The 285,224-nt window shown below is 41.0% G+C and overlaps 17 protein-coding genes across 27 annotated transcripts; 9 read left to right on the plus strand and 8 right to left on the minus strand.

Annotated features, from left to right (window-relative positions):
* The first annotated feature begins 2,275 nt into the window (after nucleotides 1–2,275).
* LOC109629955 (cystatin-like) lies at nucleotides 2,276–3,078 on the plus strand. The gene is made up of 3 exons (XM_020087934.2): nucleotides 2,276–2,653; nucleotides 2,747–2,836; nucleotides 2,952–3,078. The coding sequence occupies exons 1-3, from the start codon at nucleotides 2,444–2,446 to the stop codon at nucleotides 3,039–3,041; spliced, it is 390 nt and encodes a 129-aa protein (XP_019943493.1). The 5' UTR covers nucleotides 2,276–2,443; the 3' UTR covers nucleotides 3,042–3,078.
* A 15,481-nt stretch (nucleotides 3,079–18,559) lies between these two features.
* Nucleotides 18,560–36,946, plus strand: efemp1 (EGF containing fibulin extracellular matrix protein 1). Of its 3 annotated transcripts, none has more exons than XM_020087847.2 (11): nucleotides 18,560–18,815; nucleotides 19,412–19,515; nucleotides 19,684–19,729; nucleotides 19,867–20,139; nucleotides 31,293–31,415; nucleotides 31,513–31,632; nucleotides 32,461–32,580; nucleotides 32,721–32,840; nucleotides 34,119–34,245; nucleotides 34,334–34,526; nucleotides 34,994–36,946. In XM_020087847.2, exons 2-11 carry the CDS (start codon nucleotides 19,435–19,437, stop codon nucleotides 35,153–35,155), a joined length of 1,365 nt encoding a protein of 454 aa, XP_019943406.1. In that variant the 5' UTR covers nucleotides 18,560–18,815; nucleotides 19,412–19,434; the 3' UTR covers nucleotides 35,156–36,946. The 3 variants fall into 3 exon arrangements, with proteins under 3 accessions (XP_019943406.1, XP_019943415.1, XP_019943403.1); XM_020087856.2 differs by having other exon boundaries at nucleotides 18,675–18,805; XM_020087844.2 differs by lacking the exon at nucleotides 18,560–18,815 and adding an exon at nucleotides 19,289–19,313.
* A 9,266-nt stretch (nucleotides 36,947–46,212) lies between these two features.
* LOC109633483 (MAP/microtubule affinity-regulating kinase 1) lies at nucleotides 46,213–74,079 on the plus strand. Of its 4 annotated transcripts, none has more exons than XM_069538555.1 (19): nucleotides 46,249–46,663; nucleotides 49,808–50,008; nucleotides 54,307–54,360; nucleotides 62,866–62,914; nucleotides 63,514–63,579; nucleotides 63,795–63,865; nucleotides 64,785–64,841; nucleotides 65,209–65,445; nucleotides 66,570–66,689; nucleotides 67,382–67,481; nucleotides 67,600–67,712; nucleotides 67,814–67,967; nucleotides 68,753–68,934; nucleotides 69,518–69,609; nucleotides 69,804–69,944; nucleotides 70,125–70,376; nucleotides 71,601–71,627; nucleotides 72,219–72,263; nucleotides 72,380–74,079. In XM_069538555.1, exons 1-19 carry the CDS (start codon nucleotides 46,613–46,615, stop codon nucleotides 72,723–72,725), a joined length of 2,358 nt encoding a protein of 785 aa, XP_069394656.1. In that variant the 5' UTR covers nucleotides 46,249–46,612; the 3' UTR covers nucleotides 72,726–74,079. The 4 variants fall into 4 exon arrangements, with proteins under 4 accessions (XP_019948939.2, XP_069394656.1, XP_019948950.1 ...); XM_069538554.1 differs by having other exon boundaries at nucleotides 46,278–46,663; nucleotides 67,814–68,012; XM_020093380.2 differs by lacking the exon at nucleotides 71,601–71,627 and having other exon boundaries at nucleotides 46,213–46,663; nucleotides 67,814–68,012.
* Nucleotides 74,080–74,235: 156 nt separating this feature from the next.
* On the minus strand, nucleotides 74,236–79,786 carry LOC109630797 (leucine-rich glioma-inactivated protein 1-like). The gene is made up of 8 exons (XM_069538556.1): nucleotides 78,987–79,786; nucleotides 78,747–78,818; nucleotides 78,127–78,198; nucleotides 77,973–78,044; nucleotides 77,200–77,271; nucleotides 76,629–76,798; nucleotides 76,371–76,535; nucleotides 74,236–76,008 (listed from the first exon to the last, which is right to left on the minus strand). Exons 1-8 carry the CDS (start codon nucleotides 79,181–79,183, stop codon nucleotides 75,191–75,193), a joined length of 1,638 nt encoding a protein of 545 aa, XP_069394657.1. The 5' UTR covers nucleotides 79,184–79,786; the 3' UTR covers nucleotides 74,236–75,190.
* A 2,604-nt stretch (nucleotides 79,787–82,390) lies between these two features.
* LOC109633491 (cone cGMP-specific 3',5'-cyclic phosphodiesterase subunit alpha'-like) lies at nucleotides 82,391–89,016 on the minus strand. The gene is made up of 22 exons (XM_069538553.1): nucleotides 88,330–89,016; nucleotides 87,724–87,876; nucleotides 87,195–87,284; nucleotides 86,958–87,098; nucleotides 86,772–86,846; nucleotides 86,610–86,674; nucleotides 86,429–86,495; nucleotides 86,274–86,321; nucleotides 86,020–86,169; nucleotides 85,601–85,744; nucleotides 85,443–85,508; nucleotides 85,213–85,359; nucleotides 85,016–85,123; nucleotides 84,819–84,928; nucleotides 84,628–84,715; nucleotides 84,433–84,533; nucleotides 84,245–84,352; nucleotides 84,080–84,143; nucleotides 83,915–83,989; nucleotides 83,739–83,822; nucleotides 83,462–83,612; nucleotides 82,391–83,364 (listed from the first exon to the last, which is right to left on the minus strand). Exons 1-22 carry the CDS (start codon nucleotides 88,795–88,797, stop codon nucleotides 83,324–83,326), a joined length of 2,544 nt encoding a protein of 847 aa, XP_069394654.1. The 5' UTR covers nucleotides 88,798–89,016; the 3' UTR covers nucleotides 82,391–83,323.
* A 210-nt stretch (nucleotides 89,017–89,226) lies between these two features.
* On the minus strand, nucleotides 89,227–92,154 carry LOC109630802 (free fatty acid receptor 4). Its single transcript, XM_020089206.2, has 3 exons — nucleotides 91,561–92,154; nucleotides 91,336–91,467; nucleotides 89,227–90,686 (listed from the first exon to the last, which is right to left on the minus strand). Exons 1-3 carry the CDS (start codon nucleotides 92,098–92,100, stop codon nucleotides 90,300–90,302), a joined length of 1,059 nt encoding a protein of 352 aa, XP_019944765.2. The 5' UTR covers nucleotides 92,101–92,154; the 3' UTR covers nucleotides 89,227–90,299.
* Nucleotides 92,155–93,759: 1,605 nt separating this feature from the next.
* Nucleotides 93,760–97,930, minus strand: LOC109631825 (centrosomal protein of 55 kDa-like). 2 transcript variants are annotated; one of them, XM_020090842.2, is made up of 10 exons: nucleotides 97,799–97,930; nucleotides 97,063–97,237; nucleotides 96,787–96,903; nucleotides 96,082–96,147; nucleotides 95,674–95,824; nucleotides 95,277–95,403; nucleotides 94,997–95,180; nucleotides 94,838–94,912; nucleotides 94,485–94,607; nucleotides 93,760–94,024 (listed from the first exon to the last, which is right to left on the minus strand). In XM_020090842.2, the coding sequence occupies exons 2-10, from the start codon at nucleotides 97,213–97,215 to the stop codon at nucleotides 93,884–93,886; spliced, it is 1,137 nt and encodes a 378-aa protein (XP_019946401.1). In that variant the 5' UTR covers nucleotides 97,216–97,237; nucleotides 97,799–97,930; the 3' UTR covers nucleotides 93,760–93,883. The 2 variants fall into 2 exon arrangements, with proteins under 2 accessions (XP_019946401.1, XP_019946409.1); XM_020090850.2 differs by lacking the exon at nucleotides 94,838–94,912.
* A 540-nt stretch (nucleotides 97,931–98,470) lies between these two features.
* Nucleotides 98,471–118,239, plus strand: myofl (myoferlin like). The gene is made up of 52 exons (XM_020097490.2): nucleotides 98,471–98,877; nucleotides 99,230–99,285; nucleotides 99,401–99,492; nucleotides 102,771–102,879; nucleotides 103,080–103,179; nucleotides 103,565–103,701; nucleotides 104,027–104,155; nucleotides 104,527–104,589; nucleotides 104,680–104,730; nucleotides 104,830–104,860; nucleotides 104,964–105,079; nucleotides 105,293–105,419; nucleotides 105,520–105,623; nucleotides 105,712–105,780; nucleotides 105,883–105,926; nucleotides 106,015–106,097; nucleotides 106,259–106,383; nucleotides 106,496–106,609; nucleotides 106,852–107,029; nucleotides 107,391–107,515; nucleotides 107,617–107,726; nucleotides 107,843–108,035; nucleotides 108,164–108,319; nucleotides 108,728–108,859; nucleotides 108,950–109,113; nucleotides 109,561–109,675; nucleotides 110,476–110,578; nucleotides 110,669–110,808; nucleotides 110,892–111,056; nucleotides 111,331–111,418; nucleotides 111,642–111,719; nucleotides 111,871–112,052; nucleotides 112,150–112,308; nucleotides 112,395–112,658; nucleotides 112,756–112,921; nucleotides 113,007–113,077; nucleotides 113,161–113,175; nucleotides 113,255–113,353; nucleotides 113,647–113,775; nucleotides 114,547–114,702; nucleotides 114,817–114,908; nucleotides 115,046–115,216; nucleotides 115,364–115,512; nucleotides 115,654–115,793; nucleotides 115,905–115,993; nucleotides 116,071–116,166; nucleotides 116,285–116,426; nucleotides 116,547–116,646; nucleotides 116,766–116,959; nucleotides 117,041–117,150; nucleotides 117,243–117,390; nucleotides 117,478–118,239. Exons 1-52 carry the CDS (start codon nucleotides 98,790–98,792, stop codon nucleotides 117,514–117,516), a joined length of 6,096 nt encoding a protein of 2,031 aa, XP_019953049.2. The 5' UTR covers nucleotides 98,471–98,789; the 3' UTR covers nucleotides 117,517–118,239.
* A 339-nt stretch (nucleotides 118,240–118,578) lies between these two features.
* On the plus strand, nucleotides 118,579–142,197 carry parga (poly (ADP-ribose) glycohydrolase a). Of its 2 annotated transcripts, none has more exons than XM_020097415.2 (18): nucleotides 118,579–118,744; nucleotides 119,410–119,472; nucleotides 119,927–120,580; nucleotides 120,682–120,814; nucleotides 121,451–121,573; nucleotides 121,701–121,781; nucleotides 122,147–122,221; nucleotides 125,981–126,073; nucleotides 127,271–127,425; nucleotides 130,522–130,601; nucleotides 130,703–130,763; nucleotides 131,141–131,216; nucleotides 132,571–132,718; nucleotides 137,857–137,935; nucleotides 138,098–138,206; nucleotides 138,695–138,800; nucleotides 140,049–140,177; nucleotides 140,927–142,197. In XM_020097415.2, exons 2-18 carry the CDS (start codon nucleotides 119,444–119,446, stop codon nucleotides 141,088–141,090), a joined length of 2,295 nt encoding a protein of 764 aa, XP_019952974.2. In that variant the 5' UTR covers nucleotides 118,579–118,744; nucleotides 119,410–119,443; the 3' UTR covers nucleotides 141,091–142,197. The 2 variants fall into 2 exon arrangements, with proteins under 2 accessions (XP_019952974.2, XP_069394365.1); XM_069538264.1 differs by lacking the exon at nucleotides 118,579–118,744 and adding an exon at nucleotides 119,184–119,313.
* Nucleotides 142,198–144,276: 2,079 nt separating this feature from the next.
* On the plus strand, nucleotides 144,277–159,451 carry ogdhl (oxoglutarate dehydrogenase L). 2 transcript variants are annotated; one of them, XM_020087880.2, is made up of 23 exons: nucleotides 144,277–144,402; nucleotides 145,137–145,369; nucleotides 145,812–145,982; nucleotides 146,732–146,834; nucleotides 148,502–148,617; nucleotides 148,731–148,885; nucleotides 149,471–149,617; nucleotides 149,735–149,825; nucleotides 149,916–150,095; nucleotides 150,201–150,329; nucleotides 150,742–150,921; nucleotides 151,008–151,160; nucleotides 151,756–151,858; nucleotides 151,943–152,071; nucleotides 152,573–152,723; nucleotides 154,924–155,051; nucleotides 155,138–155,316; nucleotides 155,453–155,524; nucleotides 156,056–156,181; nucleotides 157,272–157,344; nucleotides 157,442–157,605; nucleotides 157,712–157,866; nucleotides 157,950–159,451. In XM_020087880.2, the coding sequence occupies exons 2-23, from the start codon at nucleotides 145,139–145,141 to the stop codon at nucleotides 158,071–158,073; spliced, it is 3,060 nt and encodes a 1,019-aa protein (XP_019943439.2). In that variant the 5' UTR covers nucleotides 144,277–144,402; nucleotides 145,137–145,138; the 3' UTR covers nucleotides 158,074–159,451. The 2 variants fall into 2 exon arrangements, with proteins under 2 accessions (XP_019943439.2, XP_019943447.2); XM_020087888.2 differs by lacking the exon at nucleotides 144,277–144,402 and adding an exon at nucleotides 144,514–144,647.
* A 1,512-nt stretch (nucleotides 159,452–160,963) lies between these two features.
* Nucleotides 160,964–168,402, minus strand: chata (choline O-acetyltransferase a). The gene is made up of 15 exons (XM_069538265.1): nucleotides 168,263–168,402; nucleotides 167,881–167,980; nucleotides 167,338–167,529; nucleotides 167,028–167,146; nucleotides 166,493–166,546; nucleotides 166,177–166,357; nucleotides 164,649–164,826; nucleotides 164,381–164,550; nucleotides 163,719–163,819; nucleotides 163,469–163,597; nucleotides 163,259–163,381; nucleotides 163,026–163,167; nucleotides 162,305–162,367; nucleotides 162,072–162,209; nucleotides 160,964–161,527 (listed from the first exon to the last, which is right to left on the minus strand). The coding sequence occupies exons 2-15, from the start codon at nucleotides 167,926–167,928 to the stop codon at nucleotides 161,141–161,143; spliced, it is 2,025 nt and encodes a 674-aa protein (XP_069394366.1). The 5' UTR covers nucleotides 167,929–167,980; nucleotides 168,263–168,402; the 3' UTR covers nucleotides 160,964–161,140.
* Nucleotides 168,403–169,116: 714 nt separating this feature from the next.
* On the minus strand, nucleotides 169,117–171,752 carry slc18a3a (solute carrier family 18 member 3a). The gene has a single exon (XM_020088444.2). It carries the CDS (start codon nucleotides 171,282–171,284, stop codon nucleotides 169,725–169,727), a length of 1,560 nt encoding a protein of 519 aa, XP_019944003.1. The 5' UTR covers nucleotides 171,285–171,752; the 3' UTR covers nucleotides 169,117–169,724.
* A 10,727-nt stretch (nucleotides 171,753–182,479) lies between these two features.
* On the minus strand, nucleotides 182,480–187,156 carry rgra (retinal G protein coupled receptor a). Its single transcript, XM_020087701.2, has 7 exons — nucleotides 186,684–187,156; nucleotides 186,203–186,359; nucleotides 185,548–185,669; nucleotides 184,846–184,999; nucleotides 184,618–184,735; nucleotides 182,841–182,954; nucleotides 182,480–182,647 (listed from the first exon to the last, which is right to left on the minus strand). The coding sequence occupies exons 1-7, from the start codon at nucleotides 186,760–186,762 to the stop codon at nucleotides 182,504–182,506; spliced, it is 888 nt and encodes a 295-aa protein (XP_019943260.1). The 5' UTR covers nucleotides 186,763–187,156; the 3' UTR covers nucleotides 182,480–182,503.
* Nucleotides 187,157–190,354: 3,198 nt separating this feature from the next.
* lrit1a (leucine-rich repeat, immunoglobulin-like and transmembrane domains 1a) lies at nucleotides 190,355–195,435 on the plus strand. Its single transcript, XM_069538975.1, has 4 exons — nucleotides 190,355–190,744; nucleotides 191,191–191,651; nucleotides 192,718–193,023; nucleotides 193,328–195,435. The coding sequence occupies exons 1-4, from the start codon at nucleotides 190,623–190,625 to the stop codon at nucleotides 194,392–194,394; spliced, it is 1,956 nt and encodes a 651-aa protein (XP_069395076.1). The 5' UTR covers nucleotides 190,355–190,622; the 3' UTR covers nucleotides 194,395–195,435.
* A 630-nt stretch (nucleotides 195,436–196,065) lies between these two features.
* lrit2 (leucine-rich repeat, immunoglobulin-like and transmembrane domains 2) lies at nucleotides 196,066–199,703 on the plus strand. 2 transcript variants are annotated; one of them, XM_069539040.1, is made up of 4 exons: nucleotides 196,066–196,295; nucleotides 196,552–197,342; nucleotides 198,360–199,105; nucleotides 199,388–199,703. In XM_069539040.1, the coding sequence occupies exons 1-4, from the start codon at nucleotides 196,186–196,188 to the stop codon at nucleotides 199,412–199,414; spliced, it is 1,674 nt and encodes a 557-aa protein (XP_069395141.1). In that variant the 5' UTR covers nucleotides 196,066–196,185; the 3' UTR covers nucleotides 199,415–199,703. The 2 variants fall into 2 exon arrangements, with proteins under 2 accessions (XP_069395141.1, XP_019964085.1); XM_020108526.2 differs by lacking the exon at nucleotides 199,388–199,703 and having other exon boundaries at nucleotides 198,360–199,299.
* A 3,726-nt stretch (nucleotides 199,704–203,429) lies between these two features.
* On the minus strand, nucleotides 203,430–218,168 carry cdhr1a (cadherin-related family member 1a). Of its 2 annotated transcripts, none has more exons than XM_020108524.2 (17): nucleotides 217,034–217,222; nucleotides 215,738–215,833; nucleotides 215,088–215,233; nucleotides 214,939–214,989; nucleotides 214,753–214,842; nucleotides 214,493–214,579; nucleotides 213,710–213,826; nucleotides 212,603–212,746; nucleotides 212,047–212,125; nucleotides 211,859–211,959; nucleotides 211,296–211,499; nucleotides 210,461–210,613; nucleotides 210,092–210,256; nucleotides 209,118–209,185; nucleotides 206,668–206,896; nucleotides 206,324–206,581; nucleotides 203,430–205,184 (listed from the first exon to the last, which is right to left on the minus strand). In XM_020108524.2, the coding sequence occupies exons 1-17, from the start codon at nucleotides 217,110–217,112 to the stop codon at nucleotides 204,585–204,587; spliced, it is 2,667 nt and encodes an 888-aa protein (XP_019964083.2). In that variant the 5' UTR covers nucleotides 217,113–217,222; the 3' UTR covers nucleotides 203,430–204,584. The 2 variants fall into 2 exon arrangements, with proteins under 2 accessions (XP_019964083.2, XP_069395140.1); XM_069539039.1 differs by having other exon boundaries at nucleotides 205,042–205,945; nucleotides 217,034–218,168.
* Nucleotides 218,169–223,541: 5,373 nt separating this feature from the next.
* chst3a (carbohydrate (chondroitin 6) sulfotransferase 3a) lies at nucleotides 223,542–232,230 on the plus strand. The gene is made up of 4 exons (XM_020098328.2): nucleotides 223,542–224,259; nucleotides 226,101–226,261; nucleotides 226,624–227,175; nucleotides 227,540–232,230. The coding sequence occupies exons 2-4, from the start codon at nucleotides 226,182–226,184 to the stop codon at nucleotides 228,234–228,236; spliced, it is 1,329 nt and encodes a 442-aa protein (XP_019953887.1). The 5' UTR covers nucleotides 223,542–224,259; nucleotides 226,101–226,181; the 3' UTR covers nucleotides 228,237–232,230.
* Nucleotides 232,231–285,224: the final 52,994 nt, after the last annotated feature.

Here is a 285,224-nt window from a genome sequence, read left to right on the forward strand (position 1 = left end):
GAGTTTGACAATGAGAAAATATTACACGAGTGTTTATGGTTTTAATGATCACAGTGAACAGGAAGTTAAATCTTCTACAAGTTTCTATGTCAGTAAGAAAACACAGCGGAGCGAGAGAGAGAGAGAGAGAGGAGGAGAGAGACACTGCGCACAACAGAGACACGTGTGTAGTACAGTGTGGTACAGTATACTACAGTGCATCACAGTACAGTAAAGTTCACTACAGTACATTATAGTGTAGTACAGTATATCACAGTGCAGCACAGTATAGTAGATTACAGTGCAATATAGTAAATTACAGTGTAGTACATTACAGTGCAATATAGTAAATTACAGTGTAGTGTAGTAGAGTACATTACAGTACAGTACATTATAGTGCAGTACAACAACTTGAGCTATTTTAGAGTTTCTCTATTTTCTATTACTGTAAAGTCAAACTCGTTTACTTTTTAGAGGAACAATATTGAGTTGTCTTTTTTCACTTAACAAGTGTATGTGACTTATTTCACAAATTAAACAGACAAGTCAGTTTTATTGATTCAAATATCCAATGATTACTCCAATAATATTAAACTAGTTCTACATATGAGTACTTTTATTTTAATCAACTTTAGTGAATTTTGCTTGCCTTAGTAAAATTTGAATGAATGTACTTTTCTCTGTAAGTATTTGTAGAATTGCTACCTTGCTACTAAAGTAAATGATGATCTTTACATAATGACCCAAGGTCTGTCAGGTTGTTTCAAGTTCAAATTTTAGAATGGACTCACATCTTTATGTCTGGGATGGTTGGAATGGAAACTGGTCCTCCTGCAGGATTTCTTCATATTTGCAGCACATCGAGTAGACAAGACATTTGATTTGATAATTGAGAGATTAATTAACAGGTTAATCAGTAAAAAAAAAAAAAGAAAGTTCCTCCTGTTTATGGCTCCGGATCTGCATCATCAAGGCCAGAGGATGTAACTCTCCACATTTAAATACAAAACACAAACTTTATATTCACTAATCTTTTCCTTCATGCTGCTATAGGGTCTATAACACATTTAACAGTACGTTGCTCCTTAAGACAGAAAGAAAGGAAAAGACTTCAACATATTTGTTTAAACATTACAGTGGATGTTTTGCGCAGATCTTTAGTCTTTAATATCAAATATCTACTGATGGTTCAAAACAAAGTAGTAATATAAAACAAAATAACTGATTGTATAATTTGATTGCATATGAATGGATTTGTTGTTTCCCCATGAATCTTTGTAAATCTCAGTCAAGTTGCACGGAGAGTCAGTCTCGTCCTTCCTCAGATGCCACTCTGGACACATGGCTTTATGTTGGTGATTGTCTTATTCAGAAAAGAATTGTTTCCTAAATGGTGGTTTTACAGCATGAAGTAGGTCTTCATCCTGGATCTCTGTACTTTGCTTAATTCATTTGATGCTCTACCTTCACAAACCTTCGGATTGCAGAGAAACACACTGCATGGCACTGCCACAGTGATATTGCCTGATCAGCTTGTGAAGCTGCAGTAAGCCTTATGGAGGCCGGCTACACAAGCGTCCATCTCTCCTGCTCAAGGCAGATTTACAACAGTGCTATTTGATGTAGGTATTCCAAGCCCTAGAAATCGTTCCAACAATATTTTCATGAGTCCCTGTCATGTAACAGTTTAGAATATTCACATTCTAACTCTTTCTAATTCTCGATGTGTGCAGATCGAGGAAGTAAAATCACTTCTCATACACACATGTGACCTCCATTCAGCTTAATTATGAAACAATTGGCCCCACTGGTGATTATTTGAATTTGTAATGGGTAGAGTTGTTTATTTTATTTAGATTTGTGTTGTTATATCTTAATATAACAGATTTTACTTGTATGAAAAACATACTAAATAGTAACAATAAATCCACTTTTTCAGCACTGGAAAACAACAGTCAATGCAAATATTATTTTAAATAGTTTTGTGAATCACCAGCAGAATTATCAGTTACTCTTTATAAATCATCAATTATTAAAAATGGGTGGGGACACATGTTTGCTTGAGCTTTTATCCTGTGTAATGATTATTGTTTGTAGCTTGTGAATGGTCACTGTGGTGTTGACTGAACCACTGCTCTAATCTTCCTAAAATAACTTTAAAAAATAATATTGGAGATTTAGTGTCACACTTCTGAGTTTCTTTATTTTAAGTTAATTAAGACACGAGCTTGTTTCCCAGCAGCAGCTTCACTACTGCTCAGCAACGCGGTTGCCGGGCAACGCGGAAGTTTCAGGTGGAGAGTCTCAGATATTTGAATCAGCACATGGGGAACAGGTGCGTTTGTCCTCGGTGTATTTGAACCGTGCGTTGAACGTGGATCCATTCGCTCTGAGAGAAACACCCGGGACTCCTCTCCCCTCCTGCTCCTCCTTCACTCGAAGAAGCACCTCGCTGTGTTTTGAGATGTTCGCCCTGTTTTCTATCTTGGTTTTCGCTTCTTCCGGTCGCGTCCTCGCCGCCACCGCCGGGCGCCTCATGCCCGGTCAGCCTCACGCGGTGCCGGCGAACAGCACCGAGGTTTTGGCGGCGGCGCGGTTCGCTGTGTTCGAATTGAACCGAGTCAGCCCGGAGGAACAGTTTGAAATCGTGAACATCACATCGGCCAAAATTCAGGTACGACCTCACCCCGTTAGCATAAAGGTATACTCAAACATTTCAAAACCCATAAATGCCACGAGATGAACGCGTCTTGCTTGTGCCCTGCAGCTGGTCGCGGGTATAAACTACATCCTGGAAGTGCAGCTGGGGCGTACAACGTGCACTCTCGGGAAACCATGTGATCTGACCTCCTCCAAGGCAAGTTCAACATTTTAGCAGATGCACAACACAAGGGGCTCCCACAAGTTTTCTAAAGTTGTGCATCTTGCATTTGATCATGTGGAGTAATTAAAGGATTTGTCATTTATTGCAGAAACTTCAGTGCAACTTCGTCGTCACAGAAATCCCGTGGAAAGATTCCCGTGAACTCACTAAAAAGAAGTGTTCCCTGCATGATGACTGATGTCCTGAAGTGTTGCCAAGTAAACGGTTGTTATCGAGCTGTGTCTGATTATGTTGTTCATCTCAAATTTCAAGCGCCGTGCCTCTTCTTACACCCTGAATTTATAATGACATCTTCACAAACCAGTGATTTCCATTGGCTCCCAGCTCTGCCACTTGTTCTAACACTGAGTTGAATAAGTTCAGTGACCTGCACTCACTCGGCTTTGTTTAGGGTGAAAAATGGCATAATTATTCCAGTGAGTGACCAGGGCAGCTTTACTGTGCCTCATCTCTCAGTGTGTGTCCTGGCAGCTGTAAGGCTCCGGTTGCGTGTCAAGCTCGGTCAGACACATGGCCGCTAAACGGAGACAAGGCTATACACCTCAACTCTGCCACCGGTCTCCAGAAGGGCTCTTGTATGGAGGATTACAGGCATTTTCAGATTACTGCTCAGCAAGACCAAACGGTCTGCTGCCCTGACCCCCTTTTAACCAGGAGAAATAAACAGCTCACTGATGTGCCAATAAAGGCACGCAGCACACGGGGGGGATTGTCAAATATTGGAGGATGTGTTTGGGGAAAGAGTGTGTGCGGATGGGTGCTTCCCTAACTTGGCCACACTCTGACATACCTTTTTTTTGAGAGAGAATGAAAATTTTATGATTAGCGACTGATAAAATGTGTCTTTCAATATCATAGTAAGGGATATTCCTAAAGTGGCATGGGAAAAAGGGGGAAGTCTGTTTAGCTTTGATTACAGTAAACAGTGGATAAGCGTCACACACACACACACCCTCTCACCCAGCCCATAATGTCTTTAATCATGGATGTCTTAATCAAACTGGGCAAAACATAAAGAATTGGCTGGCACTGTGGATTAGGTTAGGAATGTGGGGGAAGGGGGATGCTCCTTAATGTGGGATGACTGACTGCGGTGCCAGGAGTATGCCCTGTCCATCTGCCATTCTACTCACCCACCCACCCACTGACACACTAACAGGTGCGTGCGCGCAGATACACGTGTCTTTTTCTTTTTTTTGTGCACGCGCTTCAAATACTCCACCCTGCACTCTGGCCCTACCCCTGTCCTCACTTAGCCTGGGCAGCAGATGGTGAGGGGTAAGGCTTGAAGCCCCCCTCTCCACTCCAAGCCACCAGCCCACCATCACCCCCTATCTCCCCCCCCACCCCCAAACACCACCCCACCCCTCTTTGTGTTGTTGAAGAGTCTGAGTGTTGAAAGGCGAAACCCCAGCTTGTCTCCCCCCTCCAACAAATCCTTGGCTGGCTGCCATTGGCGGGACTCAGTCAGGTGTCCTAATGCTTCAGTTAGGGGAGGAAACACTGGTTAATCTGCCCATCGCGTGCCACTGGCCATGGCCTGGCCTCTTTGTGTCTGGCACCCCTCTGATCAGTCCCTCCACCCCTTCATCTGTCTTCCCCCCTTCTCGTCCAACCCAGTTCTCTACTCCAAGACGGTGTCATCCTTTCTTAAAGATCAACCCCTCTTCCTTTCGGGATGTGCATTAACTTGTTTCTTACTGGACAAATCCAATAGTTTTGACAGTTGCACTACATCATTGTCAGGTTTTGTCCTGTCAGACCAATCTTTGTTTTTAGTTAGTGCTGACTCATCACAGGTATTCAGTACACTAGCAATGCACCATACAGGAACATGTAGCAAGTGAATATTACACTGTTCCTTCTTTAAAACATCTCTGCTGCTTCCCCCCTTTACTTTTGCTTTTCAATATAAACCATGAGTTAAGATGTAGAACTCCAACCATTATTGCACTTTATAGCTTGTCTTCATGCTCACTGGTGTCTTTTTCTATAATGTAGGACAAGTATTTTGAAGTTGCTTCTAATGGAATACTTGAACTGCAACCAAAATTGCTGCTAATGAATCAAAGTACTAACGCAGCAATGTACTTACAGATTTCTCTAAAATCCACAATTACAAATGTTAAATATCTTATTATTGAACTCTAGTTTTCTGAATCCATTCTAATATCTATAACACACCATCACAGAGACTTTAACCCGCCTCATTATGCGGAGGCAGCATCACCTCCAGCAAGGTGCACTGCTCTGATTACGATAAATGATGCTTGGATGCTGCTCGGAGCAGGTTGATAGGGTACGGTTGCGTAACCATAGAGGGTCATTACCATTTGACCCCTTCTGACCTTATTTTTCATTGACCCCTTCGCTTGGTCAATGCTTCAGAGCACATCCAGGAGTATAAGGTCAGAGTTCAAAGTATCCTCAGCTGTGCTGTCATGGAAACGGCAGCTTTTCCCCTCTCGTGGTCAGTTTTAATTTAAGGACAGTGGGTCACTGAGGTTCTGTTGTGGTTTTTGTATTATTATTTTGGGGAGGTTTGGTATTTACTCCTTTTTTGAAACTCCCAAATTATTGTTTTTTATGTAGCTACAGAGAATTTTAAGATAACGGTTTTCTGAAATATTGAAATACAGATGTACGTTGTACTGCAAATAATGTGGCTGTAAATTTACCCTCGAGCCCTATTTTTTTTTCTGAACTGCTGGTTACATTTTACTCAGTCGTTCTTTGTGTTTCACCTGCTCTTTTTCCCTTTAAACTGTCATCTTGGGGTTTCCATCACGTGTGTTCTGTACAGAAAAGCACACATGCCTTTCTTCAGTGTTGTGACCGAAGCCTCAGCGTCCGCCATGGTGGTCAGTCGTAACACACCCGTGGCTTATTTTTTCCCCCACTTCCTGTTTGTGACCGTTGTGAAGGGTTTCCTTGCAATCAGTGCTGCGACGGGAGGGTGGGGGGCAAAATCAATACTTTGAATGTAACGTGCAGCCAATGGAATAGGAGAATGATTTATGTCGGAATGGCTACTCCCCGAATCAGATGGGTTTGTTTGGTGGCCAGATGAGTGGACGGGAGGAGGGGTGGTGGCACAGCGACCCAGAGCAAGCAGAACTGTAAAAGGTTTAAAAAAATAAATAAATAAATAAATAAAAAGTGTGCTTTGCTGCTGTTGGATCGTGGCACTGCCCCGCTTCTATTTTCCCGCTGCCCCTCTCCTCCTCTCTTTTCCTCTCTCAAACACACCATGCTCTCTGACTGTCCCGCTTAATCCGAGGACTGTAGTATTACAAGATTGGGATAGATACACGCACACCAGGAGTTTAGCAGGTTGTGGACCACCAGCCCGAAATGGCATATGTCCCTCTCCTCTCCAGATTAATGAGAGCATGTTAATATTACCGTACAGTAAGGGAGGAGGGGACGGGGCAAAGGGTTAGGGAGGGGTGGGAGACAAGAGGTAGAGGAAGAGTGTAAGAGCCTCGCAGACAGACCAAGATTCAGAGGGAAGCACGAGGCGACAGGAACGAGAGAGGAGGGAAAGGAGCAAGTCTTGGAAAGAGGAAAGATGGAAGTGTGGAGGCGGGAAAGAGCGAGAGAAGCAAGGACATAACAACCATAGAAAAATGTGTTTGCTTTATTGCAGTGGCCCCACCTACCCCTCCATCCTGTTAAGGAGGCACAGTCCTAAGGAGGAGGGGTAGGATCCCCTCCCTCAGCCACTGACACACACACTCCCTCTCTGGCTCACACACACACTGTGCACTGTGAGGGAGCAGTCGCTGAAGAGCTCTGGATAGACCATGCAAGGTTCTGCAGGTGTCCCACCCTTCTCTCCTCACACTGATGCTTCAGAAGGTACTATATCAATTTGTCTCTCTCCCTTCTGCCGTTTTCCCTCCTAATTCTTCAGTTTTCTTTTGGTTTGCGCTTTCTCCTTCATCACTGGGGAGATTTCCTTGTGTGTCCGTGAGCCTCTGCTGCTAATGTGTGTTTGTGAGACTGCATGTGTGTTTGTGTGACACTGAATGCATGCTTGTATGGTTGTTTACAAGCTCTACTGTAGTCGCAGCTCAGACAACTTTAGCAGAGTGGATTCTATTGGCTACATGTGTTTGAGCTTGATTCTTTATTTTATGATCCTGTAATGCCCTTTTCAAAAACTAATTTGATAGGGGTCAGGGCTTTGGCTGCTTGTTGCATTATTTAGTCTTACATTTTATTATGTTTATTGGCGCTCAACTCTAAAGGTTAGAGGGAGACACAAAGCGCATTATGTATGCCCTGTGTACACCCTCCATATGCGTATTCATGATGTTTGGGTCAAGGCTTTGAGGCAAATCAAGTCGTAGAAATACACCGTAGCATGTTTGCTGTAAAAGAGTATGTGCTTTTTTGTTAGTGATAACAGAGTTGTTTTTAGTCCTTATATATTTTTCTCGCTGCACATTATCATTTGAACAGTAACACAATTGCAAAAACTGATCAGTTGAGTTGTGAGAAAGCTGCATATTTTTGCTTTTCATAAAAACTAGTTTTGTGTTTCACAATACTGTTTAAAGGCTAAATCACATGCTTTATTGTCGAAATTGGGGAGTTGGCAGCAAAAATGGCTAATAATCCTGTGTGTGCACATGCGTGTGTGTGTGTGAGGGAGAAAGAGACCACATGTCTTGTATGTAGCGTGCTGTATTGGCGAACACCCAATACACCCTCCTCTGCTCATACTAGAGTTGGAGGTATAGTGCAAAGAGGCACTCCTCTAATATATTGATAACGATATAGTCATTTTATTTCTATGTGCAAAAGAATCGTATAAGTTATCTTATTACAATTGTACATTTTAAATATATTCCAAGTTATTTGAAATATACATTTAGCGTGATTATATTGGGATGACTAAGCTAGAATGCTTGTATTATTTATTGAGGTTTAGTTTGAGAATTTCTTAAATAAATGAGATTTGACTTATTTGTGCTGTTTTTGTGTTTTTATCCTCTGCAAATGAGCATATTTTTCACCAAGTGTTCAGGATAGGCCCCACTCGTACTGTCAGCGTTATTCAAAATGTGTCCATGTCATTACGTCCCTGATCCCTGTTTGGAAAAATTAAGTTTATCACCATTTGTTTAAACAGTCCTGATGAATAAGCTCTAAATCCATCCTGGAAATGTGTTTTCCTCAAACATATCTCAACCTCAATCCCTTTCTCCTGCTCATCCTTTACATTAAAGCACTGTTTCCTACCCCCCTTTTTAGTTAGGCTTGTATTGACCTGTTAATAGTATTATCCACAGAGCGTGTGGCAGGGCCAGGGTCACATCCCTCTAGGGTTTGGATGGTCATCTACCCGGCCACAGTTTGGCCAGCGAGCGACCAATAGGACCTGAGCTGTGGTCATCCTTCAATCTAGCCCCTTTCACAGCAGAGGTCAGGTGAGTCAAAGGGTAATAAGTTTAACCCCTCGAGGAGCAAGAAGTCAGAGGTCACCAACCAGGCTATAGGGAGAAGGTTTGCATCATCAATCAGTGGCACTCCTGGTTATATCTGCGCATATCGATGACACAAACTCGTTTCTGCCAATCTCATTTGCATGGCTTGCCAAGCACAAAGGGCAGCAATTATAGTCAAACAAATGTGAATGAAAGCAGCATCGTGATTGTGGCTGCTAGTGTCAGTTTGTTTAGCTCGAACAAGATTTTCAAACCTCTAATCCCCTCCGTTTATATAGGCCCTCTAAATAAGATCCAGGTTAATGTCGTCCACTTGAACAAATGGGAACACTGCAGTCCATTTTCCTCAAAATTAAGAAAATATCTTCTCTTCACAGGAATCATGTGTTCTGATATATTTTTTATATCTATTTGTCTTTAATTAAGACAACAGATTACATTTGCAATTTTCAACATTAATGTACCAATTTATTCAACACATCGGCTGTGAATCATGATTATTGCTCTTCAATAAAACCCTGCATTGAACAGAAACCACTGAAAACAAGAGCCTCATCCACATTTTGGTCTATTTTCCTGTCAGGAACAACATTAACAACCGTTTTACGATGACTTAATGTGAATGATTAATTAGAAAGGGTGTGGCCTCTTTTTTCCCCCTCATGCATTTCTACAATTTGCTCCTGCACGTTACCACAGCTTTACAGGTATCCTCTCAGATAATTATACAGTCTTCAAAGTGGATTTTATTAAAACAGTGTTCCCCGATGTTAGGAGGGCATTCTCCTAAATTCTGCTGCAGATGAGCGAGTATATCCCTCCTTGTAAATCTGAAATGGTGCTGTGCTGATGTTTCCTCTTCCTGGCTGATGTTAGCGATGTGTCAGCATTAAGCTAGGCCTGCCTGCTCGGCTGCTGGGGCCGTGGTGGCGACCAGCCCAGCCTGGCCAAAAGCCAGACCAGACATGTCTTGGCATCAGACGACAGAGACGCGACGGGATCAAGGATTGGGGGACATAAGTTCATGCAGTATTCAGCATTGATTATCCGTGTTCTCCACAAAGTATAACAATCTGTATGTCCTGCACGTTTTTTTTAAAGATTTCTTAGCGATTAAAGATTTTATTCTCTTTTTTTCTGTTTTGATTTAACAGTGTATCGATGATGGAAGCAAGAATGTACGAGATCAGGGGAGGGAAGAGGACATGCGACAAAGATCCCAGGTTGGTCTACACAACAACGTGTCACAGTTAACGTGGTTGTGGTCCTTCGCCAAATGAGCGATCAAGATGGGCCTGATGTGCCTGACTTTAACAGAGGCACCTCTTCATCATTACATATTGTGACGCATACATTGAGTTCTCTGTAGGATACGTGCATGCCTTTAGGTTTGTGAATAAGAGAGATGTACATGTTGCTCAGTCAGCTATTGCACAGACAGAGACCATCAATCACAAATGCACGGTGAGCCGCATTGCTCTTTCGCTGGTCCCTCAAGTCCTTTTCCTGGGCTGGAATTACACAGCACTTTACCTGCGGCACTGCATTTTTTTTTTTAGACTTCGTCTTAACCCTGCACCATAACTCAGGCAACACATTTGTGTGGGGCCATGGCTTTTAAAACTATGACGAGGTTAAAATTCATGTACCTGAGCCTGATAAAAATAAAAACAATGTCCCTTTTTATATTGGGTTTCTATCCTCAAGTAGCAATATCTGCACATCTCTGGTGTTTGTGGTGTTAAAATAAGACACATTAACAAAGGAACAAAACAATGAACAGGCTGTTTCTTGCATTAACATCCCAGCTCAGTCCATACACTTCGCACAACATGTGATTGAAGGTCCCGCCGTTAACCACAGAGATGTTTCTCCGTCTCTGCTTGGCGTCTGGTTTTCCTGCATGCACCTGATTTCCCTGCATGCACCTGATGTCGGCTGTTTAAGAGCTCTGCGTGATCCTGACCCCTGCAAGAACTCCCCATTTATTTTGTCATTATGTTTGATCATCAGTGAGTTTATTCTTCTTGTGGCTTGGGTTTTCATCTTTTACCACTGAACAACAATTTTTCTGCTGTGTCTAATTTAAAAAAATCCTAATTTGCTGTTTTGAATTATTTTAAAGTATGTAGGGATGTGATCAAATTATCTATAGCTGTATGGCATGGGCAGCAGCCAGGTGTTTTTGATAGATGAGTGTAAAGACCTTGGGTTTTGGATAAGAAATGAGGCAGCGTACGCCGAGGGCTCTTTGCATTTTGCAACACCGATGAGAGTGTGTGTGTGATAAGCAGCAGGTGGACTGGTTACTGTTGTGATAAGAGCAAATGATCGATCATGTGGTCAAGGTCTTGTCTTTCAGACATAGTTTGATCAGCTGAAAGGTTCACTTCACATTTATCTCCTGAACTGCGACAGTCGCTAACCACTTCATGACTCTGTCGTCCTATAACTGTTCACATAGGGTTCAATATATTAAGCGCATAAAAAATCTTGGTTCTCTTTTCTCTTTTCAAAATGTGTCCGTAGAAACAGACGTTTATTAAGGGAATGTTGTGTTTAACTTTACCTAAAGTAGTTTTTTTAGAAATAAACCAGCCCTCTGACAGCGTATTATTGAAGTAATGTGGAGCCCATGTGAAATGCTCTTTATAAAGGTCATGTATAACAGCTTGCAATGCTGTGAAACAGCCAATATGACAGCCAATAATTGACCCTGGCAATCGCACACTAATGAGACAGTTTTGTGAAGGCTTTTATCCTCTGGATTAAAAATACGCCTTTTTTAAAAGTAACCAAAATAATAATTAGTCTCATCAATGAAACTGAATCTATGAACTTAGGTAACAACATAACCAAGAGCCCATTACTGAATAGTTATTCAACAAAACAGACATAAGTAGATAAGCAAACTTTTAAAGTATACATTCATGTAACCCGATTGTTAACACCATCATAGACCGACACTACACACAGCAGTTAACCTTGGACACAGTGAAATCTCTCAAGCTTGGACACAGTGAAATCTCTCAAGTGTCGGATTTTACAATGAAGTTGTGATAAAGATATTTCAGAAGGACTGTTTTATTGGGTCAAAAGTAAACATACTAAAGGAACAAATTTATAAATTGGGAACACGTAAAGGAGCAATATTATTTTGGGGAGATGCTTTGTGTTTAACTTGGATTTTTTGGGGGAAAAAATAGTAGCTGCTTTATATAAGAATGTGTGACTGAGGCCTCATTTGGAGCTGGTGTCGTTCGTCAAGGTGATGAACACAGACCTTGAAATGACCAGAGACCTATAACCAAACGCTCCCTGAGAAAAGGCCATTCCTCCAATCGGCTTCGATCGACTCCCCCGCTCATTTGCATGAGACATAAATTCACATTTAAATGGTTGAACATTGCTCGGGTGGCTGATACACTGGAGCATATGAAATTATAATTGTAGTCAGCCGTGTGGGTGATGTGTGGAGGAATTATGCGTCCAATAACCGAGATGGGATGTAAATATGGTCAAGACAGTCAGTAGTTTGATGTGCCATCGGCCCATTTCATCAGAGACTGCAGTGCAGGGGCTAAATGGCAGCCAGGCCCACAATGAAAGACTGGCGAATTGAAACTGGTCTCCACAGCCTCAAAGTGAAGGGTTGTCTGTAATAAGAAGTATCTTGTCTAAATGGAGTGAGAGCAGATCATTTTACTCCAGGTAAGATTAGTAGGGCTGCAATGAACGATAATTTCATTTTAAACATGCAAATTGTTTTCGTAACTAGCCATGTGATCTATAAAATTTCACAGCAGACGTTCAAAAACGATTTAGTTTAGGGATGTAAAACACAAAAAGAAGTAAATCTTTACATTGTTGATGCTGGAACAAGAATATTTGATATTTTTTGTTCAACACAATCTTCGCGCAGTCGACCAATTGTTCCAACTCTATTAATCACTGTGTATAAATGCACACACAAACCACATTGAGAGAAATTAATTAACACTGGAACTTTATTTCTATAAAATACACATTCTACCCTTTATGTGCATCATGTTTTCTTGAATGGTGGTACCAGGATCGGGTGATATAACGATATCGTTTAGCTGTTTATCAAGTGTGTCATTCTCTGCTGAAAAAGAGAAGTTTAAAATTCACTCAGGAGCAAAAATCACTCTTTTAACCTCAAAGACATAATAACATGACAATTATCGTGATAATTATCGATATCAGCTGATATAAACATTTTTTAACTCAATATAATTTTTGACCATGTCTCCAAGCCTAGAGTGGCACAACAGAGGAAACCCCTATCTCACTTGTCCTGGAGCAGGTTGATGTCTTACACTCCAAAGACCCTGTTGTTCTTCATCCTTCGGTCCCTCGCTCCCTCCCTTTCTTGGCGCAGTTTTTTTTCTTTCACCTCTACAGTAGGGCTCCCCTAACGGAAAGGCTGAGACAAATACACATGTCACATCAGCTCATGGAGATCCCAATTGTTTTTAGTCAACGTGCACCTCAGAGGTCTTCGGGTTGCCTGCGCTTCTCAGCACTGCTTTGTGTACACATCTGCAAGCCCACATCATTTCACACGACTCCTGCACACCACGCTCCACATACTCTCACATGTAAGGACTCATATATTGTACATCTCCATTTCTCTTCACACAGTCTTCACACACCGTGCTGTTTTCTGTCTGAATATGACTCAGTCTAATCCGAACAATCAACAAACAGTACAATATGGCTCACCAGGAGGCCCCTCACAGACCTGTTTCATAATTTGCCCTGCTCTGTCCATTGTATCGGCCCCCTTTGATGAATTTACCTCCAACTGATACAATGCGTCAGTCTTTTTGTTAGAGGAAGACAATTGCTTGTACAGTGAAGGTCCGGGGCCTTAATGAAATGCTGAAGCACACACATTGGCTGCGGGGCACAAAGGTCGCTTCTTGCTCTTAACGCTGGCTGACAGCTAACGGAGCAGACAACATGGTCAAAGGATTGAGACTAAAGTTTAAATGGTGATATCATTATTTTATTGTTCATTGCTGCATGTGGGGGTCATTGAAGCGTAAAATGAATTTGTTCAAAACTGCGTTCAGAACGGCCATTGATGAGTCACAGTGAGAGACTAACTGAAGAAAACAATGACTCGTCATTGTCAGAGAAGAAACGTGCAGCAGGATCTTGACCTTCCCAAGACTGAACTCCCATGTGATCTCCAGGCCTAAATTAAAAAAGAATCCAATATGGGAGCTGAGTAGCAAAATGAGAACTTTTAAAAAGTACATTGTTTCCCTTCATTTGAAAGGACTTGTTATTGTTGTCTTATTAAAGCAATGTCTCTATTCAGGGGTCACTATTATCGGCTCAGACTGACCCTCTCTTTCTTCTCTCACTTCCCTTCCCCTGGATGTTTTGCTCTTTATTTTAAACCACACAGCAAGGCTAGTATTAGATCCCCATGACCTAGGCTACACCTCTTAAACAAAGCAACTTTAATGAAAGTCTGCGAAGAAATCTGTTTTCCTGATAACCCATAATGCACGTTTCCTTTTGAAAACCAAATCATACGGATTACAAGCACAACTATTGTTTGCAAAGCATTTAACCCGGACAGCTTTTAAATGTTTGACTGAAAAGTTTATCCTTTAGTGAAGATGGCTCAGTTTGATGAATTTAGGAATTTGATACCAGAAGAGAAGACTTATTTCTATTTTCTCTATTTAAAAAAAAAAAAAAGCAGTATTGAATGATTTCTATGCTAAAGTGTTGGGGGACAGGTTGGGGGGGCCTCATGATGTTGGGACAGATGGCATTTAGCTCTAGCTGTGCCGAGCTCAGTGGGACCCGAAGCTTAAGAGGTTAGGCCTGTCAAAACCACTCTGTTCATTCACTGCCTAACAAAGTGTGGACTGTCAGCCTGTTCCGTTTAATAAACTTAAGATTTTTCTTTTGTCAACGTCCAAGCAACACTTTGCAACTCGATGACCTGAATATCCCAATGTGCACGCGGGCTCAATGGAAACGACGGCACCTCTGGCTAAAGATTTTCCAAATTTGTGGACATGTGTCTAATGTGGACACTTAAATTGTAATAGCTTAGTTTTATTAATTAAACATGGGTCAAAAGACTTTTTCAGCCAGTTGTAGGCATGGTCATGATGAATGTGGACATTTAAAGATATTAAATCATATTTAATATCTTTAAAAAAACAAAAATAAAATGTTTTGATTCACCAGTTCATCTCATCTCAGCAAAAATGACTAGTTGTTAAGTTGTATTATACTTCACAGTACAAGTTTAGACAGGAAAGGATGAGAGAAAGGGGCATGACCTGGAATAGATGTCTTAGCGTCAAACTAAACCATAGTCGTTGTGGTTTTGATTCACGAGGTCACTGGGACGCCACATATTCTGTCCCCAACTTTGAAGTCAAGTTCACAAAGAATGTGACCTCATTCAATGTATCATCTTCCACCACAAGAGGGAGACATACTGTAACATACTGTACTCGGCCCTCACAGGACCACATGGTAAAACTGTAAACGCCTGAAGCCCGGACGATATTTAAGTTTGTCGGAGCATCTTGAACTTGTCATGACATCAAACAGAATCATTGAGCAGATTTTGTCATCTCATCCTCTCTCTCTCTTTCTCTCCCCCATCTCTCAATTTGTTTCAGTGCTTGTCGAGGTCAAAGGGTAAAGGCTGTCGAGTGTTGACCTGAGTGAGAGGCCGCGGTGACATCTGACCTCTAACTGGGTGTGCCGCTGACCCTGGAGGATACAGCCCAACAATGGGAGGCACGTGCCTTGGCCTTGTCACCATGGTAACGCAGGACCTTTTGAAACAGTGCGGTGTGGGGGTCAAAGCTTGGTCTTTATCCTGATCTGTGTTAACCATCTGCTGCCAATTGACTCTTGTAGATATAACGTATACCAGAGTGTGTGTAAGAGGTGGGGAATCTGTGGGCTAACTGGGTAATCTCTGCAGGCAACTGTGATGGTGCTTTTTATTCTCACAATCACCTGGAGAGATTCTGCAGTTTGTCTCATTATGCATCAGAAAACACCATGCACCCTAAATCTAATCTCTACTGTCTATTTCACAAACCAGAAAAACTATGAGGAGTTCATTGATATTTTTCTTCCTTCCTGGGACACGTGGTGAGACCATATTGTTTACTGAAGGTTGGCTCAAAAACCATCCGCCCACCTGAAACAGTGATCAAAGAGGATTTCACACTCGGGCTTAAGGTAATGATCATTGCACAAGAGACGAACTGTTTCCATGTCACAGTTTTGCTTTATCTTTCTTTGCCCGGCTGTTACAAGTCAAAACAGTGAGTGATTGGTTAAAAGAAAAAATAAAGGGGGAAGATTATTGAATTACAGTCCTGAATAAGGGCCAACAGGTGCCGTCCACCTGGAAGAAAGCGTGTTTCACACTTTATACTTAGCCTCTTTGATGCTGTGCAAGCTGCACACTCATGACAGATAACCACCACCATCCTGATCTCCACCCACCAGCCAGCAAACGACTGGATATATACAAAATATAAACCTGAAGATTCAGTGTAATGTCATATTTGTCTCCAGGTTTTTTTTTTTTTTTACCTAATAGCACTACCATTCCTCCTGTCTTCGTCCCCCCTCATACCCCTCCACCTCTGATTTTCCTATCTCATCCCCTTCTCCTTGTGTTCTGCTGTGTTTTGGTGAAATCTCAGCTGGCAACTGTGAGTCGTTCACTAGCTGCTCTCACAATGGCCTCTGGGATTATGCTAAACGCAGCGCCTCGGCTGCTCTCCCCATCGACTGGCGTCAGCGACGCCCTTTGGAGCACACAGGAAAGAGATGGAGGGCTCTCAATGAAGATGTCACTGCAATTACACAAGTGCATTTCACAGACACCCTCGCTGTCTGCTCTTCCACCTCTCGCATCCCCCTTCCCCACTTTTTAAAAATTTCTTTTCGACAGTCTTTTGAAGTGCAGCCTCATCTCTTGCAGCTCTTTCATAATGCATGTCCATTTTGAATTTGCATGAATTCACTTTCCAGATGCTTCTGCTGCCATCTCGGCTTACAATGATGTGTGCTGTACAGTATTGGCTATTATATTACGGTAGAATGAAAGGAATGATAACCGCTCGTTTTTATGAGTTTGTGTTGTTTCTGTAACGTTCCTCTCGTCATTAGGAGATATTGCAGAAGGACCAACATGTTTTTGTAAACTATCCAGCTGTCGTTGCCCCTCCAGTGACGCCGGGGTGAAGCAGAGCTTTCTGATGTGGATGATACTGCATCAGGAACTGATTGGCCCATGCTCAATAGCCAACAGTACCTGATGCATTGCCTTCAGCATCGAAAGAAACATCACTGAGTACTGGCTCTGACAAATATACTTCAGTAATGAACTGTTTTTCATTTCTATTTGAGACTGTGTGTGTGCATGTATGTTAGTCACCACTGTGGGCTGGGGGGAATTATGTAATTATAATCGTCGATGTGAAACTCAAAGCACTTATGTAAAGCTAAGGTCCATTCTAATTCTCTGATATTTAAATACACGTTCATATCTAGTGTCTTAGGTTCCTTCTTGTCCTCTTTAAGTCCAAATTGGACACCTGGGTAAGTTTTGCATGTAGTTTATCACTTGGAGCTGTAGTTTGTAAACTCAAAGTGAGAAGGATCATCTGCTTTGCCTACAACAACATTTTTGTGGAGACTTTCTCACACCTAAAGGTGCACCCGGGCGGACACACCCACTTCAGTCTCGCCTTGATTTGCAGGAACGACTGTCTCCTTTGATTTCAGTGCGGAATAAGAGCGAGGGGAATGTTCATAAAGATCATAAGATAAAATCTTGTATAAACATCTTTGATTAATACAGTGCTTTATCTAAATGCCTCTGCCATTTTTGTTAACAAACTTGCCAAGTGAAATAAAGTTTTAGATGTGAGTCAAACCTTTTGGACAATTATTTTGTGGGTCATCCATGTTTGTATACTTATTAACATGCATATTCTATTGGTAATTCCAGAGTCCAGTCCTGTATTGGTTCATTGGGCCTTTATGTGAGCCCACATTAATATCAACAGTGCAGGACCAAAACTCAGATGTAATTAACCTGGTAAACGCCCTGATTACTATAGATAACAGCTGACCGTAATGATTAAACACTTTATTTGATTCTTTGAACAGAAGAATTTACTTTTTACCAGTAAAATATTTTGGACTCTACACCTACCGGATATGGCAACATACAAAAATCTCCCTGCAATCCTCTGTCATAAACACCCTGTGAGGAAGGTCAGCATTTAAAGGAGGAGGTGCCAAGTTCATCTCCATCCACTCATCTCAGCAAGCTGTTGGCACATGTACACGAGTGTACACACACACACACACAATCCCTTGCTGTCTCTCCACCCATGGGAAATCCAGGAGGCCGTGCCAACTCCAGCAGATGTTCTTGAAGCGCAGGCATCTTGTAAACACCATGAAATGTAGAGGCTAATGTAGTGGTTGCTGACAGAGGTCTTAGCACATGATTCGATTTTACCACCTGCTGCACACACATAATCTACACTACATGTACACAAAGTAGTGAAGTCTCTCGCAGCTTGAAGGAGTTGAGGGCTACAAGACCAGAAGTTAAAGAGTCATACAGTATGTGTGAATATAAATAGATTGAGAGCATATAAATCCAGTAAAAATGAATAGATGTCATAGGTGCAGATTTCTGCTATAAAACTGTTGAAATCGTACAAAATTAATTGCAATAATAACGTGGCCCTGAAGTGTAAGTTAAGAAAAACACAACAGCAAAAGAAAAAACACACAAAGACAAATAAGTAAACACAACAAATCACAAAAAACAAATCTTTAAACATAACATCTAATCACAAACGCACAACACCAAATAAGGAAACAGCAAATCACAAAAACCAACAGCAAAATTCAAAACACAATAAAAAATCACCTGAACTCAACATCAGATCACTAAAACATGACAACAACTCAAAAAACACCTGATGGGAAACAACACGATATCAAGAGTTTATCAAAGCTTAACTGAATCTCTATTATGATTGTTATTGTTACCCATCATAAATGATAGATTTAAGTTAAAAACTGTTTTGAGATATAAATGTTTTTTTATTTTATAAGATCCATTGATATTTTTTGCTTATGATCATTCCCTTTATTTAATCCACCACTCGTCAGTCCATAGAGGGAGCCACTGTGGTCTGCTGATCGCTCTCTGCGCCCCGGTGAGAGACAAACCTGCCCGGTACACCGCCCCCAGTATGTCATACTGCACGGACCGCATGTTCATCACAAGTGCTCCCTGCGCTCCGACTACCATCTAATATCCAGTGCGCACGTCCTGCAGGATACTTTGCGCACACACGCTCGGAACTGCTGCAAAAAATCCCGGGACTTTTTCTTCAGGACGCCAGGAGGAGTGTCTGGAGATCCACAGGTAACTGCAGGTACGTGGCCATGGCACCGCAGGATGACACAGCTACTGCGCAGAGATAACAGTGGAAACAATACACAGGAGAGAGCGTGAAGGTTGGAACAAGTATAGGACAAAACAATTCTGCAGTAGCGCTTGTCTCTGATGTCGTTTCGGGGATTTCTCCGGTAACAAGTGTCAGGATCTTGGATTAAAAAACGAGAATCAGGAAAACGCACATTATGATGACGTTAGATTGGTCAGTTGTGATCTGTTGTTGTGCAAACGCACAATCCTAATCAACACGAGCCCTGCACGGTTGATTACCTCGTTCCTTTTCCTGACAGATTGACACACGCACGCACACAAACACTGGGGCATGTTTACGCACGATCGTTACGCGTATTACGCACTAATCCTTTTGGAGAAAAACAGCAGAAAAAACACTTCGCGTAGCTAAAGTCACAGATTTAGCTGGAGCGCCGCCAACATAAACATCACGCCAGCAGAGGGATGCGTTGAGACTCGTTAAGTAATGCCATCAGTGATGTAATAACTGGTATTAAAACTTGTATCCTTGTTAAGCGAAAAAAAAGAAGATCCAGTTGGTTCCTCTGCTTCTCCTCACAGTGTTCCTCCGACGTTCGGCCGACATGCTGGGGATCTGTGTGTGTCTGTGCGTTGTTTTCATGCATGTCCTCTCTCAGGAGGCTGAGGAGCCCATCTCCTACACTGTGAGTCAGAGATTTTTATATTTTTACCTGATTGTGTCTTTGTGGCTTTTAACACAACCTGTCATGTCTGAGATGCTACACACTTTAATTTGAATGTTGTAATTGGGGTCATTATCACATGTTGTCGCATTAAAAGATGATAATTTCATACTAATCTCCTCTTCACAGTGCACAGAGGGGTATGAGTATGACAGAGTCCGAGAGCAGTGCAGAGGTGAGAAATGTTAAGGGTTGATTATTTCCCATTTGTGTAACTTTTCTTCCTTTAATTCTTTGTTAATTTTCCCTTCATTTAATAACAAAAAATAGAAAAGGCCATGTCTAATGTCTGTCCCCCTGTCCCTGCTTCAGACATCGACGAGTGTGCCTTGTTAGATGATGCCTGCAAAGGAGGGATGCAGTGTATCAACCACTTTGGTGGATACCTCTGCCTCCCCAAGAGCGCCGTCATCTACATCAGCCAGGAGGGCGAACAGGTGCAACTGCCGGAATCCATCCCTCCTGTGCCGCCGAGTCAGCCCCAGCTCCCGCCTGTGTTCACTGGCAGCCAGAGGCTCCCCCAGCCGACCCGGACGATCCGCTGTACGCCCGGCTTCACCCCAGATGAGCAGAACCTCTGCAGAGGTGAGATCACCTCAGCAATCCTCTTCTCCCTCTCTCTCTCTATTCAGCTGTAGGATCATATTTAAGTAGCCTTTCTTTACGGCTTTGCAACAACAACAAGGAGACAGCTCCACACATCTCAGCAAATGATGTTGACAGGCTCCTCGGGAGAGAAATTGGACTCTGTCAGCAGGAGCCGAGGTGCGACTGCAAAATATGGGATACAAGTGCAAAACAGATGGCTCCATCAAACGAGTTACTTTTAAATATCTTCCAGAATATCAAAGATAACATTTTTGGCCCCAGTGAAACAGATTACATCCTAAAAATGTGGTTGCAGATTGGAATTCCATTGTGCTGACTGCTGTGTACTGCAGGCAGAAGGGAATGCTGATATTGAAGGTGTTGCACATGGACAGATGCTGCGCTGCTGCCAAGAAAAATGCGTCCGAATGTGTCTCTAAGCAGAGCTATGCAGGTATTTGATAATTACTTGCTAATGACTTTGGAGCCCCGACAAGCAGAGCTCCGAAGGTGAAGCATTCATCCATCTCCCTGACAGTCATGAACAGTTAAACCATGCGTAGCTGCCAGATGTGTTGCAAGCTCCTCGTTCTTTCTCTCTGTGATGTCATGTTTTCTAAACTCTTTAGCTCGCAGCGTGGTATTTTTTGGCTGGGGTGCCCCCTCTTCCCAAAATATGAGAAAAAAAAACACAGTTTTGAGGGTTTGAGGTCTGATGCTTCGGAGGCAGATGAAGGAGATTTTACAACAGTGTGGCAGGTTCTGCTCTCACATCTACAGCATGTGGGTGTTAACCTGTGTTCAAGAGAGAGACTGTTTGATCGTCTCAGATGGGGAGGGGTTTAAAGTCATTCTTCGTCTCTCTCTCACACACACACACACACACACACACACACACAGAGTCATGTCTCCATGACTTCAGAGGACATTGCATTGACTTCCTGGAGACATACTCTAACCACAGTTACTACTTGCCTAACCATAACCCTCAACCGAAGCCTAACCACAACCCAATCTCAACCTGACTTCAATACAAGTCTTCACCTCAAAATTTCATGATTTTTTCCGTTATGGAAACTTACTTTTTACCCTTATAAGGAAAATTAGTCTCCATAATGTGACTTTATAAACTGAGTTAGGTCCCCACAACATGAATAATACCTTGAAAACACACACACACACACACACACGCACACACACACTCACACACTCACACACTCACACACTGTTTCCTCCTAACCCTCAATGTATCCTCCTCTAACCTTAACCCAATTCTAACCCTTAACCCTTTAACTGCCCTTTGAAATAATGAAGACCAACCAAAATGTCCTCACTCCATATGATCTATGTTCAAATGGTCTTCACAAAGATCTAAGTACAGTACACACACACACACACACACACACACACACACACACACACACAATGGTGCTCAGATGTTCGTAGCTGCACCTGAGGGACAGATATCACTCGCTCATAACCTTTTTCTTCTCTCTGCAGTCTGAGAGGAGAGTGAGGGATCATGGGGGTAGTAGTTGTGTGTATACGAGTTAGTGCTGCAAAAGTAATATGAGTCAAAGTGTATTACCATACCGTACATGTGCTCCGTGGTTAGGAGCTCCTCTTGCCATAGGCAGAGGCACGTGTGCGGCGAGGCTTTGCGGTCGCGGAGCTCCGCTGAAAGTAACAAGTTTGATTTTACACCTGAGGCAACGGTATGTGTGAGGTGCTTTATGTGTTTCTCTGAATTGAAACCCAATTAGGTTTTATTGGAGTGTAAAACATGGCAGCATATCAGCTAAAGTGACTACATAAGCGAGTTGGCATGGCTTTAATACTTAGTCATTCACTGGTGTGCTGCTCCAGTTCATGGGCTAAAGAAAGATATATGCTGTGGCTGTCAGTGGCGTTGCTTTGAAGTGACTGGAGCTTTAACTGGAAGGCATCTCGTGCAGTTTTCTGCCGGCGGGAGTGATATAATCTTTGTTTACATCTGTCTCTGGTTTCTCTGTCATTACCTTGAACTTGCCACAATGTGCCAATTGTTCTTGGATGCAGATTTGTCATTTCTTTTCTCCCTCTTTTCATTTTTGTTCCATGCACAGTGGCTGTTTTGCACAGCTCTGTATCTTTCTCTCTTACAAAGGAACTCCCATAAGCTTTCAATGGAAGGGAAACCTCAATGTATCAAATAGCGCTTACATCAGGCCCCTTCCCTGCTAACTCACCACTCTGTGGAGGAAACCCAGGGTGCCGAGTCAGGTAGGGCAAAGGGGAACTTGAAAGGCTGACACTGACTAAAATCACCGCAGAAGTGCCGGAGCGCTGACCGAGCCAGGTCGTACCAACGTCATGGCTCGTTCTGCTGTTGAGTTGCCTTGGCGATTTATTGCTGAGTGTGTAGCGGTAATAGTACAGAGATCAGCGTAATTCTCTGCAAAAAATTGAGCCAATTTTCCAAAGCAACAACTTAAATTTAAAAAAAAGAGCTTAAAACAAAAACAGCTTTTCTTAAGTGCACTGTTCTTTATGCTGATTAAAAGTGAAACAGGCCGCAAATTACATAATACACTATACCCTGTTATTTTTCCTTTTAAATGTAGCTTTAATATTCGTTCCCTTGCGGACGGCTGTTGCAAATGTAATAAAGCCGCTTGGCCCTGAGTGTGAACCCGAGTCTAAGTGTGTGTTGTTGTAGTGACACATAGGGGAAGCTGGCTCCCTCCTCCTTGCCTGGCCACACAGAGAAACTATGAACCCTTACTGTAAGTGTGACAGCTTAATGATGCCCCGCATTTCCATGACCTCCCTACCCTCCAAACACACACACACACACACACACACTCACTGTGTTTAGCAGCGGGAGATGCCCACAAGTGGCTTGTTGTACTCTTGTGTATTCATATTAACTCTTATTTTCATCAGAACTGAGATCACTTCCTCTCAGAAATGAAGGTTGTCCTTCAAAAGTGGCCGATCAGTCGTTAAATCTGATGAAAAGTGGAAAGCGGTTGTTTTATTATCCGTTGATGTTGAGCACAGTTTGAGAGCACGCCCTCCTGTTTGAGAAATACAAACTAACTGTGCTTTCATTGGCCGCTCAGACGAATGATATCAGTCGAAGACAACGATTAATATCATGTTTTACACTTTACGGGTTCTATTATTCTCTCCAGGAGCCTTGAGTTTACATACTTCAGCTTCTGCCTATTTATTTTTCATCTCTAAATTAGACGCTCATGCGCTGCACTATGGGACATGAAAGGACATGCCACTCCTGTTTACCTGTCTGGTTTCCTGAGGTCATGTAGGCCACATTACCACCTACATGCCTGACTAATTTCAGCTACGTCTGGATGCTCTTCACCTGCAGTGGCTGGAAATCTTTCCCAAGTATGTTCTATCAAGGCCGCTAAGCCCCCTGTGACAGAGAACGTGTGTACTTTTCCGAACGAGGCCGAGTACACGCAATAACATTTTTCCGTGCAGATGCAATGCACTTTGGGAGGAATATCTCTGGAATGTCGGCGGAGGTTGTTTTTTCCATTTGCGCCCATCTTTTGTGATGGTAAGAATTACTCACCACCTTGACAGATAAGCATCGGATCGATCTGCGTGGAGCAGGAATGCGGAGGGAGAGGGAGAGCCCCGGTGGTTGTGCAGCACAACACGACGCCACCTGCGGGCTCCACAATTCAAAGTTTTACTGTTTTAAACTGTATGGCTCCACTCCTGTCTCATCCTGACATTTGCATTTGTAGAGGCGCGCCTCAGAAGAACAGTCTTTGGGAACAGTTTTTAAGGAAATTCCTTCAGATGTTATCATGTTCGTGTTTGTTTCCCTCAGACATCTGTCAAAGATAAGCCAGATCTTCAACACAGAGGTGAATACATTACAGAAATAAACAGGATCTTGAATGAAAACTTTCCGCAGTGATTTGGTTGCTCTGGAGGAGGAAGTGGGATCAAACAGAAAACGTCTGCTTGATGAAAACAGTTGAAAATTGTTTAGGGTAACTGAAACTAAAAGACACCAGAGGCACACCTCTGTGCCGTCCAGACCCTTCTATTACCTGCTAAGCTCTTCTCCTCCACCTGCCCTCAGACTAATGATTTGCTCTGTCCTGCATCAGTGTGTCCCTGTGATTTTACTGATCACCTGATTGCACCTGCAGCTCCAGCTTGTGTTTCATCTTTTAGCCTGTGAATTGTAGAGGCCTTCTGGGCAGTGGCAGATTTATAGGATCAGGGACAATGGAGGGGGCAACATTTACATACAGAGGCCAATTGTTGTTTTTTTAAAAACGAAAAGAAAAATTCATAAAATATTTATTGTTAGTATTATTAGTGACTATTAATGAAATAAAAACAGGGGCAGTTCAGGGGCCAGTCGGATTTCAGTGCCCCCCTGGCCCCACCCCTGGATCTGGCCCTGCTTCTGGTCTGTCAGCTCAACACTTTGATCTTGAAATACGTCAACGGTGGCTTCTAGTAAAGATCGAATAGTTGGATGGAGGCAATTAACATTAGCATATTAGCATGTTAGCAATAGCTAAATGCATAGCCTTACTGAACCCCTTCCATGACCGAAACCTCTTAATCGTTTTTATTTTATGGTTTATTCATTTGTTATGTTGATCTGTTTAATACCTTTGATGGTTCATATTAACATTTGCATATTTAAATCTTGATTAGAATTCCCTAAATTGTGTTACATTACACACTCTGTCCACCAGAGAGCAGTGACAACTATTTTTCAACTTTATGACAGACTCAAGGGCAAAGTTAAAAAAACAGTAAGATAGGACGATAAATCTTTTGCCAGATTAACTGATATCACTATCTGCCTCTGACATCCGGTACTGGTCATGTTTTAAAGTTACTGTTAAATCAACACGGTGCCGTAACTCCTCAGCTGCTGATAAACAAAGAACAAATTCTTCAATGAGCGTTTAATTACTGTGGCTATATATTTTCAATAACTTGCCTTAAAAAGTCACGATAAAACAACTGCAGAAACATCCTAAAACAAAAGCAGCCCAGCACATGAGGAATCTTAAAATACATTTCAGAGTATGACTTCTAGCTCTGCTGCATTTCAACATACATCATCAGTTTCCTGACGTTGCCAGAAAGCACTAGAGTGTTTTCAGTCCATCCTGCGGGCAGCCTCTCGTTTGGCGTGTTCTGTGTTGCTGTACAGTATTCTGTTATTGCGTGTGGTTTTGCTGCTGGCTCCTTTCTGCCATCACATCAACGATGGCAGGGAGAAGCTTGAGCTGGGGGAAGCAGCTTTGTCGTGCCTCCTCTCCGTAAGTGCTTAATGTTGTTGTTATTATTCTCCCAGAGGTCGGTGCCCTTCCAACAGCCAGCTGCTTCCTCCTCTGATGTGCTCACACGTGTTGATCTTTCCGTTTACCTCATGATGGAAAGGGACATGGAGCTGTTATAAATCAATGCCACGCACAGCTAGGTGACACTCACATGTGATCGCAAAATCTCATACTCCTTTCTACTTTTCTTGATTCTTGTTATCGCAGTGATTTTTTTCGACCAGCCGATGTCTGTGTTTACAGGTTTCATTCCTTCCATGCCACAGATTTTCTGTGAGGGCTGCAAAGTGCTACCATCCGACCATCGACGTGTCGGGTGGGCAGGGTGATTGATCTTCTGCAAATCGAATAGCTGCAGAGACATTTTCAGTGTAACAGGAAGGATTATTATCAGTCAGGAATGTAGCTGGCACACTGGACGGATTTTCAAGAACGTCAAGACTCTGCCCGACCTTTAGAAGTGTGTGGAACAAACTCACAAATCAGTTAATAAATGTCAACATGACTAAAAACTCCTGTTCCTCCTGAACAATGAGAGCGATGAGAGGAGGAATCATGGGAGTGGTGTGAAGAGCCGGAGCATGGAAATATTTCTTGCCCTAATACGGATTGATATACACAGAAAATAAAGTTTGAGTGTCTTGATATTTTTGTTTTTTTGTTTCTTGTGTTTGGACTTGCATTGAAAGGGAAACACTACCACTCCCATTTGTCCTGAGGTCGTGTTCAAGCCAGTGATAGCTGCAGTTCCAACAGGAAGAGAATCGTGCACAAACTAAACACCGAGTGGTGCTGTGCTCACCATGAGGGGGGGAGGGGGGCATCAAGGTGATTGAGGTCAAGCAAAACCAAGCACTCAGGGGCTGAGCTATGACATGTTGATAAATTTGAAGCTGTGAAATTTTATGGGCTATTACCATTGCGCATCTTGCACCCTGCTTTCCCAAAAATTGAATTATCCAATAATCAGAGGGAAACGGAGATGCTGTCCAACAGCAGGACGGCTCCAACTGTTCCCTGGAACGGCTCCTGCTTTCCATCGCAGCGGTTCAGTGAAAACAAGACTAAATGCTCTCAAGTGATAATTACAACAAGCCCTATCATGTCAGTATAAATCTGCAGCAAATAACACATTGTTCTGAATTCAGGCCAGACAATGGACAAACATGTTTCTTTCTGTGCACATACATCAAACATGACTTTCTTCATTTTATATCATTCCATTCTTAAAAAACACATGCTCTGCAAAAAGGCCATTTAATGTTGGAGAACCTCAGATGGGACCTCTGATGCGCACATACCCGCTCATCCGTGCACACACTCGCATTCTTTGAGCTGCCGCCATCCCTGTCACTCCCCCAGCTCCCGCAAGGCATTTAGAATTAATCTCCTTGAAAAGCAAGGAGTTTTTTAACTCTGACATCACACATGCACACACGGCTGTAAATCTGACTTCAAATCTTAAAAAGCCCTTTTTTGTTGAAAAAAAAGAGCCTCCTCCACCCTTTCTCCTCATTCTTCCCCTTCTACTCATCTTCCACTCTTCTGCTGGTCTGCCTTATCTTTCCCTGTGATGTGGCGGCAGGCTCGCTCCTACAAGAAACTTTTGTTGAATGAAAAAAGTAAAATAAAATATGACTTCGGAGAACAGAGTCATTTCTCTCCACATGCAACACATCATCACATTTGATGACTTGTTGCAGTAAAATCTGTTTTCCTGTGTAAACTATATAGACTGTGCTGCATGTGGTAAAGTGTGGAGACTTTATGGGACCAAAAAGCCAGCACACAACACACATGAACACACACCCACACTACACACACACACACACTTGTACACACGCACACTTCTGTGTAACTTTGTATTGGCAGCTTCTTAAAGGTTTAGTGACAAAATAGCAGTTACCACAACATATTCCTGTGAATGAACCTTTGGATTACATTCAGCACATATGCTTTTATTTAGAGCTCTCGTTCTTGAAGGGAGCGAGGATATAACTCGTGCACCTCTGTTCACACAACTTCTTGGGAAGCTACGCTGCATTGAAACAATTCAACAGTGATGTGCTGTTAATTCTTTCTCTAGCTGTTCCTACACCTTATGTAAAGAAGTGTTGAAACATGACCCAGCTGCAGATGTCTGCCCTGCACCAGCGACACCTTTTATAATGATGCACTCACTGAATCACCTCTCCTAGGTAACCATCACCATTCTGCCCAACAGTGGCATAATATGTTTTTCGGAAATTCAAGATCATTCAAAGTCCATCTGATTTAATCCTGCTTGGCAACAATCTGCAAAACAACTAATCCTGCTATGAGGAGCTGATTTGTTGCACACGTCTTGAACACATATGTGGACCACCTGTAGCTCAGATTTCATCCTGAATTTGGCCTGAGTGAGTCAACTGCAATCAGTCAAACACTGCTGCCTGTCTGAGCTAATGTTAATCCTGTACTGGAAAATAAAAGTTTAAAACATGGACTGTACCTAAAGATGGATGCCCAGAAATGAAACCAAAACATTCCAGATACGAATCGGATGATTGAGTCACGTTAGCAACGTATTGCAGCAGTCAGTCATGACGTTTCACCTGTTTTTATAGCATCAAGAAACTAATAAAACCAAACTTACCAGAAAGTTAAAACTGGAACAACATCAGTGTCATAAGAACGCCCTCAAACAATAGAAACCATCTTTCGGAAAAGTCTATTTAACGTGTATTTTCTCTTTTTTAGTTTGGTCCATGTCCAATCTACTAACATGGAGGAGCTGAATTTATGACCTATACTGCTTTGAGCCACCAGATGGCACCATGAGCTGTCACATTGTCAATCTTATTGTACAGTCTATGGTTTAAACCAAAAGATTTTGGTCATCAGAATAACAACCATTGGGATCCAGACATTTTATCCAGAATTTATAAATTCGTCCACCATTTTGGTTCATGATCAATTACTTGCAAATGTGGCATTCCCAACAGCTTGTGTATATTCCTGATAAGCAGATGGTAACTAACATGCTAACACGATAAAACCATATCAGCTCTCTGGTATCATGTTTTGTTGTCTGTTTCTTGGCACAGGGACAGCATCAACAGACAGGACTCTATTTTATTTGGGAGCCTCAGACTTGTGTTGTCAGAATCTACAGCCAGGAGGCAAGGCATTCCCAGTCTCAATGAATCACCAAATACCTGCAGGAAGTAGGTGTGGCTGTGATTCACAGAGGCTTTATATCAGCTTCTGACTGATACCAGCTCCCATCGAACTTTTTCTTGCTTTTATTCAAATTGACGACGTTATTGGTTCTGTATAAATCCGTTTAGACTTGGTAGGTCTCTTAGAGGCTGGATTTGGATCCTGCAGGTCGACCACCAACAGCGACAGTAGCCCTCTTAATGCACCAGGGCCTTTTTAAACATTCATGTCAAGAAGCTGTTGCAAGTGTCTCAGTAACCCACAATGTGATACTGCTGGAATCCAAGCGTTTGGTTTCTCCCTGACACTTGGTGCTGGTTACACTTTCCCACAAGCCTCTCAGGCCACATCAGAGAACAGATTCTCCAGAACAGCACTGCTTTTATCTCTGTCCATTTACAAAGAGGGTCGTTCTGCAACAGGCCTCGTCTGGGCATTCCTCCCTCTGTGTAATTCACACCTGTTGTCTCTCAGGTGCACCTTCAGATAAGCCCTGGTTTTGTCCCTAATATACCGAGCTCTTCTTATCACTGTGCTCACATAGAGCTGAACACAGTGAAGCCGTCTTCCCTTTCCTTCCTGTAAGGTTTAAAGACTACTCACCTTCTGTCCACCTTTTGTTTCATGAGCTCTTCCATAGCAAATCAAGCCAATTTCTCACCGGCACCAGTCCCACTGGATTGTGGAGGCAGTGCATCTGGCATCAAATCTGTGTTAAAGCAAGGTGGACTTCTCTCGTCTGATTTTATTGGTTTGATTTATCGATCTAAGGGAGTTTTATATGAATGTGGGCTCCATAGTTATCTTACTTTCAAAATGCCTCTGTGCCATTGACAGCCAGTGACCAGAGGCATTATGTTTTTGGGTTGTCCCTCCCATTTTTGTGAACACAATCTCAAGAAGGCCTTATGGGAATTTCTTCAAATTTGGTATGAACATTCACTTGGACTCAAGGATGACTTGACGGTCAAAAGTCAAAGATTGAAGTCACTGTGAACTCACAAATCACATTTTTAATCTTGTGAGCGCGATATCTCTTTCAAAACTGGTAAAATTGTTGACTTGGACTCAAGGATGAGGTGATTCGATTTTTGTGCTCAACAGTCAAAGGTCATGGTTGCTGTGGCCTCACAAAGCCCTTTTTGCCTCATTATCTTAAGAATGTATTTAAAGAATCCTTTCAAATTTGGCTCAAATTTTTAATTCAGGGATAAACTGATTCGATTTTGGGCATAAAAGGTCAAGGTCACAGTGCCCTCACAAAACATGCTTTTTGCTTCTTGAACAACATATGATATCTCAAGTCTGCCTTAAGGGAATTACTATATGACCAGTTGTTACTTTTACTCAAAGACTGATTGATTAGATTTCAGTGGTCACTAGGTAAAGGTCATGGTCAACTCATATGAGATGTATGAGGCATACCAGTGCAGGTCAGTATTTCTAGCTCTCAGGTGAATTGCATGTAAATACTGCAGGAGGGGTAATACCAACATGTCTATCAAGGCAGCATTGCCAGCAAGGCAGGGTAGTGCAAAGCTTTTAGGTTTTCCAGTCTTTAGTTTACCACTCAGGTTCTTCAGATTATTTTTAGATGTGTGCATGTGTCAAATCACAATGCAGAATAACTCCCCCCTCCTTTCCTGTGTGAGTGTCTGTGCGTGTGGTATTGAGGATAACTGTCATGCTCTTAAACTGATGCCCACTGGCTGTCTGCATATGATGGGTTGAGTCAGACCACCCAAGAGGATTGCTGACGGGCCCACAGGGATGAGCATATACAGTATGGGCGTATTTGTAGTGTGAGTGTGTGCGTGTGGGGGAGAGAGAGAGAAAGATAGAGGTTCAGAAGAAAGCGGGTGAGGGGGTTATAGTGAGAAAGGCCTTTTTGTAAGAGGCTGTGGCTCCAAACAAACCAAAATTGTTGTAGGATCAAGATGATAGGAGATTTTTTCCTCTGATGTGGTGTCATGTATTTTAGACCAAATGGAAAATTCAAACTTAGCCTTATCTAATTGCGAAATTATCTCAAGCAATCTGGTCTTAACTAAAAAATCTGAGTGTGCAACTTTTGAGCTTGCACTTCTGAATCATATTTATTAATAAATCTGTGAGAAATGTGCAGAGTTTTTTACAGTTTGGACATTTTACAATGTTTTCAAAAATGATTAGGAGGTTGTTGCATCTTTGTGGCCGGAGCTTTGTGCTTTTAACCTTCTTATACTCACATCAAAATACTCCTTATCGAGGCATAGAAGTAATTAATGATTGGTTTTTCCCTCACTCACTCACACACTCACACACACAAACTCCCCCTTCAAAAAGCTGTCCTGTTGGTAGAAGATGTAATCTGTGCCCCCGCCCCTTCACCCGGAGCTGCTAAATAAAAGCCTTCTTTATTTGATGGCCTGCACTCCTGTGAATGTGTGTTTATGCCCACGTGTGTGATGTGATGGTGTCAGTGATCACAGATTTTTCTGTCTGCAGAAAGTCCTTCACACATCACAGATCACAGGATGCGTATAGTCCAGACACGTTGCTTTGCTTTGTCTAGCATATGTTCCTGCATGAAGTTCGTTTAGCTCCCTCTTGAGAGTTTTTGTGTGTTTATTGCAGACATAGATGAGTGTGCGACAGGTAGACACACATGTGGCCCCGAACAGACATGCTACAACACCAGAGGCTCCTACACTTGCCAGTGTCCTCCAGGTTTGCAGAGGAACGGAGACCACTGCGTCGGTGAGGTCTTTTAACACCTGCTTTTTTTCACAATGCATCCCACTGCTCACATCCTCATTATCTCCCCCGTGCTTTGTGTGATCATGTTTTCCGGCAGACAGAGACGAGTGTGCCCTGACCCACTACTGCATGCACAGATGTGTTAACACCCAGGGCTCGTACTACTGCGAGTGCAACGCGGGTCACAAGTTGGCCAGCAACAACCACAGCTGTGTTGGTAAGTCACTGCAAAGCCGTGTGTGTGTGTGTGTGTGTGTGCACGACATCGAATTATAAAAACTGTTGGATTCAGTGCTTTGTTATTCGCAGGCAGCCTGTCAGACATTTTGTGTCGGAGCAGTTATCCACCTAATCTGCACAATTACCAGGCTGACTTTTAATAGACTCAGGTACCTGCTGCTACTTGCACGCTCAATACAAACAGCAAGAGTGTATGATAATAATAATCATAATCACATATATTTATATCTAACTTCGGGAAAATCTTCGGTAGATTGAACTACTGGAAATACAAGTGGAGCAAAACCACACACAGACAATTAAACATGATAAAAACATAAAGGCAAACACATGAGCATTAACCAAGCTAATTGATAAAAATGCATGAATAGAAGTGCAATATTAAATGATGTCAGTCCAGTGTTTTGCTCATGTCCCTGTTTTTCTTGGGATGTGGATATTTTGAGATTTGAAAACAACAAATGTTGCACGGGCTGTTGATGCCTGGAGGCTCGGAGCTATCCTGGGATCGACCATGCAACCTGAAGCACGGTGCAAATCTCCAGCTGAAGTCAGAGGAAGTTATTGAAAATGTCGTGCTGTGATGAAAAGCTGTTCTCTCTGAAAAGTATTCAGAAAATCCATCAAAAGCCATGACTGGTTCTCAGCTATGTTCAAACATGTGTACAGAACAGTGTGTTTGTCTACATGCTACTGTGTTGGTGTGTGTGTGTGTGTCTGTTTGTGTGTCTGTCTTTCCTATAGTGGGTTACAACTTAGTTATGATCTTCACAATATCCCTATAAAAAATGTGCTTTTGTTCCAGATGTGAATGAGTGTGACGTGCAGAGTCCCTGCCAGCACCACTGCTACAACCTGATTGGCTCTTTCCTCTGCCAGTGTGACCAGGGCTACGAGCTGGCACAGGACATGGTCTCCTGCCAAGGTGAACGTGCACACACACACACGCACACGCACAAAAATATGTATTTGAAGGCAGCATATCACATTCCCACTGTCTAACGTGCACTCCCTCATCCCCTTTTTGTTTGTCTGTGTGTGTGTGTTTGCTTATTTCCTGTACAGATATTGATGAGTGCAGCTTCTCCAGCTACATGTGTCAGTACCAGTGTATTAACAGCCCAGGAAGTTACTCCTGCGAGTGTCCAGAGGGATATCAGCTCCAGGGAAACAGGTTGTGTCAAGGTACTGCAGTCCTCCTTTTTTTTTCCTCTCCCCTTTTTCCATCTATCAATCTTTTTTAATCCCCTCTCCGTTTATTTATTTATCTATCTTACCCTCGTCTCTGTTTTCACACACAACAAAGTTCCCACAGTGAGATCTCACCCCCCCCCCCAGCTCCCTCTCGGCTCTTCCTGAACACTTTGAAGATAATTGTTAAGGGAAACTCGATCATCGCAGCTATCGTCCACTATTCCACCTCACTTCAGCAGGACTGAAACTCACTCTCTCTCAACCAGTACTGTCATGGAAAGACTGCGGAGGTTGGGCAACACAAGCACAGCAACTTTGTGTTGCCCCGCTGAGCCACCTCTGTGAATTTATATGCATGATGTTGGTTTCTTGAAGTGGATTTATTTGAAGCGCTGGTGTTCTCTAAAAGGGCGAGCTGTTATTTTTTCCTCTCCCCCCCGGTCAGGTGCAGGGCTTTATAGGGACAGCCATGAATTCACCCTGTTGTGTCAGGGGGAACCTTTCAGTGATGAATCCAGGTTGCTGTGCCAGAAATAGCCCTGTGGTCTGGGGCACGTTTGATCAGACTATTTTCATGAGGCTGCAGGGAAAGAGCTGCAGTCAGGCCTGTGTGGGGTTGCATCCACACTGGGGCTTCCCTCTCGTGTTTCCTCGTGTCTTCACAGCTGTTGGAAATGTAGCAACAACACCCTATACACACCATCCCCAAATTGTCCTGAAAAGCCTTTTTCAGACATAAACTCTGGAAAACGTCTGCACATATGGTTTCTTGAATTTCTGAAGGTTGCCTTTCACCAAACGCTCTCCTGATAACTCTGTCGGTGTCTTCTATGTGTATGGCACCGCTTTTTCATCCTGAGACATTTGCTTTCTTTTTTCTCTTTTCTTTTCTTTGCATGTCTATCCCATGTGAAACGTCATCAACACGTATATGAAACGTATGAAACATGCTTGTGGGGGTGTTGATGACGTGGTGAATCCTCTGGATGATCTCCCACTGTTACATATGGACAATATCCAGAGTTTTCACTGGTCAGAGACTGTGGAGAAAATCTGAAGCCTCTCACTCGGACAGTCCGGAGAGTACATGTCTCAAAGCAGCTCAAGTGTGCAGAGTTTCTGTAGCCTATGTTTTTGAAGTGAAGGACGGTAGCATCGGCTATTTCTGACTGGTCAATATTTATTTGTTCTCTCTCTCTCTCTCTCTCTCTCTCTCTCTCTCTCTCTCTCTCTCTCTCTCTCTCTCTCTCTCTCTGTGCCAATCACCAGATATAAATGAATGTGAGACAGGGACCCATAACTGCCAAGATGATGAAATGTGCTGGAACTATTACGGAGGCTTCCGCTGCTATCCCAGAAACCCCTGTGAGCCGCCATATGCCAAAACCTCTGAGAAGTCAGTAAACATCATCGACGTCTTTTGTTTCACCATCATCGGTGCTGCCAGTTTCACAGAGATTTTCGTAATTGTTGTGTGTTTGCAGCCGCTGTATCTGCCGTTCTCAGGCTGAGTGCCAGGGTCTCCCACCATCAATTGTCTACAAATACATGAGCATCCAGGCAGACCGGAACGTGCCAGCGGACGTCTTCCAGATTCAGGCCACCAATATCTACTCCAACACACACAACACCTTCAGGATCAAGGCTGGGAACGAGGCAGGGGAATTTTTCCTGCGGGTAAGAGCTGATGGGAATCTTTTTCTTGTTTTTGTCTGCCATGTAAATCTGGAGGAGGGTGTATCAGGTGATAATCAGCGAATTAAACGCTTAACTGCTGGTTATCTTGATGCTTGAATTTTCAAGTTAAATCCATTAAATTACTCACATTTTCACTCTGTCATTATCATCCTGACTCCGCCTTGTACAATTACCCAACCTGCTTCTTTTATCATCATATGACACCTGTAAAGCAGAAGTAATGCTGTGTCCCCCCCATTTCCAAGATATTGTTCGGCACTTCAAGCAAACAAGACGTAGAGTCAGTGCTTCTGTTAGGCTGCACATACACAGTGAGCCAAAGGCTAGCTTTAGCATAATAACAAATTCACAGTTACAACATGTTGGTGACGTCATAATTGGACGTCCACCAATGTTAATAGTATAAAAATGTGTATTCACATGCTAATTGATCGCGTTTTTTGCAGCGTTCCAGCAATGTGAGCGCCATGCTGGTGCTAACCAAGCCTCTGACCGGCCCCAGAGAGTACGTTGTGGACCTGGAGATGATCACTCACCATCTCACCATGAACTACCGTTCCAGCTCGCTGCTGCGGCTCACCATCATAGTCGGGCCCTACGCTTTCTGAGCACCACCGCAATTCCCAACAGCCCGCACAAGTCCGGTTCAGCCAACATAGCAGTGTAGCACAGCAGATGCCTGTATCAGCATAAAATACTGTACATTTTCATTAAAAACATGCATACAACATATAACATAGACAGTTTCAAGACTCTTACAGCGGCTTGTCAGTTCAAAATGGCTCAAGACAGATCATTCCATGTTGTGATGTGACCACTGGGCATCTCTTTCTCTCAAGGTCCTGGGAGGCATATATGAAAAGTTTTAGTGTCTTGAAGAATTAGGCTCTGTAATCTTTAAAAAAGAAATGTTTTGTACTTTAAGTGCCTGAAATTGGCATAAGAAAGATGCTGTAAAGCTGCTGTATGTATCATTTTCACTTGCAGTGACATTTTACTTCTTCCATACTAAAAGAAAATTGGGATCAGAGCAGTGGAACTCCGAAAAAGACGCCTAGTGCACACATCCTAACTGGGATGGATGTTTGATGCAGTTGCACCCACATCTATCACTTTGTTCCGACCCGAAGTGATTACAATAACCTGTTTGTGCATCAGTGAATCACTCTGTTGTTAGCAAGACAGAAAAAACAATCATATTTTCTTTATTAACATACGTGACAAATATTCAATATAAGCTTCTTTTGACACAGAGGTTTTTTTTTTTTTTAAATCACATGCTTTTGTTGATAAATGTCGTAGGGGTTAGTGCTGCTGCGCCACGCTATTCATGCAAGTGTCTGTACAGTTTTACTCATGAGTAATAATTTCCAGAACAGGTCAGAAGTGTAAAGGGAGGGAATTTGCCTGTGAGTTGAGAGAGTGCTTAACTTTGTACGACAACAGGCTTTGTGCTCGTGGACTTTACTGACAGGAGTTAAGTTGTGTACATACCTAGGTAACAAATCTGTGTGTGTCTGTGTGTGTGCAAGTGTTTGTATGTGTGGATGTGGGAGAGCAAGTGCGTGTGCCTGGCTTTGTTTTTGCATGCAAGCAAGCGAAAGTGTGAAACACCGAGGGGGAGAAAAGGAAAGAGTGAGAAGGAGCTTGTTCTCTGCCCCAGGTTGATGTGGTTGAGCTGTTTATGTGTTTCTTTGATGCCATCCTATAACAGCCCTAGGTCACAGAGGCAATAACCGAGATTTCTGAACCCGAGAGCACGCCACAGGAAATGACAGCTTTCGTAACACTTGGCCAATTGACCCCTCATCGGTGCCACTGCGGATCCCCCAGAGGAACAGCTGGGCTTTCTTATATCGGCCCCATTCCAGAAGTCGCACTGGCACTAGGCTGGCGTGCGTTATAAAGATAATTACAGTTCTTCGCCCATGTACCTAGTTCATGTGTGAAACGGGATTATTATTAAAGTGTTAATACAATGCCACCAAACTTTTGGAAGAGGAGTAATCTTTCACTACCTGCTTCGCCTTTCGTGACTCTGCGTGTCTGTTCTGGCTTATTGCTGAAACATTGTACACTTTAGACACACTGCACTGAAAACCACATCGAAATTCGACATGTTGTCAGCAGCGCTCTGCAAGTGTAGAAACTCATCCATCTTTTCCTGGAAGTGTTTTATGTGGTTTCTGCAGTGATCATGCAATAGTGCCTTAGAGGTATAAACACAAAAAATTTAACACAAATCAGTCATGCTGTCAAGACTGTTAATCATTGAAATGCCTTAATGTTTTTTTCTCTTCTATTTAAAATATATTTTGTCATATGTACCTTATATTGATTGTACTCTGAAGAGCAAAAATTATATTGTTGAATAAAACATGATGGATAAATGGGGTGAAGTGCTTTCTAGGTTTTTTTTTATAACTCAAAGTGCAGAAAAGAGATTTTAAGAAACTAGTACAGTGACCGTTCTGAACTTAGTAATGCTCAGAAGCAGTCTAGGGTGCAGAGTGCGAGTTTGTGTTCATCCTATCTGGTTTATCTGCAGTGAAGAATTTATAGTTAATGTTTTTCATAAAATGAAACAGAATTTTTGTTATTGCTGTTCACAGGTGTGGTTAATATAGTTCGAGTTATTTAATTAACTGGTTTTGTTTTTTTTTTATAAATTGCATGTTGGCTATTCAGGGGGGCTGTTGAGCAACCAACACAATCCTCAGACCCAAGGTCACAACCTTTCAAAATAAAAGCTCTGTAGTTCAGCTCAATATAAAGCATTATCTGTCCCACCAGTTGCCAACAAATAGTTTATCCAAGCAAATAAAGAAGACATGTTCACCAACTGCCCAGCCACCACTGACTGTGGCCGCCTGTTTATTCATATTTTATTTATATTGCACCAGACCCAACACTGCACTTTCTTGACATTAATAATACACACACCAGGTTTGAAGCTGATAAGATGAACGGTTCTCGAGATAAGAGTGCCACATGCAGACAGAAGTTTGTGGAATTAGTACGTAGTTGCTGTTTCTGCAGTGTAACTGTACCAAAGTGAACGAGATCTGACTTCATTTACAGCGTAATGGAAAATGCAGTGGTTGTGTGAAATGCTCCGCTGCTCCTTTCGGGCTTTTGGGAAAACAGGAGGATGATTTAATCCGAATATAACAATGATAAATTCTGTGAACATGATGCTGCAGCCATCATTCTGTATATATCTTGTTTAAAGGAATCCAGAGGGGATATTGTAATATAGTATGTTGAAGCTGTGTGCGCTGAGGGACAAATGTGCATGCAGCCTGCAGACGCACACACACACGCACACACACACACACACAAACACACACATATTAAGAAGTGAAATTGGTTGGGAGTGGTTTTATGGTAAGTTGTTACTCAATCATACTGCTGTCGAGGGCTTTACTCAGAGCAGTGCTGGGACGTGTAAGATGATACATGATGTGTCACTGTTCCCCTGGCCCCATCTTCAGCTCCCTGCTCACTGGAGTAATGTTTTTTGCTGTGTGTGCCTGATTCAACCCCCCGGGAGAGAGAAAAACATTGCTCACCCACTTTTTCTGTGACTCAAGCACTGAGCACTGAACTTACTAAGGAGCGCAACACTTTTCTTGCTCTTGGTTAATATTCCACTCATGGTAAATGGAGATAATTAACTTCATCTCCCTGCATGTAGCTTGGCATTTCCTTAATTACTGGTGGAGTTATTAAAGAAGATCAGAGCCTGCGTCATTGGCTGCAGATCATAGAGAAGAAAAAAAAGTTGGATATTTGTTAACCTCTGTAATCATCTGTTTTATAATCTGAACTGGTCCCGGGTCAGATTTTTAAGAACTGCTCCAGTAAAAGTCATTTATCCCAGCTGACTGTCAGATTTGGCCGAAAGCAAGTGGATGTATCAGTGTCAAGGGATGTTCTGTAACATCATCAGTCAGTGAAGATGACAGGCTTTAGGGCCACTGATCTCCCCATTTATATTCTGTGTGTAGTGATCAGGGCTTGGGTTGTGGTAAGTTTGATCAAAGATGATTTTATTGAAGAAGATGCAGCTTCTTGAACAATGTTCTTAAAGGTGCCCAGGGAAGTTTTCTTATAAATAAACAATAATATTAATGTTAAGTGTTTCTCCCTCAAATACATTGTGTGCATTGATCATGGCGAACTAACAGACAACTGTATTTTCATTCTCATGAAACATTTGTAAAACTATTTTTTTAATCAAAATAATTAATTGTTTACATTCAGGTTTTCTTTGAACTGGTACTTTTGTGATTTTGTGATAAAGTATTCTTCTTAGGGGCCCCTTCTCAGCTTGGTGAAAAAGGTTTTTTATCCAATATTGAAAATGCCTCATTCAAGAAAACCCCGATGACATCATCAGGTAACTTTCTTTTTTAAACAATAACAGTTTAACAACCACAGTTTAACTCATTACAGGGTCTCAAGATTTGTCCCTTTTCTGCAACAGTTACACATTTAATCTGGAGTCTATAAAGATGCTGAGGGTTCTGGGTAGGGCAGTTTTGCCCGCTTGGTATTCTAGCATTGACGTCAAGAAGTCAAAATCACTTTTCTTTGTGTGTCTGCTTCATCTGCCTGTCTCTGTCACAAATAAACAAAAAAACAACCCATGACGAGGATGGTGAAGCAGTGTTTACAGTGTGACAGAACCATATTAACTTAGACATCAACTGGCTCCAGTGTTTTCCAGGTTTAAACTCTAAATCATCTAAATGAAACTCGACTCATTTACTTCTCACTGGGAAATAACTCACAATTACTTCATAGTGAGCTGTTACTTTATGTTGTCCCCGGCTTGAGGTCTTAAGAGTGCGAGTCAGAGGTAAGAGGTGTTTTGATTGCAGGAGAGAGAGAGCGAGTGCATGAAGAGGTGAGAAATGAGTAGTTTATTGGACGACATTTGAGATCGGAAAGACAAAATGGGATGAGGTCACTTGTTAACACTGGCAAAAAGTGCCACATGAGAGTGGCATAACCACACTAGGGCATTCATGGGGGAAACACACACACAAACACACATGCAGGCCACTCAAGAAATCGCAAAGCTAACATGAACATGCACACGTCAAACAAATTAACAGAACCACCCGTCCATGTGTGCATGTTTGTGTATGTAAATAGTGAACTCTGATGCGATGGTATGCTGCCTGGTGCCACTGCATGTGGCTGTTGAACATGTGCCAGGTTGTAAACACTCCCTGCCTGGTGCCCGACCACAGATGTCGTTTCAATCAGCCTTCAGTCAAGCTGAAAAATAAATCCTGGAGGTCCATACCTGTGTGATTACATTCTCTAATTATAGTTTGGAGCAGTAACTCTGAGATTACTAAACGAGACGGGTCCTCAGGGTGTTGTGAATGTAATTATATCCTGACAATTAATAGGCCCATTCCTCAGAGAAGAGTTTGTTACACCATGACGTACCTGACTGTTTTAAGCTCGCCGGGGAAGCCTTTGAATTATGACATAATTACAAGGGAAAACATGATATACAAGGATGATGTTTATCACCGGGTACAGTAACGGTAAAGGCCTTTAATGATACAAGTCCATATCAGGGGAAAGTTTATATTATCATTCACTGCTTTCTCAGAAGAGGAAACATGTTGAACACAGAGTGCATCATTAAGGGCCCTGGACACCAGTGGGTCCTGAAGTGTTGCTTTGTTCAAAGGAGGCTTGAATCAAAAGAACTGAAGCAAAGAAACACACATGTAAGTGTCTCGGAAGAAGAAAACCTTGAAGGCAAAGGCTAAAAACATGCAGAAAATGTATTACTTTTTAAGTTTGGGGGTAATACCTGAATGTAAGCTAAAGAGGTATTTAGAAGTACTCACTACCACAAACACTGCAACCCTCTTTCCCCTTTTCATGCTAAATCTATCTTATCAAATAAAGCAAAGTTCAAAACAAGTTCAATTCACACAATTGTGTGATTGCTAACTTATATTTGAAAAAATGTAATTTGTTACCAATTAAAATCATTTTTAAGTCGTCCCTAAATTATAGAGCTGCATATAGAGATGCTATATATGTGTGATGGAGTGAAAGGGACTTGTTCTATAAAGTGCTTTGAGTGGAGTAAGGACTGAAAAAACTATATTGGATATACAGACATACAGACATACAGATATACATACATATATACTGTATATACCTGTGTGTACATTGATGTTTAGACATCTTCTTAGGATGACCTTTGCCTTTATCACAGTTAGCAAGTAGTGAATATGAATATAGTTACTGACCTTACAGTATTCCAAAATTATTTCATTATCATCCAGCAATTATTTATAACTTTTAAACCATAATCAGGATATGGCTTGAAAGTGTTACAGACTGATTGCAGTGATGGAGGGAGAATCTCTGTGCTGGGCTCGGGTTGGCTCAAAGTCAAGGTGAGGCAGGAAATAGTTCAGGGGAGGTTATCTGAAGAGGAAGGTCACCCACACACACACACACACACACACACACACACACACACACACACGCACACATGCTGACACCAGTTGTATTAATTCGACTTGGTCGTACTGTTCATATCTAGATACATTCTCTCTGTATGTGATGTAGATGCAAAGTCCTTCATCTATGTGAAAATGTACTCAGAAGTTTATCTGAAGCTAATATGAGGCTTTGGCAGCAGGAGTTAGACAAATAAAACGGATATCTTCTAGAATGAAACTCTTTCCTGGTGTAAAACTCCCTGCCCATACCTCAGCAGTGTCAGATAACAATCCAACACAGTTCTCCAGCTAAATCCTGTGATTCTCACTTACACCCATTGCTCCCAGTCCACCTCCATCTCTCCCACCCTGTCAGCTCACATCTGCCCTGGATTTTCAAGCCTTTTCATATTTTCCACTTCCCTGCCATCCCTCCCATCTCAACTCAGGAGAAATCGAGAGTGAGTGAGCTACATGATGTGTGTGTGTATTGTATGTAACGTGTGGGCGTGAACATATGCATATGTGACAGCGATGAAGACAGGCAGGTGAGGGGAGGCCAAGGGTGGGCGCAGGCTCTTGACGTGCCAGTCAGTAATACTTTTCCTCAGGTTGAGGTGTGCTCACCAGGAGGGTGTGTTGCTGCTGGAAAGCTCTGTAATGAACAGAAGGCTGGCGCTCTGCCTGATCAAATTCCACCACGGCCTCATATCTAACTTGCCTTCCAAAAATGTTCAGCATACCAGTGGGTTTTATTGACTTGTCAGAGCAGACAGCGGAGTGCAAGCTCTGCCTTGTAAGGTGTGCAGTTAGCAGGTTCCTCACGCAGGAATGTCTGCTGGTGACTAAAAATTTCGAATAAATGTTTGTGTCTTTAGCTGAAGTTGGCGAGTGCTGATTAGAAGTACAACATATGCTGAGACAGTGGTAACTGTGATCCAAAACTTTAAACCTGTGTTTATCCAAACTGGACTCGATCATGTCGGCACAAGTTTCTTTCAGATGAACAAGACAACAAGTCCAATATGAGTTTGCCTCATACCCAGAATGCAGCTTGGTAGTTCGTATGGCAGCTCAGAAGATATTTACAGAATCTACAAAGATTTCAAACCATCTGGAGGAAAAAATTCCTCTCCTGTGCCACAAAAAGGGGTTAGGTGTGTCTTTGTTTCCTAATCCAAACAAAGAAAGGTGGACATAACATGTTTAAAAGATAACTCCTTTTCACATTGAACGTCCTGGGGTGTCGGCTACTACTGCATATGTGGAAAACTAAATTCTGAGGATGTGGAGTAACCAGGCCTATAGAGCCTGTTCCTAACCTCAGTTTGAGGCTACAAGTGTGAAGCTAAACATTAACCACTGTTACAGGTTTTCTGCAGGTTTCAACAAGTTGAATTTAATATAAAGGAATATCAGAGTCCCAGAATTACTTACTTACTAAACCTTCACTGTAGGTTTAAGATTATAAACTGAAGTAGCCTCAAAGCACCACATTCTCTCACAAACTACAGGTAGAGATAACTGGTATCCATATTCTTTCCCACAGCCAAGCCAAACTAAACCAAACTACACATGCCAATAAAACAAACAAAAAACAAAGCTAATTTCAAAGTGCGATGGAAGAAGTGTTAAATGAACTTTCACAAAAATAAGACCTACCTAAACATATTGAAGACCTGTAATATTCTAATATATTTAAGAGTTTTTAATGACTAAAGTTCAGATTATTTAATTTTTAGACTTTTTAAGACCCTGCGGAAACCCTGTATCAGCATAACACACCTAAAGGCCCAATCTCTAACTGTAGTGTCATGGTTAAACAGTATCATGGGAAATGTAGGCATCTTGGATCCAAAGGGCAATGTTAAACTCATGGGGTGACCTTAAAATGAAGAAATTAGATCATTGGTTATTTTTGTCCGCTGATGTTAGTGTTACTGTTTTATGAATCTGGTTTGCAAAGTGTGAGGATTTTGAAAATACCTTGAGAACAGCTGTAAATGTTCAGCAACCTTCTGGGCTTCTCAAACATCACAAGGGTATTTATCTTCCAGAGAAGTCGATGCTGAGGTCTGTGACTTCGTTGTAATGGTAATAGCCTTCACGAGAGGCACAGAAAGAGGTCAGTGTGAGCTTTCGAAAATCTACAAAACATCTTCCCTCCCAAGAAGGCTGTTCATGGTTAATTCCCACACTTCTGCAGGATGTGTGCAAAAACACTGACTGGAAAGCAGTGGTTTGACTTTCACTGGTGAAACTGAGTCAGGCAAAAGGAGCTATGGTAAAGGGCCAATGCTGACAGATGCTACTCGGCTATCTGTGTCATAATGAGTTTAGCCTCTTCCCCCCGCTATTTCTCCATCTTTCTACTCTTTCCTCTCACCCCCTGTCCTGCAAATACAGTTAACTGCATGACCGTCCGCGATGAATGGCTGTTAACAGCTGCCTCTTTTTTGATGGTTGCTTGTGAGAGCATGTAATTGCATTTGGCTCTGGGTATACATGCACTTATTAAACCAGTGTCAGTGCCCATTACATTCCACAGCAGTGCAACTCAGGTACAGAATGAAGATCCACATGCACAGACGCAGCGTGCTCTGTGTGTGTTTGAGCACAGAGGAACAATAGCACGAAAAAAACCTCAGCTCAATACAACGAGATAGTGCATTGCACTAAGAGTCAATTGACCTATTCCAAGTGAACACAAGCTAATTTATTTCATTCTACTGTGTAAAGTATGAATTCACACAGAATTAAATGAGTTAAATGCAATTAAATCTAAAATACTAGGACACAACAGTCATGAAGTTCACCACTACTAGCAGGAGGATGTGCCTCGCTGGGATAATTTAGCTGGTCCCAGTTGTTAGGGCTCAGGGAGACTAATATCTGCTATGCTGGGACCAGATCCACATCGGGATCAGATGCAGAATTCCAAAAATGCCCAACCTCGTGCCAAGATTCAGTGTTGGACCCTTTTCATTTTGTTGAACCATCTTATCTCTTTGCATATTGTTCTGGTACCCACCACCCTCCCACCCCCGATAAAAAAAAAACATTATGAAGACAAAACATTTTTCAATGAAATTCATCTGAGCAGCCCATCCTGACTCTGCGGATGGAGAGAGTGAGGCCTCTTTTGTGAACCGATGTTATGGAACTGGAATTTGTAGTTGGTGAAAAATAAACTACAAATTCCTCAAACCCACAAAAACAGACCTAATGTTCTCGGTGGCTTTCAGGTCCTATATCCATCAGTTATTGTGATATGTTATGTCACGCTGTGTCCATTATTGTGGCTCAGGCCTGTATGTTGTGTGAGACAAACCATCAGTCATGTAACAGCCGGGGAGACGTCCGTCTGAATCCCACAACGTCGCTGCAGAGACAAAGAAGATGTGACATTTCATGCACAAGACCCAGATTCACTCCTGCTGCACTGCAACACGACTTGAAAGTGATTTATGGGGACAAAAGCTGGAGGTGTTTCATGCAATAAGATGAGAGATGGCGTTTTGTGTTTGGGCCTCACATTCTGCAAGTGCAGCCTGACACCTAGAGGACAAACTGTGCACACACGTACACATGCGTGCATACGTCACACCATCGTCACAACACCCAGGAAACACCCCCCAGGCAGTGACCCGTGGATGAGAAATACAAAACATGGCTCTTATTAGCTCTTAGTTGTTCATGTGTTGTCCTCTGATCACTCTGTGGAATTCAGTTGTTGCATGATCAATGATAAACACTCTGAGGGGGGGTGCAATGCTGCGAGCATCCAACAGATGGCAAAGTCTGCCCAGTTTACAGTGAGACCTGTGGGCCTGTGTCTGGACAGTGTTTACCACGTTGTCTCACTCAAAGCGCACATGGAGATCATAAATGAATTATAACTGTAAGACCATGTTACCAAGCATGAGGTTAAACAGGTTGTGAGACTGTACACTCAGCACTGCTCCCAGGAGACCACATGAACCTTAAAGGCTCTTTCTTATCCAGGGTTTCAACTAATAGAATGTTTTTCTATGTGAACAATCTCATTATCATGTATGTGCAATACTGCAATATTATATGCATTTTGTTTACATCTACATAATTTGATATTTTTTATAGTTTATTGTGTATATTGTTTTTGTTCTTTTAACCCTTTTATTACCTTTTGCAAGTGTGTATTTCACTATTCGCTTCTTGCTGCAGTGACATGGGACAACTAAAGGACACTCATATTCTATCGTATCATATCATATCCCATCTCTTTTTAAAAATCTTATTTTATCGTATTGTATTGTATCAAATTGTATAATATCGTATCTTACATGTATCGCATCACATTGTGTCTTATCTTTTCTTACCTTATCTTATTTGGTTACATCAATTTGCATCTTATCTTGTCTTATCTTCTCTTGTTGCATCTTATCGTATGATATCTTATCTTATCACATTGCAACATATCAAATCTTATTGTATCGTTTCTTATTTTATTTTATTGTATTGTTTTTTATCGTATCGCATTTAATCGCATAGTATCTATGGTATTGCATCACATCCTGTCTTATTTTATCTTTTCTTACCTGATATTATTGTTTCATATCAATTTGAGTCTTATCTCATCTTATCTTGTCGTATTGCATTATATTGTATCGTATCATATCGTACTGTAACAAATCGTATCTTATCGTATTGAATCTTATCGCACCGTATAAAATTGAATAGTATTGTATTAAATTGCATTGTATCTTATTGTACCATACTGAATCGCATCCCATCGTGTCTCATCTTGTTTTATCGTATTGAATGAAATTGTATCTCATCTAATCTTGTCTTCTTTTGTCATATCCCATCTTATTGTATCTTAATTACAATTAATACAATAAACACAAAAAAACAAACGTATAAAAACAAAAAATACAACATTTTACCCACATCATTCCAGCATTACCTCTACCTTTTATTCAAAATCTTCAATATGTTGCAGCATGACTTATTTCTGTACAACCATTACATCAGGGCCTTCCACAAGTAGAACCAGGAACCTTTTGCAGGTTGTGCACTTGTGTCGGGGCTGAATCTGGCGGACACTGGCTGCCACTGTTTGCTGGTGACTTGAATCACGAAGAGGAGACAAAGGGAGTGTATGTCTGCGGGGTAGAGAGCGATCCCTCCATCCTTCCTGGTGGGAGGTTTGCGATGCACTGCGCAGACCCGTCATCCGCTACCGACGCATCTTCCTGGCCCCCTCCCCTCTCCCTCCCTCCCTCCCTCTCTCTCCCTCTCTCTCTCTCTCAGTGTCTCTTTCCTCCTCTGCTGTCTGCCACTAGCTTACCTTACCTGAGGGGACGTGCACAAAAGGAAGGCTAATCAAGAGAACAGGGCACGTCGGGCCGCGGGGCCTTGTGGTGTGGCGCTGCTATGCTGCGGTAAAACAGAAAAAAAAGGCCTCGGTGCCGTCTGCGGTGTTTCCAGGGGATGTAGAGAGGGACAGCTCGGAGGGACACACCGACGGACCGCGCCGTGTCTAGCTCTGCTCTGCCCAGCCCGCTGCATCGCTGAGCGGCCTGCGAGCCACACAAGATGTCGACCAGAACGCCATTGCCCACGGTGAACGAGCGCGACACCGAGAATGTAAGTGCTGCCGCCCCGGGCAGAGACACCGGGGGGATAGCGGGAGAAAAAAAGCCTCGAACAGCGGCGGATTTAGCATGTGTGTGTGTGTGGTGTTTTTTGGCGCACTGGTCGGTGCAGGTTTGTGATTTAAGCGGCTTCATTGTTGCAGGAACACAGAGTGAAGGAGAACCGAGCATTCGCTTCCTCCTTTGTGAGCAAACTTCATTATTTCTCGGTGGACTTGCAGGATATCGGCGCAGTTTTTTTTGGGGGGGGGGGGGGGTTGGTTGTGTTCGTCCCGGTGTATGTGCACACAATACGGCTACAGCCACAACATCGCACTGCGTCAGTGTGCTGCCTTTTTTAGCGGCAACACCGGGAGAATTTCCCCGGTGTGGACCGAGAGGGGTCGGTGAAACACACCTCGGTTCTCCCCTCGCACGACTGAGGGCATTTTGTAGCCCACAACGTCAATAATTAGGGAGGGTGGGGGAGGATGTTGCCCTACTTTTCAATGGCAACGCTTGGTAGCATCGCAATGTGACATCCATCACCTATTGGGCCCTGTTGTAACTGCACGCTCAGTGAGGAGGAGGTGGAGGAGGAGGAGGGAGGTGTTGTTCACCACCACCACACTGAAGAGTTGAGGCAGCACACACACATTCATCTTCACGTAGAAGAGCAAAGAAATGGCGTCAGATCTGTGTGATGGAATGTTTGTATGCACCAGTGGTGGATCTAGGATTTTTCTTGCCCGGGGGCCATAAAGGGGCCCATCATTTTCACAGAGGGTGGGGGCGATTGTAATTTTAGAACATAGATGGTGAATATCCTTTGTTTGTGTTTGAAGCTGTAACGCTAACAGTAATCAAGGATTGCCTTAAAGGGTCAGTGTGTAGAATTTAGTGACTTCTTGTGGTGAAGTTGCATGTTGCAGCTGAATGCCCCTCACCCCACCCTCCCCCTTACAGACACGAAAGAGAACCTGTGGGAGCCTTCAGTTGTGAGAAAAACTCAAAAGGTACCATAAAAGAAACATCGCAGTCCGTAGAATGCTGAAGCTCTTGGCTCTGGATCCGGAAGAAAGGCCCCAAGATTTTAGGGACACACACCCAGGTCTGATCAGCCTGTGGTGGGCCTGACTTAGAAGAGGGTGGCTGTTGATTGAAAGGCTAAAACACCCATTGAGAAACTGATGATGCATCCCTGATATCCGCTGGTAGTTTACTCTCACTCTAGTCAAGTGTCAAGGAAAAGAGAGGATGTTGTGTTAAGCCCTGTGCGGCACAAATTGTGATTTGTGCATATGGGAGGGACAGGGACACTTCAGGGGGCCAATCAGATTTCAGTCCCTCCTGGCCCGTACCCTGGATTCACCCCTGACCCACACAGAGCAGAGTACAATAATACTCAGAATAAAAAAAAAAGAATACCTCCTCTGAGATGAGTCCAAAATGAGTACTGCTGTACGTGTACGCTGACAGACTCTGACATATCTGGGTGCATCAGATTTTTTTCTCCTCCTGGAAACAAGAATAAAGCCGCCTTGTGTTACAGTGGAAAAAGGCTGGGAGCAGTATTTCATTACTAGATTTTAAAAATAGTACATTTATTTTTTTTGCATTTACAGTATGTATCCATATCGCATTCTAGAAAATGCCCATCTGTTCCAGCAAGTTATGGAAGTAAGTTATATAACTTACAGAAACCTCAACATTAAGTTCACATGGTGGCATCCACACTCTGATCGCTCTCAGGGTTAAGTAATGCATCAGCTGAGGGGGCAGCTAATGTCCTTACAGTCTACTGCTGCTTCAGGTCTCACAGACGTAGACTTAGACTGCTAGGCGGCTATTAAAGTGGTGCCCCAGCCTCGCTGCCTTGGTTTGGCTCTAGCATGCCGCCCCTGGGCCCACTAGCAGCTGAACTGCATTGCATAACAGCTTATTACTCAGAGGGACAAGTGGATTTTAGTGCAGGACAATAGAATATCTCCTGCCTTCCTTATTTTAAAGTCTATGTGTGTGTGTCTGCACAGGTGTGTGTTAATATTTTTTTCAATGTCTGGCCTGCCTGACAACACAGCCAGTTGTTGGGAGTTAATGGACCAGCGAGTGAGATCAACTTTGTGTATTAATCACCTGCCTGACCTGATGCTCCTTGAATAATGTAGGGAATCTGGAGCCAGGCCAAGTGTGTGCATCTGTGTGTACTCTGAATGATGAACTGACCGCATGACAAATCAGATCTAAAGTTAAGGGGAAGAACTGAAGTCAATTTATTGTGGATATTTACCACCTGCAAATATACAGTAAGACGTGTGCAGGCTCCACAGATTGCCATGTCATGGAGATCTGAAAGAAGGTTTTGGTGCATTAGAAACAAGGATGCTGACTTTAACTGGCATCTAATCAAGATTTGTCCTTGCCCACCTTTCTCGCTCTCCCTCTCACTTAAACACGCACAGACACACACACACACACTGTGAACCCAGGGAGCGTTTGAATCCTGCTGTGCAGCTCTCACCTCTGTCGGGGATGTGGGCTAACTGAAGTGACGATGCACGCACTGCAGGGTGTAGCGTTTCCCGGGTGAAACGGGAGCAGGGGAGCCTGGGTAACCAGACCGAGGCTTTATTCTCTGCCTGGGTGTGGTCAGGAGCTCAGGAGCAGAGGATCATGAGATCTCTGACCTGGACTGACAACAGCAGCTGTTGTAGAGGAAAGGAAACAGATAGTAGAGACTGCGCATAGCCGATGCCAACGTTGTACGTACAGCAAGCTGTTCCTAATTCACCTTCACATGCCATGTCAGGGGGGATGCTTGTTATCTGTGGACCCACCAACATTTTTTATAGCTCTTGACTTACTTGTGGAGATTTTACAGGGATTCTCAAAGTCATCAAATCTCTTTTTGAGGTCAGGAGGGTAAGTTGTCACAAAGGGAGAGGGGATGGACCTGATTCTCACCCCAGTTCCTCTGTATACTAGCAGGCTACCTCTGTGTGTCTGTCTGTAAACGTACATGCTGAGATACACAGACACATGTAGAACACTGGATTCCCCTCCATGTGGAGGTCCAGGGAATTATAGCTGTAGCATTTGTGTTGTGAGTCAGTGAATGAATTTGTTTCTGATCTCCACTTGTATGGCTTCTCTGCAGCACTCATCGGTGGACGGCTTTGTTGAACCCCCAGCGCCCCCCACAAAGTCTGCGAGTCGCCATAGTCTGCCACGATGCCGCAACTCTTTCACCTCCACAGAGGAGCATCCCCATATAGGCAATTACCGCCTTCTCAAGACCATTGGGAAGGGCAACTTCGCCAAGGTGAAGCTTGCACGACACGTCCTTACTGGACGAGAGGTGAGACAAGTTTTCAAGTACTATGTTAGCATTGCTCTTCCATTTCTACATGTCAACATTTATGGACTGCATTTTATTGGTTAATATTCAGATTATTTTCTCAATGAAATGATAGTGTGATTCATCTACATAGTCTGAAATTAGCCAAAAAAGGTTCCCTCAGCTCAATATGACAATTACGATAAGATATTAACATTACCACCAAGAAAGATTAAGACCAAAAATTGTCTGCACTACTGGAAATGTTTTTGGGCGGGCCTGTAGGTGGTGATAAAATCTACATTGATCAATTCAGTTGGCAAGGCATCGCGATAATGATGAAGACACAGAGAGGAGTTGTGACGAGTGATCTCCTGTCATGACGATGTCGTACTTGACCATGTTCTTTTGTTAGGTCAAGTTGTCTGTTTCTCTAAGTCACACCCTCACACTGCTGACCTGTCGCAGTGATAGACGTGCTGGTTTGCTGCGTCTGTAATTAAAGCTCCTGTTTCCCTATGGAGAAAACAATGTCCTACGATCTGTTCACCCTCTTCCACTCAGCAGGACCCACAGCACACACTGACAGCACTGATCCACCTCAGATGTCCTCTCACATCTTTACAGAAGCCACTTCCCTCCTTTAACTCTCAGAGTTACATTTTCTACCCGTTCACATCAGCGTATTTGGGGCGTAATTATTCTCCAAGGTGAAACCGCTAACAGCTCAATCCCCTCTGTTTCCTCAAATGCTAATGTTAAACAGGCACACTGGGTATGCAACACTGTTTGCTGAGAAGGTCAGCCGCTGCTCTGTGTGCCTGAGTGCTTCTGCTGGCTCATCAGAATGCAAAGACATGGATCAGGGAGAGGAAGAGAACAGGTGGAAAGAACATAGCCACTAAAACTGTTGCTATCGTAGCTTGAAGTCAAGTCTCCAAGCAGCAAAAAATTTGCTCAAATGGAAAATAAATTATGATTTTTATTATTACGCATTATTAAAAGATAAAAAAGAGATGAGACTGAACAGCAGTCGCTTATAGGTGACAGAGGATCCTCTATATGCTGTAGAGAGTGACTACAGGATGAGGACACACGTCACACACACACCGACGCTCGCTCAGCTGCAATCATTTAAACATTTGCCTCGATCATATGCCCCCATCTTCTACCCACTAAGGGTGGGGCCATGATACAGTATTATCATCAATTTGGTGTATCAATTTTCAGTGAAGTCACATCATCACAGATCATCATCACACATTAACCAACTCATCATTTTAGCAAAAAGATAATTCTGACTCCACTATGAAAAATATAGACCAGAGAGCAAACGGGAAAAAATGGGGGGAAAAAAGGAGCTATAGAGCAGAAATGAACTTGCTCCTGGACCCTGTATATGCAGGGTTACATACTCAGTGAACTGTAAGTGTGAAAGTGCATGGCCGTGTAAAGAACAGTGGGATATAATGTGATAAGTTTATGTGCTTCCACTCATGCATAGAGAATCTGTACAGTCTGCTTTGGCATACATGTGACAAATAGAGTAGAACTCAGGAGAGCACATACCCCCACCTACGTATAGTAGTCCGCTTAATTTCAACCACGCTGCACCAAATTTTATACACTCATAGATATCAGTCCCCTAAACATGCCTGATTTTTTCCCCCCATTAAGATCCATGACATATTCCCTATCAAATTGGTTAAAAAAACACCATAAGATGAGAAAAAAGAGAAAAAAACATTCCTGCATCTTCTTTTCAATCAGGATCTGCACCAAAATGGGCTCTTCCATGACTCATACCACATGTTCTACGAAGTGTTGCGGTACTCTGTCCAGTAGTTTCTGTGTAGTGCTGCTGACTAATAACAAACCTCAATGAAAACATAGGTTACTATGTACATTCCTTATACATTACCTTCCTTTTCTCTGTACGAGACATGACCGCCATATATGTTAAAGTACTTCCCTTTAGCGCACAGAAATCATGAGAGATTAAAGCTGTCGAGAGGGAAATAAAAGTGTAGAGGAACATGTCACAAGCACTTCAGCATAAAAGTGACTAAGTTTCCGCTAGCAATATGTGTGCACGATCACAAGGCCTGCACACGGTGACGAGCATATGGCCGGTGTATTACGACTGCGCTGAATAATTAACAATGATGCACGGTGCCCTTCTGTCACCAGAGGACTGAATTATTCACCCTGAAATCCATTAGAGAGACACACGTGCACACAAACACTTGCATGTGATGTGATGCCACCCATGCATTTATCAAATCTCTGAGAGCTCAGAAAGGGAAATATTGGTGGAGTGAATCGTGGAGGAAATATAATGAATGTCTCTGACTCATGCAAAGAGAATAGTGGAAGTTGGAACAATAGAGTGACACATGACGTCGACTTCAACACCTGCAGGCATACATCAGCACACACATGCACAAACAATCGAATACACATACAGGCTCCCCCACACACATGTACATGTCACTACCTGAGTTTTGTCCATGACAGGAGGAAGCAGAGAGAACTGAGGTTGGTCTATGCACCTGCACTCCAAAGACGGGCTGCAAAAATACACCACCTGCGCACTGTGCGTTCCTACACAAAAAGACACACACATAGCGAGCCTGTCTGCTATCTTACACTCGGGTTTCTCATCTCCCCGCTACACTCTGTTCTTTTCACAGCCTCTACATTGGTGTTATTATGGGTTTAGCTTCCAGGTTTGGATGAAATCAGATGTCCTGGCAACTGGTAGGTCTCAGGGAAACCCTGCTTGGGATTAGTAGCCACTAGCCTTGATCATCCCATGACTCTGCATTTTATTTCTGGTTACCACCATAACAGGCTTTTTGGAGTCCCATCCATTGAAATATATTTATAAAGCTCTTTATCGATAGCTTATTTTCAATTATTCCATTGTCCGTCACCTCTAAAGGCAATTTCTACCCTTTATACCTTCTCCAGAGAGGTCAGAGGTTCAGCCTGCTATCTTCTTTGTGTCAGAATCTTGTAGATTAGTTTAACACAAAGGGTTTCAAACGACAGAACAAGCTTTATTTACCTAAGTCTTGAGTGTGGTCTTGATAATCCCACAATGCAACACAAAAAAACATTAATCTTTAGTGCAATAGCTCTTAACACAGTCCAAGAAAAAAAATACTTCAGATTTGATGATAGAATAGGAGTGAGGAAGTTGAAAAGGTTTCAAATATAAATACAAGCAGTACAAATAACACATAAACATACTAAAACATAGTAAACTGATTAAAGACAACAAACATACATAGCATCATGTATGAATCTGAGCTGGACTAACACTGTGTCCATAAGATACACCAGCACTAACATTTTCTAATAAAACAGAGTACTAAAATGTACCATGTCTAATGTTGACAGAGTTTATTATGTGTGATAATAATTGGTGCCATATTTAGATCATTTGTTTACAAGACATTTACAGTCACTACTGAACCAACCAGGAAGTTGTTTGTTCTATCATCAGTGCTGTGATTTCTTCATTGTGGTTAAAAACATTCTGTGGTTGTTTGTCTTTGGTTAGATCACACATTCATATGTATTTATTCAGCCATTCATAAGTCTATGATTTAAAACTATGTAGATTAATCTTGTGCAAGTACAAAAAGCCAGTATATTACATTATATAGTAAAAGTGCTTGTCAGTCACTCGTCAGCGTAATGTATGGGGCTGGCTGGTGAGTCTGCAATATGGCTCAGCTCGTGGCTTTGTGAAAGTTGCTGGGCTGAAAGTGAGGGGTGCAGGTCGTTTCACCAAGCACTGTGGGGTGATTATTGATATGGATGGATCAGACCGAGCCAACTGTAGATCAACCAGCACGGTCATATATATATTATATACCAACACTGGATCAGCCGCCGCACAGGGACAGTTCACTTCAGCCACTCCGTCCTTAGACTGTCAGCAGCAGCATTTACTTATTATATATTCACCATCATGAACAAATGCATATTTATATCCGTTTTCCCCCCATGTATCTGTTATTTTTATATGCAATTCAAAGCTTCATCTCTTCACAAATTACCGAATAGAGGAGCTTTAAGGTGCGTTCAGACGGAACAGCGCTGATTTAACTGTGACATGTTCAGACAAAAGCAGCTTCATAGCAGATGAGTGAAATAATAAGGAGAGTTCATTACGACTCAGGCTTTTGCTGTAAAACCAAAACACAAATACAAAAGTAGGATTCGTTTTTGACATCTCTGTTGTCTTTTATCTCCTCCTGTCTCCCCCTCCACTCCCCTCCCCTTCTCTCTGTCTTCTCTCTGTCTAGGTGGCCGTGAAGATTATAGATAAAACCCAGCTGAATCCCACTAGTCTACAGAAGGTGAGTCTTGTGTTTTAAGGACACATGGTAACATTAAAGTTACCGGTTAGTCACTCCTGAGTTTCAGCCGCTCTGCTTCTTTACTCTTTGAACTCAGGATGTGCTGTTTTCCATAATGTAATCAGATGTAGTCAGGAGAGACCACAGGGCATCTTTAATCCCACCCCCCCCTTCATTCTCTGTCAGTTTGTGGTTAGCAGCAGCTAAAAATACCTCAGCCTGGATGTTTGTCACTTACCCTTTTCTAGCAGTCATAACCAATTACAACGAAGGCTTTGGGACTGTTTCCTGATTACTGAGTCCAAATCCAGCCCTTTCTGCTGATTACACACACGCACACACACTCCTCATGCTAGATTAGACCATGTGTAAGGAAAGCAGTCACAGCTACACTATGATCCAGCAACACCTACTGCAAATGTAGAAGTAATGCAGGTGATAATACAGGTGTGCTGCTGACTGACTTCTCATGTTCATGACATTATTCTAGCCTTGCTCATTAAGGTTTTACTGTAGAGCAGAGGCCACTAATAGGCGGAGCGCAGGTCTGAGACTGAAACTAGATGCTGTCCTATTTGGACCTGCACCTAGAACCAAAAAGTCATTGAGAATTGTCAGATTTTGACTGAATAACAACACTTTTCTAGCCTTTACAGCACCGGTTTAGCAGCCCAGGAAACACTCAAAGCAATTGCATGCGTTGTAAATCATACTCAGTGAACTGGAATCATTAGATAGATATTGTACTAAATCATAATGTCAGTTACACATTATGATGTTTGCTTAAGGAAATGTTCTCTGTCTGATACACTTTTAATTGAATACCCCTGACGTAGAGGTTAAACAAATTGTCAAGCGGCTGCCAAGCATTTGTAATAAACATAAGTTGATGTCTTGATGGATCTCCCGGCCTCTTTCTCACTCAGTCATCAGGAAGAGATAATGACAAGAAACAAAAAGTCAGCCAGTATAGGGATGAGAGGAGTGAAATCAATGCGTGTAACTCAAACAAATTAATTCTGGAACAATCAATTAGTATAAGGTACCTATGATGGGAGACCAACGTAGTTATCTCCAAAAATTCTCTTTGTAGACCTGTCAAACAACACAACTCTTTCAGGGCATATATGAAAGGATTTAGTTTCAGACATTTTTGTCTGTGAACAAAGCACATCTGTAATTGACTTGGACACTAATGGAATCCGACTGCAATTCTTTAGCCAATCAGTGCGGAGACGCTGCAAGAATTGTCAAGCTCTCAGTTCCACACTCATCTAATCTAACTGAGCTACATTTCATTGTGTGAGCTCTTTTGTTTAGCGGCCGTTTGTGTGGTTCCTAATCTGCACACAATGTTCATTTAGAAGTGTGTGTGTGTGTGTGTGTGTGTGGCATTTAGATTGTGAATACAAACTGACTCTGACATTACTGATTCGCTTCGCGTCTCGTCTAGGTCATGATAAGCCCTTACATTCCCGATAGGGTCGGCTTTTTCCGCTGCCTGGTGATGATCATAGCCTGCCTGGTATCATGTGAGACTGCAGACCAATCAGAATCTCTCTGATCAATTATTCAGTGGGCCTTTCAGATGTCAGCTGCAGTCGGCCTGAGAGGGTCAATAAGTAGGAGTCTTACTGCTTTTTATGGGCAATGAAGTATTATTGGTGTGTTAGCATTTATGCTTGTTGTTGTTGCGCATACCTTCATTTTTATCCTTGTGTTTGTGTATCTGTGTGAGAGGTGCTTGTATCTCTTTATGGAGCTTATAGCTTATATGTAGGTATATATTGTAATGTCCTCTGCTCTGTACTATAGATTTCTGTAATGGTATACAGACATGTCATCTGCAATGCAGAAGCTTGTCTAATAATGCAGCAGCAGTCTCCTGGATTTAATCGATTATCTCATTGACTCTGAGCGTCCTATGCGATCCTTAAAGCTCTTACTATGGATGCATTGATGGGAGCATCCACCTTGTTACAGTTTGCACTCTCGTAACCTTGGATTGGTCAAATCACATCTGGGAAAAATTTATTCTAAGACAGCAACAAAAAAAAAAGTTCAGTCATTGTTAAAGATGTAAGATGTAACAATTATTCATTGAAACGCATGATGATGTAAAAAGACACTGCTAGCCAGTAAGCCAGTCAGCTGATTTTTCATCCCACTGCTTGGATTGGTGATTATTCATTTCTTGTTGCTTCATGTTCTGTCGCAAAAGCTCTTCCAGTAAAGTCCAAATGTTATTGGTGGACAAGACAACTCCCATGATACCACGCTTCTTCATGATGTCGTCAAACTAGGTCGTTTTTTGATTGTTTTGATTTAGAGATGAAAAGCTTGATCCCAGTGCACAGGGATGAAAATCCACTAATCTAATTTAAAGGTCAAGAAATTATTGAAAAAAAAGTATTGTTGGTCCTCAGACGTTTCAACAAAGTTGTTGCCGATTTAACTCATTGGAGTATTTTTTGCTTTTTTTGCATGTTTAGTTGGAGGCATCCTTGTGGTTTAGACGTCTAGACTGAATTTGACTGCTCCCCCTGAGGTTGCACGGCCTGCTGCGCTTCCTCATTACCCATTCCATCATGACCCCTACCCTGAGAAGGCAACAAGAAATTTTAACAGCAAATGGATGTAAAATTTAAGAAGCCGCACAGAAATTCAAGAGTCATATTAGTTGTGCAATGCAGCCTCTTGGATAGTAAATTTATCAAAGCACAGTGTGCATTTTAATGGTTAAAATGCATCTGTGTATCGCTGAGCAGGCTATTTCTAGAGGCAAATATAAACAACAGACAGGCATAATTATTGACTCAGTGACTCAGGCTTTTTACATTGCATTGGAGAGCAGAGGTTAAAGGATTCTCTGGTGCATCTGTAAAGTGGACCTTGTCTCCTTCTCTTGCTCTGCTGTGGGGTTTATTAAACATTTTGGACAAATGAAGAACCGATATTTCACTGTATACTGTTACTGTTGTTTTATTCTGTGATCCTGTTTGTTAGTCAGTTTGGGGGAGCGAGGTTTGAGCGTCCGATTTGGCCACATCACTCCGTTGACTGTTCTTTCATGTTGTCCTGTCAAAATGCCACTGATCTCTGTTGTTTACGGTCTCAGAGGAGCCAGGCTGTGGGCGCACCATCTGGCACTGTAGGCCCAGCCAGTGCTCTGGCATATCCTATGTAGACACACATGCACTCACATACAGACATACTGTACACAGGAGATCATTTGGTTTATTCACAAGACTCCAGCTGGCAGAACCTAATTTCTTAGATTTTCAATCACAGTTTTGGCAAAATTTGATATTTACATGCATTTATTGCTGTATGTGTGCAGCCAGTTCACTTGCACATGCACCGCCATTTTCTCAGAGGTGGATTTAAAGTACGGCTCATATCACAGAGACAAAGACATGAACATTAAAAATCAGTTTTTATCACTTTCTTTCCTGAGCTTATCTTTGTCTCTGTGGTGTTTCCCTCTGATTATTTGATATAAAAAAATAAAATTAAAAAAAAAAGGTAAGCAGGAGCCAGAATGAGTCATGAGGTTAGAATGAGGCTCTGGTTTGTTCCTTTATGGCCCATTGGCGCTCTCTGCCCTGGTGTGACTTTGTGGTGGTTTCAATGTTACAGGAAATGAGGTCAGCTGAGCTTCCAAAGCACCTCCTCTGCTCTGCCACAGGAAACGCATCACAAGTCATCTGTGGTCAGGGATGTTGACGTTGTCATGGTTTTTCTGCGTTTTAGCCCTAAAATAGGCCTCTCCGTTAATCCCCTCTTTCACTGTGCAAACACCGCTCTGATCCCACCATCCTCTCGCTCTCTGTCTTCTTCCAATGTGCAAATAAGATTTTTTTTTTTTTCTTTTCATTGCTTCAACAAAATGACAAGATCAACGAAATAATAAAGGTGATATGGTCGACTTGTCAGACGGGCTGCTGTGTATGTGCTGTTGCAGACGAAATCAAAGCTTATGCTATTGGAATGCAAGTCGCATTCATATTTGGAAACCGTGGAGCTGTTTGACTTGTGACGCAAAACAGGCTGCAGCAAGTGAAGAGAGTAAACGACACGACTGAAAAACTGACAGAGGGGAAAAAGAGAAAAAATCTAAACCAAATTAAAACCACAAAGCTCAAGTTCAGTCTCTCTTATATCTGAACATGACTTTATGATGTTTTCTGGTTAGTAGGCCTTCGGAACATACTCTGACTCAGTTTGTGTAAAACACTTTCTGCTAGTTGTAAAAAGCCCAACATGGGGTCAAGCTTTCCTAATGTCTGTTGTGTGCGTTTATCTTGCGCCTGCCACTCTGCATTAGCCAATGAAATGTTTTCGGGCCCATGGGCTAGAGGAGCTTTGGTCTTGTTCATATGAGTGGAATGTAATTAGACAGACAGCGTTGTTGTATGAGGTGAATCATAGTACAAATCAAATGTTGAGGCTGCTTAGATGTGTGCAGTTTACAGATTCATTCATGAGAGTTTTCAGTGCTGTGATTGAAAGAGCCTTTTGCCAAAAGAGCTTTTTTTGGCTTTTTGGAAAAGACTGCAGCTGCGTTGTCATTGTGTGGTGGATAATGAATAAGAGACGGCGCGACACAGAGAGAGAGACGTGGGGACGTGCTTTTTCTCATTGGGTTTATTTTCTGCACGTCAGCAGTAGTGGACAGGACGAGATGGTGTGTCTGAATGTCTTTCGTTCGCTCGGTCTGCTTCTTTGTTTGTCTCTGTCCCACACAGTGAGCAGGACTTATTTACAGATAGGCGGTTTTCAGGTAATGTTTGTGCACATTAAAACATGCACACACATTCATTAGAGGGATGAAGGCTTCCCGGCTACTCATCCTATCAATAATCTCCATGTTGACTGAGCAGCTGTGTCGCTGTTACTGAAATAGTCCAGCCAGTTCCTGTAAGTGCTCCCAGACTGATATCTGCTCCTCTGCTCCTTCTGCATGGGGACTCTGCAGTAATTAAGGCTAGTTTGGGAGTCTGGGCGCCCCTGGGTTGGTGGAAGTAGGTCACTGGCACAGACTACTGAGATTCAGGCACATTGGAAACAGTGTTTTTATGTGTGTGATACACATTTTTGTTTTTGCAGCTATTCTTGTAATCATTTTTGTCAAACACAGTCTCAGTTCCAAGTTTCAGTTTTAATTAATTAAAAAAAATTAAAGTAAAAGAAAGAAATTTGGCCCAAATTGTTCACCTTGTCCAGGTCCACCTTAAAATCTACTGTATGCTACACTGACTCCCCTTTGTGACTGTAGATATTATTGATATTTATCCTGGACTTGATCAAACACACCACACTCATTATCTCTTGTTGCCTCCATGGTGGCTACATCGCTATTGAGCTTTTATTGACAGGCACTGTGTTTGTTGTTGTCTGTTTTCCACCGCCCTTCTCAGATTTGTTCTAATTTTTTTTCCAAGTGGCTGCACGCGTGCTTCCCATGTGAGGGGCTTTAGGGCAATGACGCAAACAAGAAAGGGAGCGAGAGAGAAATAGAGAGAGGGGGAATGAGGCAGAGAGAGAGAGAGATAAGAGCTTGAGATAAAACACTGACTCTGGAGTCCATCACTCATTCAGAATGAGGATAATAAAGAGTTTCTGTCTCCATGGATGTGTCACATGTAAAAGTAACATGCATGGATGTATGCACATTTATTTTGAGGCTGCGACTTCTGTGTTTATTCCTGTGCACTGCAGGACGTCTTACGGTGATTGTGTCAGTATTCTAACCCTAATTGACTTTGTTACCATGGGGGAACCTCCCAGGTCGACACAGCAGCTGATGAATGTGGAGCAGGGTTTTGCCACACAGGAGAAGCTTGGAGACAAAAACAGTTTCCCAAAACAAATCAAACTATGACATCTGCATGCACTTGCAAACACTTTACTTTAAAATACCTGATTCGAAATGAACAAATACATTTTTTTAATGACTCCAAATGAAAATTGTAAGTGCCACAGCAGACAAATCACACACATTGAAATTACTGAAAACTAGAGATGTTCTGATACCATTTTTTCAGCCGATTCTGAGTGGCAATCCAATACCAATGCATTTAAAATATATCAGCTTGTATAACGTATATTGACATCTGTAGGCTACTAACCCTGTATGTAAGTGATAATTGCCATTGTTTTTGTATGGCCTGACATACAGAGAATGAATGTATGCCGTAGAACTTCTTTTATTAGTCAATTTGACATAACTGATACTAGAATACAGGAAATCTCTTCATGACTGCTCTAAAATCAGCACCTTCCAGTGGCAGAACATTGCAACTTCTGTTCTGGAGCAGAAGAGGGGTTTCTTGGAATATAATAAGATTGCAGTTTTATCTTTGTAAAACAAATATTCAAATAGTACTTCAAAGACATGGTATCAGATTGGTTCATAGATACACATAATGGCCAATGCCCAATTTGGGATTCATGGCAGTAGCAGAGGCATTTCTGATGCTGGTATCAGAAAAACTCCACTAATAACTATAACAATTCTAATTTGTGTGAGATAAATTAACATTTGTGCACAACTGATGTCTTTCTTTAAATGATAACATAGTATTTGATGCATTTTCTATGACCGTTTGAGCCTATTTATACTTCAGGTTATTGCATTCGAAATGTGCAATTCTACATTTTTTTTGCTGTCTCAAAGAATTGAAAGAGAAGGAGGATGTTGTATGTGTGGGTAGAGTTTAACTCGGGTGGCAATTTTCTTTCCAAACGATGTGAGCCTCAGAGAAAAGTAACTGACCCTGACCTGAACCCGACAGGCATTTGCACCTTGTTTCTCTCCAGCAGGGAACATCAGTAATATGTATAATCTCCAGTGTCTGGAGTCCAAGCCTGACTTTTAACCCTGATGACAGGCTTTGCAGAGTAAATTATCAAATAGATCAGGACTGGAACCAAATCATTAATGAAAACATTTTAAAAAAAATCAGAACCCGACAGGTATCAGATATCCACACTCTAATGTGGGAACAACAGTGCACATGTTCATTGTAGATCACCCAGTGCTGCTGTGTGGCCCATTAATGCATTTGAAAATGCAAACAGGACTAATCTATACAGGCCTAACTTATAAATAATACAATTTATTCATAATGAAATACTTTCTTGTAGAAACAAATATTGCCTCTCATTCTTTTAATGGGATTATTAATAGCAAGAAAATATAACAGTGAGAGGTGAAGTTTCTTGAAGCTGCTGCAGCTTTCTGAATGCTGTTGTTGTTTTTAGTGTGTGTGCATGAGTGTGTGCAGGTTGAGAGGCGTCAGAAACAAAGAAAAAAGGAGGCAAGTGAGCAAGTAGAGACAGATAACAGAGAGTTGGAGAGAGAGAGAGTGACTACCTGCATGTTGTTAAACCAGACTAGCCGAGCGGATCGGGCCTGCTCACACTGGTCTAATGCCTGTGTTTGATGACCTAGAAACATTAGACTATCCCAGCACTTATGTAAGACTTTAAAGGACCATTAGAAGCTTTGCACGAACACAGTTACACAAATGTATATACTGTACTACAGTGTCCATTCTCATGACATGTTATCGTCACTTCTCCCATTTTAAACTGGAGAAGAAAGCATCATTTAAAAACTTTAAGCTGAATCAAAGAGCAAAAATCTGTGCTCTGTCTCCCGGTAGCTGTAGATGCTGAATCCTAGTCGAGTGAGTGTTGAAATGTAACACTCACTCTCAGCGCGGCACGACCGGGAATCAGCAGAATGTAAATGATTCAGCAGCACCTCTGAGTGGCTGCAGGAGCTTGTCTGACACAAACACAGTCACACCAACGCTGAAGGAGGAGACGCGCTTTTAAATGATTACAGCCCTGAATGCTCTCCTTTCTGACTCACGCTGTTACGTTGTCCTCAGAGAAAATACAGGCAAGATAGCAACTTTCGTTTTTGCGGTTTCTTCCAAGAGTCGATAGAAACTTTCCCCGTCTGCAGTAGAGAGACTCTTATCAAATTAAACCCTGTAAAGGAACTTCCGTTCTGCTACAATTTTCTTTCAAGAACTGCAGCACAAAGGAAATCGATATGGTTATGCTGCACTTATTTTGCATGTCCATGTTAAGATGATTAAGCAGCGGATGTGTAACTGGCAGCCTGTGTTTCTCTGCAGTGGCGCACTGTGTCTTACGCTGTTGTCAGGCTATTTAAACGGCCGACTGGCCCAGTGCCTTGACTGCAGTGTGTCATTGGAGTTGTAATTCTGCTCCTTATCTGTGTAGATCAAGGTTTAGTGTGACTTTCACTTGCTGCACAGTTATTTTGCTTTTCACTGCACAGCAGTCCCATGATCCTCAGGTCCTCTCATGCTCCTGCAGAGTATAATCCATTTTCTGATGTAGACACATTTGGAGTTTATTGTGGTTCATTTTTCTTCGCTTGGCTCCGTAATCAGAGCTTAATATAATTTTCTAACTGTGCATCTAACCGGGTTACTGTATGTCCATCCCTCTGTGTCTCTACAGCTCTTCAGGGAAGTCCGAATAATGAAGATACTGAATCATCCAAATATAGGTAAGCCTAAGCAGGTAACACCCAGTGAGAAGCTAAACCTGCTAAACTAGCTGCTGGATCTGTCCAAGAAAAATCAGAGATCGCTCTGTCATAATTTTTTCAATGGTGATCCCCTGATTTCTTGTAATGTGTTCATTTCCTGCTTCAATGCTGTTTGATTTTGCATCCAATATATTCTTAGCCCTGAAATTCCTTACTGATAACATGTTACCTTACTGATGCACTGAACGCATTATTTCTGCAGAGTGTATCATCGTTTAAACATTTAACGTTTCTCTAGTGACTTCTTAACTTCAGATTTTTAGTTTTAGCTCCCTTTTTAAACAAAGATTACGATTCATGTTACAATAATTAAATTTCGGGGACTAGTTTTAGTTATCAGGGTTCGAAATTATGCAGCCAGTAGTCTCACCTCATGCCACTGGAAGTCCACTGTTTGCTGATTTTCATGCAATAGAGTTACTGAAACCAGACCAGTAAACTCAGTTAAAAACCTCCACTGATTTAAAAAAATAAATAAATAAATAAATCGAATATATTGTGAATAGCTAATTTATTTGATCTCTGACTCATTTCTTTTTTCCCGATCTCTTCTGCAGTGAAATTGTTCGAAGTGATTGAGACAGACAAGACGCTTTATTTGGTGATGGAGTATGCCAGCGGTGGTGAGTGACGCTTTAATGCCTGTCCTCCAACTGTGTGACATTTGGTGGATTTTTGTGAGTTTATTCAAGCTTTTAATTTCCACAATCGTCAGTTTTAGAGCAATTTAATAAGCATACGCACAGACAAAAAAACATTCAGTTCTGTATAACATATCATAACGATCCCGATGAGAATAAACTGCTTCATAATTGTATATTTCTTGTGTCTCCTCCAGGAGAGGTATTTGATTATCTAGTGGCTCATGGCAGAATGAAGGAGAAGGAGGCCAGGGCCAAGTTCAGACAGGTGAGTCATCAGTATTGCTGCGCTCGCAGCTCTGCCGTCATTCCTTCAGTGGGAACACTGCATGCACCAAGCTCAGGCTTCGTCACTAACTGCAGAGGAAAGATGGAGCGCAGATAGCTTGGCCTGAGAGAACAAGGGTTGAGAACAACTTCCTTACAGATGCTGCTCTGACACCTAGTGGTGAATGCCTCTTTCACCAATATGATCTTGATAAACAAGTTCCTATCACATCCACGCTGTTCAGAATCCCTCACTGGTGTGTGTGTGTGTGTGTGTGTGTGTGTGTGTGTGTGTGTGTGTGTGTGTGTGTGTGTGTGTGTGTGTGTGTGTGTGTGTGTGTGTGTGTGTGTGTGTGTGTGTGCGCGCGCGCGCGCGCGCGGGGCATCTGTCAAAGAACATTGGTTTCCCTTAGTTTGATCTTGTCAGACATACATTAGTGAAATTTCCCTGTATAAAGTGAAGGTAACATGAAACTGTAGAACCTTGCTAGCATCAAAGAAAACTTGTTTATCGCTTCAAGGTTTATGACCTCAGTCAACAAAAAGTTATTTTATTGTTTGTGGAGTTGCAACAATTAGTCAGTTTAACATGTATAAAACCTGATTCATTGGAAATCATTTTGATAAAAAATAATAATTTACAATGAAAAATATTCCCTGGGCTTTTTTCTGATGGTGAATTTAATATCTTTGGGTTTTGAGTGTTGCTTGGGCAAAACATGCAAATTGAAGACATCACAGTGCACTTTTTCAGTTTCTTTTATATTTTATAACCAGTTGAATGAAAATAATTCTGTCCTGCTTCTTCAATACATTTTATACATCATTTAAACCTTAGTATCTCTGTCTCTCTGTGTAAAGACAAATGTTTTGAAAAGATCTATTATCTTTCTTAATCATAATGTGTGTTTCTGTTACAGATTGTGTCTGCAGTGCAGTATTGTCACCAGAGGAGGATAGTACACAGGGATCTAAAGGTAACGATCTAAACTCTTACTCTCCATATCCATCTTGAGAAAAACCCTGTATAAATATAACTGCTTTTGGACATGCACTGGTCTCCAGATATTTTCCTGGAATTTTCTGGAGGGGCTGTATGTGAGAACGCAAATGTCCGAGTCAGTTGCTCCTTTTTCTGCCAGACCTCTTGTAAAATATCTGGATAACATCACAGTAAGCCCATATGAGAATACAGAAGGAGCGTCTCACCCAAACAATCTCCTGAGGCAGTTTTCGTATGTGAAAGATAAAGTGTCCATGTCTGAAAATGACTTATATGTTTTATTAGTGCTGATAACTTGACCATCCACATTGTATTTTCCTCTCTGTCTCTCCCCACCTCAGGCAGAGAACCTGTTGTTGGATGCAGACATGAACATCAAGATCGCCGACTTTGGCTTTAGCAATGAGTTCACTGTGGGTAGTAAGCTGGACACTTTCTGTGGCTCCCCGCCGTACGCTGCTCCAGAACTCTTCCAGGGAAAGAAGTACGATGGACCAGAGGTGGATGTCTGGAGCCTGGGGGTCATCCTCTACACGCTGGTCAGCGGATCGCTGCCCTTTGACGGCCAGAACCTAAAGGTGTGCACTTGTTCTGGTTCTTGGAAGGTTTACATGAACAGAATCTTTAATTGTCTTACTCAAGTTGTTTATGTTTAACTTTGATAAAGTAGTTTTTGATGAGCCAGACTTAATTTTTGTTAAATTGAAGACTTATGAAGATCACATGAAAAAACAATTATTATTTTGCTCTCTTTTTGCACCAGTTGTGCAGAGGTGGGAAATTACACAGGGCTTTCATTTTTCATGTGCAACTGAGTGAAACACCACAAATGCCTATTGGGAGACTGTCCGGAGGTGTGCAGTGTTTCACCTCATATCTATAATGGCAGACTTTTTGTGGTGTGGTTGTTCAGAACAGGTATAAACAGTTTTAGACATTTTCAGAGGACACGCATCCAAGTTCATTTGAAACAAGCTGAGACCTTTAATCTGGCTCCTATGTTATTAAACCACACCGTTGCAAGCAGGGGGATGAACAAGATCACTATGTGCATGCATCAAAATAATGAATAATTTAGACTGGGTCACAATTCATACAGACGGTAAAGCCCAAATTCAAAGAGGGAAGCAGAATGAAGCGATACACTCTGGTATCTTGACCAAGTTTCTTATAAGTGAGGTATAAACTCAATCTCTTCTAAGTGAGTTAGGATGTTTACATGCGTCAACCTAAAACTGGGTTACTTAAATAACCAAATTTAGAGTGGAATTTCCTGTCTGTCGTTTGGAATGAGACTTTGTAGAAATTAATCCACCCTTCTTTATTACTGCAGCAAAATAAGCTGCAGTGATTACAGTAGGTCAAGGATCGTGAAAATAGTATTTTACCTTTTTGTATGTGCACAGCCCATCACCCTTATTTCCCTTAATTCTCCATTGTAGCACATTTATGGTTTTATGGCTCACAATCTTTTGTTTTAGGCTATGACAAGAGGCTGATTTCAAGCTCACTGCACACTACAAGCATTGATAATGAATATTATAAAACATTTAGCAATTAACAGGCAGATATTTCCCTCAGGACTTACGTAGACCAAATCATCGCAAGACAATATTGTGAATATTAAACTCACTTCATTCGCAATTTTTTGTTGCTAATTTTTTTTTTTATTTGATTTTGTTTCCGACTGTCTGGTGTGCAGGAGCTGAGAGAGAGGGTCCTCCGGGGAAAGTACCGCATTCCTTTCTACATGTCCACAGACTGTGAAAACTTGCTGAAGAAGCTGCTCGTGCTCAACCCCGTCAAACGAGGCAGTCTGGAGGTATTTCCAGGATGTTTCACTGCGGCTTCTCTGCAGTACATTCACAAATGTTTTGCACTGGCCTGCTGTCGAACAGACAGTCCGGATGATTTGGAAGCACAGTTGTTGTGCGTCATCCGAAAGCACATAATTGTTGCTGTTGTTGATTATGAAGGAGCAGAACACTTCCGTTTACAGCCTCAGACTGAGATCTGGGAACATTATTCATCTGAGATCAAACTGTGGTCTTACATAACATTACATATGTGGTCTTAGATTAATTCAGATAGAAAAAAACTAAATTGAATTTGTCAAAACATTATAAGAAATATAACTAAATAAAAACAACAAAATACTCATGCTGTGTACTTTCACTGCATCCATGTAATTTGTGATGATTGGAGCCTGTTTCTTCTCTACAAACAATATATACAGTAGTTGTTGGTACAACTCACACTGGACTGTCTGTCCAGAGTCGATATCACCCCTGCACTGAGAGTCAGGCTGACGCTCAATAGTAAAGATTTCTCCACCAATACTAACAATTGATCTTGCTGTTGTTCAGCCACAGCAGAACTCGCAATCAAAAGGTTTCACCATCTGAAATCAAGTCATCCATTTCTTTAATTGTCATGTTGTGTAATTATCCGATGTTAGTCACGATTAAATTATCTGTCATTATGAGATTTATAATTGTCCCATTTTCTCGTTAGCAAATCATGAAAGACCATTGGATGAATGTGGGTCACGAGGAGGAGGAGCTAAAACCTTACATCGAGCCCGAGGCAGACTTCAGTGATTCATCCAGAATAGGTGTGGCAGACTGCCTGGGTGTGTGTGTGTCTGTATATTTGTGTGTGCGTGTCGATGTCTCTTAATGTCACTTCCATGACTATCTCTGGGATTCATGTTGACTTCCGTCCGCCATCAGAGCTCATGGTGACGATGGGTTTCCCGAAAGATGAGATCACTGAGTCTCTACAAGGCCAGAAGTACGATGATGTCATGGCCACCTACCTGCTGCTGGGCAGGAAAGCTCCAGAGGTCAGTCTGTTGACATACAGCACCCTGACATCATCATTATCATCACCAGTGTTAGACACACACACACTCTATGCCTCATCCTGTGTCTTTATATATTTCAGTTTGAGGGAAGTGAGCCTCTGACCAACAGCATCCTGGGCCAGCGGCAGCGACCGACCAGTGACATTAACAACGGCTCCAGCGTTTCTCCCGCCCATCCCAAGGTCACGCGCAGCATCTCGGCCAATCAGAAGCAGCGCCGCTACAGTGATCATGGTGGGGATGATGATGGTGGTAGTGGTGGTGTCGTAGAGAAGCCAAGTAAAGTAACCTCATCCTTCCCAGCTCTGAGAGGGCTGTGTGTTGAGTAGGGGGAAGTTGCTTTTATTTGCTGAGGATTAGCCAGTAATACTGGTATCCACTCTGTTGATGTGCCCATGAGCAAAGCATTAGAGCATGTCCAGCTCCACTGTGCAGCTGAATAAAGCTGATAAAGCTTTAAATCTTTGCTGTCTGGTAATAATCACCACAATTTATTCCTTGTGGTCATAGATTTGATTTCAGCCTCAATTGTTGGAAAAAAGGCGTTCTTCAAACCGAGCGCAATTAGTTTGCTTGATGTAGTTTAATTTTCAGAAACAGTATATTTAAATGTGCAAGTCAGTGACTCAACCTGACCACTGCACTGATTGTGGAGCAGCTTCCTTCTATGTCACGTGGGGCCATTGTGTCTGCCGCCATCTGCTGGTTGACTGCTTTCCTGCAGCTCCCTCAGAACAGCACCTCAAAGCATGAGGAGGGAACAGCTTTGCCTTGTACCCGCTCCCCTTGGCTTCTGTAGATGTACAATTTTTATGACAAATTGTTGTTGCAGAGTTTAATATCTGACAGACTGGATGGTGTGTAATCCCTGGCTTTGAGTGGCTTTTTAGTGGTGTTGTAATGAGGTCATTGTCCTTATCTGTTCTTTTTTTGTCTAAAAGTCTTGTCATTGAGATGTAGAAGGAAAGATGTGCTTAAGAGAACGTACCTAAATCTGTTTGTGTGTTCCTCTCTCCCAGTGGGTCCTTCGGTTCCCCCAGCAGTATCGTATACTAAGCGTGGCCAGGCCTTGAGTGTGGAAAGTGACCACAGGGAGGAATGGGACGGAGCTCGCCGGCTGGAGCTCAACACCTCGAAAGGAGACGTCCCTGCTTCACCACTGGGGGTGCAGGAGAGGAAGAAAACTACGAGTGCTGTCGGGGTGAGAAAGAAGAGGACACACAAAGAAACACATACACATGAACAAACAGGCATACACAGGTCTCAATATATATAAAAGCAAAAGTAGAGGTACCTCATAATATTATGTTTTTTCACTTCACAAAATTTCTCATGTACTTAAAAGTACGATTAGTAAGTTGTTTCTGAAACACTTTTTTATTTTATTTGTTGAAATCCTCTTAATGTCCTGATAGCCATCAATAAATTAAGTCACCTGAAAAGGAAAAAAAGCCATTGTCTTTGGCTCTAATGAAATGATTGGCTGCCGTACCTGTCTGTCACTAACTGACCTGCCTGCCTGCGCACATCCCGCCTGTGCTCTCACTTCACATGACTAGAGTCCTCAGTAGCTGAAGCAGAACACAGCTGACGCAGAGACGATAGTCAGAAGTTCTAGCAGTTGTCAGGCAGCATGGCTGGGAGGGGATGGGATGTGTCAGTCGCATGTTTTCAAAGTGTATCCTCTTCCAGGATTACCAACCCTAACTTAGCTTTACTCGTGTTTCAGTAATAATCAGTTCAAAATCCAAAACATGTTTTGTGGTGTCTCACTTCTCAAATAGACCAATGGATCAATGACTCGCAGGAACACATATGTGTGTGAACGATCCTCCACTGACCGATACTCGGCTATTCCGAACGGCAAAGACAGCAGGTAAATATAAATACAAATACATTCACATCAACCTACAGGGTGAGATTTAGCTCTGCATGTTCCTTGTTTATCTCTTGTCCAGATTAACTTTCTGTTTGGTGTTATAATGCATTGTTAACAATCCCATTGTGTAAATGAGTTTTGTTGAAATATTTCCAGCTCGCGTGCAAATACTCTCTGCCCTTTCTCCTCAGTTTAACCGAGGTGTCAGGTAGCACCCCATCGACTGCAATGAGCTCCACAAGACCTCGTCACACTAAGTCCATGTCATCGTCAGGGCATCCTTCAAAGAGCACACTGCCCCCCATCGATGACAACACAGAGCTAAAAGCCAGGTGGGCAGCCTGACCCTGGCATTGCCATCTCTAATAACAGAGGCTAAAGGACGATGACGTGCTGAAGTCTATTTGTGGCAAAGATGACGGAGCAGACAATATAATTTACTTCTTAGTGGCATGATGATATGAACCATATTCTGACACATGTGTTCTATCTTGTAATCTTTTACTTTGCAGCTCCTCTCCGCGGGGTCCCTCCACCTCTCCGTCTGCACACAGTATTAGCACACCAGAGAAGAACCGCTTCCCTCGTGGCACCACCAGTCGCAGCACGTTCCACGGAGCTCAGCTGAGAGACCGACGCAGCGCCACCTACAATGGTCCCCCGGCCTCACCCACGCTGTCCCATGATACGGGGGCTCTCGCTCAGCAACGCAGGGGCACCTCCACTGGAATCATCAGCAAGATCACCTCCAAGTTTGTGCGCAGGTCAGTGAAGACAAACGGCTGCACAGATGATACTCTAGGTGGTAGTTAATATTTCTTGCACAGTTCAGGTATTCACGTTCCACTTGTTATCTTGAAGTAGTAAACATCTGATTCTCTCAAAAAGCAAAGGATTATTGCCAAAGTGTGTTTGTTAATACTTCCTAAGTGACAAAAATACCTGCATTTATGAGAATGGTAAACAGATAGCTGGGATTTAAAGGAATTATTATTTTCCTAATTGTTAAGACAAACTCATGGAAGTCGTTTTATGTCTCTGATTTATGTCCAAACATATATTAGATGGTAATGTAAGTAATTACCTGAGATTCATCTCTTAGTTACATAGTAAACATTTGATCCAGTTACTGTTGGTTTCAAATTGTTTAGGGAGCGGACCAAAGACTTTAATATGACAAACATTTGTCCTGTCATCATCACCTATGTGGGCTGCTTCTACTTCTACTCCACATTGATTGTTGTTGACTTGTTGTCAATTCAGGTATTGTATTCGCTAACGTTTTTCCTTTTGAATGGAGAAAACGAATGAACTGCTTCATTTTGTTAATTTTGTTGCTACTGTAACATCATTATTATATTACTACCAGCAAAATGAACGTCCTCATCTTTCAAACATTGTGTCATCGGTGGTGAAGACGATCAGCCATCCTGCGAGCTGCTTCTTCTTCTTCTCTATTATCTAAGGCTGTCTCAACTTCCTGCATTGTGTCCAAAAAAGTGCAGGGATGCCAGTTTAGACTTAAAGATGGATGACTGATCTTACTTACATTTTTCCATCAGCTTTCATTTAAAATCTTAAATATCTATTTTCTATTTACAGACATGCTTCAAAGTGGACAAGGAGACATACAATATCATCCATGGATTTGTCGGTCTCTGGTTAAGCTTAAAAAAAGAATACAATTCCCCCAATCCAAACTGCCTGTCGGAGAGATTGAAGTATTACTTGGTGCAATATGTGTTCAGATGACTTACTGACTTACTTTTTCAGCAGTGAAAAATATGAAGGCATCTCATCCTCCTCCTGCGTCTTGAAAACATACATGCCGTTACCTTTTCCCAATCTATAGATCTTATTGTACTTGTTGCTACACTGTTTCCCTTTCCTGTTAAAATGACAAGCAAAGGCCACAACCTCCTTGTCCACCTTGATGCTGGACCTTCTGTTAGAGGCTCACAGATTTCTCTCCTTCTTTCTCTGCATAGAGCTCTGTCTTTCAGGTCAACCCGGAGGTAGGAGAACACAACGCTTGCTGCACCTGTTCCCCCCTGTCGACAAAACCAAAAACCAAAACTCTGTGCCCACTATGACCTTGGCCCTTGTTTCCTTAACCCCCTTATGCCCATCACACCACGTCCTTGATTACTGACACCCTTGTTATGTTGTGTATTTCCTTCCTGTGTGTCCACTGCCTCGAGAACGAACCTCACAAGCTCACCAGCCTCTCCTCTACTAAGCCACAATATCTGCTCCTCCGGTCGCTGGCTTTCCTCTCCTTACTTTTCCCCGTTTTCATTCTGCACTTAAGAGTAAAGATTTAGAGCCACTTTTACTCTTCTTACAGATCAGTGGGGATTAAGGAAAGGTAGAGCGCAGTAGACGGTAGGATACGTTGGGTCATTGTGAACGAGTCTCGAAACGTCACAGTCTCCTCATTGTGTGCTGATCCCTGATAACCCAGGAGTGTGGATTCTTTCCTGGCATGATGCCTGCCACCCTTCTCTGTGCCCAGTGATGATGACTGCTGTTGGAAGTGGGTGGGTGGGGGAACACGTGTTGGCGGCAGCTTGTGGGTGTAACAGTGTATTTCCGGTTTATTTCAGGGTGCCCAGTGAGGGAGAGGCCAGTGCCAGGACAGAAACACCAAGGTGAGAGATTGAGCGAGGACCTAGATTTCACCGAGAGCCTGTAACCAACCTCGACCTCCTTCAATGTCTCTCTGTGTCTCCCTCTTCTCTGCTCTTTCGTTCTTATCTCACTGAAGGAGTGTGTCGGGTGATACTAAAGAGGACGGTGGTCGGGACTCCAAGCCTCGTTCGCTACGTTTCACCTGGAGCATGAAGACCACCTCCTCCATGGAGCCCGCCGAGATGATGAGGGAGATCCGGAAGGTTCTGGACGCCAACAGCTGTGACTACGAGCAGCGCGAACGCTTCCTGCTCTTCTGCGTCCACGGCGACGCCCGCCAGGACAACCTGGTCCAGTGGGAGATGGAGGTGTGCAAGCTGCCCCGCCTCTCGCTCAACGGCGTGCGCTTCAAGAGGATATCGGGCACGTCCATCGCCTTTAAGAACATCGCCTGCAAAATTGCCAACGAGCTCAAACTGTGACGACAGATGGAGTCCCAGTCAGTCTTCGGTGAGCTCTGGTCGCGGTCTCATCTCATCACTGGATGTTGACTCACAGGACAAATTCAGCACTGTAGGTCCTCTCCGTGCAGAATCAGGGTGGACTCGGCTGGTAACGTGCAATACTGGCCACGAATGTACTGTACAGGGTAGTGGATCAGAGAGACCGCGCAAGAATTAACCTCTTTGACAGAGAGATAGCAAAAACAGCTAACCCCCTCTTATTTTTTCTTCCGTCCGAAATTTCTCTCTCTCTCTCTCTCTGTCTCTCTCATCAGCCCACTGCTCCTCGTCATAGGACACATTCATGTAACACATGCAGTATGCAACTGAAGATGACCATCCTGCAATAATGTTTTCAATCTCTTTTTCTAATTGCCTACTACAAGATCTACTCTCCTCGCTGAAAAACCATTAAAATTACTGAAAGCTAAAATAGCCGCTTTGACACCTGTGTTAAGTCAGTATATAGATCAGGCTGGAGCCCATACTAAACCCATGTAAAAAGAGAATTGTACTGTATGCATAACATCTGCAGGTACTGTATTGTACATTGATTTTGCGTTCTGTACAGAATTTTATTGTCAATACTGTCTTTTTTCATTGAATTTAAGTTCTTTCCTAATATAATTGATGTCTCTTAGAGCATTATCCTTTCAGCCTGTGAGTTTTTTTAATTCCTTTTTTGTAAGAGCCACCATATGACAAGTGTTTTTAATTTTATTTAAAGAGCACTAAATTATTTTGTGGAATATTAAGGGACATGTCCCCTTGCCTTTTATGTTCTATTTTATTTGCCTACAGAGAAAAAAAAAACACTACGTTGCACCACATAGACTTGAGTAGTAAGTTCAGTTCAAACTGAGAAATGTGTTCACTTTATTTTCTCTCAGCAGCAGGTCGGTGATTCGGAGGTGCCTGCTGCTATTGCACAAGTTTTCCAGGGTGACGTGTATGAACATGAGAGTATGCACCTGTGTTTCTTTCATGTTAGTTTGGTAGTTCTCAATTACAAGCAAAACGTAGGGTTTAAATCGGTTTACTTTAGAAATATAAAGGATGGGACACCTTTATCCAAAGGAGCGAAGATGCATGAAAAGTCAAACAATCATCTGAAAGAAGCAGAGGTTTTCTAAATAGTCCGATTTAATCCTGCCACCAGTGTGATTGTGCAGGTACTTGTGTATCTCCTTGCTTGTGGTTTTCTTTTCTTTTCCTTTTTTTTTAAATTCAGCGGAATTTATTGTATTTATTCCATTACATTGTAATGTGCTGCTTTGTAGAATTGAGGCGTGCACTTTGTTGGAGAAAATAAAAAAGATTTTATTTGTTTGTATTTATTTTGTTTGGTTTCTCATGTATGTATCATATCTACACCACTAACTTGATGGCTGCAATGTCCTGTGAAGTAGATGTGTTACTCGTGTATGTTGCTCTTGTGTGTTGTCGTTTCACGCTGATGCCACGTCATGCTACACGGTGCCAGCAACAGTTAGTGATGTAAACCTTTATTGACTCTAAATGACATGATATTAGTCAATAACCTAATCCTAATCATGACACAATAAATGCATTTTGCATACATGTTAGTCGAAGGTAAAGCGTTATGAACAATATCCTCTGTTTTTCATTTCAGTCCCTTTTAAGTGTGTGAGAATAGTTCCAAGTTTCCCCGAAACTTTCTTCTGGGAAAACAGCATTTTTCAATACTTTTCAATACTACATTATACAAAGCGTTAATGATAAAAATGTCATTCTCAGTACGTCTCTGTTGAAATTCTCCAAATTATGAAGATAAATTTTAAATCATTCTCTTTAACAAATATTTATCTAACTGGTGTGGTCCCTCTCAAACTTACAAAAGCTTTATTTTTTACAAATATTTTAGCGAACAAGTGGAAAGAGAGAAAAATGTAAACATTTAGTTTTGGCAGATTTGTTCAGTTGAACATGTTAATCGGTTAAAAAGTACCATTTCATTATTACTCTCTGTAGATAAATATGAGATTACAAATGTATAAACTTTGTTGCGTCACATGGATGTTCCAACATAAACAAAATAAGCTACTGGCCGACGGTGGAATTGAAAAGATGAATGAGGATGGATGTTGCATTTGTAATCTGATGGGATGGCCTGAGTGAGGCCCTGGTCATGCATTGATGTCTTGGGTTTTAATCCTAACTTGAGATCCATGCATTGAACTCAACATGCATCTCAGCCAAATACATTTGGTTGAGATACATGCGTTTATATTTACCATGCACTGATTTCAGTGGAAGATTTTTAAAGAGAATAAGAGTAATGCCTGCCTTTCTCAAGTTAGGATCAACTGATAATTACTTTCAGTGATTTTCAGAGCTGCATCTGCTGCAACAGTCTTCTTTAAACACAAAAAAACACTAAAGTTACCGATAATCTATCAATGAGCCAGAAAAAAAACAATCACTCAATTGCTCAGATCAATAACCAGGTGCTCGTAGATCTGAGTTTTCCCTTTGAAACTGGAGGCCAGCAGGAACTGCCGGTTGTCTATGGAGACTGGAGAGAAGGCTCTTGGCGCCTGGATGTTCAGCTCCTGGAAATGGACAAACATGCCCTTCTTGGTGTCCCAGCGGTACACCTGCGTGAACGAGTAATCACTGCCCAGAATGGCGTACTGCCAGCTGCCCACAGAGAAGGGCTGGAACACCATGGAGCCGCGAGAGGGCATGGTCTGCAGCTCTCTGAAGAGGGCCCCGTCCCAGCGCATGACCTTGGAGTCACCGATGAAGCGCGTCAGGCAGATGAAGAGGTCAGACTTGACCTGGAAGTGCTTCACGGCATAGACATCCTCCATCTCCGGGATGTCCGTGCGCCTGTCAAACAGCTTGGTGCTTTTGTTCCACTGGTAGATGACGGGCCTCTGGGAGCTGCTGGACAGGATCAGGTGAGGTTTGGAGGAGATCTCCATGAACTCCACGTCAGTGTCCCGGTACCACGGATGGAGTGACTGGTGGGAGTAGAAGCCGTTGCCATTCCACTTGTAGATGGTGGTAGAACCGGCCTTGGAGCTGTCGGCTATGACGAAGAAAGATTCTCCATCGATGCGAAAAGTCTCAACGTCGTTGGGTTTGCGGATTCTCAGGATGTCAATGCCTTGGAGCTTGATGAATTTGTTGGCGGAGGTGTCGCGTTTGTAGATGTGTGAGCCGCCGAAAAGTTGGGCCACGATGACAAAGAGCTGGTTGTCGATAACCAGAGGTTTGCAGATCACAGTGGAAGTGCCTGGTGAGGAGAAAGAAGGACACAAACAATACAGCTGCACTTGGATACGAGTCTCCATGTGGTTCCTTAAAGATTCAAGATCTTTAGATTCAAGAGACCTTGAATGTATGAAAAATAACACCAGTTTAGTTCATCATTCAATCTTACATACAAACCACACACGAACAGTAATTAAGCAAATTCTGTTTCATTTTATGAAAAACTGACTATAAAATCCTTACTGCAGATAAACCAGGTAGGATGAACACAAACGTTTCTAACTCCACTCCAGAGCATTAACACAGGACAAGCTTACAGGCTAGTTTTAAATGGGCACTGCACTGGTATATGTAAAAATGTATATACAAGCAATTCAAACTTACTGTCAATGTCATCGTAGTTCCTGAAGACCATCTCCACATGGTCCCACTCCAGAAAGCTGCATTTCCCAATAAAGGGCTGAGCGAACACCACATACTGATCGTTCCCAAAGGAAAAGGCCTCCACCGATATGGACTCAAACTTCAGGGACTGGTAGGAGGCAAACTCTGCGAGAGAAATGAAAACACACTTCAAATAACATTACAAAGTCAGGAGAAGATGCGATTATTGAAGGAAACAGTGTATTTTCTGTGCTGCACCTGTGGTGATGCAGTCGAACGACTGCGGCACCAGGTCGTTGATCTTCTTGTCCAGCAGTGAGGCCGGGCCTTTGCAGTAAATCTGATCCACTGTGGCGTTGGTGCTGTAAATCCACTCCACCAGCCACTTGAGCTTACAGTCACAGGTGAACTGGTTCCCCCGCAGGTCTCTGAGGGGAGAGAGCCAGACAAAAACTGACCTCAGACAGCTCTCAGCTTTGAGAATGGATTTTACACGGAGCTGTGGTACGAGTGCAGGGTCTGCTCTGTGACCCTCGCAGCTTCTTCCTGTGCTCTCATTAATATCGAGAGGAGCTATAAAGGAGAAACGTCTTCAGTCGCTGATAGATGGCGAACTTTCTCTCCTCCTCGCTGCCTCATGTAATTTTAATGGTGTTAAAAGCACCAGCTGCCCACACATTTTTCAAGCCTTGGCTGAAGTAGAATAATGATACAGTTTTCTATATTTAGAGCCTGTACAGAAAACTACTTGTCCATGTTATGCTTTTACACTATATATACAGTTATTTCTTTGTTTCCAGGTAGCGCAGGATTGAGAATTCACACTTACACTTTTGTCAAGGCCTCAAGACCCTTGAACAAATCTTTAGGCAGAGTGTCCAGATTGTTGTAAGCCAGACTCCTGCAAGAAAAGAGAACAATAGCATCTGATCATTACGTCCCTCGATTCTGTTTCTCTAAATCACAGCTATACACTTATCCTGCAGTTTTTTCTAGAGAAGAACCTGCAGTGCCTCACAGAGTGTGGATGTGGATAATGCAGTGTTGCTTTGCAGCGGAATATATGAATATGTGCAAAAGAACCTGGGAACATAATTCCACCCTGGAGGCTGGAGGCAGGAACATTGCTTATTGTGAGTTTGAGGAAACATTAAGCTATTTTTAGAGCTGCCTCCTCAGCCATTTTATGGCTTTCACAGCAACAGAAATGAGGGGAAAGAGGTGGATTCCGTTGTTGGGATGGTTGTCGTCGTGTCTTTGGTTGACAACTTAACAATCTTAGTTCTCTATTAGAAATAAAGACGATTCCATCTGCAACCAAATGTGTATTTAAGAGGCCTTCGGCATATAAACTTGTTTTTGCTTGATAATCATATTAACAGCTGCACGCTGTCGAGAGAAATGTCTATGTGGCTTTAAATGTTGTGTAATAAACTTTGTCAGCATTTCATTGGAACAGCACCTTTCTGCTCCTGCACCTGGATAACAACACTTTCTACTGACACAAGCAACAGAAAGGTTCTTTGTATTTTTGTTTAGTGCTATTCTGCTGACGTATACGTGTAATTTTTTTTGCGCAGGAAGTTATAGACGCATACTTACAGGTGCACTAAGGTTTTCAGTCCTCGGAAAGCGTGTGGCGATATCGACTTGATCTGGTTGTTTTCGATGAACCTGTGAAAAAGGTGTTGAGTGAACGCAAATAAGAAGGAAGGAGACAAACGGCTTCCAGGATGAGTTTGTGACGATTACTCACAGATACTCCAGATGAGGAAGACCGAGGAAGGCGTCCTCGTTTATTGATTCCAGGTTGTTGGCTGTAAAGAGGCTGTAGAGAGATGCTTGTTAATATTTTATTATTTAGGGTCAGAAATGGGCAGATAACAAGCTGTTGTCCCACATTTGAAGCTACCATGATGGAAGGAAGGAAACCCCTTGTCTTTGTTCCTCAGAGTCACACACCCCCTCCAATACATCAGAGACAAGGATCAATGCTCCATGAGGATTCCTGCAGTCTCACATGTTTGTTTTGAAGGACATGGTGGCTCAGTCAATACTCTCCCCCATGAGACAGGAGTGGAGGGGATTCCCCCTTGAAATGAAGGGATTCCCCCCATAGATAAAGCTCATTCTGATGAGAGGAGATGTAGGATTCACAGCAAAGACGTAGAGAAACACACATGAAAATGGAGATTCTGACAATTTCAACAGCTAGAGCAACATCCAATCTATCACAGTGTGCATGATCAGTGGAGGAAGTGGGGAGAGGAGATGAATTGAAACGTTAAAAATGGCGTTGATCACCTCACTGGAGGGGACTGACAGCATGCAACAAAGACTGAGGGACAAAAAGCTGGAGCAGGAGAGGTTTCTCACAGGAGGTGCAGGGCAGGCGTGTGTATGAAGCTCTCTTTCGGGATCTCGGTGTATTCAGACTTGACGAATGATCTGTGGAGGGAAAGAGAAAAAGATCCTGTATGGCCAGCATAGTGCTCAGTTGGACATGCACGATTCTGAGCAGCAGCAGAGATATATCCACGTCTCGGAGAAGAGCATGTTTTGCAGACTGCACAAACAGTGGACATGAGGAATAAACCAGTGATAAATGTGACTTACAGTGATATGACATCGAGGGGAAAGCTGCGAGGGATCAGTCCTGCGCTCTCGCACAACGCGTTATCTTTGGTGCATGTGCATGATGAGGGACAGCGCGGCTGCTTGGGTTTCTTACTGTCCACTACGAGTAAAACACACGCCAGCACCAGCAAACCGAGCACGGGCGATCTCCTGCGCATCCTGCGTGTGTTTTCCATCCTTGCGGAGCGCTGCGGGCACGAACGACAGCCGTGCGCATGAACCAAGGGTCTCGACTCTGGTTCCTTCTTCCACCAGCACCACCAGCACCGCCGCTGCTGCTGCCGCTGTCTCTGCTGCTTCTCTTGGTGCCTGGAGGCCAAAGCGACGCGACGCGCTGTCCGCTCGTGTTTGTGTCCACGCGCCGTGCGCCACCGCCGTCTCCCTGGAGGTGATTAAACCGTGCGCCCCGTGCGTCCACAGCGCCGCAACTACTCCACACTGCACCCCCCTTAGAGCAAAAACCTACACACCTCGATCCAAATGTTAAATCTAATCAAACGCGCGCCTGTGGTTGCGCAAGCTCGAGAAAACACCAGCTGGCAGGTGGGTATCCCAGCGGGAGCAGACGGAGCATCTCCATCCAAAACCACGCCTATAGGGGCCTGTGATTTTTCAGCGAGCGACGCACTCTCCCCGCCAAGCTCAGTGGAAGGATCCCGCCCAACACACACAACGGAATTGTGTAATTTTTCGTGAATCAGCTGCTGGAGTAGAAAAAAAAAAGCGGGGACATGAGCCAGCGGATTGTTCGCTGCGTTTACGCGGCGCAGACGCACACGGGCTTTCTATGCGGGGAGCAGCGGGTGTGGGAAACCCGCGGAGGGGAAGAAAATTATAGTTTTGATGAAAATACAGCTGCAACACTGGCTCTGGGGTTCACAGCAGCATTCCAACCTGAGTGGAGCTTTATTAAAGCCATTAAATATGTCCTCGTGATTTGGCACATTTGCGGTTTATTTCCTGGTTTGTGCACGGTTTCCATGGCGACTGGAGGATGCAGAGATGTGATGGAGGGGTGTGGGGAAGCCCTCTGTCACCCTGACATCTGCTTGTTCAAATAAAACCCCCATCCCCCCCCCCAGTATACCCCCTCACAGACAAAGGACAGGTTAACAACACTGCTCCCCTGCTCTCCTGCCTGACATCATGTTTACTTCACCCCACACAGCCTCATCAGATAAGGCCATGCTCTTTTCTATTTTTACTTTTTATTGCTTTAAAATATTGCCCTCACAGTTTTATTGCAGTCTCCAGGGAGCCCTATAAGGTTTTCTTCACAGTCTAATTTCTTTGATCCCTGCAGAGTTGTAAGATTAATATGTTTACTCGCTGTGCCTGGCAGGCCTGCATGCATGCGTCAGACGCCTTCTGGGAAGAAACATGTGCAGAAAGCTTTTTTAAAAGGCCCCTGAATAAATATGCTCTCGCTCCCTGCGGTCTCCCTGTCCCTGATTAGATTAGCTACACCATTTCATATTGTCTGTGTTAAATGAAAGCATCAGGAGGAGCAGGGTCATGATGTGGAAGCTGTGGTAAAGGGAGGGATGGAAGAGTAAAGCTTTCACCTGCAGTGAGAGAGATAATGTGAAGAGCGAAAACACGGAGGCAAAATGTGGATATGGAGATTTTTGGACGGGAAGGAGAAGTCTTGTTTTTCTCAGGCAGCTCTCAGTATAAATGGAGAACACTGGATATTATTGTTGGTCGGCAAGATGATGGGTCGTGTCTGTGCCTCATAAATGCCATCATTCATAAGCAGAATAGAACACACACTGTCCAGCAAGTATTTGGCCACAGCTGACATGGTGTTTCTGACATTTGAAAGAACTTTCCGGATCTTTTTTCTTTATTTTCTATAAACAATAAACAATATATGAACATTTTCAATGCGCTCGGCTTCGTTATAAGTGTCTTTTTGAACCAAAAAGACTTCTGGCTCCACTTTCTGATTATTTGCTGTGTTGGTCGTTCTTTTACAGCCTGATCTTTCCACTAGGAGGCAGTGTAGAGCTACTGTAAGGCAGAGCTTGTTTTATGAGCTGTCAGATTTTTTTAACTTCTTCTGTGTGAATTTCCTCTTGAAATGTTTTAATTTGTGAAACAAACCATTATTTATTCTGTCATTGAGACTTTTCCCCTTTAAATCTATAATTGAAATCCTGATTGGAGGCTCCAAAGATTTTTTTTCTCTTGTTTTCTCTTTGTGAATATTTTAATTTGATCAAAATAGAAATCAACATTCATGTCATACAACACAAAAACAATGGTATGGTGACCCTCCTGCTGCTCTGGCCTCAAGAGAAATCAGGCCCTCAGTGACCACACTCTTGTTTTTACCCTTTGACCTCTGGACCGAGCTTTTGTCTTAAGGTGCCCTGTCAGTCCACAAAGCTGGCTTATACCCCTGTGACATGGCCGTCGGGCTTTTGTAACTGAGATGCTCTTTGGTTCTTGTATGAACAAAATAAGTTTGCACGCCACCTGTCAGTCACCTGCCTGAGCCAATCATACCAAAACGAAATGGCAGTGACACAACGTGATGCACATGATGCTATTGTGATACTTACCTTCCACTGCAGGGAACAACTGAGAAATTGTCTTTAACTGAGAAGCACAAAAACTGAAAGTAAAAAAAAAAAAAGATTTAATCTACATATGTCATCATATGTTTGCCTCTTTGCTCTATCATGCAGTGGGACATACATTATTTATGGAAGTGACATTGTCTGGATTTAATGATGGTGAACCCTAGTTTCTCATCCATTGACTTCCTGTTCCTAAGTATTTCATTATATTCATAGTAACACAATGTATTAATTTATTATTACTACTAATTTGTATTTGTGACAAATTAAGAATTTAAAATTGCAATCTATATTGTCTCCCAATTGGACCTTCCTGGTTAAATAAAGGATGAATAAAAAGTAAATAAATAAAATTTGATTAATATCTTTCCCTCATATCACCGAGGAGTAAATTTTTTTCCTTTTAAATATAATGATATCTTTATTTACATAGCGTTTTTTAAATAAAAATTAATATTAAGATAAAAACACAGATATTAAAAAACAGAAAATATAATACACATATTTTTCATAGTCTAACTGTGTTGGTTCAAACTGCTTTACAAGCTGATACATGCACACTTGAACATTTCAGTAATGCAGGTCTCTTGTAAGCTTGTTAGTGGTTGATTAGGAGGTGATGTTTGGTCAGCCCTGCTCGGCTAAACCCCTCCTGAGCTGATCTCAGAGGTGAGCAACATTTACACCAACACATGTGTAGGTTAGTCCTGAAGTCAATTAGGCTGCGAGTGAGAGGAAGGAAAACATGACTGTTTTACCTCAGAATGTGTCAAATGCAACCAACAGGCACAAAGCAGACATGATTTGAAAACTTTATTGACATTTTTGCGTTCATGTCTTACACTCGTTGCTATTGCACATTTTATTTTTTAAAGCTATATTTGCACGACAGAGTCAAATTTCTTTGCAAGGTCTTACGCAAACAAACACCAGAATAAAACAGGATATGACATAGTCCTGTCACAGACTCTGTGTAGAGTGTGGGATGGGATCTTCTTATTGTTTCACAGTCAAACAAGTCGTTTCTCCTATACATGCTGACTTGTGCTGCACAGTGTTTCCGGCTGACCCCTTCCTACCAGTGCAGTGCCACATGTATTCTGGACACGCTGACTTATGAGCAGTGCTTTTACTTTATGTAAGCAGGCGACTTAAAAGGGAAAGCCTTGTGGCTTATAATTAAATCCAATTCTGTCAAATCTTCTTACATCTTCCACCCATTTGACAGGGACGTATGCTTGAAATTTTTCCTGGTGGTACTTACAAGTTTAAAAAAGGGAACTACTCATTTTATTTATTAATCTTTTTTCGCTACAACAAAAGAAAAGATTTATTGTAGTTTATATTCCAAAAATATTCTGATTGTTGAAACTGCATTGTAACTGCAACCTAATATTTCTATTCACATACATATTCTTAAATTATATTTCATATAAATATTCACAAGAAAATAAGACATTCACTCTTTGTAATGATGGAAAGTTCAGCTCATTGGAGATTTTTGTATTTACAAGAATTACTGTTTTCATACTGTCACTGTATGTGACTCAGTTGTGCTGCTTTCTGTGTCAGAGAGTAGAAGAAATATACATTGCAGGATACAAAAATAATGATTTGAGGATTTTTGCACATTATAATTCCCTCATCTGTGACCACGTGCTCATGCACATACACACTGTACAAATACACATGCAGAAAAACATCCATAAATACTTTGCGTGGTCTGGATGTCTAGCAGATCGCACATGTCTTTGACTTCCCACCATCTTGATCTGTGAAAAGAACAAGAAAGACAGTGAGTGGCAATGTAAATACCGACTGAGCTTCTGGGGTGTGGCAACATGTTGGTTTTCAAACCCCAGCGCTCACCTTGATCGCCTCCGCCCTCCAGCTTTTTCTTCTCATCTTCGATGGCCTTCATCTTGGCCTCATGGACGTCGGCGAGAGCTCTCCACTCGCCCCTGTTGTTATTCAGTCCGTCAAACATGGGTGTGATCTCTGTGTGGAATCGAGAAAACTCCTGCAAACAAGCAGATATACAAAGGATAAGGGGGTTGTGTGAGAAAAGCAGCAGCAAGTATAAACACAAACAAATACACACACATTTGTTTGTAAGCCAAATATGCTTTAGTTGTATATATGGTACCTTGTACACAAAGGAGCAGACAAAATCGATGAAACCACACTGCATCTTGGGAAGCTCGGCAGAATGATTTCGGTCCATCATGGGCTGAAGGAAGAAGAGGAGATGATTATTATTGTTTTTATATTTCGACAACATATAGATGCAGACATCATTACGATAGATTAAGTTTCTCTTACAATAGGCTGTTGGTCAAGAACTGTCCTCTCGAGGTCTCCCTGCTCCCAGAATTCTGCCGCCACCATCAGAGCTACCTATGACCACGATAAAATAAAGTTAAAAAAAGCAATGTGACGTAAACGATGCTTTGTGATGATGCCACATGGCTGGAGAAGAGAACACACCTTGCTCTGAACCTCCCATGGCTTTGTAATGGCTGACAGGTCACAAGCTGTCATCATCATTGCCCTGCAGAAAATATATTCAAGGATGTTTGAATTACACCAAGAGAATCAACATGGAGCTATAGAAATGATGAAGTTTCGATGTGTATTGAATGATTTATTTACATCACAATCTCCTTCCTGGTTGCATTGTTGGAGATGTGGCTGATCTTCTCTTTCTCCTCCGGAATCCCCTCCACAGTTTCCACGATTTTTTGAAACATGGTTCTCTTCCTGAAAGACGACAAAGGTTTTAAAAATGTTTTTACAGTCCTGGATTATAATTAAAAGTTATAAATAGTTATGTCGCTTACTTGAAATAAAGTGCGAGATCAGTGGCAATAATGCAAACTTCAAACAGATGCTGCACGGTTTCGAACTGACGCTTCTGGAGGTTTTGGAAGATATTCAGGTTCTATGAACGAGAGAAAAAAGCGAAGTTGGACAACAGCCGTTTATTTCAAAACAATTTTTAAACACACAGAAATGTGAACATTTTACGGACCCACCTCATCCTCCATCAGGGTCTTACTGTACTCAAGATGATGCCGCTCCATAATTGAGGTGCTGTGCAGTTTTGCCAGTGGGGAAGCACTCCTGCAAAAATCAACCGGAGAAAAGATACAACCAATGAGTCAAATTCAGTTCCTCAGCATCAATTCTACACTGAAGTCACTCACAGAGACCCACTAACTCTTACTTTGTCTGGTAGAGATTGTTGGTTCCTCTGTGGTCAATATCGTGGCAGAATCCAGCAGCAACCATGGCAAAGGCCTCGAGATCAGAGTAATACTTCTTCAGTTTACCTGTCTGTTGAAAAGCAAAACCTGTGTCAAGTAAACAAAAAGCATAAATGACAGAAATAAGAGGCGTGCCTATAAAGAGACTCTGACTCACTAGCAGCAGCGTGAACATGGTTTGTCCGACATTGAATCCGTGCCTCCAGTTGTGGTAGGTGATGTCACGGTATCCCTTGCGAACGGTGTACATCCAACGAGTCAGGATCTTCAAAAGTAACAACACAAAGATGGCAACGATGATTCTTTGGAAGAAGTGGATCAGATGAAACACTTCCTGTGTAACGTATACTCTACCTCAGCTGGGACTTTGAACTTCTCCACCACGCCCAGCTCAAAGAAGCAGCGGATTCCACACTTGATGAGTTCTAGCTCCGACAAGGGGAAGTCACTGAATCTGAACTCAAGCAGCTCCACGTTCTTGGCTTCAGGGACGTTGGTTCGCTGTATGGAGGAAACACAGTGTAAAGAGTCGGTGTGGCATCACAAAAAACCAGAGGTTATGAAGAGGTTATGTACAAACGCACCAGAAGTTTGTACATCTCCTTCTGGTCACAGTCCTCAGGTGTGGAGCCAAACTTCTCCTGTGTGTTCTGAAGGGAAATGATAATTAAAACAAATGTCAAACTACAGATCTGTGATTTTAGTCTGTATGAAGAAATATCAGCGCGTGGGAGCAGCTCACCAGAATGCTCTGTACGTCCTCTGGTGTGGCCTTTGACTGGTACATGAGCATTTCCTGGGAAATATCTTTACTCCACTCAGTCCTGTTCAGTTTGTCGTATGTGTCGCTGTTCAGAGTGGACCAGCCCAGGAACTGGGTCAGAGCCTGACGACATGGACAAAGCCATTAATTTCACTCAGTAATTTAAATGATTACCTCATTCTTCAAAACAAGACACGTCATCATCACATCAGTCATAGTTAGATTATGATAATAAATGAACAAATACACTGAAAAAAATGCAACATATCAAGTATTTAACTTAGAAATTAAGCAAATATATCAAATAAATTGATACATTGGCATTGAAAGTTTATTATGATATTATGGGAACAATATAACGAACAAGATTAAAAAAAGAGTTTGAGCCAATTTCATACCTCTGTAATTTGTTCATCATTCTCATCGAATGGTTTTCCATCTTTTCTGTTGAAGAAAGTTGCAACACCAACAATTTCTTCCTTTTTGTTGACGATAGGGAGCGAGAGGACATTCTTGATCACCCACCCAGACTCATCCACCGCTCCTTTCTGTCAAATGAGTCAAATCAAATAAGGTCATTTCAGTGAACGATGTATAAACAAAGAGAACTTAATTGATGGAAATGATCAGTCTTCAATGAAAATCATCTGACCTGAAATGCGAAGTAATCGTCTCCAGCAGCGTTCATCATGTTGCAGATCTGGAAGATGTAAAAAAAAGAAAAGGGAATTAAAGTTTGGGCAGATCATTGTGGGAAATTCAACTTGAGGTATTTGCACAAATGATATTAACACAAGTTGAACTTACAAATCCATTCTCAGCCACATACGCTGGGAGTCCGCTGACCAGAGCCCAGTGGTCTGCAGGAGGGCCGCTGTGAGTTTAGAGAGGAGTAAGAAACTCTGATTGGAAAAGCAATTAAACACTACATAAAAGAAAATAAATAAACAAGCATGGTACCAGTGCTACATTACATCATGATACTTACGGTATAACTTTAATCTCCTCTTTGTCTTCCAGCAAGTAGTCGATAATCTTGTAGAAACTGATCTCCTGAAAGTTTAGAACATAATAGTGTTTTTAAATATCTCCTAAAATGTTCACATATTGGTGCATTGGAATGATGTAATCAACCCAGTGTTGGACTTACTCTGCCATCAGGGGTCTTCGGGCCCTTGTATGCCTCCTGATCTCCAAGTTTGATTGCCCACTCGTCGAAGAATTCCTTGTGATGAAAAGACCATAATCACATCACTATTTGTGTTATTATAAATTCATGCACACACTGAAGTACAGGCAGCTTCAGACAGGTTGCTCTTGACTTTCCTCTACACACCTTGTCTTTGGTCATGTCCAGCAGTCCCACAGAGTACCTCTCACACTTGATATAGGTCCTCACTGTGTATAGGGCTTTGTGAAACTGCCTCTCAATGTCTGTCAACTCCTCAAACACTTTGCTGGCCGACCACAACAGCACCTATAGATGGCAAGGAAACAAAGAACCACTCAGGAAAGGCTGGAAAAGGATCTTCTCAGAAAAAAGAAAAGTGGACTCATTATCATGGTGTTTTACCTGGCTTCTCCTGGACTCTACATCCCACATGTAAGCACAGTGTGCTTGGAGAACGACCACGGAAGCAAAGTTCACATATTTGTTGAAGAGCTGTGGTGAAAGAATCATAGTGCTTTGTGAAACAGTCACATCTTCCCTTGCAACACTCTATGACAACAGATCATTTCTCTGGCAAATCTTTGCTTGGATGACCTCTGGAGTCGGTGTCGCAGAGAGGCCGCCAAACACGACGCGAGGAGAACGTCTGAGCTTCAACTCTCTAACAGGATTATATATGTTGATCTGTCATAACGGTAACCCACAGTCAAGCCTGTAAATATACAGGTCAGAGACAGGAAGCTGTGGGGCTAAAAGTGGCCATTTTACCTAGTTGCCAGAAGGATATGACCCTCATACTGATCTGTCTACTACAAGTGGTAAAACCCTGCAGCCTCAATGATTTACAGTATTCTCAGGTTCTCAACACAGTGTGTGTATGTGTAATTCTGGTATTTAGTCAGTATGAATATGAAACGTCCAGCGCACTCACCTCCTGGTCGCTCTTGGAGAACTCGGCGGCACCTTGTTTGTTGAGAGCCATGATGACGCCGACCGGTTCCTTTCCATTCATGATGGGAGCAGTGATCATGCACTTTGTGGTGTATTTGGTCTGTTTGTCCACAAAGTCACTGAAATGAGAGTCCTGAAAAACAAAAAAGCAGAGTTATTAACAGTTGTGTGCTGATGACAAGATGGAGTTAATATGAATATGAATTAATATGCTGCAGGTTCCTTATGTTTATAATGCATGTTTACTTATGTATTCCTTTTTTACTGGAGCCTCTGTTTTGTTATCACCTTTATTGCTGTAATACAGTAAATCTCCCCATTGGAATATCTTAACTTATCTTATCTTATCTCACTTTATCTTATCTAAAGTATTATCTCATCTTCTGACATTATCTCATCTTATCTAGTATTACCTCTTCCCATCTACAGCATTAACTTATCTAAACTTATCTTAAATCAGCATGAGAATGCAGTGTGGTTGGAGTTTAATAAGACAGAACTACAATCATCACATCTTACATCAGTTATACGAACTGATTCATTCTCTGTTTGTTGCAATTTGCATTTTAAACTTTGCTTAACTCACCTTCTTTACATCAGCAACATTCTGGGACTTCTTGGTGTGTGCCGTCCATCCAACAAGTCCCATGTCGGTGGGGAAAACAATCTCTACGTTGGGATTCACCAAATTTTTCTCAAACGCAGAATTGTGCGTCACGTCGAAGAGGATCGTGGACAGCTCTGGGGTTCCATTGCGAGACCTGTGGCCAAAGAAGCTGCAGCGGTCAGCTTGGATCAGCAGAGCAATCCTCTGGAGGACCTTATGCAGGGCTTTCTCCATCTGGTTGTTGCCCTGCATCTCCTTTATGAGCTCGAATATGAACTCGGCCTCCTGGATGGTGGTGACATCCTTGTAAGAGGCCGGGTCTTTGACCTGCACCTGGTTGTTGAAAGCAGCAGTGATCACATCTGCCTTGACTTTCTTTTCGTAGTACTCCTTTGCAAACTGAGGATTGTTGTCGAGGAACTTCTCTACAGTGTCTTTGTCTGCCATCCTGTCTGAGTTTGGATGAACGAACTCGACTGAAGCTGCACAGAGATGCTCCCCTCAGATGGGTACAGCTGGATGGAGGAGGAGGAGCAGAGCAAAGCAGTGAAGGTTTCCTCCAGGAGAAACAGACCCTACTCTGACATTTCCCAGGCTCCTCAGTGCACACAGGACCAAAGCTGCAACCCCAACCCTCTCCCTGGTAACAGAAGGTAGTGAGTGGCTTACTGGGTAAGGGGATCCTAGGGGACACTAATGACTGTGACGCAAGAGTCATAAAGCCCCAGAGCTTTCTTAAGTTGTAAATCCAGCCACTTGTCATTTTAGAGGGGCCAATCCCATCACAGGTAATAATGACCTGCAGTATGACCTGCACTGTAGAGGAGGGCAGGGTGAAAGACTGGAATTATTACTGGTGGGATTTCTTGATAATTCATAATAAAATATATCGATCAGTGGTTCATTTCTTCTCAAAATACAAATTAACATCCACAACACTGGAGGGGCACTCAGTAGGCCCATGCAGTTATCTTTATTTAGATTTGCATCGAAGTACACACACTCATAAACATCAGCCACCCAAACATGTCTGACCTCTTTCATCAAGATCCATGAATTAAACTTAAAAATGTAAAAAAGAGTCCCTGGATCCAAATAACTACTGAATCATTTGAAAATAATAATAATGTATGATATTAGGAAGATAAGAATAATAATAAAACAATCACACCAGGTGAGGAGGAGCTACGCACATCTTGTTAAGAGCGAAGCTTTAGTGGTGTCTGAGAAGAATTTAGAGAAAACAGAGAAAACATTTGAAAATCTTGTGTCTAGCATCAGTTATCTGTGATTTCGCATCATGCTGCCAGAAGAAGAAAAGTAGGAGGACTCAAGTTCACAGAGGAACTTTTATGATATAGTGACACCTGAGTTGAAATAACTATTCACCAGCTGGTCACATCAGATCAATGACTGACCGCCTGCAGGAGCGTGGTTTCTCATTTCAGAAACCCAGAGAGAAACTGGTGTGTTTGATCTGAGGAGCCTGCAGGGCTCTGCTGGGCCACCTCTGTCAGACCGCAGCTACATTTAACCATTGACAGGATTAAGTGAGATTGTTAACTGCTGCCTGGAGTTTAATTACTCTTGTTGGCAAGCAAACAGCCATGTATTAGTATGTGAGACGCAAATTCAATCCTCCTGCAGATGATAAAAGAACAACTTTACTTATGATATTTTCAAAACACTATGTTATTAGAAATATAATTAGTTTAACTGACTAAGGAGTAGTTCAGATATTAAAATCTTTTTTTAGACTGATAAAAGAACTGAAAATAGCTTAATCTTTGTTTTAATGTTTATTATTATATGTGTAACAGTGTTAGCGTTTTGAAATCTTTCAGTTTTAATGCACCAGCTCAGGATTGAGCAATCATGAGAAAAGTGTATCTTTGGTATATTTGTTCTCTCGATGTCAAAAAAACTATTTGCTGAAACAGAAATGATAATCACGGGTTCATCCTTCCCCTCCGAGTACTGCCACAAGTTTCTGTTCGCAGTGGCACCACGGCAGAACCACAGCAGAGCTTTCTCCAGCCGTTCTTGAACTGGCAGACTGAGTAGAGAATAGGATTGAGAGCCGAGTTGACCAGTGTGAACGTCATCACCCAGAAGAACACGGTCGAGGAGATGTGCAGGTGACCGAAGAAGTTTCTGGTCAGGATGAGGAAGATGTTGATAAAAATGGGACTCCACATGAGCAGGAAGGAGAAGACGAGGACCAGGAGAGTGCGGAAGAGCTTCATGTCCTGGCGGGATACGTGGTACTCTGGAGACTCACCAACTGGGAGCGGATTACCTCGTGTTTGGAGTCCTCGTCTGCAACTTTTAGCAATCTGCAATACAAATAAAATAATATTTAACATAAGACTGGCATTCTCTCATTTGTGACATTATGTGATATATGAGATGAAGCCATTTATGTGACCCGAGTGATCTACAAGAGGATTTATACAGAGGACTTGAGGTCATTTATCTCAGAGCTAAAATCAACGTGTGGCTCCTCAGTATCATTCTCTATTGTCTGCATCATGTTAATGTCCTCACTGCTAGAACTGCTTGTCCTGTGTAATATTGACAGTTGATAATGCAAAGCTCTGTAGTCACACAGTGATCCTATTTTCAGCTTCAGTAATTAATAAAGCACGAGCACGTCTGTTGCCACAATGACCGAGACATGGCTAATATTCACAGAGGGAACAATGAGGAAGGTCACTGAGTCTGTTGGTGTAAAATGTTTATACTGGTTTCTTTATACAGTTTTACAAATGAAGGAAAAATGCTTATTAAATAAATAATCAAGATCACCACAGATACTGTTTGTGTATCATCACTGTGAGGCTGAAAATGAAGAAAAAGGAAGCTAATATTTTTATTGGATATGCACCTAATTTTCCATACTCATAAATATCAGTCCATTAAATATGCCTGTTTTCAGTGGTTCCTTTCAACACTTAGTGAGAGGAATGAGTACAATAAACCCACCTGTAATATTTTGCTGTAACTGACCACAATAATGAGTCCTGGGAGAAGGAAGCACAGAGCGGCGAAAGAAATATTCCAAACAATTTCTCCTGTCCAGTCGGGCCACTTGAGAGTACAGATGTGTAGACATTCCTGCATGGAAAGAGTACAAATATACAGAACAGCATCCATTAATAACAGCGACAAAATGTGGAACTTTTCTTTCGTTGACTGATTCACTGATACCTGCTCAGGAAATTCAACTTCCATCACAGTGAAGAAGAGGCTGAGGGGTAAAGCAGTGAGTGCAGAGAAGGCCCAGATGAAGATGAGGGTGGCGGTCACCATCCTGGGGTTCAGAGAGGGCGCAGTCTGCATCCGGAGGATCGCCTGGACCCTCTCCACGCTGATGAAGGCCAGGGTGGTGATGGTGACGGAGCCGCTCATACAGATGACAAACAGCACGGTGTGACAGGCGGTGAACCCCAGCGTCCAGGACACGGTCCAGCGCACTGCCACTATCAAGGGGATCATGCTGACAAACAGCAGGTCGGCCACAAACAAGTTGAGGGTCAGGATGGTCTTGTTGGCCAGCAGTCTGCGCTCCCAGGTTACCAAGGCTGCAGCTCCCGTGTTTGCTGCCACGGACACCAGGAAGACAGTGGAGATGGCCAAAGTCTCGACAACAGTGGCAGCGGTATGATCGGAGTAGTGCAACTCAGAGAAGTAGGAAAAATATGAGAAGTTTCTCAAGTGGAGTAAGTGAGAGTGAGGGTCGATATCCATATAGGCTGAGAAGGTATTTGGATCTAAGGTACAGACTGAGTTCACTGTGGTGACTATGTCTGATAAATGAATGGGAAAGAGAAGCTGATAAGTGATACAAGAGAAAGAGAGGAGGAGGAGGGATGGAGGGTGGTGACTAACCCTTTACATGTTTGCTCCAGGTGCTGCATGAATGCAAGTCAAATATTACAATCCCCTGCTGTGTAGGTGAGCATAATTTTAATGTGCGACTTCACTGTCATATTATTCCTTTTATTATTTCTTTCATCTTCCTCTTCTTTATCTGTATTGTCCAGAGACATGGACATTTGCATAACATACACTCATGCCGGATTTTTTTATAAATGAATTAGTTATTTTCTGGCAAGTCAAGGACATTTCCTGGATATCAACCTCCTCAATCAAATCTGCTCCAAAAGTTTATGGTTCAAACCCCACCCGTCCACTAAGTGCCAAGAAAATCAGTCCAGTAGTTTTTATGTAATTCTGCAGACAAACAGCAATGAAAACATAACCTCCCTGATGGAGGTTATTAGAATACAGGCAACAATTCTAGTCCAGTGAAAACCTTTATCCCATTTGGTGTGAAAGCATCTTCCAGAGGGCAGTTTTATACGTTCATCTAGTTGGGTATGAACGGCATCAGACACAATTGTGCTTTTTGTTTTATCTCTATTAACATTCCAATTGTTTCTGCTCTGTCCCAATGGTTTTACAGGCCACGCTCATAACTGTAGTCTGTTTTTGTTCTGTTCCAACAATAGGCTGTCAATCTCAGCTTCTGCATGCTTTTGACTCTGTGGATCCTCCCATGAGGAGCTCTGGATTTAATTGTAACACACGCTAGTCTGTTGTTGAATGAGACTGAGGCGACCCTTTCTGATGGTTAATCCTAGTTCTACACTCAGTGCACCTGTAGAACAGTAATGCTGCATAAATCTCAAATTAGCTGCAGGGATAAAATTAATTAGATTTCACTATTAATTAATGGTGTGTAAGATAACTCGTTCTACTTCCTAATGAGTGATACACTAACTGATCAGTCTGTCCTAAAATAGGCTTCTCATTTCATAATAACTGATTTAAAAATGTTTACATTAATGTATTTCACAAGTATTTCCTCTGTCCTCTGACAGTATTTTTGTTATGTCTGGTGTTAATAATAATCTACACGGCCTCAGGAGAAAACCCCTCTTGACCGGGCTCTCAGACAGGCTAAGCTCATATTCTCACTGTCTATGAAAATGTTTCTGAAAAGTACAGAGGGTTAAGAGGTGTCCAAACCATATTGGCATATTGTTCATAAGCTGTTAGACTAGGTTAGCCCTTGGTGTCATGTTCCTGTTACAAAGCCTACAGCCACTGCGCAGACCTCCGACTCCTTATAATGTTTGCTTGCAATACTAATCCATGGCCTCAAATAGGACTGGAAAGGGATTAACTTCCACAAGCTGTTTTGAGCTATTCATCTGGTTTGAACATTGTGAGAACTTGGGAGGATCAAGGACCTGCAGCAGTATGATGTGACAAAGCATCACACAACATGTTATCAGCTTTTCAGGTAGTTTGTCATAAACTAATAAAGTTGTGAATAAATTAAATCTTTGACTTGAAAATCTTTATTTATAATCTTGGCTGAAAAGCAAAAATCACACCCTCTTCAACTGAACACAGTAGTTTATTAACTTGAACTTCTACTTCTACTTGAACAGTATGGCTCAAACATCAATATCAATATCATCATAGAAGAACATGCAGAACTTGCAGAGGTTTGAGGCGCAGCTCACTCGAAACATACTTCTATGTGCTTCATCAGTTCTTGGTAGTGACTGACAGGATAGTCGGCCTTGCAGCAGGGACACTCCAGGGAGCTTTCATTCAGCAAGTCTGTGCTAGCGGAGGCTGTCACGTAGTCTCTGCAGAGCTGGGAGGGGGCAAAGTTTTTATAATGATTGACAATCAGATGACTGTGATGTGCAAGGTGTTGTTCACACTGTCAAACATGCAGAATATGCATATCCCCTTAGATATGAAGAGCAGTTTAGACTATTTGGGGTCATTATTTAGATTTTCTAGCCAACAACATTGTTTTCATCAACTTCAGACCTGTTTTTCGGTAAAAACTGAGCATTTAGCAGCTGAAGAGTCAGATATTGCCCTCAGGAGTAAGTGGAGATCCAAACATAGCTAAAAGGGCAGTGAATATTGACTTGCATATGTCAGTGGAAACAACTGTTTCCAACATTCCCCACAACTTTACAAGGTGATTTATCAGTTTTCTGCTTAATTCTCTGGCCCAGAGTTTAAAAAATCAATAGCTGCAGCTTTGAGTTTCATCACTAATGCTAAATACAAATGTAGTCAATTGATCTATTAATGCTAACCTCTGTCGTTTTTGGCTCTTGGCGTTCAGTCTTCTTCAGCAACTTCAGGACTTTGACCAGTTGCTTCTTTAAATGTGAACAATCCTGTCTCTCATCCTCAAGGTCTTGTGTAGAAATCTGGATCTTTTAAGATGAATAATGCAGTCAAGCTATAATACTGTACAGGTTTGGGTGGCATATTTTTTTAATAAATCAAGAATTCCCAAAATTTATTTGCTTATGTGAGGAATAACTTCCCCTTGGAAGGAAAGCAAAGAGGTTGTCAAGTTTCCACAAAGTGCAATTAAACTGTGTCATCATAAAGAGTTGGTGGATTAGCAACAGCCCTCAAGGAATCAAATCTCATAGAGTACCTGACGCTCCAGATCTGCAATCTTTTCCTGGTCTGCACTTTGATGATTTAACACAAACTTCTGGAGGAGATTCACCTGAGAAAAGCGAGGCTTAAGGTGTTTCATTTCATGTCTTTCCTCCTGAGTAATTTTCAATAAAGTAATTCAATAAAGACGTACCTGCAGCTCAGAGTTAGTTGACCTGCGCTTCTCTTCATCCAGCCTGTTCCTGAGGTCTTTGTTCTTATCTGCCAGTTGTTTTACTTCATCCTCTTCTTGATCTTCTGGTGAACTTTGTCCACTCAATTCTGTAGCATGCAGCTGCTGCTTGAGCTCCTCCAACTCTATTTCCCTTTCCTTGCACCTACACATCAACCTTTCTGTTATGTGGCCGACTAACATCCCAACCTTCTCCAACTTTGAATGAGACCATGTATACATACACATTGAGCAGACCTACCAGTTTTGGGTTGTTGTCAGGTTCTGTTGGGTGATGTTGACCTGCTCTCTGAGCACCTCCAGCTCATCTTTGGCTTTTTGTAAGAGTCTTTCATAGTACTCCTGCATCTGGCCTATTCGCTTCTGATCTATAATGAGAGAGCGAATAAAAATCATTTTAAAAAACAGGAAGAGATTCCACAACTGTATATGCAATCACCAAAGTTAGATACAGCTTAATACATGCACAATGTAGTATTAATTTTTTTTTTTTTAAATGCAGGGCAGAGCTGCATATCCTGCCATGCAGCAGGCTATGCCAGTGTAATCTAGATATCTTAAAAACCTTGTTGTGACAGTCTGTTGCCCTTTGTTGCCCCAGTGTTGAGTTCCAACTGCCCACTGCCCCTCTTGCTCACCATCTGAATGGTCTTCATTGTGCTTCTTTGAGCAAGACAGATTGGCTTCATTCAGCTGCTTCTCCAGCCATAACATTTTGCCCATAATGGCCCTCACATAGGCAACTCTGTGCTGGTCATAATCCAGCCACTGCTTGTTCCACTCCAAGGCCTCGGGGGATTGAATAAAAAGAATGAGAAGCACAAAATGGAGACAGAAAGAAACAGAGTTGTGCCAGGGGGATGGCCCCAGAGCACATTCTTCAAGACATTCACTCTGCACACAGGCTCACGGCCTCACTGACAAACAAATGGACACAAAGTAGAAACTAAGTAACACAAAATACAGAAATGTGAATTTAGTGTTGATTGAGAAAATACAAATGGTAGAGAGCCTTTCAAGCTGTGCAGTAACAACAAAGTGCTTACATCTCTGAGCTGATTCTGGAGCTCTGTTACTCTGGTGTTGGAGGCCTCTTCATCTGACTTGAAGTCCTAATAGAAAACAATAAAATACAACACACACTCACACATAGTGTTTGCAGATTAATAGCAGTATATTTGATTACATTCTGACAGTTCAGCACAAGGACCTAAAAAAAACAGGATTTAGAGCTTCAATGTGTTGGAACCTCTGCCACCGCTAAATGCAAGACAGGCATTTGTAAACAAGTGCTGCCATCTAGTGGGACAGAGAAGGTAAGAGACAAATCCAACACCCTAAGCAGCAACACAATAGGTCTGTCTCAGAGAAGACATTTTGACCTGCAGCAGAAAGTAAAGCAGTTTTAATTGATAAAAGGAATGATGGCCGAATCCCATTAATCTACACTGATTTCAGGGTCCTGGTATTGTTTGTGCTGGCTCACCACTAAACCGTCATGGCTTATTGAGACTTTTTTTGGTTTTTCCTATAATGACAAATCAAAATATCTATTTATTGCATAGCATCTTACACTATAATGGATAAGGTGCCAAATATAATGAATTCTAGGAGACACTTTTATTACTGTATACTGCACCTTCTTCCCGGCAACTTTTCTCTCAAGAAATTGACTCAGTTGAAATGCACACAAGCCTGTTCTCAATTTGTTCAACTTTTCTGGCATAACCAGATACTCTCTCCGTACTCACTGCGTCTGTCAGGTTATCTTCTCTCTTACTCAGCTCTGATGGCAAGGCAGTCTTCTCGTCTTTGTCCGTCAGCTGCTGAGAATTATCCAGCTTTGCAGTGTCAAGATTCAGTAATCTCTGCATATAGACACAGAGGAAAGAGAACGTCAAACACTGAAACAATCACTGTACACAGCGCTCATTGGAAACACGTTTACGGACTTTACAGTACTGTACGAGCATTTAATGCTGATATGAGTCAACTAGTAGTTAGACTGAAAGTTTGAGCAAGTTTACCTCCACTAGCTTGTAATGATCGCAATGCTGACGAGATAACCCGACCAGGCTCTTCTTCAGAAAGGCGTTCTCCTTCCTCAGGCTGCTCACAACCACATCAAGCTCTGAGCTGCGCTTCTTCCTGGGGAAACCTTTACACTTGGAGGCGGCCATCTCTGTCACCTGTTCACAAATGCTACAAGAGACAATACAGACAAAAACAACTTATCTTAGACATACGTGAGAGCACACAAATCTCAAATTAAGATTTTGAAGTTATCACCTGTGTCAGGTTTTAATTCAAAACTCCACTGTATGTTAACATGAGTCCTGAGGTGTTGGTATTGTAGAAACATTAGAAACAGCCTTAAAAAGCAACTTTTGAATTGTTGTGGCTCAACCTCAAGCCCAACATGGACCAGGACTCAGTATTGCGCTGACCCACATCAGTTTAATACATTTTCGCTACTGGTGAAAGTTACACACTCACTAGCTGGATGAAGATGGACATTGGATGCTGGATTTTCTCAGCCAGTAATAAAATATTCAACAGAAACAGCTCGATTGTCACTGTTGGTACGTGAAGGTGTTTTTTTTTTCTTCGCCGTTATCGTCCACAGAGAAGCACCTCGTGTGGTTAGCCGAGCTAGCTAATGTTAGCTGGAGTAAGAACAGGTTTAAATAGGGATGGTAGCGCAGGCTAAGTTCTGGGTCAAATTAAATACGTTAGTTAAAATTAATCAAATGAACAACTTACCAGAAATAGATAGTATCACGAAGTCTAACAAAGTGAAGTCTAACTTATATTTTTCTTCTTCTTCTTCTGCTGCAGGTGCCCGGCAACAAACCGTGACGTCACCAGTCAGTACCAGTTTATGCTGCGTTCCAGACAACTCGGATTTGTGGGATATTCTGCCATGAAAGTAGTTTGTCCTTCATTATTATTATTATTATTATTATTATTATTATTATTATTATTATTATTATTATTATTATTATCATTAGTAGTAGTTACAGGAGATTTTTTTTGTGTTTTACACAGATTCATTTTATAATATAAAATTCGCAAAGCTACAACAAGCACTGGACGTCCATCACTACAATGATAAAAACATAGAAGAAGAAGAACACAAGCAAGCAAAAACAAACCAGCCAAAAAATTCTACCAATAAAATCATCATAAATAAATATCCTACCTTCATCTTAAGCATTCATAGAATAATAATAAAAAAAACATCTATCTAGTCTAACCATCAAATTATTCTGAATTAGATGATTATATAATTGTTTGATTGACTGGTGGCCATGTGAAACAATCTGATCTGGGATCAGACTATTAGTTATTTATTTTATTAATATTCCACAACACTGGTGACATGTTAACATGATGACGTGGAAACTAGGCAGGGGAGGTGTTCATAACACTGCCACTGGGAGGCGCTGCAGCACCGGGGAGGCCGTTCACCTGGATGTAGGATGAATCCACATGTTGATCAGCACGTTGGTCTCAAAGCTGTAACCAGAGAGTGTTTGTGAGAAGATGATGAGAACCTTCAGAGTTGATTCGTTCCTCTCGCATGGTGACTGCAGCTGCTCGGCTGGCTGGTGAATGGTTCAGTGACTCATGAGAGCAGCTGCCCTCCTCTCCTCCTCATCTTTGTCTCAGTTCCTCCTGAGAGGAAACTCCCCGTGTCACAGCAGCTCAACATGTTTTCTTTCTGCGAATAAACTTGGACTCTACTTGAAAAATGCTGCGGGTCGTTGTTGAGTCCGCCAGTGGGATCCCCAAAAAGAAACTAGGGAACCCAGATCCGATAGCTACGGTTACCTTCAGAGGTGAGAGATCAATTTAACTTTCTTATTTCCTCCTCGGTAAACTGCTTTGTGCTCCGAGAAGACTTCTCTCAATTAGGTGCACCAACTATTTCAGTTTCTATCCAACTTTCATGTATTCCTGTCATCCTTAAGGATCAGGAGATGACTTTTAAAAAAATAGCATCAGTTTATGTATCATTGTCTTTATGGCAGTGATTTATAAAAGTCTGCATCCTTATAATGTCAGGACAATACTTCTTTACAGAGAGCTTTGGCTTTATTTATCTATTTGTCTATTTCATTCCTTTTGTACTTTTTGTTCCCTCTCAAACTTTCTCATGCCAGTAAAATATATTTTCCTTTTTGGTTACAGATGAGAGGAAGAAAACCAAAGCGATTGATAACGAGTTGAATCCTGTGTGGAATGAAGTAAGTGATGACTTGAGTTTCAGTGCATGGAAATGCTTCATAGCGAACGATTAATGACCAGCAAGCTGTTATTACAGGGGTTGAAACTAATCCTGTCCCTGTCATTATCCTGCAGGTGCTCGAATTTAATCTGAAAGGCTCCTCCTTGGATCCATCCTCATTCATCAGTGTGGTGGTGAAAGACTATGAAACAATTGGCAAAGATAAGTAAGTGCATGACAAGCATCACCCTGACAAATGGTCACATTTGCATGTGTCATATAATGTGACTATCACTGCACCACTAATTCCTTATATACACGATTGTGCTATTTTTACTTTGCCATGATTGTAAAGTGCTGTGGCTTAACTCCTGCTGTTTTGGATGTGTCATAGAGAAAAATCAGTCTTGACATGATGTGACATGTGTTCTGCTAAAAAAGTTTACAGATGTGCTCTTAACATTTAATGTGGAGAGAATAAATACACCACCCTTAGCCGGCCCTCTACAAGAAGTTATGGATCCATTTAATTTCACTTCTGCATTTTTTGAGACTGACCTCTAAGTAAAGATCCCCTCCACACCTCACACTTCTGTTATATCAGTTAAAGCAGTTAACGACTGAAAGTGAAAACCACTGAATGTCAGAGTTTTAGTTTTTGAGAAGGTGAATAAAATCTGTGGAAGTGCTTGATGCTCAGCGGTTCTTAGCTCGACAACATTCAGTAGTTATTATGATCTTTTCCCAAGGATCAGAGCACCATCTTTAAACTTCACCACGATCATGTCAAGACTTGCAGTGCCAGTATGCACAGGGCTTTGTCCCCCTCACAACTGTGCTCCAGCTCGAGCAGAGGGAATGTTGCCTTAAAAGGAAAAGATAGCCTCTTTATTAACTTTCCCCTCTGCAGACTCACACTGACATGGATGAGATGTGTAACTCTGCTTAATTTTCTATTGGTTTTCGTTATATTCACTACATTTTGTACATTCTGAGTCTGAGTCACTCTGTTTTTCTCAGTGCATGCAAGATGCCAATGACATACCTCATCTGTCTCCTGTGAGTGATTGTTTGTGATGATGTATTTTGAGGGTGAGGATGGAGGGTTGACCACTTTGGTCACACATGCACGTACAACATTTTCCATGATCCCTTTGGTGTTGCTTACATCTGGGTGAATGAGAGAGCTTGCTCTGGCTTGTTGTTGGCAAGCATCTGTGGGGACTGGCAGTGGTTCAGCCTGTAATTCTTTGCAAAAGTATCATGCTGACTCTGGAGGAAAAAAGGGAAATGCACACTTTTGATCAAGTCTGTTCCCAGCAGTGAATGATCCGTTGGCTTTTTAGTTATCTAAAATACGCTTTTTGAAAGTGATATGTATCTATTATAGAAAAGATATCAGTTTACCGGGTACACCATCCACTGGCTCTTTCACTGCAGTTAAAATGTCGTTTTCTCTTTCCTGCTCTGGAGCCGACCCAAATACTTAAAACTAAAATTCAACTAGAGTTTATTTTCTAGCTTCATAGGAGTGTTAGTTATGTATACAAATCTTAATCTCTGTACACCAGCTTGTACTGTTTGTAGTGGCAGGGACAGTGAATACCACATTTCCTCTTCAACTGACCATTGTCAGGGGAAGCTTCAGAAATAAATCATACCAAAAAAGATATGCGATTTTTTCTCTGTACTAAAAGAAAGTAAGATAAAATAGCAGAAGACTCATGGCGGTCCGTTCTGGCTGTATGCCTGTCAGGTCAGGGTCAGGGTTAATAAAGATCCATACTGTTTTGTGTCTTAGATGAAGAATTAGATGAGGAAGGTTACACATGATTATTATTATTACTATTCTGTTGAAGTAAAGTCGCCAGTGGGCCTAATATGTGGGGACGTGGTTGAAGTGATGAAAAACTAAAATCTTAAACTAAAACATGTTGTTTGAACCTTGAGTTACAAGGACAAAGTTAATACTCTTCAGAGGAGTTTAGGTTTCCAACAAGCGGCTTACGTGAGACTGCACTTTAAAAAATTTTTTTAACTGTTATCCTGGCAAATTTTGTGGTTAGTACACTAATAGCTAAGAGGGTGAAACCTCAGAGAATGTGTGAAGACATGCCGTGTTGCAGATGCGGAACTGCTAAACAAAGTAGAATTGTGGATTGTATGCAAACATTGTGTATTTTCCTTGAACAAAAGTCTGCTATGATATCTGAATATGGTGCTGAGTTTTCAAAACTCCTGAAGGGCAATTGGCGAGAGGATTAAGAACATGAAAAGTAAACAAAAGGAACGGGATGTATTTGTTTAGCCGTTTAAGCAACAATTAGCTCCGAGCTCAGTTCACCAACCTTCCCCTGGTTCAAGTTTGCCTCGCTGGTGTGTTATCATAAGGGCGGCATGATATTAGGAAAACATGTGATATGCGTTGACGCTGAATATTGCGTTGGCGATATGACTTGCGATAAATGGACAAATGCTTAAGTATACGGCGTTAAAGTCTTTCTGCTTTGGTTTCACTGCTAACATAGACCCCATACAATGAGTTGTCTATGCAGAGACTGAAAAAAATGTTTATTGAGGGAGGGGGCACACAGCCCGGCCACAGCGCGAAACGAGCTACGAGTGCCATCATCACCATCACTACCATCTGACTGCAGACTTCTTGTCGAGAGTAGTTCCACCCATTACATTAAAGAGTGATTTACTCTTAGTATGGAAGGCACTTGGCCCTGGAAAGATGTTATACAAATTGAAATGGCCCTTGATAGCTAAAAGGTTCCTTCCCTAACCATGTTCGATCATATGTTTTGAGAATGAGAGAGTGTCAGAGCATAATCATGAGTATGACTGTGCCTGACTGTGCCTGAGTGTGCTTTCAACTGGGCACAGACTGCCCAACACATTCTTGTGTAATGTTAATTGTTTCCATCTTCCTTTTTTTTTTTCTTGTTCTCTTTTTCCCCCTGTGTAACCAGCAGGTCCTTCTCATGCAAAGTCTCAAACCTCTCGAATGATGACATTGTCGCTCACATTGGAAAAGCAGATTTTATAACTATATATAAATTATATATACTATATAATTCATAGCCTCTATTTGTGGTTGCAATTAATCAATCAATTAAAATCTTGGTGTTCATGTTTGTCTTCTTCTGAAGTGTTGCAATCCATTACAGTTATTAATCACTGTGGCTACATGACATCTGTTTGGAAGACAAAGTAACAATGTAGGTGTCGTTGCTCAGTTCGTCATAATATAAGAAGTAAAATTGGGAAGTGGAAACCGTCAAATATCCAAAACTGCCAGAAATTACAGTCACAAACATGGCATCTAATTCCCTCATGTTAGAATTGCACAAGTTTGTCACAGCTTGTGTAATCAATGCAAACCTTGGTGTTTCTATAGCCACCCATCCATGTGATTGTTTCTTTTCAGTTGTAATGATTCATTTGCTCATGCTCGCACCATCGTCTGAGCAAAGGAATGTTTCTGTGATTGCTTTTCAGACTCATCGGTTCGGCAAAAATCTCTCTGAGAGACTTGGCCAGTGGTCAGACGAAGTCCCTCCCATCCAAGAACGTGCCGCTGATCAATGAGAAGCAACAGGCGACTGGGGTGAATAACATTGTCCTAAACGTTGCAATTTAAAGACAAAGGCAGCTCCAGCTCTGGCAGCAGATAATGCCTGGTATCTGTGTAGGTCTGCAGGAAGTGGCTGAATTTGCTGAATTCTGCAACATGTCATTATTTATCAGATATAAACTGTACAGCAGAGAAGAAAATGCTAATTGAGAAAATTTGTTTTTTATTCTCAGGCAACCATTGATTTGCTCATTAAGTATGATCCACCTAAAAACAGCGCACCAAACCTGAATGAGCAGCCAGATGGAAACATGGCTCATAATGTGGATGATGGTGAGTAGACGGTTTTATATATATATTTATAATAAATATTATATATAATATAAACAGTATAATAAAGTAAAAGTAGCAGTAAATGGATCACAGCAAAGTTCTTGAACATGATATATCAAGTCTGTCTTTTGTTTAGTTTTTTTCAAATTTTTACCACTTGTCACTTGGACTCAAACATTACCTGATTATGTTCCAGTGGCCTGAACTGAGTTATAGTTTCTGGGAAGTTTTGAGATTTCCTTATAACTGCTGTTCTGTGGGATTATTATCTGTGCTTATTGTCAACAAGAACCAATGAGAGGGTGCATGCTGTCTATTTAAGGTGGATCCAGATCCAGCTGAGAAATTAGCATGTCAAGTATTTTTAATGTGTTAATTGTGACAGGCCAAAGTGATGAGGGTGAGGAGGGAGAAGCACACATGCCCACCTTGCCAAACCAGCCTGGAAGGCACAACAACAAGCCACTTCGTGTGAGCCGTAAGACGCACAGAGCCCTGACCACGAAGCCTCAGGACTTCCAGGTATTGTTTAAGTTTTGATTACTCTGTTCCTGGATAATCACAAATGCCAGTTTAGAGGGAATTTCTTACTGTTAATCACATGAATGACAGCAGGCTGCACCAGTGTAAATTCACATTGAAGGCTGGGATAATTCCACTTCTTAACAGGTCAACACCCATTTGTTCTTCATATTTCTGTTCCCATAACAGGCCCAGAAACTTCTCTGTGCAGCCTTTTGTCTATACTGAATACATTTGTCGACCAAAATGGTGCCTTTTCAAAAAAGAACCAGATAAACGGATGTGCTGTTTGTTCAGCTGCCTTACTGATGCTTGCAATGTCCAGATCCGCGTTCGGGTTATCAAGGGTCGACAGCTGCCCGGCAACAACATCAAGCCAGTGGTTAAGGTGAACACATGCGGACAGACTCACAGGACTCGAATAAGAAGAGGAAATAACCCGTTCTTCGATGAGGTAACAATCCATGCATCGCTATGCAGAACTACTTCACTTTAATTTCTTAAAATAAATATATTAATGATTACTTCCTCTACTTGTGCCTTTTACCTTGCTTGTCTGTTCCCTCCAGTCTTTGCCATCTAATCCCCACCAGCTTAAATAACCTTCTGAGGTATTTCGGTCCTTAACTTTCTCCTCCATATTCACTTTTTTTCAATTTTGTCTTCCCTCACCCTCAGCTTTTTCCAAAGAATAATCATCTCAGATTAATGACTTGTAAACATTTGTCACAGTCACGATAATAAAGCGCGTCAGACATCATATTATACTGTTCATGCAGTGAAAGGAGAAATAATTACTCATTTATGGCTTCTTCTGTCTTTCAGATGTTTTTCTACAATGTCAACATGCTCCCATCAGAACTGTTCGACGAGAGCATTAGAATTCGGGTTCGTAGATTATTTATCTATAATACAAATAAATGTATGCTTTTAAAATTCTGCATCTGTTAAAGCTGTGCGCCTGGCTTTCCTTGACAGGTTTATGACTCCTTCTCCCTCAGATCTGACAGTCTAATGGGAGAGTTCAAGGTATTCCAATTTAAGTGTTGTTGTCTGTAGCGATTTATCTAGATTAGAGTTGTGACAGATTTCAGTTGTTCCTAATCATTTTTCTCCTGTTTTACCCAGTTGGATGTTGGCTATATTTATGATGAACCAGGTCAGTGTTTCCGTGTAAATTTCAATGTCTATAAAAAAGTCAAATTTGTTTATACAAATAATAAGTAAATATTTGAACATGTGCAATATTATACTATGTTCAGATCATGCCATAATGAGGAAATGGCTTCTCCTGAGTGATCCTGATGACTCCAGCTCAGGGGCCAGAGGTTACTTGGAAGTCAGCATCATTGTCATTGGCATTGGAGATGAGCCACCGGTACTTATTCACCATTACATTCCTGTCTATTAACTACAGAAACATTTCAGTGCTGAAAAGTATCCTCTCATCCCCTCTCCTCTCCTCTTCTCTCCTCTCCTCTCCTCTTCTCTTCTCTCCTCTCCTCTCCTCTTCTCTTCTCTTCTCTTCTCTTCTCTTCTCTTCTCTTCTCTTCTCTTCTCTTCTCTTCTCTCCTCTCCTCCCTTCCTCCAGTCTGAGAGGAAAGAAATAAGTGAGGAGCAGGACGACATAGAAAGCAATCTTCTGGTGCCAGCTGGTGTCACAATGCGATCGGCTACTCTGAGCCTTAAAGTCTACCGTGCAGAGGATATGCCACAGAGTAAGTGACCTATAATGTCATAAAGTTTTCCACACCCTGCTGGGTAATGAACTCAGATCCCTTCAGAGAATTCCTACTTATGGATTACTTCATGTTGCAGTGGATGACGCCTTTGCTCAGACTGTAAAACACGTCTTTGGAGGGGATGGAGACCGGAAAAACTTGGTGGACCCATATTTGGAAGTCAGCTTTGCTGGGAAGAAGGTACTTTCTCTGTAATTAAAAGGAAAAAATTTTGAAATGTTCTTGCTGTGGGAATATTTTCAAGTTGTGATCTTTTTTCTGGTTTTAGTTGTGCACCAAAACCATTGAGAAAAATGCAAATCCAGAGTGGAATCAACTCATCAATCTCCAAGTCAAGGTGCTAAAGATGCACATACAGAGGAGTCAAATGAACTTACTTCAAATAATAAAAAACGTTTTAACTTCTAGCACTTATTAACACACGATTCTGCCTCTGCAGTTCCCGTCCATTTGTGAGCGCATCAAGCTGACTATGTATGACTGGTAAGAGATGCAATTTCATTTATACACAGCTTCACAAGCGGCAGTAATATCATAACCAGTATTTGACATGACCATTCATTATTTGCAGGGATCGTCTTACCAGGAATGATGCCATAGGGACATCATTTTTGAATCTGAGCCAGATGTCTTCCTCCGGTGGAGAGATTGACGGTAATCATGGCATTTGTATGAATGAATGTTTTCAATCAGTGTTCTAGATATTGCAGACTCTGCAATAATAAGTTTAACCTCATTCCAAGCGACATGGTAGATACTTAGATAGATACGTGAAACTGTCTAAATTGATTTAAAAATGCATCTTTGTTTTACAGCGAGCACCGCAGAATCAGAAGTTGGTTTTCTTCCAGCTTTTGGTCCTTGTTATGTCAACTTGTACGGTAGCCCCAGAGAATTCACTGGCCTACCTGACCCATACGAGGAACTCAACTTTGGCAAGGTAATACCACCCCATCAGCAGTGCTGAGAGTTCACAACTGAAAATAGACACAAGATATTTCAACTTTATCTTGAAATTGTAAACAAGAGGTTTTTCAATGGATGTGTTGTAGGGGGAAGGGGTTGCATACAGGGGGAGGGTCCTTGTTGAGCTGTCCACTCAGCTGGATGGAAAGATCGACCAAAATGTTGAAGACATCCCCTCTGATAATATCCTGGTGGCTCAGGTAAACAAACCTGTCCTACTATAATTACTGTTGTGTCCTTCTCGATTTCATTTTCTTAAGATGCAAGACATAAGGTTTTAAATATGTTAGACAATATCATCAGTGTCCTTCTTAAGTGTTTCCTACAGAAAATATTGATCAGTTTCTAGCACAAGAGCTGTTTGGAAACAGAGTGAGAAAAGGGGAAAACAAAAATATTCCTGCCTAAACCTTTTAATGACTTATCTTTTTTTAACTTGTAGAAATACCAGCGCAGGAGAAAGTACTCTCTGTGTGCCGTGTTCCACAGTGCATGCATGCTCCAAGAGCCGGGGGAACCAATTCAGTTCGAGGTCAGCATCGGTAACTACGGCAACAAGCTGGACTCCACCTGCAAGCCCCTGGCATCCACCACCCGGTACAGCTTTGCTGTGTTTGATGGTATGAAAAGACGTCTGCAAGGATTTCAGAAATAACGAACTTTACTACATGTTTTTACATGTTCTCAGCCCACAAACCTGTTTTGAGGTTCCAACATCATCATGAGGCAAACAGTTATGTCGTCTAATATAAGAAGGGCACATTTTGTATGAGCATCATGCAAATGCACCATATATAATTTCTACCATGTTAATGGTATTTTTACAACAATGTAACAAACAATTATCAGTAAAATGTATAAAACGTCCACTGAAGTGCAACATTTCTTTAGTTAAACTGTTCCTCACACTATAACTCTCATGAGAGTAAGACTCCACAACTTGTATTTAAAGTGATTGTGTATTTATGTTGTGTACCTCAGGTAATCACTACTATTACCTTCCCTGGGCTAACACCAAGCCGGTAGTGATTCTCACATCATACTGGGAAGACATCAGCCACCGCCTGGACTCTGTCAACGTTCTCCTCTCTGTTGCTGAGAAACTGGTGAGAACAAGTCACAGTCACGTGTTGGCCTGAATATTGCACATCTACACAGGAAGTATGACTGGTAAAAATAATCTTACATCTGTTGTGATTTATTTTAGGAATCCCACCTCACCTCTTTAAAGACAGCCATCTTAGCCAAGATGCCAGATCCCCGTCTGGTAGAGATTTGGCTAAAACTCATAAACCACATGATTGAGGATCTTAATGGGTGATTCAGAACATGACAGATCATACACTGGACCTGTGGGTTGTAACACCACAGTGTAACTTATCACAAGACAAAAGATTTGATTCTTTTTGTTTAACTTGTCTCTGTTTTGACAGTTTGAAGCTTCCGGTGATGGAGGGCCAACCCAACGTGACTGCACTGGACCTCCAAATTAAAAATCTGCGTGATGCTGCTGTTGCCAATATCACACAAATGGCCACTCGCATGAGAGAAGAGGCCACAGACGTTAGGGCTACTGTCAGTGACATTGAAGACTGGTTGGACAGAATCAAGCAGCTGGCAGAAGAGGTAAGAAATCGTAGCATGTATCTTTAATGTTTACTACCTGAGTCTTCCCCTTCAAGCAACTATGTTGAGTAACCCAAAAAGACATCATATATAAATTATATAAGTGAAATGTTTTGTGCCTCTATTAGCCTCAGAACAGCATGCCAGATGTGATCATCTGGATGTTGAGACGAGAGAAACGCGTGGCTTTTGCCCGAGTCCCAGCCAACCAGATCCTCTACTCCAACTTTAGCCAACAAGCCTGTGGCAAACACTGTGGAAGAACCCAGACCATCTTCATGCAGGTACAAGACCAACATTGCAGGGATTTCTCAATAGACCATGTCTCAGGATGTTGCATCTCAAAAGTTTGACCTGAGCATTTTCCTTAAGTAGGATAATAATAACCCTACTGCAATCATGAAAACATTCTTTTCTATTTCTTAGTCCTGTATTCCTCAAATTGGCTTCCTGGATTTAGGAAATTGATACAAGTTTGATGCATTAACTCAACAATCTGTATGAAAGTATGTCAAAAAATATATTGAATATTATTATACTATTGCCATACAACAAATCAGTGAACACAAAAGCTCTCTAAGGTGCAAAGGCCCTTCACTTATTTGGCTGTTCATTGTACTATATTACAGTTTTCATTTGTTTTTAATCATAAACTTCATCAATGACTAAAAAAGTTACATCTGATTCCTCAGTACCCCATGGACAAAAACAAAGGTGTGAAGATCCCTGTTCTTCTGCGGGTCAACATGTGGCTCGGTCTCTCTGCCCATGAGAAGAAGTTCAACAGCTTTTCAGAGGGGAGCTTCAGTGTGTATGCTGAAATGGTATAATGGCTTTACACACAATGTTTAACATGTGTGGGTTCCCCTTTACTTTGTGTAAAACATTGTTCCTCAGATGTTTTCTCCCTGCAGTTTGAGAACCAGGCTCATGTGCTTGGAAAGTGGGGAACCACTGGACTGGTCGGTCGCCATAAATTCTCAGACGTGACTGGAAAAGTGAAACTCAAACAAGAATGCTTCATGCCACCACGAGGATGGGAATGGGAGGAAGACTGGATTGTTGACCCTGAGCGATGGTAACTTTAATTAGATCACTTCATCACATACAAGCACGCACATACACAGACACACACGCACTTACACAGAACTGCATGATTCATTACTTGTACACAAGTACAAACATCCTGTTGAGCACCCTCTTGAATCCTGTTCAATTTTAGCTCTATCCTCTGTTAACTGGCAGCAGTCGCAATGAGTGCTTGTGCCAACCATAGTTCAGGTGCACATCATAAACACAATAAAAGGAAATGAAAAGGAATTTCATCCGATGTTTTGGTTTAAGGAGGTCTCGGTCCCTCTCTCCGTCAGTGCCTCCTACTTCTGGAGTGCTTACATTGTCCCACAGAGGCTTGTGTAAATAATTTTAGCTCTCTCTGATCCCAGTCTTCCTGAGCTGTTAATCATGGTCCCGACTTGCTGGAAGTCATTGACTTGTGTTTACAGTGGTGCTGTTTTTTCTACAGCCTGTTGACAGAAGCAGATGCCGGCCACAAAGAGTTCACAGATGAGGTTTTTCAGAACGAGACACGGTTCCCTGGTGGAGAGTGGAAGCCTGCTGCGGAGCCCTACACAGACGTGGTACGACAAACACACAGTTAAGCTTTGAGACACGATGTGAAAAATGTGGGTGAAGATAACGAGACCAAAATCCTGTAGAGTCATGCTTGTGATGCTATCAGTCTCTTTTGTGCTATTATATACTAAGGACAGTGTCGCACATATGGCCCAGTGTCTGGCTCTGGTGTGTAGATTTCATCAGGGCTACTTATTATTATGTTATAACTTTGGGATTTTTGTCTGAACATACACTTAAATCAACTTAAAGCTGCTGTACTGCTTTACAGTTAATGTAGAAGGGGTCCCATGTCAGCTAATCAGCAGCTCCCTCAGATCTTTGGAATGATGTAGCATCCACAGCCACAACAGCTTTTTTGATTCAAGACAGAGCAGGCAGTTATTTACACTGAAGAAAAATCTCTGATAAACCCACTGCAGACTACTCACTCAGCTCTAAACAAAGTCAGAGACTAGGTTATCAACACAGTGAAGAATTTACAAAAAACAAACCTTTCACTCAGAAGTTGGTGTTGGAGACCAAAAACAAGAGTAAAGTAAAAGAAAACCTGGTAATGCTGGTTTAAAGTTTTTGATTATTATTAATAGTATTGGAAATTAAATCTTTGTTTTTGGGAAGCTGTGATCAACTTGTATTTGCATGTACTATTGAAAATATTTCCTTAGACCAACCAAATAGCAGTCACTGTTGAAATAAACTAATTTAGAGTTTATTAACAGAACCCAAAAGAACTGGATCTAATAACTGTACTGCTACAAATATACTTGACATAAATGAGTAAAAGAGAGTCTCTGTTGTGCAGAACGGAGAAAAGGTTCAGAGCCCAGCAGATTTTGATTGTCCTCCTGGATGGACCTGGGAGGATGAGTGGAGCTTTGACAGCAACAAAGCTGTGGATGAGAAAGGTAACGTGAACTCAGAGACTGAGATTAGTATCTTCATGTTTGAAGTACTGTGACAAGGTCTGTGTGCATGTCTGTGTGTCCTGGTTTTAGGTTGGGAATACGGGCTTACCATTCCTCCTGATGATAAGCCCAAATCCTGGGTTGCAGCAGAGAAGATGTACCACGTCCATCGCAGGAAGAGACTCATAAGACCAAGGAAGAAGACATCTGAAAAAGTGGCTGTTGTTGAAGTGAGGAAGTGGTAGATGAGAAAAAGAGTAGATTGGAGAGATTTCAGCTTCTCAGTCCTTTATCCTGCTTGTATCTTGCATAGCGACGAGAATCAGTTGAAGGTTGGGAATACTCTTCCCTGATTGGATGGAAGTTTCACAGGAAGGAGCGCTCCACTGACACGTTCCGCCGCCGCTGCTGGAGGAGAAAGATGGTCCCGTCAGATTGCATCGGTGCCTCCGCCATCTTCGGACTGGAAGGGGCATTAGTGAGTTTTACTTAACCCCTCTAAGTAATGTTGCTAAATACTATGTATCACATTCTTGAACGTTGTCCAATTCCAAGGCAGTTGACATGAAGACAAGTTATGTACAGTAATACCATGTGAGTCATATCCTGTCGTTATTCTTCTGCATCTGTCTGATCCTGTCCGACAACTTCTTTCAGTCCTGCATTATTTTCTTTAAGTTTCATTTTCATTTTGCTCAAATGTTTGCTATGAATTCTTCCTTTAACCAACTCACTCTGGATTTTGTCAACAGGGGATTGATGTTGATGAGAAGGTCAGTAAAGCGGATGCAACCAAACGATTTGGTGGCAACTCGCCCACTGTTTCCTGCCACTTTAGCCGTAAGTAGATGGGTCAGATAAAGTGAATTCCTGGTGATGATGAAAGACCTTCTGTTACTTTAAACTTCCTGACTAATGCAAGATAACATTGAATCATAAAGTATATCCTGGACAAATATGTCCAAGTGTCTTATCAGCTGTGTCGCAGGTATCCTGTGAGATTATCTTGTTTTTAGTGGTGACACAGTTTGGCATGATGATAAAAACAATCATCTTCCTCCAGAGTCTTACATTTACCACCTGAGGGTGTACGTGTATCAGGCGAGGAATCTCTGTGCCATGGACAAAGACAGCTTCTCAGGTACAAACAAAGTATTCTATTTATGACCAAGTATTTGCATAGAAACCAGGTCAATAGGAATAAATTCTACTCATGATGCACCATTTACCAAAGTAAATATTTCATTAAAGAGTCAGTCGTTTCAGTCAAACACTACCCTTGTCTTCTCCAGATCCCTACGCTCATGTGTCATTCCTGCATGTGAGTAAGACCACAGAAGTTATTAAGACCACTCTGAACCCCACATGGGACCAGACTCTCATCTTTGAGGACATTGAAATCTACGGAGACCCACAGACAATCGCTCGCAACCCTCCGGATGTGGTCTTGGAGCTTTATGACAGTGATCAAGTTGTATGTTGAGTGTTTATTTTGCCAAACTCACAGAATCATACAGAGTTCTAACCAGGCTTCACTAATTCCTTGTGTGATGCTGCACTTTTTAAACTAGGGCAATGATGAGCCTATGGGTTGCTGTACGTGCCCCCCAGTGGTGAAACTGAATCCCGGTGTGGCCGTCACCCCGAAGCTACTGTGGTTCCCAGTCACCAAAAAGGGTTGCAGTGCAGGGGAGGTTCTGCTCGCTGCTGAGCTCCTGCTGAAGGACAAGGTACAGAACACATGTACAAATAAACATATTGCAACTCAGCTTTATGGATCTAAATGCAGGAGGTGATGCTGTGCTTTACCCTACAGGCTAATCAGGGAGATATGCCCTTGGCCCCTCCTCGATGGGGGGAGAAGCTCTACATGGTTCCCCAGGGGATCAGGCCTGTGGTGCAGCTCACTGTGGTAGAGGTCTTGACTTGGGGTTTGAGGAACATGAAGACCTACCAGTTGGCCACAGTTTCCTCTCCCAGCTTGATTGTGGAATGTGGTGGAGAGATTGTTCAAACTGCTGTAATCAAGAACTTCAAAAAGAACCCGAACTTCCCTGGATCTGTGCTCCTGCTCAAAGTGGTACTGACCACACTACTCTGTGGAGTCAAAGTAGAACATGTCCTATCCTGCCACCTGTAAACATCTAAACATGTTGATTATCCTGTTCTTTACCTAGCTCCTTCCCAAAGACGAGATGTACACCCCTCCCATTGTGCTGAAAGTAATCGATCACCGACCATTTGGAAGGAAGCCTGTCGTGGGTCAGTGCACCATCGACTGCCTGGACAAGTTCCGCTGTGACCCGTATCAGATTAACAATGAAGTCTGCATGTCTGCTAGAGGTACATGCATGGACTGTCACACATGTTTACACACTCAGCTACATACAGAGAATATTTATTTGATAATTTTCCATGAACTCTGCAGTGGCAATGATCGCTGCTGCCCAGGGAGATGTCATCATAAACATTGAGGAGAGACCCATCATGACAGCTGAGGTAAATGTCACCACTAAATTCATTTATCGAACAATCTATTGCTTTTATAAATAAGGACTCTTTGTTTGCTTCTCACCTTGTAGCTCAAAGCAGAAAAGGTAAGAAATTCTTCTTCTACAAATAATCTACTGATCACTATCAACTGCAAAAATACTAAGTCTCATCTCCGATGTGCAGGAGGAGGAGGCCGTAGACTGGTGGAGCAAGTTCTTTGCCTCTATTGGAGAGGAGAAAAAGTGTGGGCCTTACATGAAAAAACGATACGACACATTGCAGGTGAGAATGTGTCCCCGCATATTGTGAAAACACAAGAACTGATTTAATCTGATCTTAATTTTGTGTTATAAATATCCAAAACCAAAAGATTTACTCTCATGCTGAAGTCAAGCATCAGGAAGGTACGGGAGTGAGTTCTGTGATATCTTCATGTGAACTCTGATCTGAAACCTGAGTTAATATAGCAAAATATTATTTTATTTTAGGAGCCACACATAATGTTTGAGTCCATCATATCTCATTCGTAACTTAAAATCTGTAATATGTCAGCATCACTGTTGTGTGATTATCAGGTGTACAAATGTGAACTGGAGGAGGTTGAAGAGTTCCAGGGACTCACTGATTTCTGCAGCACTTTCAAACTTCAGCGAGGAAAGACTGACGACGAGGAAGAAGATCCCTCGGTGGTGGGAGAGTTCAAGGTAACAGAGCATCACTGTCGCTCAGCTTGTTCTTACACCTGAACCTTTGTAATGTGAACAGTTTACTGTTGCATAGCTTTTGTCTGCCCTCTGGTGGACAATGTAAACACTTCAGTTAAAATCAAATTTTCAGCAACACGTTAGCATAGGGATTTGGTCCTTGCTTTAGGGAATGACACAACCTCAGCTATACACAGTGGCATAAGTCCAGTAAATTGCATTAAGTATATACCCTCACAATGCTATGTCTGTAGGGGAATAGTTTTGTTTTGTTGTATAGTACCTCTTGATAACTCTCATCCCGTCCTGAATGATGAATTCAGCTTGTCATTACATTACATTCAGCTTACACTGAAACTTACTTTGGCTTGTCTGGCTCATTCTTTGTTTTGTAGCAAATATAGTTAATAATTAATGCCAGCTAAAATTGGGTAAACAGCCCAGACTGCACTGAGTGACCTACATATTCTCAGGAATAAAGCATTGAATAACTTTGGTTGATTTATTGTGATATTTATTTGTAGTAGTAGTAAAAATATTTGTCTCTATATTGCTAGGATTTGTAATCATTGTGAGATAAAGCTTGCTGTAAGCACATTATCAGTAAATCTACATTTAGAATTAGAAAAAGTGCAGAGTTTCATTTATTATCTACAATTTTTGGGGGGAATATTAACGTTACAATTTACTGCCTCAGATCTGGAGCTGTTGTGCCCCAACATGAAAAGGTGTTGTATTATTAACTGGATGGTCCTTGTTGTTGCTGAACAGGGATCATTCAAGATTTACCCACTGTCAGATGATCCAGGGGTGGCAACGCCAGAGAGGCAGTTCAGAGAGCTTCCTGAGAGCGGGCCTCAGGAGTGCCTGGTCAGAATATATGTTGTCCGCTGTATTGATCTGCAGCCAAAGGACACAAACGGCATGGTGAGTTTAGTATGAAGTTATATCTGATCTCCCTGGTTTAGTGACAAACCCCTCTTTACATTTATGTCTCAACTGCTGTGAAAAAACACAATATTTTTTTCATTCTCATTTCAGTGTGACCCGTACATTAAGATTGCACTGGGGAGGAAAACACTGGATGACAGAGATAACTATAAACCAAACACCCTTAATCCAGAGTTTGGGAGGTAAGACAGTGATGTGACCAGCTCAAATAACCTCCTGCTCATTTTCTAGACGTTCAAATGTAGATGAATAACTTAAAATTTATGTAATAACATAAATAAAAATAAAAAAACACTATAAGTCTTCCATTTTTGTCCAGGATGTTTGAGTTGTCCTGCTTCCTGCCACAAGACAAGGACCTGAAGATTGCTGTGTATGACTTCGACTTACTGAGCAGAGATGAAAAAGTGGGTGAGACGATCATCGATTTGGAGAACAGACTCCTGTCTCGTTTCAGGCCCTGCTGTGGCCTGCCACAGACGTACTGTGTGTGAGTATGCTCACTTTATCATTCTGCATGGCTACAAATACCAACTCCTCTGTACGATGACACATCCTACAACTACCTTGACGTCTTCTCTCACACATTATACTTTCGGTGAGGTTCAAATGAGATAGACGGTTCATTTTCTTGCAGATCAGGGATCAATAAGTGGAGAGACCAGCTGAAGCCGTCTCAGATCCTCGAGAACACGGCCAAAGTGCGGGGTGTTCCTCCTCCACGCACAGAGGGAGATGGCAGCTCGCTGACTTTCTCAGGAAAAGAATACTACCTGCGAGATTTTGGTTGGTATTGTTTGTCACTGTGTTTCATTTGAAGAATGATAACATCTGTCTTTGTTTTTAGTTTGTGTCGTAGAGTTATGTTATATTATGCTAATAATTGATCATACGTCAATGCATGAATGTCTGTCACACCCTCTGCAGAGGCAAACACTGTGATGCACCAGCACTTGGGCCCAGACAGAGAGAGACTGGCCCTGCACGTCCTCAGAAACCAGGGCTTGGTACCAGAACACGTGGAGACGAGAACCCTGTTTAGCTCCCACCAGCCCAACCTGACCCAGGTTTAAACAACAGCAGTTACATACTATAACTATTATAGGATACAATTAAGATGTGTGATGTTGTTGTGCAATAGCTTTCTTTAAATGTCACATCCTTTTCCTTCACTGTAGGGACAAATTCAAATGTGGGTTGACATTTTCCCCAAGAACCTCGGTATGCCAGGGCCTCCGTGTGAAATCACTCCACGCAAACCCATGAAGTAAGAGAGTCTTTATCAAATCAAATATGTTGACTTAATGAATTGAACGATGGAGTATAATAGTGTATTTGAAACAGGTACTCCTTGCGGGCCATCGTTTGGAACACAACTGAAGTAATTCTGGATGAAACAAACATCATTGGAGAAAACATGAGTGACATCTATGTGAAGGGGTAAAATACTTTTCCCACCTGTTACCTTCACCATTCTGAGCATGTTTTTATTAAAATATTTTTTTCTTCTGCATTTTGGACTGAGCTTATATGATTTAAATATCACCATGTTACCTAGATGGATGCCAGGGATGGAGGAGGACAAGCAGAAGACCGATGTCCACTACAGATCCTTGGACGGTGACGGAAACTTCAACTGGAGGTTCATCTTTGGGTTTGACTATCTGCCTGCGGAGCAGCTGTGTGTTGTCTCCAGGAAAGTGAGTTAAAGCACGAATCAGGAACAAGGCATTTAGGGGTTGTTTTTCATAACCAGAACATTTGTTGTGTGACAATATCATTTCTAGTAATGATATAAAGTGAGTGTCTGTTTTTTAAAGGAGCACTTCTGGAATCTGGACAACACTGAATTTCGGATTCCTCCTAAACTAATCATCCAGATATGGGACAATGATAAGTTCTCCCTGGATGACTACTTAGGTGAAAAAGCATTTTCTGTTTTTTACCATATTTTAAGACATTACCAGACAGACAGGGGTTTACTGTGATGTGTGCTCCATAATGATATACACAATCATTTTCCATCCTCTCTGTCACAGGATCAATTGAACTGGACCTACTCAATCTGATCCCCCCGGCTAAGACCCCAGAGAAGTGCAGCCTGAAGATGTTGCCAGAGATGTCAGGGTCAGCCCTCTCAAAGAAACCTCAACCCAACTCGCTCTTTTCTCAGAAGTCTGTACGAGGCTGGTGGCCATGTGTGATGGAGCAGGACGGGAAACATGTGCTGAGTGTATGTTTTTGTCCGCAGGGTATTGTTTTTATTTACGTTTTTTCCCTGGTCGGTTTAAATATGGGTTTCAAAATTTCACAGGGGAAAGTAGAGATGACCTTGGAAATCATAGAGGAGAAGGAGAAGGAGGAGAGACCTGCTGGGAAAGGAAGAGATGAGCCCAACATGAATCCCAAACTGGACCAGCCTAAGTAAGAAATTTAGCTTTTTTCAAATAAGATTGTGGATTGTTATATATTTATTTACATTATGTGAATGTCGCTGTTTGTTTCGTCTTCATCAGTCGCCCCGACACGTCGTTCCTCTGGTTCACAAACCCTTGCAAGACCTTGAAGTTCATAGTCTGGCGCAAGTTCCGATGGATGTTTATCGGAATTATTCTTCTTCTGTTCGTGATGTTGTTCCTCGGGGTTCTGTTCTACTCTATACCTGTAAGATCAATAATTTCCTTTGTCTAAAACATTCAATGTTCAGATAGTGTTTTTAATGCAGTAACTCTGAAATGTTTCTATCCACAGAATTACCTCTCAATGAAGATGGTGAGGCCTTACTCTTGATGAGCTTCCGAAGGAGCTGTTTGTCTTCCTGCAGTAGAATCTTCAGTATTTTTCATCATCGCTGTCCCTCAAAAATATGCAATAATTTTTTCTGCTGATGTCATAGCAAGCTGATATCCATCATTTTCTCTAATAATCAGAAGCAACTGTTTTTGTACTCTCAGTATTGCACTATATGTCCTTTCATAATAATCTCTCTAATGATCAATTTCAGAAAATAAATCAAGAATGTCAAGAATCATTTAATTAGTTTTGTATAAAGAAATTGTTTATATGTTGTTGTATTTTGCTCTAGTGTTGTTTAATGCTACAGTTTGGTGAGATATATGAAGCTTTATGACAATAAAACAACAAACAATCAATCATAACATGAGCGATATCCATGCTAAAACACATACTTTAAAAAAATGAGTTTTTAAAATTAACTTTATACAAAAACTCAAACAGACACGACATAATAGCAAATCAATTGAGTCACATAGCTGCCAAAAATTAGGAACTGAAAGAGTAAACAAAGAATAAAATCAAATATAGGTTTACTAGTGTCATTTGAATCAACCAAATATAATCAAATATGTTTCAGGCCTTTATTTTAGTTAATACTGAGCTCAATTGTTGTGATGTGTTTTATTTGCTTCATTTGCTTCAATTTTTCCTCAAACTCAAAATCAAAGAGATTCAATTATTCAGTTTTGTACAATAAAAACAATTAAAACTGCCAAATATGCTCAAGATGATGGTGTGATTGAAATTCAACATTATTCTGTAAAAAAACACAAAATTCACAACAAAAAACAAACATTTGGTTTTTGCCTCATAAGACCACAGATTCATATGTTTTAAGAAATCATACACCTGAAGTTTATGATTCAAAATAAATTCATATTCTTGAATTGTAAACTGTTTCAACCAAACAACTCTAAATGTCATCCACCTCCTCCCAGTTTACAATATCTCTTTCAGCCCCCTTTAAGTTTGCACGACACCAAACTGCTTTCTGTCCCAGTTGCTGGGATACCAGCTCCAGATCCCGCCTCCTCTCTCCAGAAAAGCGTTTTGATTGGTCGCTCTTTGTCCTGCCGTCAAGCGGTAGCATTTTCAGCAGCGAAGGGAAAGTAATTGAGCAACTGGACCATTAGAGCCAGAAACAAAAGGCTGCATTTCAAAATAAATGTTAAATAATGTGACGCAGCGAACTCAGGCGCTTCACAGAGAGCGGGACATGCCTGTAAGTCGTATCTCTTGGTTTTAATAGACGCGGCACTGCTAGCTTGATGAGGTTGAAGTACGTGGGCGCTATCCACAATAAACAAAGCTAACGGCTAACGTTTATATTTTTAGCCTGTCAATGCTAAGTTAGCAGAAGGTGACTTGTGTTGTGACACACAATGACGTGTTCGTATCAAGACTGAAGCAAAACAGAAACCTCCGGAAAGCGGGTGTGCCGCTAATAGCTGAGTAACTATTTATAGTATGAAGTCAAGATACAGTTACAGGTTAGCTTAGTGAAGCTATGTCAAACCTGCCAGTGTTGGCTCTTCTTCATGATGATCTGCTGACCAGCATGTGTTTTTTATTCTAAGTGAAACTGAAGGTTGAAATTATATCTGTGACCATCATCATCTCAAAACATTGTCCAGGTTTCAGTTTCACCCATAGACTGTATTTAAACAAGACTTTCACCACAGAGAGCTGCTCAGCTTCATGATTTGGACAGAGCTCTTTTGAGAACAGAACTCTGATAGCAGCCTCCTCTAACCTCAGTCTTATACAAACCTTTATATTTGTCTCTCTGTGGTATGTATGCTGCACCAGAACTGAGCTGTCCTGTATAAAATGATCCAGAAATGTTTGTCAGTGTTTCAACGCGGAATGTTTTTCTTACTCAATCAGCTTTTGTCGATTCATCTTGAATAAGCTGTAGAAGATGGATGAAACTATGGACTCTCAGAGAAGGTAAGACATTCATGAAGCCCTTAGGATCTGATGTGCTGAAATACAACTGGATGAGATGGCTAAAAATTATAACAAGATGAAAAAACGTCACATCATTCATTAGCCATTATCGATAATTATCACAATTAATAAAACGTTTTTTTATTACTTTAAAGTTTTACGCACATAATAAGTTCTCCTCTTCTCTCTCTCTTCATTAGGCAAACATAAGTTTGTCATCAATTATTGGTTAAACCTCCTAACTGTGCTGCACAATGCACAATGCATAAGAAAGCTTTTGATATATGCTGGACTTTATGCTGGAAATTATTGATATTGATAGTGTTTTATTGCACTTCTTAAGTTCTCAGGTTTTTATTAAGTAAGTAATAAGAATAGTTAATATTGACTTTATTTACTCAAACTCCTCAAATAAGCCTTCTCTCACTCTGTTCTCTCTCTGTTCTCCTTGCAGTGTGACTGGTGAAGTCATCCCAGAGGTCGTAAACATTGATGCCCCACAACCAAACTTAACATATGGAGAAGATGAGTTATTTCGTGAACCGCAAAAGCATGATACTGCAAAAGACTCTGCCCCAACAGAAAACACACAGGATGAAGTCGCATCTCAGAATTCAATGGACTGTGGGGCTGCAGGAGGGCCGGATGAATCTGGCCTTGCCGACTGCAGAAGTAGCACGGCTCAAACACAATGTTCTAATGGACAGAAATGTCAGAGGCCCAGTTCACCTGGTCCCCATCCTGTTAAAACCACTTGCGTTGATGTACACTCTCCAAACCCCAAGCTCACCCTCTGTCTCGGTAATAGTACCAGAAAGGATGTGAGCACACCCAGTGATGTGGAGATGCTTAGTCCTGACAGTCCGGTCTGTAAATCCATGCTCACCAGCAACTCTGCACACAAAGATCATGATGGCGGTGCTTGTGCGGAGGACTCTGGCTTCGCAAAGGCTCAGGAAGTGGAATCACAGTCGTCTGTCAAAGACTCAGACTCTGGCATCTCGGCCAAAGAAGGAACCCACCTTGTTGCCACAGGGACTGAGGTAGCAGAGTACAGTGGCTCATCTGATATGAGCCAGGAATTAATCAGTAGCCAGCCAGGTGAAAGGTACTAGTGAACATTTCCACTTTTGTTTTTTACCCTTGTCCACAATAATTTGTCCTTCAGTAATCTTGGTTTATGCAGACTTGTGATTTTTTTCTTTACAGTATTTCATTTGCATTGCATGGCATGGACAAAAGATGGCTGGGGACCCCCATAGATGAGCTGAACAGAATGCCCCAGTGTGCCCCGCCTCTATCTCACCTGAAAGCAGTGCCTAACCACACTATTACAATCAGGGTGAGTCTACAGCCACTTGGTTTGGGTGTGTGGGGGGGATTGTATGTGACTCTTTGTTGTGAGACTACATTGTGTTGTAGTGGGAGACAATATAAGATGAAAACGTGTCAGAGGGAGTGTTGAAAAATAGGCTGTTTAGATACTGACTGCAGGAATGAGGAATAGGGAGACACCACTGGGCAGGGTGAAGTCATCGTCCATGATCCCCTCAGGGTCTCTTGTCAGAAAAGCTCCAATCAGACTGTGTCCTCCACTGCTATTCCCTCAGGAGCAGTGTCAGTGCTGGTGTGTAGATACAACTTATTTTAACAGCTACTGCCACCCAAGCACGACTCTGCCCATCACCCCCTAAATCACAACAATGATATTAGATTTTTAATTACTGTTCCCAGATAATCATAACTCAACAAACTAGACAGCTTTCAGTTGTTTAGTCAGCCAGCAAATGGATATGCCATTTAGTAAAACAAAAGTAAAGCTTATGTGTTTATTTACTGTGTATTTAGCATTAGTCCTCATTCTAAGTATTGTAGCACACATCATTTTAATGCAGGAGAAAATATTTGCGTTAACCATCACACCTCTGTAAACAACAGTATAGACAGTCTGTATAGACATTTCATTTCCCTGTTACAGACGGATCTCCTCAGAGAGAGAGAGGTCCCTGTGCCGTATCCCACAAAGTTCAAAGATGCGTGGGAGGATGTGTCAGTGAAGATGCCCTGCTCTGAGAAGAACCTGTTTCCTATGGAGACTGAGGTAAACTAGATGTTGTCCCACTCTTGAGCTGCATCACAGCCTTTCATCAAACTATGTCAATGTGTTACAACAAGGTTACATTAGGAACATTGAAGTAAAATTATTTGTTTATTGTTGTTGCACATAGGACGGAGGTGGTGTCCAAAGTCGGTGGGATCTGATCCACACAGCCTTGCGGGGAGGGTTCAAAAGTTCTCTGGATGTGAGGGTAAGACGACTGAATTTGGTGAACATGTTCCCCACATATACCCACCAAGAGAAGTCTGTATGAGGTGTTTTACATAAAAATTACAAAAATTACCCTAATAAAATAACCCTCTTTATGTTCTTTAACTTTAACTTTATGTGAGAAGAGTTATCCACTGCTCATTACATTATTCCTCTTGCAGCTGACTCATTCCACATACAGCCACATGGTGGCAGAGTTCGCATCAATTGTAGAATGCATTAAAAGACTTTTAATCCTATATATATATTTGTGTTTTAAAATGCTTTTATTCCATTGCCAACATTTTATTTTTATATTCAAAATGTGTCTTTAATAAATTATTAACTCCTAATCATTCTTCTCAGGATGCAATATTGAGATACAACACGACACATGCAAAGAAATGGGACTTCACTGCCCTGAACCTTCTTTGCACAGAGGTAAGCTGTTTAAAACATTGACTCTGTCTTGTACAGAAGATAAAACACCAGACTTTTCTTCAAATTCGCAATTTGCATTATAGCAGCCTTTTACATATGTAATTTAAGAGACATGTAAACAAAGTACTCATCAGTGAAATGCAGCCTGTTCTGCGCATAATAGATTCTGAAAGTTAGCCCCAATGAACCTTACCTCACAGTGTTTGTTTAGCTCACAATAATTAACTATGACTTTGAAATGTACCTTAAAGAAGGATGAAGCGTGAGTTGTTATAGTGAGGAGTCTGCTCTCCTCTGTTGCGCCGATGTGCGTCGCCCCCTGCCATTACCTGAGAGTCTCACAGGAGCAAATATGCATCATACAGTTAGGACAGACGAAGCACAGAGCATAACGGCAGCAGCTGCTGCAGGTGAACCAGGGGAAATCATTGTCTTTTCTTTCTTTCTTCAGTAGGAAAATGAGGTGGGATAATTATTAACCATTTTCTGTCATGAGATTAGTTATTAAAAAACTAATTTATCTTAAAATGTTGTATTATTTGAGTTTGTTATAAATTATAAGTATTATTGGCAGTAACTGTCAGCTGCCAGTGTTTATCCTCGGAACTGAGTCAATATATCGACTATATTACCACTCAAAGTGGCCAAAAAGGAAGACAATCTTTGAACAGATGATAAATAACTTAAATTAAAGTTAAATTCAGCTTGAAGCATAATTTGCTAATGTACATTCTTGTGGTTTGCTGTCACATTCTTTCTAAGTAAGTTGATTTCTTTTGATTAGAGCCATTACAAAAAAGATCATTTTGCTAATGGACCTCTTTGGTATTAATTATAGTCCAGTCAGATTGATATTTGAAACCTCAGTGATTATTTATACAGCTAAATTAAGAGCATTCAAAAATGATATTTTTTTCCCCTCCCTCTTCTGAAGTTATTTTTTAGAATAATGCAGAGAGCTTGAGAGATCAATAGCTGTCTCAAGTCTTTTTAAAGCTCAATCCAGTTTCATTAAAGAGACCATTTAAAACTGTAAAGAACTGTGAAAATATGTTTTAAGCTTTGATTTAAATGAAGCTACTCACTTACCATGTCATATTTCCTCAGACAAGGTATTCTAGGGCTTTTATTTTAAAAGCTCTGTCCCCCTCAGTCTTTAGCCTAGAATCTCGAACAGTTTAAAGACCCTGCCACTGAATGTCATTGATTGAACTTTAAAATGTATTCTAAAATGAACTAAAAGCGAGTGTAAAGAGGCTAAAACTAGGATGATGTGTTCTCACATGTCACTCTGATTAAAAACCTGGTGGCCGAGTTCTCTACTGTGTGAAACCATTCACCTATTTTAATATTCATGCATGTAAAGAGGATGTCGCAATAATCCAAAGGTAATAAAGAAATAAAAGTTGTTTCTGTATCTTTCAAATTTAGCATAGGATGGATTCTGGCAAAGTTCCTTAGTTGATAAAAATGTTCGTACAAGTTTTTTGAAAGGCTGCTAAGTTAGTTACATGTATAGATACACAGTGCTCACTGGTTGTTACCGTCTTCTGTCTTTTCCATCCGTTGATGGATGCCGTACGAGGATGCATTTGCAAACACTCGAGCAGGGATGATTAACAGCTGCCATTCGGCAGCAGCCATGCATCATCCAAAGTCATTTGTCTTTCACACACATCTAATGCAGTAAAGAGTTTACAGCCATTCGGTGGTTGGCCGCCCAAACAGATCTGAAATTGACAGAATACTTTGTGCAGCTCCTCTGCTCACAACGCAATTCACTCCTCTTTCGCTGCAGTTTGTGGTGAGTTTGAATCCTAACTGTTGCACTCCTCAACCAAGAACACCTAATTAAATGTGGAGCAACATTGCTGCAGCACTGGGGTGACTGTCAAGAGGTACATTGCTCCCAGGCTGGTGATTGACACTCTGCTTAACGTGTAATAGCCATAGGGAGGAAAAAAGTGCTATTCAAATTAGAGCTTGTCTGTAAATTGTCTTAGGGCTTCTCTCCTGCCAAATGAAACTGTCACTGTGTCACTTTCTGATGAATGCGTGAAGGCCGAGCAGGAGAGCAGTCCTGAAATAAGTACAGGTGATGTTTCAGTAGTAAACAACCACACAGGAGCAAGACTGCAATATACTATCACCCCTGTCACTTTTTTTCTTCTATCTCAGAAATAGGAGAATTGTAGACCTCTAAATAAACACTTTAAATCAAGACATGCTTTAAGTTGGGCTGCCAGGAAATAAAAATAACGTAAAAACCAGAATGTATGGAATATCAGTGTGAAATTGATCGTCAGTCCATGCAGCAGTAAATCTGGAGCTCACCTCTCATATACATATTCATGTGAAAGGTATAGTTTGTTTGTGCAGCCCAACCTGCGCTGTGTTACTGTTGTGGCCGGCTGCTGTAGCTATGGAAAGCGCAGGGGGAATCTACCCTCATCCTGCTGCATCACCAACTACCATCTATTAGTCCCACAGGAGCGCTTTATGATGTCTGCCAGCTCATTACTTCTGACAGCGTTTAGTCAGACCTGCTCTGCAGCTATATAAATGTCTCCGGCCAAATCGCCCACCAAAGTCTTCCCGTTGAAAATCAAGCCACCCTGCCACTCTGTCCACAATTGGTCATTTGCATTTGCTCCAGAAGTTCCATTTAATCAGCCCAAGCTCCCCCCGCTTACCTTGATAGAATAAGGCAAGTGATTTATGTCGGTGACGCTCAAAGCCAATACACTCATAAGTGATTGCATTGTAAATCTGGGTCTATGATGGAATAACGGTGTTTATTTTAGAGGGGACTGCAGATGGATGCTGAGGTAAGCTATAGGCTGAAGTATGGATGTCTCGGCCGTGGCAGGCTCTCCTTAGATTGATGGCAGTTTCCTCGGAAACAAGTTCTGTGTAGCGAGTAGCTCTGCAGCGTTCTGTTTCTTCCGTCACTGCTGAAGTGTTGGGGTTATTGATAACTGAGCAGTGGGAGCTCCTCACTATAACACCAATAAACTTCTGTTGCCTTCACCGACACTGATTTTTCTTCTTTGATATGAGAGAACTTCCCTCGGATATTGGTTTACTGGTATTGGGTTATGAACTCAGACTGTAAACTGTTGTTACACCATCTGATATTTCCATCAAGTCATTTTTCCTTTCTTTACTCAAGAGCGTGGTCTTTCAGTTTGAGCAGGACTTATTGATTTCACTCTCAGTTTTTGTAATGCAATGTGGGACAATTTAATTTGTCAACACTTCACCTGGCAATCTATTGGTTGGGGCAAGCAGAGCAAAATCAAGCACAAGCAGGTGCTATTAGAGTGCGAGCGCAGGGTTTTGAGTGAAAACATTACACAATCTGAATGTGAAATCAAAAAGTGCTGCTCTCAAACCACAAGAACACGCTCTTGATTATAGATTTGAAACAAAACAAAAATTGCTCAATTTAAATTTATTTGCTCACATTTGGGTGTTTGTAGTATGTTCATTGTAGTATTTTTATACCAAAATGCATCATATTAGCAATTAATTAATAAGATAACATTGATCAAAAATGAATGTGGTTGTGACTTGAATATTTTTGATGAAATGGCTTAAAGATTAGATTTAAATTAATGGTGTTAGGAGCCAGTTTGCCACTTCAGATCTCATCATTCACTCTGACTGCTGGCTCTGAGTAACTGCCTGCCTAACCAGGCAGTCAGCTCCAGAGTTATCACATTTAACAATAGTCTCTTTTCTCTACCTTCTCTCCAGTATCTTGAGCACTGCGAGGTACAACACCTGTTTGAGGTCATTTTACCTGCCATGGTTGAACTGGCACTCAGCGCTCCTCGTCTCTGCACAATGGTAAGTGCAGTTCACTATTTTTATAGAAGTACACAGTGTGAATTCACGTGGCTGAGAGGGAGTGTGTGAGTAAAATAAAAGGTGAATGTTTGCATTAAAGTGGGTATAAAAAGTCAAGGGTCCACCGTACATAAGAGGAAGGACTCACCTCTCCTTAGATGGTACATATTGTACAGGATCAGCTCATGAGCTACAACTGGTCGATACTAAATTCCCCCTCTTGGTCCACATAAAGAACTGCTTCATTAGAAAAGAGGATGGAAAGAGGAGAGGTCCGTCTCATGTCCTGTCATCCAGCTGATGCGTAATGCTTGTGCACTTGAGAAAATCCCCCTTACTTTTTTGCATTCACTGCTCCACTAAGCTGGAACTGGTTATGAATTTAAAATTTCAGTCTGGACTTCCACACAAGCCTTTCCTTTCCTGAGAAGTATATTTTTGTGGAAACAGGCTTTGATATCACCCCCTGATGGATCAGCTCCATATCAGATATCAGATCTTTTTAAATGTCAACTCCATTTGTCTTCATTTTTGTTCCTTGTCATCAATTATAGCAATGCAAGAATGCCTGGATTGGTATTTTTGTAATCCACTTATCTAATATTGAGCCTACAGTTTGATTTAATAAAGTTAATTTAGCTCCCACTCTGGACAGGAGAGGAAATCCCCTGTAGCTGTTATTTGAGACAGAAACTATGCTAATGTTTAACATGAGGAGGGAATTTCTGGTACAGATTTCACCTCCCAAGTCATTTGCAGCACTTGGATAATGAAGCTTTCTGATTCTCCGCTTTGTTTTGCAGTATTAAGCATCAAGGCTAATGTTTATGTGTGTGTTATTAGAGTAGGTATTGATCTGCTAACTAGGCAGCCTTGGGAGGCTCTTTAGCCCTAATCAGTGAAGATAGATGGGCCTCATGTGTCTGACTGAACGAACCTGGGGGAGAGCAAGAAAACCAGGACCTTAATTACTACCAGCCATTTACCTAATGGAAGTCTCCTTGTCTCCCCTGCTTGCTAGATTACTAAACCAATTATCTTCCCCCATTAGACCTACAGTATCGCACCCACATAACCTTGTATGTTTCCTCAGCATCTGCCCTTGTGTCTCTACATTTCCCTATCTCATCCCTTGTGCATCAGATTTTTTTATTTGATTTGACTACACACATTCAGTCTCCTTTTTTCTATTTCCAGCCGATTCCCCTGCTGAAGGCAAGGATGAACCACTCACTGACTCTGTCTCAGGAGCAAATCGCCTGTCTTTTGGCCAACGCCTTCTTCTGCACATTCCCCCGACGCAACTCCCGCAAGTCGGAGTACTGCAATTATCCTGAGATCAACTTCTACAGGTAAAAGACATCATCCCCTGCAGAAAACTGGAGAGAGAGAAAACACTGATCAGTAGCTCATTAGAGTAATAGAAGAACGTGCAGCTGTTAGTATTTTACTTAGATTTGCCCACGAGTTGCTTTGTAAGTCATTACTTAAAGCAGGAATAGATCTCATGTCACAGGAAAATGATTGTACTGAAAGGAGTCAACAAATCTTTTTCTATGCCTCAATGTCTGTGGAACCTGTGGCCAGGTTTTTTTAATCAAACTAGGTTCAGGTTTTCTCAAAATCTTTTCTTCAGTGTTCTGTCCAATAATTGGGCATTTCACAACTCTGTTTGAGTGGCTCTGTTTTCAGTGATTTCACCATTCAGAGAAAAATAAACATATTTCCATGAGGGGGCACTACTGCCTTGAAAACACCTAATAGATGATTTTTTTATTTTTTTTTATTTACTTGTTTATCAAGTGTCCACTTAATCCAGAGTGGCATGTTTAAGGGATTCACAACTTTGTCTTTTCTAAAATTGCATATTTATTTATTTCATAGTCATGCTCTTACACTGTGTGCGCATGTGTGTGCGTGCATGCTGTAACTGTCCCTGTCACCTTATTGACTTGAGAATAAGACTGTGGGCAGAGAATCTATTTGAGATTGTTTGTTATGTCTTCCTGTGTGGGAGGAAGATTCAGAGTGGGAGTGTTAAATCGTTGTTCTCTGGTTCTACCTACTCAGAACCAGTGGTCTGTTAAAGAAAGCCTGAGATGGCTAATTGAAAAAAAAAAAAAAAGTTTTGATGGAGTGTTTTAAACTGCACACACTCATCATCAAAATATAAATGTAAAATATAAACATAAATACTCATCTTTTCGGTTTTCTACATTGTTGCATATCGGCAAACATAAACGCCCACACACAGATATTTCACTGAGAGCCTCATATTGACTGATTGTAAAATTGTCTTGAAGAACACAACCTCCCTTCTGTTAGTGTAACATGTGCAGACAGCAGCAGAGGGAGAGTTGCACTTAGGTGCTCTGTTATAACTGTCGTCTAGATTAATGAAGTCCAGCTTGTTTGAAAAAAGATGTCATTGTTGTTTATTGTTTTGTTTGGTCATTGTTCCTCGACATTTAATAAGATGTCTTTCAGCGGGCGTACTGTTGAAAACAGTGGGAGTTATGTTTTTTTAATGTATGCTAGCCGCAACTGGTAGTGGCTACAAATCTTAGAAGTTGTCAATGGGGGATGTGGGGTTTGTAATATATTTATAATGATATTTTGATATTGTTTTTATAAACCTTTGGCACTGACTTAGACATTGGGCTTTGTTCAGATTTCAACTCAATATTCCTGTAATCACTGTCTCCTCACTATTGATAACTTCTGGTGTTGTTGCCTGGCACACTGGAAACATTGTTCTTATTGTGATGCCACTCTTTGCAGAGCATGAAGGTCAACTTTAGAACTATATGATTTTGATATTCCCTGGAATCTGCATGATCACTAGCTGCTATCCAGAGTCTAATTAGCCAGCTGCTCTTCCTCTGAGGGTCAAGTAGTATTATATTATGAATCTCAGGGACAGTCACATTGATTATCTGTGATTTTTGGTCACAGTCCCTCCTTTAATTCCCTCATTTTATCTGAACTGTAATCTACTCTTACAATCAGTTGTCTGTGTTTATGATATCTTCCTCGACATCAAACATTAGTGGCAGTCTGAGTGAAGAGGCCTCTGTAATAATGTAAGCATTGATTCCAGTTGCAGGGCTGGCTGTTTCAGACCCGTGCCAGCGCTCGGTTGCACGCACTTGGGCCGACCTCAACTATCAGCATGTCTGCCTGCAGCCAAATACAGGAGAGAGAAAGGAAAAAAAAAAGTCTGAGAAGATGAGACAAGACAACCAGTCCGGTCTAAAATGGTCCCCCAGATCGTTACCAGCCCTCCTCCCTCCTTTAATTGAGGGAGTGTCCGTCACTTTGCTTATTGGTTACAGTAGCGCTCTGTCATGGACAAGCAGAGCAGCAAGCAATCTGCTGATTGCTGTTTTGGCAGAACTGTCAAGGTTTGTCCTCCGTTAAGTGATGGATAGATTTGAGGGGGGAGGAGAGAAGGCAGAAGAGTTATCTCTTTAGCCTGCGCTCTCCTCTGCTTGAGAAGAAAATGACATCGGAGACCCATCCAACAATTTAGCTTGCGATGAAAGCTCATTACCAAAGAATAAATCCTCTTTTTTTGTTTGTGCACTGAGTGACCATGGTGACCAGGCCTGTGATGGCTTAGGAAAATAGTTTAATTGGAAAGGGTGAAACTGTCTGAAACATTGTCTCATGCTGTATTTCAAATCGCAGGAAAGGTTACAGTGGATAAGAACCAATAATTAATATGACTGTCCTTGAAAATCTTTCTTAATTAGTTAAATTTCTGTCTTCAGCATTTATGATTATTGTTGCTCCTCTGGAGCTCCTCTGGCTGGATGAAGTTTCACACTCATCCAGCCATGTTTCACACATTGTATATGTGTCTTTTAATAAACTGTCTTTAATAAATCAGATTTTTCGCCCCACTTAAGGGCTTTTAGTGCATTGCCTTTTAATTTTATTTATCCCCTCTGTTTTTTTTTCTGGTCTTGGCAAAAAGCGGCAGGAGGGAAAGATGAATGTTGAACTGTGATTAGTCATCAGCTTAGGTTGCTTTTAATGGAGGGAGAGTACCAGTATGGGGTGATTTAAGCTGTCCACCGAACGCTCCCTCTATTCCTCTCTTTCTCCCTCCCTCTCTCCTTCCACTCTAGTTTTTATGGTAACTCTGAAGAACTGAAACACGGCCTCAGGCAGTGCCATTGTATGAAGGATGGAGATAGATGGGAGAGACATCGTGTCAGTTTGAAAGCTTGACCTCACTCATCACATGCCGTAGCATGGTTGTGCACTGAGCTGTAGATAATGACTCAGAGTGAAACATTAATACCTCTCATCAGCTGAAATGTAACATATATGGAAACCAATATTCTCACTTGTTATCAGACCCTGAAGACCTTCACATGTGCTGTTAAAAAAAGTGTGAACCTTTTATAAAGTTCTCTTTTCCCATTTCTTTTTTATTCCAGGTTATTTGAAGGTTCTTCTTCAAGAAAGATCGAGAAATTGAAAACACTGCTGTGTTACTTCAGGAGAGTTTCACAAACCAGTAAGCATCACAAAAATATCTCACATGAAGTTGCAACAGTTCTTTCTCTTCAATGATTTTCATTTAATTTTATTCTGTTTATAATTTTCCTACTTTTTAAGGGCCCAAGGGTCTTGTTACATTCACAAGACAAGCACTGAACAATCCTCCAAACTGGGAAAGGTAATATTCTCTTTTCTACTAATATTATAAGTTAAATGACTTAATGACGCAAAAGTAGCAGTATATATGTTATTACAGGAGTAGTTTAAAGCATAACATTAAGTCAACATAGTGAAATCCTAACAGCACTTTGGTGACTAGGAAAGTTTCAGGGGATATTTACAGATTTCCATCTAATGTGTGACCATTTTCCTGGTGCCCTTATAAATTGTATATTTTTTCAGGAAACTTGATTTATTATGAGTTCTACTACATACTGAAGAGTCCACACTTTGTTGAGTATCCTGTTTTAAAAACTGTACAGGGGAAATCTTTCCACGAAAGCATGTTTACCTGGCTGGAATAACTGAAAGCTTTCCACTGTTTTGTTTGTCAAGCTGTCAGACTCAACTGACACGTCTACACATCAGCTGTGAGGGGACGATTGAGGACAACGGATACGGGATGCTGCAGGTTGGTGGTTTTTTACAGTTTTTCTAATGCCATGTTGAACTAGTTATGCAACCTGGCATGATAGAAATCAGTACACCAGCCAGTGTTCCCTGAACGGTGTAAAATTCTTCTTTCGTTATTAAACAGTGGTGCCACAAACTCTGTCTGGATTGGTGGGTTGGAGCATCACATTTAATGTATCATACCTTTTTTGCACTTGTTGGTGTTGTCAAACCTGACTTATGACTCATACTTTCACCGTGACTTCTCTGTAGCTTTCAATAGCAGAGGCACTACTGCTCTGTCCCAGAAGTTGTCAGACTTCTGCTCAAAATCTGTTGTTTTTCTTTTTGCATATCTGCAACAGTTATTGGTTCTCTCTCTGTCTGAATTGATTCACCCCGTCTCCTTACTCCCCTCACTGTTCCAGGGTGGGTGGTGCTTTTTTTTCTCCTGGTGACAGCTGATGTATACACTTGAGTAGCTCAGAGAGGCAGGGGTGGAGTAAAGGACCCTGGGGTGGGGGGATGAGGGAGAAGGAGGTGTATGGAGGAAAAAGATGAAGAGGGTGAGCCGTCTCTCTGCGGCGACCCAGTGGGCCAGGAGTGTTGCGGATGGATTGATGGCTACCTCAGTAGGCCTGGGCACTCTCAGTGTGTTGAGTTTCAGTAGGGCTGTCATTCTGTCAGGAGGTGAGATTTAAGGGTGAGGAGGGGTGAGGTTAGGGGTGACCCAGTGGCGGAGGCGTGGGGTTGAACGACTGGTTAAGAAAACATACACATGCACATACAAAAACACATTTGCTGTCACACAGACTGACGTAGCTGTGGGCCAGTAAGCACAACCCTCAACCCCTGACAGAACGTTTAAAGAGAAGCATCGTGCTTGAAGCAAGTCTTCCCTTATCCATACTACAAAAACAAGGAGTGGGCTTATATCACATGGCATCCAAAATATATCCTGCATTGAACCAACAGTCACAGAAATAACCACAAACTGCTATATCTCGTTATTACATCATTCTTTTGGGGATTTGTATCTCAGTCCATACACTGTTACATACAGACGGTTAAAAGAATTTAAGTTGCTTCAGAGTCTGCAGCCCTGCCTGCAGATATGTGAGGCTGTTTGTTTGTGCAGATATTTGGTCTTAAACCAAAGAACTGAACCACTGATTATTTTTTTAATTTTTGTTGCAGTTCACATTATAGTTGTTAAAACATTTCAGTGAAACACACATGACATCCTCATGGTGATTCTTGTCAAAGTCAGAGAAAGAGAAAAGCTGGTGATGAAAGTTTTTTCAAATGAGAACTGATTTCTGGATTATTTCATCTAGGTTAACGCCTACATTTATTTTCTTTTATTTCCTGAGGTGGACTTTGCAAATAGGTTTGTGGGTGGAGGAGTAACAGGACATGGTCTGGTGCAGGAAGAAATCAGATTCCTCATCAACTCTGAACTAATCATCTCTCGTCTTTTTACCGAAGCTCTGGAGTACAATGAATGCCTCATCATAACAGGTACGTTGTCACTCACTCTTAGGATCAGCTTTGTCATGCATTAATTATTGTACGGTAACATGAGTTCTACTTCCATCCACTTGCTTTATTATATAGACTAATTTATATGAAATAAGTAACCCTCCCCCACAACAGATAAGTCAAGAATTAAAAATCATTCATGATTAAATAGAATAAAAGTCCTAGAATAAAACACGTTTTTTGTAAAAACTGAGGCTGTGTGTGTGTAGTCCAAAATTAAGCCATTTGGAAAATAACACATTCATTCTTCAGGCACTGAACTTTAGCAAATTTAATTTAAAATAAAGTAATGGACGCTATATTGAAATACCAAATATCCACTTTAATTTGAGTAGGGTTACATTAATGTAGAAAGATTTGTGTGGGAGTTACAACCCCTGAGACACATAGTGCTCCAGGATGCATAAGTAGCTGGACTGATCCAATGAAGTCAAACTAAATCCTATTTTGTGAAAGATTCTTTGCACTTAACAACACTGACTTTCGTGGCGATTCTCTCTCAGAGCTTCACTGCTGCTACATTCAGCTCAAGCTTGTTGTGTGGTCAGTCAGACTGATATCAGCTGATTCACTTGGACACTCATGGATATTCACCTCGTCACCTTGAAAAGCTCTTTCGTTGTATGTTTAGGAGTGTTGCCCAGCCATGTGATAAAATATCATCCAGTGATATATTTTTTTGATGCATTCGGTTAAATATGAGCTGACAGAATGCTCCTTTATACTTCTGCTATTCATCTCTTGGTTCTGTCAGCAGCGAAATCATCAATAAATGCCAGTGTGCCAGTTCCATACACCCCCAGGCTTTAACAGAACCACCACCGTGTTTGACAGATGAGGTGGTGGCTATAGGTCTTAAGCTGTTTCTTATTTTCTCCGCACTTTCCTCTTTTTATCATTTTGATACAGGTTGATTTTTGATTCTTCTGTGGATAGAACTTTGTGTCACAAAACGACCAGGTTCTCTTTGCATGATTGGGCAACTTCTTTAACGAATGCCCTCCTTCCTGGAGAGCATTCTTGATTTGCTGTGCATTCTAAAAGGGTTTTTCTTAACCATGCAAATTATTTTCTTATGCTTCTTTGTCTACCAGGCCATTTGGCATTTTCTAGTTTACCACTGCATACCAATTGTTAAAAAATTCACCCATCATATTAAAAATGTTTTGGTCAAACCAGCTGCTTTAGATATCTCCCATACAGAGTTTTGTGGATCATCATCATTATCTTCCTGCTCCCTGTAAATTTGATATCTCCACTATCTACTCTGCGTCATGTTAGCCGGTGCATTAAATAATGTTAAAAGGAAAAAGGAACATTTAGTAGACAAGTGTCTAATTTTAACCTATATTTGCTATTTTTGTTAAAAGAGCTCTATCTTGTAAGGGAAAAAAAGAAACAAGTATTTCTCAGATTGCATGATCTTTGCTCTTTTCTCTGATGCTAAAATGCTAAAAGGTATCAGGTAGTGAAAAGGACGAGCTGACTCTGTTTTTCTTGTATTCTTTCACTGGAGTCTCTGTTCCTGAGATAACAGACCCAAGGTAAGACAGCTCCTGTGAACAGGGACGATCAATCCAGGAACTGGTTCCAGTAAAAGAGAATTTCTTATCTGTTATTCATGACACCCCCTCCCTCCCCAGCTTTTTTTTTCGCTCTTTGCTGTGGAGACCACTGATCTCTGTGCTCTGAGTTCATTTGCAAATGCCTTGAGCCAAACTTGCATCGGACAGATCTTTGTATTTTACCTTATTGAAACAGATTTAGAGCACAATGTCACGTAGTTCCCTCTATATTTGTGTAAAACCAGTAAAATTATTGATGCTTTAATGTAATATTTATTGTTTTATTTCAAGTTTGACGTGCAGAGGCGCAAAGCCTGAAGGACAAGAATACGCAATTGTCCAAATACTTACACTCTACTATAAGTTGTTTCCTTTTTTCAAAAATGGGTCATTCACAGGACCAGAGGATACGCTCCATTTATATTTTTATCATGATGCTGAGCAAAAAAGAAAACGTTGTCTATCCATTCAAGAGTCTTTGTGGACAATGGTCTTGTCCTGTTTAATATGAGTAAAATATTATGACGGGTTATTTGAAGGGTTCCATGGAGTTAAGAGACAAGGTGCTTATTTGTGAAGAGGGAATGGAGCTATTGTTGAGCAGACAGTGAGTGTTCAAGTTCTGTTTATATATTTGATTATGTCTTGTGGATCAATACTTTCAGAAAACCACTGTGTTTTCACCACAGCATTTTGAGACGGAGGACATATACAGTCGTTTTGTCTTGTTACACACTGTGCTTATACTGCATGATTAAAAGTGCAAAGTAAATAGTACTAGAACCAGTTATATGGTGCTGCCAGTGTGAATACCCTGAAAGAGAAACACCCTCATATCGTGTGGTGTATAAGACCTTTAATGTTTTGATGTTGCTTGGTGTTTTTCCCTTCTCTTTCTCCTGTGTAACATGTTGTGAACATGTTTTAGTTTGGTCTCTGAGTTATTCTCTGCCGTTCACTGAGCCCTGTGTGTTTATTGGGTTCCATTCACTCCCCCCCTCCTTCCATCTGGTTCGAAGGTAAATCCATTGCATTGATTCACTTGGGACTGCCCAGTTATCCTTCATTTCTCCCCAGCAGAATTGCTCTATTTTTCAACCTCCAACTCACTCGGCTTCGGTCAACCTATCTAAGTGCACTGCCCTCTCATTCGCCCCTCCTCCTTCTCCTCAGCCGCTCACCATACTACTATTTTCCTGCTTCTCAGCGATACCTCATTGTCTGCTGATCCCAATAAAAATGCACAAAGATGAACATCATGGAGGCATGTTTGTTATAAATATTAATTTAACAATTAAACAAATTTACCTTAATTATTTTGGGTTTGTATGGTCACTTCATGGCATTGCCCCTCACTGTTTTGAAATGGCATTAATTAACTTTAGCACTGTAGCTTAGCATAGCAAAATGAATGTTATATCCACTTGTCCTGTCATTGTATTTGTATCTATCTGGGACATAAAATGTATTTAGCTTTTGTTCCTGTGTTCACCCACACACAGGTTTTTAACTATACTGGCTGATATAAAACACTGTAGCACTCAATCTTTACTTTACCAAAGTACTACCCTCCAAGCTGAGACATTGTGGGGGGCTCAAACATTTCCTCTGACTTCTTTTAGACACTGATCCCCATTAAAGAAACACATGGAGTTCCTAGATGTGTCTTTGTTGACACAAGTCATCATTATTCTGACTTGATTGATCCATCCTCCTGACATTTAGCTGAAGAGGAACTCAAATATAAATGTTGTTCCCAAATTTTTTATTTGATTGATTCTGTCTGTGGAGTCTCCTCTGAATCTGTGACTAGCAAGAAAGACACAATGACATCAAAGTATGAAGAGAAGGTGAATGTGATCTTTTGGGAACAATCTGTACATAACATCACTTGTTGCTATTTGCCTGGTTGTGAAGAGCAGAGAGCTGTTAGAGCCTCCTGACCCACACTGATAGCACCACCAAACAAATACAATACATGTAAATATCGACCTCTCTCTCTCTTTTTTCCTTTACCTTTCCCTCTGAAAAGCTATCATAATCTGTTTTGTATGGCGCCGTGTTGTCTTCTTCGAAGATCCTGTCTCTTGCAAGTCACCTTCAGCAGTTAGTCACCCCCTCCTTGCTTCCCATAATTCTGCCTCCCTCCCTCTTTCCCTCCTCCTCCTCTCCACTTAACTTTATTACATTTTGGACAGAAAGGAATTTATAGCCCAACTAAGGTCATCGCTCTGCTAATGGAATGGGCCAGTTACGCCATAGATTCATTAAAACCTTCCGAATATTCCTCGCACGCAGGCAGTGTTTCCTCTTTAAGTCTCGTCTCTGTTTTGATACTCTTTATCCGTCCCTCTTCCCGTCTTTTTGTTTTTTCACCTCCACTCCTTAATAAGACTTTCTTCTCTTCAGAGGTTTGTTCAGGTGGGTCTTTGAGGTGCATTTGGAACTTGAACATCATATAAATGTTTGTCCATAAATCGGAACATAGAGATCCTTAATGGAATGTGGTGATGGAGGCCTATAAGCAGCAGTGCTGTCATGGGCTGTTGCCAAACTAAAAAGGATCATGTTGAAGGAAGAGGAGGATAGATCTCTCGATGGAGAAAGTGATAGGGGTATCCTGTCGTTTGACGTTAGGAGTCGCTAGCGTTGTAGAATTTAATTTAACCAACTGGACTTCAAATGGCACTATATGTTAAAAATAAAGTTTAGCCAAAGCTTTTGGTTGAAACAATTCTTTGCCCAGCTTTACTGCCATTATCGGTTTATGTTCCTTCACTGGTGCATTAGCTATTAACTTGAGTCATACTTGGACGTTTAAAGATTTAAGGGGGTTTGTGAAAAATTGTAATTTTTTTTTTTTTACAGTTGCACTATTAGTAGACAGTACATTCTTGAAATAAAATCAAGTCAATTTTAAGAAAGTTAACACTGTATTTTAATACCTCGTCTCAAGAGATGCTCTAAAGAATGATCTTTGGCATTGCTTTTTAAATAGCTTGTCTAGTTATCATAAACTTTATTCTACCCCACTCTGCTAGTGCCACACTTAACTGTGCCAGTACATACAGGAAAACCTCTTAGACTATGTTAATCACATGTTTCTCTTCACTGATGTGCTTCGAGTTGATTGCCACTGTGTTTGTAATGACAAATAATGAAATCTTTGGAGCCCTGACACATAATGTTCGAAGTAAAAAAATAAATAAAAAACATACTGTCTTGGTAAAAGAAGTGATTAAATGATATGCTGATGTGTCATGGTTTGCAAGTATTCTGCAAATGTGGCCGTGTTAGCGTCTTCTGTTCAAACCGCTGCTTTTATCATGGCTGAAAGCTTTTCATTTCAAACCCCAAAGCGGATTACTTATTAAATCAATGGCCTTTATTTACGGCAATCCAATGCAAGCTGATACTGTGAACTCACATGGGGAGCATAGAAAGCACTAAATTAGATTTAAGAAAGAAGGCAGTGAAACAGATTTAGGCCCACTGTGCCTGCTGACCGCTGAATACTGAGTAATGTGTGTTTTTTTTCTTCGTTCTCTGCAGGCACTGAACAGTACAGTAAATATTCTGGTTATGCTGAGAGTTACAAGTGGAAGGAGAGCTCCAACGATGAAACGCCCAGGTATTATTTCAGCGGATAAAAATTTGGGGATTATTGTTTTGATATTTTCAATTTAAAATCTTTGATTCAGACAGAAAAAGTTGGGGGGGAGATGCAGAGATTGTTCTAAGTAATTTTCAGTCTTATCCTTCATTTTGTTTCATTAATTTTCTCTCACTCCAGGGATGACTGGCAAAGACGATGCACAGAGATCGTGGCCATTGATGCTCTTAAATACAGACACTTCTTAGAGCAATTTCTCCCAGAGAAGATGACCAGAGAGCTCAACAAGGTGAGAGAGAGAGAGAGACAGAGACAGACAGAGAGAGAGAGAGAGAGAGAGAGAGAGAGTGAGAATATATTAAAGATAAAAGATGGAATTACTGGATGGAAACAATATTATGTTGTTTTTCACTAAAAGCTCTTGTTATTGAACTTTGACACATTATCAGAGACCACCTGCAGAGATGTTAATTAAAGGCTCTGTGATCTCTAATGCCATTGAATTTAGCTCAGGGCTGCACACAGTGAATCTGACCAAACAGCTAAATAAACAGCACCTGCTGACAGTTGTGGAAATAGCTGTGCTATGCAGCTGTATGTTGAATTGTATTGCTTACGCTTCTACCTCAGGCTCACACTGTGTTTTTTGATGTCCAACCTACATAAAACCCACCAAATTCAAAAGGCCACCAACAAGATCTCCTAGTCTTTCATTTTACAACTGTAATAAATTGTGCAAAAAGTTTTTCACGTTTTTTTCCTTCTCCCACCTTGCAGGCGTATTGTGGCTTCTTTAGAAATAACGCCAACAAGAGGCACCTTTCTGCAGTCGCCACGGGCAACTGGGGTTGTGGAGCTTTTGGGGGAGACACAAGACTCAAAGGTAGCCTTGGGTGATTCAAAAATACGGGGGAAGAAAAGAGTGTGTGTGTGTCAACAAATATGTAGAAATCAACAGATATTTCATACACAAGAGCTGAAATGATAGAATTGGTAGCAGGTGCATCGTATTACTTATTTTTACATTTTTAACTTTGGAATCTTAAGCAGCTGCTAAATATCAGTAGCTCAGACAGGATCCTTCCTTCATCAGCAGTCAGTATTCCTGCAGCATGAACGTTATGGCACAGTCCCAGATGCTGGCCTCTCTCAAACCCCTCTGGTCAATTAGTAGCTCTCCCAGGGTGTCACTCAACCGTTCCTTTCCTACCTTTATTGATCACCTGACGCACGTTTATGTTTTCCATTAAAAGGCCGATTGATTACTGGGTAGGGACACCATAAATCCAGGCTGATGCAGGTCTCTGTGGCTTTACACAACATCACTCTTCATAACCAGGGGCTCCTGTACTGTCCCCTACCAGTACGCCATGCTGCAAATTATCGGCAGTTGCATTTCCAGCAAATGCTGACACATTTTTTTTACCATTTAATTTAGTTCACATGTTACAAAATGAGCATCCACTGTTTTATGCCTGGTTTCATGAAATTGACGATCTGTGACAAAAACATTGTTGTGCTTGTGTGCAGCTTCATGGTGAACAGAAGGTGTTAATTTCCTCTACAGCGTGCTATGAATAGATCCACTGGACTTGACTTATTCCCTGAGGATGGTATTAGCTTCCGGGGACCCCGCCCATTAGCCCTGGAATTAGCATAGCTGGTATTTTTAGAAGGCAATAGCTATATTTTACATTCAATTCTCGGGGCTGACTTGAGACGTGGTAGTTACATAAGACTAAGCTGTTATGTTGTGTGTAAAGATTACAGACATTTTGCAAATGATGGTTTGTTTTGTGGGTTCATTAATCTGAAATCAATATCCATTCTGTTAAATATTTAAAAGTCTTAAGACCCAATTTGCAAGAGCTAAAAGATGGAGTGACGTTGATGAGGCTGTGCTGCCATTGGTGGATTATTTACTCTTCTGATACAAATTGCTGCTGCCACTCGTGTTTTTTTTTTTTTTGCCATAAGCAGCACCTGGTTTATTGACCAATCAGTTAGTTACTCAGTGGCCACAATAACACATTAATGATTTCACACTATAGCTGAAGCATACGAATGACACTAATACAAAGTTATTATTGCTTGATTTCCTTTGTCTTTGTCTTTCCCCCCATTTTTTCAGCACTGATTCAGTTGATGGCTGCAGCAGAGGCTGGTAGAGACGTGGCTTACTTCACATTCGGTGATGCTCAGCTCATGAGAGACGTCAACGAAATGCACACGTTCCTCACAGAGAGACAAGTCAACGTTGGTAAGACTTGCACGCCAAACCAAAAGTTGTTATCATTTCAATGCGTGAGTTGGAATTTCTGGTGGAGCTGCAGACACACAGCTGTTATCTGCCTCTTACAGTAGATTACATAACAAACAGGAACTGTGATGATATCAGCCCCTGCTGAGTTTGGGGGGCTCGTACAGCACATGGACGTTGTCCTTGTCATTACCGGGTACAGTGCGCATAAATAACAGGATGCAGTCCATCTCTATGTTAAGTTATTCCACCTTATGGGCCACATCTCCTCCTCAGCCCATCCATTCAGCCTCCGCCGCAGAGTGGATTACTGCTTGGACTGACCCTATACCTCTCCCCTCCCCCTCTTTTCATTTTTCTTCCACTGACATTTATTGAAGCCTTTCAGAGAAATTCCCCTCTAGCCATCCATTTCCTAAAGTGGAGCTACAGAGAAAAAGCTCACGGCTTGTGTGTGTGTGTGTGTGTGTGTGTGTGTGTTTTGGTCATAAATGAGCCACGAACAAAGTCATGTTTTTTCCCTCTTGCAATTTTGGTCTCTCTTGGTTTTTTCTTTGACTGCTACAGGTAACAGTAATTTCTAAAAACAAAGCCTCGGTGACATTTTTAAACCACTGAATCTCGTCCCGTTTGTTGTTTTTATCTCCTTCTCTTATACTCTGCTTCATCTTCTACCCTATTTCTTCCTCCTCTGGACCCCTGCACCATCCTCTCCCTCTGTCTCATTGTCCTCTCCTCCACTCTCCCAGGACGGTTGTACAGCCTTTTGAACCAGTACTCAAGCGTGGTGTGTAAGAACTGCCGCACGACTCGGCCTGACGTCAGTCTCTACAGTTTCATCTACGAGAAGGTCTCCTCTCCAGCAACAGCCGATGCCTCAGACACAGACAGAATTCTGGGATGTCGCCTGTAACGTCAGACTTTCATTAACATGGGGAGTGATGACTCATCCTCCCTCCACCTGTCTCTTTGCGAAACAGAGACTCCAGGTTCAAAGAACTCAATATGCTGTCAGTCTTGTGCTAACAATCTCTCTCACACACACACACACAAACACAAACACACACTCTCCCTTTAAATTTTTGATCCTAACATACAAACTACCAAAACACAGTTTTGCCTTTCTCGCTGATGGTGTTAGGACACTAGTATCCCGCCACCGGATGTGGTGAAATGTTTCAGAGATTTATAGCAATAGTAAATCCTGGTTGCTGTTAGGCCTTTCTTTAGACTAAATGTGATGTGGAGTTCTTTAGTTTTTACACCATAATTACAAATATGTCCAAATAGTCATCATATGCATGATTGTGGACACTTTTCACTACGGATCATCCAGGAGACGCTACCTCCTGGTTATCTCTCCTATATTGTGTTTGCTTATCTTTTTGAATTTGTCATTTCCTCGATTATACCATACCCAGGCTGTGGGGAGGTTCCTAAGTACAGAGAGATGATGAGATGCCATTCTGTAGTCTATGCATGGTAACATTTATGTATCAAATATTCTACAAACATATGCTGCTCTTTTCGATCCTCTAAGGATGTCGAAGTTCAACACACATATGGTCCTTAAGGTTTCTATTAATACAAATGAAAATTATCAATAAAACGGTCCCTAGTATGAGAATCATTTCAGACAGTTGTTGTCAATTTATACCATGGATCATTTTCTCATAGAGTGTGGACCAGAAACCAGTCCACACTCTATAATCAGTGTTAAGCACAGTATTGATACTGCATAAGAATAAAGAGGGGAGCAGATCAAGAAAGAATTGCACGCAAAATATAGTTTTATTCAATGTTTTGACCCAACAGTTACTTTGGGAATGTGATTGTTTTGTTTTTTTAATGTTATTATTATCATTATTCACTGTATTTCCTGATTGACAATGGATTCTGTTTAATTATGGATACACAGATTAAAGACTGTAATGTATTGAATAGTACTGTATGCTAGGTTTTTAGGTTGTACTATTTTTATTATAATTTCTTAATTAAAGTATATACAGTTAAAATTTAATCTCTCAGCTCAAATCAATACGATTTACTTGGATAATGACCAAACATCTTTCAGGGACCAGCGACTTAAAGATTTTGTAACTAAGCTTTAGGTGACTCAAACTTTTTAATGCTACCCAGAAATTATTTCAAGAGGTCATTCTGCATTATTATCACCTTGTAGTTTCTTTATAATTGCACATCTTAATAATTCAGGTCATTTAGAAATAACAGATTTCATTGCAGAAGTGTTGCCTTCATCAGAGAGAATTCATTTCTTTTCTTATACATATTTTTGTGGCCGTGTCTCGGCATAGCAGATGTGTCACTTAATGTAATGAAATCATACATTATTTAATCATTTGAAATGTGATTGATTTTTGTAACAGCACGTGTTCCAAGGGGCTGTCAGGGAAAATTTAATTCCACCTCCAAACATGCTTTATTTGATGAATTAGGGTTCCTAAATAGCCCCATGACGTGGACCTCCATAAATGGTGTGTAGGCTTGGCTGGGGTAAGTGGATTACACATTATCTGCTTCTCTCGCTCTTTGTACTGAGCCCGGCATTGACCAAATGAGCTCTGGACTCGTGTGCACACACTACAGTCAATTTGGTTTGGCCAACCTAACTGCTGATGGCGGCCATGAACGTGAGTCACCAGAACATCAACTTTATTTGATGTTACTGCACGGCCTCTTAGATAACATATTTGGACACTGGAGATTTGCTGGACGTGTCGGGCAAATCCCATGAATGAATAACCACAATCCAAAACATAGATGATGTATTTAAACTTGCACAACAACCAGAAACAATAGGTAGGAGGATTTAAATTTTACCCATACACAAGAAATGTCTCAAAAACACCAAACCGCTGGTCCAGTCTCGTCCTGAGTAGTGATGTAATTATTCTAAACAGGATGTAATTTAACACGGAGCCCTGTTACCCAGCGGCACAGGTCTTTTCATCGATGAACACTATTAATAAAATGCCAGAAAGCAACTGGTCTTCGCTCCATCTCTGTCATGCACCAAAGCCACTACAACAAAATGGCATTTCAGTTCATAATTGCCTGACCCTGTGTGCTTTAGGTCAGCTGGAGAGCCGCAGCGAACACAAATGCAAATAATGAAGGGAAGAGGTCTCTTTCGGGGGGAACGCTCAGGATTATTGTGGGTTGTCTAGTAAAGCAAATACATGCTGAATATATTGTTGTGGGAGAAAACCCTTGGTTACACACAATATGTTGTAGTGCAGGGTTCAAAGAGAAATTTTTTGTTGTTAAGAGATATTGTGCCTTAATCTGATACAATAACTTTAAAGACGACATGTTGCTGTGGATAATGCGATCCTTATATTTAGACCTACACTGGTTTCTGTCTTGTTGATCCTCTTACAACTTGTTCCCACTCCCTTGTCCCTCCCTTTTTTCAGTGGTGTGCTTTGTCATGATGGATAATACTGTTCCTCCCGTGCTTCCAAGTATGAATGATGAAAATCTCGATGAGGAGGAGGAGAGCAGTGGTGGAGGGGAAAGGAAGGAGGCTGGAATGAGGGAGCGAGGGGAGGGCCAATTATCTTATTGTTTAACCCACTCAAGGTAGAAGCCCATCAATCAGAAACTGCTTGCTCAAGTGTCTCATGTTCAGCCTTAACAAAGGTTTAATTGGCTCATATAATTAACACTGAGGGGAGAGACAAATGTGTGATGTATTTTGTGTGTGTGTGTGTGTGTGTGTGTGTGTGTGTGTGTTTGTGTTTGTGAAGGGGCCTGGCAGGACAGGATTAAAGTAAGTATATTGATTATAAATCTGATTGCTCTTATAAACAAAACAGCACAAACCATGGCCATAATTAACAGATTCCTGTATTGTTATTGTTTTAATTGCAGGATTACAGTTAATTTTGGGGCCTGAAATGACAGGATGAAAGTAAGTGTATTGATTATAAATCTGATCTGATAAATCTGTTTTTTTATTTGTAGCACCTGAGAAAAATCTTATCATGAAACATTTGTATTGATTTACTGATAAACTGATTTGTTTTCTTTTCTCTGTGTTTGGTTTGGGGGGGGGGGTGCACACCACCTGATACGGTGTGCGTGCTTGTGGCAGGGGGCGTGTCCACACCGACGTGGCTGCAGCTCTCGGATGTGTGTCACCTTCACTGTACCTGTCCTACTTCGGCGATGACAGTAGAGTCAGAGAGCAGTGCAGTCTAAGGTAAATGCAACTTCTCCAAATAAAAAACTCACGACATTTTTAAACCACTGTCCGGTTTTTTCTCCCTCCGGAGACACCGCTGCGCTTCTGCACTGTCAGAGACGAGAAGGGGTGGATTATGGGGGATTTGTGTTGACGTTAAGGGATTAGTGGTTTCAGACCCAGAATGAAATAGGCAGTGTTGTGAGTGTTGGTAATGGCGCTGCAGCACTGAAGCAAAAGCTGAAGCATCCTGCAGGAAAAAGGTGAGGAGCAGTCACACTCCACCGCTGACTCGGTCAGGCTGTTACCCGGATTTTGCAGCTGGAGCGTCTTTGCGCAGAAACAGACGCGCAGACCATTGCGTGCCGGCTGTTATTCTTACACTGAGTTATAGCTCAGATGTTTTGCTGCCGCGATCAGAGGAAGTTCCATGTAAAATATATGCTTGTAAAGGTCATTTCATACATAACGAGTCTGTGCGCTATTATGCGCTCCAATCGTAACCTACAATCACTCTGCAGGAATTGCTGTTTGGCGTGTGGCGTCAAAACGACTAATGCATACTGCCCATCAATTGTTTGTCAATCAAAAAATAAAAAAAGCAAGATGTCTGCATCCATCTCTCTCTTCCTCCAGCCATGAGTCAGCTGCAGCTGTGGCGTCAAAACCACTAATGAATACTGCCCATAAATTGTTTGGCAATCAAAAAATTAAAAAAAGCAATAAGTCTGCGTACATCTATCTCCCTCCAGCCATGAGTCAGTTGCGGGCGTTGGCGGGTGTCCTGCGGGGCGGATGTGCAGGGGGAAGCCAGTGGTTGCGCGGGTGTGGTGGAGGGGCCCTGGCCTGCAGGCGCCGCTGGGTCGATCCCAGGAGAGGCTGCTCCTCCGGGGCTGCGCCTGTTCCCTCAGCGGTGGCCAGCTGCTCCAGCTATGTGGAGGAGATGTACTTTGCCTGGCTGGAGGATCATAAAAACGTCCACGAGGTAACCATTCATTCACAAATATCAGTAAATCACCTCTAACAAATTAAGATATGAAGTAGAATCTTTTTGTTTTGCCCTTGAAATCCGCAGAGGGAAAATGTGGAGCATCCAGTTAGTTAAACAGATAAATTACCATCATTTTAGTGTAGTTGCCAGTTCTGCATATCTCTGTCTGCACATGATAAACCAGCACTTGGATGTACTGGTAGCTCAATTGCCTGTGCCATGTGCAAATGTACTGTAGCTGTAAATATCCAAGATTCCTGCCTGAATGGTCTTCCACTGACATGTCAGCCCCCAAACTGTTTTCTTAACTTCAAGAGTCTGGAGATGGAGGGAAATACTGAAACACCTTAGAGTTCACTGCTAGCAAGACATTTTTGGCCCATGTTTGAGATGAACCTCTTTACCTCTGTTGGATCTGTCTCCCTCTCTCCTCTAGTCCTGGGACACATTCTTCCGTAACATCCAGTCCTCCAGCCCATCTGGCGAGGCGGGTGAAGGACGCCCCTCCGCTCTGTTCCAGGGCCGAGTTCTGTCCCACTCACCAGACATGGCACAGAAAGTGGTGGAGGACCACCTGGCTGTGCACACTCTCATTAGAGCCTACCAGGTTAGTGCACGCTCACCCTGCCCAACTGTGAGCAACACACACATGAATCAGTCTCTGTAATATGGACTTATGCTATTTACAAATTGAAGGTTGAGCTCATATCTCATGGGCATCTGTTTAAATATCAAAGCAGTGTGTGTACTGAATTAAGATATCATCTGTCTTCAACTGGCTGACTATTTGTATCTCCAATGTGTGTGTGAAAAATACATTAAACAAATCAGTTTGGCTCTCTGCAACAGATGTGACTGGCATTGGGAGCTGTTTGTGTCCTTTCATTAAAAGGAATACACAATTTGTTTGTCAATGCACCAGGCTATGCAAATTGGCAGATTAAGTCTAACCTACTTACCCCGGCTGCTTTTTGAAAATAGAAATATCAAAGAGACTACTTAAACAAAACAGGTGGTAACATTTCCCCTTGCTCTCAAATTAATCCAAGGAACTATCCCAGGGATTTTTTAAATTCTGTCTTTTGGCAAAGGCGTCACTTTTATTCCCAGCCGGGTGGAGTCCTGGCGGGAATGTGTGAGCTTGTGTGCGTGCATTCTCATTAAAGCACCTCAATGGAGCTGTTGGCCTATAAATGAGTGTTAGCTGTTAGTGTCCAGTTGTTAATACTCGTCAGCATCATAATGGCAGCAGCCCCTTGTCGAATTACCAGGTATTCTCTCCTGGTAGCGACTTTTTAAATTTTTTTACCTGATTCTCTCCTCTTTTTTCTCTCTCATCTTTATCTCTCTAAACAGATCCGTGGTCACCATGTTGCTCAGTTAGACCCTCTGGGAATCCTGGACACTGACCTGGACTCCTTCGTTCCCTCTGACCTGATCACCACCATCGATAAATTAGGTGCACGTCACAAACCTACAACAAACAAACATCAGAATTTTGAAAATGTTTAAAACAGGCTTTATTGATTTGAAATGAACAGTTTGTGTTATTAACACTTGAATTATGGACTAGATATACAAGGTTCCCTACTGGTTTAATTATACATTTTCCTGTATAGACTTTGTATATGAGAGGTATGGTTCCTTCTTATATCCCTTTTAAGAAAGGAATGAACCCACTGGCTGTGTTTATGCTGATGAGACTTTCTTCTAATTACCTCAGGAGACATGTTGTGTTGAAATACTTCAGTTAAAAGCATAGTATTCTCTTTGACAAGCTTATACTTCAAAAGCCTCCTCTTCCTCATAATTATAAATAAAACATTTTTATTTTTCCTGTGCATTTATAACCACACTAATCAAATTCTCACATATGGGTTGGTCCTCCAAACGCCATCTCAGGCTGAGCTCATGTCTTTCTTCATTTCATTTAGCTGACTGAAGGTCAAAACATGTGGTAGAAATGTGCAGTAATATCCAGTAAAGAGGAGAGAGACAGAAACAGAGAGAGACTTGGTTTCTGAAGTTATCCGTGATCAGGACATAGCGTTGCATTATGTATTGTCATCAGGGCTCTAGCTTCTTTAATGAAAGTTAATGATAGGCTCCACGGCCTCTTATTTGCTCAGTCGATAGTGCACAAGTCTATTCCTGGCCCCTTTATCTTTCCCGGTTTCCTAATATGATTTGCACCTGTCTCCTCTTATGTTGCTTGTGGTCTTGAGTTTGAGCAGCTCTCTCAGGTGGGTTTAGTCAGAGCAGAAACCTTCTGTATGTGAGGCTTCAGATACTGATGCTGTATCTCCTCAGCTCCGCTGGGCTCCCACACTCTGGTTAATAGTTTGTATTTTCTCCCCGACCTTTATTCTTACAGGTTTTGCCATCAAATTAATCAACTCTGATTAAACCTCACTGAGTTTTGTCAGTTGATTCACTGCAGACGTTTGCTCAGAGTTTGGAGGCAGCAGTGCCCTCTCGTTTAGAGCTGCAGCTAATTAGTATTCTCGTTTTCAATTAATCTTTTGGTTATTATACTTTTGATGGATCAGTTAATCATTTAGTTAAATGAGAAAAATATCCATCACAATTTTCGAACCTAAGATGACGTCCTCAGATTGCTGGTTTTTCCCTGATGATCAAAAACTAAATGACTCAAGTTTTTTGCTCTGACATACAACAGATCAAATTAGTAAATGCTTTTGAGACACTAGAACCAATAGTGTCTGACAGTTGCTTCATAAGTGACTAACTGGATTATTCATTGTTAAAATATGATCAATATTAGGCCACTTGACTTATCAACTAATCAAGTTATGTGAATATCCTTGATTAAATCATTATCAAAGTGTATGACAGTAATTGAAATAAAAATAATCATATTCTTTAGTACTCTACTATGTTTTCTGCTGCATTCACATTATATGAGATGAATTGGATTCAAGATCTCTACTGTCAAAATAAATAAATGTATCCATAGATTACCATGTCACAACACTTTCCTTTGGTTTGACTCTTTGGATTTTCTAAAGCCTTAATTAATTACACTATAACAGTTCTCCCAGGAAACAAAATAAACAGAATATGTGGTAGGTCTGCCTAAACATGCCTCGCCTGGTATAATTATAGGTTTCTATGGTCTTGATGAGTCTGACTTGGACAGGAGCTTCCAGCTGCCCCCTACCACCTTCATCGGAGGAGGAAACACCACTCTGCCTCTGAAAGAGATCATACGCAGACTCGAGGTATTTTGCGTTTGTGTCTAAACATTTTTCTAATAAGGAAAGCCAGAACACATTGCCATGTTACTATCGCAAAGTTATTTCCTTTTTTTTTTTTTTGATATCTTCTTTTTCAGACATCCTACTGTGGTCACATAGGAGTGGAATTCATGTTCATAAACAACGTGGACCAGTGTCAGTGGATCCGCAAGAAGTTTGAGACTCCAGGGATCTTGCAGTTCACTAATGCTGAGAAGAGAACTTTGCTCGCCCGCCTGGTCAGATCCACACGGTCAGCAGTGACTAAACATTTTCCAATGCACACTCTGGTGACAGCGCACTACTTCACTTTTAGTTATAGCTCACATCAGTGCCTTGCATAACATAAACAAAACTCTGGTGCGTCTGTTTGTTTGGAAAGATAAACCCTCTATTCTGTATTCATGTAAGCTCATTTTCGTTCTTGATAAATGATCCTGGAAGTCACAGGAGGTTCCTGCAGGTGATCTACCTATTCTTATAGTGTGCATTGTGCATATATGTCTCCTGTGACATATTTATTCTTTGTGCTAATTTAATAGTATAGTAAATTTGTATGAAAAAGCTTTACATGCTTTAATGGTTAGGAAACACATCACTTTCCTCAAACTGTCCATTGCATCTCTCTTTTCAGCCTCTGTCTGAAACGCTTGGTTTTAGCTTCCGTCTCTTTAATCCCAGGGAAGGAGCTTCCTTTACCTCAGACTTTTTAGTTTTGCAGATTCATAAAAAACATATAACACACTGGAGAAAAGGGAAAACCTGACAAAGCATAATATGTCCCCTTAATGTCAACCTTATTTCTTAGTTGTTATTAACAGAACCTTTTTTTGTTTAGGTTTGAGGACTTCCTGGCCAGGAAGTGGTCTTCAGAGAAACGTTTTGGTCTCGAGGGCTGTGAAGTGTTAATCCCTGCTCTTAAAAGCATCATTGACAAATCGAGTGAGGCGGGCATTGACAGTGTGATCATGGGGATGCCACATCGGTAATGTGCATTACGCCGTCTCTCACCTCTCAATTCAATCTACTGTATGTATGCAGCCCGTTACTCTCCTCCCATGTCTGATTTGAATTGTGTAAACTATATATCCAACATATCCAGAGGTCGATTGAATGTCCTCGCTAACGTGATCCGTAAGGACCTGGACCAGATATTCTGCCAGTTTGACCCTAAGTTAGAGGCAGCTGATGAGGTGAGGAGGCTGTTAATATCTGACCAGATGGGAAACTATCAGAGATGAGCATTCTGGGGTGCAACATGATCTTCATATCTGTACCTGTAGGGTTCAGGTGATGTCAAATACCACCTCGGGATGTACCACGAGAGGATCAACCGTGAGACTGACAAGAACATCACGCTGTCCCTCATGGCCAACCCCTCCCACCTTGAGGCGGTGGATCCAGTGGTTCAGGGAAAGGCCAAAGCTGAGCAGTTCTACAGAGGAGACACAGAGGGGAAGAAGGTAGTGATCATTATACCACGTACACAAGGGCTGAGTTTATGTTTGGGAAAAATAGTGGCAAGGGGTTTCCACCTGTTGAGTCAGTGACATGATTTGTTTTCCCAGGTCATGTCCATCCTGATGCATGGAGATGCTGCTTTTGCTGGACAAGGAGTTGTGTACGAGACCTTCCACTTAAGTGAGCTTCCCTCCTACACGACACATGGTACAATCCATGTGGTGGTCAATAACCAGGTACTGGAGAGATCCATGTCACTGTAACATGTGACCTGGCACATTTGCTCACCTGACAATAGTTAAGGCCGTAAAAATTCTCATTCTCGTACTCAACTTATACCCACACTCATAGGCATAGTCTGACACGTGCTTATACTCACACTGATTGTCACTCTCTTCCTCATACTAAGGTCGTACTCTTACTCACTCTCATTTTGATTTTCTTTCATATACTCACAGGTATACTTATGCATACTCGTACTAATTGTCATACTTATATTCATGCTCATTCTCATAGTCATTCTCATAGTCATACATGTACTCATACTTACTCATATTCATCCTCACATAAGTTTTATTTATTTACACATGCTTTTGTCCCATCACAGTGGAACAAAGTTATGTTTAATGTCTGATTGTTGCCTCCCAGATTGGCTTCACCACAGACCCTCGGGTCGCCCGCTCCTCTCCTTACCCCACTGATGTCGCCCGGGTTGTGAACGCACCCATCTTCCACGTGAATGCTGACGACCCTGAGGCCGTCATGTACGTTTGTCGGGTTGCGTCAGAGTGGAGGACCACCTTCAACAAGGATGTCGTCATTGACCTGGTTAGTCACAGTCATGTTTTAATGGATTAACAACTACATATTAAAGCATATCTTGTGTTTTTAAGGTTTGTGTTGTGTTTTTACAGGTTTGTTACAGACGTTTTGGACATAACGAGATGGACGAGCCCATGTTCACTCAGCCACTGATGTACAAACAGATCTGTCGGCAGGAGCATGTGCTGAAAAAGTACTCTGACAGGCTGATTGCTGAGGGAGTGGTGACACTGCAGGAATTTGAGGTTTGTGATCTAATGCAGTTCTCTCTTGTTAAATATAGTGTATATTGGCTGCTCGTCCTAGATTCTGTTTTATTTGATATCACCATCTGCAGGACTATAGAGCATTAAATCACACATAGATATTACCCAGGCCTTTGAGTAAATATGTTGTGCCAGCACTGCTGTATTTGAGTTTCAATTTATTGACAGAGTTCCTCGGCTCACAATCCCTCACATGGAGTATATATTGCTCAATGAAGTTGAAGTATATCTCAGTTTCTTGCACCATTCAGTGGAACTGCTCAGGTTCTTCATCCAAACCATAAACTTTGATCACAACATCCATTCTGTGCAGTTTTTTTTATACCACACTGAGAAATCCTGCATTGCCTCTGTGGTGTGCTAGTTCGTGGCTGTTGATGAACATTGTTTGGTATTTGGATTTTTGCACAAGCCTTATTTGTTATATAGCAGGGCAGAACCATTACTGTTAGTGGAGACCCTCCTCCTCCTCTTCCATATGTATATATATACATATATACATATATATATATATATATATATATATATATATATATATATATATATATGTGTGTGATACCACATGTGATTGCAGGAAGAAGTTGCCAAATATGACAAGATATGTGAGGAGGCATACACCAGCTCGAAGGATGAAAAGATCTTACACATTCGACACTGGCTTGACTCCCCCTGGCCTGGTAAATTTCTTTTAAAAACATTTTCTTCTTTGTTTGTGAATACTTTCTGTTCTTGCTGAAGTGAAGCCATCGCTCTCTCTTAAGATTTTTTCACAGCGGAGGGAGAACCCAAGAGCATGAGTTGTGTCTTCACCGGACTGGAGGAGAAGGTTCTGCAGCACATTGGCCAGACTGCCAGCTCAGTGCCTCTGGAAGACTTTAAGATCCACTCTGGTGAGTCTAGTTGCTTTGTGCAGGAATAGTGATGTTTCCAGTATCGGCCTGGTCGCACCTATGCAAACATTGACCTTCTGCTCACTTCCAACCTGTGAGAACAAGGGGCAAGTAAAACATCTTCTTGTGGTGAGACAAATCACAGTGTGGCTCCACTTTGTTGAGCTTTGACTTCCGATATTCACTTCCCATTTGTCATGAGGCGGCAGTGGCTGAGGGGTAGCACGCTCGTCCTCCAACCAGAAGGGGGGGGTGGTTCAATCCCACTCCTCCCCATCTGCATGCTGAAGTATTCTTTGGCAAGATGCTGAACCCTCATAGAAAAAAGTGCTGCCCATAGATGCACTGTATGAATGAGTGTGTGAATGAGTGAATGACAAACTGTACTGTAAAGTGCTTTGAGTGGTCATCAAGACTAGAAACTACTGTACATGAATTCATTGTGTTTTGCAGTCCTTCTCCATTGGTCTTCTAAGATATCACTTGTCTGTGTGTGTGCAGGTGTGGCTCGTATCCTGCGCGGTCGTGCAGACCTGGTGAAGAATCGTCAGATGGACTGGGCTCTAGGAGAGTATATGGCCTTTGGTTCCCTCCTCAAAGATGGCATCCATGTGCGACTCAGTGGGCAGGATGTGGAGAGGGGCACCTTTAGGTGAGTCCATGTCAACACAACTTGAAACTCAATCCTTCCTTTATTAGGATTTATATTACCATTTTTTTAAACCTCCATGTCTGTTAGAATTAGCATCAACTCTACAGGGATCGCCTGCTGCTACCACGTCAGCACCTTGGTCAGAATTGAGTGAATATCAAGTTTTTAAACATGTTAAAGGCCTTTATATGATAATACACAGCCTCTGGGTCATCAGCATTTACGTGATGATGGTCGTGTTGACAACTCTGGCAACATCGGCAAATCACATATTTTGAGCACGATGGCTGAGTATTTCCACCATATCACTGCAGTATTTAAGGCAAAGAGTCAAATGTTTTCCTGACGATCATTTTCAATATGAAATTTTAAGGAACAAAGAAGTAATAAGCTGCTGGAGTGGGACTTTAATATTGTCCCACCAGCTCTACAATGACTCTCAACTTGTGAATGTCCCGAATGTACTATTTCCAACTGCCACAAGTGTTGAGTGTGTCAGGGTTATCATGCCTGACCTGACTTAAAGTGTAAAAAAACACTCTCATGCAGATAGGGAATTAAGAAACTGGGTGGTGGGGGTATAGTGGCACAGTGAGTCTGTCAGACAGAAGACGTCAGCGCAGTCTCCTGAGATCTGTGAAGCCCACATGGTGTTGTCATGGTATGGAGGGAACGAGTGACACATGAACAAAGCCAGCTCCCCCCTCTCATTGCGCCTGTCTCATCTGTCCTCTATCATTTCTCCAGCAGCTCATCTTTACTGACACCGGCCCCCCTCCACCTCACTGCGACATACATCACACTAACTAACCAGAGGCTACGGGGCTTTTTCTTATCCCTCGCATTTACCGCTGACATCCACTTCTCCCATTTCACTGTCCCCTTCAATAGGGCAATTTCCTGACCTGAAAAAAAACAGTGAAATGCTACACACACCCTTCATCTCGCTATCACCTGTTGTTTTTTCTAGATTTTATTTTTTTTGCCACTGCACTTCAGCTAGACTTCACCTCCCTTTATCGCTATTTTCTTTCGTCAATCTACAATTTTTTCATCCCCCCCTCTACCCTTGTTTCCCATCTTAGGAGCTGAGCATATTGGCACGTTCCAGTTGAGTGGACCTGCTTGCGTTTCTGTGATGTACGTAACCGTGTGGACTAATGGATTCAGTTGTTGTGTTTGGGTGGGTTGCATGTGCGGCGTCGTGCACCCCTTTCCCCTGACTAATGGGGCCCCCAGGCAGAGGAACACTGTGTATTTTTTTCTTGTGTTTAAAATACCAGAAAGATGAGAGTTGGGTACCCAGTCTATGAGGCAATCCCGGAGAAATACCTTGTTCTTGTGAAGTATTTTTTTGTGTCATCTTTGGAATAACTGGATTAAGAAAATGAAACATGAAATTTTGTTAACTCAATTAATGCTGGATGCTCTCGATTCTCTTCGAGCATCAAAGGGTTTCTTGAAGTGAAAATGTATGTCCAGCAAAATGTGGAGCAACAGTAATCATGCAGTACATTATGTGGCCTCATTAGTCCATAGTTATGGACGGTATAACTCAGAGGACTCAAATCATGATCACCTAATCTTCTAGGAAGTAATATATCAGAATCAAGATTATAATCAATAGACTTTGCTATTTCCTGCTGTTGCTTCACATGACGATTACATAACCTCTTCCTCTGTGTCGGACAAGTGTGTGTGTGTGTGTGTGTGTGTGTGTGTGTGTGTGTGTGTGTGTGTGTGTGTGTGTGTGTGTGTGTGTGTGTGTGTGTGTGTGTGTGTGTGTGTGTGTGTGTGTGTGTGTGTGTGTGTGTAGACGTTATTAGAGTGATGTTAAAGGACTTTAAGTGATTGTCTGATCGTGCTGGTTTTGAGGGCTGATTCCTGCACCGTGAGTAAGCGGACTGGCAGAACTTGTTAACACTCGGCTCTTTACTCCCATCAACTCTTGTTGAAGATCAGGAGAGAGGAGGGTACTCTTTATGGAGGGCTGTCATGGGCCGAAACAAGAGGCTGCAGTGTGTGTGTGTGTCTGTGTGTAGTAAACCAGTTGTTTTCCCCTGCATTATTGAAAACAGCTTATTCAGAAAATACAGTTCAAGTTTTAAAATGTGGCGTTTTGTGCCTTCTTCTCTCTGTCTTGAAAGTTTTTTTTCTGGTTGCTGTTTCACTTCATTCGGTCTCTGTCTCTCTTGTTCAGTCACCGTCATCATGTTCTGCACGACCAAGAGGTGGACAAACGTACTTGTGTTCCCATGAATCACCTGTGGGCCGACCAGGCTCCCTACACTGTGTGCAACAGCTCCCTGTCAGAGTACGGAGTGCTAGGTAAGAGTGAAGTCGCTCTGGCTACACAGCGTTAAGCAGATATAATAGATTTCTTTTGCTCTGTTTGATGATGATTGTAATTTCAGGTTTTGAGCTCGGCTTTGCCATGGCCAATCCAAATGCTCTGATCCTATGGGAGGCTCAGTTTGGGGACTTTCACAACACGGCCCAGTGTATCATCGACCAGTTCATCAGCTCGGGCCAGGCCAAGTGGGTCCGTAACAATGGTATCATCCTTCTGCTGCCACATGGGATGGAGGGAATGGTGAGAATGGAAACTCAACCAGTTGTTTTTAGAAAAGCGATCTGTTGTAACCTGAATTTTATTAACTTACCACATGTTGAAATTCCTCTTCCATTCTCTCATCACGTGTCCTGCTCCTGTCTTCTTCTGTCCTCAGGGTCCTGAACATTCTTCAGCTCGACCCGAACGCTTCCTACAGATGAGCAAAGACGACCCCGATCACTTTCCTGTATGCTCACATGTACAATTTACATTACTGTTATTACCCAATGATAAATGTCAAAGAACTTGACAGTACACTGCAGTTAACATCCAACAGCTTTCCAGCTTTAATGGCTATGCTTATGTAACGACTGCTTAAGTGATGATTGCCAATTTCTCTGGAGCTTTAGGGGTCTCTTCATTGTGCCCTCCAAAGTGTTGGTATTCAGCAGTAAGTCAGGGCTAAGGGTTTGCTCGCACACAGGAACATTCACGGAGGAACCACAGCATCAGCAGAAGCTTCCTAGATTCATCTTCAAATGGGATATTGATCAAACTATTAGTGGGAGCATACTGGGGAATTAACGTTCCCCCGAAGTGTGTGTGTGTGTGTGTGAGAGAGAGAGGGAGAAAGAGATAGATACAGTGCACTGATGCGCTCAAGAGTGGGAAAAAAACATTGCTGCAGCCAACAGTAACTTATTGATTTGTGTTTTCGTTTTTAGAGTTGATAACATTTTTATTTTATATTCTTTTTTTTCTTTTTTTTTTCACCCAGAAGTTTAATGGAGATTTTGAAGTCCAGCAGCTGCACGACTGTAACTGGATCGTGGTGAACTGCTCCACGCCTGCTAACTACTGTCATGTGCTCAGACGGCAGATTCTGCTGCCGTTCAGAAAACCGGTAAAGTGTAACACCATCCTCACTACATCTGTGTCTTGCTCGTCATTTAACTATTTATATGATTTGATGTTTTCGCTTTGATTGGTTTCAAATCGCACATACAAGCAACTGCTTTCCCTCAAAGATAAAGATAAAATTATTGAGTTATAAGATTTTTCCAGAGTTTTCAACAACTCAAAAACTGACGTATAAAATATGAACTTTGTCTTTGTCTCATTTGTTGTTTAAATTATTTCTTAACTGTAAAAATCTTTAGTTGAGTTCATTATAAATATTTGTTCACCTATTTTACGATCAATTATATTCGTCACAACCATGCTTCAAAAGAATTCCGTTTTGCAGAAACAAGCTTAGCTTATGATAATTGGACGGCTGTGGCTCATGAGGTAGAGCGGGTTGTCCTCTTGCCAGAAGGTCTGCGTTTTGATCCCCGTCTCCCCCATCCTGCATGCAAAAGTGTCTTTGCAAGATAGCAAGATAGTGAACCCTGTATAATTGATATGTGAGAGAGAAAGAGCTGCACATAAAATCACTTTGAGTGGTCATCAATACTTTCCACCATTTACCATATTACTTACATACAGTACAAATATGGTTCTCTATGTTCTGATTTAGTACTTTAAGGCCCTAGAGAAGAACTACTTTGGGTATAAAGTTGTGAGAAATAACACATTTCTCTTTTTTGTATGTGTGCACTGCTCTTTCGTCTCGGTTTTCAGCCACAGTGAATGTCTTAACTGATCCCCTGCCGCACATAAATGCGATGCTTTGTGAAGCATGAGAAAAGTACTTCCCGAGCAAATTAGTGAGAGGGCCAATAGGGGATAATATTGTTTGTTTTTTTCTATGAAAAACCCTGAAAGTCTGGACCTGGTTGGCTGAGCGCAAAGGGTTTTATTTATTTGATTTTTGAAGAAATGTTTAGTTTTCCCAATGCTGATGTTGCATGCTATATGGCGGCAACAAATTAGCATGAAAAGAGATAAAAACTTTTATCTCTGGAGTTTTTTCAATGCGCACCATGAAGATACGGATGACAGGAACAATCTGTTGTTAATTACTGACAGAAACTCTTGTGTTTTTCCCCAAGTTGATTGTTTTTACTCCAAAATCTCTGCTGAGGCTACCGGACGCAAGATCCAGTTTTGATGACCTCGCTAAAGGTGAAGTTTGACTTTATCTCTGTGAAATGTGACATGATAATGTATCAAAAATGTTGGTGTACAGCTGTAGCTGACAAACCATATTCAACGGATGCAGGCACTAGATTCAAGAGGCTGATTCCCGACGAGGGTCCTGCAAATCAAAGCCCAGGTCATGTGAAGAGGGTGATTTTCTGCACTGGTAAAGTCTACTACGAGCTGGCTAAAGAGAGAAAACTGCAAAACCTGGAGAAAGATGTCGCCATTGTCAGACTTGAACAGGTGTTTAACCTCTCTCCTCTGTCTGAGCATGTTGTGCACTGTGGCTTTCAAAATACGAGAGAGATGCATTTTAGTCATTTCACCTGCTTTTCTGCTTCCCCCACAGATCTCTCCATTCCCGTTCGACTTGGTCAGAGCAGAGGCAGAAAAGTTTGCCAACGCTGAGCTGGTCTGGTGTCAGGAGGAGCACAAGAACATGGGTTACTATGATTACGTCCGGCCACGTTTCCTCACAGTGGTGTCCAACAAGAAACCCGTTTGGTAAGGGTCTCATCTAAAGCAAGCTGGAAGAATAATGTTAGAGTATCTGGTGATGGATTTGAACCGTCAGTGTTTTCTTCCAGGTACGTGGGACGGGACCCTGCAGCCGCGCCTGCAACAGGGAACAAGTCCACCCACCTGAATGAGCTGAGGAGGTTCATGGACACTGCTTTCAACCTGAGTGCTTTCCGGGGGAAGCACTTGTAGTGGAGACCTGGAGTGAGAACCAGGCTGGAGGTGCAGTTTCATCTCCGACCACCATAGTTTAATTATTATTTCTTCACATGGCCAGATTTATGATAGACTGGAGCACAGTCTGGTGTCAGTAAACATAATCCTAACAAGAAAGATATGTTTTCAACACCGACTGACTTGCTGAACTGTGATATCAGGAGCAACATGGAGGACAGTCTAGAGCCAGCAAACTGTTGGGGCTAGTGCTCACTGCTGTTCCCTGGTCATGCATGTCAAATTAAATCAATTCATATTTGTTTATATGCCCAAAATGCATCTTTTTCTATATTTCCTTAATTTGTAGAAGGAAATGTTCTCAGAAAAATCATCATCATCATGGAGTCTGATCCCAACTTTATTGTGAGAATCTGCACTATATTTAATCATATACCACATAAACAATCATTAACCATTTAATCATATACCACACGGTGTAAAGAAAACCAGAAACACCTTTATTTCAAAATAAAAGCTCCTCACAAAATAACACAAACATTAAATATAATCACAGTCCACAGTAGGTTAGTGCTGAAGAAGCAACAGTAAACTCCCTGTACGTCTAACAACATTCACATGTCCATGTTTATATTTGTGACAATCACTGTTTTTTAGCAGCTTTAGTAATGTAGATATCTCTGTGGAATACTAGTTTATATTTATAGTGCTGAGTAATATTTGTAGGGATTTTTGTATATGAATAGCAGAAGCAAACACTGAACGTGAATCACAGGAATGAAGACGATTGTGAGATGAAACACATCAGTAGGTTTTAGTGCCTGTATTTGCTTTGGCTATCTTCGCAGTTAGTGAAGGAGTGTGTATTTATTGTCACACCTCACTTCACTGGGAGACATGAGCCAGCTGGCACAGAGACTTGCAGCCATGTTTTCTTCTTAGGACATAAGGCTTGGCTTCCTCTTCGGAGGCTGAGGGACGCACACAACACACAGCAAAGCCTTGGATGCTGTGAGAGCAATACTGACGCTTGGTTGTCACATGAAAATCCCCAGGTATTTAACAGCACTGGTATTATCTGCTTAGAAATGCTTCTTAAAAATTACGCTTCCTGTTGAACCTTACTGTAGCTTTTCCTTTTCCTATTACAGCTGGGAGAATTAATTATAAGCCATACACAGACATTATTCAATGACTTTTAGGTTTACGTATTTTAATTTATTAATGAAGAACAAATGTCCATGGTAGATGGGGTTTAACCCAGACCAGGAATAATGACATATGCAATATAATGTTTCAATTGAATTAAGTGATGTGGTCGTGATGTTAAGTTGAGTATGATGCTGGAAAACATGTTATGGTTTAATGAAACAAATAAATATGTGCAATACTTATAGATGGACCAAACTATTAATTATAAATTATGTTGATACCTTTTGATTTCCCACCTATCACTATCTGTGCATCGTGTATGTAGCCCACCCTGCTTCCTCAAAGTCTCCAAAGGGGTCATGGCGTTATTTACCCAGAGATCCGCAAATCTCTTGTAACAGTACACATGTGTGAAGTATCCCTGAACTCACCGAACTCCAGCTGCTGTATGTGACAGGTGAACACGAGCTCCACCATGTTCCAGTGGCACGTTTTCCTCCATGTTGGAGTGTTTGAGTTGAAACAGGAAAGACATCATCCGACATCGACTCTGCTGGATTCATAAGGTCCATAACCAAGTTTGTTGCAAGGCTCTGATAAGGAAGGATTTTGAATAGACATATTGAAATATATACAACTTAAAATGATTTATTATTCTGTAATTCCACCACAGGTCACTGAAATTAACCTTTTAGTTAAAACTATCACATTCACAGCGACGTAAGCTTAAAATATTTATTGATTTGACAGAAAAAGTTGTAATCATGAAGCCAAAAACTTAAAAACGTACACTTTCATCATTTTTCTTTACGAGATAACAAATCCTAATTCCACCATGCAACCGGCCCACTAACACTGACACACACTACTGATCTGGAAACAGTAACACGAACAGAAACAATTCAATTTATTTTAGTTTCTCTGTTTTATTTCTTCAGTTATACTCTATAAATACAGTTTGACAGATATAACCACAGTGATCACCTCTGCTCAGTAGTTTGATTTTTAAAGTTACATTTACTATAATTTATATAATACAAAAATAAATAGCTCAATTAATATTCTGCTCATGAACTTACAAATACATGATAATCACACTTAACCTTCACATTGATTAACTAAAGATTTTCCCCTGGAAGTCAGTTGTATGTATATTTCATATCATCCAAATGTAATGTAATGATTTACATACATTTTTGAAAAAGTAATTCCACATATATCATTACATGTATTATTGGTGCAATAGACAACAATTTATGAAGACAACATTGTGGGAGCTGCATAGAAGATTGGGGTTTTACAATGTACCATAATCTTCAGGAAAACATTAGATAGCAGCATGCAACTTTGCAAATTGACATATAGTGAAACAAATCAGCCATTTGTCACAAGTCACAGACTGATTTTGTCCTGTCACACTGATGGACGGGCGGTGGTGGAAGTGATCCAGAAATATCGAAGAGAAAATAACATATATATATTTTTCATTTCAATATTTGCTCATTTCATCTGCAGCTCCAGGTTGTTTTCATTCTCATCCCTCTTTTCTTTGGCTGATTCGTCTCAATTTAGTGCAAAACAAGAATCAAAAGCTCAAATTTGGCTCAAATTTATACCTACATATATTTGCTTTTTTTAAACATTTACATTTCCCTTGTATGTTGGATATTAACAGCTGAAAATGTCATATAAAACTGTTATATTCTTCGAGAATAAGTTCATTCAATGTTCGTCAACACTTGACAGATTTAACGATACTGTGAACGACACAACAGCTTCACATAACATCTTGTATCACAGTTTCTTTGAAGGACTCAATAAATTATTGCACCACAGAAAACACATTTAAACTCACACCACCACTAGTTTCACCGGCACTGACAGTTTCCTATCATCTACCCCGGTTCTTCAAAGCTCGGGCCTCTTCCTCTTCTCAAGTCTGGGTTTGAGCCTCCACTTGAGTCTGGTCCGGCTTCTTCACCAGAACCTGTGGCAGCGTTTGTTGGTTCCTGGACGACTCACATGGTCTCTGCTGTGTTTTGCTTTGCCAGTTTGTTTCTGTTTGCGTGTGCGTCTCCAGCATCTGCTCCTTCCTCTGTTTGGTCGGGGTGGAGACGCAGTTGCATTTATTGCACAGATCCCGCATGTCCAACAGTCCCTGCACCAAACACTTGACAAATTCTGCTGAACATGTCTGTGGGCTCTCATGGAAACTGGACACTGAGAAGATGATGTGGTCTGACTGAGGATTGTAGCACGCTCCATATCCGTTTGGAACCACGGGTCCGTAACAGCAGAACATCTCTACAGTAGTTGGGACCTGAGGGAAGAAAGAAGACTTCAGTGCTGTTTTTATATCTTTTCCTCCACTATTGAGGTTATGTTTCATTTGGCGTTTGATTTTCAGCAGGATTTCACAAAAACTGCTGAGCGGGTTACCATGACGCTTGGTGGAAGGATGTAGTGTGGGTCAAGGAAGGACCCATTCAATTTTTGTTCAGATGCAGGATATTTTTTTCCACTTTCTTAAACATTTTTCCTCATTTGGGTGAATTTCCTCAGAAGTAATCTGTAGAATGCTGATATCTATAAACAGGTGAAATGTATCCACCTGGATATTGGTGTGGATTTTGTGAATCAAAATAAGTATTGTAGGGGGTTTATTTATATACGTGCAATTTCAAAATTCCCAATCAAGTTCTGTTGCAGTTAGAGATTCATTTGTTTCCAGAAGCTAAAATAAAGTGGAAACAAGTCCGGCATGTAGCTACTCTACAGCCACAGAGGACAACAGAGGTGTTTTCACAGGTTGAGCTTTACTGATGAGTGAACTGAACTAAATTTAATGTTTTGAAATCCGATACCTGACTTGTCGAGAGAATGAACTGGTTACTGATGAGATAGGCTTCATCTGAAAAAATCTCTGGCTTCTCCATCCTCAGCTCATGTGCAATTCCACGCAGTCCTAGCAGGTGATTGTCTATTGCCATCCCTGTAATGGCCTAGAAAATAAAACACAGAGGTATATTAGTGAATTTTCATTGATAAGCATCATTGAAATCCTGTTTTTCAGTGGATGAGGTTGGAGAGTAGTTACCCGAATAGTGTAATTTGTCTGTGCAGCTATGGCACCTCGTAACATCTCCATCTTTTCTGTATCCTGCAGAGGTAAACCACAGAGAATCAATAACAGGCTATTCAATTTCCTTTATTTTCAGCATGCATAGTTTTTCATGCTGAGGAACGTGAACACAGACCGAAGTAAAAGATTGAATCTCAGTGTTAAAAGCAAAGACAACTGATGGTTTCAATACATAGTTCAAACTGAGCTTTTACTCTTCATTAAACATGATCCGACTGACTGTAGCCTCTAGAGTGATGGATTTTTGGTGGCTGATAATGATGTTAGGAAGTAAAAAAATTCCAATACTGAATATATACAGGACATACTAATATATATTTAAAAGAAAATTTGGCAATGTTGCCGAAGATGATTTTATCAAACTCCTGTTACAAAAGAAATAATATAAATGACTATAAATAAAAAGACAACAACAACCAAATATATAGAACTTAAAAATAATATAGAAATACATTTTTAACCTTCAGTATAAACAAAGAAGGGACATTGTTTCTGCATTCTTTATTCTTTCAAATGTAATGTTCATATCAGCAATAGGCTTTTATTGATCAAATCGGTCACAGCCACAGCAGCTGTCAGCTCCTACAACAAACTGACACAGTGACGCTATCTTCAGTTGTGTTGAACCAAACTGCAACGCTAAGATTCAGCAAGAGTCTGCACTAAAACATCTTACGCTTGTACTCTGCTTCCCATCAGTCATTGCTTTGACGAAGGCCAGGGCTTTGGGGGTGGCTGAGCGGATGTTGTCCACTCTGCCCTGCTGAAAGCGTCGTATGGAGGCGCTCTCGTACGTAGACACTGGTCTGCCATGACATCTAGAAAGAGAGCGAGATAGTCTTGTTGGTTGGAGACTCGGGTTAATGTGATACATCAGAATCAGCCCTGTTATATTTAGCTTTGTCTTACCGGTAGTACGCCAACTGAAGAGCCACCTGAATGTAGGCATCTGGACTTATTTTCTGCTTCTTGATGAACTCTTTCCCATATTCGTAGAATTTGTGGACATTCATGTCCAGATTTCTCACCAGCCTGAGGAAATTAAAACAAAGCATGCTGTGATTTGAAAGCTGTCATGGGTTTGTTTGATTTAAAAGAAAGTACAGTAAACACTCAGACCTTTGGAGCTTGTCGGCAGAGGAGGCGAGCAGCTTGTGCACCTCTGGAGTACATTTCCAGCGGAGTCTGCGCGGTGCAGGCAGCTCGCTCACACTCGCAGCTCTGACCAGCTTTGATGGGCTGCCAATCCTGACGTCAGATCAGAATATTGCCCAGTTTAGCATTTTATTTAGGTTAATCTGGTGACTTAAAGCATATGCCATACCACATATTCGGCATTTTAAAGATACAACTGCATTTCATCTCTTACATGTATTTCAGTAGATACTCTGTGCACTGAACCAGGACGATTCCCTCAAATGGTGAGTGTTCACAAACGACTCCACAGCAGCCGTCAGCTCCTACAACAAACTGACACAGTGACGCTATCTTCAGTTTTGATGAACCAAACTGCAATTCTAAGATTTCATCCCTATTGTGGGTGCAGCTTCATTAATACTTCCTCATATACATATCATATATGCAAATTATTTAGAAAGGAGGCATCCAACTCTTTATATATTCGATATTAATCATGTAGTTTATTCAAGGAATCTGAATTCTTCATCAAAACATCTCCATCATGCTGATATCATGTCTTAAGCTCAGGGTTTGTAATCCAGTGGGAACGTCAACTCTCTACCAGAATTCCTTTAAGTGTAGAATCTGAATTTGCCTTGTGATCTGCGAATGACACTGACGCTGTGAGAGATGATTTTGTTCATCAGTTTTGTCTGTCACGTGTCTCGGAAATAAAAGTAGTATATTGATCCGGCTGTGAAGCGTCCACCATCCAGCCATTTTATCATTGTTATCATTCTATTTTCTTTTTTAAATGACCATTCTTCAACCAGTTCTCAAAGTTAAATCAGGGCACACAGGTCAAAGAAACAAAAACTCAAGAAGCCTGACCTGATAACTTTGCTCACTGACCTGCATTGGTTTGTCGTACCAGCGGTTTCCACCATTCTTGGCCACACCTCCTCCGTGCAGCATCCACATGGCACGCGTGGTGTCGCTCAGCTCGGGGCCGCTGGCATCATCCAGACAAACCAGACACAGACAACGCTCGATCATGTCCAGAGAATCCCTGTTTGTTGACTCTAGAGCGTAAAACAAGTAAAAAATGTCTATTTGGAACCAAATTTGGTAACATTGAGGGTTTTTGTCAGAAAATGTATTATCTCCATTCATAATGTACCTCTCATTAACACTCTGCGAGATTCTGCCCACTCTGTCCGTCCATCTGAAGTGAGAAGACCTATGGGTGGGAGCTGCTCCTCTTCATTGTCGGCCATCTTGACAATTTTGTCCAGCTGAGTCAACAGATCTCTTTCATTCAGGCGGCGGAAGTTGATCACCACATCCAGGACGAAGAACTGGACACAGGTTTAGATCAGACACAAAATGTTTCTGTGCATTGGTGTCACATGTGTTTCTTTAAGATTGAATCTAAGCTGTGGGCAGGATGGGTAATTTGTTTCCTAATGACACTGACACTTATATTGGATTAGATATGATAAACGTGTAGCACTTCCGAAATAATAATTTGGGTAAATTACAAGATTGATCTTAATTTTAAAGCAATAGATTTCTCTCAATTATTAGAATATACTCAATCTAATGGGGCAAGAAACACAAATGATCAGTGCCGCACAGCCAGATTATCAAAACCACTTTTTTGTGGAGTAGATAAAGTGAACACACATGAAATATTGATAATAATCCTTGCAGACATTAAAAACCTGTATGTCTAACTTCTCTATTTTCCAGCTCCATCAGACCTGGATGTAGCACCTTGATGCGATTCCAATACCTACAATAAACTTGGTGAGTACAGCATGATTATTACATGCAAAAAATGCAAATATGTCTGATTTGTATTTTTTGAGGTGCTGACGATGACATGAGTAAAAGCAGGTTAATAAGGAGTTGTTGACTCAGTTTATACCCACACTTCTAAATTCATGCTGTTGCCAGGGATCCCAAAGCACTTGGTGGGAAGTGACAGAAGAAAAAAGCCTGAAGCATGAGACTTAATAAAAGATGAACTAGATGAATCTGAAGTTGACCTTATTGTTTTTATATTTACAAAATAATATAATATAAAATTACGAGTTAAATAGTTGAAAATGTTGATCCGTTATTTTTAAAGGTGCTGAAGTACAAATATCAAGCATGTTATGGATTATAACTCAACAGAGATGACTTGCAGCCCAGAGGTCTGGTAATTACTGTGTAGGAGATAAGTTTACTCTGTGCCTGCAGAACCTGTTTACTGTACCATCAGACACAAGTGAGTGACACAGATGTAGAGTCTAATTACCAGCCAAAACAGCAGAGCTGTGTGTGTGTGTGTGTGTGTGTGTGTGTGTGTGTGTGTGTGTGTGTGTGTGTGTGTGTGGTTGATATGGAAATGAAAGCTGAGATCAAAGATTAGTATGGCCCAACCATAAACTGAAAATAAAGATGGACAACGTGTCTCCTCTTCCTCCCACCAATGAAGCTAAATTATCCCTGATACAAACGCTGCCATCTTTCCATTTAGAGGCAGATTCTGCAATCTGCAGTACTCAAGGGTCAGAACAACATGTTGACGGACATTGCAGCTTGTCCAAGCACCTCGAGTTAATTACTTTGACTGTGTTATGTGGTTGAAAAATCTAGTAAAAGCAACTCGTTGTGATCGGTTTGTCAAATTCAGGATTTGCTTTTTCATTTTGTCTGACCTGCTTTTTACAAGCCACAATGATGTGTTCAGGTTCTGGCATCACACTGCTTTCCTGGGCCACTAGTGTGTCCCTCTCTGGTCCCGGTAGGCGGTAGGAAGTGAAGAGGCGATAGTACTGCTCCATACACATCGGGGTTCCAGCCAGCTGACCCCGGGCGTAGTCCACAGGCAGGGCACGTCTAACACACACACACACACACACACACACACACACACACACACACACACACACACACACACGAGAACAGAGCTGTCACACCTATTTTTGCATACATATATTAAACTATTAGTTCTCTCGCTGTGCTCTAACTTACGCATCTAGAAGCGTTTTGTATTCCAAAACACCGGACAGTAAGTGTGCAGCAAACCTAGGAAAGAAAACATTGTTTTGTTCAATACACAACAACAGACAAAACACAGACACTCACACACAGTACTTGATCACTCCTCCTCATTGCGTTCTATTCTCAGTAATTCTCCATTTATTGTGTGTCAACATTATAATTCTTTATGTAAATCATGTGTTTAAGGAGCTGGTGCCAGATCAATACCATGTTAACCAAACCACAGACTCTGTTGTCTTTAACCTTGCCACCAGCAGCCAGGCCTCAGACCGCAGGACACTCTGGGTAATGACCCCATCTGTCAATGTGTGGCAAGGAAGTGTTCAGTTTTTCTATAATCGATCAGAGTTGGTGTCCGAGTCATTTGTACAGTTCACTCTCATTTCTCAAGTCTTTATGCTGTAATAAACAAACATTACCTGTGAAGTGATTTTTACAGTGTGTTGCAGTTGCTTCTTGTTTACAGCCTGTTTTGTATTTTTCTCGGCTGTGCAGTGCCTCATACCTCAAAGAGTCGATGGGAGCCTTGAAGTTCTGCAGGGGGAAGACCATCGCAGGGCTGGAGTTGACAGGCAGAGCCAGTCTGTTGTTCAGGTACATGTCATTCAGCCAGAAGTCGTACACCTAAACAGAGGGAATCACCTTAAGGTAAGATCTCTTAGGAATAGTGATCCAAAGGTGAGTAAACAGGGAGCACTACATTTAAAAATAAAAGGCGTGTGTTGCACTTATTGTCCTCAGTGATCCTATTGTTTAAAATTACTTGTTTTGTACAAGTGACTATTCTGTGAGTCTTGGTCGTTTTATGTATTTACCCAGTTAGCTTCTTTTTCCCTCCTCTCCTTGAGTTTGCTCTGCAGTAGTTCTCCCACTCCTCCAGGGGCTCCAAACTCCTTCACTGTGTTTTGGGTCTTATTAAACTGCTCCTCTGTGAGCAGGTGCTTCATGCACCTCAGGTACGTGTCCAGTGTGTCTTTCAGGGAGGGGAGCGGCAGCTTCGGCAGACCCTGAACAGAGTGGTGATGAAAATCAGAAAAAGAATCAAAAAATAAATAAATGTGTGGCTACACATCAATTTAAAGGGTCTGAGAATCAGCTGACACATGCATTACATCACTGTACCAAGAAAATAAATAATAATCAAGATAAATAATTTTACTTTTGAACTAAGAAACTGACTCAAAACAAGTTCACTTAAATAAATATCAAAATATAGTCATTATTCTTTTAGGATTCCTCCTTGACTATGTCGTCATCTTATTAATACTTTTACTTTCATACTTTTACATCCCTAATTTATTTAAAAACATTTACAAAAAAACATATACATGCATATAAGTCACATATAAGATATTTACATCCTCTCCCCCTGAATCTTTGGAGGGCTCTCGGTCCAGAACCGGCATGTTGGCGGTGCAGAAGGAAAGTCAGGCAGCAGGTTGATTCATGAGACAGACTCTATGTCCACAAATAAAATAAGACCAGTGTAAAGTTCTGAGACGTGAAAGCAACAGACACGTGACAACATCTCACTCTTGTGGGAATATTTAAGAGAAATTTTAAAAATCAAAAATGTGCCACTGCTCTGAATAAACTGTGCAAGAAACCGAACTTTTTTACTGCATGATAATCCAGATTATCTTTTGCATTTGATGTTGTCATGCTACCGGAATAATACCAATAAACTAAACTTACCTTATTAAAAATGATCAATCACTTAAAAAATAACATTTTACTCACCAGCCTGAAAAAACGTCATTCCCACTCGTCAGGAAAAATCAGCTTTGTCCATCTTGACTTTTATATCTTACTACTTCTTCGGTCCTTTGTAATTTTAAAGCATCTTTCAAATTCCCAACATGGCAAGTGCGTAACTCCCTCGCTGGCTGAGGGGAGATGCTGAGAGGGTACCTCACCCCCCTGCACGGCCGCCAGGCTCCTCCCAGAAGTCCTGCCATTCGCCGAGAAGTTTATTTGGCGCTTCACATCTTCACTGCACCTTATTTAGACGCCGGCTGTAACTCAGGGGCTGCGCACATGCTGCTGTGGTGCTGAGGAACAAATCGTGGATGTGGCATGGACCTCTTCCTTTTGACTTTTGTAAAACTTAGGCACTTTTCCTTCAGCCTGGAAGCTTTTATTGCTTCCACCTCTCTGCATCTGATTTAATCGGCGCTGTGTGTTTGATATTAAATGCAAAGTGTGCCCGTTTTGGACAAGAAACCATTTGCTTATGCACAATATCAAACTCAGAACACCATGAGATTATTATCACATTTTATTTCAATCTATTCAAACCGTTTTTATTTACATAAATTATTTATATATATATATATATACTGGATGTTCACTGCTTACTGATAAGATTCACAAAACTACCTTATAATAAAGGCATTCGTTAACATGAATTAATTGGTCTTTAAATTTACCTGATGAAAAAAAAAACTCTTATTATAAAAACATATGCTAAGTATCGTTGTAATTGTATATTTGTTGGTGTGGAATATTTCACCTGTAAAGGAAAATAAATGTGTTTTATTATGTCGAAATAACTCATTTAATGTTTTGCCTAAATGAATAATTCCCATGATCTGTGACATTCACATAATACTGATTTAATTATGTACATGAATATACACGTATGTACAGTCGTGGGTCATACAGTGAGGCTTTGCATTCCAGAAGTACATCATCCAAAAATAAAATAAAACATCAAGACGCAGATTTCAGCTAATTTCCATCTGGTTTAACTTTCTAACTGTTTAGTGACACGCGGTATTGCATATTGAGTTTAGCAGCACAACTCTGGCGAAAAGAAAATACAGGTTACATTTAAAGACGCATACAGTACATTATAATTGTTCTTTTTTTTGTTAAAATACATGTACACATAGTCCCTGAATACGAGTCGGCTTCTGATACAGTGGCAAATAGTGTTAATTCATGAATAGACATTTAATCCCAACAAATCTTTCACAATACACTCTCACTTGAAAGATGAACACACGCCAGCGAGCGCCTTTCTACTGCAGAAAGCTTGAAGCTACTTGATTTGACAACATACCCGCAGGGACTGTCACCCAAAGACAGTAAATAATTTATGTCGTTACACAATCCTGATCGTGTTATGCAATTGATCGGACGGGATGCACACAATTCTACATGGGCACTTTGATAGTTTTACACTCTGTTAAAGGTCCTTTTACGCAAACTCTCCTCCCGAGGATTCCTCCTCTGAATACGACCGTTGCGCAAAGGTTTCGATGCCATTCTCGTCGAGGGTTGTACACAAACCCTTTCTCTTCTTCTCCCGTTGCTCCATTTTAATTGTGTCGTACAGTCCAGTCGGACCGTCCTCTAGGAGCATGTTTCTCTCGGAGAACGAAGGCTTCATCTGCATCACGTTCTTCAATAGGAGGAGAGCCGGTGCGTAAAGCACATTGGCGAGGCCCATGCCCAAGTTGAGCTGAACGAAGCCCAGGTCGTGCACTATCTGTCCGGCCACCACGGGCCCCAGCGCGTAGGCCACGCAGTAGGAGATGTCTGCGATGGCGTACACGCTCCCATACACCGACACGTGTCGCACATCCACCAGGAAACCCAGTGTGGGCAGCAGCGCCGTGTCCACGAAGGCGATGCCGAAGCAGATTCCGCACAGCGGGATCATGAGCTGTCCAAAGTTTTTACAGGCGGGCACCGTGCAGGAGCTGGCGCCTATGAACACCATACCTATAGCCCCATAAAACCACTGGAGATGAGGGTACTTGGCTGCTAGTTTGACTGTGAGATACACACCTAAAACATGAGGGAAGAATGCAGGGAACCATGTCATGCCGATCTCCCACTGGCTGGAATGCATGTTTTCCTCCATCCAGTTGGCGATGGTGGGCTCCAGGAAGGCGAGAGGGATGTTACAAATAGTCAGAGCACCAGCCACTACAGCTATATATGGGTCAATCATCAGTTTATATATGGGAGTGCCCACTGGCATGTTTTCTCTCTCTCGGTTCGAGAAGGGTTTCAGCACAATCAGACACAACACGCCATCTACGAGACAGATGCAGGCCAGGATCAGAAAGGGCACCCGCTTCCCTGCGAACTGATAGAGCACCCCTCCAAAGGGGGGCGCCACAAGACTCCCAAAAGAGATGAAGGCCAAGGCGATTCCCAGCGCTTTGCTCCTCTCCTTCTCCTCCGTGTACCTGTCTGCGATCAGCGCGATCCCAGCAGTGTCCGCGAAAGCCGAGCCGAGGCCCTGCATGCTGCGCGCCAGGAACAGAGTCGCGTAATTGTCGGCGAAGGCAAATGTGAGAGTGGAGAGGAACATGACATTGAGTCCGATGAACAGCGGGATATCATACCCGACCCTGTCAATGAAGGTGCCACTTAGCGGGTTCACCAGGAGCTGCAGGATGGCCTTGGAGGCGAACAGAACACCTATCTGTAGGTCGAAGTTGCCTTTAGTGGCTCTGTGGATGGTGCTGTTGGTGGAGTTGGTGTGCACTAGTACGTCTTGGGCTCGATCCGCTGCGTTCTGTAGCTCTTCAAGGTAATCGGGTATAATTGGCACAATCACCATGTAAAGCATGTTGTCTAACAAAAGTGCTGTACAGACTATTACTAGAATAATCCGCTTCTGTCGCTCTGGGTCTTGGATCACATTGCCCAGTTGTTTAGTTCTTTCACCCATCTGGGACAGTTTGGAGGCGGCAGATTGTGCCAAATTAGCGCCGTGTCCCTCTGTGGTCTCTTCCGGCTCCATGATTTTCTCCTTCTCTGGCTCAAGTCCTGTCTTTTAAAAGATTTAATCGTCTGGTTGTTTTGTCTATAAATTTACGCACGGTTGGCACATTGGTCCCGTCTTTATTTCCCTTCCTTTTCTTCTGCGGCACCGGGAGTCCGACTAATGAGCTAGATAACTTTCTTCTGCTTTACCTCTTCTCTGTCCCCTGCGCCGTCCGTCATCGCACGCGCATTTCGATTCTCGTGACTTGGACACGTTGTATCCCCAGTTGCTTCATTGTCTCATATTCCGTCATTCAGGCGAAGTGCCGGTCTCGAACAGCGCTCACAGATTTGAGGGAGTCACCTGCAGCTCTCTGTGCCAGCCCGCTCCTTGTTTTAGGTCCTTGTGCGCTGCGTCCCTCCGGTTCCCACACTCTCCCATGCAGCTGTCTCCAGTCACCCGTTACGCAGAGAGCTAAGTCATCATTTCACATCAACGGGACTGCTTTTTGACGGCATTACCAGGGATACACACTGCAGTTTGTTGGCTCCCATAGGTGCCCCCTCCCTCCTCCCTCCTATCCTCGCCGATGGCTGTGACGCACGGCCCTGCTGCTCTCCAGCAGATCTTTTATGCTAATTAAACACAAAATCCCGAGTGCACGCTGCTGCCCAGTCACTTGCTTCAGAGCAGAGACCATGGTGCCCGCTCCAGCTTCTGTTTTACCTGATCTTCTCAATTTCAAATGACAGTTATCAGCAGTTTTGATTTCCTAAAAGTAAAAGCATTTGCTAAAACACTCGCTTTAGACTTAGTGTGGACACATTGACATAATGAAACCTGCAGTTTTCAAACTGGAGCTCAGTGGAAACACTGCTGCAAAGAAATACTCTAAAGAAATACTCCAAAGAAATACTCTAAAGAAATACTCTAAAGAAATACTCTAAAGAAATACTCTAAAGAAATAGCACACATTTAATTGTGAAAAGAACTGTTTCGATTCAGCACCACATTTCCGCGGACAGCTCCACGGAGTACGTCACTCAAAGCAGGATTTCTTCTCCTCTCCAAATAAAACGTGTTTGTTCAGTCACCAACAGGAAAACGGTTTGTTGAGGTGAGTTTAGGTTCAATAATGTGTGAAGTGTAACAGAGAGAAAGGGGAAGAGAAACTCAGAATGTCCGATCCAGGAAGTTCGACCCTGTTTCACTTCTCCATGTGTGACTGTGGCTGAAAGAGAAACATCTTACTGATTATACTGATGTCCGAGGCAGATCCTCAAAATCATTGGAACATGCGAGAAAAATGGGAAACAATTCATAAGAAATCACTCATATGCGAGACTCGTCCTAATCTACATTTCATTTCATTATCTACCTTTACTTTGCTTTCAAATTGTGTTCTTTTGCACAAAATGAATTCCACTTAACCATTTTACCCACTTCCTCTCTTTCTTCACTAATCTAGAAAGAAAAGAAATTCAGAATTTTAAAATGAAATGTTGAAAAGAAGATCACATGTGTTTTGACATGTGATCTTATGGTTTTATCTGTAAAACTATTCCTCGTTCATTTTAGGAAAACTTCAGGAGATCTTATTAGTTCCACTTCAAACCTGCATGAAACGAGAGGACTGGAGGTTCAAATAAATGTGGCTGGACACTGCCATCTAGCGGCGTGGATCAGGTTCAGCAGTTGTCATTGTGATTGACTCTACAACATGTAACATCTACTGATGAGTTGTTTCTAGGTATTTACACCTGTTAGAATTATATTTAAATCGGGGGAAATGAATTAGAAATAGTTTAAGTAATTTTACTTCATTAGGAGAGAGTCTGTTTTTGTGTTTTTATTCAAACCTGGTTTAGATTCGTCCTATGTGCTTTCAGAATAAATACATTTTGTATAGTGACACTTGGATCGTCAGCTTTTGCAGGAGGCCACAGATCTGCTACATGAGATAGAGCAGTACTGACACCTAGTGGAGGAAATGTGAACTGGTCTAGGAACATTTGAAATAAGAGAAGTGGGCTCTGCCAAATTTCTTCCAAACAGTTAGTTGTACATCTGACTATGAAACACCAGCTACTGGTTGTTGTAGATTAACATTAAATGTTATGATATTTGAAAAAAGTAACAGTGATCAAATTGAAGAGACTTTGTCTTTTTGTGAATGGAATCATGTTTTCAGTTATTCAGTAACCAATCATTTCACTTTAAAATTTCAGCCGAACAATCTTCCTCTGGTTTTCTCCTTTAGTGTCACATCTCCTCGTTCAGCCAGTAGATGTCCTCATATCCTTAAACATGTGCAGTAAATACCAGCTGTAGGATTTCAAAATGTATAATTTGATACTGTAATGATGTACTCACGGCCTCTACTCTGTATCTTAACTGTTAGATAAAGATACAAATATATTCAAAACAATTATTAAACTCAAACAAGAAGATTTAGGTTTTTATTTGACGAAAATACTATTCATCGAGTGTTTGACTAAAGTTCTTACTCAGAGAACGAAAGGTTTCTAATAGCAAGTCGCTTACACAAAACAAATTCATTAAAATACCTAATTCAACACAAATGTGCAACAGACAACTCCAGACAAGAGGTGCAGGCTCTTAGATGACCACAAGGGGAAAGTAAAGGGACAGAAGAAAGAGAAACAGGTATTATAACAAATAATGAACATCATAGTACAGACAATAAAAAGTGTATTCTTTCATTATACTTAAAATCATCAAAAAAGCACCATACTCATTATGTTGCTCACTATGTTATTTGTTTGTTTGATTGTCTGGACTGATTTGAACCAAAGTTGGTTTAGGGGTTGGGCACTGGAAGAACCCAGACTACATCCTCTCTCCTTTTATTTTTCTATTACAAGAATTAAACAAACATGTGCAGGATTGTTACGCCCGTCAGAGGAATGATCTCTACTAAGTTTCAATCAATTACACAATTCAAATTAAATTGACAGTGCTTAATATGTGATTTACAAAACATTGGATGTTAAAAAAAGAATTCAAAATTAATTAAAAACATTCAGATTTAGAGACAAATACACACCAAAGCAATCAATAAGACAACAACAAAATAAAGTTAAGATGATGAGTTTATATATAATCTATACTAAAAATGATCTTAACTGTCCCACTGTGTTAAAATAAGAGTGTTTTAGGGTTCATGATACAAAATTAGTAAATTGGCTTCAATGTAATGCTGCCATTAATGCATATTGGGATGACAAGCAAAAGCAAACAATAGCCATGAAAAGCATGGGAACCGTGGAAAATATATTTCCCACAACTTGTTAATTAAGCTGTTCTGAGATTTCTGAAAAATGTTTGACACATGATTATATTTATCTTACAACCCTGCTTATACATTTAGTCCTCAACTGAATATAATCAACTTCTTTAAACCACCAAACACGCTGTTCTTTCCCCCGACAGAGAAATCCAGCCTGTGGTCTCACCCCAGAGCTTTTGTTTGATGTAGACGAGTTGAGTCAAGGCAAGAAAAAAAATGTGAGGAATGAAAACAGAAACGGGGCTCCAATATTTTCAGTTTTATTTTTAGATGACATGTTGCATCATATGGTGAGAGAACAGCTTTGATAATCACATTTATTTCCCCCACTGAACACACTGTGCAGAGCTTATGCAGCGTCATGGAGGCCGGAACTCTGCAACAGCTTCTGGTTCACCCAAGAGACTGCTGTGCTCAATCTCTCCCTCACACACAAACACACACACACACACACACACACACACACACACACACACACACACACACACACACAAACACACACACACACACACACACACACACACACACACACACACACACACACACACACACACACAGAGGAAGACGAGATAAACGGACACAAACAGTCTGTGTAAACACATTTCAAATTTGGTCAACTTTGTCATTCTGTTTTTAGCTCGGTGTCCTCTTAAACGTTGTTGAAGGCGGGGTTGGCTCTACCCTCATAACTGGATTGGCTGTGTTAGGGGATCAACATTTTTGTGCTGTTCTCCCTCGGATTCTGCTCTGATCTGATTTGAAACTAACTCGGGAGATTCAAGATCACCACGTAATCTTGTGTGCTTGCCAAAGTATTAATTTGCAGCGGTCAAACAAATTCCCAAGCCGCTGCAGCCAAAGGCACTCGGCCTTAACATCAGAAACAACCCATGACGCACTTGAATGATTACAATGTTAAGTTATTTTTAAGAGATTTAAAATTATAGATAGACTTAACATCCATTAATCCAGTCGCCTGCTGCAGTAGAGAGACTGAAGTGTTTAGAAACTCAAACTCCTCCTATTATCACTCTATTAAAGTTCACATGCTTTGCATTCCAGCTGTTAATCTACAGTGGTTTGAGCTTCCTTCAATAAACGCAGTAATACCACCTCTTGATATAAACCTTGCATTTAAAACATCCATCAGAGGGAGGTTTTCTGAGGAGGTAAAGAAAGGAAAGTTGAAAGGAATGAAGGAGAAGAAGGAAGAGGAGAGGGGAAAAATACAAAGCAGTGTAACAGTACTCGTAGAGAAGAGTGGAATTTAGCATTTCTTTCATGCATCATCAGTGATATTTCACGCTTTAAAATAACTTGAAACGAGATGTGAAGAACAGCAGGAGACACTAAGAGGGGAAGAGGGTGGAAAGAGAGAAGGAAAGTCAGAAAAGAATGAAATGGAAATGGAGAAACTGAAAAGTTAACATTTTGGACATACAACAACACTACAACTATTTCAGGCATGTTAGGAAAGAAATAATCAGACAAACGTCTGCACTCTGCACTGATGACTCCCTGCAAATTGAATTTAACTGTGTCATGTTCTGATCTGATTTGTCTGACTTCACAAAGAAGAACAAACATTTTATTGATAAATTCATCACTTGGGGGTTTCTAAGATAAGGGAAAGACAGATGTCATCACCCTGAAGGAAATTTGGACACACACAGTATCTGCTGTTCTACACCAGCTATTGGTTATACACATGCGCACATTGTCAACCAACACATGGCACACTGCCCATTGTACCATTCAAATAAATTATATTGCAGTTGGTATAGGCCTTATCATGTGAGTAGTCAAAATGAAATCTGCATTATTGACTCTTAAAGTGGACCAATCAGAACAGAGCTTGTTAATTATATGCATGCACTGAATGCAATTTAGCCATTATTAGCATGCTAACATGCCAAACTGATCCAGTGATTATGGTAAACATTGCACCCGCTAAAGCATGCAAGCTAAATTAGCATGCTAGCTTTGTCATTTGGATCATGCCACCACACTGACATTAACATTTTGATCAAAACACATAGTAGAGCTGCAGCATGAGCGATTCTCAGTGTTACTCAATAGCGATACAGCATTTCAAGTTTATCTGATGTTGATGAAAAAAACAGTAAAGTGTTTGTACAGTGCAACAGTCGTCAAATGTGGACTCTATAGGCTATGCCAATCAAGGGCAGGGCATTTACATCTATTAATGAGTGGGAAAACTGCATTTAAATAAAATAAGACAGTTTGATTGAAAGCATAATCCCTGAAGCTGAATGGATTAAAACACATTTTGTCCATGTGTGAAATCCGATTATTTAATCAAAGCGTAGTGTAGCTGACTGAGTATTCATAATTGACTTGCAGGATTGCATGTGCATGTACCGTCCCCGCACAAACCATGTGTCAAGATGTGTCACCTTTAGTTTCAGTGAATCAGCAACATAAAAATATCATGATCCAAGTTCTCTATGTAAACTGAAAGACAGTGATTTCCACATGTGTTTGTATGGACACCAACACCATGCCTTGATCTCACTGTGTGTGTGTGTGTGTGTGTGTGTGTGTGTGTGTGTGTGTGTGCGTGTGTGCGTGCGTGTGCGTGCGTGCGTGTAAGTAAGTAAGTAAGTCAGGGTGTGAGCAGTGTGAAGCGGTCATAATACTGTCCACCCTATACTGATAAAAATGAGCGGTTTAATCAATTACAACAGAGCAGTGACGCACAGCTCCACTTTAATCCAGATTACACAGAAACATTAATCGTGTAAAAATAAAGTTTCATTACAACAAATATGATTTTTTTTCCTCACATGCGGTGTGTTAGGTGTGCATTTGATTTTTGTCTTAAGATTGATTGTGAGTACAATATTGTTACATGTCCATTACTAAATCCCACTGTGCAAAAAACAGTATGATCTCAGGGTCAATGAATTGATTGGAAAAGCAGCTGGGTGCAGCATGAAAGCTGATTGTCCTGTGGCTGCTCAACAAGAGCGTGTGCGTTGGTGTGTATGTGTTTGAGTCTGTGTCTGTGTGTGTGTGTGTAGTCTTATGGCGTTGGTGGGGTTATATAATCAGCTTCACATCTGACAGTCAAGATCACTGATGGAGAAAAGGAAAGTGTGATGGACCTGAGGCAGAAGACTGACATTTCACCTCGTTTTCAGTCTGAGGTCGATCACGAGGCGCTGAAATCACCATCTGATTCTGCCAGGGAGGGAAGCGTAGGAAGTGACACTAATTCGTCAAAGTTATGCGCCCCAGGTCGGGCAGACTGTTCACTACACCCTTCAGCAGAGGGGTTCTGTGAACAAGAAGGATTTTGACTTAGGCTGCTCAGGGGAAAAAGGGGACGGCTGCAACATGTTTTTCATTATGTGGGACTTTGGGCCTTTGTGGTACATGTTTTAAAATGTACATTAAATGTTTTAGCTCCAAGTAACAGGGAGTTGTTACCTCATAATAAAGACGGTTATCATTACAGAGAGAAACAAGAATTTATTTTAAGCCTTGAATAAAAAGATGCAAAAATAATGCATCAAATATTTTTTCATAAGCCTCAGCTGCAGTGCAGTCTCACAGATGGCTGCAGACTCTTAGTTTTGTATTATAGATGGACAAAATGAAGACTTTCCAGTTTCCAACAAATTTATTGGGAATTATGAGTTTAACAAGCAGAATTGCCCCAGTCTGCAGTGAGGCTATGTTTTCTTCTGTGTTTGTTAGTTAGCAGGGTTACACATCATTTACTCAATGGATTTCCAGGAAATGTTGTGCCGGGGTGGGAAGAAGAACCAATTAAATGTTGGTGTGGTTTCAAATCAGGAGGCAGATCCAGGAAAATTGCAAGAATAGTTTTTTTTTGTTTTTTATTAACTTTGGAAAAAATCTGCTATTTTTAGAAACAGATAATTATGAGTGGTTGCAATTTGGTGCAGATCCTAATAAAAATCTGGATCTAGTGAAACTAAGAGTGGTTTCATAAGAGGACTGTTGGGCTTTGGCAGAGGTATAAACTCTACTGAGTACCATTTTAGTTTGTAGACTGTGTGTGTGTGTTGGATGAGCTGGGTAAGAACACATCATTTGTGCCCATTTACACCTTTTCAAATCTCCAATCCTGCCTCTTTGTCAGAACAAAATAAACCCTGATGCATCATGCGAACAACAAAAAAAAACACTTACTGCAGAGTTGATAGTGCAGGGAGCACACATGATCTGTTGCTTGTTGTTGATTGGGGATGACTGAGAGTTTTAACATTATTATCATCCTGTGTTACAATCAGCCTCTATATAGTTGTACTGCTCAGAGAAATACTGATGCATATAACTTTCTTTCTCTCTGGAACAGTCCTGACTCTTTGATTCTTTCCGTCTCCTGCACTCGTGCTCATGTTCCTGTGTAATCCTCTCAAAAAGCCCATATGAAAACTTGATTGGTTGACCAGACATAATCCTCTATGAACTCTTAAGTACCTGAATATGTTTGATTGTAGGAGAGAGCGAAAGCTGATGAACAAAATGTATAATAAAAATAGCTAACATTAATCTTTGGCCAGTTTGGCTTAAGTAATTAATCTATGATGACATGTCATTACTAGATAATAATAAACATACATGTTCACAACATAAACCAACCCAACAACCAATCCACCCAACAAGACACAAACCCACCCGCCAACCAACACACCAATCCACCAATACACCCATCAACCTACCACAAACAAACCAACCCACCAATCCACCCAACAACACACAAACACACCCACCAATCCACCAATACACCCATCAACCTAACCACCAACCGACACACCTCACACCAAACCAAAAACAACACAGCATCCCACCCACCCACCAACCGACCAACCAACCCGCCAAGACACAAACCAACCAACCAACCCACAAACTCACCAACACGCCAACCATATACTGTATATATATGTGACCAGATGTGTATTCGCTTACTGTTATTTTACTTTTATTGTTATTGTTCATTTCTTCATTGGCCTGCAGTGGGTTAGGGAGTGAGGCCAGAGTATCTCCTCCCACCAGCTGACAGCTCCACATGTCCAGTCGTCCATTTGTCTGGGGACCCTCTCACTCTTTCACTCACGTCATGAAGGTTCTTGTGGAAGTTTTATATTTATTATAGAAATGATAATCTCCTTAAGACTCATGCATGTAATCTAAATGAATCCATATTTCAGTACATGACATCTGAAAGTCTACTCCACCATGTTTTCCAGCAGATTATTGAATTAACTGGAATAAATAAGAACAATGCTGACGACACTGAGTCTGGGTTTGTCCTCTGCTCATGTGTCATTACCACATAATTATGCAACAAGCCGCTCCACTGACAGACCGTCAACAGTTAATCTGCTTAAAACCCACAACTGGAGGCCTCTACTGTAAATACTGCGACCTCAGGGTGTTATCTTCATCTCACTCGTTGAACGTCTACTTCTCTTTGATTGCACTGATACATACGTGGTGGAGGAAACAGTGAGATGCTTAAATAAATGCGCTTAATATAAAATAAAGCTCATTTTAGAATAACATATATGCATTTGAATCACTTAAACACAAATTTACACATCACAGCACAACTGGTTAACAAGGGTTAATTTTATAAAATGTTTTGAATCCTGCTAGGTAGCCTAATATATAATAATAATGCATTTTAATTTATTTTTTGATTATATATCTTCAGCAAAGAAACTATCATAGAAAAAAATGTTAAATAAATCTTATGGAGTAAAATTATATAGTAGGAAAAAAGACACATATACATATTATACAATACACACATAGCATAAAGGATTATAAAATTGAAATACTGTTAAATTACACTCACACTAGCACTGTGTGAAACATTATTATGATAAACACATAAACTGAGTGACCCACTGTTTTCTCTACACAGAGTTAAACAGAAAAGACCAACACAAAGATTTTAGACAGAATTCATCTTTTATTGATTCTGATAATTATAGTAATATAATAACCCGACTGGATCTCTGCAAGTTAAATAATTTAGTTGAATCACTGTGGAGGATCACCTCCTGTAAATTATAAACAGCAAATGAACTGAACAAATACATATATGATCAATATTTTCCATCACAATTAAATGAAAATACAAGGTTTACAGGATTTCACTTAGGACCAATACGTATACAAAATCTATGTAGAACTACATGGTGATTGCACAGAATGGGATCATTGTCATCTGGGCTCTCAACATCTGGAGTCCAGATGTTCTCCACTAACTAATCTTTAAGATTTCAAAGAACTTCACACTTCAAACTATTTGGACGTGTACATGGGAGAGTTAGGTGTGAACAGGGCAGTTGTATGCTGTTGAGGATTTTACATTGTGATGTCATAAATCACATACATGCGGCATTTTGTAGATACCGAATGTTTGGAATTCTGTGTCCACTTTGGTTTTTTGGATCAATGGCTCTTGTGATGATGTTATTGAATTTAGAAACACGCTGCACTTTGACCCAGAGTCTGATCATGTGTTGTATGTCGATAACATTATCTTGCGCTACACTCAATCAAATGTCACAGTAGAACGAACACCACAGTGGACTATTTTGGTTTTTGAAACCTACGGTAAGAATATTGATTATATGATAACCAGCATGTTACTGTGCAATGTTTAACGCTGTGGTTAGACAATACATCCCAAAGAAATGTCAAAGTAAAGCCTAGTTTCTTAAAGGTCATAAAATCACAGGTAGAGAAGTATAGTTGTTTTATTCAATGATAATTAAGAGTTAATAGGTGAATTTTTAATTTAATCTAAGGCTGAATTGTAAATCTTAATATTCATTTAAACAGGAAACTTTTCAATGCAAATACCAAAAGTTAAATCTGACTTCTCTTAAACGTCACACACACTTCTGTCTATATTTCATATGTAAATCTGGAGGCGAGAAGCTCGTCCAGTTAATCTATGGCCAGCGACTAATCTCTAACTTGTCGTGGGGGCTGTGTAGTGAAGAATGTTGCTCTTGTTTGGTGGATTAGTGCCGCTCTCCTCTGGATACAGCGAGCGCTCGCTGCTTCACAGTGCATTTGGGCACATCAGTGACATGCACAGTTTCACATTTCACTGACAGGCGTCATAAAACACAGACAACTGCTGTATTGAGGCATCAGGTCATTAATCTGTGATATGAGTCGTCTGTTGGGACATTTTTTTTTTTATTTAAATGATTTTTTTAGGGCCTTTCCTCCTCAACTAGAGGATACAAACAGGCAACGTTTTAGAAAAAGGTCTGAATTGCTATTTTGAATTATTTTATAGGATAAATGACAGAGCTCAGATGCCTCTTGGTAATATAAGTGTTGTCTAGTGGGCTAGATAATTATATCCTACTTCAGCTAAAAGAAAAGCTGGGCTGCATTCAGGTTCCTTAAAACTGTAAATAGCAATATTTGCTGTACTCTTCTCACTGGGCTCCATCCTGCCCTCTTCATAGGACTGTTTGTATTTTTAGTCAACCACCACGGACAGTGTCAGTTTACAATAAGCATTTTGTTAAGATGAATTCAAAATGAAAGTCATCCCCTACTCAGCAAAGAAACTGTATTCAATTTGACACTGACTAGAAGGAAATCACGTGTTTGTTTACTGAATCGTGTATTTGACTGTGTGGTACAGTCAGCCACTCACAGGAGGAATTTTTTGTCCATTTAAAGTAGTTTTATAAAATAATATGCTAATTAATTGTTGGTTCACAATGTCCTTCACAAAAAATCACAACGCAGGAACAGTAAACAATAAGAAAAATTGGGACAGACGTGTGCGGAGGGGTCAATGGCCACCATTGTTCAAGACACGACACGTTCACGTATACACTCACAGAGACATCGAGGTACCTGCGAGAAACCACCAGGACAGAAAGTGTGTGCTAATTATTGCATGCTCAGTTTATTTGGACTTGTTCTCAATTTGAGGCACATCAATCTTTTCCCCGGTGAGGAACTGCCAGATGCCTCCTCTGTAGTTCTCATTTCCCAAAGCGTACAGGAAGACATTGAAGGTCGGGGATGTCTTGGCGAGGATAGGAGCCATCTGCAGAAACACACGGATGTTAGCGTTTTAAAAAAGACATTGCGGAGAAGTAAAAGATTCTAAAAATGTTATCAAGGAAAATCAGCTGATGGTATATGAGCTGCATTTCAAACTATATACATTAATATGTTTGGATTATGGTGGAATTAAACTGGAGAGCATCTGTGCACATGTATTTCTCAGTTGTCCTTACCATCCTGAGCTTAGGGGAGACCAGGGTTGCGTTCTCCACAGCAGCATAGAAAGCCAGGAGGCCGTAGGGGCCCCAGCAGAACAGCATGGTCTTAAGAGGAGTGTTGGGGTTGAACTGCAGTGGGGGATGTATAGAGAGAGAGAGGTAGAGTGGGGGGGATTAATGGTTACAGGAATGAAAAGTGGAGAAAAGAAAGAGGGATTGAGAGAGAGGATCAGAACAAAAATGAATAGTTACCAATCAACCATAAAAAGCAAAGGAGACAAAAAATGCCTTGTGCCTCAGTTTCTTTTTTTACTTGGGGGCGAATCACACGCCAGGGATAAAGTCTGGGATAAAAACAATATCTGTGTTAAGATAATTCGGGCTCAGCGAGAAAACAGAAACTGCCAGTGAGTAAGAGGCAGGTTGTTGTAATCCAGGGGTCAAAGTAGACATTATTCTGAGTGAGAGCGTAGGCATGCAAAGTTTAACCCTTTAATGTTCAGTTGACTCCACATAAAAGGCTTTAAGGTTGAGAAAAAATATATTATACTGCCTGTCTTACATTCAAATTAAAACACTGATTACAATGTCAAGCACGGAAAACCAAAGAATACACTCGTCGAGGAAGCTAAACTCTTGCAGTCTTAATAATTTTTTTGGGGGGTCGGTGTCGTGAGGTGTCTTCAAGGGATAAAAACTCTGGAAGAATCGGGTGGTCGGGTGGAAAGCAAAAGGAACCACAAGTCACTGGCATGTTGATTCCTGATTGTTGCTGCTAATTTACTTTTTCTTATTTAAAAACATGAATGGTTTGGACGGTGTAGCGAGTCGCCCCTCTGGGATTTAATAAAGCTGTCTGAATCTGAATCACACACATTTCATGGCTGCACCTTTAATCATATGGAAGATATTCTGCATGTTTTGTGCATTTTTTTAATACACATTTCACCCTGATGTATTTGACGTCTTGAGAAACTGCAGGACCTCCTCTATAATTTAAAAGTCCTGAAGGTGAGGAGGAAAACTGTCAGACTGGGCTTGCACTGACAGGCCCAGCAGGAGTCTGAAAAAGACAGGCCAGGGGTTTCTTTGAGAATAGAGGAAAATCAGACACAACCTCTAACCCTGTCTACCACATTTTTATGACATAGCGTGCACGTTTTGTGCTTGACATTGGGGCAATCAGGCCTTTAGTCATTACATAATTGCGTTGTTGTGGTGGAGCAATCGGTGTCTCTCCTCCGCTGCCTTTTCATTTGGAATGAAAGCGTTGCTGGCTCACTCAGATGAGTGTGAGTAATGACCTTACGCAATGTAAAGTGAGGCAACCTGATTCGGCCCCTGAGGAACTCCTCTACTGAATTCTCTATTCACAGATACATTGTTCTCTTCACTGCAGACCAGCTACTGTCCGCATTCCCTGGCCGAAGCAGGAGGTTTTCCCCCTGAGGCAATGACCTATATACTGTGTGTTACAGCCTCCACACCCCCCGTTCACTGTTTTCTGTTGTTGTTACTCTGAAGGACCACGTTGAGAGAGTTGTGCTCACGCGAGGAAGGGATGAAAAGGTTCACAGTGTTTACATGAGCTGCATTGTGTTTTTAAGGATTTGCGCATTCGATTTTAACTTTTCTGCTGCCAGTTTCTTGGATTTCAGAGTGATTTCTAAATTCCTCTGCATAATGCATGTAATCAAATTTGGGTTTGAAGTAATTGAAGCAAAACTCAGACAATCTTCCTCTGCATTGGCATGTAAACAGAAAATTATGAAAACTCGACTCTAACCCTCACCTTGGGGTTTCCAGTCTTCTTGAATTTCTGTGCAATGGATTGGTAAGAGGACATGACAACAAACACCTGGATGGCCATGTTGAAGACGCTCATCGGAATCAAGTAGGACACATAGTTTCTGTTGAAGGAGAAATGAATGAAAAAGGTGTAAGAAAACCTGCTTCCACTTGTATCACATCTGTATTTATCTTGATAGCATGGTGAGGAGTGGATGCATGGCTAAATTACCTGTCTCCTTTGGTGTAGTCCAGGGTGCAGCAGGTCCTGAGGGGCTCGTAATCGTACTCTCCCCAGCCAATGAGCGGCATGGCGGACCAGAAGGCGGTGAAGAGCCAGATAAACACAGCCAGGGTGATGGCACTGCTCCACTGCAGCTTTGTCCCTTGAAAGCACAAAGTCAAATCATCCTTCGTGACTATTTTAAACACCTCCAGCAAAACATGGATACATGCTTGACATATATATATATATATATATTTTAAGGTGTCAAACACCACTGTTCAGTCATAGCAGGGCTATTACTTAATCGTGCAATTACAGAGTTACTTGCTGAGCTCGTTAATTAGTGGGAAAGATGTAAGAACAGCTCAGGTGTTGAATCCCTTCCCTTCCCCTCATATCCTGTTACCAAGGATGGCTAAAAATAAAATAGCAGTGGGGCTGATGGGGGAACACAATAATGTCTCCTAGGCAGCTGTCTCATTAAATGTTTTTAGTCAAGGCATTTAGATTTTGCCGTGGATCTTGCTGACCAGCTGGCCTCTTCAGAAGTAAGAGGTCTTAAGATCAGGGGGAAGACAAAGGACAAAACCTGTTCAGTGTACGCAACGTGTGTCTTTGTGTGTGTGTGTGTGAGCCACAGAGGAGGGACAGTGGGATGATGTGTTGGCTTCTGTCGTGATTCAGGGACTGAGGAAGGTGTTGACTTACTGGTGCAGTACTGGTGGTACCTGTCCCAGGCGATGGCGGCGATGAAGTGGATGCTGGCGAGAGCTGTCACGAAACCCTGGAAACCGTGAGTCTGGCATCCTTCAGAGCCATATGGCCAGTACCTGCAGATAGAGACATGTGTGAGTGTGTGTGTGAATAGACAAGAGTATTTAGCCACCAACAAAGAATGGGGATAATTGCTCCCTAGCAGCGTGGGACCAATAGAGATTGTGATCTTGACCAAATACACCAAGAAAACCTTCAAGCAGAGGCATTTAAGACCATTGATAAATATATTTTTTAAATAACAAAGGGAGGGTATACACTACATATATAAACACACACACACATGTGTATATGGCCTATATATATATATAAATAATCCCTGAATAGTGAGCGCAGCAGCTGTGACCTGATAATAGCTTGAAAATCCTCTGTATCTGCACATCAGGCTCCAGCAGTGGACTGACCCTCCCACCCTCCACCATTACTCCACCATCTATCGATTACATACAGACCCATAGGTTGATTATTCGCCTGGAGCACTGGTATAACCAGCTGTTATTATCCCCACCACGGTATTGTATTTACCCAGATCAGACCTTGATATTTTTTTTATAATATAATGAAAGCAGCGGCCGGTTGCATCGCTCACCTCAGGAAGCTGGAGAAAGCGGCGATGGTGGCGTTCATGGAGATGCCCATGTCAGCCATGGCTAAGCTGAACACGAGGAAATTGCTGGGGGTCCTCAGCTCCCTGACTTTGAGGAAAGCAGCGATGGTCACCGCGTTTAGGAAGAAGCCCAGCAGACCTTTGTGCGAAGAGCAAGAGAAAAAAAACAAAACAATTACAAAAACATGAATGGAAATCAGCGCGCACCACGGCGGTGGCGTCACATGCAGCACCGATACGTTTCCAAACCAGAGGGATCACGTAGTGTTTTTAAAACATCGCACTGCTTTTTTTCTCTGTTTGTGCACAAACAACACGACGTGGATCTGTGAGCGTAAAGCTGCACATCCTCTCCTTCCGCTGGCTGCAGTGTGCGGTCAGAGCCCAGGTGGGTTCTGGTCCTGTCACGGGTTAACATCGTATTTGGCTGAAATCCAGCGTAAAAACGCGCACACGCACTCACCCTCCACCAGCAGGCAGGAGCCCAGGGAGAACACATCGAAGTCGGAGAAGCCCTCCGGCAGCGGGTACGAAGACACCATCCTGAATCCGAGTCTACTCAACAAAGTGCAGCTGTCACAGACTTTTCACTCGTCCGCGTCCGCTCGTTTACGATGTGCCTCGACGAGACGAGAGGAGAGTCCCGCTTTTTAAAGGCGCATTTCACGTGAAAAGCATGCACTCCATTATGTAAAGCCCCCTCTCTCTGCGTCGCCCCAATCCGTGCAGGAATGTCTTAATGAACATAACCGCACAAACAGTAACCCTTAATGCGCATTTGTCCGCAATCGTAAAGCCCTCAATTAGTTTGAGCCCCTGCACAACAAAGCCTTTGTGTCTGCGTCCCCCCGGTGAGGAGGATGCGGGCTGCGCCGGTGTCGAGCAGCCGGACAACACTTTGGTTTGGGTGCAGCCTCCGTCTCGCTTTAAGGAGACACAACAGGTGTCTCCTCCCAACACACACACACACACACACACACACACACACACACACACACACACACACACACACACACACACACACACACACACACACACACACACACACAGATAGAATGCTAGAATATATTATCATGGTTCATTGTCCAACGAAATATGCTGTGCATCTCCAAAACTTTATAATATAGGCTATAAATAGACAAGTAATAAGATTATATATATTGACATTATTATATACATTGACATTAATATATTCTTAGTTGATTTGATCAAATAGTGCACGATGATAAAGTATTGCACAGTAAAACAGGTCAAACGGTAAAATTGTACGTTGAGGGCAGTTTTTAAGTAGCTCCAGAAATCTGTGAATCTCATTCAGGTTATTGTATCTTCTGGTTCCAGATCTATAGTCGTGTCATGATGGAGTTTACTTCAATCATGAAGCTCAGTCCACTTGGTTTACTGCAACTGTTTCCTCAAGCTTACATACACTGGACAAAGGGTTAAAATATATATTTTATACATTAATTAATTTACTCTGGTGTATGATACAGGACTCCTGGTTTATTATTCCTAGATTTAGATACTCCAATATGCACATCATTGCTTTGCATCTTATTGATGTAAACACATAATAATAAATGTATCTGATGTATATCAGTTCATTACATAACCTTGTCCATTCACTGATTGATGACACAAAGTGATTATTGTGAATGCACTGCAGAGGATCTTTATTAATCCACTCACCCACGTGGCTGGACTCTGTTTGACAAGTGAATATAAAACTCATCAGGTCAGGATTTGTTTTCTGGACGTCTTCTTTGTTTTGTTTTAAAACTATTGTCAGACACACTGACGTCAAGAGATTAAACTCCACATCTGCCTGAAATGATGAGGGACAAAACTAAATTGCACTTTTCGGAGCTGCAGACACAACATATGTCTACAGGAGCTCCAGTCTAGGGTTTAGTGTGTGATATGGGTGAAATCAAATGTGGTGCCAATTTAAAGTCTGTGTTCCTTTTTAGTTTTAGCCGATCGACAAGTGTGTTAATAACATGAAATCCTGCCATCATGCAGAGCCTCCCATGGATTTGCTATGTTTCAGTTGCGCCATCATTTGCAGCTTTTCATGCCACAGGACTGAATGAGGGGAAACAAGCCGGACATTGTGTGGCTGAGGTTTGTCTCAGTTTGAGGATTATAAGATCAGGAATCTTGTGAAATATAGGTGATCATGCATGAAGTGCTAAATCATATGGCAATGCAATTTGTCATGATCGATACGATCCATTATTGTTTTTATAATTGGACACTTATATCAAACAATATTCAGTATAGTCATTGCAGAACTTGACAGCAGTTTATTTATATGGCCATAATAAGACAAATAACCATTAATGATTTGTAAGATATAGATAAAGAGAAACAATGAGAATACACTGAAATTGTTTAATTTGTTGTATCGAAGTTGATGAAAAACACCCAAATCTCTTTGTCCTGGCTTGACCCCAACATGAATTTAGGTATGCACTTTTTTCTCCCCAGAGATTAAACAGGGTTAAAAATAATCCTACATGTAAAGAAATGGTGACACAAGTAAGCATACATATAAAATGTTTGTGCTGGTCATGTGAGGCCTGTTTATTCCAATGTAACTTCATCATATCTGTTCCATGTGAGACTTTCTGCACAGTAAGAATGACATTGCAGCTCGAATAAAGTCCAGTCCTCTGGTTCAAACGATATAAAAGGGCAGCTTTAATGGCTTCAGTAAATAAGATTATCGTCTTGCAGAGCAATGTGGAATGTATACGTTTTTAACACGAGGGAACATTATTGCTCAACACGTTAGTGGCCTCTGTACAGACCTGCATGGTCCTAAAACCATACATCATGAAACAAGTCTTTCATCCTCTCAGAGGGATTTTAAGTGTTAGAGCTCAATAAAACTAATATTGTAAGGTAATGTGCAGGATGGGTGAGAGGAGAAGCTAATATGTCAGAATGATGCACACAAAACACACAGATGTTGAAGATTTCTAAATTAAGTAACTCTGTAATCTGTTATTATTCTCACTCTCCTAAACTATTTGTGTTGTAATAAAACCCCTGACCCTGGCTCAGCGGTTAAATCTACGTCAGATGTAAAAGTGGGTTCCTGCTGCCAAGTTGTTCAAACAAAGTGTGTGTAACTATTTATTCAGTTGCACACTTTGTGATGCCAGGGGGGAAACACAAGGGACTGGTGCCAAATAACTTGTGTGTGGTATTTACAAGTGCTATAATTATCAATGTCGCCTTCAGGGTGCCAATTGTGCCTTCAGGCTGTGGACTGAGTTAAAGGTGCCTTAGATAAACTACAGCTGCAGTTGACTCCTGGGTAAATTCCTGGGTCAGAGTCACAGCCAGAACATTTTGATTATTTTCATTTCACATTGGAATGTAGTGCAGATCTCTGTCATGACATTCATAGAATCATTTCCTCTTCATCGATTTGTCTACAAAGTAAACGCTCAGAGTGGAACCTGGAATAGTGAGAGAAGAAGGTTTTTATACAGTATGATAAACAGGAAACGTCTGCCTTTGCTTCTGCAGGAAACAGAAAGTTTGCTGGTTGCACAGATCAGGGTCAACAAGAGGATCATGAACTTTGAGGTTGCATCGGCCAAGTGCACAGCAACACTCAGGGCATTTGTTAGTTAAAGGTAAAAATTAAAAAAAGATGGTCCAGACGGTTCCTCTTATGCGAGCACAACTGTATTTATATATGAGGAGTTATTGTTGAACAGAGCACACAAGCATTGATCAGACATAGGAAAGAGTTCAAGCAAAGTTCATGTATGGACTGTTTACCAAGTAAACAGTCCATTTCAAACAGGGAGGTTTGAAACCAAAATCTCAATCTTTGCTTTCTAATAGCGGAGCTACTATTTTCTTTAGCGATATTAATATTCAAAGTCCTCTAAATAAAACAAGGATGACAGTCAGAAAATGAAACATCTGTGGACTGCACAGGCCCCAAGGTAGGAGCCTCAGGCTGTTGTAGGGGCCACCGTGTGGTAAAACGCAGTGCTGCCCACTCACAGATTAACAGTCATGGCAGGGCTCAAATGAACAAACTACATTTGAGAGAAAGAAAAAAATCCAAACATCACAGTGGATTATGACCATTTCGGAAGTGTTTTTCTGTGATAATAAATAGGGACGTCTCTGCACAGCCTATCGGATTCCGGGATGCAATACGCATCCAAATGAAAAGAACGCCAGTCCTCGCTAATCCTTGTATATCCTTTTTATCTCGGGACTCATAGCAGTCTGATCACTATGGGACAGCGAAGCGGTGGGACCAAGCCATGCGGATGATATTCTTGTAAATGAGAGAAAAAAGCAAGTCTGTCTGACTTCAGAGGGCGCAAACTGGGCGCATGTAGCTGCGTATGCGTAAAAGTGGGCCAACATGTTCCTCGTTCTGCTCCTGGGGCTCTACCTGGCCACAGGTGAACTTATCTCCCCAGTGAGCTCCTGTCCGTCGCAGTGCAGCTGTTTCTACCACAACCTGAGTGATGGATCAAAGGCCAGGTAAGCATGGGAATTATTTTATATCCCAAAACACACTGCAGTTTGGTTTGGTTTGTGCGTTTCTTTAGAAGTGCAGGTCTAGTCCTCACACGAGGATATATTTTTTCAGAGAGGTGAACACGTGTACAAAAGATAATTCAGGGAGTGCATGTCGATCCAATTTTATTTAATGCAGGATTATCTCTCAAAGGCACTTTCAACCCTCCCATTTATGCGTTTTTAAGTGTTTGGATGGATTGGGAATGAGTGTTTTTTCAGAATTATCCACAGGATTTTAGTGGCATGTGAACTTTTCATTTAGAGTCCAAAACATGATTTAATTGAATTTAATGGTGTTTTTTTCATTTTCCATTTAATTTCATCGTTTCATTTGCTGTAAAATATATCAATCTGCGTAATTTGCACAGGATGTTGAACATAAATTCACGTGTCTCTTCCTCTTTTAGGAGCGTGATTTGCAATGACCCCGACATATCTCTTGTGCCTGTCGGGTTCCCTGTTGACACGTCCAAGCTGCGGATCGAGAAGACGGTCATTCAGCGGATACCAAGCGAAGCCTTTAACTACCTCTCCAGTCTGGAATTCCTGTGGATGTCTTTCAACACCCTGTCCGCCTTGAATCCGGACAGTTTCCGGGGATTGTTCAACCTGGAAGAGCTTCGCCTGGACGGGAACGCCCTCACCGCCTTTCCCTGGGAATCTATCATGGACATGCCCAGCCTCAGACTTCTCGATTTGCACAACAACCAGCTCACCTCGCTGCCCGCGGAGGCCACCACTCACATTAAGAACCTCACCTACCTGGACCTCTCCAGCAACAACCTGCTGACCCTGCCTGCAGAGGTGCTCTCCACCTGGCTGGCGGTGAAACCAGCGCAAGGACCAGAGAGCTCCAAGATGATACTTGGTAAGTGACACCATGTCACTCATGCACCCTTCATGCACCCAATCCCTCAGCTCCAGGTACTGTCAAAAACTGTGCGTAAAGGAAGTGGTGTTACATTTACGCAGAGGAATGTTCTTGAACAGCTGGATAACAGCTGCTAAGCAACACATCACTTCATCTTATGATCAGTAAATCTGACGATGAAATTACATCAATATCGGAGGAAAAACACATTTAGCAAAATATATTTATTGTTTATTATTATTATTAATAATTCAACATCCATTATTAAGCATTTATAGAAAGTGTTTACATGTTAAATTTAAAACACTATAATGTAGTTACAAACAGATGACATTTGATATTTGATTGATATTTGTCAATAGCTATAACGTCTCCTGACTCTAATAAGTGGAAGTGGAACTGTTAACAAACACTTCCCATTAATAAACATAGCAAAACCTCCTTCTATCTTTTTAAGGCTACATAAAGCAGATATGAAATATATATATGGTGGTTGTATGAATTCAAAATTTTGAACAGATTTTTCTCTCCTCAAGCTTTTAAACGATCCTTCTGCACCAGTTTACTTTAGGACAAAGCTCATATTTTAAGTCAGAGTGGAAAAAGTGAGATTTTCTTTTTGCGTTTTGTTTTCTTTAAATTTTGAAGAAAGATATGCACAACCTTTCTGCATTTCACATCCCACTGCATGTTGAGAAAACAGAGTTTAAAACGTCCTCATCCTCCGAGCAGTGGACAGCTGCTCCACGTTCAGCTGTCCACCTCTCTGAGGACAGGTGGGTTAAATGACAGCAAAACCTGACCTTGACCACAAGACCACCACCATCATCATCATCATCATCATTATCATTATCATCATCATCATCATCATCATCATCATCATCATCATCATCATCATTGCCATAGTCATGGTCATAATGTAGTTTATGAATTAAATGTTAATCCTCTTACTGGATTAACATTTTAACATCCACACCAGCCATCTGCTGGCTGGTCCATCACTTTGCACACAGCTGGATGCTCGTCTTTCCTCCTGTAGCCTCACTTATACCTTCTCCCTCAGGTCTCCATGACAACCCCTGGGTGTGTGACTGCCGGCTCTACGACCTAGTCCAGTTCCAGAAGTCCCCAACTCTGTCGGTGGCGTTCATCGACACCAGGCTCCGGTGTTCCGCGCCGGAGAGCGTGTCGGGGGTTCTGTTCAGTGATGCAGAGCTGAGGCGCTGTCAGCTCCCACGTATCCACACCGCCGTGGCGCGAGTCCGGAGCGCTGTTGGAAACAATGTGCTGCTCCGTTGTGGGACCATTGGAGTCCCCATCCCGGACCTGACATGGCGCAGGACCGATGGACGAGCCCTCAATGGAACAGGTGAGTCAGCACCTCTGTGGATGTGGGGGGCTTTCATTGTTTAGAGCTTGAGATAAGATGCTTTTGTCTGCACTATAGTGCTGCTGTTAATTACACACAGAGCAGTGGAGATAGTCAGGTTGTAAGTCTGACTGACAGCTGCAGCCACAACAGTGAGTTCTGCAACACTAATCACCTGCAGCTGTCTATTTACATGTTTACTAAAGCGGATATTTCTCAGATGCCACAAAATATTTCAATGTTTTCACATTGTCTTTTCTTGTCATCATGTAACAACCGTATTTTCTCTTTTCTGCTGCAACAGTCCAGCAGGAAACGTCAAAGGAAGGAATCACCTGGTCCATCCTCAGTGTCCCAGCTGTGTCCTATCATGATTCAGGGAAATACATCTGCAAGGCCACTAACTACGCAGGGAATGCAGAGGCTGTAATTTCTCTCATTGTCTCTAACTCCCCAAAGCCAGAGGGGAATCAAACCAGTAGTGAGAAGAAGGCAAAAGTCAAGAAATCCAACCAAATAGGCAAAGCTGCCTACCAGGAGAAACTGGTGGCCAGATACTTGGTTCCAACCTCCACCCCTTCATCCCTGCCTGCCCTGGATCCTGGCCTCCCACCTGGGCTTGGTTCTGAGTCTGATCTAGCCAGTTACAGCCTGGCTGACAGAGCCACACCGGGGCCTGCCACCTCCTCCAACCCAGATGCATTGCTGGATCTGGAGAAGACAAACCTAAGCAACTTGGCTGCCAACACCTCGTCGCTGCAGCAAGACCCGGACAGGGTGGTCCGCTCAGTGAAGGTAGTGGGGGACACAGACAATACAATTTCTCTGAACTGGAGAGCCCCTAAAGCCAAGAACACTACAGCATTTAGTGTGTTGTATGCTGTGTTTGGAGAGAGGGACATGAGGAAGATCAATGTTGGGGCGGGACAGAACCGTGTAACCATCGAAGGGCTGGTGCCCAGGACCAAGTACATTGCCTGTGTGTGTGTGAGGGGGCTGATCCCAAAGAAGGAGCAGTGTGTGATATTTTCCACTGATGAAGCAGCCAGTGCCACTGGCACCCAGAGGCTGATTAACGTGATTGTGATCACAGTGGCCTGTATCATCGCAGTCCCACTCACCGTCATCGTGTGCTGTGGGGCGCTGAAGAGACGCATTCAGAAGTACTGGGGAAAGAAGTCCAAGGACATCCAAGATTCATATGTGACCTTTGAAACGCTGTCACCTGGTACAAAGGCCAAAGGGCTTGAGGGCGAGTATTTGAACAGACTGAACCCAGAGGAGTCCAACAGGCTGCTGTCGGCCCGCTCCAGCCTGGACTCTGAGGCCACGGCTAAGATAGAGGGACAGCCCAACGAGTACTTCTGCTGACATCATGCTCCAGCTCCGGCTCCTGCTCCACGCCATCTCCCTCGCACTCAACCACATCCACGTCCCAGCCAACACACTAACATGCATTCACATACCCTTCACCACCCCCACCTGCATGTCCATCCACATCCATACCCCCATCACTACCAGTACTCTCACTCTCAGCGACATCCTGACGTCAGTCCCCCTCTCACCCACTCCCATACGCCCACACGTTGGGATTCCCCCCCACCTGTTCCTCCGCGCTGGATCACGCCACCAACTCCGCCGCCGCAGAGAGCCAACTTCTATCAAAGGACCTTTGCACGCTGCACTATCATGGAAATATCAGTTTAGAGAATATTTAACATTTTAATTCACTTGTATTTTAACCAAACATTGAGGGAAACTCACTGGGTTGTCACACATGTATCCACACAGTTAAAATTATAAGACATTTGACACAGCATCCAAACACACTCATGCTTTAATGTCTAAAAGAATGTTTTTTTTATTACTAAGCCTGTAAGAGGAAACAAGTCAAAAAATGAAATTATTATTGTAATTAATATTTAATTTCACTCACAGGGCCCAGCAAAGAAACCTCTGCAATCTCATCTGATTAAAAGGGAACTCAGCGGTATACATTCCATTGTTTATATCATATATGTACGTGTATGATTTGTAAATATGTTACCTGGATAATGTACACACACATATACAGTTATGTCTGTGCCTCTGTATAATCTGTCATACGTTCTCAGAGAAGATATACACACAGGCATGGTTCAACAACTCTGGTGAATGAAGAAAAAAGCTGGAGCTGGAGAAAGAAGTACATGAAGGTCTGAACTATGACACCGTGTAAATAGCGTGGACATGATGCAAAAATGAAATGTTAAAAAAAATATTTCTACTCCTGGCAATGAGACACATACTGAAATATCTCTATGTACCTGTTTTGTGCCACCTAGAGGCATCATTACCCCCAATGAGATGTAGATCTGTTCATTTCAATTATATAATTTGAATATAGATAAATAAACTTTTATATATACACAACCAGTTAGCATTGCTGTGTGTTTTTACATGTGTCCTTTCAGCTCAACATATTGATCCCACTGATCACAAGGTCTCCATTTGGAAAACCTTGCCAACATAGGTATCATTCTCTCTCTCTCTCTCTCTCTCTCTCTCTCATACCAGAGCTGCAGGATCCAGATCTGACACTATTCAACAATTATTATTTATGATTATGATTATTTTAATTATTATTATTAATAATAAAAATAAGAATAGTAACCATAATTTGAAGGTCACACAACTGGTTTCTCTCTCTCTCTCTCTCTCTCTCTCTCTCACTCTCACTCTCTCTTTTACAGCCACCTCTCTTTTCTCCCCCATTTTATCTATTTCTCTCTAATTTTGTGAGGTCTCCACCTCACAAAGTACCTTGAGAAAATGTAGGTTGTGATTTGGTGATATACAAATGAAATTGAATTGAATATAAATTCTTTATAAAGGGTGTAAAATGTATTTATTGTCAATAATTTAGCAATAAAACACAATTGATTAGTATGAAAAATAACAGTTGAACTAATCAGAAAGTGGTGCCAATTTGAACTGAGTGGGTCAGACGCACTAACTCCTTCAAGTGTCAATCCTTCGTGTCTTTCCTAAGAATTAGAAGCTCTTGCTCAGTGCGCTTCACGGTGCGTCAGGGATTAAGTTTAATAGGCTTCTCTCGTCTCCCGCACTCGACATGTCTTGAGCACGAATGTAGCCCACAACTTCTGGGATTTTTCACGGACTATGGACATAATTTGTTACCTGCTAGTTATAGTTGTGTTGAACATCCAAGCGCATGGAAGCGTCTCTCAATGTTTACACGGGTGCAGCTGTGTGGAGGACCGTCATGGGAGGTGAGACCTGATTTCACGAAGTTCACTGTGAGGCAGAGGTATTTGTATCCTGTTTAACTGTGTCACTGGGTGACTGTGGGTGAAGGAGAATATGTTTTTACTGAAAATTACTGAGTGAATATTTTCTCAATCAAGTCGAGCACTTTTTGTTTCTAACATGTGATCCTAATGACAGCCAACACAGGCGATAAAGCTGTGTGTTCATGAGGCACAGAAAGCAAATGCTCACTTATCCTATTTCCCTTAAATCACATAGGTCGCTCATATGCATGGAGGAGAACGCGTTTGGGGCCATACCAGGGAACCTCTCAAATGATATGACCAAAATACGTATAGAAAAATCTCACTTCACTGAAATACCCAGAGGGGCTTTCTCCAGTGCGCCCTCCTTGGAGAACCTGTGGTTGAACTTCAATGACATCACACTCATTAACTCAAAGGGCCTGGAGGGTTTGGGGAATTTGACCGAGCTGCGCCTGCAGGGGAACAAGCTGCGTTCAGTACCATGGACAGCGTTCGAGGACACGCCGGCTCTCAAGATCCTGGACCTGAAGCACAACCAGCTGGACGTGCTGCCGGAGCATGCGTTAAAATTTCTGCCAGGTCTGACTTACTTAGATTTGTCCTTCAATCGACTTACGGTCATATCAAAGGAGGTCTTTCAAAATTGGCCCCTCTACCAGAAGCTGCAGGGCATGGGCGACCGGGAGGCGACCGCCCTCGGGGTGAATGTCGTCCTGGCGCTGCACGACAACGCCTGGCTCTGCGACTGCCGCCTGAAGGGCTTCGTGGAGTTCATCAGGTCCCCACCGCCCCCGATTATACTGATGAACTCCTACTTGACCTGCTCAGGGCCGGACTTTAGGGCGGGCAAGTTCTTCCACGAGGTCGAGCTGCAGGCGTGTGTGAAGCCGGCGGTGAGCAGCCCAGCCTCCAACATCAGCCTGCCACAGGGCGCGAACCTTACCCTGCGCTGCCTCGCCAAAGCCCGGCCCGACCCCTCGGTGTGGTGGACATATGGTCTGAAGATAATCAGAGGATTTCATGGTAAGAGTGTGACACTCGCAGCGGGTCATCCAGGCACCGGCTCCACTGATATCTTGCGGTAAATTAGATACTTAAGCACACATTTTAATTGCAGAGACCTCGAACCTCTCCTTAAGGCTAGGAGGGCTAAATCTGGATATTGGCCCACCACTGATTCCCTCAAGCTGCACAACACCATCACTGTTGATTAAGTGTTGGAGATTATAGTGCACTGTAGCCTACCTAGTGTCAGCAGTGTTGGGATACTGAGTAATTAAGTAAACATCTGCGTCATTAGACTTAACCTTGTGCTTACTGTAGATCAAGCCTGCAAGTTACCAGTCCATCATAAAGTGATAGAAAGCAGGTTGCTGCAGCCAACACTGTCCACACTCTACAGATAGTAACACAGCTTCTACTGCTACTGCATGTAATCAATATTATCCTAGTTAGATACCAGAGGTATGCAAACAACCGGCTACCTTTACTTTACTCAAGCTAAAGCAATCTAAAGTATATCTTCAATACTAGCAAATAAAAGGTAAACTAGTAAAGTTACTGACTTTAAACTAGTAAATAAATGGTTCATTAATCATTCTATCGTCGAACTCTCAATCATGACAATTTGCGAAAATTGTCAATTGAACTATAATTTTACAACAATTTTGTTCAACACAATTAATAAAAATGAATTTAACAATTAACAAAAGCTAATGCTGAAAAATATCTTTTAACATGCAGCCTCACAATTCACATCTATCTTGACGCTTTTGATGTCCAGTATATGTTTGTGTTATTGTGGCTCATGTGTATGTATATAGGTCATGTTATTGTTCAGCCTTCTACTTTAATAGAGACAAGTGGCCTAAAGCATGGGTTCCCTTTTCTACCTCAGATTATTCTAATGTAGAAAAAAGGACCTATTTGATTACATCATTTATGCTTATCTTCTTTCTTTCTGTGAAAACAGATTGAGTTCTATTCTTTAATCTTGCATGCTCTTTAAACCACACTGGATCCCCTTTTATTTCCTCCCAGAGTCTCAGGAAAGAGTGGATGAGGACACCATCAGATCCCTCCTGGTGATCCCCTCCCTCCATGCTGCTGACCGTGGTGTGTACACCTGCACCGCTGTCAACTTCATAGGGAACTCCTCTGTCAGTGTCCTCCTGGATGTTCTCTCTCCTGACAGCTCCCACCCGTCAAACCTCCCCGGCGTCCCGGCTGCACCCGGGGTTGGGGATGAAAACGTCTACATTGACATCCGCATCGCCAAACAGACAGTACGTGGCATATCCATCGAGTGGTACGCTGCCTTGGACCGTCCCGCAGAAACCTGGTTCACCATCCACTTTGGACGCGCAGATGATAATAAAAAAGAAATGATCTACATCGGCCCCGGGATCCATTCGTACTCTGTCTCTGATTTGATGCCTGCCTCCAAATATGAAATCTGTGTGACCCTCAAGAATAAGACGCCGCGTCCAGGCCAGTGCATTGTGTTTGTAACAGGAAGTGACATCACTGAAATGGAACAGAGGGAGAAACTGATTCATATAATAGTCATAGTTTTAGCCATGGTGCTGGCCGTGCCTATAGGCATGTACGCGTGTACCACTGAAACTAGGTTCTCCTGTCTGGAGGATGTCATGAAGTTCTGGAAGAGCCAGCAGAGAGAGGGCGGCTCCCACGAGATGGAGCGGGAGAGGCAGGGCACCTTCGACAGCCTGCAGGCCGCCAGCGACGAGGGCCTGGTTAAGAAGGAATCCAGTGAAGACAGGAAGGTGAGGAGGAGGTCAGATGACAGAATGATTAAGAGCAAAGCAGACCACAGCAGACTCACAGCTGAACTGTATTAAATTACTGTTTGGTAATTCAGCAAGAAAACATGAAACTGACCTTGTAACAGGCCGATGAATCAGTCTGTATCAATTATCTTAGTAAAAGAGATCAGAATAAATAAATCTGCTGCATCGTGCTGACTTTGATACTGATTTACTAGAATATTAAAAAGAATGACTTTCATGTCTGCCTTGGTTTTAATCTCATCTCTTCCTCTGTTCTAGGCCGGGGAGGGTGTTGCAATGATGTGAATGATGACCATTATGTCGAGAGTGTAATTCAAGAATTACAGTGTAGAGAAAAGTGCCGCAGTTTGCTTCTGTCTGAAATACGACAAGTTGGACGTTTTTGTCATGAGATATTTAAATGTAAGTGATCACACATTTTTAATTGTTGCTCTATATGAAGCCTTTGTGATTGATCTGAGCTCAAAATGACTTTCTTGCTAACCTGAATGGTTTGATTAAGGCTCATCTCACTTACACTGTCAGTTAGTTTGTAAGATTTTTTACTGTAAAATTAAATGCGGAAAGAAAGACATTCTCTTTAACTTGATAATGAATATATCGAATATTTAAGCATTTTGTAATTGGAAACATTTCTTTCATTGTTAATTTCATCTTAAATTTAGTTTTTTGTGTATATGTTTGTGTATGAGGTCATACCATGTGTTGTGGTGACATAGTTCCTTTGCATAGCTGTTTTAATAACAGCATTATTAGTAACAAAACCTCAAACAAAGTGACAAAACCTTAAATACTGTACTTGTCCATTTTATATTGTTAAGTTGCCAGCACGCACGCTTCCACCAAATTTAGATTAAATTGATTTATTATTTAAATCATGTGTGTTTGTGTTTTATCGTTAAGGGCTAATTACTGATGCTTTACCTTGAAAAAAAACTTGAAGGGGCACTAAGTATGTAACTAAAATGGATGTCAGTAGAGTGCCTTTCTCCACCAAGGCCCAGAGTTCACGTTAAATTCAACCGAGTTGCAACAAATTGCACACACTCATGAATATCAGTCCCCTAAAGGTGCCTTATGTTTTTAATCAAGATCCATTATTATTGTCTAAGGAATCAGTGAAAACTAAGAAAACAACCACTCTCCCAATGTTAAAGAAAGTGAAAAAACATCCAAAATTTGCTTAGCGATTTTCACATCCGCACCAAAATTCATTGGGTTCTTCCCTGATCCACACCACGTCCTTCCAGCAAGTTTTGTGGGAATTTGTTTGGTATTTTCTGCATAATCCCACAAACTAAATAAAGGTGATGAAAACGTAACCTCTTGGCAGAGGTGGCTCTGGAGGAAAAAAATTTAAATCTGAAATATGCAGAATCATCAGAATCATTATTCGGCCTTGAGTTTGACACCTAAAAGGTTTAAACAGAAAGTCATCGATATAAACTGGATGTGTGGAAAGAAGTGTGCATAGAGTTTAATTGCAGAAATTGAAGGACCCTGCATTTCTGAAGCTTGATCCATCAGAGTCAAAGTATCTCGTCCTCTGTTAGTTTCATTTAGACCATTTAAGCAATAGGCTTCCTCTATACTCCTTAATTTTATGCAAGTGGACCTCATATATATCTCTTCATTTGATTATGCACAAGGTTACAGGACAAAACCTGTTCACATAATGTTTCTGCATCAAAGTGATCAGTGACACTAGTTCACATGCAGGAACTTATGAGGGCTGAAAATGATCGACAGTTCATAGTTTATGTCGACGCAGGACTGTGTTTCACTTTCACAGTTAGTTACACTGAACTGTAAAGTTTCATTAACGTGTTTAATCCTCTTTGCATCACTGCACATATACGTCACCGTCCTCTACACACACACACCACACAGCAGCCATGCGTCACACATGATCTGTGCCGACCGACCCAGACAGATGGCACATCGGATATGCCTCGGCCAATGGCATTGTTCATTTGACATAATACCCAAACACTGGCATCCTCTCCAATATCCCTTCCTGCCGTCACTTTATGATCAGATCACACAAACCAACCCCCCACCCGTCCTGTCCTCCATCCCCATGTGTTGTCTGCTATGACGCAAAGAGATCACTTCATCTCTGCCCGGACCCGCTTGCATTGACTTAAGATGAGGGTTTTAAACGACTGGCTGAGATTGGCAGCTCTCATTTCTGGAGCGCAGGAGCACATCTGCTTTCTTGCCTGTTCAGATGTGTTTATATGATTTGCGTGTGAAGGGATTGATGTTGCTTTTTGTTGTAATCCTTATCTGCTGTGTATGCAACATGACAATGTTAGTTCTTTAAACACTCCGTCTCAGCTATTTAAGCACAGAGCACATGAATTGTATCTTTATTCAGCCATATCCTGTTTTTCCTCCTCGCACCTTAATGTTGCATATACTTATTTTTTGTATTTAATCCAGGACAGACGTTTCATTTATTTTACCTTTCAGTTCCTCCATTAGTTCAAATGCACGCCAGGATTTTTGAACTCATGCATGTGCATTCTTCTCTCATTCTAAAGCATCAATGCACTTTGCAACTTTCAACTCTGTAATCCTCTATCAAATAGCCCAGTAATCCTGGCTGCCTCTTACATGGCATAATGCATGATCATTTGGGCAGCTCTTCATATTCCCTCATTCCACCTCAGAGCATTAACAGCTTGTCGTCACAAAACTTCTTTGTGTGTTTGACATTTCGGACCTAAAATCTGGGTTTGGTTTCTTAAAGATCCTTGGGGACTGCACTGTGCGTGAAAAAGCAGCACATGTCACATTTGTGGGAAAGCATTTGTACGTATAATCTGATTTAAATTCATGGGGCAGATTTTAATTTGTCAAATAAAATCCACTGTGTGTCATCATGACCATGTGAAAGTTTGCTGCCAGTCGCACACATCTTGTCTGTCCAAACTAGATCAGGGCAGATGGATTGTTGATTTTTCGCCAACGATGCAATATTGTACAAAGATGAACAAGTTGGTCCTTGGATTAGAGAGGGTAATCTGCAAATTTAATGTTTTATGTAACTTTGAAAAAAGTGTGCATGTCTGGCTGGTGTCTACACAAATACCCAGTGAGTGGTTCAGTGTAACTTAGTAATTGGTAGCACTCACACTGACATCAGAGCAAAGGAGGGTAAAGGGGCTTGTATCAGGATAATACATATTTGCAGAAAATTTGCTGAGGTTGAATTTAGAGCAAAAGCAAACAGAATAGGGTTGTGTGAAATTTACATATTCTGCTTGCTCTACTTGAATATAACATGTCTTAACACGAGTTACACCAACTTCTCTCCTCTATTGTGTAAATGCAGATGAACAACAATTAGACCAAAAAACCATTGACACTAAAACCTACCTCAAGTTTGTCTCTCTCCTGTGGTCCAGGCAGCTTTTGCTTTCTCTCCAGAAGAGGGCAGTTCAGTACATTTGCAGACTCATTAAGGAGGTGTTATTCTTAAGGTGTTTGTCTCGTAGGGCCTCCAAGGCAACAGACTATTAACCTTAGTGACCTGGATTCAGGATGTTGTGCTCGTCCACAGGTCAGTGCCTCACCAGGTTTCAAATACCAGACCAATCTACTGACTCAGTTATATGTGTGAAAAGAAATTAGTGTGTAACAGAATAAATGGTCTGCTCATTATTGTCAATAATCCATCTGCATAATAAACCACGATTCAAATTTGGAAATGGAAAGAATCCATTGATATATGGACAATTTGCTTTCTAAGACTTCACTACATTTATGAGGTGAATATTGTTCTGTGTACTTCAATATATATATTCCTTTACAGATTTAGCTACAGCTCTGGAAAATCATGAGACCAGCCTAGATCCTGTATACCAGCCATTTAACAGAAATGTTGTCAGTAGTTTAAATGATGGAAAAAAAAACTGTTCAATTTATTTTAACATGTAGCTATAGTTTGACCAGATAAACTGATAATCTTGCAGTTTTTTTCTAGAGCTATACATTTCAGATTAAAGATAAAGTGATCAGTTTGTAAAAAATGGTGCACTGGGATATATTAAACTACCTAAAACAGTATAAAGCAGCTAAATCTGCTTCAATTCAACCATCTACAACATTAAAATACTGCTTTTGTTAATGCATTGGTATGGTGTATTTATACTGTTATATTGAAACATACAGTGACTAATTCATATTCTAGTGATAGCTTTAGCCATGGTCCCCATGGTTTTGTAGCAAAAACCTTTTTACTTTTTAATTCACAGTGTGGTGATACTATGTGAGTAAAAAAAACGTCTTCCACTTTATAATTACAAATCATGTACTTTAATTGGTGGTGATTTCAATACAATTGTTGACAGCAAGTGTTTTTTGATAACTGAACACTTTTTTGACTGAGTGAAACAGATACATCACCACATACACAACTGTAAACAAACTGCTCTTTAAACACTATTTGGTGCTTTGAACCTGCGCAGTGGGATTAAAAGTCTTCCTAACGTGATCACTTTGGTCCCCTTCCCTCCGGCTGATCTCTTTAGTCAGTTCAAGTGTCATGAAATCTCTTGTAAGGAGCTTGGTCGGATCCCAAATAAACAGTCTCAGTTGTGGAAATCTAAATGACTTCATTCCAGACAAGGGATCTTTCCTGACGAACTTTGTGTTTCAACAAAGGGTTTAAAAAGGTTTGGATTTATCTGTTGTAAAATGACAAACAAACTTCAACCAGGAGTTAAATTGAAAGCATGAGTACAGTGTTTTTTTCCCATTATACAGTATGAAAATAACATCATTAGTATACAAGAATTTTGCCGTTAGCTGTTTTTAGTGTATTTAAACTCTGAAAAACACACACGCACACACACTTGTACACACACACCCACACACGCACACGTGCACACACACACAAAGCACAATTGAAGATTGAGTTCAGTCTCGACTTTGACAAAACAATTTCATCTCAAGATACATTTACTGGCTGTTCTGGAGCTTTTGATCATTAACTTAGTGTCCATTCAACTGTCAGAAATGGGGACATTTTCATTTCTAAATTCTATTTGTCTTTTTTCATACACACATAAATATCAAATTTTTTTCATCAAGATCCATGAATTCCTCTTTTGGAAATTAGTGAAAACGGCAATAAAATCTTACAATGTTCAAGAAAGATGTTATGGTTTCTTCCGTGACTCAAACCACATCCTTCCACCAGTTTTTGTGGTAATCCATCCTGTAGTTCTTGCATAATCATGCTTACAAACAAACCAACCAACCAACCAACCAACCAACCAACCAACCAACCAACCAACCAACAAACAAATGGACAAGGCTGAAAACATAACATGTGAAAACCTCCTATGTGGAGTTAATGTTTGCAGACTTGCTCTGCTGGTAAAGACCCCAGAAGCTGCTGGACAGCTACTAAATGGACCCTGAGGTGAGATTGTTTCATCAAGCACTATTGGTGTGAGAGCATCCTCTTCTGCTCCAGCCTCAGCTTGAGCTCTGAAACTAGTGCTTGGTTCATAGTGTCCTCTCGGGTATTCACCGGCCTTTTCTTGGGTTTGGGTGCCACTGTCGCAGAGATGGTGGGTACGGCCCACTGCCTCTGCCCTGGGATGTAGGGTGGTGGTGGAGGGGGCAGAGATGGGGCGCAGGGTGGTGGGGGCCAGTGTCTCACAACGCTGTTGACATTGTTGACATTGTTGACGGTGTTGACGGTGTTGATGTTGTTGACGTTGTTGTTGTAGTTGATGTTCTCCACAACGACCTCGGGCTCCCGCTCTTCCTCCTCAATTCTGAACTTCTCTCCGGGGGTTTCCGGCTCCTTGAAGGGGTTTTTGATGTTCCAGGTGTTCTGTTTCCGCTGCCTCCTCCTCACGCGGCGGTTAGGCAGGATCCGGTTGGACTTTTTGTTGCGCATGAATGTTGCCGTGGAGATGATGACAGTGACTACGACCATGAGACTAATGACACCACCAAGCATGCCTAGGATTTGTAAAGGCTTGTTTCTATTCTGCATTATAAATGATCCCCAAGGCCCCCCCTTGAGTTGAGTCTGTAAAAGAGCACAGGGAGAATTCACATCCATGGGACTGAAGTCATAGTCTGACACACAAAGATTCTTCTTCATATTGTCCCGTGTAATGTCGCACTTTCACTCATTTGGCTGAAATGTCATGTGAGGTGCAAAATCCAAAACGTGTATATATATTAAGAATAAAAATACTGCAATGTACTGCATATACCTGTACAAAACCTTTTTTTTCCATAGTCTAGAAAATGTTCAAATTAAACCTTTTTCAAATATCTATTTTATCAACATTTACTATAATATAATTTTGTCTGGACAAGATCAGAGAGGTTGACCGGGAAACCCATAACAGAGACCACTCATGTCTATAGATATGAATTTGATGTGAAAAGAACTAATCTGTTTGTTTTGGTCGTGGTGTCATATTCAAAACATGGAAAAAAGAAAATAGTTTATGTTGTGCTCCTGTACTCTTTTACAGACACAGCCTTGTTCTACTGCAAAAAAGAATCACTACAAATTCTCAGTACCACAGAGTAAAGACAACAGTGCTACTGTGCTGATTCTCTCAAGGCAAGCTTCGTTTATGGCACGGGCCTCCTTATAATCTTTCTGATCTTGCCCTGAGCTTGTACACGGGACTTTTTCACAGAGTTCCAGTAAATAAAAGTTGAAATGATGATTGTCAGTGAAATGGCCAAGGTGACAACGGTCAAACAAATCCCAAACACGGCCCCCGGACGTTTCCTTAGGCCCAAGAAGTACGAGAAAAATCTCGATTTGATCTGCAAACATGACAATTGCATTTGTGTGAGACTCAGACTCAATAACTGGTGAAACCTGAAATCTGGGAAATTATGAAAAGTCTTATTCTGCAGAAAAGCTGCACCTTCCTGCACATTAATCAGATGGTGCAAAGAAAGTATGCAATTTTTTGGAATAAAAAGGCAGAATCTCTTCATTACTGTTATATAATTCCCTACAACAACAACTATAACACCTGCAATAACATTAAAGCAGCACAAGCTATAAAATGATGTTGATGAACTAATGGTTGCAAACTCTATTTTTCACATATTTAAAGTGTAAAACCTCAGAAAAGGATTCATCACATCACATCTAACTGTTAAACTGTTATTCATGTATACTTGGTCGTAACTTACAGCCTCTGTGATGTCGATCTTGACGACTGCAGTGGTGCTGAAGGATGGCTGGCCTCGGTCTCTGGCCTGCACCACCAGGGACCAGGTGAAGTCCCTCTGCTTGGTGATGTTCTGAATGATGGCCATTGACTTGATGTAGGACTTCAGCACGATCTCGCCAGTGTCGGCGTCGATGTCGAAGATGTTGTTGTCCGGCTCAGCTTTCATGATGGCGTACTCGATGACATTGTTGGGCACCTCTGCGTCGTCATCTACGGCCTGCGGAAATGTATTGAATTAAAAACAACGATTTGAACATTATTCAGACTTTCACTTTTTCTTTTAATCTCAAGGGGAGCACATACCTCTATTCTCACTGGCGCTCCGATCACCATCGTCTTCTCGAGGAAGTTGTCGTTGAAAGCTGGTGGGTGGTCGTTCAGGTCGAGCACCGTCACAAACACCTCAGCCAGGCTGTACTTCCCCTCTGTGTCCTCCGCCTTCACGTAGAAGTTGTACTTGGATCTCACCTCTGCATCCAGGCTCGCCCACGGCTGCGTGTAGATGATCCCAGATGTGGGCTGGATCAGGAACCTTTGAATTGAGATGTAATTCAGAATATTTATTTCAGATTTATCACATGCAGGCGATCGGGTGCATGTTTGTTGTTAGAATTAGTTGAACAGTGGCTTTAGAGGTGTTGCTCAGTGGATGATGGAGCATTCAAGATGGTTGCACTTTTTATGTGACCTTGGGATTCTAATGCTTGATTTAATGTGCAAACAAGTGAGTGTCTTTCTAAATCTATAAAATAAAAGGGAATATGTGTATTTCGCAAAACATTGAACTATCCCTTTAAATCGTCACTTTACTGTTCTATTCAAATACATTTATAAGACTTGACCATTAACATACATAGCAAGAATGGAAGTGGATCGTTTGACTGACTGACTTGTTTAGTTACCCTTGTAGGTCAGTGCAAGGTAGTCAGTACAGCCGCAAAGTCTATTTTCTCCTCCAATCCCATTACGGGATTAACGAAGGCAGAGGATGAGCAGGCAAAGATCAGGACAGCACGGTTCTGTGTACACTGAAGTGTTTCTATACAAGATACTATCAAAATACATAACATGCTATATTTTTTTGTATCCTTTCTGAGACTAATCTGAGGTGACACAGTTTGAAAATTGTTCTGAGCAAACGAGTACCCACTAAGCTAAAACTGTTCCAAATCTCTCCCCTCTGCTTATTTTGGAAATCCTACTCCTGGATGCCATGTGACATCACATATCTCCACTAATTCATTGCTACAGAGCTCAAAATCTCTACTTAGAAGTCCAAAAATACTCTTTTTTCCATCTACATTTCATCACACAAAGCAAATGGTTCATAGGAAACAGCCAAGAGAGACTAAACACGACCCTACAAGGATGTACACCTGAAGATAGGCACTGTGCATTGCAGATATATCTTTGGAATGCAGATCAGGTATTAACTGTGCTAAATGTAGCAGATCTGTGTGATTCTAACAGCAGGGACATGAAGTGAAAGCTGGAGGTGAACTGTGTGTTATCACTGAGAGAGAACAGTGACCGCTGAGCATTTTTTCTCGCTGGGTTTAGACTCTGACTAGAAATCTAATAAAAATCGAGATGAGAGAAAATGCCAGTAAATCCTCTGGGGGACCAGGGTGCTTAGGTGCAATAAACTGAACCATATTTCTCATATGAAAAACAAATCTGCTGTCATGTTTCTGCACAGTTTTCAGGCAGCTGCATTTGATTTTCATACACAGTAGTTCTGCATTAAAATTACACTTTCAGACTCAGATCCATCTTTTTTGTAAGTTATATTTAAATATAATAAAACTAATCAATGTCCAATTGATACTACAGATAATGTGTAAAGATCTGTGATTTTTTTAATGCTTTTTTTTAATTTGCCAGGACATCTCCACCTGATTTTCTCTACAAATATGACAATATGACACATTGACATGATCACAACACATGCTGCAGTAAATTAACACGTGAAAAAAGCAATCTGACACTTTAAAACGTGGTTTGGTTGATATCTATGATTATCAAAACATACTGCTTATGTCTTCTGTTGTGAATGTCCTATTTTGTTTGGCACGGTGGAGCAGTGCGTAGCAGTAATGCCTCATATTATAAAGTTTCCTGGTTTGAATCCCAACTTAGCTAGGGCCTTTCTGTGTGGAGTTTGCATGGGCTCCTCATGTTTGTTTTCTCCAGTAAATCCTGGTTCCTCCCATAGTCTGAAGACTATGCCAATGGGTACAGGCAGTGTTGCAAATATTCATGTTTGTGACATATTTGACAGATTAACATTACAATTGTGGTGAAAAATAATTTTGACTGTCTGTTCTGCTGTGAACTGCGAGCAATGTTTATATGTCGAATATGTCACAAACATACTGTAGTTACAACACTCCCTTTACCCATTTAATAATAAAAGCACTTCAGAGTCTCTGTTGACTGAATCCATTCATTTGTTTTAAGAGCGTAAGATCATGTCTTGATACCACATAACCCAATTTTATTCAGAACCACAGCAGACACATGCGTTGTAATATGCTGGATAGGTTGCCTGCTGTCCACATGGATTGGCTCCAGTTCCTCCAGCAGCCGTCAAAAGGATAGTGAGTGTAGATAATGGATGTATATGTGTTATTTCAAGGGCAAGATGCCTTTTAAATAAATGCATAGATAGAATAATGGTGGTATGTGGATATGAGGAAGTTGAAGTAGGCTCTGGGTCCTTTCTGTCAAAGGCTCCACATTGTCATACTCACAGTTCAGCCCCGGACCCATAGATAGAGTACTTCACTTCACCCCAAGGTCCTGAGTCTGGGTCTGTTGCCTGGAGACAAACAGAATAGACAAATAATTGAGAATAGAATATGATTGAGTAACTTAAGCCAGGGTGATCTGAATGTTCTCTTTAATGGTTTTAGTGCAACATATAGCTCAGTAAGATGAGGCATTGTTTTGGATTCACGTCAGGTTAATGAGATATGCTTCTTTTCTCTTTTCTTAACAAACCCCAACATGTTGAGGTTGCATTGAAGACTCTTTCTTAAAACTGAATGAGGGGAGAGAACTGTCTACCAGCGTGGAGTGAAGTGAATGAATCTGTGCTGGTTTGGAACATGATGTTACTGAGGTCAGCTATAAAAAGACGGATATTTGATGTCATAGCGAACATCATCATGGGCATCAGCTAATCTGTCTGTCTGTCGCTGCAGGGATGCCTGTGTGCCATCTCCGTGTGTCCAAGGTCACTTGTTGGCTGTTCTTTTATCTGATTGAAATTGCCTGGGATCAAGGCAACGAGCCGCTGTGGTGTTCACGCAAGGGGAGGATTTATTAGTGAGCCTCCCTGTTGCTTTGAGCCTCTGCAGGGCTGATATTAACTGACAAGGGCGAATCGTTTTTAAACTAAATGGCACTGAAAAAAAAACATGTTCACAGTGTTCATGTTATTTCTGTGATGCAGCTGCATGTGCTACCAAGCATTAGAAAAAAAATCTGGGAATTTGATGTTACACAACTAAATGAAAGTGATAGCCATCTGGCAGCTTACCTCGCCTAGCTTTTATCTACATGTTTTCATGTATTATCCCAACCCTCCGAGCCCAAAAAGTCCACATTTGGAGAATTAATGGGCAGCTTGGGCATTTTGCTAAAATCAACATTCCTCTTTAGCTCAGAGTGACGTACATTGGTGATCGCAAGTATTTTTAGACAGGATGAACGCTCAACTCACCGTGACTGACACCACGTTGGAGCCGCCGGGTGAGTTTTCTGGAATTCGGGCGATGTAGTAATCTGAGGAGAATTTGGGAGCGTTGTCATTGGTGTCCAGGAGGTGGATGACAATGTCTGCTGTTGCGCTGAATTTCTCTGGAGTATCAATCTCAACTGCCAGGAGCTGAAGGAGAAAGATTCGAAATAAATAAAATAAAAAAGATGCAGGATGTGTAACGCTGCTATCTGTTGTTGAAATTCAGTGGCCTACCGCTTCAGCATTTTATAGTTTGTTGTTGTGTTTTCTTATTTGCAGTTGTCATTGTGTTTTCTGTTTTGCACTCTACGGCCACATTAGTTAAACATATGCACTTGTAATGCATTTCACCTTGTATGTGAGAAAATGGTGCTTCTCGTAGTCCATGGCGGCCGAGTCCTCCACTAAGATCGTGACCTGGGCCTCGTTCAGCACAGTCTGAGGAACGACTCGCAGCATTCTTCCTGGTCCAATCAGCCTCAGATTGAATTTGGCGTTGGCGCCCTGCAAGAGCACAACACGTGTCATCGTATTATTTAAAATGTCTCATCTGGGAAATCGTAAAAAAAGTATATTACACATGCATGAACCTATTTATAGTAAGCTGCATTTGCTACAAAGCTATCACAAACAAGCAGACGCAGAGCATAATCCATGTCGTATATAGTCCATTCAATCAATATAAAAGCTCTGTGTCCTTTCAGTATTATAGAAATGCAATAGGAATCAATAGGATATCATTGGCAGCGATGTATTTCTTGATGAAACGTAATATGTGTGGACTGAGAGAGTTCACCCTGATGTTGTAACAGTATTAACAGAGAACACATTTGGTGAGCAGCGGTTGAGGCTCATGCAAGAAGCTGGAAACACAGAGACTTGCATAAGCCGACAAATGGCACAGTTAGCGTGAACCTTTTAATTTGTGTTGGCACACTCTCAAGTTCATGCAATTTTAAAAGGATTGTCTGTGATAATGGCCGGCTCAGAGCGATTCCACAGACAGAAAGGTGGACACCAGCGTGCACTCAGTGTTGTGGCACAACGTCTGTTGATTGAATCAGTAGATAACAATGTAATTTGTAATTACGTGAAAAACAATCACTGATCTGCTCTCCTGGCTGATGGAGGCACTTTTAAAACATCCCTGCACATTAAAACGAAACACATTAATGATCTCACCCACCTGATCAGAGTCATTGACAGTGATTTTCAGCCCTCGGAGAATCTCTCCCTCCGGTGGATGCTCGTACATGGTCAACTCAAACATGTTCTGTCGGCCGTGCTCTCCATAGAATGTAGGTGGGTTATTGTTCAGGTCCACCACACGGATCACCACCGTGGTTACCCCGTAGTCCATCAGTCTGCCTTCAGGACTCACTTCTGAAGCCTGGAAACATAAAGTCAAAATTATGCCCATACGTGTCTCCTATGTGGTCAGTGGACACATGAGCTTGTACGAGATTTTATCTGCCAGTTTCACTATAATAGTTCAACCTTGTGAATCTTATTTTTAATCTATATCTAGTCCAAATAAATTAGAAATTCCCTTGTTCATCCCTCCAGATGTAAAGTGAATGAGGGTCTGTTTGATTAAGTCTTTTATTTCATTTTAGGTATTTTAACACAAATTCAAAGATAATTTAAAAGCAGCAGAATTATTTTTTTCCCTTGATGAAGTGATACAACTTTATACTTCAGAGAATGTACAGTTTGTCTAGTTTGATGTCTGAATGACGTGCGACTCACCCTGACTTTAATATTAAAGATCTCTCTCTTCAGATACATAGGGAAAGTCAGCAGAGCAATACGTCCGCTTGTTTTATTGATGCTGAAAACACCATCATCACCTGCAGAGACACACACACAGATATATGAACATATTTCTGAAACAGAATTACTTCAATTTTCAAATCTTCTTTGAATTAAATTCTTACCATCATCAAAGGAGTAACGGATTGGATTTGGATTCCCCACATCACCATCTTTTGCGCTAACACTGAATATTTCAGATCCCTGGAACAAAATGTAATAATTAATAGTTAATCAGTAGTGAAACATGACTGATAATTAGTTGTTGAGTTATCATTAGAAGACCAGGATGCAGAGATGACCAGTTGGTCATTAAATTATACCTGCAATATTTTTCTCCAAAGAGTCGTCTCTGACTCATCAAAGCTACATGAAATGTCAGGTTGCTAATTATTCTCCTCTGGATAAAAGTCAGAATGTGTAATCTTTCTCCTCCAGTGACATTTTGTAACCAAGGAGATTAGAGAAAAAAGAGAAAAGCTTTGAAGAAAACAGCATCGACATTACTGTGAAATGTCAGCAATTAAAACTGTGTGAGATATGCTGCTTATTATTTATTATGCAAAGAAATAAGTTGCATTCACTATGTCAGTACCTTGCTATGCTGCGATTGTTTAATATGATGTTATAAAAAGACTAAAATCGTAGCAGAAGGTCACTGGAAGATGTTTCCATACTCACAGGCATTGAGACTTCATAAACGTAGCCAAAATAGGGCGTCCCGATAAAAGATGGCGGAGTGTCCTGTGCATCGATCACATTGATCGTCAGAGTAGCAGAGGAAGACAGAAACTGCTCCTTGCCATTAAAGTTACCACCACCGTCCTAGAAGAAAGGAAACGTGCATGTTAAAATGTCATAGAAGATTGAATCCCTGAACAGGAGTAGTGCACATTTATTTGAGATTTTATTTTGTTATATTAATGTTAATAAACAATTATTAACACATATTAAAAAGGTAAATCATCAAAACACGTCTTCCCATCATGAGATCCCCCATCAATGGGAGGATCTCTTTTAGCGCTGTTTAAATGTTTTTCAATTGGGACACTAATCATGTATGTTTGTTTTTCTTTTTGTATTCTCAAGGCGTATTTCCATCCGCAAACCCGATTTTGGAGGTATTTTCAAAACCTGCATTCCTCAAGGTGATACAGGTTATACCGCTTTCTTCTTCTGTCTCTTTTTTGGTACATTACTAAGTTTCTTGGAGCAATGTCACCACCAACTAACTGGGACAGCATAAAACTGTCACAGTTTCCTGTGTTGTGTTGTATTATTAGTTTCCCAATAATGACATTTATACACAACCAATCTGCCACTGAAAAACTGTAACAAAACATTTGTTCTGCTAATGATCATTAACTCCACAGAGTTCCTTTAAAAGTATTCTAGAACAGAAACCCTGAGCTATACCAATATGTACAGGTAATAAACAATACCTTCAGGAGGTTATGTTTTCAAGCCCGACCATTTGTTTGTGTGTTTGATAGTTAACAGGATTACGCAAAAACCACTGATTTTTGCAAAACTTGATGGAACAAGTCAGAACCCATAACATTTTGGCATAAATCTGGACAAAGGATCGAAGAATCTAAATCTTCTTTTTTGTGAATTTTCTGTGAAAACAAATAATGCAAAGAACATTATTACACATTATTCTGCAATTGGGGTGATGATTTAATGATGGGTATTGTTTTGTTGCCTTATTTACGGGGGCTAGATTGAATTTTAAGGCGACTGTTGGGCCTTGGTAGAGTTATGTGCTCTAAGTGTCACTCTAGTTACCTTTGCAATGACAGTCACAAAGTGTGTCTTTGTTTTCTCGTAGTCCAACATTTCTCCAGATCTGATACGAAGGACACCACTGTGTCTGTCAATGGCAAACAAAGTGGACGGAGGATTCTGTGACAGGGAACAGAAGAAAAGCAGGATTTAAAAGTACACACAGAAAAACAAATACAGTCACATGAGTAAAAGCCTGTCACTGAAACCCCATAAACCCCATTTACAACCCAAGAGTGGTCAGATGGCTGCATAAAAACACTCAGTAGCCTCTTGATTTAGGCCACATCCTCTATAAAGTCTATCTCTTTGTCCATCTGGATGTAAAGAAGCCATATGCTGATGGACAGGGCAGGCAGGTGATAGTTGCTGGGTCCAGATGTGCACCGCCTCACTCATCACTGTTCAGCTTGGGCCAGCTGTTCTACGGTCCTAATAGTCCAAAGTGCAAACTAACATTCCCCGGCACGCACTGCCACTGCAGCCCTCTAAGCCTCCAATACTTGACACAAATGTAATTATGATTAAATCCCCATCGGCATAACTAAACCATCATATTCACTCACATGCAAAAGAGAAAATCTAAATGATTTTATTGTCATTATCAGCACATCTATATATACTTTACATGACGTGCAGATTAACTTCAGATGGGGCCAGTTTTAGCCGGTGTTTCATATTTTCAAATGTCTCATCTGTGCTTGTTTGAATGCTGTTTTCATTAAATACACAAGTCAGAAAGGATTGGATATGAGTGGTTGGTATTTGACTCCTGTCATGTGATACCTGGAGGTAGAAGGTGACTGAGCCCCCTGAGCCTGTGTCTCTGTCCACTGCCTCGACTCCATAGATGCTGCTACCAGACTCAGTTGTCTAAAATGTGCAACATGGAAAATAACCCAGGTCACAACATATAAGGTTTGAATATTAAAAATATACAAAAGATATTCACTTTGATATATTTTAACAGTAACAAATTGTCTTTACATTTTGCTTGTTGAGAATCACAGAAATAAAACATTTACTGCATCTTTGGCTTAACATACCTCCAGCACATCAATGATCGCAGGCATGTTTTGGAATTCAGGCTTCTCATCGTTTGCATCCATTACAAATATTGTCACTCTTTCCACAACCTGAAAAGAAGATATAGAAGGAGATGATATTCATGGTCATATTATTTTGATTTAATATCAAATGATATAAACACACATGGAACGAGCTGTTCACACCTTGCTTCTTCCATCAGTGATGCTCACAAGAACGTCAATGGAATCTTGTTTCTGAAAATGGAACAGTTAGCATGGATCATATCTTAGTTTCTTTAAGAATAAGTCTAAATTAACAGTTTAATTGATTGTTTTCTGTTGTTAAAATTTACTTCTCTGTCCAGCTTTTCCACCAAAGTGATGTTTCCAGATTTGGGGTCGACCCTGAAGTACTCTTTGAAGCCAGGATCAAATGAAAGGCCGTATCTCACCTCATGGCCTTCAGGGTCTGTGCCATTGAGACAATAGATCTGTGTACCTAAAGAAACACAACATTTTAAACAAACATAGTTCAGGAAACAAAGTCTTTATGTGTTTATATAAAAAGAATGTGAATCCTAAGTGTAATCAGATAATATAATATAAGATAAGATAAATAACAAAGAGAACATTAGCACATTAGCCATGAATTGCATGAACAAAAATGAATATTGCACATTTATCTGGTGCGGTACGTTAACAGTAAACTGTACAAAGCAGGATACTGGTGAAGGAGAAGGAGAAGGAGCAGAGGGACAGCTGCACCACATTCACAGCCAGCAAACTGCTCCTGACATCCACAGGTGGAACCAGCAGATGAACGTCTGTGTGAGTACGCACAACTCCACACAACATCTGTTCATCCATCAAAGACTGTTTAACATCCTGGACTCTCAGATGCTAGCATACAAAACACACCATTTTACTGTTTGATTGTTCCTCTGGCCTATCTACCAATCAGCTGTTTGCACTAAACGTCCTGTGTGTCAGAGGTGAGTCTCACCGATGGGCGTGTCCTCTGACAGGCTGAACAGGGCCAGGTTCCCGTTGTGGCTGTATGGTCCATTGTCGTAGAAGTAGGGGGCAAAGTCTGCTTGAGCTGTGGGCGGAGACACGAAAACACAATTGAGTGGTTGAATGTTATAAAGTGAGACTAGGCAGGCTAAAAAAAAAAAAAAAAAAGCGATTGCACAAATATTTTGTATATTCAGATTCAAGCATTGACTGCATTCAGACTCGATGAAGACAGACTTTTTGTTAGTTTTTGTGTAACAGGCCATAATAACTTGGCATAATGTATCTACTATTAACTACTTTAATATTAAATATTAATGTGTGTCTACCAGCCTAAACAGCACAATCACGTCCATACTGTCAGTACAGGTAAGATGCATTAAGAGATTTGTTTTCATGGATTTAATTCTTTAACTTCGTGAATAATGTAAATTGTTGTAAATTAAGTAGTTCCAAGCAGAGGGCAGAAGATAACATTTTCTCTGAGCCTGACTGGGGTAGCTTCTTCCATCTCACTCATTGTCACACTGGGTCTGAACCTATAGGACGACTTAACATAGTGAACTAGTTTAACCCAGGAAAGCGTGAAAACAGCTGCTTATAGGGACCAAATTGTCAAACACGAAATCGTAACTTTGTGAGATCCACTATCCTGGGCGTCCCTATAACACCAACCATTAATCAAATGTCATGACACTGAGCGGTTTTGCTGTAATTGCTTTATGTTTTCTGATCATTAACCAGAAGCTTTAGTTTTGTTTGCTAATGTTAGCATTGATGTGCTACTACTAACATTAGCTCCAACTATTCTCTAATAGTCAAACTGTATTTAACTTTAGCAATTACTTATTAAAGGTGCCTTAAACACTTGCGTGACATAAGCTGAGCCCTACACTGCGCATGCGTCCTTTGTTTTCTCGGGCACTTTGACTGGGATTATAGGTGACGTCAACCTCCGGAGATACCTTTTCCATACATATAGACAAAAACAATGCTATTTGTAATATCACAGTAACATGGACTGTGATTTTCTTTTATTTATATCAATAGTAAGTTCATGGTACCTTTGAAACTAAATTCATGAATTTTGAATCAGTATAACAGACCTACAGAGTCAAATACACTCAAATAAAAGCAAAAACAATGATTCAACTGAAAAGAGAATTGAAAGGATAAAATGTATATATAGTCTTCAGCCAAGAAGCCTTTATATGTATCTGAACACTATTTACAATCAGAGCAACATCAGCCCACTGAAAGCAGAGAATCAAGAGGAGAAACTTACCAAAGCAGGCCTGAACAAACACGAACACCTGTGGTAAATGTAGAATCTTTACATTCTTCATCCTAAAGAATGAAGTCATGAAACCGCACCATGAAGACGGCTCCGTCGAGAGTCCTTGACATGAGATGCAGCTCCTCAGGTGTTTGCGAGGGGACTGGAGAAGGCTAAAGGCATATGCTCACATGCTAATCCAATGACACATCTTAAGAGTCACTCCTGGGCCCCCTCAGTCCGACAGCACTTCTTCAACCACAATACACAAGAGATGGCTGTGTTTACAGAGCGGACATGGATCTTTCATCACTTTGCAGATGATGCACAGGTTTAAATCTCAAAGTTTTTTGTGTATTTGATGTTGATACACTGCTGTTATTCACCAGTATTTATAGATATATGAATGTTTTTTTTATTTTCTTATGACGTTGATATTGTCTGAAGGTAGGAAAGCAAAACTGTTAAAAGTATATTTGTCAGCTGTTTTAATACTATTCTATATTCTGATACAAATATTGTTTTGCAATACATACTGTTTGTACAATTGTAATACTTTTGTTATGTTGTTATATACGGACACGCAGTCGTGTTAGTAGTAGTAACTAACACAAAGTGCTTTAGTCCTCTGTGAAAATTGTGTATTAAACATAACTTTTGTGTTTTAGAGAAAGTGCTGTGACTAAGTGTTAGTGGAGAAAGTAGAGGGATTAAAATGATGTAGAATCCATGCAATGTTTCTGGTCAGTGCAGTATACTTCCTCATGTTGTACAGTATACTGCACGACCATCTGCTATGCACTCCACAACCATCTGTGCATTAGGGAAAAAAATTCCACTATTTACTCAATTAACAGAGTAATCGTCAAACCGAGGATGATGTAGATGAAATGCAATGAATGATCTGATGAGATTATAGTTTCTGTTTGGATGTTATTGTAGAAAGTCAGTGTCTGGACTGATGATCTGAATTTAATGATAATCTTAAACAAAGCTGGACGCCATTTTTACCAGAAGGTGTGAGTTTTATTTTACATGTAAGGAGTATGTTGTTTATTGCAACTTTATGTTGTTCTTATTAATTTCTCTGCTATTTTCCAGGTTCACTGTGTAAACCGTGATTTGTCTCTTCTATTAAAAACCACCACTGATTAACTTTCAGTCTTTCTGGGACTTTTTGAAGAGTATCCTGGTCACTGAAGCTGGCTAATCTACTTACCTAATAATCTTATTTGCCACAGAGGTAAATCAATTGTTGTATAATAACAACACAATGATCCACCAGGATCGTCTGTCTACAAACCCCAAACACTTTGATTGAAAATATATTAATACATGTCTTCAAATTTGCTTGGTCCAGTTTAAAAAAATTTTTTTTCATAGGCAAAGTGATTCAAATGCCCTAAAAGAAAGGTGATTCTTTTCACCTTACATATAGTCTGACTAAATTGTTAAATTGTATTTCTACTGAATGACCTTCAGCATTTTAGAATACATTCTTTAAATATAGATACAAATTAAATTTATGGGACCTAAAATGAACACTGTAAATATATAAATAGATGTGATATTTTGTCTTTCCCTCTGAAAACATAATACAACATAATGACAAAACAACAGTGTGGTGCCTGTGCACACCATTAGAACATGTTGCATGCAAGAGGATTTACACACATGAATAAACCTTTTACAGTCCATTCTCATGCTGAAATTAAATCTACTTTATAATCTGAGTAGTACTGGATGAATGTACAGTATATTGCATGACCTCAGTGGCTACCTGGGCCATACATTGTACTTTCTAAAAACTGGAATTTGACACACAAGGCTAAAACTTGATGACAGCCACCTACGTAATTCTAAATTTGATAAATCAGTGACCTTTGGCAGCAATTTAAATTCCTACATGTACAGTGAGACCTGCCAGACTGCTATCCTAACATGTCCAGACAGCAAAGTATTCAAAGGCACATCTGGGATGTTTTTTTAATGATGGTCACTGAATATATATATATTGTGTGGCCATCATTTAAAACCGGATCTATATTCAGTATTAAAGATCACCTGTCAGGTTACTTCAGTATGTCGATGGTCAGGGCCGTGGTTTCAGGTTTAATTCTCATGACACTGGCAGATGGCAGGCCTAAAGATTAACCCACTGTGCTCTAATCCCTTCTCATCTTGTAATGCATGGAGCCTGTCTGTGGCCACACAGACTCCATCAGACATAAATGTAAAACACAATTAGCACACAATGTTGCTGCAAGTAGCCACACATTAGACTGGAGGACATGCTGTGTGGAGCGTGCAACATAATGTTGGTTCACAAACACATGACAACATTTTTTTAAATCTTTTATCCTCTGTCATAATTAATGTGACTTTTCTTTAAATGCTTGAACCTACAGATGTTTGTCTGTGCACATATTCTATGGTCAAAAAATCCGAGAACTGAGGCATGTTTGTGCAAGTGTCTTTGCAATGATCACTGTAAAAAAAAAATCATACAGATAAAAGCTCACTGCTCATCTGTTGTCATCTTCTTAGTTTCTAATCCCGGGCCTTCAATCACAGCAACACATGCTGACCTCTTTGTTCCTGTTGGGGATGGAGCCATTAGGCTGCCCAGAGGAACATTTCACATGTTTATCTTTTCGGTATTGCTGCTGCATGTGCATCATTTCCTCTTGATTGTTAAGACTGTTACCAAAAGATAAGACAATATTTTTAGTAGGAATCAGGCAAAGACACGAGTGTAGAATGTTTCAAATCATGTCAGGCCTTGACCAGATGGACCACTTCGGTCCTGCTCCTTATTTTAAATGGATATTGTCTTTAAGGGGTTCAGCATCAGCATGAAAACAAGAATCGGGAGCAGACGGCGTCAATCCTCTGCTAGAATATCAACCAACTTGACCTCTCAGTTCAGATAGCAGCAGTCAAGTGATTATTCCCAGAATTTAATCCAAACAAGGACACACTTCTTTATGGATATCGTGCTGTAAATGTCTGAAACACACAAAGGCAAAGAACTACTGTGAGAGCAAAGTAAAATCAAACCTTTTGGTTTCACAGTGGGCTTTAGATCTGCACTACACATTTTACTCTGCACGACAACTATTTTATCTTTATAGTTTTTTTAATTCCCTCCTAGGTTTTGTTTTCGCCCCTGTCCATTTGTTTGTTTATTCGTCGGTTGGTGTAGTTGTCAGCAGTATTACACAGAAACTACTGAACGGATTTCCATGAACCTTGGTGGCAGGATGGGACATGGGACATCCATGGCACAGATCCTGACAAAGTGGTGGAGCATGGATTTCTGTCTTTCTTATCACTTACATTAATATTGCAAGATATCAATATCCCAGAGAACAATGCTTGAATCTTGATGAAAAAAATCCAGCATGTTGAGGAAACTGATATCTACGAGTGTGCAATTTGTGGCAGCTTGGTTGAAGGGAACTATTGGGCCTTGGCGAAGGTATGCACTCTACTGAGTACCATTCTGCTTTGTTTTTTTCCCCAGTATTTCTTTCTTTCATTTAACTAAACTCTCATAAAACCTGTTAAAGTAAATTGCATTGTGCTACACAGGTGAAGTCGCCTTTCCTTTCGTTTAGTGTTTAATCTTTAAAAACAAAAAGGAAAAAATATGTTGTCATCCATACATTGTGTTCGGCACAAACATCAAATTCATGCAATCACGTGGATGACTAAAAATATATATTATTAATATGTATTAAAAATGACAAAATCAGATACTTCTGTGATTTGCATTAAGCAAAACAATATAACAATAATATACAGTATACACTCATCTTTTTTTTTATCACAATGAAGTACTATTTAAAGCTATTAACACTTAATTTGAATTCAAATTGATGTAATCGTCATTTGAGAAGATGTTTTTCTAAGCAACATTTGGCTTAGTTGTGTTTGCTCACATTATGTGGTTGAAGTTCAGAGCACGTTTCTGGCTGTTTATCAGATCGCGATGTCAACAGAGTAAGTAGAATTACTTTGGCTCCTGTCCTCTCATCCTCTACCAAAACGTGAGGGTCCATAAAAATGTCAGATGAACATGTAGACAACCTAACAGCAGTTTATCACTAAGACGTCAAGAACATTTGGGATTACAAGTATTCCAAGTATACCCAAAGTACGCCCATCATACACACACATACACACTTGGTCAAAGCAAAGCAGTGCAGTGGCAAATCCTTGCTTTTTTAAAAATACATTGAAAAAGAAATTCTAGTGCACAGGTCAAAAATAGAAAAGGAAACAATAAATCATTTGTACCTCATTGTACTTGGGTCACTACAGAATCGTTCTGACTGTTTGAGCACCTGTTTTCAAGATATCCAATTCAGCTTTACCATTTTGGATTATTATTGATAATCTCTTGTGCAGTTTGCAGAGGGCAGAGGTTTGCTTTTAGTCCTGGTCCACTCTAAAACTAGGTCACTGCTTTAATCTCCCCATGTATACTGTAGGTTAACAGCCCTTCATTCTCATAAACCTCTGAGAGTGCTTGCAGAGTGAATACAGAGTCATGAATCATGCACAATCCTAAAAGATATGACACATGACTTCTGCAGGAATCATTGTGGACTGAAATGACCACAAAGATTCCTGCAGGAGCAGCAGCAGCAGCAGCAGCAGCCTTCCACTGAGGTGTTACAAAACTTTTGGAACAAGACAGTCCCTGTGTAATAGAGGTTTCAGCAGAGTTTGTCACTCAGCAACTTGCATTACACAACAGGAATTTGCTGCAACGATGAAAGAACGCCATGCAAAACACATTACAATTCAATTAAAATGATGTTATATGAATGAAACCAAATCACAGATTCACTGAACCTTCCACAAAATACATATCATATTCACTCTAGTATATTGAACAATTCACCTAAAAGAAGCCTAACTTCTAGAAAGTTATCATTAAACACAATTCACTGAATTGTCTTCATTTTATTTGACATCAATTCTGTATTAAAATGGGAAAACAGAAGTGCATCAAATGCACCCTGCAGTTGAATTTCTAAATAAACCAATGGATGGCTGAGTGAACATCATGTTGGCCACAGAAGCTTGTGCAAATTAAAACGTGCTGTTCGGCTGACACTCCTTCTCTGCAGTCTTTTACACTACTGCCTCCAAGTGGCAAAACACTGGTGGTGGATGAACATGACTTTGGTTTGTTGGAGAAACATTTATATTTATATTTACAATTTTGAATATGGTGATACTGGTGATTATCACTCTGTTTATTTTATGTTTCCCAGTAAGATGAAAGTGTGACACAGTAACTGAAACAGCTAAATTGCACTGTTGTACGTGCTGCACCTTTCATCTTGCACCTTTTGGCAACTTACACTGTTTCATTTTACTTGTGTTTACTTTCTTTCTTCTGTGTTTGTATAAAAAACCCCAAAAAGGACATCTAGATTTTTCTTCTTGATTTTTGTTCTGATTTATAAAAGTCGGATCAATGCTGCTGTAACAATAAAAGCTGCATGTTCACTGTTTTAATGTTGGTGACAATGTTGAACATTGACAGTAAAGGATTCTGATTCTGATAAATGAAATTCAGGACAGGTCAACTCAGCAATGCAATACGAACCATGTCATATAGAATTAATTAATTACAGGTATAATAAAGTTAAAAATCTCAATATAAATTAAAATAATCCAATCCAATACTCTATATATTTTATTTATTATGTTTGTATCTCTCTCTCTCTCTCTCTTTCTCTCACTATACTGTATATATATTATTAACTATCTCATGAACCATATCTTGCCGAGTATTAGATGAAAATGACAGCAATGACATTAATGCTGAGCACAAAATCTATACACAAAATAACCTAAACTCTTAATATGTAACTTTTCCACTCTATCCACTGTAGAGCTGTTGCAATCACTTCCATCTCTACTGTGCAAATTGATTAAAGGTTCTCCTGTTTACTGAAACTTTCAAGTCTTTTAGACAAAGACGACAAATGCAAAGCAGCAGAAGCGGACAATAAACATCTTTTAAACGCTTCGAGCATTCACAAAGCAGTAAATCTATCCTGTCAATACTAAGTAAGAACTTTAGTCTAAAACGTATACACAGAAACAGAACATGACCAAAAACTGGTCTGTTTTGAATAGTGTTAACTGTAAACCAGGGTAGCAAGAAAAAACATTATTTTAGATAACAATCTGCATGTGCTACATTTATGAGGGAAGATTTGTCATTTAGAGAGGCAGATAGAGGGAATGAACAAGACTATATTACAATAGATATAGTGAGGGACAGTTTGTAATTAAGAATTATCACAATCCTTGAAGGAATCTAGAGTTGGATAAGCAAATACATATTGAAGGGCTGGAGGGTAGCAGGGTGTTGGTATGTGGGGAGGGTTAACAACTGCTAGAAGGAAAACCCTTAATGTGAATAAAATAGGAGGATCAACACCTGTGGGAGATGTTTGGGGGCATGATGAGGAGGGGGGGGGGGGGGGCAGCTTGTGATGAAGAGGAGGCAGAGATGATAAAGAAAGCACATAGTTGTAATAACTTGACTGAGCAAGGGCAAGGACGAGATCAGCTCATTCTGGAATTCTTGGGAGGAGGGTCGACACTGACTCCCCCTCCTCAAACAAAGTGAAGGTTTATATACAAAGTGGGGTCACGTGACCACTGCCTGCACAGGATGTCCCGCTGGGGTGGGTGGAGTGTGTGTGTGTGTGTGTGTGTGTGTGTGTGTGTGTGTGTGTGTGTGTGTGTGTGTGTGTGTGTGTGTGTGTGTGTGTGTGTGTGTGTGTGTGTGTTTGGGGGGTGACGTAAAGCGTGGTCCCAGCTCGCTCGTGCAGTCAGTTTGGTCCAGCGGCGCACGAGCGAGAGAAAGTTAGAGCAGAAAGTTTGGTGGCGAAAATATTCCATCCCAAATTGAGATGGCTGCTGAGATCAACTATTAACCTGCTGGTTTAGTTTTTTTTCCCTTGTGTTTTCCATCGTATGTTAGAAAATAACGTTCTTCTGGTGTTTGTGGAAGAAGTCCGCGCCTCCTCCTCCTCCTCCTGCGCGCTGCCTCTCATTCATGCGGCGGAGGAGCGGAGCCCGCGGACGAGGATACAATGAAGCATGTGTCCGAGACAATGCAGCGAGATGCTCCGATTCTGCTTCTCACGGGATGAGGGGGACGATTTGCTCGACTACAGAGGGAGACCAGCGGCTAAAAGGTTTGTGCCATGTCCCCACCTACCTGAACACCTCCATGCGTTCTGATCCCGGCAGGAAATGACTATAGCTCAGTGAATTACCTATAGAGGCAGCAGCGTATGTGCACGGTGGCGCGTAAACATCCTTCCATCCTGCCTTTTGACGCTATAAACGATGAATGATGATGAACTCCCCCACTGTTTCCACTCGTGTCAACCCCTGCGTGTGTGTTGGGTTCGTGTTTCCTCACAGGCGCAGGTATAAATGGTGTTTTGTGCGAATATGTAGGCTGTGTCCACCGTGTGGTCCATTCTAATCAATAATCCTCAATGTCACAGACGCGATCTGCCAGTCAAACCGTTTTATCCAGGTTTAATTCTGAGTATGTGAAAGCATCGTGTCAGGGAATCAGAGATTTCTAACACGCAGAAGTATTCATTCGTCTGCATTCATTCTGGTTGGTTCAGTGGTGGAGGGAAAAAAAGCTCTTGAATTGAAAGCCCCCTCCCCCTAAATGACTGCTATTAAATGGGCACCACACATGGACACACATGGGGGGGGGGGGGGGGTGTTCTTGGTTTCCAAATGCCAGTAGCATTAATTAATCACTTATATTGGCACAGATACAATATTCTAAACAGTTTTCAACATTTGCCCCATAACAGCTAATGATTTATCTTATCACCCCTGGATGAGCAGCAAAGCTTTCAGTGGGGATTTAGCTCAGTGTCTCCACGAGATGCTGCTTCGAGGCGTTTGAAGGCAGCCATTAATGTAATTTGTAGTGAGATGATAAACAGAGTGATGTGTGTTTCTGCTTGAGCAGATAGTCAGATTTGCCAAACGCTCGAGTGACTCTTGAATATGTAAAAACGCTGGGCTCGAGTGCTGCAGCCTGACAGTTGGACGGCTGTGGCATATTAAGCTCAGATAATTGGGTGATATTTACTTACAGAGCACACAATCACTCCAAAACTATACCCCCCCCCCCCGTCTACATTTCTTTTTTAGTAACATTATAATCCAATTTAATCAGAATTGAGAAATTTGGTCTACTGACGTATTTCAAATTAACTTTTAAGTCTAAATAGCTCATGTATTCAAAAGTATTTGTGACGCCTGTGTGTTCTGGTGAGGTCAAGTCTTCCTAAATTATTGATATAAATTACTCCGAGCAGATGGGAAGGAGACTGTTACTGACTAATAATGCAAGATTTGGTTTTGATACTACCTTCTCTGACTTGCCTGTGCTCTATGCTGAAAAATTATCTTGATATTTGCATCACGGATCACTTGGCTGTCAACACGTTGCGGTTTGCAGCTCATAAAATGGGCAAACCTCTGATTCCAAGAAGTGATACTGATGACATAACCTGTTAGGGAACTGTCTGGCTTCTTCAGATTTGAAAGGTGGAGTATGGAAAAGGCACAGTCATAAAATCAAAATTTGCTCATTTTCCCTGACTCAGTGCCATGTGGCAGTGTTCCACTGTGTTTTGAAAAACCACTCCTGTTTACATTACCTCCCTTTCTCCCATCTGTCTTTCTCCTTAACCCAGATCCCAGCCCTAGTTTTTCATATGCCTCCATGAAACATGAAAAAACTGTTTTGAGCAAACTGCTTAATATTCATCAGTCTTTTTTATCAATAAAGCACTGGTTGGTTTGTCTTTAAGTGCTGAGATAGAAGATAGTTATTGTAGTAAATTCCATCATGAGGCAAATTCTGTTTGATGATTTCATGGTATTATTTGACTAACTATTAACTTTTTCAGTTAGCAATACCTATCTAATACTTTTAGTTGTCATAGGAGTATTCCGTTTTTTGACTGTCTTTACTGAAATACCTTTCTTGTTGCAGAATGAATCTTTAGCCTCTGCAAGCTATGACCACCAAGCCGACCAGAATCTAGACGTCTAAGTGCAAAGCCGGGACTCAAGAATGAAGACCAAATATGCAATCGTCTTCATCTGTATTGTTGCCCTGGTCATCATCGAAAAGGAGAGCAATATCCTGTCAAGGTAAGAGTATTAAATCTGGAGAAGACACAGTAAGTCATGTGAGATGTTGAAATGTATTGCTTTGGTTGGAGTTCTGGGAAAGAAACAAGCCCTTTCTTCAGATTTATGTTCACTCCAGGTTTAGGAACAGCTCCGTCCTTCTGTATAAGTCAAGCTGACTGCCGATGCTTTTTCCTTGACCTGCTCAAAAAATTATATCAGGATACCCGCCTTCTCAATGCCCGTTTAAAATAGTCAAGATAGAGATGAGTGGAAAACTACCATTCATGCTAACCACCTCAAACATACAGTAGTAGATCCATGTACCAGTGTAAGCTGAATGCAAAATTAACTCTGCTTCGTTGATTGATTTTTCTCATCAGGGTCTCCGATAAGCTGATCCAGAGGCAGACTCCTCAGCTGACCCCACACTCACCACTGGATAACAGCAACACGACACAAAATGGCCCCCTGTCCATGCTCAAAATGCTGCTTTCTAAACTCACTGGTGCAAAAGGGAATTACACAAATTTTTCTGACGAGCAAGAGGATGATGAACTGGAGGATTTAGGGACGAACAGCTCCAGCAATGGCCGTAAGCACATATTGCTCTTGGCCACCACACGAACAGGTTCTTCGTTTGTCGGGGAGTTTTTCAACCAGCACAGAGAGAACATGTTCTACCTGTTCGAGCCTCTGTGGCACGTCGAGCGCATGCTGAGTTTGGCCGCGGAGGCAAACAATGGGACAGCTTTGACAGGAATCTACCGGGATGTACTCCAGGGGCTCTTCCTGTGTGATTTCTCTCCTCTTGAGAAGTTCATCTCTCCCCCACCTGAGGACCACGTAACTGCTGCTCTTTTCCGCCGAGAGTCGAGTTTATCGCTCTGTGAAAAACCCGTCTGCACTCCTTTCATCAAGGAAGTTTTCGAGAGGTATGATACATTCTCTAGATTCTCACTGTCACTGATCGGACAATCGCACCGTTGTAGCTGAATTTACCCAAAATTCATTCAAATTTGGTTCTGAATCAAATGTAGTTTAACATTTGAACATTCAGGACATTGTGATGGGTATTTCTCTCCTTTTTGTGACATTGACATTTTGGCATTTTTAAGTGCAAATTCTTGTACCTTTGACTTTATTTAAATGAATGAGACATTTGCTCATTGTCCTGATAATTCACCACTTTTCGTGCCCATACAAGCTTTGTAAGTGTTTTAATTGCTCTAAGGACTCCTGCTTTGCATCTCTATGAAAGATATTTATCATGTTAACCCTAAACCACTCTTCTCTTAGGTTTCACTGTAAGATTCATCGCTGTGGGCCGCTGAACTTGACTCTTGCATCTGAGTCCTGTCTTTCCAAGCAACACCATGCCATAAAGACTGTCCGTGTGCGCCAGTTGGAATCATTGCAGCCGCTGGTGGAGGATCCACGTCTGGATGTGAGAGTGATCCAGCTAGTCCGAGATCCACGGGCCATCTTAGCATCCCGTATGGTGGCTTTCTCTTCTAAGTATCAGACGTGGAAGTCCTGGGCGCAGGACGGCCAGGTGCCTGAAGATGATGAGGAGGTGAAGAGGCTCAAAGGAAACTGTGATCAAATTAGGATGTCTGCAGAGGTGGGACTGAGTCAACCTCGCTGGCTGAGGAACCGCTACATGTTGGTGCGTTACGAGGACATTGCCCAGTATCCGATGCAGAAAGCAGAGGACATGTACAGATTCACAAGGATACCATTCAGTCCCCAAGCTAGGAAGTGGATTCTAAGGAACACCCAGACCACACCGAGAGCGAGCGACATTTACTCCACCCAGAAGAACTCATCAGAGCAGGCAGAAAAATGGAGGTTTAGCATTCCCTTTACACTGGTTCAGGTGGTGCAGAGAGTGTGTGAACCCACCATGAAGATGTTTGGGTACAGGATTGTGGATGATGAAAAGATGCTGATCAACAAGTCCATCAGTTTGCTCGAGGAAAGAATGTTTCATTAGCTTGAAGGTCCCAAATTGTAGCTGTGAATCTGCAGAACTCTGCACACAATGCATCAAACCCAGCAGGAGCCATTATTGCACAGACCAAAACTTGTAAGCAAAGCTGTCATAAGACACAAAATGACTGAGTATTTAGGCCATACAGTTCTATTCATACTCACCAATGATGTGCCTCATGAAGAGCCACTTAAAGATAAAGAGAAGTATTTATTTGCATACTGTGTTCTTACTGAAGTACTTAAGTTATGTCATGGTACTCTAGATACATTCATACATAAGCATAGACGTCAAGCCTGCCAGATTGCCTGAGATTATTATATAAGATTTTATTGATAGATGATTATGTTTAGATTTTCAGGGATAAACTACAGTGAAGGTGAAAGTGATGTGAAAATGATGTGATGTGAAAGTGAGAGTCGTCATACGGTTAATGATATAGTGATAATACTGCCTAGTTCAGCCTGTTTTCTATATCAACAGATCTGCACGGGGATATCATCACTTTAGATTAGACCTGATCTGCGTTGATAGGACTTTACATAACTGACTCGGGTAAAGTGAATGTTCAAGTGCTTTTTCTGGTGTCTTCATGTGGAGCATTCATATCCTCTCAACAGTGCACCATGTGAAAATACAGTTTAATCTCTAGCCCCTCTCAGATATGCCCTGAAATTTTCCTGGGGTTTCCCAGAGGGGCTGTATGTAGGAATGCAAATGTACAAGTTAGTTGCTTCCGACATGTTCCATAACTTTTCCTGCCGCCACTAGTAAAGTGTATGCAAAATGGAGTGAGCCCATGTGGAAATACAGCAGGAAAATGTATGAAATAATTCACAGTTAGCAAGTGAGCATGTTGGTGATGCTCATAGTGCATGAGAGATGCAAAACTGAAAAAAACAATAAGAATATAAATAATTTAGTATGAAGAAGAGTGCCACATACATAGCAGATACCAACGACGATATCAACTTGCAAAGATTCGATGATGATATGTGATTGGTTTTCTGCAGTGGAATTTTTACGTCATGTCTGGCCTCTTGCATACTCTACCCTTGGCACCAACCCCCGCCACTACCGGACATCTTCCTGCTCCTGTGAACACGTCTGACTGGGACAAACCCCGGCTGCGTTCTTCATGTTTAAAAGGAAAATGTCCGGATCAAATGTTCCAAAGTTCATGTCTGAAAACAGCTACTGATGTCTTAAACCAAATGCCATTTAAAGCAGTTTTTATTCCAAAAGAAAGTTGGTAAAGATAAATATATAGTATAATACTCATAAGGTTAAATAAAATAAGGCAACGCTAAAGAAGAAACATACTTTACCTCATATACCTTCATGTGTCTTTAACATTCAAGTGCTATTTTTTACTCACTACTCAGCCAGTAGCTATATTTCCCAGTGTTGCTTCCCCACCCGTAGTAAACAGACAGTTTGATGTCAATTTAAAAAAGCAGCTTCTCCTGCTGCTCCTGTCGGCAGCTCGCTCTGAATGAAAATGAAACGACTCTGTTAAGTCAGAGCTGATCCATATATGTCAGAGAAATATGCTAAGACAACTTTTAACTACACAACTTAAAGCAATAAAATCACGAGAAATATGAAGACGTGCAATTTTCAGTCATGACATGTTTTGGGTTTTGGTTAAATATATACAATGTGACTGTATTAATGTGGACTATCTCTTTAAGTGAAACCCAGGTGCTGTAGCGTTAACTGTCCCTCTTGACGGTATATAAAGGTAGCCTCTGTGACTCTGCTTCAATGGCAGCATTGTGTTCAGCTTGGCTGAGGTACCGTTGAAACTGCCGGCCCGCTCATGGAAAAAGGATATGCATAGATATACATATAGTAGTGGGCTTATACTACCTTACTGTTGAAAACATAAATATGAATACTGGCAGATCTTGAGTTGCCCAGATTTACTACTTAAGTCTTCAAGCTAAAAAACGAATACTGTGAAATACCAACTTAAACAATAAGTGTAGTCAGAGTGGACACACATTCAGATACCCAAGTCTAAATAATATGCTGGGAGCAGATATGTTTGACTGGTGGTTCAACCTTCACAGAGAATTTATTGTCAACTTCGTTGAAAAAGTATTAAACCGTCACTCACTACAATGGCGCTCAGCGATATGTATAACTCTGCCAAGCAGGAACGTGCACAGACATTTTGGGGGGCAGGGGCTCAAATGAGAAATAGGGCACTTCTCATAATTATATATAAAAAAATGTTTTAAAATCAAAAGTTATAAACGGGGCGTCGCCTCTTCTGCAACAATTAAGTTAAAACAGGCTCTGTGTCTTTACCCTGACTGTGCATCATGTTACGTCTCGTGTTGAGCAGCAGGATTAAACGTGTCTCATAAACTCTAGAGCGATTAAAAAAACACAAATCAGTCCTGTACCTGTCCTAATAACTTGTGATCAGTGAGGTTGTTTAAAAAAACAGTAAAGTGAGCACAGGTCAGAGAAAGAGTGAGGAGGAAGCAGACAAAAGGGGACTTTATCTAGAGGAAGAAAAAGTGCAGGGGCAATTCTATTTGCGTAAGTGCCAGCCGCCAAGGCAGTAGAAGTACAGTCACTTTAAATTCAATCAATCTGCACCACATTACACACACTCGTTATCACTTCCCTAAATATGTCTTTTTTCCCCCTAAAGATCTGTGAATTATTTAATGGGGAATTGGTGAAAAAGTAAAAAAAAAAGATTTTATTGATAGATGATTATACTTAGATTTTCAGGGATAAACTACAGTGAAGGTGAAAGTGGTGTGAAAATGTTGTGATGTGAAAGTGAGAGTCGTCATACGGTTAATGATATAGTGCTAATACTGCCTAGTTCAGCCTGTTTTCTATATCAACAGATCTACACGAGGATATCATCACTTTAGATTAGATTAGACCTGATGTGCGCTGGTAGGACTTTACATAACTGACTCGGGTAAAGTGAATGTTCAAGTGCTTTTTCTGGTGTCTTCATGTGGAGCATTCATATCCTCTCAACAGTGCACCATGTGAAAATACAGTTTAATCTCTAGCCCCGCTCAGACATGCCCTGAAAATTTCCTTGGGTTTCCCAGAGGGGCTGTATGTAGGAACGAAAATGGCAGAGATAAATAAAATAAATAAATTCAATCAAGCTGCACCAAATTACACACACTCGTAGTTATCCCTTCCCTAAATATGTCTATTTTGTTCCTAAAGCTCTGTGAATTATTTAATGGGAAGTTGGGGAAAATGTAAAAAAACCATCTTATCTCACGTTAAAGAAAGTGACAAAAAAAAAACTTGGACAGGATGGACAGCCGCTAAAACATAACATCCTTAGTAAGTGAACTAAGTGCTATGTTTTATTTTAAGGGATCTAAGTTTAAACCATCTGTCAATTCATCAGTCTCAAAGTTTTGGGGTTTCAGAATGTGGGCTATTGAAATGTCATGGCAGTAAAACATTATAGTATTTTTTTATCATTTCGGTGTTGGGGTCAAATAATAAAATATTAACTTTTGTGTCTGTATTTTATGAGGTGAAAAATTGGATGGAGTCACAGTCATTGTTCTGGATAGATTTATCCATCAATATACTATTTATACTATTTATACTATTTTTTAAAGCAGTTTTAATTCAGCTGCCTGACTAAATACACAGCATAAGTTTAAGCCTATCTCACCTTCTTTAAAATGTTGGACTAAAGAGAACCAAACTGAGGATACAGGTTGAAAATATTTGAGGTTTTGACGTTTCTCTGCTGTGAAAATGTGTCACGATTGTAATACATTGCAACCTCAACAAATTCAAGATGACCACAATTGCTTTTCTCAACAAATGAGCAAACTATAACATGTGAGAGCCACATTGTTTCTCTACTGAGGCCAAAAGTTTGATACTTTAAAGGGAAAAACTCATCAAAGAAAGTGATAATGTTTCATAGGTTGTCAAAGTTTTGTCTTGCTGTCATTGGTAACTATTAAAACTTCATTTGCTATCACATTCTGGTCATTCTTGCAGACGAAACCAGGGGCCAATGCACAAGTTTATGTTTAAGCAACTAGAAATGTACCACACAGATCTAAATGTTAGAGTTTGTTCTGTTGAAATGATCATTCATTTGATTTCTTTGATAAAAACATGGCACTTTGAAGCTGTTACTCTCTTTCATGTGTAAACGGTGCTTCTGTCAAACATGACATTGTTTCTTCCAATTTTCAAAGATCCAAAGTAAAACCTTCTGTTGCTCACCACATTACAAATACTACAGCGCCAGAGGGTTAGGGTTAGGGTTAGGATCTGGAACAGGAGGTTGTAGAGGAAGTGTCTCTGGGCTCTGAGCTTATGGTATTTTCATTATCATTGACCAAAAAGTGTGTTTATATAGCACTTATAAAGTTATCCATAGTTTTCTTAATGGGAAAGTTTGCCTTTTTCTAAACGTATACCTCAACACACAACATGTTGTAACTGAGCATACAGATTATTACCATAACAGTAGAAATGTCAGTATTCCTTCCAGCATTTCTTGAAAGTAGAAAAACCTGACTCCAGATAATCGCTTGTACAATCATTGCCTATAGCTATTCCCTCTTCAGGGATTTCACAACAAATATTTCTATTCTTTTGTCAACGGTTTTTTTTTTAAACGCTGAAATGATGGGATGGTTGAAAAGCAGGTTAATGTGGAATTGTTTACTCGGTCTCGCCCCCTCATCCAAATGCATGCTGTTGCCAGGGATCCCCCAAAAGGCTTAGCGGGAAGTGACTGAAGAAAAAAGGCCCGAAACAAGGAGCCCATTCAAGTCTGCATTCTTTCTGTCCCAAGCTGAGAGAAAACACATTAGAGTTCACAGCTGTTGGTCAAGCTGGTTTTCTCCCTTTTCATTTCCATGATGTGGAATATTCCCACAGCAACACAGCAGATGTTTCCAACAGGCAAAAGAGGAACAGTCTCGGTGCTAAGTCATTGAAGAGCCAGGTCAGGCCTGGTTTCACTGGTTGTGGTGTTGCTTTTGACCACCAGAGGTGTTGTAGAGTAATGAGTGTGTTACCAGCACAATGATGCTCATGCCCACTATGAAGAAATGGGAATTCACCCTTCTGCTGTGTCATTCATGCAAGAAGAACATTTACAGAATGACCTGACATCCAGTAACTCAGAACAGTCATGCCTTCAACTTTAATTGAGATACATACACTGAAAACTAAAGTTAGTATATGGTTGTCCTTCAGACAACACCCAACAATTCCACATATGATCAACAGAGGACAGGGTAATGTGTTGCAAAAACCAACAACAATATATGAGAATAAAAGCCAAAATACCAAACTATCCCAAATTTCTTTTGAAAGTTTATATCCACAAATAGTTGAGCAAGAACTTCAATGTTTGTTGTTTTAGCCCTTTGTTTTATTTGGACTAATTTGCCACTGTGATAAAAATAAATCTGTATTTAAGCTGTGTAGAAAACATAAAAAAAGATTAGTGTTTTGTGACGTACCACCATATACAGAAATAAATCTGCAACCCTCCACTTAAAGTCCAAAGTCTTTTTTAGTCCTGACATGGGAAGAAAGTTTCAGTTACATTTTGGCTCCACTTGCTCAAAGGGTGACACTGGTTTAGATGGTCATACCATTAAAATGACTGTACCAACAGATGCCCACTGTGAGCTTGTAGCACGCACAGATTCAATGACTCTATTTGTCTGGTGTAAGGGAAGGGAGACGGCTTATAAAACAGAGCCCCCCCAGAATCTGCCTTCTCTGGCTCACAGCCATGTTCTTACTCTCTTTAACATCCTCTGACCCACCACAGTGTTCTCACATTTAACAGCTAGTGATTGTTTTATTTTGTGTATTTTTGGTGTGTTTGGTTTTTTGACTTTTCTCTTTTTCAGTGATGAGTTATTCAGTGTCACACTATCACGACATCACTGCTCCAGTCTGTCTACCCACCCCTCAAGCAAACACACGTTCAAGCAGACACTGTACCCCTACCTCTCTCCGAGCACACTCCGTCTCCTTTTACTGGCTGCCCCTCTTTGGAAGGTAAATAAATCCTGTGGTTGGGGTGGAACACTGAGTGCCCTCATATGCCTCTGGAGCTGCTCTCCCTGAAAGAGGCCTTGTCTTTGCCTCTGCAAGGTGGCTCCACTTGGCCAAACACTGGGTATATGCTGGAGCATCCAAAATCAGCTGTAAGAAAACATGATCTACAACTAAGTATGTATGTATGTATTAACAAACTATACACACAGTGATCAATTAAGGACATGTTATGTTCATTTACAGCTAAGATAGGACAGTACTGACTGAGCTTTAGTGTTAAAAGCTGCATTTGTATCCTGTGTGTCCAGCAGAGGGCAGTACAACCCACAGGATCATTAAAAGTGGTGAGAGCGTTTGTGTGTGTGTACTGTATGTGTGTGTTTGTGTGTGTGTGTGTGTAAGTATGCACATGTCTTTCAATAGTTACGAGGGTCAATTTTGGTTCAGTACCATCATTGAGAGGACATTTTGACGTGAGGACATTTTGACATTCAAAGCACTGTTTGATGGTTAAGACTTTAGGTCTAGGGTTAGAATTATGTTTAGGTTAGGGTTAGGCATTTAGTTATGATGGTTAAGGTCAGGGTAAGGGGCTAGTGAATGCGTTATGTCAAGCAAGTGGGGGATACAAGGGTGTGTGTGTGTGCGTGTGCGTGTGCGTGTGCGTGTGTGTGTGTGCGTGTGCGTGTGTGTATGCTGAGAACATATAATTGTATATGTACACACAGACATGTGTAAATGCATATATGTATGCCTTTCATGCATGCAGCCATATGCACATTTGCATGTGTGTGGGCCCTCTCTCCGGATGTTGCTCATATGTGCAGCAGTGATTGTTGCGTCACTTTATCTTCCTCATTACAGGACGTTTTCCTGCAGCTGGAGACAAAGCAGATTTTGACTCTTGCTCATGCCCATTCCTCTTCAATCCATTATTTGGCTCTTTGTTCCCTTCAATGCGTCCCCAAAGCTCAATGGGACGGAAGTGTGAAAGATGTCCACATCAAAGAGGGTGCAGGCCAGCACTAATCCGCAAATAATGACAGGCAGTGCAGGAGCTGAACTTAACCCACATCCTCTTACTTACTAATCTTAGATGGTATAGAGCAGTCTCTGATGAGGATCAGCATTACAACGCAACACCTGCAGCACAAATAAAGATGATTTAGAATTGTCTTGGTCCTCTTAAAAGAGCAAATGAAAAAAGAGAAAATGTTCAACAACTTATGTTTTATTATGATGAAGAGCGAACACTTTACTACTAGGCTTTCCCTTCTTTCAATATGCCACATTTAGCTGGAAAACACTAGCAAGGGAAGTAAAAAGTATATTTGAAATGATGAACCACGAAACTCTCACACACACACACACACACACACACACACACACACACACACACGTACACACCTTTTTAACCGTCAGATGGGCAGCCCTTGAGGGGAAATTCTTCCTGACTCACCTGTACCATTGTTTCCTCCGCTCTTCCTGTGTGAGGAGCCTGTGTTGTTTGAATACAATGGGGTCAGGGAAATCACAGCACCTGTCAGACACACACTCCATCATCGAGACAGCGAGGACTTGACAATAAACAGTGCATATGCTCAACACAGACTCACCCCATCTTCTTGTTTTGTTGACTGTGCCATCGCACAGAAAAACATGTATGAAGCTTGATTGGCAGAATAATTGTCCCTGCGTTTTTATTGTCTTCTGTTGCATGTTTCTCTCTTCTTTTTTATTGCATATATTCAGTTTTTATGGAGTATTACTACTTTCCTTTTGTTTTATTTATGTGAAGAACTTTGTGACTTTGGTCTGAGAAAGGTGCTTTATTAAACTTACTTTACTTTAACTTTCTTTCTTTCTTCATACCATTTAGTAACTGAGACTGTTGTATGTATTTTGGTTTGCCATTTAGCATGACTTTGTAGCATTGCTTCTGTGCACTAGTTGTGTGGCAGAATGTTCTAAGAAATCAACAACATCATTGCCATTTATTTTACAAAAACAGCAACGAACAGAAGTGATATTGAAAAACAGAGCAGCCGCATCCTCATCAGAAATCGATATCTAGTGATATTGTTCCATCCGCTAAGTAAAACTTTTTCCATTCACTTTTTAATCTCCCAGTGAACTTCACAGCAGCAGCCAGGTTATGTTAGAGTGACACAAAACAAAAGGAAACAGTGTGCAGCTGAAAATCTTCCAGACGCCAAGCACAATAGGAAAGGTCTATGTGCAGTGCCAAAGTTAAGGATTAAAAGTCACTCTGGGAATGTCAGCTTCGTCAGACAAAACAATGGCATCATGCCTGCCAACACCATTTTCTTTAAAGTTTATCATGCCACCTCCAAGAAATGAAACTTTTTTCCAACACAAGATTATAGCAAATGTCATTATGTTGCCTGTGGTATTTATGACCTTCAATTGACCAAAGCTCAAATGGCACTGTAGTCGAAGAGAAGAAGATTTTGTGTGACATCACTCTTCCTCTTATTATGCCACTGCTCTTCGGTCACCTCTGTCCTGAGTGATGGGTGTACCCCATCACGGTCAGCCCCAAGACGATGCTACAGTCATCAATGTTACCTTATCATGTGTCGTCTCCTCAGCACTCCTCTGTCAATCAGTCTGCTGGACCAACCCTCTCAAGTTGCATGAGCTATGATTAGCAATTTCTGCCATTATGTATCCCCCCTGCATAATTCATGCCCCTAGTTCTTTCTGACTGTCCCCCGAGAGAACATGAGAGGGGAATCCCACCCTGCTCCAACAAAACACAGAGGGCTTGTCTTGAGCTAAGTGTTAGAAAATAATGCTGCAATTTTAATTATCTTAACACTGGAGGATTTATAATTGATGAGGGGGTGATCGAAGGAGCAGGTTTACCCCTCTCCCTTCAAGGAAAAGAAATGGTGTGGAAAGTGTTTGGTCATTAGGCCGTTGGGGATCCAGTTCTCTCCTGATCTCGAGATCAAGTATGACAAAGCTGCAGAGAGGAGATCCCATACACCGACCAAAGTGGAGCAAGCATTTTCCCTTCCTTTTAGTTGAGTCTGCTATTGTCTACGTGTTATTACCCTGAGAGATGGTGAGGTTCGTCATCGAAGAAGCCTGCTCTGGTTCGCCGTGGGATGTGCTAACATGACAATTAATTTAGGTGGAATGAGAAAGCAGAATTGGCTGGAGCGAAACACCTCAGTAAGACAAATTTATTTATATAGACAGGCAATTCATGGTCTTTTACAGAACATAGAAATACATAGAAAACATGGCATTAAGCAAATCCTAACCAATGAACATTGAATTTAAAAGTTGATAAAACTGAAATCAAAGCAAATCAAGAACTTTAATAGTTTAATATTAAAATAAGGGTATTGCAATCCAAAGCATTCAGTTGTTACAGCAGCAAGCAAGTCAGAATGAGGTAGACAATATAAGGACCTATTGTGATGTGCAGATGAGAGAAATGTGCCAAAACCTTATGGTGACCTTGATTTAAATGACAATTTTAACAGACCTCAGTTTGCTTAGTTTTAATCCTGGGAAAACTTGTCTCAGATGACCTGAAGGATCTGAACACTTCCTGGTGTACAAGTAAATCTGAAACACCATTGAAAGTCTGTATTAGGAAATGTAAAGGACTGTAACCACTAGGTGATACTGAATGTGAAGTTTACATCTGGTAAGTGCCATAGTTTTCCATGTAGATGTTGAATAGAGGAGGCCCCAGGATGGACCCTTGAGGAACTCCACATGTGATTTTTGTTGGCTCAGATTCATAATTAAGTCGTCCATGTATTGTGATATCATTTTAACCAGTTAATGATAATGCCAGAAATTTGTAAACACTTTTCAGGTTTGTGGAACAGTCTTTGATTTGATTGAGTGTTTTCATTGATTATGCATTTTCAGATTTCTTCTGTGTTCATTCTGCTGCTGTCAGTAGTGATGCTTTTTTTCAAAATAAACAGAGTATTGATAAGAAAGGGTAACATCAGCCAAATCAGAAATGTTTGGATCTTTGGAAATAATTAGGTCTAAAATACAATATGTCCCTTGTGTGTCAGAGGTTTATTATTAATGTTTCTTTTCTTGGCAGCATTGGAATAAGAATTCAATGAATGAATGAATATTATCTAAGTGATGAACTGAAAAGAGGGCAAAGGGATCTAAAATAGTTCCTGTCTTTCAGGGCAGAGGGTTGTGGGGAGGCACATTAGAAGTGGTCATGTTTTCATCCAAGTGGTTCTTAATCGCTGTGTTTTCATCTCCAGGCAGGACAGTAATGACCAATTCTAAGTGACTGACCATGGGAATGGGCACAGCTTAAATCCCCTTCATCCTGGTCCCTGTGTGTGCTTAAGTCTGACTTCCCAACGTCACACATACACACACGTACACATACACACACACACACTCAGGGTTACAGAGTTGAGGCTGCTTCATGGTGTAGCCACCCTTTGATTCACCGCTCAATGAAACTTGTGACTATTTTAATTAAGGGGAAAAATACACTGACAGTGTAGCACACGGAAATCCGCCGCCACGCACATAAAGGGTGCTAATGCTTTTCTTCCTGTCGACGCAGGGCTGGCCCCCTTTTGTCAAACTGACCATTCACTTCTCATTCATTTTCTTTTCCCCTCTTTCTTCTCCTCTTAAGTACGGCATTGCATGACGTCTGTAGCTAATGACAGGGAAAACATTTTCAGCGCCCAGCCAGGTGAGAGCGCATCATGTGACCAGTCGAGATTCACATTTTGTGAAAACACACACATTTTGTACTTTGTTTTCTGTTCTGTTTGTGACAGTGGTGCCACAGGGGCTCTTTAACAGCCGCCGAAAGAACAACTGGGAATATTTCACCCTCTTCTGTTGTTTGGTGTGCCTCAGGGCAGAAGGAGTTCATCTCCGCTATCCTAAAGGACATGAACAATAACTATCAGAGATCATTTCATCAGTACAGATTCTTATGGCTCAGTTTGTGCACTGTTTAAACTTTTCACTTTCGGACAGTTGCTATGAGTTAAGTAATGGAAAAGGATTGTTCTGTCTGGTCATCAACTGGCATCCAAAACAGATGACAGCTGTCTGCGGGCTCCCGTGTTAGTCACAGAGGTACAGTTCTCTGTCATTGTGGTATTTTGACAGATGTTTCACAGAGGTTTGTGTATGCTGGTGTGTGACAAGTCCTCTCTTCCTCTGGGGATCAATGTCTGTCCTCTTCTCTCGTAGATGTGATGTTTATCTGCTGGTGATCAATCACACCGCTGACAGCATGAGGGTTAGTGTTACCGTCCCTACTGCCTCAGAGTGGGCGTCTGTATAGAGGGAACACAAAGGACAGGTAACTCTAACAATTCAATACATGCCAAAATGTAGCACATACTATCTTAGAGTATTGCACTGTGTACTGAATGTGCAGAGAGACTGCAAGAAATACACAAAAATCTGAAACCTGCTTATATCTGTAAATAAAAGTCTGCTTTACATGACTTAATAAAATAGGATCCTTTTATTGTCATTGCACAGTGTACAATGAAATTTAGCATATATATTTCTTTAAATTGTTATTAGGTGTAGGTTTGAATTAATCTACTATAAATAATATAAAATAAATTTGAATTTAAGCCTTATACAAAAACATTTTAATACTAAATACATCTAATGTATCACAAAAAAAGAGAAAAGCTGTTTAAAAAGGCCAAGTTTCTACTTTTCCCAGACCAAAATAAAGCCCCTGCACTGTAAATGACCACTTGGAATAAATGATTGATGATGACTCCCTACTCACAGCAAAAAGGCCGAAGTCAGGATTTTTGCTCTTAATGCAGTTGTCAGTAATCCTCCTTTGCCTCCTCAAGTGATGTTTTTAGCCCGAGGAAATGCTTGACCAGATTCTTCCCTTACTGCGTAGAAACAGTGTAATCTCTCAATCCTTGACACAGCAAATAAACAGTGCACAGACAGAGAGCCCGGCAACTTTATCTCTCACTTCCTTCCACATTGTCTCGTTGACAAGTTTCAGGGGGGAACCTCGCGGAGAAGAGAAAAGAGGAGACATATTTATTAGGTAACAAGCCCAAAGGGCCTGTGGCTGGGGATTGAAGGTTAAGTGCATGTACTAATACTCACAAAAAGGAACTTAACACCTTCGGATATAATGACATTGCCTGCACTTCCTCTCAGCCCTATTTTCTCACTATCTCTTCCTTAAAAAGAGGAAAACTACCCTGTTATCCTGTTACACAAGATGGGACAAAACAGACAAATGGAATGAAAGAAGTTTAAATATATTGCTTTGAATTTCAAGATATTGTGTTATATGATTATTATTGTTCTCTAATATCCATCAAGGTATTACATATTCTTTGTTCATGTAATAATTATTAATTAAATTCAAAACAACTATCTTACAGAGAATTTGCTTTTCTCATGTTTCCCGGATATCACTATGTAGCTGTAGCCACAGCACCTAACTGGAGGTTAATGTCTTTTAACCTTTCTCATAAATTATTCCTCGAGATACCTGAACTCCCACTCCACCAGCTGCCCACCCCTCATCCTAATTGCACAAGACAACTTTTTTCCCATGGAGATAACCGTACCAAGGCTTCAGACCTTCAGCTCCACACTTTTTCTGTGGGGTTATGTCTCATATGGCTGCATATTTTATCAGCAGGCAAAAAAAGATTAGGTAAAAAAATGTTTGAACTCATCCATAGAGAGCAAATTGGAACAATTCTGGATCCGGGTGAACCTCAGTAGCATATACACAGCTTTTAAGTGCAGGAAGCAAGTCTCCAAAGAGAGCTCCTTTAACATGGTGGTGGGCCTTTTCTGGACATTGTTACTCAATTTCCACAAGTTAAATCAAAGTTAATTTTAAATCAGTCCTGCTACATGTTCTGGTTTGTTCTGTTTTGATCTGAACAATTATGGCCAGTGAAAAAAATACAATTACAGGCTAGAGTTCAAACCTGGTGACTCTTTGGTCGTCAGGCTGGATGTGAACAAAATGACTGAAACATACATGAAGGACAATAGGGTCAATCAAGTCTAGCACCTATTGTATGTATGCACCCATGATTCTGAAATACTTTGTGTGTGCACAAAAGATTTTTTGCATTTTGTTTGACCTTGTAGATACTCTTTTAAACACTCTTTACTGGTTGTTGCTCCAGTCGCCAATACTGAATATCTGCACTTCAAATCATCCTGACCAGCCCTAGCAAGGACTTGGCTCACAGTTATAGATGTAATGAAAATCTTAATGAAATGATAACCCAGCCTCCTGCACACCTATAATAATTGTTGTATATTGCTTTTGTCAGTTATCTTTACTACATATGTCTGTTCCAACTGTGAAGGTTCTGTGCTGCTTCAAGACTCCATGTTTCAATAGCCACATTTCCTACTTTTTAACTGATCCAAAATAAGTCCCTTTTCATGAATATTCTTCCAATTTCATGTGTGGCACCATACTGTATAACTCGTTTTGTGAATCGTTACTAAATTGTCATTACATTTGCACTGCTGAATCATTTCCAGGTAATTTAGGAAAGTTTTAAAAAACACATTTTCAAACCTTATGATGAAACTTTCAAGTGCAAATATCATTGCATTAACAGGAGAGATGTTAGATTTACAATATATTTCATGTTAATTAGAATTGAAATATGTTACAAGGGTATTAATCCACAGTTAGCTCAAATTGTATTATTTTGTTCATTACACCCCTGATTAATTTCATTAATGGCATCGAAACATTTTTCATAATTGCAATGCAATTGAGATTTAACTCCAAGGTAAACATGTAAATGATATTTTAGAACATGTCCAACAGTATTGGCTCCAGGTAAAACTATAATAGTGAAAACTAACTATGGTTGTAGAGGTGTTTTTCTTAAATATATCCTCAGGACAATTATAAAACCAGTTGCATGGTGAAAAGAAAAGTGTCGCAAGCCTGAGGAGACTTTTCTTTGGTTTTTTTATTTGTACAACCTGAAAACAAGACTGTTTACTGCTGCTAAGTTAAACAGACAAAGCATAAAGCAGTTTGGATAGAGACACAACAGATCCTGAGGCCCAGGATCAGCAGCACTAATGGGATTAGACCTGCTGTGCACACACACACACACACACACACACACACACACACACACACACACACACACACACACACTAGGCTGTGAGCTGATGGAAAAAACTCAAACAACTTTCACTCCAAGTCAAAATAATCCATCATTATGACAAATGAAAACTAATGAATGTTTCAGTTTTAATTGTAAACATATGTTATTTGCAATATAAAGAAGTTCCTCCACTGCTGAGGGACCTTTTCATATTGTCCTTTTTTTCTCTGGCCCCTAAGGGGCAGCAGAGGTCTGCATTAACCAGAGGCAGGTTTGTGCTATGACTGTCAAGTGGGACCCTCCTGCTTCTCCAACAAGGATACAGCAAAAAGAGACAAAGAAGTTCAACAGTCGCTTTGAATAAAAATAATCAAATGTCTGTATTACGATATGCTTTAGAATTAATTTACTCGTATGTTATTTTATTTCATGATTATGGAAGTATTTTTCGACGCAAAAACATTGGTTTGAGGGCAAAACAAATTCTCTTGCAGTCAGTCATACTCACACTTCACTTGCAGAGCTAATTTTCCTTCTTTCAGCAAACAGGTTGATATGTTGAGACAGAGCTGCTGGGTGGGCTCCTCTGCAGGAGTGCGAGAGCCTCGGTTCAAGGCTATCAAGTGAAAAAACAAAGAAAAGAAGAGAAAGAAAGGAAGAAAAAAATGAAATGAGCCAAAAGTTTTGGTGATAAGCGGAAAAAAAACGTGGCCGGGGCAGTTCTCTGGGTCGGACTGTGGGATGCGACAAAGATTAATAAAGAGAGCAGGTCTGCGAAGGGAGAGGGTGACGGTGAGGTTAGCTGGAGGGCCAGACAGCGCGAGATGAAAGTGGGAACTCTCTCCCACAGCTGTCAGCAGTTTTTAATGTGAACTCTGCTATTGATTGGCAGAGCCGGCCAGGTTCCAGCACCAAACTTTTCTAGTTTGGCGGCTTCTAGTTTCTCAAGAGCTGGATGGATTGTGTGGTATGAGGAGTCCAGTATCAGGTTTGTCATCTTGAGACTATACTAAAATGGCAGTTAAAACTCAACTAATCAAAAATGCATTGTTTCATTTGATGTTGTTGATTGAGACTTGCTGCATTTATTTGAGGAGGAAACAATTGTTTTATTCTTGCAGCCGTGAAATGGGAGTTTACTGTAAAATAAGATTTCTAGGCTGCAAAGAGCAGCTGTGTGTGTCCCTGTAGCCAATTTCTGTCCATTTAAAGTGTGTGAAATCAACGTTTATATGTGTCTCAGACATCTACAAGTCAGGTGCCATGTAGGATACAGTAATCTTTAGCCTTTACACGGCACTGTAATTGAATCAAACCCATGATCTTTCATCCCTGTGGTTATTTTAAGACATGAATGACACAACAAAAATTGAAATACAACCCCCCACCACCCCCCAACCCCCCTCACACAGTCTCTTTCCCATTTCAACAAAAGGTCAGAAATTCAATCACCACCGCTGCTATTGCTATAGTAATATATGTATGGGAAACAGCCACAGTTACTGACCGCCAAATTCTTGGGCTGCCTGTGGTCATTTTGCCTTGCCTAAAGAATCGAGGCGTCTCTCAGCGGAGTTATCCATTAATCCCAGCAGGCTGCGGAGTACGAGCGAGTACAACACCAACACACTCTTTGATTCTTAACTCTGTTTGTTTAGATCAGAATTGTTTAGTATGATAATAGAGATATTAGGCCTATTCAGATGTTCACATATATTGTGAATATCTTGTCTATTTATTTTTCTAAATAAATGGCTTTAATTTGAATATTATCTACTGTATTTCCACTTTTATTTTTATTTGTAGAATACATGTTCTATACATGACAGCAAACTTTATGCCTCCTGGCTATAAAGATAAAATAGATACAAGTGTGTATCTATTTAAAGACAATCTGAATTCCCCTTTTGTCTCAGGCATGAAGACGTGTTGCACCAGCTGTATCAGATACATATTAGGAGCTTTTGCAGACGAACAAATGTCCAATCTTGTGTTTCTCAAGCGCTGACTCAATTTTAATTCCTTCTGCTGCATTATATTTTGATGTTGCTAAAACTATCAGCAACATTGTTTCATACCGAAGAATGTGTTAAAGAGCAAGAGCCAGTAAATAGAAAAAACTACTTCAGAGAAATGTGAGATAAGAACGCGAAGGAGTGGGCACGATGTTAACAGCATGACACAGCACACACACACACACACACACACACACACACACACACACACACACACACACACACACACACACACACACAGGAGAGTGGGAGAGGACGTGTGGGGTTGGGGAGAACAAAGTGAGTGAGGTAAAAGGAAGAAGTGGAGTTCAGTTGAAATAAGCGGCCTCATTAATGCACCGTCACAGCTTTCATTAGCCTCTAAGAACAAGCTGCACCAACGTAAATCACAAAGAAAGAGACGTAAAATAAGTTACAGCAAAACTTACCGAAAAGACAATCAGCAGATTGGCAGCACTGAAAACCAAAATCTCTGGATTTTATGTGGGTGTGTTTTACTGCGCTGGTGGCAGTGAATTAGCCTGTTTCTTAAACACACTGTGAGTAAATCTGGATTTCTGAGAGGTCCACTGCCTCCTCGCCATGTGCAATGATCTTCTCTTTACACAGTAATGTGAAAAAATAACCTTCTATTGTTACAGTTTGTGCACATTTTTACAGTTAACCTCATAAATTGAAATATATTGACACAAATAAGAAAGAACACACCAAGCATGTATGTAATCAAACATGTGTGGTTATTTTAGTTAAATTCCTTAAGTTTTGGACGTTTTTGTACAAAACTTGATTTATTTCCAAATGGATCTTCCTGTTGCAGAGGAGAAAAGGACGTGTGTTTGCTATTGTGATGTTTTGTTGCCAGTGTGCTTGCTGTTTCCTGCAGCAGGCTTTTTTATACCCTTGCATCTATTACCTTTCACCGGGTAAATACCTAATGCTGGAAACATTTGTCAATGTATGCAGCTGGCTGAACAGAATAGATTATTAGGAAGTGAGGGGAAAAACACACTGCCTCTTCAAACAGCACAAAGCTGGCTCGCCTCACAAAATGTGTTTCTCTACCTCAGACAGAGAGAAGCTGCAGGAATCCAGTGGCTGCACATTCCTGGTCATTTGTGGACATAAATTGTAATTCATATTCACTAATAAGACATTAAGCATTAAATTATCTAAATAAATCTAGACCTGCTATTACTACCTATACTATTAGTCAAGTCACATTAATTATTTACTGGTTTTAAAGAGCATATACACAAAGTAATTACAAAGCAAAGACAATAAACAAGACAAAATAAATACATCTGAAATTGTTTGTTGTGTGTGTGTATTTGTGTGTGTGTGTGTATGTGTGTGTGTCTGTGTGTGTGTGTGTTTGCGGAAGGTGCAAACTTGTTGTGTAAGGAATTTGTGCAATTTACATTGTGGTGTTTACATCAAGCCTCATTAGAGATTAATAGCTGATGCACTGCAGCTCATTCACACTAAATCACCGGGGTGAACACAGTGGAAAAACACAAGTGTGTAAATACTTATCGGACATTTTTGAATGAGAAAATAAAAACAAAAATGTGTGAATATCAAATGAGCACTGACTCATATCTGTACAAAAGGAAGTACAAAAATGCCTCAAATGAGCCACTTGTTATTGATGCTTTTAAAGAAATTAGGTTTTAATCATTTAAAAAAAGCTGCAGTATAATTTGAAGGCCTGTTTTTATATTCAGTGCAATAGCAGTGAAATATTAGGTAAATCCAAAGAGATAAAAGGAGCAACACATGATGCAGACATGTTCTTTGTTGGGTGCAACATTTCAGAGCATCTCTAATATTCACAACCGCTCAGCCACTGGCAATAGTTGTCTGAAGCAGGCGACACGCCGCTAAAATGAGCTTGGCAGTAGTAACGAAAAACTAAAAACATCAATAGTATACTGGGCTGCTGCTGGGTCCTGTGGCCAGTGTTGTGCAAACAGCAGAAAGTTGCGGCGTGTGAAGGGTAATGGGACATCCAACGCCAGGGGACAGCAGGCGGCAGAGTCACACACCGCTGCCGAAAGAAAGATGAAGTAATCTCAGGAAACAAGTAGACACACTCCACTTCGAATTTTGCCCCAAACAAGATTAAAGTGACATTATTCTATGAGAGTGTGGCAAGAGTATTAATCTTACACATAGAGGCAGAGGCTAGACAAACACAGGCTGGCTGCACGAGTATGGGAGCACATTCTTTATTTTGTCAGTGCTCGCTGAGGTTCAGAAGTAGCCGCGAGAGCACCATCATCTCATTTTGTGATACACTGATAAGGCCATTACCTCCCCTCTTAACTATTTTGATAACATGTATTAACTCTGAATGTAATGTTAATCTTTTTGCATGTTATGTACGAAATGTAGCCGTCCACGTTCTTTTTTTTAGCTTGAGTTGATATACTGACCATCTTGAGCCTGCAATGATATGATCTGTTAATCCATGAGTGTGGCGTTGCTGCTGATCCATGTTTTTTATTCTTACGTTAATATAACAAGGACAACATGGACAACCATACTTTAAATTGTATGAATTTACTGTAAGTGATTCCATTCATTGTTACATGTTTCACTTGTGCATTGAACATTTTAATCACGTATATATCAATATATTTTGTATAAGTACAGTAGCTAAGTTCGGCCCATGAATCAAAGAATCCCCCCCTCTGCCATTTAGGAATTCATCAGTTCCAAATCTACTAACTGAGCATTACATTGAGGTTTTGTTTAGAACCTGTTGAATAAATAAGCCGGTCCCTAAAACCCCACAGAGAAAGACAGAGCTTTAATGAGTGGGGTTTAAGCCCCTCCACCCATCTACTCCTCCACCCTCAGCTTGGTCTCCTAATGAGCCATCATCATGCAAAACTGCCAGCTTGATACACATTAATTGGATTTTCACTTTTTAACCAATTAATTGACCAGCATTGTCATGTTGGCCAGCCTCCGCGGGTTTCTAAGAAAATGGGGAAGCTTCCCCTTTTTACTCTCACTGACTCTAATAGCCAGTGACCAGAGAGGGGAAGCATTTTTCTTTTCTTTTTCTTCTTTACAACCGAGATCAGCTATCTCATTATAGGCTTATGACATTTGTTGGAGCCAATCCCTTTGTGGAGAGAAAACAGTTTGTGTGCTGCTCAGTTGAAGCCTTTACAGTTTGTTAACCTGCCTCTGCCAGTGCCAGGGCCCCCGGGGGGGAGAGCCTGATGTGCAGTGAGTGACTCCGAATCCTTGCACCCTAGAGGACAGACCACAGGGTGAGGGAGAGCAATCCCACGCCGCCTTGTTCAACAAGCACCAAAACAAGGAGCGAATGCAGCCATGGCATTTCACAACATTTATTTGATGTGTTGACACATCAGTGGTGTTTTGAATTCTGCCAGGGGGATTTCTGTTCACATGGATCCTTTGCGGTTCAATTCCACTCGGGGGAAACGTGCAGTAGAACTAATATTTTAGTCATCACGCTGGATTTAATTAAAAAGAAAAGAGAAACAAAGACCAACATGACCTTTAGTTAATCATCGACCTGAGAGTTATATTTGGAGGGCTGGTTCTAGTTATGTTTTGAGTGTGTGTCATGACTTTGGTTGTTTAAATATTAACAATGTCCTTAATGCTTTTTATGTCTGGGCCCCTTAGTGATGCAATGGAAAGGCTTCCATCTAAATAAATAAACAAAATGCACACTTTCCCTTTTTTATTTTAATCTCTTCTTGCTTAAATGTTCTACATCTTGGTCCATTTCCCCTCAACACTGACTAACCAGTACACTGTAAAAAAGATACACTAGCTGTACCTAAAAACTGAGGTAACAATATTTATGGATTTGAGAACTAACTGCTCCAAATCTGAGAGATTCAAACCCACTGAACTAAACAGTAAAGATTAGTGCTGGTTATTAATCAGATCACAAGTGTTGCGATGAAGAGGACATCCTCAGGCAGAGCGCTCTGACCACACCATATCTCATTAAGTCTGCACGGCTTTGCCCCAGTGGCTGGTGCAGCAGCTTCAGGTCACAACGACGTGAACCACTGGTTGATTGGTGCATTTTTCTTGATGCATTGCATATTTACATAAACATCAGTTTTACTGTAATTGCATTTGCAAACATTGCATGCTTAATTTGTCACAAAAGGAGAAAGATCCTCCATCACGAGGAAGAAAAAAAGGGGAAATAAACACAATTTTGATGGAGTGTGTTTACCATGAAACAATACAGAAAAGAATTACGTCAAATGAATCAAATCACATGCGGCCACATGGAGTAAAACAGTGGAAATAATTCATTTGTTACATTGAAAGCAATAAATGGGGTATTATTGTGTTTAAAGTACAGGGTGCGTAACTTTTTGCATCAGTGGCTTTCAAAGAACAGTGAGTGTTATTGATCCTTCATTTTGACAATTATTTAATGTAATAGTTGTCTAAATGGGCTCAACGTGATGTTTGAGCCCTTCATTCAACCTGAAGTGTAAGAAAACAATCGCTACAACAGCTCTCTGGGGTCAATGAAAAGACACTCTGTCAGCTTCTCCTTTTGAAGGTGATGCTGTTTCCAGTAACTGAGACAAAAAACCATTCCCCTTAATCAATATCATTCCAGTCAGGGAGGGTTGAAGGTTAGAGGTCAAACCTGGAGGAAACCTGTGATTGGATAATCAAGGGCAATGGCCTTAATTAATCGATTTAGGGTTCAGCAGGGGGAGTGGTTTATATCACGCACAGTGTTTGTTTCCGTAACCATGAAGGATTCCATTATTTATGTAAGTGTCCATTATGTCACGGTGTGGAGAAAAAATAGGCGTTTTAATGCCATCAACATTTAATCAAGCAGAACTTCATTAATCCACATAATTAATTGAGCAGGCTTTGCTATGTTGCTTTTGCTACCTTTACTTTCTGGTCGGACGGACATGTTTCACCATTATTGTTGTCCCATCCCTCCAAGGGTTGTGAGTTAATCTGCATGACCCAGCACCTGTCACATACTAATAAACACAGAACTAATTGACTTTGTTGCCCCACTTATCAGCTGCAGCACCAGTCAAAGCAACCGCAGAGATTTTTGTTTGTTTTCTGCAGGACTACCAGGTGTGTGCGTATGTGTCACCAACCAAGGAAAATATAGTTTATTATATTAGTCTTATCATGGTCATTATAGTGCAGAACAATGTATTAATGGAATATCAGGAGTAAACTAGAAAATTACAGGTGTTTTTATGATGGTAGGACAAGAAAGTATAGCACACTGATTACAAGGAAACAAGGAAGTGGACAGGATGTGATTCATATAATCTATGTTAGATACATAAATAAAGATGTTTTGGGGGTTTGCAATTTTTACCTAGTTAATTATTATATATATATAGTCACATACAAATCTGCAGCCCACATGGACATAGAACACTGAATCTATTGTTAGAATCAAAGACCTGACCGACATGAACAGACTTACATGCAACATCATGTTGCAAAAAACAAAATCAGCTCGACAAATAGAATCTGCAACAGATCTTTTAAATAACAATACATCCAGATGAAATGAAGATGAGTGATCATAAGGTTCCCAAAAAATGATTCAAAGCGAATCAATGTCCACTTTTGACACCTTGACACACGTAAAATATGTTGCACCAAAGAGTAAATCTGTCTTCTTGTATTATTTCACTGGAATGCTTTAGAATGGAGGGAATATGCAAAAACATTTTACAATTAAATAGAAATAGCAAGAAAATATAATTGGGATAGCAGATCGCTTCAGATGTATTTTATTTCAAACTTGAATTGTTTTGACGACCATTAGATTGACTGTAACAAAAATTCTTGTATGAATTTAAAACCATACAACATGTATTATAGAACATAGTACCTCATAGTAGACGATATATCATAAGAAAAACTAAAATATAGCAAACATACTATAAAGACATACAATAAAAGCACATCCTATACAATGAGGCTCTTGTCCTTAGTACTTGGGGTCTAAAGTACATTTGGGGTCAGAAGTGACGAGTGTCATCGGGCTGTAGAGACGGTGGCCTCCTCTATCAGAAGACTGAAAACAAAGATGGCAACAAAAGAGTGCTGAGCATGTAAAACCATGGCTGAAACTTCCCACTTATCCAGTAACACTGCAGCGAGAGAGGGACCACAACTCACACTTTCCCTCTCCTGCTCTCTCCCCCTCTCTCTCTCTACCTCTGTTGCTCTTGTTGTCTCTTCCCTTTACACACTTACTTGCACACATGCACACACACACAAAGGCCGCTCAAAGTTTTTCCAGGGTATTTCTCGGTTAATTAACAGATTAGTGGTGTGGGGCAGCTCTGAAGTTCAGGGGTCAAGACTAAACCCTCTAACTGGGAGGATAATCAGTGGCAGGTGGGTCCACACTTCTCCTGTTGCCCCTCACAAACCCCTCCCCTCTTGACTTGACTTGGCAAAATGAGCCCCCCCCCCACCCACATCTCGTTTCTGGCTACCAACGCACTTGACTCCGGCAACTGTTAATGCACCTGAAAGAAAGAAAGAAAGAGAGAGAGATAGAGAGAGAAATGGGGAGTGGGAGAACATTTGAAAGAGCAGGAGGAGAGGTCTGCGTTGGATAAGTTTTGGAAATGTGCCATCCTTTCATACCCATATTTACAAAACTGACCAGTGGGATTCTCTGGGCATAGAGAAGAAGAGGACCATGGGCGCAGGGCTGTAAAATAGAAACACAAAAAGAGAGACGGGTGCTCAGAGAATGACGACTTGAGTCTCCCTCCTTTTTTTTTCCACCCTGTCTCTATTCACTCCTCCTCCATATTCCATTCTAGGTTCTGCTTGGTGGAGAACTCCATTGTGAGCTTGTGAATGGGGGACTTTGGGAGTGTCTCTCCTTCTATTAATTAGGACTGGCCAGCGTTTCCGCTCCCCTGTGAGCCCCTCCATTATTATTTCTTCGCATTCTTTTGGAAAAGTTTACCCCATTCCTTCATTCGCACTTCAAAGACTAAGCGACAAAGATGTGGTCCGAGAAACGAAAAAAAGGGTTAAAAATTTCAGTCTCAACTTCAGAGCAACTGGAGGCTATTTTCTTTAAAAGACCAAAAATATTTCTAAAATCCCCCCCAAAAAAAACCTACAACATTTTAAATTTTACAAGGTTAAAACACACAGTGGTGGCCACTGATATGTGTTATTGAAATACAATAATTCATGGAATACACACTTATTGAAATACCAACCTAAAATACACCTCCCCTACATCTGTGGTGAACATCAGTGAGCAAAGATGTCCTGGGGTGCATTCTCCCGCTGCCCAGCAGGCATCCATTTGCTGGAGAAAAAAAAATCACTTTGCCTCATTAGCTACACACACTCTTAGTTTGTCACAATGCCTTTGCTTGAGTCCTGCTAACAGAGCCCCCTCCTTTTCTCTTTCTCTAGGTGGAGACTTCAGGGGCCAGAGGCACAGTTTGGGTGAGTGAGGCCTTTTCTTTTTACCCCTCTCCTCGCTGGTTTAAGGGTTGTAATTATCTTTTGCTGGGGGAGGCTGTAAATTGGATTAAAGTGGAGGGTCTCGGCTCAGTGGATCACCCCCTCTTCCCTCAACCCTCCACTTCCCCCGCCATCTCACCACTTGGTGGGCCACACGCTGATAAAGTGCGGAAAACCGGATTTGGATTCAGCCGCAGCATTCATGGCTTCCTGCCGGAAAAAATGAAATTTTCCAACAGAAGGGGCCAGTATGCCTGTGGTATCTGTCCGTGTGGTGTGTTTCATCTGGCCTCACTCTTCCAGAAACACCATTACCTACGTTATCAGTGTGAACCAACTCAGCCTGACTGGACTGGGAAGCCTGGTGATCTACTATCCACACAGTCTCTGACCACTGCAGCTCAGTCAGTGCTGGTGGGCGCCTAAGATATAGCTTCTTTAATTTACTTGCAGGTATTTTTGTCAGGAGTAAGATTACATTTTATTTCCAATGATAAGACCAATCATACCTCTGGAGACACTGGATAAAATTTATTATTATTTTCCCCAATTCATGTCATTAGAGTCTGGGGTCGAGGTGAGAAAAGCATATGTGAAAGGGATGAGTTTTGGCTCTGAACTCGTTTTCCTGGTGATCGTAAAATTCTAATCCTGTCGAGGAATGTCTCCAGGTCTTTACGGATTGCTGGGATACTGGTGCGTGAAATGGCAAGTCTACCTTTCCAAATGATGTGAACCCTGTTTTCACTGGGATCGCAAAAGCTTTTACAACCCGTGGCAGGTGCAGCATTTGCATTGAATGGACTTGTATATGGAGATTGGTGCCCACGACTATATCCAAACCCTGTGTGATTGGAGAAACTTTGCCTTAACTTTTTTTTATGGTTGGACACAACAGTACATGTGCTTATTGTAATGCAGTAACCTTGCAGTAAAGAAAAATACACCTGTGGAGCTGGATTGCATTACATTCCTGATATTTTTGTCCAAAAATCGAACACAGTAGAGAAAACTAAGAATGAATTAAATGATGTGGCACAGGGTTGTTTTGTATCACCTTATTTATTGGAGAAAATAAATCTGATGAAGGGTTAAGTCTCAATTGGGTCTCAAACCCTGGCCCTTTAGACTGCAAGGGTTAGGTTTAAGTTTAGGGTTGAGGTAAGGGTAAGGCTAGTGCTAGGGTTGGCTCTAACCCAACACACCCTTTTCCATGTTATCTTTGGATAAAAACATTTAAGTTTTTTTATCCAACAATATTTATCTGATAGTTTCAATCACTTTTTTAAGATTCAGAGCAAATAATGATGCAGTGTTAAAACAGATAAATCAGTGGAATTAGCTCCAACCCAACCAGCTGTTTCAATTCTGTAAATTAAACAATATTATATATTTAATACTATTATAAACTTAAAAGTATGTTAAGATATATTTCTTTCTACGAATAATACTTGCAGGACTTACGGTTGGAGGGTTTTTACGTTGTACTTTGTCCAGGTACCATTACGGTATATGTATTTTATTTCTATTTTTACACAAACGTGACCGTTTATTTTAAAGTTTGCTCTGAAGCATAAACAGCTCACATGTGATAAATGAGGCTCTTGTATATAAAAGTTTGGGAAATTTCAGCAACTGACAAACACAGTGCCTATATAATGTTCTATAATTGTCTTATTTTGTGAGCAAAAATATGCTTTAACAAATGGTCGGACAAATTTTTCACAAACTCTAATTTGAAAAAATAATCAATGATGACTGCACCACACAAAAAACGTCCACAGGTTCAAAACCTCTCTTCCGGTCAAAGGTTTATATCTCTCACTTCCAAACCAAATTTGTGAATGGAGTTAGTGAAGTAGCGTCAGGGTTTTCTCAGAGGTAATACCAAACTAGGTTGAGTGGTCCCCTATTGCGGGTATAATGACCTGAAACCTGAAGAGCAATGAAAGAGAGTCTATTGAGGAGGGTTTTTCCATTCACGTAAAATGTCAATGCGTTTTCCAACAGACACTTACAAGGGATCAGTGGACCCTCAAGTGTTCATGAAGAAAATAACCTTTCAGCGCTACACAGGGATGCTACTCGACTGAGCCATTCTACGACCATAACACCGCAAATGATTTAACCAAATAGCTTTGGCATTTTAGAAAGATAGCAACAACAAAAAAAAGTAACAGCGTTTTCTATAAAGAGAAATAAAAAACACAAGAAAACATCAGCAGCCGTTCTGGGTTTACTTATGCCTTCAAGCTGTCTGCATGAAACAATCGAGCAAAAAGGCCACACAGGGTGCAGTCGAGTAAAATCTTGTGCTTCTTGGGTTTTAGTTACCAGTGCAGAGGTGCGTTTCATAAGGCGCTAAGAAAAACAGAGCTACAGTTATCTGGGATGCTCCTCGTTTGATGTTCCCTCTGCCTCCCCAGCCTGTGCTCTTTTTTCCCTGCCCTCAGCCACTGAGATAAATGGAGGGGAGTGCTGTTGGTAGGAGATTCCTCAACACAGTGGGAGCTCAGGGCTGTCATGACGAGTGTTTGTCCAAGATAGGCTGTGTTTGTAGTACTCCCCACCACTAATTCATTTATTATTACACACAAAAAATATATCCGGGAACTGAAAAAAATCGTGTGTTGCTGTGTTTTCAGTTTTTTTTCCCATCGTACATCATGACACAACCTCCCCCATTTTTTCAAGTATTAGAATTACATATATAAATTTCAATCTTCTGAGAATTGTCTTTTTTTATTAAAGACAAATTATTTTATCTTCTAAATGGCCTCATAAAATATATCCAGTGATAGATTAAAAAGCCACTGTATCTAATGACTATGAAAAAGACCATTTGCAGGGGATTAATATGAGAAGTCATTGGCAATGAGTTATCTTCACATATGCAGTTTTTAATTTGAAAGTTTTTAATTGCTGTAATAAGAAATAAAGTTAAACTAATACAAAAACAAACTCAAGACACCAGATTTAAACGCGTGGATCACCCACAGATCCCACGTGTTTCGACGGATATGTGGCTGCAAATGAGGGCATTCTGCCCCTGTGTTTATTGGACAGTAGTTAGAAACTCCTTTCCTCTTTAATTTCCTGCCATGTCATCTGAAGACAAAGATCAAACGAGGGACAAAGTGACCCTCCACGCTCCAGACTCCACCAAGGAGAGTGAAGAACCCCCACTGTTCCCTCAGCCCTGACCCTACCCCTCTTCTCTTCTCCACCATGCACAACCCTCCTCCCTTTAAAGGTAAAACTTATCAAAGCTATTTGTCTGCAATGAGCCCGTTCTTCCCGCGTTACTGATTAGCGATCGACTTGGGAACTCGGGTTTGTACATTCGCAACTTTGATCCTGTCATTGACGAATACTGCGTCACCCCCGCCCCCTGAGATTTAATGTTCCGTACAAACGACCGTGAATCTGCCACGTTGACTTTTAATCTGCTTTTAATTCGTATTTTTTGACTTCTTCTATTTCTCCTCGGAGCTCGCCCTTCAAAATGGCCGTCCTGCGAGCCTCTCCTTTCTCATCAGATAACTTTGATTGCCAATCTGTGCGATCCACGTCAATCAAACATCTGCTCCGCGTTGTGTCCACTGCTGCACCTGCTGACCTCCGAGTGACCTGCGAAATAAGCAGTGAGGCGGGAAACTACAGGAAGCAATTTACTCTCCCAGAGCTACCTTGGAAACAGAGAGCCAATCAGGGCCCAGCACAGAGTGTCCATTTTCTGATTAAACGTACTCTGGACCTGGCTTCTTATGTTTGATTTTCTTTCTTTTTAACAGCGCACACAGTTACATAGGCAAAGGGGAGGTGAAATTTCTCCCTTCCAAATGGATTGCAATTTCCCCCCATTTAGCACCTGAAGGTAATTAGCTTGAAGAGATTGCAGAGTGAGAAACACGTTCATGGAACATTAACTCTCGCACATTCTCCAGTTGCAGGGAATTAATAGGAAAGATTAAAGTTTAAAGAGAGCAAATGCCATTAGCTCACAAACCCCTTTCTCTGGGGCTGCAACCAAACCGAGCTAAACCAACACTGCTTTTAAAAAGGCGTTTCTTTTTTCCCTTTTAATTTTCACGATACTTTTCATCATGTTACATGCAAACTTTCAGTGGTGTACTAACGTGCACTTTGATGTATGTGTTTGTTGTAGAGGCACCGTCGCCCACAGCCTTGTCCTCTCTAATGAGTTTTTGTGTCCTCTCTACTGCCCTGCATTATGCTAATGACCAGCTTGGCATGTACTAAATTTAGCGGCAAGCAAAAGAAAATGTAAACAAATAAAATAATCAGCATCAATGCAGATTTTGATACATTTCTTTGCTTAACACATATTCTTTGCATTGCCTTGTGGGATCTTTTTTTTTTTTTTTTTTTTACAGTATCTATGTCTATCTAATCATTTATTTCTATCATACACTGAGTTTTCATTTGGTTGTACTTTTCCCCACTTATTTGCCCATTTAGCCATTCATCCATCAATCTATCTACCTTAAGGGGATAGAGGAGGAGACGGCAATTGGCAATGAATTTTTAGAGGCCATCCCACTCACAGATTCCATCACAGCCTGAAAAATTCTGTGAGGTAAAAAAAAAAATGAAATTGAGACATGGTAGAATTTATTGCCCAGAAAATTCCATTCTACTATCTGATTTGAAAAGTCCAGTCCTCCTAGCTTCTGAAAATCTATTTCCCCCACATTTTAATACCCCGGCACAGCAGTCCTCATAATTCATTCGAGTGTGTTAAGCTCAGTTTTATTAGATCTGAAACAAATTTTGGTGGGGATCCTATAGGTCATTAACCATGGAGTAATTTTATCCTTGTTTCCCTAATGATGCCATAATGGTGAGTGAATTTCTTAACTAAAGACCAAAGAACATTGTGAAGGTCAGCTTCATCTGCAGGCTCCTTCAAGCGCTTCTCGGAGAGATTGGAAAAGTCGCACATTTTTGAGGAGTCATTAATAACCTTAAAGCTGAGAGCCTATTTGCGTTCTCGCTCTCTACCTTTTAATTTCCCTGCTTTTTCACACTCTCTCTCTCCTTCCCACTCTCTGTCGTTTTCTCTTTGATTGCCCTCATGCAAAGACGAAAGGAATGCTCCATGCATGTGTGTGTGAATGGGCGAGAGAAAGCCAAAGGAAAAGAGGGAGAGAGCAGAAATGGCAGTGCAGTGACATACAGATCCCAGATGTGATGCTGCTATAATTTGAATTTTATGCCTTTGTTATCGCTTTAATCATTTTCTTTATTCGTTTTGTTTCAGTGGTCTGGGAGAGACACCTGATAGGGTAAACCACCTAGGGACCCATTTTTATTTGGAATGTGGTGCAAGGTCTAATTAGAATTTGAATTTTGCTGAGCCTTGAAATGGCTGGTACTTTATCCTGATCGCCTTAGATATTGTTCCAAGTCAATCATTTGTCATCGCAAAGCATGCTGGGAAGGTTTTGCTAATGAAGCTCCGGGTTTGTTCGCCATTTTTTGCTGCCCTGGCATTTTTGTCCATTTAAGGCGCCTGATGTAAGGACGACAGTGGTTATATATCCATGTTACGACAGCAGCAGGAGCAGTGGTCGGACTGCTGCTGTCACATCCATCTGAGCTCTGTCACCGTTCAACATCGACACGCTGGAAGCTGGAAGGATCCGACTGTCTTTTATAGCAGCAGCTTTCTTTCATCACAGAACTCAGTCAGATCGTTGGAGCTTTTTCATAGTTTTCATACAAGAGTGGAACAACTAACAAACACATGATGCATTGTTGTGGATTGTTATTAACTAGTGGTGGAGAGTAACTGAGTACATGAACTAATGTGCCTAAGATCAATTTTGATATATTTTTTCTTTATTAGAATATTTAAATGTTATACCATATTATACTACAACTACGACAATATACAGTTTACATGTTTATGTATCAATATTAATCAACAAATAAAATAAAAAAAACACCAACATAACGTGTACTTATACTTCTGGACTTAAGTTGTACAATGTTGCTACTTTTTACTCAAGTAAATGAACTAAAATATTTTCCTGCCATGATCAAACTTCACAAAAATTCTGTTTAGTTAAGATTCCACCTCGACCAGCAACAATATAAAGATACTTTTATTTAAAGCAACGTTATTTATAATCATATTCTATAAGATACATGTGTGAGCCAAAGTTGATATACAACCCATATTTGTAATAAGTTATTTAAGCTGCAGATACTTATTTTATTGAAACTTTCGGGTAAGGGGGGCAAGGGGTGTAGTTTGTAGTTTTTTTCTTTTTTACCTGCTAAGTCTGTTTTGAGGGTTATAGACAGGAATAGTTGTCTGATATCTCTCTGTTGACCGTCTATTGCTTAAGATATCAAATACAGGTCCTTTACTTGCGATAATTGTTGTAGTACTGGTACTTCCTCTACCACTGTCTACGTAAAGGGTATGCATAAAATGAAAAACCTGATGAAAACTATCTCAACTATGAACACAGTCTAGTTTAAAGTAGTTTTAAAACTTTTCTTTCCAGATTTATAGCCAGCCCTTTTCATTATCGAAACAGAAAAATCCCAAGTTTACATTCCTTATACCCAAAGGATGTTCTCCCTGTGTGAGGACATAAAAGTGTGTGTGTTTGTGCTTGTGTGCATGTGTGTCTCATTTAGATGGATTCCTCCCAGGGACAGGGGACTACTAGCTGTCCTGTACGTCATTGTGTGAACAGGAGAGGGTAATGGTGTTTTGTCACAGCCTATCTGGGTTAACGTGTGTCCTCCTCTCAGGTACCCTCCGATGCATTTTATTTCCTGGGCGCCTCCTTTGGAGAGATTGGAGTTGACAGGCGTTAACATTTAGAAATGTACCAATAAATGGCATTCATGGGCGCTGATATGCAGTTTGCTGGTGGTACATGAAGAGGCGGTGCAGCAGTAGCCCCGGAATATTAACTTGAAGGTAGTGATAATCATTAATTATGATGTAGTTTCATAGTAGGAGTTTTGTGTCTTTCTTATTTATGCAGAATGTTTGGCCCTTAGTTATGTTACAAATTGTTTATCCTCAGATCTGCTTCAGCGGGCAGGATTCTCTCACCCACACTCGAGCCTTGACTTTTCTGTTAATTGTGTTCAAATCTAATTGGAACCAAAGGAAAAAAAAAAAAAAGTCCAAAAAGCCTGCTTTGAACTCCTTTGAAAATAAAATAAAATTCTTCTGACAAGATGATGGATCACCTGTAAGTCTACCTGACACTGAAATTAGGGTTTTTAATGACATGCTGCCTCCTCCTAGATGTGAAATTCAAATTCCCTCCCTGGTCTCCCTCCCTGTCGTCACCTGTCCCTTTGACTCGCGTACGCCAAACACAGGCACTTTGTCTTTGTCACTGGGAGCAGGACAATGTTTTTCACCAGCAAGCTTTTGTATTAACCAATCTCATATGGAACTGAGGACATAGCTCATTGAGCACCGTGTTGTTGTTACGTGAGCGTATTTTTCCTTTCATAGGGAGCAGGCAAAGATTTCTTGTACCACTCATTTTATCGCCACTGTAGAGGCCTCCTTATTGTTTTATACGCCATTACAATTAAATTTGATTTATAGATCAGATAAAGAAATTATATTCAGATTAGTCTTAGATTGTCTTTTTTAAGGAAAATAAAAAATAAGCACAAAATAAAGATTTCAGAAAATTGAGTATTAAAAAATGCTTTAAAATCAAAGCATTTATTGGCACAGATCAAATTAAATGTCCTGAAGGACTTGATCTTGATAATTGAGCTCTGCCGGCACAGTGCATGACGGTGGGATGGTGTCACCTGTAATCAGGTGTGGCACCTCTCATGAACACCCGCACCGGCTCCCTTGTCACCCTGCGATGCTCTGTTTCAAAGGGGGCCACAGTAATCCATCCTGAAGCATGAAGGAAAGGCTCAGGCTGGCTCTGGGACTGGGGGCAGCGAGAAGCAAATGAAAAATCAATGTTACTGTGACACATTAACTTATCCCCCAATTTCATAACTGGCATTAGGTGTCAGGAGAAATCTGTAGTGTGGAGGTGGCTGGCTGGGCCTTATTGGCTTTCATGGCCACTGTGTATTCTCTGCTGGTGTAGGAAGTGGGCAAAAGTGGTGAGTTGTGGAAAAATAATAAACGAAAGCTCAAGGACTTTATCAGTTGTTGCAGGACTCACAGTGAGCAACATGCAGTGCAGAGTGTCCTGGGGTTTGGCTCTGAAAATGAAACCATTTATCAGTTTACTTGTCTGTGAATGTAGCCAACATATTTAATTTGGTACAAAAGTAAGACCTGCTATGATCTGCGGCCTTTTAATGATTTTGGTAAAATGATAAAAACATTGCATCTGAACAATGTGTTGTTCATAGAGAAGAATCACATCTAGTGGGTGTGTATGCAACCCTGTCTCTTAGAAATCCTGCTTATAAACCAACTTCCTGGAAGTATGTTGGTCACATATAATGATCATTGCAGCCTGGATTATGTTTTATATTGTATACAAGCAATAAGAACCAGTCGCAGGCATACAGGAATAAACATGTGTTTATCGAGGTTGTTTTTTTGTTTTTCACTTTTGGTCACAACTTGGCTCAGGTTAGCAAACATTTTTTTGACCTTTCCATTTACTGTGACCTGGACTTGATGCTCTGTAGCTGGGTCTCAACTCGGGGGCTGCATCCTTCAGAGGCTGCACGTGAAGACCGATCGCGTCACAGCAGCACGACTAGACTGTCCAAATTTGTAAGCTCCTCCAAATGTGACCGACATATGCCTCATCCCACCCCGAGCAACAGATGCTCCACGGGGTCGATCCTTCTGGTCTCAACCTATCGCAAAATTCATAGGGCTTCAGTGACAAACTGTTTATCAAAGAGGTAATGGTGAGACAAAAACTTTGGAAGAATTTACTTTTAAGTACTCGACCGAACAGCTAACGGTACACATATTAAAATAACATATTTTCAGTGTTTTTAATCAACAGAAGAACTTTCTCGTTCATAGCGCCGTTGCTAGGCGATGGCTTTACTGGTGACGCAGTAAGAAGACCAGACCGTTTAATTTCTGTTTCAGCCGACGTCGTCAATGACGGATGCAACCGACATCGGGGCCTCTGAAGGATGTGGCCCCTGAAACAAGACACAGCTTCTGTACTGCATCACCTGACTTCCTCCTGTTTGTACGGCCTGTGGAGGTCGACTAGCAATAAAATGTTACTGCATCACAGTCAGCTGCTTGGACAGACGACCTATGAGGTCATCATTTTTACCTGAGGACGTCATCGTCCTGTATGAGCTTAGGTGCATGTTAAATCAACAATGGTTCTGTGATGAGGTTAGAAAAACAACTGTGGTTTTGAAGGACAGTTAATGACTAAAACCATAATCTCTTACTTACATTAACCAAGTGACTGCAATTAGTTTTGTGTGAAAAATTTGCGACTTGGCAAATGCATTTGTTGAAAAGGCTTTTAATGATTTTCTGTTGAAAATTGTGTTAAGCTTAAATTCTAGAAGACAGGGTTGACGGGTACAAGAAACTATAAAACCTTGTTTTTTACTTTGAACTGAATTGCAGCATGGGGCCATTTATTTGTAACATAAATATATAAATAAGGATTTTAGAGGAGAAATGAAGGAGAAGTGATTTAAGAAAATGACAAATTTTATTACTCTTGTGGCCTTTGCAGTTGCTCCTAATTCAAAATAAGCTGGCGTTCATCTGTCACATCATAACAATAATAATCTACACCGAGTCGGTGGAAATAGTGGAGAGAAAAATAGCCTTCACTTGCAGAGCCGGCCTAATCAGTACTCTCTCTCAACTGTTAAATGTATTTAAACACTAAATTAACAACCCATAAAGGGCCTCTGGTACACTACATTCAAATTAGAGCCAGTTCTTATTTACTGCCACAGAACTGCAAAAGTGACACTTTCCCTGATCACATTAAGAAAAGCAACGGAGTGACCTTGGCGTAATGGAGGATGAGATATGAGCACCACCACCCTCATCCTCAAAAAGACACAGATTCCCTGTATCCTCAGCCAGCAGGCAGGGCTGAAAATAGAGAGAATGATAGAAAGAGGCTGACTGTCCTCATCTAGAGTGTCATTAAATCATCAGCTAATGGTGTTAGCATCAGTTCAGCTACTAATGCTGAGGCGAACCGCTGAGATTTATGGGAATGACATCTGAGAGTTTAAAAACAGAAGAACGAGGGAAAAACTGCAGCAGCCTGGGTGCTAGTTTTAGTAAAATATCCGAGCCAGCCGGCGGTTCACCTCTAAGTTCTGTGCCGGGGGTGTTGGTGTCATCTTGTTTAGTGGGAGTTGATCGTTCACATATTTAATGCTTTAATTACACCTCAGCAGCTGTGCACAGTGATTTAAGTTTATGGATGTGAAAGCTCTTCATTATGAAGCAAAACGCATAAAGTCATTTCTGATGGTGGATGCAGACAATTAAATTTATTTAAGATTTTCTGCAGTGGCAGAGTAAACGGCTTTCTGAAAATGACCCTTAGTGAAATGCACAATATGCTGTAATGTGCTCCATAATGTACAATCAGTGTGAACAAAAGGCATCAATCAGGAGGCGTCATGGGAAGGTAAAAAATAAGATATTCTGGTTTCACATTCACAGGACACAAAGGACAGTGTCTTAAAAACAGTGAAGGATAAAGGGAGGACAAATATGTGTGCGTCACATAAAAAAGATGTGTCTTCCTTTGTGGGCATATGTTGTGATTTGAGTCGTCGCATTAAGGATTCAGTACTTGCTTTTATATACACCAGCACATACTAGTATATACCGGTGTATATATATAGCATTTATATATACCAGTCGCTATCACTAAATGTTATTTCAACAAAATTGTCTCAGCACATGTTAATTTTGTTATCAGCTCTGCCAAGGAGGTTATATTTGCAACTGCATTTGTCTGTCTTTCTGTTAGTTCGCTGAAATACGCAGATACACATATTCTGTTATCTGAGTGCAATTTGATGCAGATTCAAATAAAATCCAGATCTTGTGAATTTAAATGTGGTTACATGAGGGGACTGAGTTGCTCTACTGATCTACTGTCGTTATAGTTTATAATAAAAGCATCTCGTCATGTTCATGAATCATATTTCAAAAAATATAAATCTCCTGTTTTGAATATTGTTGACATCGACAGCTATGCAATTTCTGATTAGGAAAATAAATGGATCTTCCATTAAGGTATTTATTTTTGGTTAAACTTCTATCAAGTCATCTGTGGGCCCTTAAACTGGATATAATATTGTTTCAATGCTGTGAGATAATTAAGAATCAAAAGACCATATGTTCAGATGATAATTCTAAAATGATGTCTCCTTTTGTCATAGGAGTCTATGTTGAAAATGAAATCACAAAAATATTTCTTTTGCACAGAATTTAATAAATCATGTTCATTTTCATGTGTGCACATTCAGTGTGCATGCAATCCTTAAATGGACTGAAGTTACGTTTTTTGGGCTACAGTGTTTGTGTGCAAAGAAAAATTCATTAAACAATCATCTATATAAACACATATACAGGCTTAATATCTAAGCTTGAAACAAGACGACGATACTAACAGTCCAGCCAAAAATGAAAGACCACCACTAACTGTAAACCTCTTTCAGGATAATGCTGCTATTTGTCAGATGAGACATATTTGTCGTCCACTGGTAACTGACAACCTCACATGTTACAGTACTGATGTGCCTCCTCAGTGAATTCCTGCTCATATTATTTCCTAAATTGACTCATGAGTGCCGTTTGGTAACAGAAACGTAATGTGTCACATTTTCTTTTCTTTCCTTTTCTTCTCTCAGCACCCGTCATTCTCTGTCTCTCCCACAATCTTTTAAAGCCTGTGTCCTTTTTTTCCAGGCGACTGGTCAAGGCCTGGATTAGAATCGATGATTTAAAATAAAGTGTTTCACTTAAATGTTTTGTAAAAGCTGCAGGAGCCACGTCATCGTGGCTATTATTGATGACATCATTATTATGTATAGGATCTCTCAGTGAATAATAACCCATGATCTGTCATTTTTCCCGTTATTGGCACTGCAAGTTGTAAAGGTTAGGTAATTTATTTTAATGTTTAATGTGTCAGCTGGTATTACCATGCACTGCTGTCCCGATATATTCCACACTTAAAGACATTATTGTTCCATTTTACTCCAGCCCATAATCCTGGAAGAGTACTTGTCTTGAATAATCCACAAAGTCCTATTTAATTGTCTTTTGGCCTTTATCTGGTAGATATTCTTCCCTGTAGGTCAGAGGGAGAAACTGAAAAGCAGTAATAGATTATAGCAATATAATTCATTTCTTATAAAATGACCATTTCAGTTATACCACACGCACAGCCTCTATGAAATATTCCTTCAGCCAGAAATCCATTTTGTAAGTCATCATTTATACATATCTTGCTGAAATCAGCCTACAAATGTGTTTTGCAGTGAAATAAATATGTATTTCACTTAAGTTTTTTTTTTTTCATCAAACCATGAAAAATAGGTGGACGGATTCTGCGATATGAAACATGGAACATAGTGACGGAAAAAGGCCCCACATACAAAGACATTTCTGTACAGCATATTCCCCAAAGATGAATAGCTGTTTGGTGGTATGGTCGTGCAGAACAATGAGAAGGATTTCAGGAAAATGGGCTTTGGGGTGGCATTGTACGCATACATTGTGGAGGGGGGGGAATCAGCACGCTTGAGCGCATTTAAATTTACACAAACTCTCTAGGAATGACAGTGATAAATGTTACACTCTATTCTACAATATGTTTAATGCATAGGTCTGAGGAGTTAAGTTTTCCCCTCTGGTACGAGGCTGCTGTTGTAGTTACCACTATATGTTACATCAGATTCCCTTCCATTAAAATGCCAAGTGGCACAGTGAAGACAGCAGGAGAATATGACACTGAATTTGTTTACCTGTCACCTTCCTCCATCCTTCATTTTTTCCCCTCCCCTCCTCCTTTTTTGCGTGGATGCATTCATGTGTGTGTACGCCTCTGCGAGTGCACGTGTAAGAGGTCAGGCTTCACACGTCCTTTAAATCCGACCAGACGAAAAAACAGAAAATGCACAGGAGGAAAAAGAAACATTATTAATAACCCCCCCCCCCCACTACACAAACACACACTACATTTTTCAAGTGTACTTTTGCTTTACTGATCAAACCTCAGCAAAGTGCATTATGGGGGCTGTAAGAATGAACTGTCAGGCCTCTCAGAAAAAAAAAAAATCTATCCTTATCACAGAAGAAATTCAACTGTGACTGGTCCACATCGTGGTGCATTTCCTGCGTTTCGCCTATGACTGTCACAAAACAACCAGACCACTGCTGCTGACACGAGCCCTCTCTTTTTCCTTGTCTCCCTCTTTCTCTCTCTCTTTTCCTCTGTCACACACGCTCACATCCGTGCACATACATACAGTGAGGTGCTTGTGGATTAGAAGCAAGTGTACGTTGGGAGTCTCTGACCTGCCGTTGATCTCCTGTAATCAGGGTCTGCATGAGCGGCTGAGTGTACATCTACTGTATGTGCAGCACTGTAAGCACTGATAAGATAGCGTGCAAGCTTGATCTCTCTTAAGGATAAGTGTTTTGGCTCGCAGTGCATTCGGAAAGACACGGTAACACCTGAGTGGATGTTTTAAAAAATATACTGTATACCGGGCTGCCACAGTATGTATCCGTGAACCACCTGGGGATTATCTGCACACACACAAAAATACTTTTTATATCTGCTCTTGCTCTGCAGGTTTCGGAGAGATGTTTTCTGACTTTATTTAATTTTGCATTCACCACTCATTCGTGATAATGAAAGATTTTTAAGTAGCCAAAAACACAAAAATGTAAATGATTGTTAAGCATCATACCTGTAAAAACCTCATCATTTTGTCAGCCAAATGACTTTGTTTACCCGGAGCTATTCATCTTTTTGTGGCCATGCATCACATTTTCCAGATGATTAATGTCTTAATATGATTTTGCTGTTTTATTCATCTTTATAAAATAGTCAAAAATCATTTAAACCTGCAACGTTTTGTGACTTTTCTGACCAATCAATTGCCATAAATCTGATTCAAACTATCCTGCTATTCATGTTTTTATAGACAAAACTGTTGAAATACAGTTTCTCACCCACAATATACAGGTGAGAGAAATCCTTGTTGTGTTTTTTTTTTTTTTTTTTCAAATGTTTGTTCGTGTAACACAAGAACAAAACAGCATTACTGGTGAACAAGTGCAGGAGTGGGTGGTTCAAGCAGCACGCACCCATTATATTCTTTAGTTTTATGACCCATACAATAGGCTGGGCCATGCACAGCTCCTTGTGTACTGTCGTTGGCCCACTGTAAAAGCCTGTAATATGTAAACAAACAAGCCCAAACTTTCTCTGATTTACAACATTAGCAGGTCTTGGCCGGGGATCCTTCACCACCTCCAACAGGCCCGAGCCAGCCAGCAATTCCGGTCGCAGACAGCTTGAGCACTTTCGATTTTATACCTCAGCAATTTTTATAGCGTCTTTAGCTCTGCACGCGCAGACCTCACTATATCCTCTGGAAAGAGGGAGCTGCGTGCGAGAGGCAAGGAGGAAGAGGCGAAAAACAATATTGTGCGCGCAGAAAAAAGAAAACAGGTGTCGATGAAGGATGCTAAGTAGCTGTGTCACATGACTTGAAGTGTTTTGTGCTGTGATTGGACCCCCGATGCAGGATGCGGCGCCGTCCTGCCTTGTGATTGAATTGGCTGATGGCACGGCACTGTCTCGGTGCCTCCCGCTCAGATTAAGTAAGGTAGAGTAGCCAAGCCTCTGAGGGTTTTAGCATCTGTGCAAGGTTGCTGTAACTGATACTGTGAAGTTATAATTAAAGGTTCCAACTGAGAGAACCGTGCATGATGCAGTTCACACCTTTCCTCTCTCCTGCTGGATAACTGGAGGAGAAATGTGGGAGGCAGGAGAGCAGCCGAAAACTGCATTTTAACTACTGTATGAGAGCTTGTTTGCTCCTGTGCATATTTGGGTGCAGCAAAAAGCTACATGAGGTCATGTTTATTGCTTCCATTCAACACAAAATATAACTGCGTGTTGTTATTTACAAGTATTTTCCCACCATGGCTGCAAACAAATGCTTTGACTGCAGAAACCCCAGTGAAATCGTACAAAAGATAAGTGCTACTTAGTCCCTATGATTGCATTTCAAAACATATAATCCCTCCATTCTCTTATTTCATTCTTGAAGTAGTGATATGCAACTCTGAGTCCATATTATTCACCTTGTGAACAAGGTTAGACCTTTTCGATTGCCACACGCTGTCTCCCATTTTTCATTTTACCTGGCAGAAAATCAGAGGCGACAGTTAAATTTTGACAGTAAAGAAAATCTACTCTTTACCATTAGAGCTAATGTCATGTTTCTGTGCTAATCCCTCATCATTTTTGGGCCTCATTGCCTATTTTTCTCTATGATATTAAGTATTCAAAGCTCATTTACATTCTTATTTTTCAATTTGCTGCTGCAGTAGTTTAATTTATTCCATATAATTTCTTTTTCTGAGAGGGACATTAATCATTGACTGTACGTTTTAGTGCCTCTGGGATTTTTTTAATCAATAAAATAAAGGGATAAAAGCCTCAGTGCTGGGCCAAGGGTACAAAAGGCTGTGCGGAGGATTTGTTTCAATCCCTTCTGTTTCACGGGATCTTTATGTTTGTTCAAATTCAATTATCAGTCTTAGTGCACCTTATTATTCTGTCTTGTTGATGAATGTGTCCGAGTTCATTATCTTTTATTTTTTTACCTTTGAATATTTATATCTTTCTAGGTGTTGTATCTCCTGGAGAAGTTTCCAGAAAAAAAAGTTATTTCTATTAGTGTTTCCCGGTTTTGTTTGTGAAGCAGCAACAAAAGCATGTCTCAGAAATAATACTCATATCAATGAGGGTCTCCCTGTAATGCTTCTGGTAGTTCTATATTTCTGGTCTGTTAAGCTGGAGGCCTAACCACTTTCATCCTCTTTCTTCCTCCCTTTTCTTGTTGTTTCTTCATCCTTTCACATTCATTTTATGCTTGGCTATTCCTTAGGCTATCAGTGTATTAATGCCATGGCTTAAGCCAAACAGCCTCTGTGAGATAAGCCTCCGGGTCGTCATGTGGCTGTTCACAGTTCATACTCTGCTTTCCCCCTTAGTTGGAAACCCCAAAATCATTTAATAATATTAATCTGTTTTTCTATGTGTGTGTGTGAGAGTGTGTGTGTGTGTGTGTGTGTGTGTGTGAGTGTGTGTGTGTGTGAGTGAGTGAGTGTGTGTTCATGTGCTTGTTCCATTTTTTTGCTTCTGATTTTTTTTTTTTTTTCAAATGTTACTTGTGTCTGTTGGAGAGGTTGCACGTCTTCATTAGTTATTGGCTTGTTTGAGAGGTTTGACCTTCCGAAGGTATGAGTGAAGGTGGAGGCCTGATCGTGCGTTGATGAAGGGGTCTGCTGAGATGGCGGGGGTCTGTAAACTCTGATACATAATGCTGTGGGCTATAATACTTTGTGCATGGCTGCTCGCAGGCCTGCTAATCACAAGGAAAAGACCCCCACTGTCTCACTCCATAAACCTGGCCCAGTAGGAAGACAGCCATGGGGGCACAATGTCACTTGTAAATCCCAAATTAAACTCAACTGCCCAAAGCTCCCCAGCGTAAAAAAAAACACACTCACCTCAATCCTGCTACCCCATGTCTTCCTAAGCCGTGCAGGGAGTAAAAAAAATGTTGATGGGTGTCCAGGTGTCAACAGTGTCAAGGTTGTGGAGTGGTCAATTTGTCCGCTTGTTGGCCACATTTGGCTTTATGCATGTATTTCATGCCACAAAGCCTCTGCCCTCAATCCCCCTCCTCAACCAAGCCAAACCTGTCATCCCTGCCGCACAACACAGGACTTTATGTTTACAAAAAATAAATGATGCTGTGCTACGGGGAAGTTGTTGTGTTCAAAACCACCCCCCGCTTTCATTATTTCACTGTTTAAGATTTCCTTATATGTATAGCAGCTAGTTTGAGCCTGGCAGGGGAAATGGTCTCCTTGAAGGCAATCTGTTCATTAAGATAATGTGTTAGTTCTCTAATTAAAGTAACATTAAAACGGTCCCCATAAAGAGTCGAAGTCAGCAATTTTCGTAACTTGCTCTTTTAATTACATCGTTCCTCTCCTGTCATTAAGGATATTAAAAATTCATTAACAACAATAGTTCTGCGTCACGGAGAAAAAAAAGACTTTCATCTCACATTGTCAAAGGATTATTGCCATTAGTGCTTTTAACTGAAAGGCATTAAATTCCCCTCAAGTGACGTTTCTGGACCTGAGTGTCAACAGGTTATTGAAGTGGTGAACTGTCAACTTGTAAAAGCCTCACATTAATTTGAAAGGTGTTTTAATATGGGGTTTAATGAAAAAAGAGGGAGACATTTAAATGATGAATGAGTTTTGGCAACATGGGCCTTTATGTGTTGTATTTATCCATTTATTAAATGTACATTTATTTGCAGCGGCATCCAGCGTCCCCACTAATGTGATTCCATTGCCGGCTGTTATGTTTTCCGTCAGTTATATTTCTCGCTCCTAATTTGTTTTCATCAAATGTGTTTATGGCTAGCTGAAACTGTTTTACAGCTTCACTATCGAACCGTGCGGCTGCTGCTGCAGGAAATGAGTCTGTCCATGAATAACACGAGCTCTGCCAGTGTGAGCCGTGCCAGAGAGAAGAAAAGAGGAACAAAATCTGCACCTCTTTCGTATCATAACCGCAGGTTTATCCTGCTGCTGCTGCAAACACTGACTGATATATGAAGCTGACTTTCTTCCTTAATAAACATCAGCGTGTGGCCGCGGCTACCACACCTAATGATGAAGATGAAACGGATAGAACAAACATACGCACACATGGGAAATGCAGCAGGTGTTAATGTGAAAATAATTATGGGTTTGGCATGAAAATGAGGAATAATTAAATGAATAAATGTAAAACAACAGCTTTGAAAGGTTTTGTTGGCACAGGAATGCTTCCTGTGTCCCAAATATTTCCCTTGTGGAATCTGTGAACACCTTCATGCAAATCTTAGGCAATATTAAGAAGACGAAGCAGAACTACGCGACGGAGTGATTGACAGGACGTTGTGAGACTGACATGAATATTATACATTTTTGACATGCTGTGTCAAACATGGAATTTAATGGCTGAATATTGCAGTTTTCTGTTATTCTGTCATGTTATGTTATGTAAGGGAAAATGGTCATCAGGGCCTGACCTCTCTGTTAATATGACCATGCAGTCAAAAAATATGATGAGGTGATTGAGATTCTCCAGATAAAAGGAAAATAAAAGGGATAATGCCTTTGTTAAGACCATTTGTTGCTATAAGGAACATATTCATATATGTGTAATATTATGTTATGTATGATAAACTGAGTTAGACCAATGCAGCAAATATATAATTCTCATGAAAAGGTCTTAGCAGTGTTTAAATCATAAAGCAGACAAATGCAAAATGTTGCTTGAACTCAGTTCCCTTGTAAGTTAATGGAGGTATCAATACTGGTATTTAACATTTTTGTGTCTTAAGTCAAGCGGAGGGCCCAAAGTAAATAATAATAAGAAAGTACCTGGCTCTATTACTTAATCAATTAAGATTCACACTTTCACACAGTTCCTTAGCTCAGATTTGATTTATTTGTAAATCATTTATTCAACAATGTGTAACAAAAGACATATCCTAGCTTATGTAGACTGGAGATCAACACAGCATAACAAGATGTAACAGACTATAACTTTAAATCAAACAGCAATATTATATATTTAATGGTATTTTGTAATTAAGTATAATTTAATAATGTTGGTATTATTGAATCACATTACATTTTAATAAATGCCGAAATGTGTTTTGTGTGTGTTTACAGTTATTATGCAGTCATTTTGAGAAGCCTGCCACCCCAAGTTTGCTAGCAAACAACAATTTAACTATTCAGTAATTTTGTCTAATATGAATGGTATAGCCTAATAGCAAAATCATCAACAATTTGAGGTATATCTATATATATCTTTAAAATGTGTATATTTTTGTAAAAATACTTTAAAATCTTGCCATCTATCAAGGTGTGAGGTCAGAAGTGTCAACCAAACCCCATTAACTGCCATCAATCTAATCAATAGAATCAATCTGATCGGGTTATACATTAGCCAGCCACTATTAGTTTTGTAACTTGGTTGAGTTAGCTGCAGGGAGAGACAAATAGCATATATACAGTATATATATCATTTGTTTGGTGTGCAATAGTCTTAAGACTTTATTCGTTTTAATGTTTGAATTTGGTCATGAATGAAAATACTGGACCAGTCCCCTGACTGAACACTGAACAATTTGTCATAAAGGTTTTCAGTTACAGAAAAATAAAAAAGTTTGACCAGTGTATGAACCCTCGCTACGTGCACACCTACAGTGAAAGCTGAGAAAAACTTTGAACGTAACGTCACCATGTTATCAATATTCTATTAGAAGCTGTTGTGGATTCTCTCTCGGAGCAGCCACCATTGTATCATAAGGCACTGAAATATTAATATCCTCCTAATTAATTGGCAGAAGAGGGGCGTCTTGTTCTGTTTTTCAAGTAGAACAAAAAGTGAAGTAAGCCTGAGATTAAACTGGAATATTCACCACCTCAGATGATGGGATTAGTGTATGAAGTCATGGAATGAAAAGAGAATACACAGTTTAATCCCCTTCATTATCTTAGTCAAGAAATAAAAGGAATCAATGTTTAAAAACAGGCTTTTGTTGTGGAACTCTGGCTGAGTTAACGTGTGCCCCCCCACCCAAAAGCATCACCACATCCCCTCCCACACGTCCACTTATTGAATTGCGTTGAAAACGTTGCTCTGTGGGAGTCCCATTACTCACTCGGGCCAATCTGTAATGACTGGCTATCACCAACCAGCCGAGCCCAAATGGAACAGCTCATAGATTATATACTTAACTAAAAAAATCCAGCGGTCCAATACAAATACTGATCATGAGAAACTATCTGCAGCCCCCTTCACTTTTACTCAGCCCGATCCCTGTTATGCATTTCAACACACCCTCTCCTCGCACAGAAGAATATGTTATTGATCAGGTGTGTGTGTGTGTGTTTGTCTATATACAGGTGTGCATGTGTTTGTTTGAGTCGTGGACGGACAGCGTCTGAGCCCTCTGTCTTTACATGCCGCCGCTGCTCTTATTGGCTTTGGTCTGGGGACCCATATCCCAGCTGTGTTGGAGATCCATCAACCCTGACAGGTCTATTGTACCACCACTCTTCACAGCCCCTGACCAACGACTCTCACCAAGATATCACTTTCAATTAGAAAAACATTCATGAGCGGGGATGGAGGTGGATTTGAAATGACTGCTGCGACTAACAGGAGGCTGCTGATTTAGCCTCAACACAGAGAAAGACGGAGTTGACAAAGTTACCTTCAAACTGTTTTCAAGATCTCACATTACTTTGTCTCAAAGCCAGAGAAACCATTGATGCTGTGAGAGGCTGGAAAAGATCACATCATAACCAATCAATATTAAATCAAGTCTTCCATATACCACTCATTCTCTTCTGGGTTAGACAAGACCAACGAGTATATCCCAGCATGCATTGAGCAAGAGGCAATGCGCCATATCATAATGTGTGTAAATGACAATGTTTTAATTTATTTCTGAATGGGAAAATGCTGCAGTATATACCATCTTTTTTTCAAAAGGTAATCTATAATCCAAATACTTTTTAAACTGTTAGTATAACTGATGAATGATTAGTCTCTAACCTCTGTGACGACATATTAAATTACAGGATGTCATTATGATATAAAGACATTATTCTCTGGCTCCGTGTTAGCTATTTTAAGTAAAGTTAAGGCAGAAAATGTGATCTTTAATTGTTACAGCTCTTATGGTTTTTATGCTTGTTGAGGGACACCATCGATTCAGTCTTAAAACCTGGCTGAAGAACAAATATGTGTCCTACTGTGTAATTCTAGCTCCAGTGTCTATGAATCAAAAAGACAAGCCCTCACCAAAAACTAAACAAACAAACAGGTCCTGATGGTCCTGGGAGGCCCAAGGATTCAGAATTCCAGAAATGAATGGGTATTTGAATGATTGCTGCTGTGACAGGCTTGCTGTGATAGAATAACACATTCTGTTGAACAAATAGGCCCTTGAGTGCCTGCTGGTCCCAGGGGTCTGTCTATAGCCCTGAGGCTAAGGCTTTTCACAGAGATGGGCTGCTCACAGCGAGGCAAACACTCTGTCTGACTCTGTGATGCTCCCTGTGCGTATGTAGGCATATTGTTAACATACTGTACATGCAGACTCAATTTGTAGTAGATTAAGTGTTTTTTTTATTTATTTCTTTTGTCTCTCCATGTATAAAAGAATATATCAAATAAGATGTTTCTTTAAGTAACCTCAGCCACTAGGGGTCTCTTGATGAAAACAATAACAATAGAACTAGTTTAATGACATGGTGAAGCAGCATGGGATCATGGGAGATGTTGTACACAATTCAAATCATATTTATGTTTAGGGGGTTTGTAACAAAATGTTATTCACATATTCATGCAGTTAAATAGCCACAAATAATCACGACCAATTGCAAGTTACCAATACAAACAGCCGTCCCGCTAACACGGCTAGCAGTGTTAGTCATGCGTTGTAGCAGAGACAGGAAAAGTGGAACTGTAGCAATTTAAAGGCAAACAAAAACAAAATGTCCTCTTGTCTTGAATGAAATAGGGGATTTCTCTGGCACTGACTCATAATCTGAACCCGTGGTTAACCTTGTTGCAGCCATGTGTTTGAAAACGCTCCAGCGGGGTTGAAAGCACTGGTGCTCAGCGTTGTTCACTGGTGCCATAAGAGACATGTTGCTGGTGTTGTAATGGCATGAATCCTACACTGCAGCGCGGCAGCCCCACACAGCATGCTCTTTGATGATGTCACAGGGTTAGATAGGCGCCATTGTAGATATGGCCTTCCAGAGAGCCACTACACACTGTTCTAGCATCTGTTGAAAAAGAAACACCCTCCCAAGTCCCTTTGACACAGCTTTTTTCTTTTTTTAAAAAAAAGGAGAGCTGGACAAAAGCCACAGTTTCTTCTGTGATATCCTGTTAAGGCTGTTCTGGAGCCAGCCAAGCATGGCCTTCCTTCAGAGAGCTGGGGCAACATCATTCAGCTTCCTCCGTGTGATCCAAGGCACACAACAGACCCTGTGGTCCACAGCTCAGTGGCCAAGGAAAAAGACCCGTCAGACAATGTCTTTTACCCATACGCACATTCAGAGGCATGCACATTATGCATCACCCCCATTAGGGCATGTACTACATGGCAGAAGCACACGTAAAAGTAGAGTAAGTTTGAGTCGTGTTAACTTCTCTGAGGTATAACTTTGGTGTTTTTTTGTTACCTGACAAGTTCAGTTACTAACTGAAACCTACATTATTGACAGTCGTTCGTTCCTATTAACGCTTTGATCATTGCAACGACTGCAAAACGTTACTCACATAACAGCAAGTTTGTGTCTTTGAATACTTCTCACATTCAGCAAGTATTCATAACAAAGGTATTTGTGCAGTATGCTAATGCTAGTATGTCACTCCAATAGACCCTCTGTCTCCACAGAGCTAATTTAGAACGGTGCTAGCTCTGTGTAATTAACACCCTCAGCACAGTCATCAACCAGAATCTAAATTAATGGTAATGCCAATGCACTGAGGAAGTGGTTTGAGTGGTGGGGGGTGGACGAAATACAAAATGCATATCTCAGGGGCAAACATGATAGAATTACAAAAAGAGCAGCTTGCAAACTGTCTCAGCTTTGATGAAGAAACGTTTAATTATCCCCCTGGTGAAAAAGGTCCCCTATTGTCTAAAGCTAATTTGTCCCTTTTGGCTACTTCCCTACCCTAGAGGCCTATCTGTCTCAGGTTACCCTCCTCCTCCTCTTCCTTACCAGCCCACTGCCACCCTGGGTATCAGCATCTCCAAGCTCCTCAGACAACCTCAACCCTGAGTTAGGTCCAGACAGTATTTTGTTTGTTAAGTGTAGCTCAAAGATCTGGGCCCTCGGGAAAAGATGAAAGACGGAGTGCCGCCTCCCTCTCAGGGAAAGGATCAAGCAGGTCAATTTCCTCTGACTTTGTCCTGTTTTGGAGTTTGTATTCCCTCGGTCCACAAAGGCCACCATTGGACTGGACTGGAGGCTCGCTCTTTCTCAGCTGCCCCGTCTCTGCCCCCATTTGATTCACGGAACAATAGATGGCAATACATGCCTCCTAAGCACAACTCCTTTTTAAAAAGTGAAACAAGAGATAACACTCCCTGGTAAGGAAGGGACATCCAAATAGAAACAGATACTGTGTAAGTCTCCTAACACCAAGTACTTGGGGGACACTGTGAAAACATCATAGCCTCTTTTTCTGAGATATGGCTAAAATGTTCAGAGATGTTTGTGTATTTTATTTCAAACACTGTTAAATCACCAGTGCTGCCCCCTTTTCCCATTTTGCCCCGAACAATTTCTCATGCTTCTCAGATAATAAAATTAAATACGTTCACATTAGGCCTGACAGTGGATCCAGTTCACATTTAAATGCAATTTAAAAGGGGCATATATTTGCATAGTGAATTAAAATTAAGACCTAATTATGCAAATAAATTATCAAATGCGACAGGGGATGGTTTTCAATTCAGTTAATATCTCATTTTTGTGAGACAATAGTTACTTGATAGTCCAAACGGCATTGCACCCATTCAAAACAGAGCCACACAGTGGTGTTAAATAATCAGGTGGTATTTAATTACAAAAAAATAGGCGCTCATAAATTACAAGCATTGCCCCTTAAATACACCTCAACAAATCCCCCTCCCTTAAGAATTAGGTTTCTTTAATACGTATACCCTTAATTCATTTTGCATGAGGCCTTTTGAAACAGATAGCATTGAGAAGGTACCATCAGAGTTCATGTGAGTTAACTCAATAATTAATATGTGAAATTAAATACTGCACAAAAATATGTAAAAAGTTAACATTATTTTTCAGAAATAGTAAAAGAGAGAGAAAATAATGGGAATTATAGTATTGTCCCCTCTGTTATAGTTATCCAAATAAACATGTTGTGTACTTTTATAATCAGAATAAGGTATTAATAGATAATACTGCATGTAAATCAGATGCATGTGTATCTAAAACAGACTTTTATCTGCAAAGTAAGAAAGTTTATTTCATTCTAAGATGATTCAAAAACACTAACAGCACAATTAATCAACATTTGTAGAAAATTTTAAACTTGGTAAACATCTTTTAAATATTAATTATCTCAGAGGAGGAGAAGCAGAAGCACAAATCCCCAAAGAGCGCTGCTCTGATGAGCATCATCTGAGACAAAATGAGAAACACAGCAGCCAAAATCAACTGAACAAACAAATCCCCACCTTCGCACCCACTGTGACGCAGAGCAAGCACAGAGGGTCAGCCCAGATAAGAAATCCCAGACTTTACATGAATATATAATCTGGTGAGAAAAAAGTAAAAGAAAGAAAGAAAAATGAAATCTCCTGCTACAATAACAAACCTCATGTAATGTTTTTATATTATATATTAACCATTCAAAACACTGCTGAAACCAAAGATGAACATTTGCTTGATGTCTGGATTAAAAAAATCCCATAAAACCACGTCCACATTTTAAAAGAACAGAAAAGAGAAAATACAAATTTAAGTTTCGCTTGGACTGATCCTCCAGATTTCACCAGTCATAGTCTGAAAGATGAAGAGCAGTGAGTTAATGAACTGGCCAAACATGACCTGTGCATCAGCTTTAATTAACACTGTTGTAAAAATGAGTTAGCTGAGAAGGCAGAAGAAAACACATGCATGAATTTATGTGTTTTTCTTTGGATTATTTATTCCAGTGATTCTCAGAAAAGCTTTTTCCAAGAGTCACGTTGAGAAAAAGCTGCTCTGCATTATTTTCTGAATGCACCTCACACGCTGCCAATTAAGTTTCTCTCTTTCACAAACCAATTCTCTTTATCAAACATTAACAGGTTCCTCCACTATGACTGATTCCCATATCAGAAATAATCAAATTCAGACAGAGTGGAAAATAAAATACATTCAGGGAAAATAATTTTGTGTGTAAAAATTAAACAAAAATAATATTGTTTTTCCAATTTCTTGAAATCTCTCTTGCATAGGAAATGTAATTTGACGCCTCAAACAACAGACAACATAAGGTTTTATCCCCAGAATTTTATGTTTTATTTTGCTCACAACTTCAGGGTCATAACAACATGAAGAAATGTTTGACCAACCACTGAAATAATGGCTAACCAGTGGCTAATTTGTAATATATTCCTAACTGCTCAGTTACATTTCAAGTCCGGCACATTTAATCTCCCTAAATGCAAAGTGCCAGGAGGTGGGGGAGATAGAACTGTGTACCGATCAACCCAAGACCGAAAAAGTTGATCTGATGATCACAACGCTATCACCAATTGGGCTCGAGACTGAGTTTAACCCGACAACCTAATTGACATTTGGACACATAAATACAGAAGTAAATGAATGTAGAAATACAGAAAAAAAAAGTAAATGTAGAAAAACCTAAATTAATAAATAAACAAATAAATGTAGGAATACAGAAATAAATTAATAAATGTAGATATTAATGAATAAATACACAAATAAATGTATAAATAAATACATGGTGAAATACAGGAATAGTAATTTTCATTGGAAATTGTATTTCTTTTTTTCCATATATGTATGTATTTATTATTTAATACCACATTTATTTATTATTTGTCAGTGTATTCAGTTCTACGTTGATGCAACACCTTCCACCTGGAGAGTGTCACATTTCTACACATGCTAATCTGACAGCAGGTATGTAAATACATCGCTACATGCTGTCTTAAACTTTCCTTCGTGATGCGTACACAGCCAGGCGGAGCATTAAGAGGAAGTGGGGGATGAAACAGGTGGAAGGTAATGAAGAGTATCACTGGGTAATTGATGACCCTTCCTCAGCATTGGAGATATTGTTGCAAGGCTTAATCTTTGTCATCAAGAGAGAGAGACAGAGCGAGAGAGAGAGGGGGGGGGCTTATTCTGTGTCAACTTTCTCTCTCTCTCTCTCCAGTGGGTCAAGTAAACAGCCTTGGTGGGGACAGCTCAGGGGCTGGTGTCTGACCAGCCAGGCTGAAAATGGCCCTTGTCCATTCCTGCCATGTAGCATTTCTTTTCCCAGCTGTTTGTCCTTTGTCATGGACACAGCTTGTAATAAGAAGAGCCAACATATTTATGGAGTGGCTGACCTCACCGGTACACAGGTCTTTTATCTGTCGGGCACAAAACAGCTTTGTTACTCTTTAACAATTCACAAACCAGCGCAGAGGTGGAGAGAGGGTGGTTTATCGAAGAGCACAGGGGGGGCTTTTTATGTACGTGCACAAACTGCAGCCTGGTTCAATATATGTGTGCATACATGTACACATGCCTGCACAAGAGTGTGTGTGGGTGTGTGTGTGTGTGTGTGTGGAATCAGGAAAGTAGAAGATTTTAGTTAAATAGTGTTGTTGTATTTTTCTCCCAAACTCTGACCCGCCTCTGACCTTGAGGCCAATTAGAGTGTTCATGGCGAGCGATTTGTTTTGCCGTGTGCGGTGGCCGTCCACTCAGCAACATTTATGAGTGATTAGTTAAGCTTGGCCTGAGCTCTATGAAAAACCTGCGAGGAGCGACAAAGCAACATTCAGATGGCTCCAGTAAGGGGAGTCCAGGGTAGGCTTAGCAATGAACTTTGGTGGAAGAAGAAATGAATAATGAGGCGGACAAAGGAGTTCTTTGACAGGTCTAGTGTGTGTGTGTGTGTGTGTGTGTGTGTGTGTGTGTGTGTGTGTGTGTGTGTGTGTGTGTGTGTGTGTGTGTGTGTGTGTGTGTTTGTGTGTGCGTGTGTGTGTGTGTGTCAAGAGGCAGGCAGGGGATTCCCATTTAACAAGTCAGAGTTGGGTTAACAAGATTTATTATTACTGCAAACAGTGCTGGAGTACTTACTCAGATCTTTTGCTTTTATAAAAGTAACAAAAAAACTATGTAAAAATCTTGATTACAACTAATCAAATTCACAATCTTACTTTAGACAGCATGAAGTAGTGTAGAATCATGGGAGTTGTCTTTATGACCACTGCTGCTGTAGATGTTTCTCCCACTTATGATTCCTCCAGAGTTAATAAGGAGGGGGGGTTTTTCTTCAGAGGTTAATCTGATTAAATCTGCAATGGCTAAAACAGTTTTGCGTTAAAATAAATGTTTCTCTGATGCTGTTCAGTTGTGCATTTTGGAATGACTGCTAGCTGCGCTGCTGCAAATTTTAAATCTGCATATGTCTTAAGATCCAGACGTTTGATGCATGGCTAAAATCCTTCATCTGATTACCTAAACTTAAAACTAGATAAAAAGTAAATGTTGTCTATAATCTTTGCTATTGTGTGATATATTGCACAATTTGATGAAGTTTCGAGCACCAATGTTTCTTGTGAAATGCAAAAATCTCATAGACATCAAATACAATCTCTTCTCAACATGGTTGGGTACAACTGCTTTGTGTTTTTGGTTTTATATGATTATCTAATGTTTTTTTCAATTCACGATATCAGTTATTTAGTTTATTACTGATTTGTTTGATTATTTGACAAGTTAGCAAGAATGCTGAAATATTGAAGATTAATTTATTCGATTTTAATAGGCAAAAGGGTAATGTCTCATTAAATAAAGGTACAGTGAATTACATAAAGTAACTTTTTACCACTAACTGATATCTGTAAAACTTTGCCACACAGTGACATTTGTGTGATATCCAAAAGACATCCAAGCTTTTATATTATCCTATCATCTGATGTTTTTTTCTGCTAATAACGTCTCATCTGGCAGATGCTAATGCTAAATTGATACGTTTTAGGTCCCTAATATTTTTACATTATTTTTTATCTGCCTGACATCTCTATACTTTTATCAAGGTTAAAGAGTGAGAATGTGACCTCCTCAATCAATTAATAGTTCACATCACATAATGGCAGTCGTAGCTAATGAATACTGTTAAATAGCCTAAATGCATTTTAATCCTCTCCATCAAAGCATGATTACAAAGGACGGGTATATCAAGTGGTCCTCTCATTTGGTTAACATGATCAAATTGACTCCTGTGTCATGAGAGATGACACCAGTGGTAATTAATTTCTCCATTAAGGGTGGCCGATGTGACAGCCATGCAAACAGAGCCGAGTGACGGGGACGACACGATAACTTCAGCAAACTGAGACAAACCGACTGGTGAGGGGGAGCAACGGGTAATCACATTATCCGTCTGCGGGGGAAAGCATTGTTCATTAAAAAAAACAACACGGCCCACATTGTCTGCCGCTGCATCATCAGCGTATTTGCAGATCTGGCAAATTTCAGCGTGGCTATGCATTTACATATAGTAATGAACTTTCTCAAATTCATTCCAAATTAGTCAAGTGAGCTATTAGAGCCTGTAGGTTTTACCGCCAGGGGCCTTGCTCACTTGTAACTGTATAGTTGCTGTCTTTCTTTCTTTGTGTGTGTGTGTGTGTGTGTGTGTGTGTGTGTGTGTGTGTTTTATCAACTATTGAGAAAATGAAACAAAGTGATTTATTATATGAAGACAGAGGTGCTGATGAGATATTTATTTTGATGAAGAAAGTCTCAGATGAGATCAGTAAGCCTGTGAACTGATTTAATTTAACATAAATATCTCCTTTAATGGAGTAATACACAATGATAACATTTATAGAGATGCTACAGAGAAATAGGAGTTTTGCTTCATCCCATGAATACGAATGAATTTTAATCTTTTGGATTGCAGACATCTACCGTTCCCTTCTACTAAATCTTTCAGCCGCCTTCACACAACCCCGTGCAAATCCTTAGTGGCGATCAAGCAGTTTGGAAAATAACCTTTATATTTATCAATCAGTGAGTGTAAGTGTGAGGCTGTGTGTGTGTGTGTGTGTGTGTGTGTGTGTGTGTGTGTGTGTGTGTGTGTGTGTGTGTGTGTGTGTGTGTTCGCGCCCACAGGCTGTCTGGTCTATGGGGGGTTTTAATATAAAAGTGAAACCAACAGTTTCTGTTCCAGCAGTGAGACCTGGGGCTTCTCCCAGGGAGGTGGGTGATTGTCCAGCATTTTCACCACAATGCTACCATATGGGGAACAGAAGGTTCAGCCACTGGCTCCCTGCCAGAGCGAGGGCAAACACCAATCCACATATGCATAGAAGTGGTCATTTAGAGCCACCGCTCTTTACCATAACAACAGATGAAATACAGGAGTCATTTTGTTTCCACTAAGAGGCATTATTCCCAGGGCTCACCATCTCTTAAGCTGGCTCCATATGAGGCAGGATAAACTTAGGGGCCCAGGGCCTGGTGTAAATAACAAAGAAAACCTCACTTACATGCTTCCTAAATCCCATCGAAAGATGAAAAGGAAGACAAAAAAACCTACTCCATTTCCTCATCTGTTGGAAATGAGCTTAACACGAGCCAAATGAATATATTTAAGTGTCCGTCCATTGTGTTTGTCTGTGTGCTTGAGGCTTTTTATTATATAATTTGGGAAACTGAAATGGTCCAGTCGCTTCAAACCTTTAATCTTATTGCAAAATAATTAACAACCTGCAATCAAATAAATGGGTTTTAGCAGCAATTATACTCGACTGTCTCGCTGGACAAACTAAAGGAGTATTGTCTTGAAAAGCCTGATGTCAAAAATAATTAACCGGAAGGTTTAACAATAAATTTTCATTGAACAAAATTGTCCGATATTTTGTCTGCGTAAAATATGTTGGTTTGGACTGAACTCACAGAATTTCATCTTTCAAATAAGCGTAAACTTTAGTTTCTAATTAACTACATCTTAATGAGCAATATTTAGTCAAAGTAGTTCAGCAGTTCACTCTAAAAGGAAGCTAGTTAATGCAATGTCTGACCATAATACAACTGACTGAACAACACATTAAACATTTTTTTCTTTCAAAAATACCTTCGGTTTGAGTGGAAAAACAACTTAGCAGGTGTCAGCGTTCTCCTTTTTGTGAGTTTCTTCGTTTTATCACTGAAAGCAATGAGCCAATCGGCCATTTTGTGCAGGCCAGCAAGTGGTTTAGTGTGTATTTCAGAGCTGGTCAGCCAGTCAGTGAGCTACTTAAGAGCAGCAATATTGTAATAATGACTCACTGATGGGAAGGTAGCAATGGAGCTGAACTTCTCACATTCCTCTGATGCTGCCTGATTACGACTTTAAAAGAATAAATTATTGCTGCAAACAACCTCAGAATCTTAAAACCTTCCACAAGCTTCTACATTAAGCTAACAGCATTTTCTTTCGTAGCTTCCCTCGTGTTACTGACGTTACTAAAATTGGGATAATTGAGATCATTTATTGAATGTAATTACATATGCCTCCATCAAAGAAGTTATGTTTTCACCCCGGTCTGTTTGTTTGTTTGGTGGAAGGATGTGGTATGGGTCAGGAAAGAACCCATAAACATTTGGTGCAGATCTTGATCAGGGGGCCGATCCACAATTTTAGTTTCAATTTTGTATTAATTACAAAATAGGCCACTTTCGTTGATTTCTCAGAAAATAATTAATGGATTCTGATGAAAAAATCGGTCATGTTTAAGGGACTGATATATATGAGTTTGTTTAATTTGATCCAAATACAAATACGAATGTAGTGAATTTAAATGTGGATTCATGAGTGATATTCTAGTTCTGTAAGTAAATGCTCCGTACATTTCTGAAGCATCAGTAACTGTTAAGGATTGCAGATTGATATGCTGACAGCCTATCAAAGTTATTCTGTCCAACTTTTTGTGGAGGTCATGAAGTGGACCAAGTTATAATGGAAAAGTCCCTGCACTTTTACCATTCTCCCAAAAAATGACTGAAATATATAGAGTAATTAACAGATACAAGCAACCAGCAGTGCAGTTGCATTTATCTTATATCTAAAAAGTGATAGCAATACCCATAAACTATATAATATAATATAATTATACAAACTCAAACACTGCAGTTATCTTCTCAAGATGAGGTTGCATCATCCGCATATGGTCAGCCCACCATTAAGCATATTTTCAATATGCAATATATCCAATAATCTTATAAATGGATTGGTGTCATTGTCAAATCCAGCCAGGTGTCATTTTCTCCTTCTGTAAGTTCAACCTTGATTCTTAATGTAGGGACATTGTAGTAAATCATACAGCTACAGAATCTGCCTTTCAAGTTTATTGGACCAGATACGTAAGACTGCAAACTTGGTGGAAGTATTTATCAGGGCCACGCTAATGCACTGTGTTTAAGACACATCCGATCTCAGTGAAATATTACACAGAGTTTTAATATCCAGAGGGTGTTGGGCTGGAGCGAGAGGCACTCAGCTGCTTCAGTATAACCAAATGTTACAGTATAAAACAGCGTGTCGTGCTGCTATTTGACATGGTGGAATGAGATTAGATGGAATTCATTTCTAAGTGAGGGGGAATTACAAGCCTATTGGCAACCACACCCCCACCCAACCTCAGCCTCCGCTCACCACCAGTGGCCCAACAACGGAGGGGTAGTCGGGCATGAACGATGACATGAACAGCGAATGACCCCACAAACCTGTTCCGTCGCCTCCTCCAGTGCAGCGGGAGGAAGCTGTGTTGTTTTAAAGGTCAGAGTGGTCCGAGCATATGTCCGCCGCTCAAGATACACAGCTACCCTGCAGAAAAACTGGAGGTATTATTTAAGCAGGAAAAATTACATTTGTTTGACTTTACAAACACATGTTTGTGTTTGACTAATGCACTGAAACAGTAGAATTTGAGGGGAATAAATGAGAAAACAACATCCAAAGTACTCTGTGTTATAAAACTCTTCCAAAACAATACAAATCCTTTCTGTTTAAGCCACTGGACTTTTCTGCTCATTGTTCCTATGGTGCTGTGACCAGAGAGAGGCCCTTGACATTCTGATCCTTTAACACATGTCTCGGGGTTTCCAGCACATCAGGATGACACCTTGTGAAAGGGGAACTCCACCTTTGGCTTCTCCAGGAGAACAACACGTGTCAGCGGCCCCCCGTGGGCCCTGTCAGGGGGTGAAGAGGTTAGGCGCTCTGTGCGGCCGCACAGATCCCGGTCTTCTTGAAGACCACCATAATGACTGCTAATTACGCTGCCATCTGTGGGGTGGGCTGTGTTATGTAGACACCTGTTCATTAACAAGGAGAAAGAAACTTTTCCCTCAACAGCGTATTTCTATACAGAATGGCACATTCAGAAGCTTCTCTGCCCCCCCATGATACAAATGTAAAACATTTTGAATGCATTCTGAAGGCTTCCACAAAAACCTCCGAGTGCTCCCGGCTCCACATTAACCTACATAAAAATATCAATAAAACGTCAGAGCATGCAGAATTGAACTCTTCTGCACCGCTAATGATTCAGTGAACTTTGTGTGATACCTTTCCAGCTTCAGGAGGCATTACCAAGGTTAACCAGGCCATCGGGCAGCATTAGTAAGAGGGTGTTTGGAGGGGAAACCAATAAAAAGCTCTCAGATATCTGCTGAGGGGGAGCACAGCCTGTCAATGCTGTGGCCCTAAGAGGTGATCTGCCATTACCGACTCACAGAAGACTAATGAGAGCCATTCTCTTGCCAGTACCTTGAATAATATGTCAATACTCATTCAGGCTATGTTGAATGCTACCTGTTTTACTTTCACTTGATGCAATAAAGATCCTCTCTTATTTCCTGTGAACATTTAGCAGTTGGCAAACTGTCCGGGTAGCTAATAATGTAATAATAATTCAGATTTTCTGTGCTGCGGACGGTCTGTATCAAACTTTGATAAATTCCAAGAGGCTTTAAAGCTGTCTCCTCCTCCTCGAACATGTGCAGACACATTCGTTTAATCCCTACCTTTCAGTTTAAGATTTATATAAACGGATGATTGCTAAGCATCACATATTTCAACATTTTATCTGCTGAGCTTATGACTCCATTTAGCTTTAGATCCTCAGAGACGGAGCCGGCGCAGCAATCA

Source organism: Paralichthys olivaceus, chromosome 14, assembly GCF_024713975.1.
Source record: "Paralichthys olivaceus isolate ysfri-2021 chromosome 14, ASM2471397v2, whole genome shotgun sequence".
In the NCBI taxonomy this organism is placed as follows: domain Eukaryota; kingdom Metazoa; phylum Chordata; class Actinopteri; order Pleuronectiformes; family Paralichthyidae; genus Paralichthys; species Paralichthys olivaceus.

Excerpts from the sequence above, each read along its gene's own strand:
- LOC109629955 (XM_020087934.2), top strand. The coding sequence starts at position 2,444 with ATGTTCGCCCTGTTTTCTATCTTGGTTTTCGCTTCTTCCGGTCGCGTC. Across the intron at positions 2,654-2,746 it reads TCACATCGGCCAAAATTCAG|CTGGTCGCGGGTATAAACTA; the intron begins GTACGACCTCAC and ends TGTGCCCTGCAG. Across the intron at positions 2,837-2,951 it reads GTGATCTGACCTCCTCCAAG|AAACTTCAGTGCAACTTCGT; the intron begins GCAAGTTCAACA and ends CATTTATTGCAG.
- lrit1a (XM_069538975.1), top strand. The coding sequence starts at position 190,623 with ATGTTCCTCGTTCTGCTCCTGGGGCTCTACCTGGCCACAGGTGAACTT. Across the intron at positions 191,652-192,717 it reads GAGCTCCAAGATGATACTTG|GTCTCCATGACAACCCCTGG; the intron begins GTAAGTGACACC and ends CTTCTCCCTCAG. Across the intron at positions 193,024-193,327 it reads ACGAGCCCTCAATGGAACAG|TCCAGCAGGAAACGTCAAAG; the intron begins GTGAGTCAGCAC and ends CTGCTGCAACAG.
- LOC109633491 (XM_069538553.1), bottom strand. The coding sequence starts at position 88,797 with ATGGCAGACAAAGACACTGTAGAGAAGTTCCTCGACAACAATCCTCAG. Across the intron at positions 86,675-86,771 it reads CGAAGACCCCTGATGGCAGA|GAGATCAGTTTCTACAAGAT; the intron begins GTAAGTCCAACA and ends CTAAACTTTCAG. Across the intron at positions 83,365-83,461 it reads GGAGGGCGGAGGCGATCAAG|ATCAAGATGGTGGGAAGTCA; the intron begins GTGAGCGCTGGG and ends TTCTTTTCACAG.
- lrit2 (XM_020108526.2), top strand. The coding sequence starts at position 196,186 with ATGGACATAATTTGTTACCTGCTAGTTATAGTTGTGTTGAACATCCAA. Across the intron at positions 196,296-196,551 it reads GTGGAGGACCGTCATGGGAG|GTCGCTCATATGCATGGAGG; the intron begins GTGAGACCTGAT and ends TAAATCACATAG. Across the intron at positions 197,343-198,359 it reads GATAATCAGAGGATTTCATG|AGTCTCAGGAAAGAGTGGAT; the intron begins GTAAGAGTGTGA and ends ATTTCCTCCCAG.
- chst3a (XM_020098328.2), top strand. The coding sequence starts at position 226,182 with ATGAAGACCAAATATGCAATCGTCTTCATCTGTATTGTTGCCCTGGTC. Across the intron at positions 226,262-226,623 it reads GAGAGCAATATCCTGTCAAG|GGTCTCCGATAAGCTGATCC; the intron begins GTAAGAGTATTA and ends TTTTCTCATCAG. Across the intron at positions 227,176-227,539 it reads ATCAAGGAAGTTTTCGAGAG|GTTTCACTGTAAGATTCATC; the intron begins GTATGATACATT and ends CTCTTCTCTTAG.
- cdhr1a (XM_020108524.2), bottom strand. The coding sequence starts at position 217,112 with ATGACTTCATTCTTTAGGATGAAGAATGTAAAGATTCTACATTTACCA. Across the intron at positions 210,257-210,460 it reads ACCATTTTCTCACATACAAG|CTCCTGGCAGTTGAGATTGA; the intron begins GTGAAATGCATT and ends TTTCTCCTTCAG. Across the intron at positions 205,185-206,323 it reads AGATCGACATCACAGAGGCT|ACTCAACTCAAGGGGGGGCC; the intron begins GTAAGTTACGAC and ends GCTCTTTTACAG.
- efemp1 (XM_020087844.2), top strand. Across the intron at positions 31,416-31,512 it reads GAACGGAGACCACTGCGTCG|ACAGAGACGAGTGTGCCCTG; the intron begins GTGAGGTCTTTT and ends GTTTTCCGGCAG. Across the intron at positions 34,246-34,333 it reads TATGCCAAAACCTCTGAGAA|CCGCTGTATCTGCCGTTCTC; the intron begins GTCAGTAAACAT and ends GTGTGTTTGCAG.
- parga (XM_020097415.2), top strand. The coding sequence starts at position 119,444 with ATGGATGAAACTATGGACTCTCAGAGAAG. Across the intron at positions 119,473-119,926 it reads ACTATGGACTCTCAGAGAAG|TGTGACTGGTGAAGTCATCC; the intron begins GTAAGACATTCA and ends TTCTCCTTGCAG. Across the intron at positions 130,602-130,702 it reads CAGGAGAGTTTCACAAACCA|GGCCCAAGGGTCTTGTTACA; the intron begins GTAAGCATCACA and ends CTACTTTTTAAG.
- rgra (XM_020087701.2), bottom strand. The coding sequence starts at position 186,762 with ATGGTGTCTTCGTACCCGCTGCCGGAGGGCTTCTCCGACTTCGATGTG. Across the intron at positions 185,000-185,547 it reads GTACCACCAGTACTGCACCA|GGACAAAGCTGCAGTGGAGC; the intron begins GTAAGTCAACAC and ends TGTGCTTTCAAG. Across the intron at positions 182,648-182,840 it reads TCTCCCCTAAGCTCAGGATG|ATGGCTCCTATCCTCGCCAA; the intron begins GTAAGGACAACT and ends GTGTTTCTGCAG.
- LOC109633483 (XM_069538554.1), top strand. The coding sequence starts at position 46,613 with ATGTCGACCAGAACGCCATTGCCCACGGTGAACGAGCGCGACACCGAG. Across the intron at positions 50,009-54,306 it reads ACGTCCTTACTGGACGAGAG|GTGGCCGTGAAGATTATAGA; the intron begins GTGAGACAAGTT and ends CTCTCTGTCTAG. Across the intron at positions 69,610-69,803 it reads CCGAACGGCAAAGACAGCAG|TTTAACCGAGGTGTCAGGTA; the intron begins GTAAATATAAAT and ends CTTTCTCCTCAG.
- LOC109630797 (XM_069538556.1), bottom strand. The coding sequence starts at position 79,183 with ATGGAAAACACACGCAGGATGCGCAGGAGATCGCCCGTGCTCGGTTTG. Across the intron at positions 78,819-78,986 it reads CCCCTCGATGTCATATCACT|ATCATTCGTCAAGTCTGAAT; the intron begins GTAAGTCACATT and ends TTCCCTCCACAG. Across the intron at positions 76,009-76,370 it reads GAACTACGATGACATTGACA|GCACTTCCACTGTGATCTGC; the intron begins GTAAGTTTGAAT and ends TCTCCTCACCAG.
- slc18a3a (XM_020088444.2), bottom strand. The coding sequence starts at position 171,284 with ATGGAGCCGGAAGAGACCACAGAGGGACACGGCGCTAATTTGGCACAA.
- chata (XM_069538265.1), bottom strand. The coding sequence starts at position 167,928 with ATGCCGGTTCTGGACCGAGAGCCCTCCAAAGATTCAGGGGGAGAGGAT. Across the intron at positions 164,827-166,176 it reads TTGTGGCTTGTAAAAAGCAG|TTCTTCGTCCTGGATGTGGT; the intron begins GTCAGACAAAAT and ends ACCTGTGTCCAG. Across the intron at positions 164,551-164,648 it reads TCGCAGAGTGTTAATGAGAG|AGTCAACAAACAGGGATTCT; the intron begins GTACATTATGAA and ends TTTACGCTCTAG.
- LOC109631825 (XM_020090842.2), bottom strand. The coding sequence starts at position 97,215 with ATGGCCGCCTCCAAGTGTAAAGGTTTCCCCAGGAAGAAGCGCAGCTCA. Across the intron at positions 96,148-96,786 it reads AAGATAACCTGACAGACGCA|GACTTCAAGTCAGATGAAGA; the intron begins GTGAGTACGGAG and ends GTTTTCTATTAG. Across the intron at positions 95,404-95,673 it reads CAATGAAGACCATTCAGATG|ATCAGAAGCGAATAGGCCAG; the intron begins GTGAGCAAGAGG and ends CTCTCATTATAG.
- myofl (XM_020097490.2), top strand. The coding sequence starts at position 98,790 with ATGCTGCGGGTCGTTGTTGAGTCCGCCAGTGGGATCCCCAAAAAGAAA. Across the intron at positions 110,579-110,668 it reads CAAAGCTGTGGATGAGAAAG|GTTGGGAATACGGGCTTACC; the intron begins GTAACGTGAACT and ends TCCTGGTTTTAG. Across the intron at positions 115,994-116,070 it reads ACTCCACGCAAACCCATGAA|GTACTCCTTGCGGGCCATCG; the intron begins GTAAGAGAGTCT and ends TATTTGAAACAG.
- ogdhl (XM_020087880.2), top strand. The coding sequence starts at position 145,139 with ATGAGTCAGTTGCGGGCGTTGGCGGGTGTCCTGCGGGGCGGATGTGCA. Across the intron at positions 149,826-149,915 it reads AGTTAGAGGCAGCTGATGAG|GGTTCAGGTGATGTCAAATA; the intron begins GTGAGGAGGCTG and ends CTGTACCTGTAG. Across the intron at positions 152,724-154,923 it reads GTGGAGAGGGGCACCTTTAG|TCACCGTCATCATGTTCTGC; the intron begins GTGAGTCCATGT and ends TCTCTTGTTCAG.
- LOC109630802 (XM_020089206.2), bottom strand. The coding sequence starts at position 92,100 with ATGGATATCGACCCTCACTCTCACTTACTCCACTTGAGAAACTTCTCA. Across the intron at positions 91,468-91,560 it reads AAGTTGAATTTCCTGAGCAG|GAATGTCTACACATCTGTAC; the intron begins GTATCAGTGAAT and ends CTTTCCATGCAG. Across the intron at positions 90,687-91,335 it reads GTTACAGCAAAATATTACAG|ATTGCTAAAAGTTGCAGACG; the intron begins GTGGGTTTATTG and ends TTTGTATTGCAG.